At 43.4% G+C, this 250,172-nt stretch overlaps 3 protein-coding genes and 2 long non-coding RNA genes across 7 annotated transcripts; 3 read left to right on the top strand and 2 right to left on the bottom strand.

Annotated features, from left to right (window-relative positions):
* Positions 1 to 61,578: 61,578 nt before the first annotated feature.
* LOC112631777 lies at positions 61,579 to 65,520 on the top strand. Its single transcript, XR_003121192.1, has 4 exons — positions 61,579 to 61,682; positions 63,029 to 63,152; positions 63,414 to 63,512; positions 65,364 to 65,520. It is a non-coding gene; the product is annotated as an uncharacterized LOC112631777 (long non-coding RNA).
* TEX36 (testis expressed 36) lies at positions 63,682 to 152,554 on the bottom strand. Of its 2 annotated transcripts, none has more exons than XM_025397249.1 (4): positions 152,349 to 152,554; positions 134,985 to 135,116; positions 134,158 to 134,238; positions 63,682 to 64,031 (listed from the first exon to the last, which is right to left on the bottom strand). In XM_025397249.1, the coding sequence occupies exons 1-4, from the start codon at positions 152,397 to 152,399 to the stop codon at positions 63,906 to 63,908; spliced, it is 390 nt and encodes a 129-aa protein (XP_025253034.1). In that variant the 5' UTR covers positions 152,400 to 152,554; the 3' UTR covers positions 63,682 to 63,905. The 2 variants fall into 2 exon arrangements, with proteins under 2 accessions (XP_025253034.1, XP_025253033.1); XM_025397248.1 differs by lacking the exon at positions 63,682 to 64,031 and adding an exon at positions 128,836 to 129,333.
* A 98-nt stretch (positions 152,555 to 152,652) lies between these two features.
* LOC112631971 lies at positions 152,653 to 178,837 on the top strand. The gene is made up of 5 exons (XR_003121232.1): positions 152,653 to 152,741; positions 155,696 to 155,854; positions 168,428 to 168,491; positions 175,730 to 175,831; positions 176,103 to 178,837. It is a non-coding gene; the product is annotated as an uncharacterized LOC112631971 (long non-coding RNA).
* A 6,407-nt stretch (positions 178,838 to 185,244) lies between these two features.
* EDRF1 (erythroid differentiation regulatory factor 1) lies at positions 185,245 to 231,871 on the top strand. Of its 2 annotated transcripts, XM_025397573.1 has the most exons (26): positions 185,245 to 185,645; positions 186,942 to 187,150; positions 188,797 to 188,863; positions 189,828 to 189,953; positions 191,363 to 191,487; positions 191,726 to 191,877; positions 193,973 to 193,978; positions 195,007 to 195,107; positions 195,361 to 195,482; positions 196,297 to 196,408; positions 199,398 to 199,545; positions 199,625 to 199,733; positions 200,063 to 200,174; positions 201,941 to 202,201; positions 204,228 to 204,299; positions 204,624 to 204,774; positions 207,169 to 207,357; positions 207,702 to 207,902; positions 209,824 to 210,042; positions 212,479 to 212,702; positions 214,313 to 214,471; positions 214,644 to 214,793; positions 216,867 to 217,020; positions 220,265 to 220,380; positions 221,161 to 221,312; positions 231,033 to 231,871. In XM_025397573.1, the coding sequence occupies exons 1-26, from the start codon at positions 185,538 to 185,540 to the stop codon at positions 231,202 to 231,204; spliced, it is 3,717 nt and encodes a 1,238-aa protein (XP_025253358.1). In that variant the 5' UTR covers positions 185,245 to 185,537; the 3' UTR covers positions 231,205 to 231,871. The 2 variants fall into 2 exon arrangements, with proteins under 2 accessions (XP_025253358.1, XP_025253359.1); XM_025397574.1 differs by lacking the exons at positions 193,973 to 193,978; positions 195,007 to 195,107 and having other exon boundaries at positions 191,726 to 191,882.
* A 2,331-nt stretch (positions 231,872 to 234,202) lies between these two features.
* On the bottom strand, positions 234,203 to 243,566 carry MMP21 (matrix metallopeptidase 21). Its single transcript, XM_025397537.1, has 7 exons — positions 243,405 to 243,566; positions 241,540 to 242,074; positions 240,360 to 240,499; positions 239,961 to 240,102; positions 238,078 to 238,335; positions 235,270 to 235,442; positions 234,203 to 234,709 (listed from the first exon to the last, which is right to left on the bottom strand). Exons 1-7 carry the CDS (start codon positions 243,564 to 243,566, stop codon positions 234,410 to 234,412), a joined length of 1,710 nt encoding a protein of 569 aa, XP_025253322.1. The 3' UTR covers positions 234,203 to 234,409.
* Positions 243,567 to 250,172: the final 6,606 nt, after the last annotated feature.

Raw genomic sequence — 250,172 nt, forward strand, 5'->3', positions numbered from 1 at the left:
ACCCTTGGGGCTGCCCTCATGGACACGTTTCAGTTGCGTCTCTGCCCCACAGAAGCACAGCTGCGGGCTTTGGCTGTCATTTGGTCAGGGTCAGCACTAGCTTAGACTCAACACATTCAAGCAAGAGCCCAGAGATAAGAGAGCAAAAGGGAATACAACAGCGGCTTCTCTGACCGAGGTCAAAATTCCCTCCAACTGTTTCCAGATACTTGAAAAGAGACTCGAGTGTTCAGGACAAGCTCAAGGCTCACATGTTTACAGAAGATGAGGAGGAAGACCCATTCCTAACTTCAGGGCAGATGTTGTAAGAAGGTCTCCTGGGCAAGGTGCCTCCAAAACAGAAAAGGCCCTCAGCTGTTGTTTGTTTCCTAGAAGAGTCCACTAACTACGGGACAGTCCCAGCTACTGGGAAGAGATAACCAACTCTTGAAGGCATTGCTAATGCCAGATGAGATCTGAAGATCAAGCTGTGTTTTTTTCAGATGACAATGGAAGACTTAGGCTAAAGAGAAGCATGAGGTGAAGCTGGGAATGGGCACATACTATCTTGTGTGACCTCTTGGCATTTCTTGATACCAGAGATCTATTTTGCTGCCTGCCAAACTGGCATTATTTATGAAAGAGAGAGGCAGGGTGCAATCTTTTTCCCTTCCCAGGAGAGAGAGTCTACATAGGTATCTGTTTAATCTGTCTAACTTTTTGTTTGTCAACCTGTGCATGCATCTTTCCATTTGCAATGGTGAAGGGAAAAAAGACATATTTATTTGGTGTCACAGAAAGTCGCTTGGACTAGGCCCCTGAAGTTCTAGGATTTGGGGTTGGCAGTCATGAGACAGTGCTCCTCAGTTCTCAAATGTTTTCCTCCTCAAAAAATTATTTCCTCCCAGCTTTGTGGGGAGGAGAAGATCAGAAAAAGGATGTGCGAGTTCCCAGAAAAGACGTCTACAGGCTGGGCACGGTGGCTCACACCTGTAATCCCAGCACTTTGGGAGGCCGAGGTGGGCAGATCACTTGAGGCGAGGAGTTTGTGATTAGCCTGGCCAACATGGCAAAACCCCTTCTCTACTAAAAATACAAAAATTAGCCAGACATAGTGGCATGCACCTGTAATCCCAGCTGCTTGGGAGGCTGAGGCAGAAGAATCGCTTGAACCCGTGAGGCAGAGGTTGCAGTCAACCAAGATGGAGCCACTGCACTCTAGCCTGGAGGATAGCTTCCACAGAGAAGCACAGCTACCTCCTTGAGCAAAACTCGAAAGAGTTGATTCTCTCCTTTTAGCTGCAATGAGATATTTTCATTCTCTGCCTCTTTCCTCTTCCTCCAAAAACATGATAGATCTCATATCTCAAGTGCTTGCTCAGTTAATGCCTGGCATTCTGGATTCTTCTTTCTTTAATGAGGGGGGGATCTCTGCTCTTATATGTGTGTCAGCAGTATATGCAGAGTATATACTCTTAATTGTGGTAAAATGAATTTTTGAAAATTATATTCGAATTCATTACTTTTGCAACAATAATTACCTACTTTACTCTTTTCATTAATTGTAAAATAAATGTTTAGATCATTGTTAATCCCAGCACTTTGGCAGGCCGAGGCGAGCGGATCACAAGGTCAGAAGATCGAGACCATCCTGGCTGACACGGTGAAACCCCGTCTCTACTAAAAATACAAAAAAAAAATTAGCCGGGTGCGGGGGCGGGCGCCTGTAGTCCCAGCTACATGGGAGGCTGAGGCAAGAGAATGGCGTGAACCCAGGAGGCGGAGCTTGCAGTGAGCCGAGATCGTGCCACTGCACTCCAGCCTGGGAGACAGAGCGAGACTCCATCTCAAAAAAATAAAAAAGAAGAAAGAAGAAAGATATGCCAGTCACCTTACATAAAAGAACATTTCTGGCAACTCGAAACGGTAGTTATTTACAATAAATAGATAGTAAAGACTTTATAATAAAGGGCTCTGCAAGCAGCAAAATGTTTCAGCTGGAATAATCATGTCAAGAAGACGACAGGTGGGCAGGTGATTTTTCTTGAATCGAATTCCATCCACACCAGCCGGGGTCTGAATGCAGGAGTGGCTGAGACTCATGGCCAGGAAGACAGAGTTGTCCAGAGATAGTTGGAGCTGCGGACAACTGAAACATCTCTGCTCATTTCCTCTCTGGACCAAAGCGCACAGGGGAGGCGTTGATCTTTGCTGGCTGGACCCAAACACATTCTGTAAGAGGAAGATGAATTAAACTCAGCAGAAACTGGTTTGCTCCCACAGCTGCAGAAAGAGCCGGGAGGATTTTGATGTGGGACTGATGGTCCCTGCTACGTGGGCCAGTGGAGATGTGCACCCAGAGGCCACCAGAGGCTGGACTTCAGGCCAGGCCTGAACCCCGCCAGCCCAGCAGCCAGTGACACCTTGATGACTCTGTACCAGGGACTAAGTGGCTAGAGAAGGAGATGTAGAAACCAATTCAAGACTCCTTTTTGACAATGACTTTGCTCTTTTTTTTTTTTTTTCAAACAGAGTCTCGCTCTGTTGCCCAGGGTGGAGTGCAGTGGCGCAATCTCTTACTGCAAGCTCCGCCTCCTGGGTTCACGCTATTCTCCTGCCTCGGCCTCCCAAGTAGCTGGGACTACAGGCACCCGCCACCGTGCCCGGCTCATTTTTTGTATTTTTAGTAAGAGACGGGGTTTCACCGTGTTATCCAGGATGGTCTCCATCTCCAGACCTTGCAATCCGCCTGCCTCGGCCTCCCAAAGTGCTGGGGTTACAGGCGTGAGCCACCGTGCCCGGCTGACTTTGCTCTTTAAGGTATCCATCCAGTCTACGTGATTCTCACTGTCTTTGTGAAGTCAAGCTGTCCAAACCTACATCAGTGTCTTGTCATGCATTTGATTCCTCACAAGTCTGCACAAAATTTGAGATCTGCAGCATGTTCTGCCAATATTTTCTTTCCTTTTTTCCTCCAAAAGCCTTTTTTTCAGGTTGTGTATGTGTATGTTTTAAAGCTAAAAGACATCTGTCAAAAACTGTTTCATTTAAAGTAGTTTTCGTGTTTGTCTTTTCATGGAGAGGAAGATGCTTTATTTTACTTGACCATTTGTCTTCATTCATCTGGCAAAGACCAGGCTGTCCCCTCCACCCGCAGTGATTTAGAACAGAGGGGAAATTAATATCGGGGCCTTTGTTTAACAGCAGCGACTACATCTGCCATTAGACAACTTTTACTTCCTCTCTGAGTAGCAGAGAAACTGTCTTTCCTCAACCAAAATGTCAAATGAACACCGTCCTTAAATAAGAACATGAATCTGACCTTTACCGGATGTCTTTATTCTTTAACATTCTTTAAAGATACACACTTGAAAAAGTTAGTACTTATGATACCCGGCACGGTTGCCTTATTGTCTGTTGTTTCCAAGCTGCCAGAGGCTTTCTGATGTGAATAAAATGACTATTTCCATCATAATGGAACACAATTATTTATTCCACCTAGCAGAGTAGAGGAAATGATTGTAAAACTAAAAACACAAAATGGTTTGTTTCTACCACCAGCTTCCCACAAAAGCAGAAATCTTACTTCCTAAGTAGAACCAGACCCTCACTCCATTCTTTGCCCAGCAGAAAAATTACATGGCTTTTAGCTTTAATGGCCTTTTAGGCTTGGTGCCAGAAGAAGTTCCAAAAAAACTTTTCTGGTCCCAATTTGCCCTCTCAGCCCAGTTCTTTTGTAAGCAGGGAGGAGATGGCTGGAGAGTGGCCAAAGCCTGGAGGCCAAAAAACCATGCCACACAATTGGGAGGAGGGAAAGAGGAGTCCCAAGGCCACCGCGCCTCCTGCGGCAGGCGGGCACCGCCTCACTGCAGCACCCTCAGTGCGCGTCTTAACGACGTAGCAGGGCTCACAGTCACCTTCGAGGTGGGGATGGAAGGCGCCTGGGTCGAGTGTGTTCCTAGATGTGGCCCGGGTTCTCTGTCATCATCACGCTGCATTCTCACCTGTTTCTGTCTTCAGCAAACCAACAGGGCTTTTTTCTTTTGAAAGATTTGGGTTTTCATCTTCACGTTTCACTTCCCAGGGCCTGAGCTGGCTTTGAAGCAGAGAACGCGTCTCTCATTCTTCATAAGTATCTCCAAGCTATAAAGATTTCAGGAGAACTTCAGAGTATTTCAGCCAAGGCCACGGGGAAATTGGAGAGCAGCATCCATCCTTGCCTGGCAAGACATTTTCCTCTCCTTTAGCTCAGATGCCTCATGCTTACGGTAATGAGGGAGACGGATCCGTCATCTCTGTGATAACGACATCATGCTCTTTTCTCCAGACACTGCCTTTCCCCTTGATTCTCTCCTTCCCACATTCCTTCAACTGTTCATGGGCTGCTGATGTTGAATGCAATTCAGTATTTGGCTTCAAGAACTGAAAGTCACCCAGAGAGATCTGAGGGTGGGACACACGGACAGGAATGGCCATCCTGCTTTGTCTCTAGTGGTGAGTGCCACCAGGAAGTCCCCAGAGGGACAGCCTCCCTTCCAAGGATGGGAGGGTGGTTTCCAGCTCTGAGGAGCAGGCCTTGAAGGATCCCTGGTCTGAGATATGCAGAGGCTGGGGGCAGACATTCCAATTTGAGTACAGGAAGCACAAAGAATCATTTTCTCTCTGCTTGCCCCAGTCAGATCAGTCCCTGGGGGAGTTCCAAAAAGCCTTAGCAACACGGTGGTTGTGCTCCAGGCACTGGCTTCCCTGCAGCCATCCAGGTTAAAACTTTTTTTTTAAGCTTAAGAAAATAGATAAAAATAAAATAAAAGCTTAAAGTGATCTGGATTTTAAAATACATATATTTAAGGCCGGGCACAGTGTCTCATGCCTGGAATTCCAGCACTTTGGGAGGCAGGTAGATTATCTGAGGTTGGGAGTTCAAGACCAGCCTGGCTAACATGGTGAAACCCCGTCTCTACTAAAAATACAAAAAATTAGCCCAGCCTGGTGGCGGGTGCCTGTAGTCCCAGCTACTTGGGAGGCTGAGGCAGGAGAACCACTTGAACCCAGGAGGCGGAGGTTGCAGTGAGCTGACATCACGCCACTGCACTCCAGCCTGGGTGACAGAGTGAGAGTCTGTCTCAAATAAATAAATAAATAAATAAATATTTAAAACAAAGAGAGGAATGCTCTGTATTAACATGCCTCACTAGGCAGGGCATGCCTAAACCATGCCTAGATGCTCTCTGGGCCCCACCCTGGAGTTGCTGGAATGTTCTTTTGTGCGTGTGGGAGATTCTCAGACACAACAGGCCGGCTAAATCCCTGCTGGCCTCTGGAGATGGAGCTTGGGTGACTGTGATCAAAATAAAAGATGATTCCTGAGAAACAGAAACCTGCAAATGCCGTGACAAACTTACACCTCAGGTTTCTTATGAACACATCTGAACCTGTGACTAGAATGTTCTCACAGTTATTTAAGTTCCCCGAGTACGGTCAGTTTTCCTCCTCACCATATCATTATTGTTGAAATGTAAGAAAAAGAAAACTGAGAAATGATATCCTTTCAAATAAGTGTCAGAGAGCCAAAAAATGTAATCATTCCAAGTACAAACATTTCCAAACCACTCAGATATAAGACAACACAGTTAAATCATTTTTATTATAGGCATAAAATAAAAATTATAAAATATTAAATGTTTATGAGTACAGACAATGATTGTTAACAATTTCCAGTGTAGATGGAATGACTTAGCAATCAAAATTATCTCATAATTATTTCCGTGACATATTAAGTTCACTCAGTTTCACCCTCAGGCATTGAGTGGCAAAAGACAATAGCATCTTTATCATATCTGAAACATCAGATTTACATTCAAGAACGTTTCCACTGAGGCCTTTCCCTTCTCTGTTTTCTAGTCTCTCAACTGTGCACAGCAAGACAGCAGTATGGTTCAATCCCTTGGGGAGGTGGGTGTGGGCAGAGGGCTCCCTTCCATCTCATGTACCCTGGGGCAGCTACACCCGGCAAGTTCTGTCTCCAGCCAAACTTAAGAAGGGGTGAGTCAGGAAAAGGCATCATTTTCTGTGGAAAGTGTTGGAAGGTGGCAAAAGCCATTCCGCTGCAAGGGCCCTTCATCCAGGCTTTGTAGTGTGGGGGTCACAGCTGGACCCACACATTTGTGTTATATCTGAGCCCAACGACAACTTTCATTTGTGCAGGCCAGGTGGGGCAGAGGACGTGACTGCCTCTCTCAGTCCCCATTGGAGACTCCCTGAAACCATACCCCCAATTTTCTGAGACTATACAGCCCCCAGAAAGTCCACTTAGGTTATAATATCTTACTAAGCCAGTACAGACTGGCAAAGAGGTTGATAGAAATTCAATGCAAAAGCCCACAGGTAGGATTGAACAAGGTAGACATCTGTGCAGGGAATGGAACTGGCAGAGCTACAGGGACCCAGAGTAGGGATGTGGCACCAAACTGAAGCGAGGTGGGTGTCCACACTCAGGGGAAGGCAGCTGCCCAGTGCAAGATGTTGGAATGGGTAAAGAAGGATATCTTCATGGGGTGGGGGGTGGAGACAGGTTGATGAAGGCTGTCAGGGCCTGTGTGCATGAGGAGGGCATTCACATTGGGCTCTGATTAAATAAATACTTAATGTTAAGGATAATGTGAGCCAGGTTTCTTGTTGCCAGAGAAAGGAGTTGCAATTATTGAAAAGAAGAAAGCTGAAACCTTGTGAGCATTGGTGTGAACACATGGTTTTCAATGTATATAGAAAGAGAAATAAATCTCAATGTCAATGTGTGTATGTGTGTGTACATATATTCCCTAGTTCTGTCCACCAAAAGAACCTGGAAGCAGGGACATTCCAATAGCATTGAGCACACCCAGCACCTAGATATTGGTTTCTAAATTCAATTCTTGCTGAAAGAAACCTGGGCTCCCTGAAGAGATGGCTGCTTTCATGGATGGCACAGAGAAAGAACAAAATGAGCTTGGAATTTCTTATTGTGCCCAAAACTAAGAAAATACTTAAGAAACAATGGGATTATGCCAAAAAGACATAGGAGCCAGGTTAAAGGGGCTCTCATTGCCAAATCTCGGACAATTTGAGGGTCAAACTAAATCATTTTAGTAACAGATTATAACCCATTAGATAAAATAGGAAACCATGAGTCCACATTGATATAAATAAATGAATAAATTGAAAGTATGATGAGGGGTAGGATGTTTACATGGTCTCAAATTACCTCCCCACCAAATACTAATTACAAAGAGGAAAAAAACAAAAACAAGTAGAAAAATTAATTACAAATAGAAAAAAAAGGTCTAGCAGATTCCACCTTAATCAAGTGATCAAAGTGAGCAAAATAAGTAATGCGACAAACTGAGATTTTGTGCCCCCTGAGAGGAAGCAGCCTCATGTCTATGGTATTCCTGCCACAGATACATACCATGAATCTAATCTTGAGGAGATATCAAACCCAAATTGAGGTAAATTCTGCAAAATAACTAGCCTTTAAACTTTAAAGTGTGAAGGTCATCATAGGAAAGGGAAAATTGAGGAGATTAAAGAGAAATGACAACTATTACATGTGACTCTGAACTGGATCTTTTTGCTATAAAGGTCATTATCAGGACAATTAGAAAACCTTGAATGCTGTCTGGGGGTCAGACAGCAGTGTTATATCAGTGTTAATTTCCTGAGTGTATGATTGAATTTTATTTATGTAGAATACCCTTGTCTGTAGAAATACACAATACATACTAAATATTCATATTGGCAACTTTCTCTGGTTCCTAAAAATAGTTATTTGCACTATACTTGCAATTTTTTCATACATTTAAGATTTTTTAAAAAGTAGTTGATAATTACTTGTCTCTTCAATAGACATTGACTCTCCTTGTAAAATCGGCCATGACTAGCCTCATTAGGTTTTGCACAATCTGACATTCTGAAATACACACATCGATGAGGAGATGGAGTTTGGGAACAGTAAAAATAGCTGACTATACAGACAATTCCATTTCTGTTCTTATTACTACAAATAGATTCTTCATTTTCTTTGTTAATCACATTCTCTCTTTATCATGGATCTCTACATTGCAGTTTTCGGCTAATGATTATGTCCAAATAAATGCATCCTATCTTACTGAACATGATTCTTCAGTAGATGCAGCAATATGACTTCTTAAAAGATTATATCCTAATGATGCAAATTACTTCATTACATCATTTCAAAATGAGTCTTTCACTCTGATTTATATAAATTCCAGTATACGTTCTCCTAATTCATGAAACTTATATACCTAAGCCTTTGAGCCTGATACACCCAGTAAGTAAAAACCTTTTGGCAAGCAAATTTGCCACCTATTTACTTCCTTCTTGACCTAAACCTTCATTTCTGTTAAAACTATCTCTTATCTCCTCAAGGAAGCCTTTGAGTCAGCCCTTCCTTGGAATTTTCCCACATTTCTATTCTGTTATGTAATCATTTTGTAACTCTATAAGAAAATAAACAGTGTTTTTGTATGAATCATCAACAAAATAACATCTTTTTTACATGGAACAATTGTTTTTAATTCCCTGGTATGTTTGCATTATTTCTCAGTACACTGTATGCAATCATTTTATGTTGTTGGCAAACAGCAGTTTTTAATGCTAATAATTTTATTCTATTAAAGATTTTTAATACTTATACATATAAATGATCATATTATGCACATATTTCTGCATCTTGCTTTTAAAACTCAACCACATGGATATCCCTCCAAAACTAGTGTAACTTTATTTTTAAGTGCTGCTTAATATTTTACAATGTGGATGTACCATAAGTTTCTCATTCTGCTACTGACAGGGGATATTTAATTTCCTTAAAATTTTTTTTCCTAAACACTGCACAAATAAACACCCTTTTATGTATGTCTTTATGTCCTGCTTTTATTTTGGTAGGTTAGATTCACAGCATTGGGTGATACATGCATGTTCAATTTTGATCAATGTTTCCAGGTATAATTTTTAAACGGCTGTAATAATTTACAATGTATATATATTCTTTTATGCTCCTCCCTAAAAATGCCAGGTATTAATACGGAGTTATTTAAACTTCCTTCTAGTCAGCTGCCTGTAAAATGATTCATTTGTTCAGTAAGAGAAGCTTACTGAACATCTTCTGCCTACCAGGCACTGTTGCTGGCCCTGAGGATGTGACAGTGAGCCACGCTGGTCAAGTCCTCACGCTGGTGGAGCTCACATCCCAGCAGAGAGTGAGACGATAAACAAACACATACATATTTGGTAAGTCACAGGGGACATGAAGAAAAGGGAATAGGGAATGAGAGGTATGGGGCAGGCAGTGCTATTTAAGGTAGGGTGCTCATGAAGGATGTCTCAGAGGTGACATTTGAGCAGAGACCTGGAGCAAGTGTGGGAATGTATCACGGGCAGGAGGTTCTGAGGCTGGTACAGGTGTGGGGTGCAGGAGGAACAGGAAGAAGGCCAGTGTGGCTGGAGGGGAACTTCCGGCAGTGCAGAGGCAGTACCACCGCGGCCCACTTGGGGGCGCACTGCCAGGGGGGGTCCCACAGGCCCCGCGCGCACCAGCTGAGAAAACGCGACTGGAGGGAAACGCCCGGCAGTGCCGAGTCAGAGGTAGTACCACGACCGTCCAGTGGGGGCGCACTGCCAAGGAGTCCCACAGGCTCCACGTGTTCCAGCAGAGAAGACCGCTTCCACCTGGGGCCAGGAAGAAGAATCCCTTTCTGCTCCAGTTTCCCTCCCGCGCCTCCACTGCAAAACTGGCACCGAACTCTACCTTGGCTGCATGACAAATAATTGTTTCCAAAATTACCATTTGTCTGTTGACTCTATATAGAGCCCAATTTGTCTTCTAAAAGTTTGAAAACTGTGTCTAGCCATGTATCTCTCTATTATTTTTAAATCTATAGCTTCTAGGTTTCTAGTGGCAAAGGCCTCTTGAGCCCCTAGATGGTATGTGTAGACCCATAGATTTTATGGAGATGTTTCGAGTTTTGGTTGTTTTGCATCACGTCTTTAGTCTATCTGATCACATTTTTTAATGCAATGTGAGATAGAGATCCAATTCTGTTTTCTTTCAGGCAGCCATTGCGCTGTCACTGTTTATTAAATAATCCATCTTTTTTCCACTGAGATGAATCTTTGTCATATATTATATTTTTGTATTTGTCAAGATCTATTTTCGGGTTCTCTCTTCGGTTCCACTGATCTGTTTGTCTATTCCTAGCTGATACCACAGTGACTTGATGGCAGGGCTTTACGCACGATCTGTTCTTTTGTAAAGCAAGTGTACTCACTGTTCTTTTCCATAACTTTCTCAGCTGTTCTGGGGGCATTTATTCTTCCATATAAGTTTTAATGTCATTCCATTCAACTAAAAAAAAACTAATTGAGATTTTAATCAAAATTAGATTCCTTTTGTATATTAATTTGGGAGAATTGACATTTTATGATATTGTCTTCTAATCCAAGAAGAATCTTTGTTCAGAGCTCCTTTTAGATCATTCAGTAAGTCTTTGGTTTTCTTCTTTTAGATACTGCACTTTTTTGTTGAATTCATTTTTAAGTTTCTGTGGCTTCTGTTACTGTTGCAAATCAAATCTATTTTCCAGTTTCTTCTTCCAGGTGCTGTGTCAGTGTCCTGGCAGGAAATACATGGTGCACTCGAGTCGGGTACTGAGGAGAGTTTAAATATCAAGTATTGATTAAGGTGCGGGCATGAATAAGGGAAGTCAACAAGGAGAAGAGAAGCACCCCGGGGCGCCAACGCAGTGGGGCAAGGTTTTCCAAAGTAGGACCTGGAAAAAACACTGTAGCTAAGGCTATCACTGTAGTAGAGGACGTCTGGCGAGGAGCTTAGCCTGTGGTAGAGGAGCCAGCCTTTGCCAATTCTCAGTCCAGCAGAAAGGAAGACACCCTGCTCTCATCCTCCTCCTGCCTGCGACACTCCTGAAAATGCTTCTCATAAGATGAACCCAGCTGTGAGCCTTGTATTAAGCCACATTAGGTGTTAAAGCATTAATTCTAGTAACAAAAAACCCAAATCCCTTGGGTCTTCTCAGTATCCAATTGTATCATTTTTTAAAATAGGTAATTCTATCTCTTCTTTTCCAATGTTTATATCTAATATTTCATGTTCCTGTTGTATTAGTTTGCTAGGGTTGCTATAACAAAATATCACAAACCAAGTGGTTTAAACAGCAGAAATTTATCATCTTTCATTTCTGGGGCTAGAAGTGCAAGGTCAAGGTATCATCAGGGTTGGCTTCTTCTGAGGGCTCTGGGGGAACGTCTGTTCCACACCTCTCTCCTAGGTTCTGGTGGTTTGCTGGCCACCCATCACCCCAGCAGAGAGCAGGGTGATACTTGACTTGTAAAATCATCACCCTACTCTATCTTCATGGTGTTCTTCCTGTGTGGGTTTTCTGTCCATTAGAGTGGGCCATTTGTATGTTTTCTTTGGAGAAATGTCTACTCACATCTTTGCTTATTTTTAAATTGAGTTCTTCTTATTGGTATTGAATTGTATGAGTTCCTTATGTATTCTGAATATTAATCCCTTATCAGACAGATGGTTTGCAAATATTTTCTCCAAATCTATACGTTGCCTTTTCATTTTGCTGATTGTTACTATGCTGTGTCAAAACTTTTTAGTTAGAGGTAGGTCCACTTGCTTATTCTTGCTTTTGTTGCCTGTGCTTTTGGTGTCATAGCCCAAAAATCATTGCCAAGATCCATGTCAAGGAGCTTTACCTTATATTTTCTTCTAGGAGTTTTGGGGTTTCAGGTTTTACCTTTAAATCTTTAATCCATTTTGAGTTGATTTTTGGGTATGGTGCAATGCAAGGGTCGAATTTCACTATTTTGTGTGTGGATACTCAGTTTTCCCAGAACTGTTTATTGAAAAACGAGTCCTCTCCCCATGGTGTGTTCTTGGCACCCTTGTCAAAGATCCGGTGACTGTATATGCACGGGCTTATTTCTGAGCTCTCTATTCTGTGTCATAGGTTTATAGACCGAAGTGTTCTCTTCATTATTGTCTAAGTAGTTTGCTATTCCCCTTATAATTTTCTGTTTGACCCAATGATTGGGTGGAATTGTGGTTCTTAATTAATATTTTTGGTTGAATTATTTAATTCTAATTTAAAATTTTTTGACATAATAATGTGGCCTTTAAGTATCAGCTTTTTTATTTCATTAAGATGTTTTAAGTTGACCAAGTGGGACATGAGTGATTTTTGTCCATGATTCATGTACACAAGGGGGAAATGTGTACTCTCTATTTGAGATACATAAAGCTCAATGTACGTCAGTGAAGTCAGATTTATTGATGGTATTAGTGAATCCCTTTACATCCTTACCTTATATCTAGTAGATCTATCTCCTTTCCTGTTGATATTTTTAAAATTAAGTTTTACTTGCATTTTAACAGTTTCAGCTTAAGGTATTTAATTGCTACGTTGTTGTGCACACAGATTTATGACTATTACCTCTTCTACATAAATTTTGCCTTTATCATTACACAATGTACCTCATTATTCTATTTAGCTCTATAAACCTAAAATTTCATTTTGTGACATTAATATTGTCATGTCAACTTTCTTTTTGTATGCTTTTATCTGTTAGCTCTTTGATTACTGATATTTTCAACCTTTTCATAAAAGTTGTCTTTCATTTCTCATAAACGGCATAGAGCTGGGTTTTGATATTTTGGTTTTTTTGTTTTTTAATACGGAGTCTTGCTTTGTCACCCAGGCTGGAGTGCAGTGGCATGATCTCGTCTCACTGCAAGCTCCACCTCCCGGGTTCACACCATTCTCCTGCCTCAGCCTCCCAAGCAACTGGGACCACAGATGCCTGCCACCACACTCAGCCAATTTTTTGTATTTTTTTTAGTAGAGACGGGGTTTCACCATGTTAGCCAGGATGGTCTTGATCTCTTGACCTCGTGATCCACCTACCTCAGCCTCTCAAAGTGCTGGGATTACAGGCGTGAGCCACCGGACCCGGCCTGGGTTTTGATTTTTAACTTAATCTGATTCTCTGTCTTTTAATAGGATCATTCAACATTTTATATTTAGTGCAAAAACTGATATTCTTGATTCTGATTCTTCTGTGTCCATGTTTATTTTTTGTTTTTGTTTCCTCTTTTCCTTTTTTCTATTTTTTTTATTTAGTGAAGTTGCTATTGCTTCATTTTCCCCTAGATAATGAGGAACTTCTACCAAACATTTCTATTCAATTAATAGTCATTGCCTTTTCCCCAGAACTCTTAATCAGAAACATATTAGTATTTCTGAATTATTATTTGAAATCAAGATACCAAGACTATTTCCCTAACCGGGATACACTCTTTCCCCTCTTTTGCTTTATCTCAGTAAGGTGAAATCATTTTAAAAATGTTCTTGGTTACTCTTGAAATTTTATTTTGTTAAAATTTAGGGTTGATTTATTAAGGGAAAAAATCAACAAACACAAAAACTAAAAAAGAAATTGGGATTGTGGTGAAAATTTCATTAAATAGGTTTTGAGGAGTAGTTGCATTTTTACAACATTGACTTTCCTGATCTGAAAACGTTATCTGTCTCTATCTATTCAGATATAATAGCCTTCCGTAAAGCTTTGTCAGTACTGTTCATACCAAAGTTATGCATTTGTCAAATTAATTTCCCAAATTTTGTACTTTTAATTGCTCTTGTGAATGGCATCTCTGTTTCCTTTATATTTTCTAGCTGGTTATTAATGTTATAAAGGAAAGCAATTGAATTTTGTGTATTTATCTTGTATCTGTTTAGAAAATAGCCAGCATACTAAATTTTGAAATTGATTATAATATTCAGTTGATTCTTTTAGGTTTTCTGGATAGACAGTCATATAATCTGTTCCAACATTTCTATCTTTAACTTTTTTTCTTGTCCTATTGCACTAGCTACACCTCCAGCATGGTGTACAATAATAGTATTTAGAGGAGGCATTCTTGCTTATTCTTAACTTTAGTCCAAATATCTTTAGTGCAATACTATTGTATATTAATTTGTTGTATTTCAAGATATGCTCTGTATTATTTTAACAAAATTTTTGTTTTATGGCTATTTTCTAAAAGTTACTTTTTTGAAAATCCAGAATAACGCTGAAATTTCATAAAATGTATTTTTTATTTATTTATTTATTTATTTTTTTTGAGACAGAGTCTCGTGTTACCCAGGCTGGAGTGCAGTGGCATGATCTTGGCTCACTGTAACCTATACCTCATGGGCTCAAGCGATTCTCTTGCCTCAGCCTACCAAGTAGCTGGAATTATAGGTGCCCAGCTGAGTTTTGTATTTTTAGTAGAGACAGGGTTTCACCATGTTGGCCAGGCTGGTCTCAAACTCCTGAGCTCAGGTGATCTGCCTGCCTCAGCCTCCCAAAGTGCTGGGATTACAGGCGTGAACCACTGCGCCCGGCTGGCAATTTCGTAGAAAGTCTTGATGGCCCTTGAGATGATCACATAAGACGTTCTTCCTTAATCTTTTGATTTAATTTTGATTTAATAATTTGCATTAATGAGGTTCCTAAGCGTAAGTGATCTTTGCATTCTTAACCTATCTTATATCCTGCTGTAACTGAATTGCTAATATTTTATTTTAGAGGTTTACATTTTTGTTCATGAGTGGCAGTGACCTACAGTTTTCCTATCTTAAGCTGCATTGGTCTGATTTCAATATTAGGATCTGTTAGTCATTTAAAATGTGTCTGGGCTGGGCATGGTGGCTCATGCTTGTAATCTGAGCACTTTGGGAGTCTGAGGCGGGAGGGTCGCTTGAGCCCAGGAGTTTGAGACCAGCCTGCACAACATAGAGAGACCCCATCTCTACAAAAAATGTAAATAAATTAGCCAGGCGTGGTGGAATATGCCTGTAGTTCCAGCTACTTGAGAGGCTGAACTGGGAGGATCACTTGAGCCTGGGAGGTTGAGGCTGCAGTGAGCTACAATCACGCTACTGTCGCCACTGCCAAAAAAAGACATAAAATAAAATGTGTCTGAAAGAGACTTTGATTGTGTTTTTGGGAAAAAATAAATACATCTTCATTCTATTGAAAAGTGTCAGTCCTGCTAATAAGTTCTCCCTCAAAGGAAACGATTTTGTGCCAACAGGTCCAGGAAACGTATTCCTCTGTTAGGGTTTCACAATACACCATGTACAAAGGCTCTGAAAATTCCTGCAGGGAAGAGGCCTATTTTTCCAACCCAGCATTGTTTAACTTAGCTTTTCCCAAACTAATTGGAGCACAGAACACTTCTTTTTTTTTTTTTTTTTTTTTGAAGTTTACCTATTAAAACATCCTATAGGATATCTTTAAAAAGATATCAGTTTTGGAAATGCTCTTTATTTTATTTTATTTTTTTTGAGATGGAGTCTCACTCTGTCGCCCAAGCTGGAGTACAATGGCACATTCTCAGCTCACTGCAACCTCCACCTCCCAGGTTCAAGCAGTTCTCCTGCCTCAGCCTCCCGAGTAGCTGGGATTGCAGGCGTGTGCCACCACGTCCAGCCAATTTTTGTATTTTTGGTAGAGATGGGGTTTCACCATGTTGGCCAGGCTGGTCTTGATCTCCTGACCTCAGGTGATCCACTCGCTTCAGCCTCTCAAAGTGCTGGGATTACAGGTGTGAGCCACCACATCCGGCTGGAAATGCTCTTTCAATGTAAAATTGTTTCTTGCAAATTATTTACAATAGCAAAGAGTAGGACATGACCTTAACAAAAAGGGAATGTTTAGTTAAATTATAACAGAATGGACCACTGTGCAGTCATAAGCTGATGTGTACAAATATTTCATAAAGGCATGAAAATGTACCTATTTTAATGTTAAGTGAAAAACCTAGATAAAAATATACTATGTAATTACAGCTACATTAAAACCAAACAAACAACAGAGAAAAATAATTAGAAATAAATTCACCAAGGTATCGAAATTATTTTGGATGTTTTTTTTCTTTAATTTTCTTCTTTCTACATTTTTATTAGCATACATTGCTTTCATATTTTGGGGAGAATTGGGTCTGTTTGTTTTTTAGGGGGATGGAGTCTCACTCTATCGCTCAGGCTGGAGTGCAGTGGTGCGTTCTTGGGTCACTACAGTTTCTGCCTCCTGGGTTCAAGCCATTCTCGTGCCTCAGCCTCCCAAGTAGCTGGGATCACAGGTGTGCGCCACCATGCCTGGCAAGTTTTTGTATTTTTAGTAGAGATGAGGTTTCACCATGTTGGCCTGGCTGGTCTTGACCTCCTGACCTCAAGTACAGTTGTGAGAATTGTAATGCCAAAATAATAGAAACCTCACATTTCCACCCAAAAGGAGCATGGGGGTTGGAGTTTGTTGAAGAGGAAGGAATGGCAGGAGAAGGCGGGGGCTCTGGGGCCTCCACCTAATATTCTTTCCTGCCTGGTCCTGTGGAAGGACCTCTGCCGTGGATTGCAGTGTGAGGGGCCTCTCCTACAGCCCAGCACCGGTTCTTAGCAGCACAGGCTGCTGCAACACATATGTTACCCCCTCCATCCTATTCCCTTCCTAGTCCACCCTCTCACTCTCTAGGCATGACTCCTTCCCATTTGACTACAGGTTTCTCCAAGGATGAGGATCGTGTCTGACGGACCTCCGAGTCCCTCTGGCCATTAGCACAGGACTTTATGCGTGACATATGTCAACAACTGTTTGTTCATACCCTAAAACAACATAAGTCAGGTCATTCTCTTTAGATCCCCCTTAATCAACCCTGCTCAGCATAGAGGTGCTGGAGAAGCAGCGAGATCCCATTGCTCCAGGAAGGACAACAAGCCCCAGAGGGACAGTCAATACTCTAGGTCACTGTGGCCACTCACGTTCTCCTCCTCTAAATCCTGCTTCTCTATTATTGAACCTTGATCCCCCTCACCCTCAAAGTAGGGATTTTATATTCTTCATAATGGGATTTTAATTGGTTACATATGACTATTACCCAATTTCGGAGTAACAATGATATTTCACATATTGGACAATCATCCAGGCACATCTTTTCTCTTTACAGGGGCCGAGGATTGGTATATGTAATGACAGTTCCAACTCTTGACATATTTATTCATGGTATCCTGGTTCTAACTAATTGCACAAAAGTTTACATAATTCTTGACCTCTTCAACACAGGGAACATTTTGTTATGCAATTTTTGAAGGCTAAAGGTTCAGAATCTCCTGTGAGGGCTGAATCCACACCAAAAAATGTCAAGAGCTCATTTATCAAGGTGTGATCTCTGTCCTACCTCCACCTTTCACAAGTGCAATGCATTATTGCATTGCAATGGCCATTTCATTACTTTCTATTATTTTTATGTTATCTGTCAAATAAGACAAAGCCTAGCTTCCTAGTATATTAAAATATTTTGATGAGCAATAACTTCTTAATACTGAGAATGGCGTGATCATTATCACTTTTATGGATGGAGCTCTTCCTGTGTGCCAGGCACCTGTTATGTGTTGTATGCACCTCACCACACTTTATCCTCTTTAACCCCCATCCCCCAACCCCAGGTGGTGGGTTCTGCTATTACAGATGAGCAAACCAAGGCTCAGGGAGGTTACATCACTGCACAAGGTGACACACCCAGTGCATCTGTGGCAGCCCAGCATTCGGATACAGGTCTAACTTTCTCCAAAGTCAATTTATTTGTAACTGCTACGTGGAAAAATTGGAATTGGCCTATGAAATAGATGACAGTGCTCATTCAGTACAATGAATACAGAAAGAAAACTCCAATCAGCGAATCCCCAGGCGGCACTTAATAAGCACCAGGCACTATTGTCAGCACTTGTCAAATAGGAACTCCTTACGATCTCAGAATGACCCTATGAGGTAGGAACTATGATGATTTCCAGTTTATAGGTGAAGCAGTTACAGCACCAATAGGTTGGATAAGTTGCCCAAGGCCACAGCCCTGTCAGCAGCAGGGTGGAGTTTGGAGCCCAGGAAGTCCAGCCCTAGATCTAGGGAAGAAGCCGACCCTCTAACCCACTTGAGAACAACAGAAGTTTGGGACTCTCCCCTGGCTGTTGATCATTTCCGTTAAAACCAACAAATCCAACGTTTCCTTCACCATTCTCAGCATGGAGAGGTTTGGGGGTTCTCTTCAGAAATCAGCAGGCCATGTTTGTTCTGGGTCAGTCAAGCCAGCCCAGATTTCTTTCAGCTGAATACGTATCTTCGACCCCCTTTGGGGGAAAAAAAAGCAGTGGAGAAAACCTGGTTCTTGAGTCAGTATTTGTGAAATCTGCATGTTTAATCAAATGTCTACTTCCTGGGCTGTGTGTGTGCGTACGTGTGTGTGTGTTGCGTAAAAAGACCTTCCTTCAGATTTTCCCGAATCCAGCAAATAATACAATGGTGGAAATGAGAAAGTTTTGTATTTCACATCCTCACATTCTGGGCCACCAGCTGCCTTAGAACCACATTGGCGACACTGGTGACGTACTGTTTTCCTGAGAGATTTTTAGCATCAGAAGAGTGCCTCAAGTTCACATTTTCCAAGAGCTTCCATCCTCCTCATAACCATTATTTGGCTTCAAATTACCTCAGTCAATAAAATTACTATCGTTGGTTCGCACCTTTCAGAAAATGTGTGTGCATTAAACACTTTGGCAATATTTATTTATTCTGCCATCTGTCCCACTATCTACACATTCTCAACAGTCTGGCCTAGAAAGCGCCCAAAATCACCTGAGCATCGTAAAATTAGTTCATGACTGTCAGAGAAACGCGTGGAGAACACAGCTGCTGCCCTGCCGCCTGATTTAATGAGGTTCCAAAAGTATGTGGACAAGGATGCTTTTCCTTAGTTACCATGGAAACAGGACGGGGTGCTTAGAGCAGGTGTCAGCAGCATCGAAATCAAGATGAATCAGCTGATGGCTCGTCATCTGGGGGAGGCACTGACCGAGCCCCAGTGGCTCCAGAACTCACACAATCGCACTGTCCTGATCCTTTCTTCCGAGAACTGGAGAACAGAGATCCAAACTCCTTCCAGACTTCCTTCTGAACATATTGTGTTGCCATATAAACTCTGTGAGCCTAGAAGGACTTATACATTAAGGATATCAAAATTAGAAATGCGGAGTACTTCTGTTCTCTCAGATCCTAATTAATTGGTGATCTGTTGTTTCACCGAAAAAGAAAGAAACAATACGGGATCCACCTCCGTGCCACCATCCCCCTCCTCCAACCTGGGTTTATCTGATTTTATTCAAAGCCAAACTTGTCTCCAGGAGAAACTTTTTGTTGTAATGAACAGAATGGGATAGCTGATGTTTCTGGTGAAACTCCCCATTTGGAGAGTCAGGGACTTTTTACGCAAACCTGGTTTTCATCCTAAATTATGGTGTCAAAAGTGAAACAGCCTAATTTACAAACTTGAATGTTAGACCTATGAGTGACTTCTCAGACTCCACATCACTTGGAAAGAATAGAAAACTTAAAAAAAAATTTTTTTGAGACAAGGTCTGGCTCTGTCACCCAGGCTGGATGTAGTGATGCAATCATAGCTGACTGCAGCCTCAACCTCCCAGGCTCCAGTGATGCTCCCACCTCAGTCTTCTGAGTAGATGGGCTGGGACCACAGGCACGTGCCACAACACCTGGCTAATTTTTGTGTATTTGGTAGAGATGTGATTTTGCCGTGTTGCCCAGGCTGGTCTCAAACTCCTGAGCTCAAGCAATTCACCCACCTCGGCCTCCTAGTGTTGGGATTACAGGTGTGAGCCACCGTGCCTGGCCAGAAAACTTTGATATTAAAAAAAATATATATCTCAACAGTTCATTTTACTAATGATTCCATGATATGGAATCTTTTCAGGTGAAAAAGTAAGAACGGAGAGTGGGACTAACTGAAATATTACTGAAGAAATAAGAAAAGTCTTGAGTTCTATTCTTCAGAAAGTTCCAATTTGACACCAAGAACTTAAAGCAAACGACCTTTGGGAAATATAGATCTCTCTGACTTTTGCAAAACGAAAGAATCTTTAACTTTCTGGCTTCATCTTCTTAAGCTTTTCCAGGGTCAAACAGAATTCATTAGCCAGTTGGCTCAGAGAAAATAAGGTGGCATATATGCTATTTCATGTAGAAAAAGAGCAAAGTGTTCAATTTTTCTGCTTTTTGGCTGAACTGACAGATATTATTTGTTCTCTGGGAATGTGATGATTTAGGCCAAAATTCTGCTTCCTGAATAATTCAGATAATTGCCCCAACTCCACACTTTACTTGAGTCTAAGAGATGTGACTTCAAAAGGCAGGTGATCAAATTAGAATCATGTTTTGATGACCTTGGTTTTAAGCTCTTTTTTGAAGGAAAGGGATAGATATTTGCTATTTAATTAAACATTTTGATGTATTTTGGAAACACAGATGAACCACACAGACACTGAGCATTATTAGTGTAATATTAAGTGTTGGGCAGTAGAACATAAGTTTGACATACTAGACTTTGTTCCATAGGAGTCATCCAATCAGACGTCTTTGTCAAGCAGATGTTACAGTTTAGATGTTCAAGGAGACAAAGCTTTCCTCCTGGCCCTCAGGAGCTGTGTGTACAAGCGATGCTTGTTACGCGGGTCCGTAGTTATCAGTCTATGTCATGTCACTCAGTGCCACCGTCCCGTGCTGTAAACAGAAGAGAGAAGTCTGAGCGCTAGAATTCGATTAGGCATTTCTTGGGGTCTTATTGACATAGGAGCATCTAACAAGTGTACATGGAATTTTACTACATAAAAACAAATTTAATTACAAAATTTGATTGAAAGCAAAGTCACTGCTGCTAAACTTGGCCCCTGTAATAGAAGGTGGGCTTCACTTTGCTATCACAATGTGATATCACTTTGTGGACATGTTCTCAAAGCCTTGGGTAATGCTACCAACTTAGAGCAGCTTCTCATGCCCACGTGGTTTGAGCTGTTTGCCTGGCAAGGTCCATAATTTAGCCTGAGCCACCTGCATGCCTCGTCCCAAGTGACCAAAATGCAGGTTTGCTGTCTAGGGTGGACAGGTGCCCCTGTAGCTACAGAGCAGTTGGGAGTCATGTGGCCCTGGCAGGTGGAGCCTTCAGAGTGGCGATGAGCCCACAGTCCGGGAAAGAGGTGATGTGGCCTGAATAAAGAGATATTTTGCAAGCAGAGTCAACAGCTGGTGGGTAACTGGGTGTGGGGATGAGGGAGAGGAAGCATATACGGCTCAAGGCATCTGGCTAGGGGCCCTGAAAATAGACAGATTTCTTTTCCTGGAAACAGCCTAAGAGCCCAGCTGGCCTGCAGACCCTTCTTTCATGTGACATTTATGCTTAAATCCAGGCTATAAACAGATCAAAGTGGAGCAACCCTGGTGGAAGCAAGGAGGGATGCCAGGTCTTGCCCCCAGCTTCCTCCTATCCTGCTGTGGGTACCCCAGAGCACCTCCAGAGGAGCTGCATGCAGGGCCCCGAGCTTGAGGGTGGACGTCACAGGAGAGCCGTGAAGAGCACAGGTTCAGAAACTCGGCTTCTCCTGCAGGGCACTGGGCAGGTGGCTTAGACTCTGCCAGGGCTCTGTAGCCTCAGTCTGTAAGCTGGTGATCAGGATGGCTGGGCACCCTGGCTGCGAGCATGCCAAGAGATAAGGACTGTGTATTAGCCCGTTTTCACGCTGCTGATAAAGACACGCCCGAGACTGGGTCATTTATAAAGAAAAAGAGGTTTAATGGACTCACAGTTCCATGAGGCCTCACAATCATGGCAGAAGACAAAAGGCACATCTCACATGGCAGCAGGCAAGAGAGAATGAGAGACCAAGTGAAAGGGGCTTCCCCTTATAAAACCATCAGATCTCATGAGACTTACTCACTACCATGAGAACAGTATGGGGGAAACCGCCCCCATGATTCAATTACCTCCCACCCGGTCCCTCCCACAACACGTGGGAATTATAGGAGCAACAATTCAAGATAAGATTTGGGTGGAGACACAGCCAATCCATATCAGACAGAGTGCCCAGCTGAGTGAGGACATGGTGAGCACTGCCTACATGCTGTTGGGAGGACTCCTGCTCTTGCATCTTACAGACCAGGAGCCTGCCCAGGGCACACAGGCATCCGTGTAGAGACAGCACTGGAATCAAGCTGCCCAAAGTCCTTGCATATTCTCACTCAGTGGTCGGCAAGCTTTTCTGCAACATGTATTTCTGTAGTGCATATTTGAGGCTTTGGGGACCATATGGTCTCTATCCTCACAAGTCTATTGCACCTTGGAGAGAAAGCAGCCACACACAACATGGAGGTAAATGGGCATGGATCAGCCAACACAGCTCTGCAGGAACAGGCGGTGGTCCTCTGTGGGCCCCTGTTCTGAATTGCTGTGAATAAACCACAGCATCTTTGATAACTGAGTTCTGAGATGCTGGACTGTCCACAACTGGGGCTAATTTGGCTGGGTGCCACGACTCAGGCTTTCTTGGTCACGTGAGCGCCTCTCACCTCTGGGATGTCCAATCCATGCTGTGTTCTCCTGACACCTGCCCGGAGCTGCACACGTAGCATGTGGCAGAACCAGGAGTTGACCACTCTTTAACCACTGTGCTAAGTCAGAGGTCACCTCTTCATCGCCGGCCAGTCCCTCCCCCAGGCTTCGGACCCTGCCTCATCCCACCTTCTGGACTCACTCCAGGGGCCATCTCTGCTTTCTCCTGGGCCTCACCCTTCCTACTGGCCCCTTCCTGTCAACAGTTAACACACGCAAGCCCACTGCCCAGTTACCATCTTTAAAACATTCTGAATCCCTCTTCTGTCTCCCTTCCTCTCTTTTCATCTTCCTCTCTCCTCTCTTCTCTCCTCTCCCTCTCTCTCCTCTCTCACCTCCTCTGTCTCACTCTTGTTCTCTCTCACACACTCTCCTCCCTTTGCAGCCAAGCTTCGTGTAAGCATCACAAGCACCCAGGGGCTCTGTTTCCTCACCTCCCACTCACACAGCCCACGGCAATCTGCCTCCTGCCCTCATCACCCCCCAGAAACCTCCCTTAGCTTGTCAGTGACCTCCAATGGGCTGTTTCAGTCTCTATTTTGCCACATTATTGACTTTAAATAAATGTTTATATAAAATGAATAAAGGGATAAACCAATAAATGAACATATGAAATCTTACGAGAAAAACTCCACTCCTTTCCCACCACTTTAACAAGCTTGACTCTGGAGAGCCACATCCCTCTAACCAGCTTAGCTCTGGAGAGCCCCAAATGAGCACACCTCGATATCATGGCTTCTCCAGCTGAGGTCCTGGGAATCTCATATCCCATCCTCACCCCATCCAGATCCACTGAGTGAGGGTCTCTGGGCGTGGGTCTGGGACCTGCACTGTGAACAGATACTTGAGATGAAGCTTGGGCACATTATAGTTGGACGGCCACTGCCCCACATCTGCTCTTCTGTGAATTTTTCTGATCCAGCAATCTCTTCATAATCAACGAGATTGAAAACAATGAGTAGGCATTCTGCCTTTAAAAACATCCACAGAAACAAAGGGAAAATAAGTGTTCTCTTTGGCACGCAATGGTGCCTGGGGTCCGACGGGTCTTCGGTTTGCTCGACACTCACCCTTTCCACCAAGGCTGTTACTGAAGGTTGCTACCGCAGAACAACACGCGGCCCTCCAGCCCAGGGATGCGTGCTCTGATCAGCTTCTGCTGACATCTTGGAGACATTGATCTGTTTTATCTGCTTCCAATTTTTGGAACAAGAAAGTTTTATTTAGCAGGCAGAACTGCTTCTCAGAAAAATGCAAATGAGAGAACCCTTCCGCCCTTATGTGGAATGTTCAGTCGCTCTCGGTCCTTCTGATTAATAACTTGAGTCCTTTCTGTTTGTATGTTAGTTTCCATTTACACAACACTGCATGGACTTTAGCGCATTTCACTTGAACGATAATAACAGAGAGGTGGGTGGGATGTTCACCACATCGTCACTTCCACAGATACCCAGTGGGTGCCTGTTATGTGCCCGGCGCCAGCCCTGGGTGCCATGGGAATACTGAAGAGAGACTGACATGGATGCTGCCGCCCTCGGGGACCTCCCAGGCTGCTGGAGGAGACATGCCACGGACACAGCCACTAGTGCCACCTACAAAGTGCCGAGTGCCTGTGGACTAGATTGTAAGTTCCTTGAAACCAAGAACAGAGACGACCACTCATATCCTCTGTGCCATGCACAGGGCGTGGTGGGAGTCCATTTTCACTAAACCTGGTCAAATGAATGAGACCAGTCAAGTGCTTCAGAAATTCATAGTTGAGTTGGGATGAGTGGGGTCACTTCCTGATGGGGTGCACTCGTAGATTCGGGGCTTCCTGAAGGAGGCGACATTTGGACCCAGCAGCTCTCACCAGCCTGTAGAGCTTCACGTGATCTCTCAAGCTCAAACCTTTACAGATTAAAGGTAGATTTGTGGTATCCTTGGAAAGTCAAGTTTATTTCTTAGAACATCAATCTGCATACCTTACAACCTGTACTTGAGCGAAACGTTTTCTCCACCCCAAAGGCCCATTTTCATTCAGTATTCTTAGTATAAATTAAAAGAGTTTTCTCTTTTTTGTTTTTACTTTATGATTAAAAATGTAACACAGTATCATTATAAATAATTTGGAAAGTAGAAAAAAGTTTGAACAATTAGGAAAAAAGTCAACCGTAATCCCATTACCTAGAGGTTATTCTGATTATTATTTTTGGCATATGTCCTTATAGTATGTTTCTATGTATGTATTTTTAACATTGATAAGCCCATATTAAATACACAGTTTAGAGTTCTTTTCCACTGTCATTAAAAACTCTTAAAAACTTTAAAAAACTACAGAATGTGACATTGTCTGCACTAGAACTTAAATTTTCTTATGTTTGACATTTGGAAGGTTCTCATTGAATGTTAATGTAAATAAAAGATGTAGAAAATGTTGTCTACATTTTGGGTTATTTGCTTAGAATGGATTCCTCAAAAGAGAATTAGGATCTTAGACCCATATTACCAAATTGCTTTCTAGAAAGTGTGCCCCAGCGTGCACTGCCGCATTGGGTTTGAGAGTGCTTGCAACACTTCAGCTTCCCAGCTCTTCCGGTTACACACCACTGCAGAACAAACGATATCATGGGCCAGGGATTCAGGCACGGCTCAGCCGGTCAGTCCTTCTGCCCTACATGGCCCTGACTGAGGTTTCTTGGTGGTGCTGAGTTGGCAGCTGGTCAGAGGGTCCAAGCTGGCCTCCGCACATGCCTGCAGTCTGGCAGGGATGGCTCGAAGGTCCGGTTCATAACTCCCTTCCCCTGCTCATGTGCTCTCAGGGCCTCGCCACAAGGTCTCCCCCACTGGGCGGTCAGACTCTAGGTGCCACCAGTGAGCCAGGGCTCCCAGAGCCGGGAAGTGGAACCTGCCAGTCTCTTAAGGCACAGCAGCACTTCCACTGCACTCTGTTGGTCGAAGCAACCAGAGAGCTCACCGAGGTTCAAGGGAGGGACTGAGACCCTGTTTCTTAGGCGTGTGAAAGAATTTATAACCACCTGTGATTTGCCACATCAGCATTACGTATTATCACGAGAAACATTTATTTGTTTGCTAATTCGAAAGCTAAGATATAATAAACTAGTGTTGCTTTCATTTGAATTTATTCATTCCAGTCTTCAACTTTCACACATATTCTCTCAGTCATTTAAATTTCCCCACCTGTGAATTTTTTGGTCCTGCCCTTTGGGTCTTTTCTGGCTCTGCCACTTCAACTGTGAGATGTCAGACAGGTTAGTGGAACTTTCTGCATCCTCACTGCTTCCTCTATAGCATGGGGGTAATAATCTTACCCCTCTGCCACTCTTCAAGGGTTTCTGTGAAGCTCAAATGAGAGACAAAATGTAAAGGGCATATTCAATACCATGCCTGACCCGTGACAGATGCTCAGTACCCGCTATTGTTAATAGTGTCGTCTGTTCAGAGTCTTGTCGTAATACTCAGGTGCCAGGTTGGTGGAAGCACGTGTGGAGAGGACGCAGGGTTCCTGGGTTGCAGGAGAAGGAAAAGCAGAGCATCCTCTGTGCGCCACTTGGTGCCAGTTTAAGCCACAATTCCCTGGCACCTTTGCCCAAGGGCAGGGAGCTGCCGGCTTGTGAGTGGGCACAATGCCATCCTACGAGATGGGAATGAGAACAGGCAGCCAGGGGATCATGTGTGTCCTGCTGTATTTGTTAAACAAACCGTTCCCAGCCGGAGAGCACTAAAACAGCTGTCAATCCTGGTCTTACAAGCCCGTGGTAATAGGAGATGTGCAATCATTAATCTAGCTCTGGGAAGAATTACCTTTCCAACTTTTTTTTTTTTTTTAAAGAAACAATACAGCACAGCCCACATATGCAGACAGAGGTGGGCATCGAAGTTGATTTATGTCTCATCCATCAAACTGAAATAAATGTTATTCCATGGAAATGAAACCAACACTTGCAGACTGAGGTAGTAAATTCCCTTGCTGAACCCTGACTGAGGGGTGATCCCATTTGTCACTTCCCCCTCTTGTCTGAAGGTGACACTACACCCTGCCACCAGCAGCGTAAGTGCCTTTAGTGGCTCTTCCTCCCCATGAGTGATAATGGGTCATGTATGGCCAGCCACTTGCTTTCTTCCTGATTCCTCTCAACCCCTGGTCACAGCTGGCAGCCTCTTCCAGGGACATCTTGGACCACAAGTCGATCAAGACGCAGCCTTGTCAGCCCCCACATCTCAGGATGCTCCAGGTGGGTGATAGGCCTGGACAAAGAACAGGCACGTGCCAGATGTGGCAGGGAGGGAAGGCATGTGCTCTCCCAGTACCTAAAAACCATGTGACTTGGGCTTCCCGGGTCTCAGTTTCTATGTCTGCTAAATGGGAACACAAATGCCCACCTTGCCTACTTCACAAGAATGTGAAACCACACAAAACAAAGGCCCATGACTGTGTGAGATACAATAATAAACGAGGCAAACGTTATGCATTCTTTCTGTATTGTTCTTTTAAAGAGGTTTTCACTCTGATATGTACTTAAACAGGTTTGGAAAGGTTTGATAAATGTTATTTTCCACTTTCCAGAGTGGAAAACTGAGGTGTGTTGAGAGTTAGTGACTCTTGAAGGTCATGGAGTGGAACCCTGGTCTCCTGGTTCTCAGAAGTTCCCACTGGACCACGCTGCCCACCAAGTGGAAGGAGAACACGGGACCTTAATATCTTTCCAGGGCTTTCTTTTCACACCAGTTTACATCGGTAGGTCAGTTCCAGCTGCGCCTCGGTGAGCTGAGGCTCCACTTATACGACTTATACGACTGTATAAGTGGACTGAGGAAGCCCTTCAAAGTCCACGCTTCATCTTTTTCAGTCTGTAGAGCTCTGGATGGGGAGGCTGGGTCATTTGCAGAGGCTCAGACTGGGAGTGTGTTGTGAGTCCTGGAATGGCAGAAGCTCTACAGCACAGACCCAGAACTGTCCGTCGGCAGAATTGGGTTTTACTGAGTAACTTAACCTCTCCAAATCTCAATGTCTTCACAAATGAAGGGGACTAAGTTGTGCTGTGTGTGGCTTTGGGGCTTAAGCCATTCTCTGTATATAAAGTATCAGACCCAGTGCCTGGCTCTGAGTCGGTGGTAGTGCTGTTCTTCCTTCTTTCCTTCATACCATCACTGCCTTGCCTTGCCTTGCCTTGCCTTCCTTTTTTTTTTTTTTTCGGAGTCTCAGTCTGTCGCCCTGGCTGGAGTGCAGTGGTGCGATCTCGGCTCACTGCAACCTCCACCTCCCGGGTTCAAGTGATTCTTCTGCCTCAGCCTCCTGAGTAGCTGTGACTACAGCCACGTGCCACCACACCCGGCTACTTTTTGTATTTTTGGTAGAGACGGGGTTTCATCGTGTTAGCCAGGATGGTCTCGATCTCCTGACCTCGTGATCCACCCGCCTCAGCTTCCCAAAGTGCTAGGATTACAGGCGTGAGCCACTGCGCCCAGCCTTCCTTTCCTTTCTTTCATTCCCTTTTTCTTTTTTCCCTACGGATCTTGGAAATATCTCAAATATAAACCAGAATATCTTAAACTTGAGGATGTGTTGAGCAGATACATGAATGCAATGCCAGTGATCCAGTAGATAAAATGGGAAAGTAGAGTGCTCCCCCTAGAGCTTGGGAGGGGCCAGGCTGGCCTCCGAGGATGGTGAAAAGCAAGAGGGAAGTGACTGTTCACGTGGTCCAGTGCGCTCCACTCCAACATTCACTAACGGGAACGTGGCTCCTCACGTGCTGGGGAGGGAAATAATCTCAGAGGCACTGAACACTGCTCCTACTTTTCCAAGCTAACCATGTGTGACCTGGGCAGGTCCTCAGGCCCTGTGGGGTCCAGCCTCAGCAGAGTGTCACATCAGAAACTTTCAAGCAGCAACAAATGACACCACGAATCTCAGTCTCCTTTGGAAGAATAATATAATTTGGAGGTCATCCAAATTATAATATCTAGAAATACTTCTTTAAGAATCCCTTTTCCAAAACAAGTAATTCCATCAAAAAGTGTACTAAGGACATGAATAGGATAGCCAACAAACATATGAAAAGATGCTCAACATCATTAATGATCAGGAAAATGCAAATCAAAAACCACAATGTGACACCACCTTACTCCTGCAAGAATGGTCATCATTTAAAAACAAAACAAAACAAAATACATGTTGGCATGGATGCGGTGAATAGGAAACACTTCTGCACTGCTGGCGGGAATGTAAACTAGTACAACCACTGTGGAAAACAGTGTGGAGATTCCTTAAAGAACTAAAAGTAGAACTACCATTTGATCCAGCAATTCCACTACTGGGTATCTACCCAGAGGAAAAGAAGTCATTATATGAAAAAGATACTTGTGCACACATTTATAGCAGCACAATTTGCAATTGCAAAAATATGGAACCAGTCCAAATGCCCATCAACTAACAAGTGGATAAAGAAAAAATACATATATATATGTGTGTGTATTATATATCACATGTTCACACACTATATATATATACACACACACACACCATGGAATACTACTCAGCCATAAACAGGAATTAAATAATGGCATTTGCAGCACCCTGGATGGAGCTGGAGACCATTATTCTAAGTGAAGTAACTCAGGAATGAAAAACCAAACATCGTATGTTCTCACTTATAAGTGAGGACATAAAGGCATAAGAATGATACTGGACTCTGGGGACTTGGGGGAAGGGTGTGGGAGGTGAGGGATAAAAGATTATACTTTGGGTACAGTGTACACTGCTTGGATGATGGCTGCACCAAAATCTCACAAATCACCACTGAAGAACTTGTCCGTGTAAGCAAACACCACCTAGTTTCCCAAAACTATTGAAATAATAAATCAATAAAACTATTTTGCCTTCCTTTTTTCTCTCCAGTTTTTACACAATCGCTCTCAAACTCTAAATACTTCACTCTCAACATTCTGCCTCCAAGAGTCCCAGAAACCCCAGCCCATGTGCCTTCTAAGTCTCTCCCTGGCTTCCCTCTTCTCCCTCGCTCTCCAACCCTGCGTCTCTCCACTCCGTCTTCCAGTGCTGTGTCTCAAAGTCTGGGAAGTGTGTGGGGGAAAACAGAACTCTCCTCAGAGGACAGGAGAAGAGGAGATGCGCCAAGGAGAGATGGGACCTGGGGGTGTCAGGCGACTGCGTGGGAATGTCACAGGTGAGTATCCCATTCCCATCCCCTGCCTGTGCACCAGCAAAGCTCCCAGCATGTGCTGCTCAGGAAAGCCAAGCTGATGGAGCAGAAACAGGACTTGGTGTTCCCCTGATATTCCTCTAGTGTTCCCCTGGTATTTCCCTAGTGGTATTTCTCTAGGGAACAGCAGGCAAGGGTCCTGTGTGCACAGCCGGGCTGCAGAGAGATCCCTGGGACTACATAGATAGACACAAATTCTTTTAAATCCCTCCCTTTTGGTTTAAAGTACTAGGTGATTTAAAAATGATCTGTGTAACCAGGAATACATTTTGTAAATTTCTCTAAGACTTAGATACTAGGTTTCCGTCCCAAAGACATTTTTATATCTCCCTGAATAGAATAAAGTTAAATCAAGGCTTATCATATTCCAGGCCATAAGGGAGCCTCTCATCTCCTGGATGAGTTGTCATCTCACCTGATTCTATGCCATGTGCTTGACAACATCAGTGCCTTTCCAAATCGTTGCCTTCGGCTTGGTTTGACCGCCTTGCATTGTTGCACTTCATATCACTGAGCTTAGCTGCAAGAACTGAACAGTGGCTTGTAACATCCCTGTGCCTTCATGCAGCTTAATGGTCAATGAGCCTAGATACAAGGGATCCCTTCTGAAGGGCAGGAGGATATTATGGGCACTACTGAATATTTTTAGAGTGGGTGGGTTTTTTTGTTTTTTGTTTGTTTGTTTGTTTTGCTTTGCTTTGTTTTTTGGAATGCGGACTTTTTGATACAGGCTGAGCATCCCAAATCTGAAATCTGCAATGCTCCAAATTCTGAAACTTTTTGAGCACCAACATCACACTCAAAGGAAATGCTCATTGGAGCATTTTGGGGTTCAGATCTCGGGATTGGGGATGTTCAACCAATAAGTATAACGCAAATATTCCAAAATCGGAAAAAATTCAAATTCTAAAACGCTTCTGGTTCCAAGCATTTCAGAGAAGGAATATTCCGCTTGCACTAACTATGCCACGTGAGTAACATTGCGTATTAAGTGTGTATGTGTGAGAGCATGTGCGCATGTGTGTATGTGGGCGTGTTTCAATCGGCTGTAAGAACAAGGTTGGGAAGCCAGCCTTTTAAGCTCACCAAGTTACTGTTTTTCACCAACACAGTTGTTACTAGCAGCGACATCTGCCATGGCTGGGGCACTTTGTTTTAAACTGCTTGACCTGCATTACCCTATTTGGCTTCCACAAAAACCCTGAGGTCTTTCTGCTGATGCTTCCCTTCGCAGGAAGTTGCTACGTTTAACGTGGTGGGCTGCAGAGGAGGAGGCTGTACCTCACGGTCCAGGCAGATGTGCCTTCAAAAGTTCCAGGCAAGCTACCAACTTTTCCTGCCAGAAGGGCTGTGGTACACTGTGGCTCTGCCATATCCCAGTCAGGCAGCTGCTGTGACCCTGAACTGTCCTGGTCCCTCTGCCCTGTTTCTTCCCTGAGAATTGTGGGTTTTAAATTAGACCCTGGAGTGTTACAGCCAGAAGTGACTTTAAGGCTCACACAGCCCAAAGCCCAAGAGATCACGTGACTTGCCCAAGGTCACACTGAAGGTCGGTGACAAGGCTGGGACTGGACCCCCGGCCTCCTGGTTCCCACTGCCCTGGGGGTCTTCATGTCCTCAACACAGAAGGCACCTGTTCTAAGGAACTCACACGCACACCTCTGGAAATGCAAGCATCGCCCTTTCCCAAGTGTCCCCACCTCTGCACTGGAGACATCACGCTTTCTAAGAATGAGGCAGTTTTGTTTTAAGCAGTGACTCCGGAGAGTGTGGGGAATTTTGTCCCCTCTCTGTATCTGTTCCCCGTCCCCCGCCCCCCGCCCCGCCAAAATCAGCCTGGCCAAGCTAGTAGAAAACCTCGGCTTATAACGCCCTGTGCCTCTCCTGCCCCAGGACAGTCCACCCCAGAGAGATGCGGGCTGTCTTCAGCTCCCAGGGCCTCGCTGTGCCCCTCCTGCTGCAGATGGCCTTATCCCTAGCAGGGCCACTCCCAGGAGGAAGAGCGGGAGCTGTGCCCCAGGGTTCTCCCATCCTGAACAGCTCTGTTTGGATGGCAGAAGAGCCATGGTGAGAGTGCCACAATCTCTTCTGGCTGGTATTTCTTAAACATCCTCACATCTGTCCAGTTCCCCCTTCCCCAGGCTGGAAACCTGGAATCTTGCTGAGCGGTGTCTGGTCCCCACTTCTCCTGGCGCCAATCGACAGCCACAGGACTCTTGCTAGCCATGCTCTCCCCTGCTAATGGCCCATCCATAGCATCAGCTGCAACCCTGAAGGCTCCCCACACTCGGTGGGGTCTTTGCTCCTCCATCCACCTTGCCCCCAGCTGCTCGCTCTCACAGGTATGAGGGTTTCCTTCTGAAAGGCAGTAGTAGCAGTAGTACGAATACAGGAGTGCCACGCCAGCTGCATTGCTCAAGCTACACTGGGCCTTCCTAGGACAGGCTGTGACATGCTATTCCCTGTGACTAGAACACTGTTCCCTCACTCTTCTTAGCCCAGCCATAGCCAACACAGCTCAGGCACCAGCTCCTCCAGGAATCCTGCCTGACCACTCTCATCCCATCCCTGCCTCAAGTTGGCCACACAGGGAACCCCTCCTTTGTGCTTTCCTTCATTCAGCAAACACCTGTTGGCTGTCTCTGGTGTGCTGGGCCTGTGCTGGGCACCAGGGATGCAAAAGCACACAGGACATGGTCCCTTGCCTGCAGAGAGCACACAGTCTACTGGCCAGGAGCCAGATATGGGAGAAAACAGGACGGTCCTGCTTCCAGAACTTTCTGTGCCTGTGCTGTCTCCCTGTGTTGTTTTTTTATCTCTCCTACTGTGCACTTGTGGCACCCTTAGGAGGGTCTTAGCCCTGTTCATATCCTTACACCGAGCACCATTTCTAGCATAAATTACCCTACGCCCTCGATGAATGCACAAGGACTGAATCAACAAATGGGCTTAGCTGTGTGTTCTCTGCAGGTTAGTGCCACCACTGTCCTCTTTAAGAGGTTGCTGATGTCCCTGTCATGCATGTGTGCTGAAAGAAATCCCTTATTTAGAGTTCCCTGAGCAAATGCTCTGGGGAGAAACCAAGGGGGTCCCTCTTCTGAATAGATGCCTGTTGAAATACATGCTTTCTGCTAGTGAGCACTTTTCTTGCAAACTTGAGTCTTAGGTTAGGTTCCTCCAAGACAAGAATTCCTGTGCAAGAGATTTGTGAAGGAAACGCTCCTGGGACACGGGTGGGAGTGGGGGCAGGGAAAGGGAAGACGCCACACACACCAGGGTGCAATTTTAGGAGAGCTCCTGGCCTCAGCCTGCTCCTGTGAGGAGCCTGAAGAGTGAGTCATACCTCAGCCTGGAGGGTGTCATGGCATTGGGTGTCATTGTCCTGCACCCAGTTATTGGCTCTGAGCCCCAAGAAACACAATCATTCAGGCCTTTTGGGCTCCTGGACACGTGGGCAAAGTGATTTTAGTAGCCCTTGGACAGGCCTCCAAAGGGGCCACAGGTACAGGGGTGGGCAGGAGAGACAACAGCTGGGGGCCTGAGAGGGGTACAACAGTGTCCTCTACAGCTTTTGGGGACAAGACCAAAGAGTCCTGGGGGTGAGGGAGCCCCTTTTTCTATCTTTACTTCAGGGTCTGTGTTTAACTGACAAATACTCGCTCAGCAGCAGCCTGGTCTGCAGCCGAGTCCTCCTGCCTGGACGATGAGAAATAATGCCCTGGGCATGGCCTAAAACCCACAGGTGGGGCTCTGTTGTCCAGCGCTAAGAGAGACCTGACTCTCAGCTTCACATTGTTTTCTGAGGTGAACGGTATTTATCACGCTGTATTGGGTAGGAGCAGACAGGAACCCTGTACCTCATCCAGAAGGACAGAGAAAGATCTTTCTCAAGAGCAAAGTATGTCCCTCAAATGTCTGGCAAATGAGTGGAGATTATAAATGAGAAAGTAGCCGGCCAGGCGCGGTGGCTTATGCCTGTAATCCCAGCAGTTTGAGAGGCCAAGGCGGGTGGATCACCCGAGGTCAGGAGTTCGAGACCAGCCTAGCAAACATCTCTACTAAAACACAAAAAATTAGCCAGGTATGGTGGTATGTGCCTGTAATCCCAGCTACTCAAGAGGCTGAGGGAGGAGAATCCCTTGAACCCAGGAGCTGGAGGTTGCAGTAAGCCGAGATTACACCCTTGCACTCCAGCCTGGGCGAAAGAGCAAGACTTGTCTCAAAACAAGAAAAAAAAAAAAAGAAGGTAGCCAAGGATGCCTCAGGAGCTGAGCGCGGAGAGACCAGAACATGTGTTCCGTCTTTGTCATGAGTCTATTTCTAGAAAAAGACTATTTTTTAAAACCGTCATCAAAAGCTATCATAGATGCCATGGCCAAAACATTTTCGTAGGACATACTGTTACCACCTCACTGCCTACTGCTTCCAGTTCTTAGGTGTAAATTTTTTTTTTCAGAGAAATGAAAACTAATGTTAGAAAGAAGCACTTGGGGAATGATACCACTTCACTGATTTTATAAGTGTTTACAGCAGATGCTGCCTTGTGGAACGTTTGGAGGGGAAAAGGGAGCTTCCCAAAGTCTTTATAAAAGGTAGCAGCGCCCCTGACACAGAGCGGAAGGGAAACCGCAATTAAGAGCATCAAACTCGGGTGGAAAAAAGGGTGGTTGGAGAGGGTGAGGGGAGGCAGAGAATGCATGAAAAGATGTTATTCCCACTACTACTGATTACAGAGATCAACCAAATCCTCCCACGCCGGAAAGAACAAAGTACTCATTTTTTAGCAACCCAAGAACAGAAGAAGGGGATATTGGCGGAACTTCTTCATATTAAAGACCAATTAAGTTATTAGGCAATTTCAGAGAAGTTCCAACAGAACAGAACCTTTCTCTTACATTGCAAAATACCTCTGAGCACTATATGAAATCACAAGATACAACATGGTTGTGTTACTCGTTATTTCTTTGGCCGTTACATTCACTCATTCCTCCAACAAATGTTTATCAAGTAACCTCCATGTGCAAGTCATGGAAAACGATTTGATGGACACAGAATCCTCCAGAAGAAATAATCTAAGATCTGGTGTTAGAAAACCTCGATTGGAGTCACCACTTTGCTGCACACATGATTTTTAACATGCCACTTAAATGCCAGTTTTTGGGCCTTAGCTTTGTCATCTGTAAAATGATGATCTAATACTGCTTCACAGAGTATGGGAAGTGTCTCTGTAAGTGCTAAAGTCCTTTACAAGGGTCAGTTGCTGTTGTTTTTGTAAGTCTCCTAGCAGGATGGGGTGACCACATTCCTGGTTACCTACAACAGTCTCAGTTGCACCTGTTCTCCCAGCCCCTTTTCATTCTTATGGGAGTCCAAGTTTGGCAAATAACTGATATGATCCCCTACTGATAGGGTCATCTGTGTAGAAGAAAAGCATGCGACAAGGACCAGAGTTCTAATTTTATTGCTCAGTTGTAGTGGATTTCCATATCTTACTATCTGTTCATGGAGGTTTCTTGCTGCCTAACAATACCTTGCTCTTTTTGAAGGTGCAGCCAACTCGGCTGTGAAAATTCAATGTGTGCCCAGAAGTGGGTACTCTGCTGTGCATTTGCACAGAAGTTTCTCATGAAAAGAAACAATTTGTGGAGCACCCGTCGTGAATGCAGAATTTGGACATAAAGAAATGTTCTCCTGCATAATGGTATTCTTCAATTCACAAATGGAAATGTTATATTTCAAGGCAACAGTGTTGTGGGCCTTTACAATAAGCACAAAGCACTACCCCAGTTTGGCAATAGCTGAAAACCCAGGGGATTTTGGTCTTACCAGGTAGAACTGGGCTGCTAAATTGTGGCTGAGTGTGAGACACCGGCCGTGGGTTGGATCTTGCACTTCAAGAGCCCTGTTCCCAGAGCCCTGGGCTGTGTTTCTCAATCTCACCCAGCTTCTGTTTCCTGACTGGGGGAGCAGATGATTCTCTTACCTTCCTCTTGGTATTGCTTTGAGGGTTACAAAGGCTGATGCATGGAGTCTTTAGCACAGCACCAGATACATGCAGATTGTCCATAAGTTGTAGAAAGTCTTATCATTCTCCACTGGGCTGCTCCCAACAGAGCACTCTGCAACGGTTAACTTGAGGGGACCAACCCCTGCTATGCTCTCTCTCCTTTGGCCTTGTTTCCAAATATTTGTAGGAGTTGTCCAGACCAAAGCCTTTCAAATATGGGCAGTGAGTTGCAACCCTGTCTGTATCAGTTAGCCATTGCCACAATGATGCTGGGTAACAAACTCCCCCACAAAATGTGGTGGCTTAAAACAACAATGATGCATTCTCACCAATGTGTGGGGCAGCTGGTATCGACTAATCTAGGCTGGGCTCTACTCCAAACTGCTCTGGTTGGGGAAATTTTGGCAGCAGCTCTACCAGTACATGGCTCTGATCCTGCTCCTGTAACCAAGGGCCTCTCCAGGGCATGTGCTTCTGATGACAACAGCAGGAAGTACTCGAGGGCTCGTGGAAACCCTCCAGGTTGCCTAAGGGGTATGCTCAAAACCAGTCGCTGCCACTTCTGCCCAGATATCATTAACAAGAGCAGGTCATGTGGCCAAGGCCAAAGGACAGGAGCACTCCCTTAAAAGGGTCATGGCAAGGGTGTGCTGGTAGAGAGGTGGGAAGAACTGGGGCCAATAAATCAACCAACTGCACATTCTATCTCATCTTTTGCAGAAAAGGGATGGAACAAATTTGGAGCACCTACTGTGGGCCAGGACTCATTTAAGCTTCAAGAAACCTAGGGAGGAGGCAATTTCTCTCCATCTTATGGGTGAAAAGACTAAGGGTGAATACTGAATTGATTCACTTTTGCCACACTCCCAGATGTCTCCATTTCTTTCGCTCACAATGCTATTGGTAAGCAGTTTGGGCTGGACTCAGATGGACACCCTTCTGATGGTCTCAGCGAGACACTTCCCACTCATGGTCAGCTAGGAATCAAGTGGAGGCTGGCTGGTCTTACCCACCTGTCTGGTAGTCGATGGCTATGGCAACACGAATGGCTGGGGCATGTGTTCTCATGAACCCAGCTTCCCAGGGCAGCAAGACGGCCAGCCCCAAAGTGTGAACACTTTTTAAAGCCTTTGGTAGCTTGTTTGCTAATGTCCCAGGAGCCATGTAAGACATAAGGCCAGTGCAGAGCCAGTGTGGGAGGGTACTATCCAAGGGGCAGATAGAGGAAGTTAAACAAATTATGGCCGTTTTTGTAATCTGCGACAAGAACCCTGTTCAAGGAACACACTAAATGCATGGCAGAGCTTCCTCTTTGATCTTCTGAGCTGACAGGCATGTGGTGAGCACAGCCTCATGTGTCCCTAATGTGTTCCAGACACACTTAGCACTTCCCACACAGCCACGTAAACTGCCTGGTCCTCACTGAACTTTCCACTGTGACGGATCTTGAGAGGCATATGTCTCAGGAGTTAAATACAAATGAACAAATAAATGTATTTACACAACCTTAGGAAAAACAATGTAAATGTCTTGGAAGCAAAATTTATTTTCAGAGGAAGAAATCTTGTTTATGTGATTCTAGATTAATTCTCAGAAAGCGTTTCTACAACGGAAGCAGTGAATTCTATATGTCTCTGGCCTCATGCCCACAGCAGTGCACCAACTTCTCAAGGCATTGCTGGGCTTGGTTTCCAAAGAAGTGCCAAGGAGTCACTGAGGGTGCCCAGGTCTTAGGAAGTGAGCTTTGACTCTGTAGCTGTGTTTAAACAAATTCACCCATTTTGTATCATATATCTGGAAAGGGCAAAATCATTTTCCAAATTGGAGAGGATGGAGAAGAGGGGAAATGTGTTCGGTGTTATTGCAATTAGTCACGCTTTGGAATATCCTGGGGAAAGTCGACTCTTGACTTATTATTGACATAGTGAAGTGGAGGAGGTTAAAAAGAAGTCTGCAGGCACCATTAATTAACCTCTCCATTATTTTTATTTCCCTGTGCATTTTTCTGATGGACAGAAGATCAAGGGGTCAAACCCTGTTAGAGCTGCAGGCATCCCAGCACTCACAAAGCCCAAGCCTCTTGCTTTCCAGAGACGAGAGGAATTGTTGTCACTCTTCACAATCACAGCAGGCTTTCAGGTGGGCACAGATCCTGGCCCCACAGCGCTTGTGAGGCAGGTCCCCTCCTCCACCTCGTACTATTTCTCCAAAGGCTGCTCATACATTGCTAATCCTCCTCCAGGAAGCCTTCCTGGATGTATTTCTACTTCCTCTGTAACCCACAGCCTTTCTTGGTGCCTCCTTGTTGTGGATTCTGGGGTACTCTGCCCAGATCCCCTCTTTAGGACCAAAGCATACGTTCCCCCAGCTGTTCCCAGCTGTAGCCCTCACTGGAAATTGCATTTAGCCTCAGGGAATAGCCTAGCCCAAGGTAATGGCTCCTGCAAAGGCAGCCTATGACTGGTGACTGGCTGAAGCAGGGAGACCAAGCCCAGCCTACTTCCCTCCATTTGGGGACAATGCTGAAGGGCCACCCTGGCTTCGGAGCTCCCACCAGAGCAGCTGGGCCTCTGTTGTATCTGTTGTAGATCCACTTCTCCTTCTGCCCAATCCTTACTGCCTTATGGGTCCATCTCTCAAGAAACCTACACGCAGCTCTCCACCTCAGAGTCTGTTCCAGGGAACTCATCCTGGGACACTCCTTCCTGGCATCCCATGTCTCATTTTAAGTTTGCTAACTGGGTTCTCCGACACTGGGCTCACCCCAATATATATATTTAAAAACCAGAATGGCTAAAAAGGAGGAAAACCGCAATTGTAAAATTGCCCACGATTTTCTCCTTTGCTTTAGGTGGAGGTCAACTTTGCCTCTGGGGAAAGATTGCACACCCATCTACTGGAGGGTAGAAAGGACACTTCAATGTCCTTGTGATCATGCAGAGAAGACCCCAAGCCCACACTGGCATGGAGAGGATGAGGCCACAGTGCAATCGATCAAGCACTGTGTGTTGATGCTCAAGGTTGTCTGCACCAGGCAAGGAGATCCTTCTCAACTGAGATCACCATGATGCTGATGGGAAAGCAGTCATGAGGGAAATGTGGGTTTCTTTCCTCCTCTGAACTGAATCCACTGAGGGTTGGAAGAATATAATGAAAACTGTCCCATCGCTCCTCTGGGAACCTGGCCAACCCTGTTGAGAGTAGTGTCTGGGCTGGACACCTAACGAGAGCCAAAAGGGGATCCCATGAAGGCCACAACCAATGCACTCTAGATGTTGGTTCAAGAGGTGATTTAAAAATTGTTCTCAACTGCACTGTAAACCCTGATGCTACCCCCAGATCCCCATGGTCATCAGCATGGTTTGGTCTTTGCTAAACTTTGTGGAATTAAGTTTAAGTGCCCATGTTCACCCTTGGGATGTATAAGGAGAGCTCTGGCAGCCTAGATCATGACTGTGGCATGAGGGAGTGGACACAAACAGCCGAGGTGCTAAGATTCAGTTCAGGTGGGCTCACTGAGCCAGTGTATTTCTTGGAGACTTTCAGAAACCCTTGGAGAGGGAGTGAGGGTTCTGACAAAAACAGATGTCCTGAGTTTCGGGAGGGCCTGGGACTTGTTGGCTGGGTACTGAAAGGAAGCTGCATCCTGGAAACCTTGGGTCTATTGGACTCTGGTTAGTTGGGCTATTTCCTTGACTGAGTATGTAAGCTCCCCGCAAGCAGGAACCGTGCTTCATTCCTTTCTCGGGTTGTCCACAGTGCCTAGTACAGTGTTTGCACATTGTGGGATCTGATGTGATCTTCAATTTTGGGCCCCAAACCTGTTAACAGAGAGCACAGTGATGCCTCAGAGAGAATGTGGCTTGGCAGGGTCACAGAGCAAGTGAGTGGCTGGATCCCCAGCTCCCAAGGAGCTTGCAGTCTTCAGCCACCTCTTACTGCTCAGGAACAATGGGTGCCATGAGTAGAACTAGAGTCAGCTTCAACCTCTGGGAGGAAGGATTTGGTGTGTTCCCTTCCACCAAGGATGCCCTGCTGAGCACCTAAAAGCTGGCAATTCCCAGCCCATGATCTCTGTGGTGGGCAGAGTTCTAAGATGGCCCTCAGTCTTATGTTATTCCCTCTCATGTGTATATGATAGGACTCCTCTGATTATGTCACATGATGTGGCAAAGGGATTTTGCAGCTGTGATTAAGGTTACTAATCAGTTGACCCTAAGATGGGGATATTATGTGGATGGGTCTAACACAACCAGAAAGTTTTCTCCAGCTGGTGGTAGAAAGGGAAATCAGCAAAAGGTAAGCAAAAACAAACAAACAAACAAACAAAAAACAACCACTGTTGTTGACTTTGAAGATGCAGGGAGCCACATGTAAAAGCTGGATAGCAGCCTGTAGGAGTTGAGAACAAACTTCATCCAACAGTCAGTAAGGTCAGGGGGACCTCAGTCCTACAACCACAAGGAACTGAATTCGGCAACAACCTGGATAAGCTTGGAAGCTGATTCTCCCCGCAGGGCCTCCAGCAGCTGGTACTTTGATTTCTCTTGTGAGATCCTAAGCAGAGCCCGTGTGAGCCCAGTGGATTTCTGACCTATAGAATTGTGAGATAATAAATGGGTGTTGTTTTAAACCACTACAGTTGTGAAAATTTGTTGCCTAGCAATAGAAGGCTGACATTGTCTTTGAAAACTCTTCATAGAATGGAGCATGGACAAGGTTTGAATTCCTATTATACTTCTCCTTAGTTGCACAACCCCTGAGTCTCAGTTTTCTCATCTACTGAGTGACAGATATAACACCCACATCTCAGAGTTGTCCCAGTGACTGCAGTCTGAGGACTTGGAGTTCCATAACTTCCTTCCTCTCAAGGTGGCTGCTCTTGGGAGAGTCATTTACCCGCTCTGCACCTTAGTTGTCTCCTCTGTGAAATGGGTCACATTAATCATCATCTTACTGTTGTTCTAAAGATTATATCAAATGAGATAATGGATGTATAAGGCATGACACCAATGTTTGTTATTTACACCCCCAGTCTGAGCACAAACCACAGACATCATACACCCAAGAACAGGCCATAAACATTCACTTTCTGCAAGCCTATCATCAAGCACCACCATTTTTGTATAGTTCAGGGCCCTCTAATTCAGAAATGTATTTAATGTTTAAGGAAAATTGCCTAGATACCATGATAACCCTTTGAGTAGTGTTGTACCTTATGCAATATTTTATTTGGTCAAAAAATAAGGCATCGTGGAAGCTCAGAGGAGGTCCTGAGTTTTGAACTCACTCTCAGGAGTGAGCATGACTGGCTCAGTCCCGATAGGAAAGAACCTTCTCCAAACAACTCCAAGCACCAAAAAAGGTTTTTCTGTAAGAAGTTGTCAAATCATAAACTATGTTGTCATTCATCCTTTCACGCAGATCCCCTCCTGTGTTGTCCCACAAGGAAAGCTCCTGATTAAGATGTAGGGGCTGTAAATCAGGAGAAGGCGCCGGCGTGTTCTGCATGAGGGAGCCATATGGCTGACTGCATCGACTGCTGGGGATGTGACCATCACCCACTCATTGCGCCATATCTGAGCGCCAGCATCCTCTATGGTGATTCATGGGTGCCCTGATCACAGGCCCCATGTTATCTAATAGATTCCTGAAGTTTTCCACCAAGCATTTTATTTTAAATGACAGTTATTTCTATTAATGGGTGGGCCCTGTCAGTTTCCTGACCCCGGTCGGGAAGGATGTCTTTCTGTTCAAATGGCAGTCATCATTTCTGTGAAGCCATGCATGCAAAGAAGGCAGCAAGAGCAAGGCACCTCGCGCAGGGCTGTCATTCAAGTTGACATCTCCATGTTGGAGCATTTTTGCAAAGTTTTCTCCATGTGACCTGCAAGTTAAAGATCAGGGGGCTCCCTTCATCCAAGCCATCCATGTGCCAATCATCCTTACCTAAAAATGAAAGTTACAAATAAGCCAGCGCTGCTATTTATACCCTCCTGCCTGGCCCATCTTCCTCCTGTCAATCTTGGTCTTTCATTATGGATACATACGCAGCACCTCTTCTCCATCGAGATCACAGATTAGCTGCTCCCACTTCTCTACTGTTTGTTTTTCCCTTACCTTTTGTGATGTTTTATAAAATAACCACGTTCTCCTGGCCTTCAGGGTTTTTTCTATTAATAGAAGATAAATTTTTTTCCCTCTCCTCTGTCCTTCCTTTCTTCTCTCCCTTCTTTCTTCCTTCCTTCCCTCTCTTTTCTTACTCCTTCATTATTTCCTACCTTCCATCTTCCTTTGTCCATCTTTCCTCTCTTGCTGTTTCTTCCCTCCCTCCCTCCCTTCCGTCGTTCCTTCCTTCCTGCCTGCCTGCCTGCCTACCTTTCTGCCTTCCTGCCTGCCTTCCCTCTTCTGTGTCCTCCTCGTCCTCCTTCCCTTCCACTTCTTCTCGGTCCTCTTCCTTTTTCTTTGTTCTTCCTTTATTCCTCCCTTTTCCTGATATTTTCAAGCAGGAAGTTAGGAAATGGCCTGTCCTTGCCCAGCCCCTTCCTGTAGACCTGCTTGCTGCCAGCCCCACGTGGAAGGCCCTGTCTCCCCATACATCCTGTCCCAGGCCTCTTGCCCAGAGGCCAGTCTGAACCCTGAGCCCAACTGACACCGTTCCACTCGCCCTTGACTGAGCCGCTCACTTCTGATGGATTCATTTCCCTGATAGGACTTTCTTTGCCTCTCCCCTCAGGTCGCCATCCCCTCTCCACCTGGGGGCCTTTGCTTCAGCACCACAGGAGATCTTTCCTAGCTCATCCAATAAAAGCACCCTGCATAAATAGCTTGTTTATTCACTCAACCAGTATTCACTGAGCACCTTCCACCTGCCAGGCTCTGCAGAGGCGCTGAGGAGAGTCAGGCAGTCACAGATCCGACGCATAAGAAGCGTGATGTTTCCTAGGGAAAACAGACAGTAAGCAAATATCTACCTAGACTTATTAAACACAACCATGATGCGTGTCACAGAGGAAGAGTCTGTCATCAATCATACACGTCCTTGTGTGCCCTTCTCCCCACATGGTCCCCCGGGTGCTGATGGTCATTAGAGGTGCCCGTCCTTGAAAAACGTACTCTGTGGAGTATGTGGCGGGGGAAGGTTTAAGACCTCCCTGCCCTGGAGGTGAGTCTGCTGGCCTGGTGATTTATGGACCCCTCCACTGTGCCCAGACATCTTCCGAGGGCTGATCTGGATGCCACGAAACAGAATAGGAAAAGGTCCACTGTGCGTGTGGTCCTTCCCGGGGAGCTCAGGCCTGTTTACTGGCCACGTCTGAAGTGTTTTGTACCGTCTCAAGTGTGTTCTCAAGTGTTTTGTTCTGAAGTGAAGCATGAATGCATTTTCTCAACCTCCTCTTCCACACGGGAGCCGCTGCTTGCCGGCACACGCTCACCAGCCATTTGCACTCACCTGGGGCAAAGCTTAACTATAGATTTTGATACACGAACGTGAGTACTGAGCTGTGAGAGCCCAGAGGTGCCTGTACAACTACAGAAAGGAGAAAAAAAAAAAGCGAGAGTTTTAAAAAGCACAAGAGCAGCGGGAAGAGGAAAGACATTCATTTATTAACTTCATCAGCCTCACTTTTCTCATGTGCAAAATGGGGGTGCTGATTGTACAAGACATGCTTCTAAAGCATTGCACATATCATGTGCCAAACTAAATGTCAGTCTTCTTTCCCTGATATTTGCAGTTAGAAGTCCCGATGGAGAATGTGGCTGTAACTGTGGAAACTGTACAGAAAGCCTCGGCATTTGTCGGGGTGGGCTCTGGAGGGCCCCACTGCTAGGGAAACTGCAAAAAGATCTTCAATATTCAAACAGGATGGGGAGAAGGTCGGGGGAGTATGCATACATTCCTTTTTCTACTTCATCCTCTACCTGGTGGCTGTCACAGTGAAAGGAGGTGCATGGGGGTAAACTGAGGAAGCTGGACTGAACTGGAGAGACTGGCCGCACTGTAGGGAGGCGGGTTTGCATTTTGCAAGCCAGTCTTGATGTCTTCCACGCAGACAATGGCAAACCAAGATGCACAGCAACCGTCTGAACTTTTCTGTGTGGCGTTTCTCCTCATAACTTCAGAAATTTACTGTCTGTGCAAAACTGAGCAGAGGCAGACATTACTAACCTAACTGATGAGATGTCATCAGGAAATCACAATACTTTACCTGGATGACTGGCTCCAAAGAATGAAGAGTTAAAAAAAGAAAGAAAGAAAACGAAAAAGGAAAGCTACGATTAACTTTTAAACTCAAACAGCAACCAGAAGTCAGACAATTAAATGGGGAAGCCATGCACAAATGTCACACACAGAGGAGGAGATCAAAGAAAACAGCAATCTCTGATAAAGATCAAGAGGGACAACTCGGGTTTTTATAGCATCTGCCGACAAATGGCTCAAGTGGAAAAAACACACGGTAGCTTGATTTCTCAATATGCTACAGAACGGCCTGTGATGCTACAGAGATCAAAGGCTAGCCTCGGAAACAAAATGCCACAAGAAATGACACACTCTTTGTTTTTTGTTATTATTTTGTGGGGCAATTTGTATTTCAGACCCATGACTCAAGGAGTTGGAAATCTACGAGCCAGTGTGGAGAGAGGTCGGTCAGCTGGCTGAACGGCAAGGAATAAAAATTACACACTTAGAAATTCATTCCATTCCTTCTCGGCTTACTCCCATGGAATAAAGAAGGTGATAAAAGACCTTTGTAAATTACATGGCATCTCCATTAAACCTTCACAGATCTGAGGCAACACTGTGTTTTCGGAGTGTGATACTGTGTAACTGTGTGTGCACATGCCAGCTGCTCTGTCATTGTCATTCCTGGTGTTTTATCCTCTCCTAATGTATCTCTATCCCCTGGATTTTCTCCCTCCAAGTTTCTCTTCAACATCATCTTTTTCATCATCTAAGTCTGGTCTTCTTTGAATTGCCCATAGTGACATCTGTGTCCACAGCACTGAAAACCATCCACCTCCCGGATCTGTCCCAATGTGTAGACATTTGGCAGCAGGTAAATAAAAGACCCAGATGTGCAACTTCTTTGCTTTTCATCTGGAACTCTGGCGTAATGTACAGATACCTTGAACGAAAGCTAGCCTATATTCTTTTGATTTTCCACATGTGGTTATCATTATATTATTATTTATTGTGATCTTTGTACAATTTACCGATTATCTAGGTAGCCATCAACAGGCATAATAATATGGTTAGTATTTGTACAAACAATTATCCTTCGAATATAAGTTAGTAAATGGATTACAGATGAATCCAGGAATATTTTGGCAAATATCCCTGGGAAGCTGTGTTGGGACTAAAGCCACGTAAAGCGCAGGATTCTGGCTAGGGGATTGATGATGTGTTTGAAAAGCTTAATAAAACATTAAGATGGCTGATACTGTGGATTCCAAGAAGGCAGGTAAAGAAGTTTGATCACATACCAGGTGACATAGAGAATATGAATGAAACCTATCAGAAATATATTTAGTAAATTTGCATCTCAACAATGGAAAATTACAACACAGAATAATGTCCTGATTTTTGTAGCATGTTAGAGGAACCTGAGAAAAATAAGTGTGCCATCTACTGTTGCAGACAATGTTCCCAACAGATGTGGTCTGTCTGGCAGGCAGCACAGAGCTGTCCTCTCCCTTTGCAATGTCAGAAGTGACCCCCGTGCAAATGTGCATTTCAGTCAAAGCTCATACAGTCTCAATCCTGAGCCTTTGGCTGTTTCAGAAATCTAGATCATTGCTGAATCTTTCTCAATGTGGCTTTAGTTAAAAAGAATTGTGTTCTTTTCTTAGTTACTTTTTTTTTTTTTTTTTGAAATAGAGTCTCACTTTTTTACCCAGTCTGGAGTGCAGTGGATCTCAGCTCACTGCAACCTCTGCCTCCTGGGTTCAAGCAATCCTCCCACCTCAGCCTCCCGAGTAGCTAGGACTATTCCACCATCATGCCAGGCTAATTTTTGTATTTTTTGTAGAGACAGGGTTTCACCATGTTGCCCAGGCTGCTCTCAATGTTGGACTCAAGTGATCCACCTGCCTTGGCCTCCCAAAGTGCTGGGATTACAGACGTAAGCCACCACACCTGGCTCTTAATTACTTTTTTTTGTTTTTGTTTTTTTGTTTTGAGACGGAATCTCACTCTGTGGCCCAGGCTGGAGTGCAGTGGTGCGATCTCGGCTCACTGCAAGCCCTACCTCCCAGGTTCATGCCATTCTCCTGCCTCAGCCTCCCAAGTAGCTGGGACCACAGGCACCCACCAAGCTTAAACCTAGAAATGATTAAGCTTGGTCAGGAAATGCATGACAAAAGCAAAGACAGGCTGAAAGCTAGGCCTCTTACGCCAAACAGGTAGCCAAGTTGTGAATGCAAAGGGAAAGTTCTTGAGGGAAGTAAAGTGCTACTCAAGTAACCACATGAATGATACGAAAGCAAAACAGCTTTATTGCTGAGATGGAGATGTTAGTGGTCTGGAGAGAAGATCAAACCAGCCACAACATTCCCTTAATCCAAAGCCTAATACAGAGCAAGGCCCTAACTCTCTTCCATTCTGTGAAGGCTGAGAGAGGTGAGAAAGCTGCAGAAGAAAAGTTTCAAGCTAGCAGATGTTGGTTCATGAGGTCTAAGGAAAGTTGTCTTCATAACATAAAAGTGCAAGATGAAGCAGCAAGTGCTGATGGGGAAGTTGCAGTAAGTTATCCAGAAGATCTAGCTAAGACCATTGATGAAGGTGGCCATGCTAAACAATAGATTTTCAGTGTAGATGAATTAGCCATCTAGTGGAAGAAGCTACCTTCTAAGATTCCCTTAGCCATCTAGTGGAATGAAGATACCATCCAAGATTCCCATAGCTAGATTAAAGAAGTCAATGTCGGGCTTCAAACCTTCAAAGAATGGGCTGCCTTTCTTGTGAGGAGCTAATGTAGCTGGTGACTTTAAGTTGAAGCCAGTGCTCATTCACCACTCTGAAGATCCTAGGGCTCTTAAGAATTATGGGATATTGGCTCTGCCTGTGCTCTATAAATGGAACAACAAAGCCTGGATGGCAGCACATCTGTTTACAGCAGGGTTTACTGAATATTTTAAGCCCACTGTTGAGACCTACTTCTCAGAAAAAAAATATTCCTTTCGAAATCTTACTGCTCACTGCTCACTGACAATGATTCTGGCCACCTTAAAGCTCTGATGGAGATGCACAAGGAGATGAATGCTGTTTTCATTGCTGCTAACACAACATCCATTCCGCAGTCCAAGGATCAAGGAGTAATTTCAACTGTCAAGTCTTATGATTTGAGAAATACATTGCATAAGGCTATAGCTCCCATAGGTAGTGATTCTTCTAATGGATTTGGGCAAAGTAAATGGAAAACCTTCTAGAAAGGATTTACTATTGTAGATGCTATTTAAAAATTTTGCAATTCATTGGAGGAAATAAAAATATCATCATTAACAGGAGTTTGGAAGAAGTTGATTCTAATTCTCATGGATAACTTTGAGGGGTTCAAGACTTCAGTGTTGGAGATAACTGCAGATGTAGAGGAAATAGCAATCAAACTGGAATTAGAAGTGGAGCCTAAATATGTGACTGAATTGCCTCAATTTCGGGATAAACCTTGAATGGCTGAGGAGTTGCTTCTTATGCGTGAGCAAAGAGTTTCTTGAAATGGAATCTACTCCTGGTAAAGATGCTGTGAACATTGTTGAAATGACAACAAAGGACTTAGAACATCCCGTAAACTTGATAATGCAGTGGCAGGGCTTGAGGGATTGACTTCAGTGCTGAAAAAGATTCTAATGTGAGTAAAATGCTACCAAACATGCTGCAGAGAAACCGTTTGTGAAAATAAGAGTCAGTGGGGTGGCAAGCTTCATCGTTGTCCTATTTGAAGAAATTGCCACAGCCACCCCAACCTTCAGCAAGCACCACCCTAGTCAGTCAGGAACCATCCACACTGAGGCAAGACTCTCCACCAGCAAAAGATTGTGACTCATCGAAGGCTCAGATGATTGTTAGCACTTTTTAGTATTTTAAATTAACGTATGTACCTTTTTTAGAGAAAATACTATTGCACATTTAACAGGCTACAGTATAGTGTCAATATAACTTTTATATGCACTGGGAAACCAAGAAATTTGTGTGACTCACTTTGTTGTGATATTTGTTTTACTGTAGTGATCGAGAACCAAATCCACAATATCTCTGAGGTATGCCTATGCCAAATTTATTTTAAATAAATTTTAGAGAATTCTATGCTATACAAATAGAGAGAGCAGAATAATGAACTTCAGTGTACCCATCACTCAGTTTCAACATTTCTTATTATACCAATCATAGAGCTGATTTCTTCTTTTTGTGTGTGTGTTAAAACAAAACAAAACAAAACCATGTGACATAAAATGTACCATCTTCGCCATTTTTAAGTGTTACACTTCGGTAATGTTAAACATATTCACATATTGTAAAAGAGATCTTCAGAAGTTTTTCATCTTGCAAATCTGAAACTCTATATCCATTACACAATAACTTATTCCCTCCCCCTGCCTGCCCCTAGCAAACACCGTTTAACTTTCTGTTACTATGAATTTGACTCCTTTAGATACCTCATGCAAGTAGAATCTTACATATTTGTCTTTCTGTGACTGACTTATTTCGCTTAGCCTAGTGTCTTCAAGGTCTCTCCTTGTTGTAGCATGAGGCAGGATTTCCTTCCTTTTCAAGGCTGAATAATATTCCATCTTATGGGTAGGCCACCTCTTGTTGACTTATTCATCCCTGGGTGGGTAGGTCGCTTCCACCTCTTGGCTATTGTGAATAGCCTAGAATATGGGAGTCCAAATATCTCTTTGAGACCCTGATTTCAATTCTTTTGCATACATACCCAGAGGTGGGATTGCTGGATTGTGTGGGAGTGCTAATTTTAATTCTTTGAGGAATGTCTATACTGTTTTCCATAGGGTTTGCATCATTTTACACTGTTGTGTCCTACCAACAGTGCAAAGGGGTTCTAATTCTCATTCTTTTCTGGGTTTTTCGATAGTAGCCATCCAGCAGGTATGAGGTTTGGATTTTCATTTATCTGCTGATGAGGGATAGAGCAACTTTTCCTATGCTCCTTGGCCATTTGGCATATCTTTGAAGAAATATCTACTTAAGTCCTTTGCTCACTTTTTAATTGTTATTTGATTTTTTTGTTATTAAGTTGTGGTTTTTTCTTCCATAGTGATGTAAAGATTTTCTGTTTTGTTTTGCTTTTAACCATAAAAATTGAAAAAGAAAAAAATGACTAGATTGCTGTAGTGGAGATCCAGATACTTATACAGAGGTGGTTTCCAATATAAGCCAGACAGAATTAAGGGGTGAATTTGAACTATCCATATGGCCAATATGAATCATCATTCAGACAGCAAACATTTCCCGATAACCTTCTCAGCCAGCCCTCCTGAAGGCGCTGGGATATGAGTGTGGACAAGGCAAGGCCTCTGCCTTCAAGGAGCTCACAAGTATTCAGAAAAAAGGCAGGGGTTTTAGTCTGATTTTCAAAAACCACCTTTATTGAGATATACTTCACATACCATATAATCCATCCATTTAAAATATACAATTCAATAAGTTTTGTATATTACATTATTAATTTTTAAATTTATGGTAAAATATAAATAGCATAACATTTACTATTTTAACCTTTTTTTTTTTTTTTTTTTGAGACAGAGTCTCGCTCTGTCGCCCAGGCTCGAGTGCAGTGGTGCGATCTCGGCTCACTGCAAGCTCCGCCTCCGGGGTTCACGCCATTCTCCTGCCTCAGCCTCTCGAGTAGCTGGGACTACAGGGTCCCGCCACCACGCCCGGCTGATTTTTTGTATTTTTAGTAGAGACGGGGTTTCACCATGTTAGCCAGGATGGTCTCGATCTCCTGACCTCAGGTGATCCCCCGCCTCGGCCTCCCAAAGTGCTGGGATTACAGGCGTGAGCCACCGCGCCCGGCCTTTAACCATTTTTAAAGTGTTGTCAGTTTGATCTTTTAATCAAAGGATTGTTTCTCTGTGTCAGGGTGCCTGCGGTCTATTAGGCCTATGGAGTCTTCTAAGAGAAGCTTCCCTCTGCTGATGGGATGGTGGCTGGATGTAGTCAGATGGCCACGTCCGGACCCCACGACCCAATCTTGTCCTGCCTGCCTCATGCAAAGCCATACACAGGTGCGCTGGCTAGGGAGAGCTGTGGAGCACAGGACGTTTGGGCGTGCACTCCATTGGCAGCCGGCCAGCAGTCTTCAAGGTGGTCGAGTTCTTTCTGCTGTACAGGCTGGACAGTCAGGGGCTCCTCTAGGATGGCTTGTGAGAAAAGGTAAATGCATGAGCCCTTATTCCTGCCTCGCTCGTTCCCTTCAGTTAAAGAATAAATACTAAAGGGAAGCTGGTGAGGTATCTGAACATGCCCCTCCATCATTTAGTCACTAATCACCAATGACTTTTTTAAATTAAATAATTATTTGGGTTTTTGGCCAAATTACTCGTTGACATGAATGAGTTTTTTTTTGTTCAAGCATCGAAAAATCCCAAAAGGCACCCGGTGGAAAGCCTTCTTCCACTCCTAACTCCTATCTGCCAACTCCCCGTCGCTCTCAGCCAGGGACCAGGGTTATTCGATTTGTCTTTTGCTTTTATTACTTTTTCCTTTCCGACATTTTAAAGCATTTACAAGTCAATACAAATGTGTATTCTTCTCCTTTCTTCTTTTATCATAAATGGTGCCATATTATATACATTCTTCTGCATCTTGCATTTTTCACTTAATATATCTGGAGAGCTTTCATGCTACTTTTTTATTATCACAAATAACAAGAAATCAAGACTCCTGATGGGAAGAATTTTTGCAAAGTTTTTAGTTAGTACCTGATAACTAATATGTGAGTTATTTACAATCAGTGCCTACAGAATACACCGAAATTTACACCTAGGTAATTTACAACCTAAATTACCTAGGTCACTTAAATGGAAAGAGACCTCATTTCTACCTGAATTATCTAGGCAATTGTGGTTGATTAGAGTGGATCTTAAAATACATGAATCTTCCCCATTTCCCATCAGGGAAAACTCTGGATTTTGATCCCAACTTCTCTTCAAAATCAGCATAACTGGATTGTGGCTTGAATTGATTTGCCAATGTTTCAAATGTAGGGCAATGCTCAGAAAGATGAGAAATGGCTCAGTGGGAACCATTTTGTATTCTAGAACACCAACAGAACACTGAAAAGTAAATAAAGAGCCTCTGAAATGTGAAAACCATTTACTGGAATGCAAGGTTGTGGCAGATTCTGAATTTGTAGATCAGCTCCCCAAGAAAAACCACATCATTAATCAAAAATGAAAAAAAATTATCCTTTCAAGAGTGATATATATTGTGAGAAACTGGACTCAACCTGAAAATTCATCTAGTCATTGTAGCTGGGCTATTCCTGAGCAAAGCTCTTGATGACCAGCCAGCGAGTGCCCAGGACACACCATGAAGGTGAATGGAATTAATTGCATCTGAAGAAACAATGGGGGTACAGAGATGGGTTACTGAGGATTAAAAAAGACTAAATTTAATATACCTCAACTGATAATACTTTCCTTTTGACCTTACGTGGGAAAATAAAACGAGGTGAGAAAATGGGAAAATTGCATTTTGGTGAAAATATTTCATGTACAGCAGCAGTCTCCAATCTTTTTGGTGCTAGAGACCAGTTTCGTGGAAGACAACTTTTCTACAGGCTGGGGAGGGGGATGGTTTTGGGATAATCATAAAACTCACCATAATGTAGAATCAGGGGAGCCCTGAGCGTGTTTGCCTGCAACTAGACGGTCCCATCTGGGGGTGATGGGAGACAGTGACAGATCATCAGGCATTAGATTCTCATAAGGAGCAGACAGCCTAGATCCCTCACGTGCACAGTTCACAGTAGGGTTCGTGCTCCCATGAGAATCTAACGCCACACTGATCTGACAGGAAGCGAAGCTCAGTGGGTAATGTGAGCAATATGGAGTGGCTGTAAATACAGTGGCTGTAAATACAAATGAAGCTTCCCTGGCTCACCCGTCACTCACCTCCTGCTGTGTGGCCAGTTCCTAACAGGCCAAGGACCTGTACTGGTCCATGGCCTGGGGGATGGGGACCCCTGATGTACATACAGGTCTCTGTGAAGACATTCACCATCACCCTGTTAAATCTTCCTCTCCTTATTGAAATCATCCAAGTCAGTCTCATCCCACCCTCCTTCACTCATTGCATCTCAGCCCTCAATCCTTTTAAATTGGATACCCACTTTAGTGCTAGTGAAACAAACAAGCTGCACACAGTCGAGTACCTCCTAGGCCAGCACAGACTCCACTCCTGAAGATGATGAATGGAGCCTGCTACCTTGGCCTTCAGGCTCTGGCATGCTCAAGAATTCACAGAGCTTTAATATTTTTCCCAGATGTCTCATAATTGTGCCAATTTAATGTTTTAAAAATAATCTATATTTTATTTCCTTAATCCCATTAACAGATTTATGACTTAACATTTCGTCAATAGCACAAACTCGTGGGGTTTTTGCCTGAGAAAGCAAGTTTAATCACTGGAAGTTGTCTGTTGCAACATTTATTCTTAAACCTCAAGTAAGCGGGACTGGTCGAGAGATTTTGTATGTGCCTGGGGAGGAATTCATTTCTGCCACTTGCCCCAAAGCCATGTCACAGCCCCAGCAAGGAGAACACTGGGGTTTGTGAGCACATTGTTTTTGGAGAAGGATAATGTGGCAGGAGTTTGTTATTTAATAACCAGTTGCCTTCTGAGCTGGAGAGTTAATCACTACCATTAAGTACTGATCACTCCAGGTGAGAAGATGAGAACAGTTTCACATTTGCAAAAGTTTGGAAGTCAAAAAGCTAATAGGCTTATGCCATCGAAACTTGACAAGAATGCTGTTTTCCTTTCTGATTGCATTTGAGCTTCATTACCTTGCTTTTGCATGAAGTTTTTTTTTTTCTAAATGGAAATTAAAATAAAACAACTAGATCCCGAGCGACTGCCCCTTTCCAGGTTTTATCTGTCTATCATGTTTGAAATTTTTTACAATAAGCCCATATAATTTTTGTAATTAGAAAAGGCAATTGACATTCCTTAAAACAAAATAAAACTGTTTTGTTTTTGATTTTCATTCTTGTTTTTGTCTGGCTCAGCCTTCTGTGGCTCGCAGGAGTAGCTAGGGGTTTAAGGATGTTTATTCAATTGTGATAAACAACAGCAGATTTTTGTTTGTGCTTTCTGACTCTATGAAAGACGAGATACATGAAGGCTGTTTCCAAGTAAGACAGCAAAATTAAAAGCAACAAAGAAGGTGGAGATGAAACAGCCATCATTTCTGTCCTACTAAGCATTTGTCTTCAGTTTGTCTTTCAGTTCCCCAAAGCCATTCTGCACACTCTGCCAGGAATCAGCTTTGGCATTAAAAGCCAGAGAAATTAACGCACAGGAGTGGGAGTGGTGTGGCTTATGGAGGGATAAATTCAGCTGACACTGGCTCTATGACACTGCCACTTAACCTTGCTGGCAGTTTTAGTCACTTGGGGAGCTTTACAAAATACTGGTATCTGTGTCCACCCCCGAGAGATTCGGATACCATCACGCTGGATGTGGGCCAGGTGATTCTATTGTGCAGTCAAAGTCAAGAGCCTTCATCAGTCTCCTCCCCTTTCTACCCTCTGCTGCTGCCAAAGCCCTCCTTTTTAAAGTGTGGTCCAGGGACTCACAGCACCAGCAACACCTGGGAGCTTGGTAGAAATGCAGAATTTCAGACTCCGGCCCAGAAGTTCTAAATCAGAATCTACATTTTAATAAGATCCCCCGGTGTACTTTGTGCACATTAAACTTTAACCTTCATAGCTCTTGCCCGGACTCATCCAGTCTCCAGAGGGATCTCCTGTTCTCTCTTCTCTCCCATTTCAAAGCAATCTCCACGTTGAAGTGATCCAGAATAAACCACTGTGGCATAAAAGTTGTTTTGAGCTGAAGGTATTTGAGTTTCCAAAATCTCTTATCTACCTAAAAGAACAGCCTCCACAAAACCCAAAAAACTAAATTGTTATAAATGTCCTCCCCAGGAGCAACTCTAATCCCTACTCCCTGTGAACCAAAAAGTATCCAAGACACGTCTCAATCAAGTTGGTAACTTTATTCTGCCAAGGGTAAGGACACACCCATGACAGCCTCAGGAGGTCCTGCCAACATGTGCCCAAGATGGTTGGGGTACAGCTTGCTTTTATGCATGTTAGGGAGACATGAGACATCAATCAATACATGTAAGGTTTACACTGGTTTGATCCGGAAGGGTGGGACAACTCAAAGGGGAGAGCAGGGCACTTCCGGGTCATAGGTAGATTTAAATATATTCTGATTGGCAACTGGTTGAAAAAGTTATTGTCAGTAGAAAGGAATGTATGGATTAGGACAAAGGGTTGTGGAGATCGAGGTTTTATTGTGCAGATGAAGCCTCTAGGTAGCAGGCTTCAGAGAGAATAGGTTGTAAATATTTCTTATCAGACTTAAGGTCCATATTGATGGTAATGCTGGAGGGGTACAGTTAAGCATGTTTGACCCCCAGTTCCCATCATGGCCTGAACAGGGGGGCTGGGAGGCCTTTGAATTTTATTTTTGGTTTACATCCCAAACAAATGTCACAAAACCATCGTTATCTCTCATCTTTTCTCCTAAGGGCATATTTATTTTTCCAAAAAGCCAATTGTTTTTCCATAAGTGACCCTTCTTCCCTTCATTTAAGAAATCATTTCTCTCAGAGGTGCCCCTTCCCCTGTTAAGATGATACATAAACCCCAAATTCTAGCTGCCTCCTTGAGTCACATTTCTTTGTGAACGCCCATGCATACACGTGTAATTAAATCTGAGGGGTTTTTTCTCTCGCTATTTTGTCTTTTTTTTTTTTTTTCAGTTTAATTTTCAGGCCCTCAATACAAAACCTAAGACAGTAGAGGAAAAGAGTTTCCTCCCTGAAACTGTACATATGACCATATCACACGCATGCTGACACGGACAGGAAACAGAAGGGCGTTTCTCCGGCAAAGGCCCCGCCCCCAAGTCTGGAAACCTGTGGCCGTAAATGGGAACATGCTTTCCTATTTTTACGCCCACATGTTGCCTTCTCCAAGACCACTCTGTCTCACCACACCCCTATCGTGTGTCCATATAAACCCCAAGCTCCATGAGCAGAAAAAAACAACAGCAGAAGAGCGGCAGAGCGGTGAGGTAGAGAAGGAGAGAAGAGAAGGTGCGTCTGAACATTGGGAAGGGTTTGGCTGGGGATGGTCAGAGAGGAGATTGGCTGAGGGACAGCTGGACTCCAGAGGGAAGATAATCTTCCAGTCCATCTACTTTCCATCTCCCCATCCATCCCGCTGAAAGCCACCTCCACTACTCAATAAAATCCCCACATTCACCATCCTCCAAGTTCGAGTGACCTCATTCTTCCTGGACACTGGGCAAGGGCCTGGGTACCAAGAAGGCAGGGTGTAAAAGGCTGTCACCCTGACTCTCCACTGAGCTGGTTTAACACTTAGCCATTTGTGAACGGCAACTGATATAAGAGCATTAATTGTAACACACCCTAGATGCTACCGTGGGGTCAGAGGCCAAAAGTGCTCACCCTGGCTCCTGCACCTGACTGTCTATGTGCTCCCTCTCCGGAAAAGGGTTTGAGCACACCACGGGCCGAGCAAATGATCCACACCCCTGTTGCAAGTCCTGCAAAGGGGTCAGGGAACTCTATCATTTCAATGCTTATAGGATAAATTATAAACTCCTTAACATGAACAAGACCACTCAAAACTAGGCTCCAGCACACCTCTCTAGACATATGGTGTGTTCCTGGCTCCTTGAAACTTGGCCCATCAGACATGTTCAAAACTAGACATTAAAGCCCTTTCATGAATCTGTGCCTTTGCACAGACTGTTCCCTCTCGTCTGTTTTTCTCTCTTCTCGCCTGGTCATCACTGACTCTTTAAGACCAACTTTAATGTTGTCCTATCCAGTATAGCCTTCTCTGTTTTCTTCTACAAAAGGATTCTCAATGCCCCCAATCTGTGACCCTAGCACCTAGCATAGTACCTAGTACACGAGGTACTCAAAAAAATAAATGTATTTGAATAAATGGATGGATGGGTAGATGGACTAAAACCCTTGTTTCCTAAATCTCTTCATTTACAATATTCAAAAATATTTAAATGTTGGTTCTACCCTTAGTTCCAAACAAGAGGAACCTCTGTCCTAGGTTCTGAAATTCCGAGGGATCTGCATATCACAAATACACACGATGAATGTTTTAAAAAATACACAGGGACCAGGTGCGGTGGCTCACGCTAGTAATCCCGGCACTTTGGGAGGCTGAGATGGGCGAATCACGAGGTCAGGAGATCAAGACCATACTGGCTAACACAGTGAAACCCCGTCTCTACTAAAAATACAAAAAATTAGCCGGGTGTGGTGGCGGGCACCTGTAGTCCCAGGTACTCGGGAGGCTGAGACAGGAAAATGATGTGAACCCGGGAGGTGGAGCTTGCAGTGAGCCAAAATCACAACACTGCACTCCAGCCTGGGCGACAGAGACTCCGTCTAAACACACACACACACACACACACACACACACGTGAGCTGGGCACAGTGGCTCACACCTGTAATCCCAGCACTTTGGGAGGCCGAGGTGGGTGAATCACAAGGTCAGGAGTTTGAGACCAACCTGGCCAATATGGTGAAACCCCATCTCTACTAAAACTACAAAAAATAGCCAGGTGTGGTGGTGTGCGCCTGTAGTCCCAGCTACTCAGGAAGCTGAGGCAGAAGAATCGCTTGAACTCGGGAGGCGGAGGTTGCAGTGAGCTGAGATCATACTACTGCACTCTAGCCTCGGCGACAGAGCAAGACTCTGTCTCAAAAAAAAAAAAAAAAAAATACACAGGTGCTCTGTCCCTTGGGATCCGACAGGTAATGCTGGCATAGTGCCACCTGCCACCTTAAACATTTACTCAGTTGACTAACACAGCTCAGGTCCCAGGGAAACACTTCTCTTTATCCCTTGCCCTATTCCTTGAAACGAAAAGTAACTGAGCCTAAATGCCACAAATGTTTGTGGGTTGTACCTGCACATGTCAGAAACAGACACTGCTTCAGAATCAGGGAGGACCTGAGCAGTAGAAGTGCTTAGGTAAGATAAATCACTAATTAATTACCTTGTCAACTCCATCTTCTGAGTTAAGGCAAACACAATAGATTCTCACATAATGAAGCATTTTTTCTCGGTGGTGCTGAGATTCCATTTTCTTCTGTCTCTTCATATTCTAATTTGTGGCCCAGAAGTCCTGAAGAATTAGTGCATAATTTGCAACAGTTGCATCTAATATCTGAAGAATATTTTTCAATAGTTAAATAATTCATATTACTCTTAAATTTGCATGTATGTGGATCTAGCTATGACATGCATGAAGCCTGGTACCAACTCCTACATGCACAACTAGATGGCCACTGAACACTAGAATTGAAAGTAATCCTATTATTGTAAACTATGCAATAAGATAGAGCTACATTTTCAAAATTAAATGTAAAATTTTATTTCTTAAAAATGTTTCATTTTTTATATTTGTTAATGATGCTATTTTTTCTTTAATTTTAAAATTTAACATCTCTTAAAAGTAATATTTAAACACATAAAAATAACTTTTTGTCACATTTGCTTTTTATTTTATTTTATTTTCACATTTGCTTTTTAAAACAAATATATTTAAATTGTTTTTTTCTTAAAAGACAATTACATTCCATTTTTAGTCTTTAAATGACCGAGAATAAATATAAGGCAAGATCATGATAGGAATAAAAATAGTAGAACTCAAAAAGAAAAAACTAAAACAAAAACAAAAATGGAATACCTTCAAAGAAATGGTTTGCTTAAATTTTGTAAAGCTGAAATAATAAAAGTGAGAAGTCTTATACAAAAGCATGAGACACATAAAATTTGCTAGTAAGACATTACAACTGCTACATTTAATAAAGTTTTAATTATGGATCAAAACAAGAAAAATGAGCAAGAAAATGATTCTCATCAAATTCACAACTTCAAGAGGTCGATGAAATCCCTGGAACCTCACATTCTTCAGTACATGAAGATTTAATTAGTGCTCAGAGCAATGAGAATGAAAAAGAGGATTGTTCATAACAAATTCACAACTCAGGAGTGCAACTCCAGCCTGTTCTGTAGAAGGGGAAGAAATTTCCACCGTGAAAGCAGCAACCTGGAGAGAAAGATCAAGTCTCCAGAGCACCACTCATTTAGGTGGATCCTAAAAATGGCGCCCATCCCCCTCACAGCATGAGAATGTTTCTAGCAAAACACAGTCTGATTCAAATTAGCAAATACGATTTTTCACTGGGTGAGCATTGCAGGAAACTTAGTATTTCATTTTAGACCAACATTCTTTCAAATGGAAAAAGAACTCTAGAGACAGATTTTCATATTTCAAAGCGAAACATGAACTTTTTGATTATATGGGTTACATGATTCACACCAATTTTCAAGATGAGTTTTAGCCAAATAAGTTATTTTTGACCAGAAACATTTGGATTTTTAATTAAAATAACACAAAATGTCATTCACACACATAAAAAAAAAATTCGTGCGCAAATACTAGAAATTTAAAAATAGGCCAGACCTCCAATAATATTCAACAATGGTAAGTGAATAATATTCAACATTGTTGTGATGTTCTGAAAAAATGTATTAGGGGTCCAATATGTAACCAAGAGTAATGATGCTTTTCACGGTATTAACAAGCACCATATTCACAGAAACAATAAAAGAATTTTTGGTTTAATAGAAATAACTCCAATTTTTATGCTAGAATGGCCAAAAATGTAAGATGAATAAAAGTAATAAAACAATCACTATCTAGGATAAATAATTCAAAATGAGATTACTAATTTAGTAGGTAATAGAGTGAGAGAATAAATCATACATAACACACAAACATAAGTAAATATTACTCAATGCAACTAGATGGTACCAGGGACAAAGGTCATGTTGAACAACTAACATTTATGATACGTATTGTTGAAGAATAAAACAAGAACATATTACATTGTCTCCACACCTAGAAGTACAGGTTTTGATTTAAATGAGGAACTGGAAAGATAACTTACAATTTTAGGAATTAAGTTAAAAGACCGTGAAGCTAAGTCTATGAAAATGGCGTGAACATACTTAGTAAAGGAAAAGGCGTATAGGCCAGAATTTTGTCCGAAAATTCAGCAGCATCCACTGTAAAGCCCATAGTATAAATCTGTTGCTAGGACACGTGGTCTCAACTTGACCTATGGTGATGCACCTTTCAGAACAATTAAGCAAGTCTGAAGGGTAGTTTCTGGACCCACCCAAAGAGGGAACATCTTCATGAAACATACATCCAGTTTGACCTTACAAGCTCTCTCAGCATATAATGGGAATGCCAACTAAATGCTGTTCAAGCAATTCGATTTCATTTAAACACGACAGGAGAAGAGTTAGGCAAAGTAACAGAAGATCTACAAAAAAAGTTCATAAATAGAAAATTAAATTTACTTTGAATTTGCACTATCCATAATCTTTTGGTATACATTGTTGCTTGCTCTCAATTATATCATCAGAAGCTTTCAAAAGAAAAAAAATTTTAAGTGTGGCTACCTCATTTTTTAAATATCAAAACGAATTTTTTGAAATTTTAAAGAAAGTTTTCTAAATCAAAAGAAAACACATGTAAAATGTGTGACATTCCAATAAAATGTAAAGAAATTAGAACAAGGAAACAAAAATAATTGAGTCGCTGTGAAGAAGAGCTACATAAAAATAATTCCCAAATGAATTTTCCTTCGATAATATTTTGGGGATACTGTGGGTCAGGGAAGAGTCTTAGTTGAGTAGAGATACGAAAAAGTTGAGCAATTTACTGACATTTTCAGCTTTCTTCATAATATCCCAGCACTGAAAAATTTGAAAGAAGAAATTGAGAAATATTAAATCAATCTAGACACTGCTTTAAGAGATGGCTAAAATTGCTAAATACATGATTATTGTGTATATGATAAAATTATAATAATTTATAACATTTTCTGCAATAATTTATCATATGTAATTGTATTATAATATGTGAATGTGATATGTAAAATTCATGATCTATTTTGGCATCTAAGTATTACTGGAAGACGTTTATTGATGACTCCAGCAGCTACTGCTTCAACTTGAAGTTCGTAAAAAACTAAGAACTACGATAACTCAAGAAATGTTGTCTAATTTGGCATTATTCCATGTGACATGTAAATTGTATGGAAATCTTTATTATAACAAGATAATTAGTGAGTTTACTAAAATATAAACAAGAAATATAAATTTTATGGAATAAGTATATAATTTATGAGTTACGCATCTCACTTTTATTACCGGCCCATCAGTAAAATGCTTAAACATACACGATAATAATTAAATTCAGTCGTCTTTGAAATTTTGCCAACTTTCTGTCATGTACAAACTACAAACATATTTTTACCACATTTAACACATTTGTTTTCAGCACACACTCACGTGCTGGGCTCCACCAATGTCAGGAGTCAGCCTTCTTGTACCCAGCGACAGACATTTCACCCCAGGCTCATCCACTGTCACTCCTGGAACTTCAGCAACACTTTCCTTTCTCTTCACCCTATGGTTTTCACTCAGCAGCTGGGAGGAGGAAGTGGGGGTTGGGGCACACTCAGCATTGGACTTCCCTGTAGACCCCCAGGGGCTGGGGCTGCTGAGGGGCTACTCAGCACCTGCCCTGACCCCTCTGCTGCCCTCTTGCCTGCTGATGGCTCCTGCCAGATGCCCTGTTGTAGCAGGATGTGGTTGGGAGTATGGCCACCACCACCACTTACCTCCCGTGTGGACCGCTTGTGCCACCTGAGAGGGCCTGCCTCTCTCCCCAGCCTCATTTCAGCAATCCCAGGGACCCCATGTGTACCCCCAGAAGTGTGGCCGCGTGCTCCAAGCTCGGTGACTGACAGTTCCCCCAAATACCATGGCTGCCGTCCGGGAGGAGAGGAGTGGCTCCCCCTAGCTTCCTCAAGGTGGGCCCTGCAGCCAGCGTTCAGCCTTGGCATCTTGCCTGTCGCTGCTGTAACAGATTCCCACAGACTTAGTGGCTTAAAACAACACAAATGTATCATCTCACAGTTCCAGAGGGTGGAAGTCGAAACTGGGTCTCCCTGAGCGAGGGTCAAGGTGTTGGCAGGACTGCTTCCTCCTGGGGCCTCGGGGTGCATCTGTGTTCTTGGTTTTTCAGGCTTCTAGAAACTGCTTCATTCCTTGGCAGTGGCCCCTCCCTGGATCTTCAAAGCCAGCAATGGCAGCTTGAGTCATTCCCATGTCACCTGACGGTGCCTCTTTCCTGCCTCCCTCTTCTACTCACCGGGACCACTGTGATGACTTTGGGAGCACCTGGATGATCCAGGAAACTCTCCCCATCTCAGGGAATGGTTGACAACTGTAATTCCATCTGCCACCTGCATTGTCCTGTGTCATAGCATATTCACAGGCTCTAGGGACTCGGTTGTGACATCTTCAAGGGGCCATTATTCCACCTTCCACACCTTCCTTCACCCAACCCTGGCTGTGCTGGCCCTGACTGAGAGGAGTGGACTTCCGTGACTTGGTAAAGAAACCTCCACAGCCCAAGAATAGTAGCAATTTACCGGGTGCCAGACTTGGGCCTTACGTGTTTTATGTAATTCAATCCTCGCAACAAACATATGAGGTAAGTAAAATAATTCCCACCATTGTACAGGTGAGGAAACGGAGACATGGAAGGACTCCATAGCGAGACTAAATCCCCATAGCTAGGAATGGACAGTGTTGAGATTTAAGGCAGAATATGGCTTCCTACAGATTGATTCAGGTTGCCATTCTTTGGGGAAAAGATGTTTATTGCCCACCTCCTAGTGCCAGGCGTAGTACCCAGCTGGGGACACAGAACAGGGAGCAGCACCAATATGGCCTCTGCTTCTCTGTAGGGAGGATTGCTCCTGCACAGAGAACTCGGCTGTAGAATTGGATAGGGGTGAGGGTGGTGGTGGGCCAAAAGGGAGGAGCGGGGACAGGCAAGTTTCTCCCACCCCGCAGTCTCCCCTCCTCCATTTTATTCTGTATGTAGCAGCCAGGGTTGTTCTTAAACCCAGACTTGACAATTCTCTGCTGAAAAACCTTTCATGTCGCTCCACTGCTCCCACCAAAAAGACCACACTCAGGCCAACCACAGTGGCTCCCGCCTGAAATCCCAGTGCTTTGGAAAGTGAAGGCTAGAGGATTGCTTGAGCTCAGAAGCTCAAGACCAGTCTGGGTCCACAATGAGATCTCATCTCAAAAATTTTCAAAAAATTAGCCAGGCATGGTGGTACATGCTTGTAGTCCTAACTATGTGGGAGGATTGATCAAGCCCAGAAGTTTGAGTCTGCAGTAAGCTCTGGTGGCACCACTGCATTCCAGCCTGGGCAACTGAGCGAGATCTTGTGTTAAAAAAACATAAAAATAAACAAAAACAAAACAAAACAAAACAAACTCTCTTAAACCTAGCTTACAAGTCTTTGAACATGGGGCCCGCCCACCTCCCCAACCCCTTCTTTCATCTTTCAAGACTTGTCCATCCACACCCTATGCCTCAGCCATCCGGAAACCCCTTTCTTCCATGTCTTGCCTCTAGGCCTTTGAACACCCTGTTTCCTCAGCCAGGGCTGCCTTTCCTGCTTCCCCGACCTCTCACTGCCTTCGCCATCTCCTCCCCTACCTCCTACTCCCCATCAGGACTTGGCTCAGAGCCATTCCCACCTAACTCCTTCAATGGGCGGCAACCTGCTAGAGACTCCATTTCCCTATTGCACACTTGCCACTTCCTCGTCTTTGTTCGTGACCGGACTGCAAGTTCCTTGAGATCAGGGGCCAACCGTCTAATTCAGTGTTGTACTGCCAGTGCCTGACATGGTGCCTGGCTTATGATGCTCAGAATATTTTTGTGGGTGGATAGATGGGTAAATGGATAGGTGAATGAATGGACAGACTGGTGCCTCAATTTTTCTGTCTTAATGTATTAATCCACAGCTACATCAGAGCCAGCCCTGCACCCCAGCCTTCAACATGAGCAGCTCCTGCTCTCTGTAGCTCCAGCCCCAGCCTGGACCTATCTCTCAGAGCTACAATGCTAAGAGACAGTCCCTGAGTCTTGGATGACCACGTGAGTACCTCCACATGGTAACTGTGGAGGAACATGGCACACCCATCTTTCATGGAGCCGGGGGCCTGCCTACCTCCTCCCTGGGCCAGCCATCATACCATACCAGTGTCCCTAGTTCCTGAATCCCTCTGAGTCCTTCCTGCTCCCCTGACTCTTGGATGGCTCTGCCTGAAGGACAGTCAGGACAATGCAAAGTTCAGACATGCTCTCACTGCATGGGATGGGCCCTGCATGTGTAAAGAGCTGTGTGTTTTTCTGTAGAGGACTCGCAGTGTCTACACCGGGCAGTTGCTGTTTGCACGACATTGAGTAAATGTCACTTCCATCAGGGGCAGTTACCCTTTGGGATTTCTGATGAAGGTACACCTTTTGAGATGCTCTCAAACAACTCCAAAAGATGCTCTGTCAGGGGCAGAGTGGTCCTATCTGACTTTTAGGGTTTATACATTTACTCTGAGAGTGAAGCAACAGGACAAACATCGTCTCACTGGCTTAAGAGAGCAAACAAAAAAGACCATTAGACAGATCATTCTTCCTGCCAGGGAGACAGCCTATTGATACTTGCGACCACACAGGCAAGCAGAATAAGAGGATTTCTCCATAGCTGGGAATTTATTTTTCCAAGAATACCGAATAAATCCTTGTGGTTACCAACCAGCGAGGCTAAGACAAAAGGTCCTTTTCTTCCCAACTAATACGCATTCTATTAGTCAGGACTGGGGAACGGGTGACAGAAACTTGCTCCCAAAGAGCTCACACGACAAGGAGGGGTGCATTAGTTCTCAGGCCTGGACGAGGAAAAGACTGGGTCCTCACCGGCTCACAGAACTCTTGTCTCTTGCCTGGTTCTCCCTGTGGCACTGTTGCTGTCATTCTTTCCTGTGAGGAAGAGGGAGGAAGTATTACCATGAGTAGTTGTGTGCTTCAGCAATCGGAGAGGACAGGGGGCCTTATTCTCCCTGCCCAAGCTTTAAAAACACCCCAGAGAAGGATTTAGTGAGGCTTAGCCTGAGCCCTAGGCCCATCCCTGAATTGGGGCAAGGGAATGGGATGTCATTACCGGCTCAGTTGGGTCATACATGTATCTGTCCCTCCGACTGGAGGGATAGGGTACAATGAGGGGCTGCCCTCAGCAGAAGCACAGGGTTGAAACCAGGCAGAAAGATTTCCAAAAGGTCTCAGGTTCTCTTCTGCATGGACAGAACAGTAAATATCAGGCTGGGTGCGGTGGCTCACGCCTGTAATCCCAGCACTTTGGGAGGTTGAGGCAGGAGGACTGCTTGAGCCCAGGAGTTGGAGACCAGTCTGGGAAACATGGTGAAACCCTGTCTCTACTGAAAATACAAAGAATTAGCCAGGCACGGTGGTGCGCACCTGTAATCCCAGCTGCTCAGAAGGCTTGAGGTGGGAGCATCACTTTAGCCTGGGAGGCAGAGGTTGCATTGAGCTGAGATTGCAGCAGTGCACTCCAGCCTGGGGTACAGAGTGAGACTCTGTCTCAAAAAAAGAACAGACAAAAAAGATGAATATAAGTATTCATTATTTTAAATCATAAAAAATAATTTAAAATGTGGAGTGAAAACATCACCCCTAATCCTGTCATCTCCAAACAACTGTAATTAACACGATCGAGTATTTCCTCCGAGCCTTTTTTCTCCAGGCACATGTACATGTTTAATATAGTCCTGCCATATTGTATAGACAATTTTGCATCCTGCTCTTTTTACTTAAGATGATAACAGAAGGATTTTCTCATGTTATTTCCTTTGACTCTGTTCCCTGCACAATCCACTTCCTTTCCTACTCAGATCTTTGGCAGAAAAAGTTTGTAGACTGCACAAATAACTGGAAGGAGTACTGACTTTTTTTGGTTTCCGGGGGAATGTGAGCAAAGAGAAGAGCAAGAAAGATTAAAAAGGGCAGGTCTTGGTGACCCTCACGGGGCTGCTGAAATAAACAAATGTCATATTCTATGTGCATGCCTTGAAATGGCTATATTTATCAGCATTATAGTCATTAATCACTAAATTTATTTTTCCCTGTTTTTTTTTTAAATAACTAAGTCCACTGGACAGCCTTGAACACCAGTAGAGGGTGGTGCTCTCCTGCCACAGCCCACTGCAGAGAAAGGAGTAATTTCTCCGAGAATCTATGGATTTACTGTGGGTTGTGGGTGATAACAGGGTTTTCTAAAAGCACTTTCTGCTTCAGGTGAGGAGAGGATGCTGTTCTGAGAGCTGCTGATAATATGTGGATCCAAACCCACAGGCTTGAGCTGCTTAATTGAAATTCACATCAAAATGGAATTCTGGTTTAGCTCAACTTGACTACTATGGATGATGAAAATAAATCCCTGGGTCACACAAGGATAGTGATTGAGTAGAGCTTGTTTGCTGGCACAGGAATGACATTTCGACTGGAATTAAATTGTCGTCAGTTAACAGAACTGAATTTTCTGTCATTCTTTGACTTGAATTTTCTTTTTTCCCAAGATAACATGGACAGGACCCAGGTATTTCCAATGACTCAGAAAAGAGTACATTTGGCTACGGGCTTACCCAGCTTTAAGTGGGCTCTGCTCTCCCTGAAGAACAGAGCCAAGGGAAGGTGGGGTACCCTGTCATCCCTCCTTCTCTCATTTTCCATCCTGTCTGTCCAGTCCGTAAATGTTCTGTGGCTCTACTTCTAGAATCTCCTCTGCTACACCTATGGCCAGACCACCCCATCTCATGCCTAGACTACTGTGGTCCCTTCAGCCATTATCCACACAGGAGTGACAGCAACCTTTCAAAAACCAAACCCACCTGTGCCAATCCCCTGCTCACATGGCTTCTTGTTGCCCTGAGACCAAAACCCTCATTTGCAGCCCTGCTGATGGACTCCCTTTCTGACCCACCTCTACCTTTCCCCACATGCTGTGCCCTGGTCGCCCATGCCTCCTTCCTAGTTCCTGAACCCCCCAAACTTGTTCCTGCCTCAGGGCCTTGGCACATGCTCATGCCTCTATCTGCCTCCTCCCCAACTCATTACACAAAGGACTCCTGATTATTCAGATATTGACTCAAAAATGCCTTCCTTTGTGAGACTTCCCTGAATAGCTTCTGCTTTACTTCATTTCTGGCACACTCATTCTTGGAAAGAAGCTTGCCATATTAGTCCGTTCTCATGCTGCTATAAATAACTGCCCAAGACTGGGTAATTTATAAAGAAAAGAGGTTTGACTCACAGTTTCTATGGCTGGGGAGGCCTCAGGAAACTTACAATCGTGGTGGAAGAGGAAGCAAACACGTCCTTCTTCACAAGGCAGCAGGAAGGAAAAGTGCAGTGGGAAGGGGGGCAAAGCCCCTTATAAAACCATCAGGTCTCATGAGAATTCACTCACTATCATGAGAACAGCATGGGGGAATTGCCCCCTTGGTCTAATCACCTCCCACGAAGCCCCTCACCCAACACGTGGGGATTACAATTTGGATCACAATTCAAGATGAGATTTCAGGTGGGGACACAGCCAAATCATGTCACTTGCTTTCTCATTCCTGCATGCCCATCTTCTTGCTCTGATATGGTTTGGATTTGTGTCCCTGCCCAAATTTCATGTTGAATTGTAATTCCCATTGTTCGAGGAGGGGCATGGTGGGAGGTGATTGGATCATGGGGATGGATTTCCTCCTTGCTGTTCTCATGATAGTGAGTGAATTCTCCTAAGACCTGGTTGTTTAAAAGTGTGTGGCACCTTCCCTTTTGTTCTCTTCCTCCTTCTCTGGCCATGTAAGACATGTCTGCTTCCCCTTCACCTTCCACCATGATTGTAAGTTTCCTGAGGCCTCCCCAGCCATGCTTCCTGTACAGCCTGTGGAACTGTGAGGAAATTAAACCTCCTTTCTTTATAAATTACTCATTCTCAGGTAGTACTTTAGCACAATGTGAGAATGGACTAATACAGTTTCCCCAATTTGAAGTAAGCTTCTTGAAAACAAGAATGTTGTTAGATCTTAGTCAACATGATTTAGAAAGTACCTGTTGGGTACTTAATAAATATTAGTTGAATAAAAGAAGGAATGAACATCCAATTCTGAAAAGGCATGGTCTGTATTACTAGACATAGAGGAAGATATTTTGGAGTGTCGGCTTCTCTCCAACCAATGGCTGCTTGGTTTTTACCACTAGTTTCTTGCACATTGGACTTGTCTTTAAGCCATGAAAGGATCCCTTTAACATTCATTAAGGTCAGGCAAGTGAAAGTCTTACTTCTAGTACAGGAAAGCAAAAGCATGGATCTAACTAAAATGTCAAGTGCCCTAAGGTGTGAAAAATATTTAAAAACTTTCCATTTGCTCTTTTAGGGTAGTACCCTTTGTCAAAACCTTTTCTCCAATTTTATTCATGCCTGATAAATGGAAGAGGAGAGTTTTCCCAGAACACCATAAAATACACCCAGCTAGACAGGGCTAGGAGATTTAAGTGGCTTCCTGCCTGCTCCAGTGCCTGGAGGGGTAAAGCGGAGGAAAGAAACCTTTGAGCTTGAAGACAGCTGGAGGGAAGAAAAGAGAAAACATAAACTTAGAGCCCAGAAGCTTCTGAGAGGGAAGGGATCAGACCCCAAACCCTCGTCACCAAGGGCCCACATTACTGAAGCCCGCTAGATGGGCTGGCTGGTCCTGGTCAAAGTCCAATGACCAGAAAGGATGCAAGCTTCTACTGGCCTCAGCCTCCCACTTCCAGTTACAGGCCTCATCCCTCCGACCAAGGGTGGAGAAACGACCCATCCTGGCCCATTCATAATTTTCCATCACCCTGACTACCATGATTGGCCTAGGGATGGTCACATGACCCAATCAAGCCCATCAGAGTCCTTCCCTGGGACTTTCTTGCCTGGAGCTGGAAGGGAAGAGTCCTCTGTAATCTTTAAGGACCTCAGCCCAGAGTGGCCTGAGATGGAGCATGCTGAAGAAAGTCCACTTGCTGTCAGAGAGAGCACATCCTCCTCAGTAACTCCCCACTCCGGCACATCCTCCTGGGTATTCTCAATTTCCTGCCCCACTTTTCCCCCACGTCCTTACAAGGACTTTCTGGAAACACCTTTTAAGCAAACTACCTGCACTCACCTATTTGTCTCGGAGTCAGCTTTTGGGGAATCCAAACTAATCAGGAATGGCCTGTCTGTGGAACATCCCTAAAGCCAGTTCCGTCTCTGCCTTTTCCCCGCTAAGGTTGTGTGATTGAATTAAATACTGTCATTCTCAAAGAATCATGGAGCAGAAAAGGTGGGTAAACCACTCAACCCTGGGATTTTGAGAGAAGTAGTCATGGGGGAATGTAGGGTGGTGGTCTCTCAACCTTATCTGAGCTCACACCTCCCAACCCATGGAAATGATTGAGGCCCAGGCACCATGAACTGGGCATATCCCTGTAGAGGGTAGGTAACTGTCTGTCCTCCCACCCAAAGGAGCCTGCAGCTGAGCAGAGTTTGTCTTCAGCCACAGAGGCAGCAGTGAGAGGAGGAGGCTGAGTTCCACTCAGACAAGGCCACAGTGATGCATGGTCTTCGGGGGTAAGCAGGTGCTCTCACCAGACCTCAGGGGTGCGGTGGTTTTCCCGACGCAGTCAGCTGGAGGAAGCGAATCTGAGTGCCTTCCCATGGCAAGACCAAGGGAGTGAGGAAGCCAAGGGACATGCTCAGAGAGATGGCCAGCAGCATCCCGCAGGGGTGAGGTGGAGTGGTGCTCTCAGGGAGGGCCGGCAGCCTGTATCATCCTGCTGCATCATCCCTAAGAAAAACCATGACTTTCACCTCAGTGATGTCTAGCTGTAAAGCACTTTCACTCCCATAATTTAACTGTACCTTCTTAACCTCAAATTCTAGAGCGCAAATTTTCTACACATTTCACAGAGGAGGAAGTTCAGGCTCTGGAACGTGAGGTGGCTGCCAGCTCCACAGGGCCAGGGTTCATCCCTAAAAAGAGACAGCAACTTCCCCAGTCTCAAGAGCATGGTCATGTCTTTCAAATGCACATACCTAACTTTAAGTTTGCTTCTTCCATTCTGCTGCGTGCGTGCTTACAGATCCAAAATGGTGGCCAAGTGCACTGGATTTTATCATTTATTTGAGTGAACTTGACTGCTTAATTAGCTGCTTTAAAGTTTCGTTTAGAGAGTGATTCAGCGGCATACACCTATAGGCAGCAATTCGTCATTTGTTCATTCAGACAATCAATAAATAAACCTCAGGAATTTACATGGATTAAGAGCCCAAAGTCTTCTTGAAGTGGTATTTTTCAGTGCTTATTTCACTTTGGGTTGCTAGGAGATAAATTGGTTTTTTTTAAAAAAGCAATTTGCATGAAGACCAGGAAAGCATTTTAATAATGTCAATATATAGCCAAATGGACTAAAGTGCTAAAGTGACAATTTTTCACTAGATAATTAAGCCTCCAAATTTAAATGTTATAAAAGAGATATAGTTGTATTCCACAGAGATCTATTCCACTTAGGTAGCTAATTATTTCTCAAGAACAACACTGAGTCATGTTAGACATCTTCTTGCTAATCTAATAATATTAAGCAACTGGGAGATGGTCCTATCCTACCACACAATCAGGAATGGAAAACTGGTAGGATTTTAATTGCAGAATTGTGGGAAATTTATTCTTCTAATCACTAACACAAATCTGACAATCTGTCCAGCAGCTAGGAACTAAATTGAAGTTTACTTTCCCTGATACATATGTTGTAAATTTCACTAATTTGAATGGGTGGAGAGGAAGAGTGTTTTAGTTCAGTTGTGCTGCCATAACAAAATCCCCGAGACTGGGTAACTTAAAAACAACAGAAATTTATTTCTCACAGTTCTGGAGGCTGGAAGTCCAAGATTAAGGTGCCTGCAGGTTGAATGTCTGGTAAGGGCATGGTCTGTGTTTTCAAGATGGTGCCTCTTGCTGTGTCCTCCTCCAGAGGGGATGAACGCTGTGTTTTTGCATAGCAGAAAGGGTAGAAGAACAAAAAGCTCTTTTTGTTTTGAGTGCTGCATAGATGCTCTTTTGTAAGGCATTAATCTCATTCATGAGGGCAGAGTCTTCAGGACTTAATCACCTCCTAAAGGCAGAACTTCTCAATACTATCATACTGGCAATTGAATTTCAGCTTGTGAATTGTAGAGGACACATTCAGACTCTAGCAAAGAGCCCATCTATTTTGGTTAAAAATATCAGCTGTAGGACTTATGTAATACTTTTAAAATGTTTTCCTTCAAGTCCAAATAGAATCTTGAGTCTGGCACAAAATAATTATATAAGTGTTAGCCATTATTATTGCCTCAATATAGATACATAGCTTGGAAGAAGCTTTAAAAAATTCTTTGAAACAGTACAGTAGATCATTTGCAAAGAGTCTGATCATTCTTCCCATCCTTGTACTCCAGCCTTTTCATCCCGTGACTTTACCGCTTCTCCCATCCAGAGAGGCAGAAAAGATGTCTCTCTCCACCCATCCCCCAAATCTGGCAGGCCTGTGACTTGCTTTGAACAACAGGTTGTGGAGAGAGTGACACTGTGGGAGCTTAGAGCCCAGGCCTCAGAGATCTCAAAGCTTCCACTCCTGTCCTCTTCGAACTCCTGCCAGTATGCAAAAAAAGTCCCAGCTGGCACTGTGGACATGAAAGACCACCTCGAGGGAGAGGCATGCCTGCCATGTTAGTGAGTCTGTCTTGGACCCAACAGCCCCAGGAAAGCTACAAGACTAGGGGCCACCTGAAAGACTCCAGGCAAGACCAGCAGAAGCACTGCCCAGCAGAGCCCAGCCCAAGCTGCTGACACACAAAACTGTCCACAAATAAAATGGATGTTGTTTGAACCCACTAAGTTTTGGGGTGGCCTGTAATGCAGCAACAGATCGCTGATACAAATGGGTTTTTAATAAATGTAGATAATTCAGAAATAGGAGTATAAAAATAATCCTCATAACCCTACCCCTAATTTTAACGGCCATTAATATGTTGGTATTTTTCTTCCAAATTTTTTCTTTATGTTTTTTACAAGGATGAAAACATTGATCTGAAATGCGTCTCCTACCTCCAGTTCATCTGTTGAAGACCTTACCCCCAAGGTGACTGTATTTGGAGATAGAACCTTTAGGGAGCTAATTAAGGTTAAATGACATCATAAGTGTGGGGCCCTAATCCAATGGGAGTAGTGTACTTGTAAGAAGAGGCAGAGACACCAGAGATTTCTCTCTCTCTCTCCTCCTTGAATATGCAGAGGAAAGCCTCTGTAAGAATGCAGCAGGAAGATAGCTGTGTACAAGCCAAGGGGAGAGACCTCACCAGAATCCAACTATGACTTCCAATGGGCAGAAATGTGAGAAAATACATTTCTGTCACGTAGTTTATCCATCCTGTAGTATTTTGTCACAGCAGCCTGAGAGGACTAATACACATACTAACATTTTGAACATCTGCTGTTTCATGGACCCAATGCGAATGTTTCTTCATGTCATAGATAGTCTTCAACATAATTTTAAACAATATCTCAGATGAATGTCTCAACATGGGTCCATTAGAAAATGCAGCCTTAGGCAAAGATTAACCTGCTGATACTTTATTTGGGAGGTGCAAGCTCTGGGAAGAAACGAAAGAAAAACACCAGGAAAAACACAAATGCTGTGTGATGAGTCACTGTGTTGACTGAGGTCTCCTGACAAACTGCACAAAGACATAGCAGGTCAGTCATCCCCTGGCTTAAGGTGTGTCCCCAGAGGGGCTGCGAGGAAGAACTACACCATAGACGAGTTCCCAGAGGGAGAAAGCAGGGAGGTTGTACCTGCTCAATTCCCTCCCGCCTCCCACTTCCAGCAGGTCAAAAGTCACCCCCAGAGGGAGTGTCTTGGGCTTAGAAGGCAATACCCCAAAGTATGGCACGTTGGTGCGCTGAGGACTTTGAACCGAAGAAGCCTGGGGAGGCCTCACAAACAAGATCTCTTCAACCTTCTCCCCTTTCTCCCTCAAGGCCTGTCATAGAAAACAAAACTCCTCTCCCCCAAGGTGGATCACAGAAACTAGAACTCCTCTGCCCCACCGCTAGCCATCAAGTGTGGGAACGTCGCTCTGATCTCTCTTTCCCATGAAAGCCCTCACGGGACAGGTGTCCTGCCCTATGTGTGGAAGGGAAGGAACGTCTTCCAGAGGCAGAGAAAAGAATCCGAACAAACAGCTTTCTGGGTTCCCCACACAACTCGTCCAGTTTCTTGCCCCTTCTGTGTACAGTCATGTTTCTCCACAACTAGCCAACTATCCACTTCTTTCATCAGACTTCGCATCAAAATCCATAGTTCTCCCCAGGCTTTTGGGACTTCGTTTCCTTGTGAAGGCTCCCATGTCATACAAAACTTTCATTTAATGATTTGGATTCGTTTCTGCTGTTAAGCTGTCTTTGTCAGTTTTACATTCAGACCTAGCACGGCACCCTAGGAGGGTTTGAAAACTTCCCTCCCCTACAGGAGCCGACTGTCCCATATGACTGAGTTGTGTGGTCCAGTCCTTTGGGTTCGCACAGAAGACCTGGCTTGTGGTATTTTATCTAAGTTCAGTAATAGAGTGCAACTGTGTGCATGTGGGACACAGACCTCAAATGACAGTGAGACAGAGGCCATCTGCAGTATCTGACAAAGCACACAAGTTTGTGTCCAATACACATGTAGATAGCATAATTTAGTCAGTCAATTGTTTCAGTCCTATTATTGTACACTTAGTTGATTTCCAATGTATTATCTTTACAAATAAGGTTGGGATAGACATTTTTATAAGTTAATCCTTATTCTCCTCTATGCTATTTCTTTAGCATAAGTGCCTAGAAGTAAAATCATTGGGTCAAAGGTAGTGAATAACCCGGATGGATACTATTATATATCTTGTAGTTTTCAGGTCTTGTACATTTCTTGTTAAATTTATACCTTAGTATTTTATTTTATCTTTTTGACTCTTGTGAATAAGATCTTATTCCAATAATATATTCCTTAATGGGTTAGTGTGTATAGTAGTCTATCAACAAGATTTGCCAGGGTGGCACATGCCTGTACTTCCAGCAGTGTGAGAGGTCGAGGTGGGCAGATCGCTTGAGCCCGGGAGTTCGAGACCAGCCTGGACAACATTGTGAAACCCTGTCTCTACTAAAAATGCAAAAAAAAAAAGAAAAAATTAGGCATGCGTGGTGTCCCACACTTGTAGTCCCAGCTACTCAGGAGACTTAGGTGGGAGGATTGCTTGAGTCCAGGAGACAGAGGTTGCACCACTACACTCCAGTCTGGGTACCAAAGTGAGACCCTGTCTAAAAAAAAAAAAAAAGTACCAGGTGATATGGTTTGGATTTGTGTCGCCACCCAAATCTCATGTTGAATTGTAATCCCAATTACAATTCAGTGGGGCCTGGTGGGAGGTGATTGGAAAGGTGGTTTCTAATGGTCTAGCAGGATCCCCCTAGAGCTGTTTTGTGATACAGTCCTCTTAAGATCCGCTTGTTTAAAAGTGTGTAGTGTCTCCCTCCTCTCTCTATTCTCCTGTGCCTGCCGTATAGACGTGTCTACTTCCTCTTCCCCTTCCACCACGATTATAAGTTTCCTGAGGCCTCCGCAGAAGCAGAAGCCTGAACAGCTCACAGAACTGTGAGTCAATTAAACCTCTTTTCTTTATAAATTACCCAGTTTCAGGTATTTCTTTACAGCAGTGCAAGAACAAATACACTGGGTGTGGTGGTGTGCTCCCGTCATCCCAGCTCCTCGGAGGCTCAGGCAGGTGGGTGGCTTAAGTCCAGTAGTTTGGGGCCAGCCTGGGCAACTTACTGAGACCCCATTTGGGAAAAAAAGGGTTTTATATTTTGTATTATCATGTTTTAATTTAATTTTTAAAGGTGATTAGATTTACATGGTTCAAACTTTTAAAGTTTAAAAAAGTTATAGAGTAAAAAGCCTCCCACCAATATTCTCACCTCTGGAAACAATCAATGCTATCAGTTTCTTACCTTAGAGACACTTTATACAGGCTGGCCCAGTGGCTCACGCCTGTAATCCCAACACTTTGGAGGCTGAGGCAGGCAGAGCACCTGAAGTCAGGAGTTCGAGACAAGCCTGGCCAATGTGGTGAAATCCCATCTCTACTAAAAATACAAAAATTAGCCAGGCATGCTGGCATTCCCCTGTAATCCCAGCTACTTGGGAGGCTGAGGCAGGAGAATTGCTTGAACCAGGAGGTAGAGGTTGCAGTGAGCCAAGATCACACCAGCCTGGGCTACAAGGGGGAAACTCTGTCTCAAAATTTAAAAAAAAAAAAAAAAAAAAAGAGAGACACTTTATACAAATGAAGCAGACACACACATATACACACATGTATCCTTCTTGCTATAACTATAACAAGCAATAGTTCTTCTGTGCCTTGCATTTGTTCATTTTGCAATGTATCTTGGAGAGCATCCCATATTAGCCCCTAAGGATTCCTTTTTTGGTTTGTTTTTTAACTAGATTCTCCATCGTAGTATGTATACCATAATCTATTTAATCATTCCACTGGCAACTGGCATTTAGAATGTTTCTAATCTTTTGCTGTTTCACAAACACAGCAGTCACTTTGTAAACATATCACTTCATGCACACGTGAGTGTATCTCTAGGATAAACTCTTAGATGATGGATTAATGAGTCAAAGGGTACAGACATTTGTAATTTGGATAGAGCTCTCCATAGAGGTTGTACCAATTTACATTTCAAAGGGATTGTATCCAAGAGAGTCCCTCACCCTCATCTCAGGGTGATATTGACCTTCTCTATCTTTGCAAGCGTGATTGGTTAAAAGTAGTATCTCAGTGTAGCTGTCATTTGATTTCACTTACTGTGAATATGCGTTAGTCCATTTTTGCATTGCTTTAAAGAAATAGCTGAGGCTAGGTAATTTATAAAGTCAACAGGTTGAATTGGCTCACAGTTCTGCAGGCTCTACAGGAAGCAGAGTGCTAGCGTCTGCTTCTAGTGAAGACCTAAGGAAGCTTCCACTCATGGTGAAAGGTGAAAGGGGAAGCAATGCAGCATGTGGTGCAAGCAGGAGAGAGAGAGAGAGAAGGGGAGGACCCAGGCTCTTGTTGTTGTTGTTGTTGTTGTTGTTGTTGTTGTTGTTTTGAGATGGAATCTCGATCTCTCACCCAGGCTGGAGTGCAGTGGCCCGATCTTGGCTCACTGCAACCTCCGCCTCCCGGGTTCACGCGATTCTCCTGCCTCAGCCTCCCAAGTAGCTGGGACTACAGGCTCGTGCCACCACGGCCAGCTAATTTTTGGTATTTTTAGTAGAGATGGGGTTTCACCATGTTGGCCAGGATGGTCTCGAACTCCTGACCTCAAGTAACCCACCCGCCTCGGCTTCCCAAAGTACTGGGATTACAGGCGTGAACCACTGCACCCAGCAATCAGATCTCACGTGAACTCACAGAACAAGAGGTCCCTCATCACCAAGGGCTGGCATGAAGGCATTCATGAGGGGTCCGCCCATGATTGAAACACCTCCCCCTCGGCCCCACCTCCAACATTGGGGGGTACATTTCAACATGAGATATGGAGAGGAAAAACGTCAAACAATAGCAGAATGATTTTCAGCATCTTCCCATAAAACTATCTCTATTTCTTTTTTCTGAGAACTAACCATTTATGTTCTTTGCCTATTTTCATGAGATTGTTTATTGTATAGATTTGTTAAAAACAGCAAACTCACTGGATTCTCCTTTTCATTCCAATAGTTTGTCAGTTGACCTTCTTGGATTTTTCAGATGAACAGCTAAAACACCTGCAAATAATTACCACCTGTATCTTCTTTCTAACATTCTTATCTTTTCTCTGTGTGTGTATTTTTACATCGACTTAGAATTTCCAGAAAAGCATTGAAAAATAGGGGTGATAGTGGCCACCCTTGTCTTACACCTGACTTTAAGGGGAAGGCTCCTAGTGTTTCAGTAACAAGTGTGATATTGGTTGATACACTGAGATGGATACTTTTTACTCTTTTAAAGGAGTGTCTTTCTATTCCCAATTTACTGAGATACCATCAGTGTTTTGTAAATTTGATCAGTATTGGATATTGAGTTTTATTAAAATATTTCCAGAATAGATTGAAAGAACCACATATTATTTCTTTGTCTTATAATATGATAAATTATATTAATAGATTTCCTAATCCTAAACTATCTTCGCATTCCTGGGATGGTGCAAGACTCAATTATCTAGTATTGTATTTAGGATTTCTGCATCTCTTATGTATAGTCATATGAAAAGTTACAGTATAATTTTCATTTGGTCAGAATTCACTGTATGACGTTGAGCTATTATCAGAATAATGTTGTCTGATGAAATATGATTCACTGCACGCTCATCTTTTGAAGTGATGTGGTTTATAAAGTCTCGGTATCACAATTGGTTAGATGGTTCTTGGGCAATCTTCATCTTTGAGCATCATTTTGCTTTTCCAAATCTGCATAATTAAGTTGCAGGTCTCCTTTTTCACAACTACAATCACCTGTCTGCAAGGCTTCTGCAGGAAATCCACTTATTAGCATTATACGACCTTGGACAAGTCTGTTAATGTCTCTCAGCCTCATTCTCTCTCTCACTTTTTTTTTTGTTTTAATTTGAGACAGGATCTTGCTCTGTGGTACAGGCTGGAGTGCAGTGGCACCGTCTCGGATCACTGCAGTCTCCACCTCCTGGGCTTAAGCAATTCTCCCACTTTATCACGTAGCTAGGACCACAGGTGTGTGGCACCACACCCAGTTAATTTTTTTAAAAGATTTTTTTTGTAGAGACAAGGTCTCACTATGTTGCCCAGGCTGATCTCAAATTCCTGGCCCAGGTGATCCTCCCACCTCGGCCTCCCAAAGTGCTGGGATTATAGATGTGAACCACCATGCCTGGCCCTCCTTCTCTTTTATTTAAAAAAAAAAAAAGGTGGGGGGCAGCTACTAATAGTACTGTCTTCATGGTGGCACTATTTTGTAAAGATTCATAAAATTTTACAAAAGCTTTTAGCACAGCATTACAGGGTAAGGGCTCCAAATGTGGCAGATATTATCATTACTATTACCACTAGGCTGAAAGTGTTTCCTGATAACCAGTCCCATCCAATGGAAGTCCACGTCAACAACATACTGACTTAGTGCGTGCTGCTCAGTGCTCAGATAAGATGATGTTTATGAAAACGCATTGGAAAAAAGCACTCAACAGAAGTTAGCTATAATGAGAATAATATTGTCTGATGAAGAAATATGATTTACTTTGTGTTGATCTTTTGGAGTGGTATGGTTTACACAAACATCATGACACAATAGATTCTATATATAGATATAGATACACTGATATACATACATATGATGCAATCAGGAGTTACAAATGGGCTCCGAAAGTTGTTCTGTTGCACAGTTTAAAAGTTCTTCTTCGGTTGTGTTCACATGAGTAATGTTCATGGGATATATTTTCTTTCCCCACATGTGGCCCAAAGGTGAATCATCTCACAACGGGCCTGGCCTGCACCATACTACACCTGGAGACAGCACGGCCCAGTGATGAGGGCAGATCTGAGCGCCCTCCCTTCCACCCAGCTGTGAGGCCATGCGCAAGTGATTATCTTTCTCTGTGTCTTAGAATGATAATGACAGAAATCCATTTCATTTGGAATTTGAGAATGAAAAGGTGAGTTACTAAAGGTAAAACATTTAAAATCGTGCCTGGCCTATCTGGAAGCATTCAATGAGCGTTTGATGTCATCTATATTATTTTAATTACTGCACTCTCCTCTCAACTATCAACAGGAGGCGAGATCAGTCGGTGGATGGTGAAAGTTAAAATTCAATGTAGTCCCCAAATCCCCCAAAACCCTTGTCATTGGCTCTGCCCTTAGTAACTGGGAGCCACCAAGGCCCAGAAGTGAGGGCCGCCAGGCTGCGTGGATTTGTCTTGAAGATCTTCCCGCAGTGGGAAGCCAACGAACAGCTGGCAGGATCCACACACTATCTCCTGGAGTGTCCTGTAGGACTCTAGAACTGTCTCAGCTTCACTATCTGTGTGTACGCACGCTGGGAAACCGCACTGATCAATACCCTCGTGTCTGCCGTGGTTCTCTCTACACTGAATTTACCTGAATCAATAGGAAATTAGTGTTCCTGTATTAGAGCAAATCTTAGTCTTAGCCTTGAAAGTGTAGCTATAATACACAAGCATGTTCATGAAGCTGCCACATTAAGGGGAAATATCCCTCAGACTCAGAGAATCAATTAGCAGATGCGTTCATGACGAACTTGTTTACTCTGCTCTTGTCAACTTTTCTTTGTTGAAACTGACCTTCCCTGCTTGTATGAGAATCATTAGTTCCCAACAGGAAAGACGGGGCTTTCCGTTTCACAAGTCTGTGAGCGTTCATTTCTGAGTAGGGCCCAGGCTCAGCAATATTTTCACAGAGTGACAGTCATAATCGAGTCCTAACAAATGATTGTCCTGCACAATAGAACCGCAAATAAAACTCTCCATGTTGAATGTGCTTATTGTTCCTCCTTGTTTGCAAACATGTACACAGTGAGATCTTGATTATTTCAGAGCTTGGAAAAACAAAATTGTCTTCCAGTCTGTTTGAGCACTGGTTTATTTTTCTGGCTCCTGGAGAAATGCCCAACTTTTTTGGAAGAGCGTATCTTGTGCTTCCTAAACTCTCCTACTGGGAGAAAACCTTCGGTAAAGACAGCAGGCATGAGGAAAGCAAGGCTGGCGGTGGCAAGTGGAGACCATCCCCATGAAGCCAGACATGCGTTAGGCCACAAGGGCCACCAGGGCCACCAGCCACAGTCTCTCTTTGATGAGCTTCCCGTGGGTTCTGACCTCCGTGTAACGACCCCTCTCTAACTGCATGCTCACAAATACAACACAATTTTTTCTTTGCTTGTATAGAATGTAGCTACTTGAATTTTATGTTTAGATTTCTGTAGAAGATAGAGGAGAAAGCAGTGTTTCTCTACTCTCTTACACAGTCATGCAACACAATGCTTCTGACACCAGATGTGCCGGGTTTCCTCCCTGCACATCCAGCAATTCTCTAGCAGACACCAACTGAATATACTATCATTTCATTCAGTTCTGACATTACCCACCAAGAGATCGCATCAGATCCCTCAGGGCGAGGGCTCAGTCCTACAGCACTCCCATGTGAGAGGCCAGTCCCAAGCCCCAGGTTGTAACCCATACTTCCCACCACCTGGCCATAAGTCAGGGATCCCACAACCCCCTTCCTCACAATTGATTACTTTGTTAGAGCAGCTCACAGAATTCAGGGAACACTTTACTTAGGCTCACCCTCTTCTTATAAAGGATGCTACAAAGGATACAGAACAACTGCTAGATGGAAGAGATGCCTAGGGCGAGGTATGGAGGAAGGGGCGCGGAGCTTCCATGACCTCTCGGGGGTAACACCCTCCAGGAACCTCCAGGGGTTCAGCAACCTGGAAGCTCTCCGAACCCTTCCTGTTTGGGTTTATATGAAGGTTTCATTATGTAGGCGTGATGGATTACATCATTGACCACTGGTGATGAAATCAACCTTCATCCTCTCCATGCTCCACTGAGGGTGGGAGGCGGGGCTAAAAGTTCCAACCTTCCAATCACAGAGTTGATTCTTCGGGCAACCATTCCCCATCCTGGTCTGCCCAAGGGCCCCAGCCACCAGTCATCTCATTAGCATGACGCTTGAGCACAGCTCAATATAACAGATAACCTGGGACTCTGGATTCAGAGATTCCTGGCTGGGAATCTGGACTTAAAATGAAGTTGTATAAATTTGTAATCTCTCCTGTTAACTTTCCACATCTGTAAAATGGGTTAAAAATATTACTTACTTCAAAAAGCCATTATGGGATGACATGAGATGCCCCTGGCAACATTGCTAGAACATCTGGCGCCTATGAACTGCCTATCCCAACAAGAGTGACCCAAACTTGGTTGAGCCCTGCCGGTGAGCACATGCAATTTTAGGGGAGTGACTGTTGACTTCACCATCACTTAGAACTGCAAAGTGCTTACATTGCCCAATGTTGTAGTCCATCTGTCTTCTCTATCCACTGCAGATGCATGTTTGCACCTGAGGCTTGAACTTCACATCAAACTCTACTTGTATCCACCATGTGAAGTCCATTCTTGGTCCCACCCATTGAGGTTCCTCCAGAGCCCAACCACTGTTACGAAGCCGAACTTGGGTCTGCTCACCCAGTGCACAGAAAAAAAACACTGACATGGAGACTTGCAGCAAGAGAAAATGAGGCATTATTACAGGGTGCTGAGCAAAGAGAACCTTGCAACTAATGCTTAATACCCAAACTGCCCAATAGCTTACAAGCAAGAGTTTCTAATGGCAGGGGTACATTTCAGGAAAGCAGAAATTACGGTGAAAACCATAAATCAATACATGGAGGTTTTATGTTGGTTTGGCCCAAAAAGGCAGGATATCTTTAAGTGGGCACTTAAAGGTGGATTCAGAGCTATTTGATTTGCAATTGGTCAAGGAAGCAAGGCTGTGTCTAAAAACTGGGGGTCAGAGTAAAGGAGCCTTCAGTTCTGGCCTGGAGGACTCGCTCCAGGCCCCACAGGAAGAAATTTAGAATGGCAGTCAGCGTTCAGGCCTTAGTTCCCCCCTTATCTGAGATCCACATGACAACGGTTGGCATTTTCCATTTGGTGGGGGCCTAGGTTTCCAAAAAACAACTCAAGGACATATGCTAAGATGTTATCTTTTAGTTTCTGTAGGGATCCCAAACACTTTGTGACTCTGGCTTACTTGGGTGGCTGTTGTTGAAGTTATTATTTCCTTCTTGTTTAGCGGGTTATTTATTTACTTTCTTAATTGCTGATTATAGAGTTAGCTATAGGTGCCCGGAATCTTCCTTGAAGGGACTCAAAATTTGTCCTTTATTTCCATGCCAGGGTTGAGGAGTGTGGGAATGGCAGACCCCTAAGAGGGGTCCCTGCTAGGTCTCACCACCTCCTCAGTCTGTGGGTCACCTGCAAGCATGATTCTAGCCTCATGTCAGCAGGACACACAGGTTTCCTAAGTCTCCAGTGTGTGGTTGCTTGCCATGTTCTCTGGCCTGTCTTTGAAGACACTGTGCCAATATAATGCACATTTGCTGAGGTCATAGTCTAGGCTGGACCCCGCCCAGCTGTTATGTGTAAGCTCACAACAACACTTCAGGGTAGCAATAGTGGAGGAAACAGGATTGCAAAAACTGGGTTAGTTTTTTGGCCAGTGATGGTAACCCCGTCGGGGTGACGCTGAGGCCAGCACTCCTCCTGCCTTTGCCCCTGAGCTTGTCTAGGCCTCCAGGCAGCTCAGCAGCCAGCTCGCTCTAATCTCTAGGAAGAGGATCCTTGGAAAACTAGTCCTTTAGGACCTTGACAAGGCCACCTCTCCCCAAACCAACAGAGTCCAGTGCCAATCATCCATTGCCGAGCCGGCCTAATTTTCATGTGAAGAAAATGAATCCAGAAAGTCCATTCCTAGCATTCTCAACATCTCTTCTGACTCTATATTTTGCTAGTCAGTAGATTTTACTGATTTTTGCTTGGAGGTTTTTAAGAGACCCAGCAGATTCACTATAGGAAATCAAATGCATTCAGCAAACAGGCAAGTCCTGTTTAATCATTGGCAAGGCTCAAAATCCTGTCAACAGTAGCTCACTTGAGTGAGTTAAATTAGTCGTTTAACTCACCTGAGTTAAATTGCACCTTTTCTGGAAAAGAAATCCCAAACATTGAGCTGTCTTGAAAATTCCATACCATTGTTGGAACCCCCAATCCAAACATTTATAATTGGTCCTGCTGATTAACCACTAACAAATCAGCCAAATGTGAAGCTGACCATATCAACCCTATTTTTCCGTAAACTGGAAATTTCCTCTGGAATCTCGTCCTTCTTAACCATGACCTTGCCTGCCCCGCTCTGTGCCCCCTGCCTTCTGCTACCTGAAGAGTCACTCACTGAAAGATGAAAAGGTACTCATCTTGGATTTTTCTTCTTAAAATAATAGGAAAAAACATTTTTTATTATAAAATATAACCGCATTAAAGAAGATTTGGAAAATGGAAGAGGAAAAAAAAAACAAACACCTATAATCCTAGCAAACTGCAACCACTAATGGTTTATGGCAGAAGTCCACATTGTGGCCCTTAGGATGTTAAAACTGAAATCTGTCTCAGTGTGTAACTATGGAGACGCATGTCCTGGTCTCTGAACCTGCTGAGGACCAGCTGACACCAGTGTCAGGCCATCACGCCTGCCCTGGGGGCAGCGTCCTGTTCTGTGTGTGCACATGTGTGTGTGTGTTTCCTCCTCACTTCACTCTCTTTATTGATGTTCATTCCTTTCATTTTCCACTTTCAGTTTTGTTTTTCTGTATTTCCTTCCTTTGTAACAGGTGTCTTTCAGTATCATGTTCTTAGATTCCATGCATGCTGGAGGACCTGGATAAATAGCAAATGGAAATTGCCCATCTGCTTAGGGAAAGATGGCACATGTGAGCACCAAGGTTTACCCAATGCCAGAACCACACACCTCGCTGGAATTAGTAACATTTTCACTGACTCAAACAACTGGCTAAAAAATCTGTGATGATATCTCTCCCTTAATATAATACCCTTTGTATTGTATTTGTGCAAATACTACTTTGTGGCCCAATATTTCTTTTTTATTTTTATTTTATGTATTTTTTATTATTATACTTTAAGTTCTAGGGTACATGTGCACAATGTGCAAGTTTGTTACATATGTATACATGTGCCATGTTTGTTTGCAGCACCCGTTAACTCGGTGCTATACATTAGGTATCCCTCTAATGCTATCCCTAATGCTATCCCTCCCACCTCCCCCCACCCCATGACAGGCCCCGGTGTGTGATGTTCCCCACCTTGTGTCCAAGTGTTCTCATTGTTCAATTCCCACCTGTGAATGAGAACATGTGGTGTTTGGTTTTCTGTCCTTTGCGATAGTTTGCTTAGAATGATGGTTTCTAGCTTCATCCATGTCCCTGCAAAGGACATGAACTTATCCTTTTTTATGGCTGCATAGTATTCCGTGGTGTATATGTGCCACATTTTCTTAATCCAGTCTATCATTGATGGACATTTAGGTTGGTTCCAAGTCTTTGCTGTTGTGAATAGTGCCACAGTAAACATACGTGTGCATGTGTCTTTATAGTAGCATGATTTATAATCCTTTGGCTATATGCCCAGTAATGAGATGGCTGGGTCAAATGGTATTTTTAGTTCTATATCTGTGAGGAATCACCACACTGTCTTCCACAATGGTTGAACTAGTTTACAGTCCCACCAACAATGTAAAAGCATTCCTATTTCTCCACATCCTCTCCAGCATCTGTTGTTTCCTGACTTTTTAATGATCACCATTCTAACTGGTGTGAGATGGTATCTCACTGTGGTTTTGATTTGCATTCCTCTGATGGCAAGTGATGATGAGCATTTTTTCATGTGTCTGTTGGCTGCATAAATGTCTTCTTTTGGGAAGTGTCTGTTCACATCCTTTGTCCACTTTTTGATGGGGTTGTTTGATTTTTTTCTTGTAAATTTGTTTAAGTTCTTTGTAGGTTCTGGATATTAGCCCCTTGTCAGATGGGTAAATTGCAAAAATTTTCTCCCATTCTGTAGGTTGCCTGTTCACTCTGATGGTAGTTTCTTTCACTGTGCAGAAGCTTTTTAGTTTAATTAGATCCCATTTGTCAATTTTGGCTTTTGTTGCCTTTGCTTTTGGTGTTGTAGTCATGAAGTCCTTGCCCATGCCTATGTCCTGAATGGTATTGCCTAGGTTTTCTTCTAGAGTTTTTATGCTTTTAGGTCTAATATTTAAGTCTTTAATCCATCTTGAATTAATTTTTGTATAAGGTGTAAGGAAGGTGTAAGGAAGGGATCCAGTTTCAGCTTTCTACATATGGCTAGCCAGTTTTCCCGGCACCATTTATTAAATAGGGAATCCTTTCCCCATTTCTTGTTTTTGTCAGGTTTGTCAAAGATCGGATGGTTGTAGATGTGTAGTATTATTTCCGAGGGCTCTATTCTGTTCCATCGGTCTATATCTCTGTTTTGGTACCAGTACCATGCTGTTTTGGTTACTGTAGCATTGTAGTATAGTTTGAAGTCAGGTAGCATGATGCCTCCAGCTTTGTTCTTTTGGAATAGGATTTTCTTGGCAATGTGAGCTCTTTTTTGGTTCCATATGAACTTTAAAGTAGTTTTTCTCCAGTTCTGTGAAGAAAGTCATTGGTAGCTTGATGGGGATGGCATTAAATCTATAAATTACCTTGGGCAGTATGTGAGGCCCAATATTTCTGAATGGGCAATGGTCAGAGGCTTCAAAAGTGTAAATCCCTTTCCGAGTCTCAGTTTACCCATCTGTAAATGTGAGGCCCCTCAGGTGGACCTTCCCTGGCTTCCAGGCCACCCCAACCCTCCTCAATGGAAGCTGTGCCTGTGAGACCCCCAATCCCTGGCTCAGCCCTGCCCTAGACTCCAGGATCCATGCTGTCCTAAGACACGTGGGAATTAGAAAGCTTCAGACTCTCATTTCAGGATTGGCTGTCTGATTCAGCCCTAACATCTCCAGCCCAGTTCAGGAAACTGGGCCTGGATCCAATTTGTTTAGGCAGCAAACACAAATGAGTCCTTGCCCATAGCAGAGGAGCTAGTTTACAGGCTGGTGGGTAACTTATGACCTGTGTCATCTTCTTAGTAAGATGAGCTGGGTCAATCCAATTACTTTCTCAGAAAGTCTGCATGAGAAAACTAAAATGTTGGGAGAGTTGGTTGTGGGGATAAGTTGGACAAGTTGATGTAGAGGGGCCCAGGGAGGTTGTGCTGGCTCATGTGTGGGCTGAGGAGAGAGTAGAGACTGGAGACCTGAGGAAGGAAGAGATATGGGTGGGCAGATGCAAAGAGAGGTAGGAAAAATGTCCTGGGATTGATCATGTGGGTCTCCAACCTTTACCACCATACCTGTGTGATCCATGCTGCTGGAATCCTGGACTCCTGAGCCTGTTGTACTTCTGGTAGACCTTCCTTTACTTCAGCTAATGTGGGTGAGTTTCTGTTTCTATTTGAATTACTTAAAATCAGAAAAAAGAAAGCCCTTGGATCTAGCCCTACATGCTACATTTGTGGAAAGTGAGTCAAGTCACCGCAGTCAAGTCACTTGCTCAGGACCCCCAGCGATACCCCAGGGTCCCAATCACAACCCTCTATGCAATGGCCTTTGAGTTGAAGAGCTCAGTAGGACAACCGTCCCATCTTTAAGCTAAACACAAATCATTCTGTTTCTAATTATAACCCCCATGGAACGATGTGAAAGTCTCTTGGTATCTCATTAGTGTTTCAAGGGTACATGGAGTCCTGTCTATGAGAGAGCACAACGATTTGATTCTGCAAACGTGAGACGCTGAATACCGCAGCCCATTTCTATCTGGATCCTACCTGGAACTGCACTAATCCCAAGAGCCTCACTGATGACCTTAGCAAGCAAGAGCAATTGCTAAAGAATACAGTACATTTGCTGAGTCCAAAAGCAATTTTGTTTTAGCTTTCTCGTTTGGCCAGAGGAGTTGGCATGCATAAGTGTTGATTCAATTTGGCTCGCTGGTTGAAATAGAAGACTCAAGAAAATTAAACATGTTTGTGAAATCTAAGCATACTTTATCTATAAATGCCCACATCCTAATATTTTTGGTTTAAATTTCAGTTAATCATAACAGCTAACATTTATGGTACGTTTACAGTGTTCGAGGAACTTTTAATTAATAATCACATTTAATCTTCACAATAACTCTATAAGACAAGTATATTATTAAAGAAACTATAATAATTATTATATGGATGGGGACCTCCATGTAACTTGCCCAAGAGGCATAACCAGGAAGTGGCAACGCCAGGTTCCCATCTCAGAGGCCCACTCTCTCCCAACCTTTTAGCCATATAGCCCCAAAGGGGGTTAGCTAAGGAAACAGATGATTGCTTGTTTGTTTGAGTTACAGACAGTGAAGATAATTCAGGAATTTGTAATTGCTCATCCCTGCTGGGGGATATTAGCTAGACATTAGCTGTAGCATGTGAATCATGACACTTGTTTCTGGCTGAGTTATTACCTATGCACAACGGTGCTCACCAGCTTGCCAGCTTGGTTTAGAAAATTTGGGGAAAAGATGGTGCACACTGCTTCCAGTTGCTTCCCACTGCTGATGGCTCAACTGGGGATCCAGGGGCCCCATCCACCCTCAGTTGTTAGCAGGCAGTCCCTTGCTTCAGTTTTACATCTGAGTTGTGACCCTGGGACAATTTGGGGGATGTTGATGTATCACAGTCCATGAACTCTTCAGACAACCCCTGGGAACACTGACCTGCTAACCAGTTGGAGGCAGTGGTAGCCTTGGCAAGCCTCCATGCATTGCACGCTGGGGTCCTCGCCCTGGACAAGGTCCAGAGGCAGCACCTGCATGCTGGGAGTCTTCCTTGTTCCCTGCTCTTGCTGCTCTGCCAAAGACACAGACACACATCCAAGGACCGTCCTCATACCCCCAGCAGGGAGGTGAACAGATTTATAGCAAAATCCAGGGAGGTGTTGCAGGGGGAAAGGGGAGGCCAGCCTGGGCTCTGCCTCTATCTGCTGAGCAGGCCACCGCCACTCTGTGCCTCAGCTTCCTTGCCTGTCAAAAAGAAGGGGCAAGAGTGTCTTGGGGAGAAGGAGGGGACTTAACTGTGACTTAGTGAGGCAGAGACACTGCCTGGTTTATGTGGGATATGAGGCTGGTCCAGCACCCATCTCCTGGCAGGTACATCTCGGGATACCCAGGGCCTTCATTTTCACCATGAAATGTGAAGTGAATATTGTCATTCTTGTGCTTAAAGACACAAGTGGGAAAGCGCTTTTCATTAATTAAAAAAATTCTCAGCTCCCATCACATGCCTCCACCACTGTGTATTCAAGCCAAGGAGAATTTCATCACTCCCCAAGCCCCACTGGACACCTTCCGCCCCGTCTCGTGCTGTTCCCCTCTATCCATCCTTCAGGGGTCAGGCAAGCCCCATCTGATTTCCTGCACTGGGATTCATCTCTCCTTCTCATGCTCCCCGGCAGCTGTATTACTCTGACTTGTGCTTGATTCATTCATTCTTTCATCATTCATTCATTCATTCATTCATTCAACAAACACACTGTGAGTGCCTGTTCTGTGTCTTAAAGACACAAATCAAAGATGAGACAGAGAGGAAATGGATAAAGTGAAGAAGGCAAAGGTGAAGTTATAGAATAAGTCCAGACACATTTCCAAACTCTCTCCCTCCAGGTTTTTTAAAATTCTATGTGTTTATATTTCTATGCCACATAGAATTCTGTTCTCTTTTTAAAGAATTAACATTTGTATCCTTTCCATGGAATATTTGTTAAGAATACATCAAATGCGTGCGGTGCAAATGAAGACTTCGAGGACAGCCTGATGATTACATGACACCTGGAGATTTCCACGGGGACCTGTGTGGCTTGCGGTTCCAGTTCTATCCTCTCCAGGGCCCAGGAAGGCTCCACCCAGCTGGACCCTGCCCACAGGCCCACCTGGTGCCATGCATGGAAAGGTGAACATGGCTCCAAGGCCAAGCATGGCAGAACTGGGCAGAAAGAGATTCGGACCATTCTTCAGGAGTGATGACCATCTACAGACAAGGCCAACCAGCCTTCCTATCCTAAGAGTGCCATTTGCCCAATAAAACTACTTAAATAAAAGCACCACCCCTCCCCATGGCCCCCCTCCAGAAACTACAGGAAGGGATGGTTCCCTTACCAGATGGTTTCCACTTTGATTTCTCCGACTTCCAAAGACCCGTGCCCCCATCCCTGCACCAGAAACCTGGTGGGGGTCCGAGGATGGGGTGGGCAGGGCAGAGGTCACAGGAAAGCCCTTGGTCTCCCCTCTGCACCTCTTAGTGGTCCCCCATCTGTCTGCCCCTCACCTGAACCCATTTCCCCCACTAGTCCTTGCCCCCGCCACCCAGTGCTTCGCTTCTCTAACCCAGCCCCCAGGGGAACTTGTTGATGAATCTTATACTGCACAGTGGACACGAATAAGGCTGTGCAATCATTCTCACCTCTAAAACACTGGCATGCAATTGATGGCAATATCTGGGGACAGGCTAAGCTGCTGCTGAAGCATGGCAGCCCTGGAGGCTGGTTCCTGGGACAGGACATACGGCCACCTGCACAAACCTCGTGTCCACAGTGCCAGGCGTCAGAAGGATAGCATATTCACAGTTCCCCTATACAGTCCTAATACTGAAAATCAGAGCCACAACCTCCCCTCCCCACCCAACTCCTGCGGCCTGAGATGATCCACCCCCTCCACCTGAACACAGGATCCTCTAGAGTGCAAAGTGCCCCCTGTCACCGAGCAAAGAGTGACAGGAGGTACTGGCTGGGCCCAGTGGGCAGGTCAGGCAAACTCCAAACGTCTGGCTCTTATACTGCACTGTAAGAACTTGGGCGCTAGGGGATGAGGGGCCCATCCCGGTTCAGTCTAGGCCTCCCCCAGGACCCGAGAAGCTCAGAAAGTACCTGCTAGTGAGCAGTGAGCTAGGATGAGGGTCTGTATGTCAGAGTTGATAAGTCGGGGAGGGGTCCTCAGGGAAAGAGACATGTTTCCCATAAAATGTGACCAGAGCCAGAAGAAAGAGCTCTCGATGGCAGGGTTCCCCGACCAGTACCAGGTGGTGGCCTGTTAGGAACCAGGCCACACAGCAGGAGCCCAGATGAGCAAGTGAAGCTTCATCTGTATTGACAGCCCCTCCCCATCACTCGCATGAGCTCCCTGCGCCCGTCAGATCAGGAGTGGCATTAGATTCTCATAGGGGCACAAATCCTATTGTGAACGGTGCGTACAAGGGATCTAAGTTGGACGCTCCTTACGAGAATCTAGGCTGGGCACAGTGGCTCATGCCTGTAATCCCAGCACTTTGGGAGGCTGAAGTGGGAGGATCACTTGAGTCTAGGAGTTCAAGACCAGCCTAGGCAACATCATGAAACCCCTGACTCTACAAATAAAGAAAAAAAGAGAGCCGGGGGCAGTGGCTCACGCCTATAATCCCAGCACTTTGGGAGGCCAAGGCTGGCAGATCACGAAGTCAAGAGATTGAGACCATCTTGGTCAACAAAGTGAAACCCCATCTCTACAAAAAATATAAAAATTAGCCAGGCGTGGTGGTGTGTACCTGTAAGCCCAGCTACTCAGGAAGCTGAGGCAGGAGAATCACTTGAACCAGGGAAGCGGAGGTTGCAGTGAGCCAAGATCACGCCATTGCATTCCAGCCTGGTGACAGAGCGAGACTCTGTCTCAAAGAAAGAAATAGAGAGAGAATCTAATGCCTAATGATCTGTCACTGTCCCCTATTACCCCCAGCAGGGACCATCTAGTCGCAGGAAATTAACCTCAGGGCTCCCACCGATTCTACATGATGGTGAGTTGTATAATTATTTCATTATACATTACACTGTAATCATAAGAGAAATAAAGTGCACAATAAATGGAATGCACTTGAATCATCCCAAAACCATCCCCCCAGCCTTGGTCTGTGGAAAAATTGTCTTGCACCAAACTGGTCCCTGGTGCCCAAAAGGTTGGGGATGGCTGCTCTCTGGGACAGGGGAGAAGGATGCTAGTGGGGCCTGTGCCCAGGCACAGCACGCAAGGTAGCTGGGCCCACCTTATCACTCTTCTTCTCCTGTTATGTCCTCAACTCACCTTATTTTTCTTCCTAGCCCGTAAAGTCTATGAGGTCAGGATCATGCCCTCCCAGTTAGTCTCCATACGCAACATTGTGCAGCAATGTGGTCAGTGCTTTAAAATCTGTTAGTGAAAACAAAAGAGAGTGAAGAAATGAATGAAAAAAACATTCTGGGTCCAAGATGTTTATTTATTTATTTATTTATTTTTGAGATGGAGTCTCGCTCTGTCACCCAGGCTGGAGTGCAGTGGTGTGATCTCAGCTCACTACAACCTCCACCTTCTGGGTTCAAGCGATTCTCCTGCCTCAGCCTCCTGAGTAGCTGGGATTACAGGCGCCTGCCACTATACCTGGCTAATTTTTATATTTTTAGTAGAGACTGGGTTTCACCATGTTGGCCAAGCCGGTCTTGAACTCCTGACCTCAGGTGATCTGCCTTCCTCAGCCTCCCAAAGGGCTGGGATTACAGGCGTGAGCCACCATGTCCAGCCAGATTTATCTATTTTTAGATTCTAGTTACAGGGAATCTATTCACCTTTCATCTTATTTATTAAAACCAACTTTGTGGACTAAAATCAACGATGCATTTAAGTCATTCATCTACCGAGCTTTTATTTAGCACCCACTCTGTACTTTTTTTGTTCGGGAGTTTACCAGCCCAGAGGGAACTTTGTATCTGGAGACATTCTTAGACTGTTGGGCCGTGTTCTAAAAAATCAATTCCTGGAATCCCAGCAGTCATATACGTAGAAAAAGGGAAACTGACAGTCCTTCTAATTAAGCACCCTTGTAGGATTTATTTTTTCCCTATAATGAAACGTATTCAAGAACGACAAGACATCAATAGATTCCTACGTTTCCAAACATCTCTCCGAAAATCCAAACCCTAGACCACATCTTCCTGTCTGTCCAAACAGGTAATTATACTTTGTGTATTAAAGTCTTGTATCTTTGACCTATCCAGTGCACAAAAAAACAGTTTAACCTTTAAACCAAGTCATGTACACCATTTTACTCCTAGAAAGTTGAATTTATGTTATTCCGTCAAATCAGTATCAACCTGACCTTTAAACACATCAGTGTTTCTTGGAAAAATATTATGGCTGGGATGCCTACCACGGTAAACAATATTAGCTGCTCCTACCCAGTGCTGAGCCGTGCTGTGCTGTAGCTTATCAAATCAGGGGGTGGAAGTCGGCAGGGACCAGAGCTCTTCTGACAAACTCTACAGGATATGAAGAACAATGTAAATGCACCAGAGTTGGCAGATATATTTCTGTATTACTGTTCCGGAGATAACAGCTAAGGTGAATCATTTCCTACCACCTACCATTCCAAATTATTTCAAATTCTGAAGGGACTCTATTTATTTCATTGGTAGCTAGCAATTTACTTAGCTGAAGATCATTATATTTATGTGTCTGTGAAATCCTCACAATAATTACACATTTGAGCCGTCTCAGATGTGCTATACGTATTCTCATTAGTCATATACTTGCAAAGATATTATCACATTTTTGTAGCAACCTTCACAACGTACACATAAAGGGCCCAAATGGATGTGAACTTTGATTCTCATGGTTTTCCTACATATCATATTTATCAAACAGCAGGATGCCTTCATTCACATGCAAATGCTTACAGAAAGCTAGAAAATTGTCTTAATTTCTCTTTTCTCTAGATCGCTCCAGTGCTGCAGCCCTGGAAGATATTGTATTGGGCAGCAGGGAGAGCAAACCTAGCTGAGATCTAAAATTACTTTAGGAACTTACCAAAAAGTTCCATAATGGGAAGTATTTATAAGACAGCACACTTCCTTCCAAAGCGTAAAGTCATTGCAGGAGAAGTGCAAGGCATTTGTAATTTCCAGTGCTGTCAAGCGAGAGTCCCCAGATTGAATCCTGGACAATATTTGTGAGGCTGATTGGTTTATCTGAAAGGTCTATTTTGTCATTTTTAAAGTCAGAGATTATGAAACAGAATAGACTGCCTGGTGGTTTTGCCCATTTCTGCCCTCCCCACATTTATTTCAGGAGCCGTGGTTAGTATAAACATGGTGATTCTCAGAACATCTCTAACCTTGACAGCAAATATGAACAATTCTGCCTCCTGAGCAATGATTGCAAGAGAACATGGGGATTCATACAGGTGCCAAAGAATACTGTAGAACCACTGAGCTCAGGACAGAAACACATACTCATTTGCCATAGTGTCTCGGAACACATGTGTGCTCCTTGGGTTTACATGTGACTCCCCGACTAGCTGGTAGGCCCTGGAAGCATAAGAACTCCATCTGCTCATGTCCACCTGCACATCCCCAGCATCTAGTACAGTGCCCAGCACATAGTCAGTGCTCAATACATATTTACTGGACAAACAAATGACTGAGGCAATGAGCTGAACTGCCTCCATGCCATAAGCCTTTTCATCGGGAGCTATAACCCCGTCTCGCATTTGAACTGCCTGAGGCTAAGTCACATGACTTTCGCATAGAAGATTGAAGCCAGAGTGAGAATTCAAGTCTCCAGAACCAGCAGGTGCCATCACCTTCTTCCATGCGTGAAACGATGGTTTAATGAGTACCTACTGTGAACCCAGAGCTGTGCCAGGCATAGGAGCAGCTACGGTAAACAAGTCATGCAGATCTGGCTCTCGCAGAGCTTGGAGGCTGATGAGGAAACTGGTCTAGCACGAGCTCACAGGAAAGGAGATTCCAGAGGGGGAAAAAACCAGTCACTAAATAAGGACACTGTTCACAATAAAGAGAAAGGAGGGTGTCGTTCCTGTGAGTCTTGCTGTATATGAAACCACCCCAAAGCTCGGGTCTTAGAGGGGAGTGTGTAGGTGGTGGAAATGTTCTATGGATTGGTTGTGATGATGGCCTCATGACTACATTTGTCATGAAAAGCCATTGAACGGTATACTGAAAAGGGATGCATTTTACTAAATATAAATTGTACCTTAATAAACTGACTTTTAAAATTAAACAAAAAACTTTAAAGAATGAAAGCAACAGTCATTGGTTATGCTCACAGATACTGTGGGTTGGGAATCTGAGATGACACTGTGGAAAAACTTGTCTCTCCTCCACGAAGCCTGGGACCTCAGCTGGGAAAACCCGTAAGCTGGAAATGACCAAGTGGCTGACGGCCGGAGGGACTGGGAACTCCCTACATGTCTGGCGTCTGGGCCATGGGCTGGTGTGACTGGAAGACTAGAATGCCCCCTGGAGCACCCCTATTTCAGCCTCCCCACTCAGCACATCTTGTTGAGGACCTACTGTGTGCCAGCACTAGGGATACAGAAGTTAACGTCATAGACAAATAGCCCCTTCGCTGTTGGAGTTGACAGTCTAGAGGAGGAAGGCAGACAGGAAACAACATTATACGAAAGGAAATTAATGGTATGTTAGAGCTAATACATGCACGGAATAAAAATTTTAAACAGGAGGATCGGGCGCGGTGGTTCACACCTGTAATCCTAGCACTTTGGGAGGCTGAGGTGGGCGGATCACTTGAGGTCAGGAGTTTGAGAACAGCCTGACCAACACGGTGAAACCCCACCTCTACTAAAAAAAAAAAAAAAAAAAAAGAAAGAAAGAAAGAAAGAAAGAAAGATTAGCTGGATGTGGTAGCACATACCTGTAATCCCATCTACTCAGGAGGCTTGAACCTGGGAGGCGGAGGTTGCAGTGAGCTGAGATGGTACCACTGCACTCCAGCATGAGCAACAAAGTGAGACTCCATCTCAAAAAAAGAAAAAAAAAAAAAAAAAAAAAGCAAAATTTTTCACAGGGGAAGGGGTTGGAGAGGTGGGAGAGGGAACATTCTCTGTGTGGAGTTGTGTGGTTGGTTGGTGGCTCTATCTATGTTTTGTTTTGCCAATTCAATGGTGTGGAATTGAATCACATTATGGTTTTAATTGCCTGAGCTCAGTGTCTTCAGATGTGTGGCAGACACTGCTAACCGGTCACCCAGCATGGTTCCTCTTTTTCTTGGGCACGGTTAAATATTTCCCAAGCTCAACTGCATTCAGCTGTGGCCTTGAATGGAGATCTAACCAACATAATGTGAGTAGCAACCCGCTACCATCTCCAGGTCCAGCCCAGGAAAACCTCCCATGTGGGATCCTTCTCCCTCTTTTCTTTTTTCGGCTGCTTAATTCCTACGGCAGCTTTGGAACTACCATATTGAAGATGGCAGAGCCTCCAACAGCCAGGAACCCTGTGAGCTGTGAAGAGAGAACTTTGCCCCTCCCTTCACCAGCCTGGAATATTTGCCCTGTTTATATGAACAAGAAAGAAACTTCTGTTGTGGGGATGCACGTTGCGACAGCAACCCCATCCTAACTCACACCACGTGTTTATTGGTCGTTTGGTTCCTCTCTTCTGAGAATTACCTGCTCAGACCCTTCACCAAATTTAGTATGGGGTTATATTCCTTTATTTGTCTATAGTGAGGTAGGAGTTTGGCAGGACTGGTTTCACAAGATACAGGTCACAAAGACCCTGCTGATAAAACAGGAAGCAGTCAAGAGGCTGGACAAAACCTGCCAAAACCAAGATGGTGATGAAAGCAACCTCTGGTTGCCTTACTGCTCATTATGCATTTATTATAATACATGAGCATACTAAAGGACACTCCCACCAGTGCCACGACAGTTTACAAATGCCATGGCAATAGCTGGAAATTATCCTAAATAGTCTGAAAGATTGGGGAACCCTCACAGAATTCTCTGCCACTTCCTGGAAAACTCATGAATAATCTACCCCTCATTTAGCATACGATCAAGAAATAACCATAAAAATAGCCAACCAGCAGTCCTTGGGGCTGCTCTGCCTATCGAGTGGTCACTCTTTCATTCCTTCACTTTCTTAATAAATTTGCTTTCACTTTACTCTGGTGGCTCACTCTTGAATTCCTTCCTGCGCGAAGTCAAGAACCCAGATGGCCTCCCAGGCTGAACCCCAATTTGGGGGTTCACAGTAGGAGTCCTGTATATCCTGCTGTTTTCGAAGTGTGATCTTTGGAGCAGAGCATACACTGCACCTGAAATCTTGCTAGAAATGCAGACTCTCAGGCCCCACCCAAACCTCCACCTGAATTGGAAACTGCGTTTCAAAAGATCTCCTGGTGATTCCCATGCGTATTAAAGTTGAAGAAGCTGGTACTCAAATGTTCTGAGATAATTCTTCCTCTTTTATATGTGTCAAATTCATTTTCTGCCACTCTGTAGCAACCTTTGCATCTTGAGGATCTATCTTTTCATGTACAGATTTTTTTTTTTTAATTTTAACCTTGTAGTGTTTGCCAATATTTTATGTTATGGTTTTTGCCCTCTTTGTCACTTAAGAAATCCTTGTTTTCCTGAGATCATACAGATACGATGTTATATTTTCTTCTAAAAGTTTTTAGGTTTTCTTTTCACAGATTGTTCTTCCATCTGGCATTTACATTTGTCTCTAGTGTGCTATAATGCTCTCATTTTATCTTTTCATATTGATAATCTATTATCCCAGTGTCATTCATTGGATTATCCACCCATTCCCTCCCAACTGGTAGTGTCATTCCAGTCATAGGTGCTATCTATGCTATCTCACGTTTCCATGAATGTGTGGTTCTGGCCTCCTTATTTGAATTTTTCAGTTATGTAATCTGCCTTTTTTTCATTTAACCATATATTGTCAACATTTTTCAGCAACATTAGCTGTTCCTGTACAATGCAAATTTTAATGACTGCCTAGTATTCTGCCATACTTTATTTTGTTAGACAGTTGTGTTGTTTTCAGTTTTACTCTATTGTAAATAACACTGGGGTTAATATCCTTCACACAATCTCTGCACATGTGCATACTGATTTCCTTAAGATAAATTATTTGAGTGAAATTACCAAGTAGGCATATTTTTAAAGTGCTTGATAGATACTGCCAAATTGCCCTCCAGAAAAATTGTACCGATTTATGTTCCCACCTGTTTCCTGCCACTTTCCTCAACATTTTAATACCTCAACATTCAAATCCCTGCCAATTTCATAAGCTGAATAAATAAAAAGACAAGCTATTGTTGTAATCCATGTGTCTTTGATGACAACAGAAGGCAAATATTTTTAGATGTTTATTGGCCTTCTGTATTTACTTGCTTTTATGTGCGTGTGAGACTGTCCAGTTCTAAGCCTGTTTTTCTCTCTTTTTTTTTTTTTTTTTGTAGGTGCATGTATCTTTTTCTTATTGATAGATAATGCTCTTTATATATGAAAAATTTAACTCTTGCCTAGGCTTATTGCAAACCTTTTTTGCAATTTGCACTTTGCCTTTTACTTTTGCATATGGTGTTTTTTTCAATGAGCAAAAGTTTTAAATGTTGACAGGGTCAAATTTTGCAATGTTTTTCCTTAGTATTATGCTAAAAGAAAAATATAAGCCCTACCTCCAAATTATCCCTCTGTGTCTTCTTTCTGTTCTTTTAGATTTTGTTTTACATGTTTTACTGTTAAAACGAAATTGTCCCTCAGGTCGGTCTCTGCTTGTGTTTTTTCTGATTTCCCCAGCCAGGTAAAATGCCTCCTGAACACCAGGTACCTGCTCTCATAGCACTTTGCACAATGGCAGTATTTTCTGCGTGTGTGATTCTTTGATTAATGTTTGTGTTCTACTATAGCATGCAAGCCTCATGAAGGGTTCAGCACTGTCTCTTTTCCACACCTTTTTCTTTTCTTTTTTTTTTTTTTTTTTTGAGACAGAGTCTTCCTCTGTCACCCAGGCTGGAGTGCAGTGGCGATCTCGGCTCACTGCAACCTCTGCCTCCCAGGTCCAAGCAATTCTCCTGCCTCAGCTTCCCGAGTAGCTGGGACTACAGGTGTGTGCCACCACGCTCAGCTAATTTTTGTATTTTTAATAGAGACGGAATTTCACCATATTGGTCAGGCTGGTCTTGAACTCCTGATCTCAGGTGATCCACCCGCCTTGGCCTCCCAAAGTGCTGGGATTACAGGCGTGAGCCACTACACCCCAGCACCCATCAAAGTGCCAAGCACTTGTATCTGCTCTTGTGTTACCACTCAGGGGACCTGAGGCTTTCTGTTTCTTTCTGTCAGCCCCACCTGTTCTATTTAGCTCAGCTAATATACATTTATATATATTTACATATGTATATATACACACATTACTATATATATAGCTTTATAGCTACACATTTATATCCTATCCAGCCTTTTTGCGAGTTTGCAGCCAGAGGTCGGCCTTGGCTCGTTGGCCAACTGTCCTCTTCTTACCTGCAGTAGCTCCCTTAGTAATCCTCTGGGCTTTATAAGCAGGCAAACGTCATACCTAAAAGTAATTGAGTTTATCTTACTTTTACTAGTTGCAAAGCGCATGTTTGATTTTTTTTTTTTTTTTTGAGATGGAGTCTCTCTCTGTTGCCCAGGCTGGAGTGCAGTGGTGCGATCTCCGCTCACCGCAACCTCCGCCTCCCGGTTCACGCCATTCTCCTGTCTCAGCCTCCCGAGTAGCTGGGACTACAGGCGCCCACCACCACGCCCGGCTTATTTTTTGTAGTTTTCGTAGAGACGGGGATTCACCGTGTTAGCCAGGATGGTCTCAATCTCCTGACCTCGTGATCCGCCCACCTCCGCCTCCCAAAGTGCTGGGATTACAGGCGTGAGCCACCGCACACGGCCCACCTTTGATTTGTTTATCGCATCTGCTAAAACTTCCAGAACATGTAGCGTTTTTTACAAAAGGGGAGTGGGGGGAGGGGAGGAAAACTATATAAAACCAAAATAGAAGAAAATGGCTAGATTTCATTTGGGTTGTAAATTTTTTTCAATCATAAATTTTAAAAGATATCTGGATGGTCTCCTGATGCGCACACAGAGATAATTTCCATCATTTTTATATCAAGACTAAAGGCAGCCACCAGCCACCCCCACCAAAAGCCTGCTCTGGTCTCTTTGCAGCACTGCAGGAGTCCAGTGTTCCAGCTGGAAGAAAAGACCTGCCCCCTCCAGCTGAGAGACTGAGAGCAGAACAGTAGCAGAGTGGCGTGTTGAGGTGCCCCGCCCAGCTGTCAGGAAAGCTAGAGTCAGTCCCAGCTCTGCCGCTGGGCTGGCACCCTGTTTTGGACAAGACTGTCCTTCTCTAGCTCTCATTTCCCCACTTCCTAAGTAAGGGAGGTGCCTGCCTCCCAGCTCCCCAGCCTAGGCTCCTGATACAATGGCCTTCAGCTAGTGCAGGTCCTGCCCACCCTCCAGACCTTGATCTCCAAGAAAGGTTATCTTTGCCAGAATAGATGCAAGTCGAGTGATACTTAAACACTGACTCACAAGCCTGCTGCAGTGACGGTATTAAAGAGATAAGCCTTGGGGAATATCTGTTATTGGTTGAGTTGAGCCAAGATAGATCATGGAGAAAAGTAAACCCTAAAGCACCATAAACCTATCACAGAAACAGAGCATCGAAAACAAGCAATGGCGGGAAAGAACAAAATCAACAGGAGGTACCACCACCAAGTTCAGGGGAAGCAGAGACAAGGGTGCAAATCCTCCAAAGCCATGCAGGCACAACCTCTGCTGGGCTCCATCCCTGGTACCTGCCCCAGCGCCACCACCCACACTCCCCTCTCCTTATAGTAGAGGTCTCCACCACCATGCCTTCTGCTCCTTGAGAACACGGACCATGCCTCATCATTTTGTGTCTCCAAGCACTTTCTGGATGCTCAGATGGTGAAGTAATTTGTTTTTGTTTGTTTTTGAGACGGAGTCTCGCTCTGTAGCCCACGCTGGAGTGCAGTGGTGCAGTCTTGGCTCACTGCAACCTCTGCCTCCTGGGTCCAGGTTCAAGCAATTCTCCTGCCTCAGCCTCCTGAGTATCTGGGATTACAGGTGCACACCACCCTGCCCAGCTAATTTTTGTATTTTCAGTAGACACAGGGTTTCACCATGTTGGCCAGGCTGGTCTTGAATTCCTGACATCATGATCCGCCCACCTCGGCCTCCCAAAGTGCTGGGCTTACAGGTGTGAGCCACCTCACCCGACCATTTTTTACTATATATGTGTGTGTGTGTGTGTATGTGTGTGTATTATATATACATGTATATATCACCTAGTTGCATGTATCATTGTAAAAATTTTTCACATCATTAAATATTCTTGTAAAATATGATTTCTCAGTAGCTACAAAACATTGCATCTTATACCTAAGCATTCTCTTTTTTGCTAGGTATTTAGCTTTGCTCTTTGAGCTGTTATAAGTAACTCTGTAACATGCATCTTTGCCCCTAAATCTTTGTCTGAGTATCTTGTCAGTCCCCTAGGATTTGTCCTTCTTGGTTCAAAAGCTATGAACATTTATAGGGCTGCTGATATATACTACTACATTCCTTACAGAAATGAACCAGCACTGTCTGAAGTCACCCATCTCAACAAATCCTTGCCAGCACTAGGTTTTTAAATTATAATAATAAAAATCTTTGCTCATTTTGTCGAGAGAAATGGAAACTCATTGTTGCTTTAATGGCCTTTTCTTTGATTACTAGTGAAGCTGAACATTTCCTCTTTTGGCTACTGTCCATTTGTAATTTATCTTTTGTGAGTTTTCTGTTCATTCCTTCTATCCTTCCTCTCTGTCTCCCTCTTTTCCTCTGACATTCAGTGAAGATGTGCTGAGCACTGATTGGTCAGACCATGGCAGACGGGGATCAGGAAGATACAGTCAAGGACTCACAACACACCCCAGGCCAGAACACTAGCTGGAGCCAGTGACAGTTGCTGCCAGGAGGCAATCACAAGTCAATTTGTTTTTAGTTGTGGTAAAATGCACATAAAATAAAATGTATCATCTTAACTATTTTTAAATATATACTTCAGTAGTGTTAAGATAATTTACATTGCTGTGCAACGCATCTCCAGAACATTTTCATCTTGCAAAACTGAAAATCTATACCCATTAAACCGTAACTCCTCAGAACCTCTCCCCCCAGAACCTGGCAACCACCATTCCAGTTTCCATCTCTGTGAGTTTGACTACTCTGGGAACCTCAATTAAGTAGAATCATATAGCATGTGTCTTTTTGTGGATGGTTTATTTTGTTTAATATAATATCCTCAAGATTTATCCATGTTGTAGCATGTGTCAGAATTTCCTTCCTTTTTCAAAGCTAAATAATATTCCATTGTATGGATAGACCACATTTTGTGTATTCACTCATCCATCAGTGGACACTTGTTTCTATGTTTTGGCTGTTGTGAATTGTGCTGCTATGAAAATAGGTATACAGATACAGTATCCCCAAACACCTGCAAATGTCTTCTGTGTATATGTTCAAAATATTCTTTGGGGATATATACACTCCTGAGTATATAGAATATATAGAGTAGATATCCAAAGAATACTTTGGATACATACCCAGGCGTGAATGGCTGAGTCATGTGGTAATTCGATTTGTCATTCTTTGAGGAGCCCCCGTGTGTAAGCAGTCGCACTCTTTTACATTCCCTCCAGTAGAGCACAGGGGATCCAGTTTCTCCATGTCCTCACCAACACTTGGCATTTTCTGGTGTTGTTTTTTTTTAATAGTAGTCATCCTGACAGATGAGAGGTGTTATCTTATTGTGCTTTTGATGTGCGTGTCCCTAATGATTGGTGACATGTTTTCATGTGCTGGTGTGGTGTATATCTTCCCAGTGTGTCATTTTCAACATTGCTTTTACCACTTTTATTAGTCAGGGCTCTCCAGAGGGACAGAACTAATAGGACATATGTGCATATAAAATTGAGTGTATTAGGGAGAATTGACTCATATGATCACAAAGCGAAGTCCCACGATAGGCCGTCTGCAAACTGGAAAAGAGAAAAGCCAGCAATAGCTCAGTCCAAGTCTGAAAGCCTCAAACCCAGGGAAGCCGACAATGTAGCCTCTGTCTGTGGCCAAAGGCCCAAGAGCCCCCGGAAGCCACTGGTACAAGTCCCAGAGTCCAAAGGTCAAAGAACCTGGAGTCTGATGTCCAAGGACAGGAGTGGGAGGAAGCATCCAGCATGGAAAAAGAAGGAAGTCAGAAGACCCAGCAAGCCAGATCATCCCACCTTTCTCCACCTGCTTTGTTCCAGCCTTGCTGGCAGCAGATGGGATGCTGCCATCCACATTGAGGGTAGGTCTTCCTCTCCCAGTCCACTGACTCAAACGCCAGTCTCCTCTGGCAACACCCTCACAAACACACCAAGAAACAGTACTTTACCAGCCATGTAGGCAACCTTTAATCCAATCAAGTTGACACCTTATATTAGCCATCACAAGTCCACCCATTATCAACCTGTCACTCATACACGTCTCCTGAAATCATACTTAATCCCCACATAAAAACAATAATAAGGTCATAATTATGCCTAACATAATACAGCTATCCTTCGTACAAGGAGAAGCACACTAATCCTTAACCTAAATGCTATTACATAAAGCAAACAACGCTTAAATGCTGATATGACGTCAATAAATTTTATGCTACATGATAAAGGAAAAAGAAAGAAAATAAAATGAAGATATTTCCTTAGTACAGGTGTATACATGCACAAACATATTTTTAACAAAATAAGGAGGAAATACTCATGACAATACTCATGACAATTACAGTCCTCATGTCTACAACTGGTCACGTGGTCATAGCTGTTATTGATGACTACCTTCTTCTATGCATTCTGTATTCCCTTTGCCTTCAGCAAGTACCTTGGCTAATCATGATTCTTCACCTGGTAGAGTGACCCAAACCTTCATTCCTAAAAGTCTGGGTCATTTGTTCCTGCCTGGATTGGGTTGTAGTTTCCCATTGGCCTTAGCTTCCAAGATCAGACAAGATGGGGCGCATTCAGCATGGTATGGCCGTAGAGCCATTGACCTTAATCACAGGGCTTGGTAATACTAAGAGATGCCCCGAGAGATCTCATGTGTTCCACACATACTCTTCCTTACCTTCATTGAGGAGTAGTAGTCTGATTTCATCTTGATAGTCCAGGTTAATCACCCCAACCAACACTATAACTCCCTTCTTAACCTGTTGGCTTGGAGGCAGGAGGAGCACAGAGTGGCCAGGTGGCAGTCTTAACTTCCAGTTCAATGGAATCATTGTTGCACCTCCTGGTGGCAGCATTCCTCCCTCTGGACCTAAGACTTCTAGGCCTGCAGAACATAATGTCACAGTAACAGGAAGCAAAAATTCTGCTAGTGGATTACTAGAGGTGATGGTGAGTGGTGCCATTTTCACTTTCACCCCTTGGTTCCTGGACCTGTGAATCCAGGCTATGGGAGAAACAGGACCATATATTGGAGGCTGATTCAGGGTATATACAGCCTTCTGGAGAACTTTGCCCAGCCCTGAAAAGTATTGTCACCTAGTTGGTATTGTAATTGTGACTTCAAAAGGCCATTCCACTGTTCTGTCAATCCAGCTGCTTCAGGATGATGTAGAACATGGTACGACTAGTGAATTCCATGAGCATGAGCCACCGCTGCTCTGGCAGCTGCTGGGATACTGCCCACCCACATTGAGGGTGGGTCTTCCTCTCCTAGTCCACCGACTCAAATGTCAATCTCCTCTGGCAACACCCTCCCAGACCTGTGAATCCAGGCTATGGGAGAAACAGGACCATATATTGGAGGCTGATTCAGGGTATACACAGCCTTCTGGAGAACTTTGCCCAGCCCTGCAAAGTATTGTCACCTCGTTGGTGACAATACTCAGAAACAATCGTTTACCAGCCATCTAGGCATCCTTCAATCCAGTCCAATTGATACCTCGTATTAACCATCACACAACCATCACATTTAGCACAGCAATACTGGGAGAGATTTGTCTTTCTGCATTATCTCATGATTGTTTAGTAATATCTGTAACATGAAACTGACTCAGAAATATCCCCAGGATTGACTGGTTTCAAAACCAAAAAAAAAAAAACAAGTCTCCTGTTAGTCCCTGATCAACCAAACCCTGCACAGCCCCGAGACAGGAAGGTGGGAGGCCCTGTACGGGACTGATGGGTAAGTCTGAAGAGACTCTGTAAGTGTGAGAAAGGCACTTTATGTTCATTCTGGCTCTTCAAAGTCTCGCTGTGAATGTTGTATCAGCAAATATGTACCCAGGGATTTAATAACACATTAAAGAAAGGATTGGATGTAAATTATTTTGAATGGCTGTCTATGCAGTTTGAATCTATAAATAATCAGTCGCCTCATTGCTTTGGCTCTGGAAAGAGGGCATGGAACATATTAATGGGGATCATCTTATCCTCACCTCAGAGTGGACACACGTCTGAGAGTTGGTGGGATTAACTCGTGTGGACAGGTTGGAAGGTTTTCTAAGATGTTGATTTTTTTTCCCTCTTGGTATCACTAATTCTCCATGTCCCTGCTTTCAGATTTATCTGCAGTAACTTTTTGATTCTAAGCTGGACAAACTCTGTAGTTCTGAGTCCCTTCTCCCAGTTGTGAATTGTTACAGGCTCAGAAAGGCAGGTTAATCCTAGTGTTTGTGGAAGCAAAACACAGTCTGGCTGTGGAATCTCTTGATCTCCTCCCAAGCCCTCCCTGCCATTCACTATCCCCCTAAGAACTTCCCAAATGACAGTGAGGCACCAATGTCCATGTAAATTTTGGCAGGATTCTCCTTTCCCTGAGCTGGGGGCAGGTGCGGCTCCACATAGGTGAGTGTTGGAGGTAGTCAGAGACCAGAGAACAAAGTGGGGAAACCCAGGGCAGGCATCCTCGTGTCCTCCAGTCCTGAGCCTGTTTGGGCTCTGAACCAGACCCAAGGATTTGATTCTCAACCCTGACCTGCAAAACAGGTCAGAGGGGCCTGAGGAAGAGCTGCAATGGGTCATGACTGGTGGGGCTGGTCATAGCCTCAACCCTGAGGTCTCCATACACTCCCCGCTAAGCTTGTTCTGGTGAGCTCATCTTCACTGGAGGTGGAGAATGACCCTTCCTCAAGCTTACTAAATACTCATGAGATGTATAGTTCTGCAGGAAAAAAAAAAGGCCCGAAAGCAGCAGCAGAAACAGAAAAGATATGAATTTTAAAGGAGTGTTGTCCAGGGCACTTGGGGAAATGGCACAGAGGGTTTTGTGAGAGGAGACTTGGGGGCAGATCCCGGAGAAAGTGACTGTCCTTTCTGCAAGCAAGCACAGCCATCTAAGAGCAAGTCAGCTTTTTGCATAAAGAGATAAGGACGGGGCACAAAGGCAGGCACAGAGGTACAAAGGCAAGAGCCGTCAACACAGGAGCCATAACTGCGGAGGAGGCCAGGGTGACCTTGGCCTCTGGAGAACAAACACAAGCAAAACAAAGTTTCCAGGAGACATGCCAGACAATTTAGATAGCGATCTCTCTAGATCTGGCAAGGGCAACACCTCTTCCAGAAAGTCCGTGCTGATCCCTGCACCTCCCCAGAACTCCTGGTGGCCCCGGGCTCAGCCATTACTCAGCTTTTCTCAGGACACGCAGGCGATATGTGTGCATCCTAATCTCCCAGCAGACATGAGCCCCTCCCGGGCAGGACTGCCTTCTTCAGCCCCGGGTCTAAGCCCAGAGCCAGATGCCGGGCCTAGCACAAAGTAAGTGTTCAATTAAACTTTGGTGACAGGAACTGAAAATAGTTTAGCTCCCCCACCAAATCCAAATGTTTTACTTTGTGGATGTGCAGTGTGACATGGGAGGCCATTAAAGGGTTTGAGTAGAGGATGGAGAGTTGCCCAAATTGAAAGTAAAAGTGAGATTTGATCCAAAGGTTATTTCGATGTTCTGGATCAGTTCATAGTTTAGTTTAAAAATGTTTGTTTCCATCTGGGGGTTGGCAGAATTGTGTGTAGTAAAACCCCAGTGACATGTTCTCTTTCAAAAGGAGAAATAAGAGGCAGACTGGAAGGTGAAACATAACACAGTTGTTATAAATTTTTAAACGAATTTTAACAACTTTATTGAGATGTAGTTTACATAACATGTAGAAGTGTAAATATGTCATACATGTTCAACTAGATGCAACCTCACACGCAGAGCCAGGAACAGAACATTGCCAACATCCCAGATGCCCAGCCCTGGACTCTTTAGTCTTGGCACCTGACCCACTGCAAAGCCACTTTCGTGGCAAAGACTTTCTATGTATCTACCAGGCTATGTTTCTCCAACCGATGCCACCTCTTCTACGGGTGAAGGATTTCCTCAGCTCTGAGCACATTCCCTCCGGTCATGGGTTCTGTCGGAGTTGGTATAGTGGACACCGAGGTGTGCAACCCAGACCTCCCCCTGCCATGAAGGAGGCATAACCCATCACCTGCTCTCATAGACACCTTTGGGGACCACGGCTGCAGAGAGCCACCTCATCCAAGGTTACACCCCTTCCTGGGTGAGCCATATCACAGATCAGTGCCGGGGATAAAGGTCAGGCCATCTTAGCCCAACTCAGGACAACTCTGAAGGGCCATTCCAGCTCAGAGCACACCTGGGGTCAGCCAAGAAGCCACACTTCTACCATTACCCAGTCCCACTCCCTCCTGCTCCCTTCTACAAGTTCAGTCCCACCAGCCCTCCCTGGTAAACACCCTGCACACTGAACTCCACCTCAGACTCTGCTTGCTGGGGGCCCATTCTGCAACAGTCAGCTCCCCATTCAGCCTCCCTGCCTTCACTTTCCACAGACAGTGCCGAGTCCCCCTATGTCCCGGGCCTGGCGTCAGGACTGGCCAATGTTGACAGAAGAGTCGTTAACGTTCAGGTGCCTGCTGTGGTGCTGTGCTGTTTACAGAGCACTTTCATGCACATTATCTCATCTCCTTTCTTTGTCTGTGCATTCATTCATTTACTCCTCATTCAACAGACATAGTGAGTGCCTGCTCCATGCAGAAGTGAAGATATAATGAAGAAAAAAACCTTTCCTTCCCCTGGAGAGCTCACAGTCAAGTGCACAAGGCTGATGTCAAACCAGAGAATTCTCCCAGGCATTAAAGCTGTGATGCAGCAGACACAGAGGCCATGAAGTGGGGAGAAGGAGGGCAATCAGGGAGGGCTTCCCAGGGAGGTGGGAACTTGGAACCAGCAGCTGGAAGCAATGGGATCCAGGGGAGCACTAAATCCAACACCGAACACCACAGTCGGTCCCAGCAGTGCAAGAAACCTGCACACAAACCAAGCTACTCAGAGGTTTCTATTGGTCTAACCCGAGATGGCAGGAAGTCAGAGACGTCTAATGGCCTTGCGCTTCCCTCCGGGCGTGACCTCCCGGAGGCTCCTTCCCACTGGGGCCTGGGAAATAGAAGAGAGGAGACTGAAAAGGGAAGGAGGGAGTTTCCGGAGTGGGCTGGTGGGATCGCAAATGAAAGAATAACAGGATCTTGGAAAGCAGCCCCAGGTCCCACCTCAAGCATTGGATTAATTTAAATCCTTCTTTGCCACTTTCCAGAGTCAACAGGATTTGCTAAATTTTGTATCTCCAGTAGGAGAAGAACCTTGAGAGAAAAAGATTTTTTAAATACATGTAAGTGAGATGTTTTCACTAATCTAATTTTGGGGCATATTGACACTTGTAAAATATTTAAATCCTTAATTGTGCTGTCAGACATACTACTTTAGAACGTATCTGGATAGAAGAACAATGAACATTAGGTTATGCTTTTAGATGTTACAGAGATGAAAATATATCTTGGCTATTTATCAAATTAATCACCCTATAATCTAAAGACAAATGGGATTCCTAGGGCAGTAGTCAGCCAGTAATTTAATACCTAAGTTTTTCTGATCAATAAACCATTGGCTTGTTAGAATATTTAAGTCATGTTTAAGTCATTCAGAAAAAAAAAATCTATTAACTTACATTCTTGAAAGCATGTATTTACTTTAAAACATCATTTTCTATTTAAGCATTGCATTTTACACCGTTCTAAAACAACCCTGATCTTTTTTATCTTAATTTTAATAAAAAGAGTGAAACAAATATTTTGAATCAGAACTACGTCATAAAATACTATCGTTTGTTCAACAAATGTACAAATAAACAATGCCACCACATTGCACAACTCCAGGGGAGACCATTCCTGTTTTGTCCTCAAGAAACATCCAGGTCTGCATGAGTCCTTGGGACACCAAGGGATAAAACAGAGCTCTGGGAGCTGCAGACGCCAGCACAGGGCACTGCAGAGCCCAGAGGAGGATGCCAGTCTCACCGGTGGATTTGAAAAGGTGCCAGGTGGCAACACTTAGAATGTCAAAGCCACAGGAGACTCTTCAAAGATTATCCAAATGAGAGATTAAGAGACTTGTCCAGGCTAACCCAAGTGACTGTAAGACTAGAGTCACAGTTTACTGCCTGTCTGAATTTAGCGTGCTTACACTCACGGGTTAAAGGTTATGCAATTTATTGGTGCCTTAAAAAAAAACTATTAATAAAATGTATTTGAGACCATGTAATGATAAGAAGCATTTGGCACTTGAAGGGAAAAAATGCGAGTGTGCTGATGTAGAATTCTCCCCTATAAAAACATCTGGCTTTGTGTGCTGCCGCGGAAGGGAGCAAAGCTTTAAAGGATTCTATTTGGAGTCACTGCATTAGCTGTGCCTGCTTAATGCTAACAGGCTGCAAAGTAGCGCATGTTCGGTCGAAAATGATTTCCACCTCAGCACCCCGGACATGGAAGCACAGTTAATGTCCCACTGTCTATATCTTATTTGTTATTGTGGCCTCTGGTGTGGGCTTGCGGCTGCTGCGCAAAATCTTCCTGCAATCGTATTGCAGCGAACCTTCAGAGAGAAGAACGGAAAGAAAAGAAGCTGCTTTTTAGAAGTTGCTTTCTTTTGGAATGGATGAGTGTATCAGTCTCTAATAACACTGACCAGGAAAGGCTTCATTTGTCTTGACTTTTTTCTCCCGACGATGATAATTAGGTTTCTGGACACAGGAAGGAAGTGTGGGATGGAGCATCGTTTTGAAGGAATCTTTTAGAAGTGCTTTTCGAGATCTTGCATGAGTACGCAGCTGGGAACGAAGAGGCAGCGTTCATCCGCCATCTCTGTTTTCAAAATCCTTTCTAAAGATTGTTATAGAGTGAAAAGCTGGAGGGTAAAAAATAATAGTAGTTAACTGTCTAGGGAGTGCCTGCTGCGACCCAGACATTGTCACAGACATCCTAGGTGATGCGTGATCACGGAGATTTGTGACTGCGGTAGGGGGCGGACAGAAGAGTTCCTGAGCACTGATGACACATGTGCCAGGCACGGAGTTTCATGCTTTATATCCACTACCTTATCTATTCCTCACAACATCCTCTTGGGGAAAATAGAAGTGTGAGCTCCATTTGACAGGTGAGAAAGCCGAGGTTAAGAAAAGCTATTTCATTGACCAGTCACATGACTTACACCCAGTCTCTCAGTCACAAAGCTCCGTGGCCTCTCTGTAGTTAGGAATTTGTGCAGGGCAAATTGCAAGTAAGCCATCAGTCAGAGTCTGATATTTCAGCCTGATCTACATCATAACTGCAATTAAGCTGGGCTGCAGAGACCAGCACTGGTCACTCACAAAAAAAGGACTGACTGTGAGGTGTACAAGGAACACCCTGTGATGGAGACGATCTGACGTTCATACAAGATATTTTGAAAAAACAATTTGTAATCAGAAAAACCCCAGGTTCTGAGAAGCCTGTTTCCTCATCTTTCTTGAAGAAATTGAGGCGACCTCAAATTTACCCAATGAATTAGTTTATTTTGATGTCAGAATGCATGGGGAGAGATTCTAAGGCGAAAGAAAAATCAGTGTAATTGCTTCTTTTTTCAAAATCACATATTACTTTGTTCATTATGAAATAATGAAGCATTATTTAATCCCATTATGAAATAAATGAGATTGAGTAAATAGCATATCTGCATTCACTCGGTGATATAAAGTCAGGAAATGTTCATCCCACTGACATTTAAAAACAGCAGCTCGATTTTTCTTAGTAATGAAATTGTAGGTGTTTTCATTACAAAAATATATTTTATAATAAATACAAATATGGCATTGTTAAATTAACTGTTAGGGATGAAGGCCTTCCCAGCTGGCTGGGTTTTGAAATGTAGATTCACTTCTTCAAAACCGAAGTCTATCCATCACCGTGATCAATATGAAACAAAATCATCAATGAAATTTGTTTAAGTCACTGTGAGAGACTAGGGTTAGGTCTGCGAGGCCCTATTCCAGTAGGTACACCTGCCCTCTCGATGAAATTTTTTTTAAGTCACTGAGAGATTAGGGTTAGGTCTGCGAGGCCCGATTCCAGTATGTACACCTGCCCTCTTGTGGTATGTGTCTGTATGATCACGTACCATGCATTTTTAAGACCGTAAGAAATACAGTATTCCAAGTGGCTGTCTATAAGCCAAGCCATAGGGTCTAGTGCTCAAATAGTTCTGATTCTTTACAAAAAAGTGTTTTCTAGATGCCTCCTCTGCTAGACATTGAAAATCTCAATGTGCTCATATTTAATGACGGCAATACTGAAATGAAATTCTTTTATTGGCATTTTATTATTTATTTTGTTTCAGCTACTAGGGGTGCATAACAAATCACCCCAGAACTTCATGGTGTACAATGTCCATTCTATGAGTTGGGGATTCAGACAGGGGATGGATTATCTGGGGTCTCAGGAAGAAGGTTTAAAGTCTGGGGACTGGATACACTCGAAGGCTTGTTTACTCCAGTGGTGGATGAGACTGACTAAAGGTGGGGAGCTCGGTTTTTCTCAGTGTATGTGGGCTCTTCATGTGGGCTAGTCTGGGCTTCTTTAGAGCACAGTGGCTGTGCTGCAAAGGTGAATGTCCGGAGAGAGAGAATGCGAGGCAGAAGCTCTATTCGTTTTTATGACCAGCCTCAGGAATTAGACATGGTCACTTCTGCCATATTCTACTGGACACAAAGGGCCAGTTGTCATTTAGTATGGGAGGGGACTGCCTAAGGACACGAATACAGGGAAGTGTGGGTCATTCGGGCATCTGGAAGGCTGACTGCCACGCATGCCAGTGGGAAACTAGTGTCTGTTACGGGGATGGCACCCGGTCCTAATGAACTCTCCATCCAACTGTGGGCCAGTGTGGAGGGTCGACGTCCCCTCCCTTCCCACTTCCACTGGAATGTCTCCGGGAAGACGATCAAGGGGAGAAGTCCTAATAGAGGAAATCACCCCAGGGAAGAGACCCAGTCTTCCAGGATGTAGCTCTGGAGTTAAAAAGGGAGGCCAGAGGCGGGGCTATGGCGCAGATGGATGGGAGGGTCAGGCTCCAGGGAAGGGCGGGAATGGCGCTTCTCCCTCTGCTCCTGTCTCAGAGTTCCTTCCCCATCCCCACTTCTGCCTGCTTTTTTAAAAAGTCCCATCAAGGACTTCTGGGAGAAATACGAATGACTAATAAACAGTTTTGAAAAATCTTCAATCTCGCCAGTAACCCTGGAAACAGACACTGAAGCAACAAATCAGGCAAGCTGAAAGGATTTTATTAGGCAGGAAAGGTATGGTCAGAGTGCTTTCTCCAGTGACTACAACTGCATTGGATCAAAACATTGACTGCTGCCTATAATTATCTGAGTACATCTCAAGCCTTCATTCAGGTTTTTTTAAATGAGTATTTTGACTCCTAAAAAATAGCTGGTATTTAGGAACACCACTGCTAACATTTTGATCACTACTCATGAGCTATTTCAGGAGCCCACCGTGTAGCCCCACGCCCTCGGGGTGTGCCTCGGCTATATGACAGAGGAGAGCTCTGTCCTGATCTTGAACATTCTGTGTCGTCGCTGGAATGAGAGAAAAGCATATTTTTGGGGTATGCTCTCTTAGACCAGGACAGCACTGGGATGTGTGAGGATCCAGAGAAGAGGGATTGCACCTGGGTCTTGAATAACAGGTGAATAGGATTTTTTTCTAGGACCTCCCTTCTGGTGGGGTAGTGGGAGAAGCATTCTAGGTACAGAGAACAGCATGGCCAAGGTCCAGCGATGTCAGTGAGTGCTCTATGTGTGGGAAGTGGCAGGTGCCCGGTGCCCTGGTTGGTGACACAGAAAGGGAGTGTTTGGAAGCAAGTGAGGCCGCTTGTGGAGGCTGGTACAGAGTGGTTAGGGGTCATGCCGGGAGGATGCACTTGATCCACTGGTGGGGAGCCTGGCATGGTCTTTTAAGCAGGAACACCATGCAGTCAGGTGTTTTAGGAGAAGCCCTCAGTGTGGTGGCATGTGGAGGAGCGAGAGGAGAGGACAGAAGATGGCAGCAGAAAGCTGGAAGTGAGGGGGATCTGGGGCAGTGTGTGTGGGAGTGGAAAGAAGGAAATGACGAAAGAGACTGTCCTCAGGCTGAATGGCAGGGTGTAGGCAAGGGGCATCTGTGAGGACTCCCAGGCTTGGGGCTTTGGTGACTACCTAGATGACAGGGTCTTTAACCAGACAGAATGTGGACTCTGAGGAGGAGAAGAGTGGTCTTGGGGAGAGCTGGCGCTCTCATTTGGACTGGCTGAGTTGATGTGCTCATGAGATATCTGGGGAGCAAGTCCAGCAGAAAACAACCTTGGGTGTGCCTCGGGATATTTATCTGGTGAAATCCTCTTGGCTTGTCTGTGTGTCTTTTATCCACTGAGATGCACAGTCCTAAGGGAAGAGACTCTCTTTCTTTGTCCCACATCTCCTGTGCCTAGTACAGGGCCTGGCACCTTGGAAGGTTCAGTAGACTTAGCTGGATAAACAGCTGTCTACATAAGGGACTGGCCCACAAAATGCATTCAGGAAGAGGAAGCGTAGGGAGGGAAGAGGGCCAAGAACGTAACTCTGAGGACCACCTTTTGAGGAATGCTTAGAAGAGAAGCCAGTAAAAGTGATGGGAAAGAAGAGAGAGTGGGAGAACGAGCCCAGCTGGCAGTATGGGCTGGGGTGGGACAGAAATGGTTCCATCCACTTTTGTGTAGGATCCCCTCCCAGTGGACAGCCAGGTGAATAAACCAGCTCATGTCTCTTGAGCGATTTTCTTACCAAACATCAGAAGTAATTATGGCCAGGTGTAGTGGCTCAACCCTGTAATCCCAGCACTTTGGGAGGACAAGACAGGTGGATCATTTGAGGTCAGGAATTCAAGACCAGCCTGGCCAACACATGAAACCCCGTCTCTACTGAAAATACAAAAATTAGCTGGGCAGCAGTGTTGTGCACCTGTAATCCCAGCTACTCCGGAGGCGGAGGCAGGAGAATCGCTTCAGCCTGGGAGGTAGAGGTTGTGGTGAGCCGAGACTGTGCCACTGCACTCCAATCTGGGTGACAGAATGAGACCCTATCTCAAAAAAAAAAAAAAAAAAAAAGAGTTATATGCGTACTTCATTGCCTTATCTTTCCATTCTGTCTCTCTAGAGGGAAAATTCCCTAAAGGCTGTTAATTACCTGAAATAATTCAATAGGTGGAAAGAACTGATGAGAGATGATTTTTTGTTAATGGTGGCAACTTTGGAAATCCGTAGGAGGCAACATCTCTCCAGATGAAAGCCAAGAAACCCAGTCTGGTGATATTTGGTTGCATGTATTGGGCTACAGCTGATTTGCTTGACACTGGCTGCCTCCTGTAATGCTCTTCATTCTAAGTAATGACATCTGCTAAATAATTAGCTAATTGTTTTACCAATCGATTTTTTAAAAACATTCTGCGGTAAAACCAATATAGCAGGAGAAAATGTAGAAAACAGAAGGAAAGCGATCTCCCCAAATCCTGCCCCCAACACAGAGGCTCTGATAGCGATGGTTCACTTCCAGTCCCTCCCCATAAGCAGCTGGCTTTTTACTTGTAAACACCATGTACCTTGTATCCTGCTTTTTTCCCACTGAACATTATCTGATTCTTTTTTATGAGCAATGAAATTTGATACGAGGTGCTGCTCACATGATGTTTGGAAAAGACCATTGTTGGAAGGATTGGTGAGTACTTTCTAAGCCCCATCGACTTCAGGGAATCAGGAAATTAAACTTTTTATTTATTGGTCTTTGACTTTCCCATAAATGGACACAGTTCTACGTTGTTTGACTGCATTGTAAAAGCAGACGCCTGGCGAACAAAGGCATGCCGATGAGTAATTAGGCATTAAGCGGGAGGCAGGGAGCTCTTTATGGGACCCTTGGTACCCACCCCGCTGCCTCTAGGGTTCAAGTCTACTCCTCAGCATTGGATACCTTTACTTTCTTGGACTTAAAAAAAAAAAAAAACTTACATTTTTTTGGAGTGGGGAGGTTGTTTCTGGCTTTGTTTTGCTTTTGCCCAAATGTTTAAAAACAATGAGCTGACCTTTGTATATTCATTTAAGGAAGAGGATAAAGGATGCTTGTTACGTACACGATATTTTTTTAAAATCCTGTTGTCTGAACCTTATTAATCTTGCATAGCGCTTGAGTGATTGGAGACTTAAAATATAGAGAGTGTGATTCCTTCTGCAGAGCCAGCAGAAGCCAGGTCCCAACTCTGCAACATCTCTCTTTGATGCCAAGGAGGGGAGGTGATCTGACCTCATTTACCTCCACACATTTGATGTCATTCCGGAGACGGTATGTTGTTATGACAAGTTCCTCTGCGAGCCCACTGGGGTTGTTAGTCTTGATCCGAGTACTGATGGGGGAGCAGTTTTTGCTTTGGGCACTTTTCCTTGTGAAATGCATCTCTTCATCTGCTTAGTCCAGAGCAAACTTCTTATCTTCTCTCCCTGTGATCACAGCTATTAAATAAATAACAAAGGGGACTCTATCTTCTCAGAAGAAAAACGGAAGCGTTCTTTTCTGCCTTGGTAAAATGTTATCATTTCTGCAGACACATCTTTGCTTGCGTGCTGCAACTTTGTAGAACAAAATGATAGTTGCTGCCTGCTAGAATGGATAGCGCCCATTTTGTTAAAAATCAGAAGGTTAAAAAATGCCCAGATCTGCAAACAATGGCTTAGTGTTTGGCTGTGTTGAAAACATCCACCAGTCCATTAGTGCAATACGTCATCATTGAGGGTAGAGAGAATGAAGTACTGTGGCAAGCTAAAGGTGAAACGATGGATGGTGAGCCCCTGTCCCCAAGGCATGGAGTTTGGGAGGAAGATGAAGCTGTACAAAGACGCCTAACACACAAGTGGGCTGTGCTCGGGGCTGTGACGGAGTTCAGAGAAGAAGGTAACATTTCCTCCAGCTGGGGCCAGGATGGAATGACGAGGTCTTCCCTTAAGCAAGGCAGGGAAAGGGATTAAGGCCACACTAGACCCACTGCTAACCTAACATTCCTTGGTTTCCTGGGAACTAGCAGAATCTACCGATAGTGCATGAGAAGTGTAACTAGGAACTTGATTTTGTAAAGATTTAACAGCCAAGAGTCTTGCCAAGAAGCGGGCACCACCACGTTGCTCCTTGCATTTAGAAGGGATCCAGAAAGGTCATCCTGCAGGCCTCACTGACTAGCCATTGGAATCTTCTAGGTAGCCAGACTCTTACCCTGCATCTAGCACTTTGAAAAACGCTGTGCATTCATTTTCTCATGCAATCCTTAATTGTACAAGGTAGGTCCTATCATTAGCCCCAATAGAAGGATATGAAAACTAAGACTTAGAAGTAGCTTGCCCAAGGTCACGAAGATATCAAGTAACTGAGCTGGGCACCAAAGCTCTCCTCTCAATCAGTAGGCCAAGACCAGCCTTGACAACTGTCCATGGCAAAGGCATTTCAGAATGCTGTTTGCTAGTTCCCCTGCAACAGTGCTCTGCATACCAGGCAGGGCATCGCGTGCTGGGGTATGAAGGTACAGTGGATGGGGGAAGTGCACCAGCTTTCTCTTGTCCCCCAGCACTGCCATCCTCTTGGCCTGAGAACTCAGCAACATCACTGTGTCCATTCACGTCCTTGGGGCTCTGCCTGCTTTCTCACAGTTTCTCCTGTTCTCCACTCACTCCAGCCAGTGCCCAGTTAATGGTTTAAATGAACTGGGATGGTGGGTTCCACTTCCAGCCCAGACTGGAACCCAGCCATCCAGGGCTCTTTCAACCTGTCTGCTTGGTGATTGGGCAGCCTGAATTCCTAGGACACTTCATTTTTTTGTTTTTTGAGACAAGGTCAAGCTCTGCCACCCAGCCTGGAGTGCAGTGGCATAATCATGGCTCACTGCAGTGTCAACTTCCTGGGCTCAAGCAGTCCTCCCACCTCCGCCTCCTGAGTAGCTGGGACTACAGGTGCACACTACCACGCCTGGCTAATTTTTAAAATTTATTGTAGAGATGAGATCTCGCCATGTTGCCCAGGCTGGTCTAGAACTCCTGGACCCAAGTGATACCCCTGTCTCGGCCTCCCAAAGTGCTGGGATTACAGGCATGAATGAGTCACCACACGTGGCCTTCAAATGTTTACACACTGTGTTTGCTGAATTATTTTATATGAATGACTCACTAAATGAATAACCAAATGTGATTCAATTTTGATTCCTTCATAAAAGTTCCAAATGAGTTCACAAATATGAACTTTCTAAACCCATGTTCCAGTTCTGTAAGTCTACCCCACACATTGTGACCCACCACTGTATCAGTGGCAGTCCCCCAACCCGCTCAGCCCCGCCCCCATCCCCACTCAGGCCAGTCCCCCAACCAGCTCAGCCCCGCCCCCATCCCCACTCAGGCCAGTTCTTACTTTCTGCGGTCACGTCTCTCTCACCCTCAGTTCCCTGCCGGTGTACTTGTGTGTGGGTGAGCTAAGAACACTCAGCGTGAGATGTGTCCTCTTCAATGTTAAGTGTATAATACGTTACTGTTGACTGGGGGTGCAATGCGGTAGAGGAGATTTCTAGAGCTTATTTGTCGTACTTAAATGAACCCTTATACCCATTGATGGATAACTCCCCATTTTCCCCTCCCCTAGGCCCCAGGTCACCTCCATTCCAGTCTTTGATTTTATGAATTTGACTATTTTAAACATCTCAGATAAGTGGAATTATAGGCCAGGTGCAGTGGCTCATGCTGGTAATCCCAGCATTTTGGGAGGCAGAGGCGGGCAAATCGCTTGAGCCCAGGAGTTTGAGACCAGTTGAGGCAACATGGCAAGACCCTGTCTCTACAAAAAAATTAAAAAATAAAAATTAGTCTGGCATGGTGGTAGACACCTGTGGTCTCAACTACCTGGGTGGCTGAGGTGGGAGGATCACCTCAGCCTGAGAAGTCGAGGCTGCAATGAGCCATGATATCGCCACTGCACTCCAGCCTGAGTGACAGGGTGAGACCCTGTCTCAAAAAAAAAAAAAAAAGTATAATTATGCAGTGTGTGTTCTTACGTGTCTGACATTTCACTTAACATAAGATCTTCAAAGTCTGTTCATGTTGCAGATTGCAGGGTTTCCATCCCTTTTAAGACTAGATGAGATCCCACCGTATGTATGTACCACATTTTCTTTATCCGTTCACCTGTTGACTGGATGTCCAGGTCAGTTTCACATGTGAGCCATTGCAAACAGTGCTGCAGTGAACATGGGAGTGCAGACATCCCTTTGAGATCCTGATTTCACGTCTTTTAGGTATACATTTCCCCCAGTCCTCCCAGCAGTTGTCAGCCCTGGCTGACCCTAGAATCACTTAGAGAGCTTTTCAAAAATGCTGAGGCTGGCCCCACCCCCAGGAACCTGACTCAGCTGGTCCAGTGGGACCCCTGTGGTGGGCTCCCCAGGAGACTTGACAGGCAGTGGCCTCAAGAACCTTGCTCCCATCCATCTCATGGCACAGTCTCCTTGCTTTTCCCCACAAGAATGATTTCCACTTCAGTCTTCATTTTCTCCTACCCCTACTCCTGAGCTGCTGAGTTCTCTTGGAAAAATCCCACAGCTGGACCACAAACCTCTACAAATCCAGACCCCCGCCCTGCTGCCCGGCTCCGTCCAGCTTCCTCTCGGTTATGGCGTTCTCTTGAAATGACGATGCCACAGGCTGCCCATCTTCCTCCAGGTTTCATCTCAGGTGCCTCATTCTCAGCTGAAGACCTCTCTCTGCCTCCCTCAGACACTCCAGAGAAATCCCCAACTGCCTCCCTCCCCACTCTCAAGTTTCTTTCATCTCTTCCCATCCACTTGAGTCATGTGACACCCCCCTCCCCCACCCTCATCCCCCACTGCCAGAAGTGGGTCTCCCTTCCAGGTGCAGGCCCCTCCCCATGCTGCCCCTGCTCCCCTTCTCTCCTCCCCCATCCTCAGGCAGCCTCAGCCTGGGCATTCCCATTCCCTTCTTTGCCTTGGTCTGTAAACACCACTCATTCCTATGTTAAAAAAAAAAAAAAAATCCTAAAACAGAAAGAGAGAGAAAGAGAGAAGAGAGAGGGATTCAGAAGACAGAAGCAGAGAGATGGGAGTGAGAGAAGGTCTCAGTTCAACGCTGAAGCTGGAGAGGGAAAAGAAACAGATTCCCCCTGAACCCCCAGAAGGAAAACCAGCCCTACACCTTGGTTTTTATCCAGTGAGACCCACTGTGGACTTCTGACCCCAGAATTATCAGATAATAAACTTATGTTGTTGTAAACAAACAAACAAACAAACAAATTTTGCTGACTCTATTTCTCCATCAAGCTATCTCCCTATCCCCTCTCTACAAGTCTAGTCCTGAGCTAAGCCACCGTGCCCAGCTGTCAGCTAGAGATTTCCCTCTGCCTCCCCTGGCACCTTGAACTCAGCTGGTCTGCAGCCACACTCACCTGCTACCCCAACCTGATCCCTCTGCCGTGTCCGTGTGCAGGTCAGTGCACTCCAGCAGGGGCTGCATGAAGCCTAACGTCACCCATCAGCATCACTGAGACTTCATGTTCTCCACTCTAAGGTGGAAATGCGTCACCCTCCTTCCGTCTGCTGAATAAACCCATCATCCCTCTCTGTTGCACTATTAATTCTTCATTTTACCTATCATTAGGCTTTCAGTAAATAAATAAGTGAAGCCAAAATAACTGCCTGTCTCCATAAGTAATCAAAATGTGTTTAGTGCTTTAGTAAATAGTTTGTTTTCTAATTTTCCTTTAATTAGCAGAGAAAGAATTCAAATCAATTCCTTATCTGTCAGATAAAAAATTAGATTCAGCTTTTGTTCTTACACATATATCCAAATTTTAATGTACACAAGAAACACAAATTCATAATTGTTCTGTAAGATCATATGTATCCAATACTAAACACATTTCTACATTGATCTTCTCCCTTTCGTCACAGCTTAATAAAATTATAATGATGACCTTTCAAAGTCTCATTGCCTGATCCACATTTACACAGCATCCCTAGCTCCAAATCTCGGCTATTGCAAGGGGCCTGCTGCATCTCACTGCCTGACGGTCTATGCTGGATGCACCACAGGCAGCACTGGGGTCTATTACCACTCATGCGTTACCCTAGAAGCCAGCACGGTACTTAACACAGAGGTAGGGCGGTGATAAAAAAAAAAAATTGTCACCAAATGATGAGTAAATACGTAAGGTCTTTGGGCATGTCTTACATCGTGTTCATACCAATACATGTGATACTGTGGCTACATCACCTGTCCCAAAGGGAATGGGGCAATAGAGAGTGGAGGGATGTGTCATGAGGCTGAGGGTGGGAGGGACTGTGGCCATATTGAGGAGTGAGCTGTAAAACAGCCCAGATTCAGTTGGCAAACATGATTGCTTTAACCCAGACTCTCCTGGTTGATTGAAGATATCCAGCAGAGTCAAATCCTTTCTCTAAACATCTAGAATGTCATGAATATGAGGCAGTGCTTTCAATACAAAATATTCTTTGGAGGAACAGTAAGATTTCTCCTGTGGGATTATGTTGAGACTTCTCAATCTTCTTTGGGAACCATAACGGCAGATGTTGGAGAGGGATTGGATATGCCACTCATAGCTGATACCGGTCATGGAATCTTAGACAGAGGCTATAAACAACAAAAGAATGTTTAAAATGGCTTCAGTGATTCTCCTTCAGGCCAAAGGAATTACAACCATGTGTTCTCAGCAGAGGAGGCGTAGTATTCCGCTATGGTCACTTATTATCCTGTCAGTAGCTATATGGAACGTGGATAAGGAGCAAAGTTGTTCTTTCCGTTCGGAACTGGGACTGTCCCCTGCAGATGCTGCAGCCAGATCAGTGCCCAAGTGGAGTAGAAATCATTGTTCTTGGACTGAATATTCTGATGCTAGCTCCTATTTGGCAGGAGGAGAGGAAGAAGGGAAGAAAATAGGATTTGTGTTCTTGTGCCTGTATTACCCAATTTGGGAACTTACAGATCTGTTTAATTTTGATTGGGAGAGAGAATAAAGCATTTGAGGTTATTTCGGTTACTCTGTGCGGAAATCACACGCTACACCTAACAGATTCAACAATTTCATAGAGCCGTAGTCAAGCGCGTGAGTTACAATTTTATTCATTCCATTTATTCAGTGAGTCAGGCTCTGACAGGGGGTTGATTTGTTGTTTAATATTTGGGGGGATTATTTTGGTGTAGCCGTAACATGTTTACTTAAATACCGTGTGTTAAATGAGATGTTTTGGTTTGTTTTGATGGGTACTTATAAAGGCAATATACAGCACTTCACACTTAGCATTTTCCCATCCTCAACATGGCACCAGGATTAGCGCAATGACTGCCCTGTGTGTTTGGGAACAGCCAGGTTTGTTAAACCCAGAGAAAGGCAGGACTAGAAGACACGGCTACTGCCAAGGCAGAGCTGAGCTGAAGGGGATCTTTCCAAAACACTGGGTCCCAGTGCCATGCTAGGACCAAAGACTGTGGGTGGCAGCAAAGAGCCCAAAGGAGAAAATTGATTCTTCTTGCTTGTTTTGTGGTTCTTAGGGTGTTACCATAACAGCATGGATTCTTCCCTGTACTCAACGGAACATATGGGAAGCCTATAGTTAGCTCATCATTTCAACCCTTCCTCCCCCACACCCATCTCTCCCCCCTCCCCCGGGAATCTTCAATATGGGACCAATTTTTCTGTAGGTGAAAAAAAAAAAAAAATTAATTGGGATGAAATGTCCTTTTCTCCTGAACTGTAGGCCAGCTGTGATAGGTCCCGAACTTTGATTGAAGTTGCAATTGGCCACTAAACTGCAATGTAGAAATTGTTCCTAGAAAGGCTGTAGAATTAGCCAGGGCAGGAGAAATGTCACAACACCTGATTCCCGTGCCTGGCCACCCAAACAGAAATGGCTTTGGCCAAAGGCAGCCACAAGATACTCTAACAAAAAGAAGGCACAAGGCAACTTTTAAGTCATGGTCCTAAATGCTAAAGCAGACCAAATGAGAATACACTTCTCTAAAAATAGGCAGCATTTAAAAGTTGGTTTCATATAGGAAATCATCACTTTGCCCTTCTAACCATCATGTCTGAGGGCCTTTACATCTGATTTTTGCAAATATAAATTAGATACTCAATAGTTATGCAGATGCCTGCTACATGCACGAACAGTGACTGAAGATTCCTAGTATCGGTCTAGAATGGGTACTAGACAGCCTCGCTATGAAACGTTATTACCCCCGGGTGTCATTTTAATGTCTAAGTCATCTCTCAGATGGCATAAGTCCAACTTTAATGCACTAAAACAGAAGAAATCTATAAACACCTTCATGTATTTGATTAGTAAGTTGGGGTTTCTTTAACTGGCTGTTTATTCCTCTGTTCAGAACCAACAACAGCAAGTCACTGACATTGTGCCAATTTATCAAAGACTTTTATTTTTGTAAAGTGGGCTGTTGTATTGGGGGCATCTACGCTAGAGTCCCCAGGACCTACCCCCCCATTCCTGTGCAGTATCCTTTTGTTTTTGACTCACTGGATTGAGAATTGTGAGGTGGTTGGACAGTGTTATTTCTTTTGTAGAAAGCTACTAAGAAAGACTGGTTTTAAGGGGAGGTTATCTAATTTGTGTTTCCATAGGTGGTAAATATACCTTTCCCACTCATCAATCTCTGTGTCCCTCCACATAATTGCAGATTTGGTTCTGTATGTCTTTTGGGTAATTTTTTGAATTTCACTTCCCATAAATTGAATTATGTGTCACTCCTGTTAGAGACTGTTGGTGTTTAGGCAGAGAAAGGAGAGAAGAGGCAGAAGGCTCCATAAGCAAGGATTTTGTGAGGACTCCCTGGGAGAAGAAAAGAAAATGCACCTGGTGGAGAACAAAGCTCCTACATGTCGAAGGCAAAGACAGGGCCTTGCAGAGAACTTACCACAGACAGAGATAAAGTCACGTAACCCTGCGCGTCAGATATAAGCTTGAGAGTTATGCACATTGCAGGCCTCTGATGTCACAAACCTGCCTGTTAAACAGCATTCTGTTAAACCACAACAAAAACAGTGTCTCTTTGAAACAGAGGACAGGAGAGAAGCTACCAAGATTCCCTCACAAAAAGGAATGAAAAATGGAAACTAGCGCAATGACTGCACTGTGTGTTTGGGAACAGCCAGGTTTGTTAAACCCAGAGAAAGGCAGGACTAGAAGACACGGCTACTGCCAAGGCAGAGCTGAGCTGAAGGGGATCTTTCCAAAACACTGGGTCCCAGTGCCATGCTAGGACCAAAGACTGTGGGTGGCAGCAAAGAGCCCAAAGGAGAAAATTGATTCTTCTTGCTTGTTTTGTGGTTCTTAGGGTGTTACCATAACAGCATGGATGCTTGCTGATTTAATATATGTGAAATGTCTTTTGATATTCTTTTTATTTGTGTCATTTTTTAAGATTTCATTTTAGTAACCATAAAATCCCTTAGCCTGTATTTCCTAAAGTATGGGAGGGAGTTTAGGTAGCTGCCAGGTGCAACATTAAATAATATTGACTTACATGTTAAGAAAGGTGGTTTTTCCAGCCCGGGCGACAGAGCCAGACTCCGTCTCAAAAAAAAAAAAAAAAAAGAAAGGTGGTTTTTTTTTTGTTGTTGTTGTTATTTTTTACTATTCTACTTCAAACCTTCTGTTTAGGCTGAGGAGAAAATCTTGGGTTTGGTGGTCATATGTCAAACACCTGTCTAATACTTACTAATTCCCTATTTCGACAAACCGAGACCAGGCCTCAGACAAGAGGTTTTTAGGAGGCAACAAAGTCCAGCTGGAATTTAATCGTCCTGGTTGGTTGGTTTGGTTGTTTGGTGGGTTGGTTGGTTGGTTTTTCCATTTTATTTACTTTTAGATTGCCTTCTATCTATGACAAGTGATCCCAGTTTTCTAAGTAATGGAAGATAGACAGGATCAAATTGGGCACAGGTCAGTTCGGCTACAAATGTTCTCTGTTCCAGGGGTGCTGGCATGGAGGCAGTGAATTTGAGAAGAGGCATGGTCCAGGGCATTTGACAGGGCTATTCACAGAGGTTCTCTGCCAGGGCAGTCCTCAGCACATTCTCTGTGCAAAGTGATGAACTAGATCTGTGTCAGTGACAAAGTAGATGAATTGACAGTTATCACTTGGGTCAGGAGGGCAGGGCAGTGTCCCAGAAAGGTGGCAGTAGACAGACTGGGAGCCCCTCCCCAGAAGAGGAGCTAGTGGCCACATCTGGGGCAGTCTTTTCTGCCTCTCCCCGACCCTCATGCAGACAGTGTGAGAAAAACATATATACTGCTCACAGGTGAGCTATCAAGGATCCTCAAAAAGCAACTGTAATGCCAGCACATTGGGAGGCTGAGGTGGGCCAATCATTTGAGGTCAGGAGTTTGAGACCAGCCTGGTTAGCATGGTGAAACCCCGTCTCTGCTAAAAATACAAAAAATTAGCCAGGCGTGGTGGTGGGTGCCTATAATCCCAGCTACTCGGGAGGCTGAGGCAGGACAGTGGTGTGAACCCCAGAGGTGGAGCTTGCAGTGAGCAGAGATCGCACCACTGCACTCCAGCCCGGGCAACAGAGTGAGACCCCATCTCAAAAATAAAAAAAAGAAACAGAAAAACAAAAACAAAGACAAAAATACAAAAATTAGCTGGGCATGGTGGCACACACCTGTAATCCCAGATACTCAGGAGGTTGAGGCTAGAGAATTGCCTGAACCCAGGAGGCAGAGATTGCAGTGAGCCCAGATCTTGCCACTGCACTCCAGTCTGGGCAACAGAGCGAGACTTCACCTAAAAAAACAAAACAAACAAACAAACCAAAAAAACCAACATGAGCATAAAATCAAGTCATAAAATGTTCGCACCATGCAATAAAGACAAATAGACACAACAATACCCAAGGAAGCAAAGTGGGTGGAGAAAAATAACAAGCTACAGAAATAAGTAAAATCATTATCAGGCAGAATCAAATATTACACCCACAAACAAAAACCAAATAGAGACTTTGGAAATTAAACTGTTGTTTGGTTACAGGAAAACCTCTATAGATTGGCTAAATAGCAGAATGGATCATTGAAGAGCCACTTAGTAAACTGGAAGATGAAGTTTGGGGATTCTCCCAGAAACCAGTGCAAATGGGTAAGTAGACAAAAAATATAAAGGAATACTTGAGAGCTGAGGAAGATAGAGCCAGGTATTTAAGTAACCATCTAAGAAGCATTCTCGAAGAAAATAGAGTAGAGAAAATAATCAGAGATATAACTGAAAAAAACTCTGTAACTAAAAGAAAATGGAAAATAAAAAGACAATACTGAAAGTGAAATACCCTACCTTATTCCCAAGTGTGCATGTTATATAAATGTCAGACATGACTAGCTAATTAAGAAGCTGGATATAATCTAATTTTATAGCCAGCAAAACACACACACGTAAAACTGTGAAGAAAATCTGAATAAGGCCTGTGAATTGCACCAACATCAATTTCCTGGTTATGATATTTGTGGCACACAGAATTCTAAGATGACCTTTAATGAACCTCACTCCTGTATAATCCCCTGCCCTTGAGTGTGGCAGTACCTGTGAATATGATGTCGTATCAATTCCATGATTATGTTATGTTATATGGCAAAAGGGATTTTTCAGATGAATTAAGGTCTCAACCTTAAAATATGAAGGTTATCCTGGTTGGGTCAAGCCCAATCAGGTGATCCCTTTAAAAAGGGCACCAAACTCTTCCTCATGAAAGAGATTGCAAAATGTGTGAGGGATCCACTCGAGGTTTTCCATTGCTGGCATTGGAGATGGAGGGGGCCATGTAGCAAGGAATGCAGCAACTCATAGGAGTTGAGAAGGTCCCTGGCTAACAGCAAATGAGGAAGCAGGGAATCTCAGTCCTCCAACCACAAGGAACTGAATTGTGCCACAACCACATAGACATGAAAGAGAACCCCCGGCCTCTGATGAGAGTGCACCTCGATTTTAGCCTGTGAGACCTTGAGCAGAAGACATCACCACGTGCACCCAGACGTCTGGCCTGCAGAGCTGTGTGTTAAGTAGTTTTGTTATAAGCCACTAAATTTGTAGTCACTTGTGACACAGTACTATAATTTTAATATTTTCCCTCCAAATTCATGTTAACACTTAATTTCCAATGTGACAGCATTGAGAGGTGGGACCTTTAAGAGATGATTGGGTTATAAGGGGTCTGTTCTTATGAATGGATTCATCCATTCATGGATCCATGGTTAATAGGTTATCATGGAAGGGAGACTGGTGCCTTGATAATAAGAGAAAGAAAGACCTGAGAGAGCACGTCGGCATGCCCAGCCCCCTCTCCATGGGAAATCCTGTTCACCCTGGGGACTCTGCAGGGAGTCCTCACAGCAGGAAGGTCCTCACCAGCTGCATCCCCTTGGTTCTGGACTTCTCAGCCTCCATAACTGTAATAAATAAGTTTCTTTTCCTTATAAATTACAGTTGTAATTTATAATTTTAAATTATCTTTCCAGATATCCTATTCTAAGCAACAGAAAATGGACTAATATGCACAGCAATAGAAAATGAATATTCTATTTTACCAGAGTTATGCCAGATATTAGCATTGGAGAAAACTGGGTAAAAAATAGGCAGAACCTTTCTGCAGAATTTTTTTTTGCAACTTTCTATGGCCCTATAATTATTCCTTCTAAAAACGAAATGCGTAAAAGGGAGATTGTGTATTCTTGTCAAATACATGTAAAACAGTGACAGAAATTGACTATGTGTTAAGCCTCAAGAACGTTTTAAAATTTTCAGGAAGCAGAAATCACACAAATCTTAATCACTGACCACAGTGCAGAAATTATTTAATTAATAAAATATTGACAATGAAAAATAACAACGAAAGAAAAAAATCAAATACATTTCTTAATAATTATTGAATTAAGAAAGAAAACAGACTGGGAGCAGAGGCTCACACCGATAATCCCAGTATTTGGGGAGGCCTGGATAGGAGGATCTTGAGCTCAGGAGTTTGAGACCATCTGGGCAATATGGTGAAACTCTGTCTCCACAAAAGATACAATATAGCCAGGCATGGTGGCATGCACCTGTAGTTCCAGCTACTTGGGAGGCTGAGGGAGGAGGATCACTTGAGCCCCAGAGGTCAAAGTTGCAGTGCAGTGAGACATGATTATGCCACTGCACACCAGCCTGGGCAACAGAGCGAGACCCTGTCTCAAGACCAACAAAACAAAACAAAGAATAAAAAGAAAGAAAACAACTGCAAGCTACTCGGGAGGCTGAGGCAGGAGAATGGCGTAAACCCGGGAGGCAGAGCTTGCAGTGAGCTGAGATCCGGCCACTGCACTCCAGCCTGGGCGACAGAGCGAGACTCCGTCTCAAAAAAAAAAAAAAAAAAAAAAAAAGAACAGTAACAAGAAATAACAAGAGCACCATGATGTGTCTATGTATAGTGGCATTCTGAAGGAGTAGCCTTGACTACATTTACAAGAAAACAGGAAAGACTGGAAATAATCGAGTTATGTTTTCACCTTGAGAAGCTAGAAAAAGAAAATCAAAATAAGCTCAGGAAAGGAATTAGTAAACATGAAAGCATACATTAATGAGATCAAAAGCAAACAACAGCAACAAAAATGTAGAGTTGGTAAACAGAGCAAAGGCATGTAAACATTCAAAATGTCAAAGGACAGGATGTGACTTTAAGAGCCTTAGAAAAGAGAACTGTATTAAAACACCAACATTTTACAAAGCCATGTAAAACAAATGGTTTCCTCTAAAAATAAAAATGATCAAAATTAGAAAAGAAAAAAAAATGAAAGTACCATACAGACCAATCTCCATAAAAATAAAGGGAAAAGACATGCCAAGATTTGCACCCGAAAACAGCCTCAGGTCCAGGAGTTTTCCTGGCAAATTCTATAGGTATTTGCAATTTATATAAGCAGTGTCAGAGGATGGAAAAGGAGAGAAAGCTGCCTTCAACTGAAAGCTAAAATAATAATTGCAGAAGTTTAAAAACTAAAAGACTGCAAGTAAGATAATTGCATATAGAATTCTGAATATATCGGAAGCATAATACCTCATAACAACTAGAGTTTGTCCCAAGAATGCTAGAATGACTGAAGTTTAGAAAATCCACTGATATACCTTATTATATTAACAGGTTAATATAGAAAAATATAAGATTATCTCAATAAACACCAGAACATTATTTGCTATAATGTCCCTCCATATGTACAACCATAGCACAAACTCAGAATTATTTAATAATCTTAAGCAAAGGAAATCCTAAGCACGACATGAAATCCTGAAGCCATTAAATAAAAATTTCATTCATTTTACTGTGTTAAAATATGCAGGGCTTTTATATGATGTATACCACACCAAAGCAAGATATTCACAGTAGAGGAAACTGTGGAGATAAGTAGGGAGAGTGGGTATACAGGAACTCTGAACTTTCCAATTTTTCTGTAAACCTAAAACTGCTCTGAGAAATAAAGTGTATAAGCAAAGAGGAACAAAAAACAACAAAATAGATAAAATACTTGAAATATGTTTGACATGAAGGCTTAACACCTTAATCTATAAAGAAATCAGGACCGGGCACGGTGGCTCATGCCTCTAATCCCAGCAGAGGAGGAACGCTTGAGGCCAGGAGTTCGAGACCAGCCTGGGTAACATAGCGAGATCCTATATATAAAAAAAAAAATTAAAAATTAGCTGAGTGTGGTGGCATGCTCCTGTAGTTCTCACTACATAGGAGAATCACTTGAGACTGAGAGTTTGAGGCTGCAGGGAGCTATGATGGCACCACTGCACTCCAGCCTGGGCAACAGAGCTAGATCCTGTCTCTTAAAAAGAAAAGAAAAAGAAAAAAAAGAAAATGAAGATATATACTCTCTGTAATAATATTCAAATTGTACCTGAGGTCCTATCCAATGCAATAAGATGGGAAAAATATAAATGTTGGAAATGACTTAAAATAGTTATTATTTTACAAATGATATAATTTTCCATTTAGAAAAATCCAGAAGAGAATCCACTGAAATATTATTAGAAATTTCTTTTTATTTTATTAGAAGATTTATTTATTTATTATTAGAAGTTTAGCCGGGTCACCAAGTAGAAGATTCACATACAGAAACCAATAGCTTTCTCATGCATCTGCCAAAACCAATCTAAAAGTACAACTAAAACATTCAAAATAGCCACAGAATTTCAAAATATACAGGAATAAACATGGAAAAGAAACACATCAGACCCATGTGAGGAAAATTATAAACTTTACTGAAGGATATAAAGTAAATTCAAACAAAGGGGAAGATGCAGTATAAAGGTGTCCGTTTTCCCATAAATTAAAAGCTAAATTTGGGGAGATGCCTATCACATTGGCAATGTTATTTTTGTTGTTGTTTGTTTGTTTACTTTGCAAGCTTATTCTAAAATTTATGTACAGAAAAAATATCCAAGATAAACAAGAAAATTTTGGTAAGGAATGATGGGGACACTGCTCAGTCTATAGAAAGGAAATAGAGGAGGCCACTGCATGGGAAAAGATACTCAACTTCACTAACAATTACAGAAATGCTAAATAAGAAAATAACAAGGTCCCTTTTTTCCCCTTAAATATCCTTAAATATTTAAATGATAATGTGAAAGGGGAAAAACAGAAATTCACAGATACTGTTAGTAGGAGTTCAATTGGTCCAGTCTTTTTCAAAACCAATGGCATTATTTCTCAACACTTTGTGCATTACTGTCAACCAAGCATTAACAAAGTAACTTTTCAGAGTCTATCCACTCCAGAGGTTCAGGGAAACATGTATCCAGAGAGGCTGATCAAGCATGTTCATGTACCACTGTGTCTAACAGCAAAAACACTAGAAATTATTCAAATGTCTATTAAGATAATTATTTAAAACAGAGTGAATTTGTATTTGGGAATATAGGTAGTGATTTTTTAAAAAATCAGTCTATTCTTATAACACTGCAAGAATTCCAAGACACATTATTAAGTATCAAAAGAAAGCTGTAGAAGGTCAGGTGCGGTGGCTCATGCCTGTAATCCCAGCACTTTGGGAGGCCAAGGTGGGAGGATCACTTGGGGCCAGGAATTCAAGACCAGCCTGGCCAAGAAGGTGAGACCTCATCTCTACTAAAAATAGAAAAATTAGTCCAGCGTGGTGATGCACACCTGTAATCCCAGCTACTGGGAAGGCTGAGGCAGGAGAATCACTTGAACCCAGGAGGTAGAGGTTGCAATGAGTCGAGATCGTGCCACTGCACTCCAGCTTGGGAGACAGAGACTGTCTCAAAAAAAGAAAAAAAAGAAAAAAGTAGAATATTTTGCACTGTGTAACATAGTAATGTTAAAAATTTATGTGTTAATGCAGATGTATATGCTTGTAAATGCAGATTAAAAACAAGTAGTTAACTTACTTCTGAGGACGTACAGGATTGGAGATGTGGTGAAATCAGGAGGACTTTCGTTTCCTCTGTATGGTTTGAAATTTCAAAATGAAAATGTGACCATATATTAAGGATGTACTTTTTAAAATTCCCCAAAAGTAAATGTGGCCATCCGAAAAGTTTATTTACACATGCGTATGTCATCACATATTTATTTCACAAAGATCTGAATGCTTTTTGACCTTATAAAAATCATAAAAGCACTTAAAAAATTAAATAGTAGTGCTGGATCAGAAAACGTATGCTTTTAGGATGTCTGATGAAATACCAGTATTAAAAATTCATCAAAAATCTTCTGGGAGGATTAGGACTCCAGTGAAGAGAGAACCTTTTTGTCAATAGTGAACCTTACCTTGGGCTTCTTTTTCAAAAACTCTGTATATCTTCGCTCAGGAAGAAATGTTAAAGTGTTCCATATCTCTTTATAGCATCGTGGAAAGCGTCTGAAACTTGAGACCACCATGGCTTCTTTATGCACGTATGATATTTGGTTATTTGAAAAGCCATCAAGACAAGATGGAACATAGTCACATGCCCAGAGATTAAAATTTCTTGAAACATGTTGCCTCTTATCTGGAGCGATCTTCTTACGTCCCAGGCCCTGGAGAAGAATTACAAGATTAGAAGGAAAATATTCAAGGTCACATAGTTTTTTGTTTGTTTGTCTGTTTGTTTGTTTGTTTGTTTGTTTTGAAACAGAGTCTTTGTCTGTCGCCCAGGCTGGAGTTAAGTGGCACGATCTCAGCTCACTGCAACCTCTGCCTCCCGGGTTCAAGCAATTCTCATGCCTTAGCCTGCTGAGTAGCTGGAACTACAGGTGGATGCCACCACGCCTGGCTAAGTTTTTGTATTTTTAGTAGAGACAGGGTTTTGCCATGTTGCCCAGGTTGGTCTTGAACTCCTAAGCTCAGGCAATCTGCCCACGTCAGCCTCCCAAAGTGCTAGGATTACAGGTGTGAGCCACCGTGCCCAGCCTCGGTCATATAGTTCTGAGGTCTTTCTTAAAATCAGTTACTTGACATGTATATGTTGAAATGCACCCTATGATGACTGTCTCGAGGTCTCCTTTACCAACCTGTTGAAGGTTATGAACTGACACTCACAAAACCCTGGCGGGGTTCTGTTATTGTCCTCACAGTCTTCTGGTGCCACCAAGGAGCCTGGGCTTTTAGAGGCATGGAAGGCAGAACCAGAGGGAATTCAGCCAGAAACAGACTGTTAGACAGCCTCAACCTTAGGGACCCAGGTAGGTTCCCTTTGCCCCAACATCGCCGACCCCTCCCTGCTCCCCAGCACTCGGTGGGACCAATGATGACTCTTTCTCTGAAAAGTCTGAGGAGGCCGAATTCTTTCCCATCCCTAAGGGCTCCCCTGAAGGACCCAGCACCTTTGGGTACTGGCCCACCGGCTTCCTCATTCACTTTCAGCACCTTACATGTGAACCTAATAATTACTGTGTACTCAAAATTGTACATTCTGTTTGATCACAACTAGGTGAAAACCAAGAACAAAAACACTATACTGACATGAACAACTGAGAGGAAACGGACGTTACATTACATAGACTTCACATCAGTAAAGTGAGGTTTCTGTGATGAAGGGTCAATGTCAGATTCGCAGCAGGAGATGCAAGGCACATTTCAATTAGAGTAATTTGAGGACAGTCTATAAAGGGACTATCTACATATGTGTGGGTATGTGTAGGGACACCCCGAGGGGCTGTGCAATGGCTCCAGGACTGAGGGGACTGGGGAGGAATGTACTCCACATAGATCAGCCCCCCGGAACCAGAGTGGGGAGAAGAGGAAGAGAGTGGCACTGGAGGAACAAGTGTATGACGCGGGGCACAAAGTCCAAGTCAGCTTCTAAAGAATGACTTGAGGATACTCCAGCAAATTGAAAAACAAGTAAAAGAAAGGCATGATGAAAATAGGGGAAAGAGCTTCAAGGGAAGTAGCAAGTAAAATTTATGGATGAAATCTAAATGCTTGCTAATAATGTGACTATGAAATGTATTGAACTGTACAAATTCACAAAATGGAAAGGAGGGAGGGAAACAGAAAGACAGACAGAAAAGAATTTACAACTAAAATTCCAGGATTTCAACTTGATTAGGGAAATGAGGGCCATGTCTCTGAGCTCCCAGCTGAAGTCCAGGAATGGCACCTACAGAACTTGGAGGATACAACCTGGCCACCAATACAGCAGCCCTGAAGCAGGAAGTGAGATACAGCATGCTGGAAGACTTACCTTATTCTTGGGGAAAAGCTATAGTTACTAATTTTTATACATAGAGTAATATAGTGTTAATATAATTGTTAAATATTTATACTTGAGGGCAAGTACTCGTGGAACATCAATAGAAGTCAGAGTGAACAAAAAAACTCAATCAGTCTAGCAAAGTCATGAGAGGAAGAAAAAAAGAAACAAAATATAAGCATAATAAATAGGAAACATAAAAGTGAGATGGCAGAAGTAAAACCAAAAGCATAAAATGTCATAATAATGTGAATGGGCTAAATTCTCACATAAAGAAATAGATTCTTGGATTTTTTTAAAAAACTATGCTGCATTCTACTTATCATAGAAGACAAACGCAAAGCAAAGTGACTACAAATTATGGAGACAAAGGAATGGGCCACAACATAAAGAACAAACATTAGCAAAAAGAGAGTAATAGTGACAATGCTAGTATCATAACGTAGATAGAATTCATGGCTGAAAGCATTAATGCATATAAAGAGAAACACTTTATATTGATAAACGGCAAAAGCCATCATGAAAATAAAACAACAAAAATTTTTGATGCAGAAAGATATGGTATTAAACTACATAGGCAAAAAAAACTTTAGAATCTCAAGAATAATCTTAGAAACAGAAATTGACAGATCAATACAAAAATTAAGACAAGCATGAGAAAGGTTTAAATAATTCGCAGTCCTAAATTAATAAATATAAAGAACTTTGTAACCAACATGGGGGAATATATATTATTTGTAAACAGCCACGACACACTTGTTAAAGTTAATCACATACAAGACAACAGAGATAATCTCATATTTCAAAAAGTGAAAATCTTAGATTATACTCTTTGAAATTTACCACAACCCATAAAACTAGATATTAGCAATGAATAGATTATTTCTAAAATTTTTAACCATATAGATAATTCAAAACATTCTTCCAATTTTTTTAGGAAAAGGGAAATTAAAAATTAAAGCATAGGCTATTTGAAAGCAAATAATAATGAGACCTTAATTGGAAAAACCTTTGGGATGTAGTCAAACCAATAATCTTAAAGACTACTTATAGTTTTAATAAATTATTAACAAAAACAATTGCAAGTATGTGAACTAAACATTCAACTGAAAAAAAATTTTTAAAGGAACAACAAAATAAGACTATTTTGAGAGATGTTATACCAGTACATTTGAAATGAATTAGATAAATTTTAGGCAAATATATATGAGCAAAATCTACCCAAGAAGAGGTAGAAAGTTTGAATAGATTAATAATCAAGAACAAAAGAAAAAGTAATAAAAAACTTACTCTAAAAAATATATCAAACCCAAGTTATTTCATAGGCAAATTCTGTCTAACCTTCATTAAACTGAAAATCCAAATGTTATATAAGCTATTCCAGAACATAGAGAAAGTTGGAAAGCTTCCAGGGTTTTCTAGAAGACCATCATAACCTTAGTAAAATACAAGTGGTACAATCCTGTTTATACCATTAACAAATATACATTTATGTGTGTACATTTGCATGTGAATTGGAAAAAGTCTCAAATTTTACCCACAAAACCATTACTAGCAGTGAATCATCAAGGTCAGATTGTGAGGAGGGAAAATAAGGGTGTGAATTTATTTTCAATTTTATACAATTCTGTATTATTTCAGTTTTTAAAGGACATACGTTGCTTTGATTATTTGAAAAACAATATTAAGCACTCCATTTACAGAAGCAGGCCAAGTGGGTATTATTTTGGTTCTGTTTTCAACATTCTGCCAGAAGAAAACCAGATTTTTCGGGTTAAGGCACTTCTATTTAGTTAAGACATTGTAGTCTAGAAGAAAGAGGGATTTGGGGCAAGTTGTTTAACTTTACTGGATCTCAATTTGCTCATCTCTAAATTGAGATGATAAGTGTAATGAGCCTGTAGGATTGTTGTGAGGATTGAGTACAATAATACGAGATGTTGGTATATGGCAGATGCTTTCTAAATGGTGGGCCATTAATAACATCTTCATCACCATGGACTTTCAGCTTCCATGAGGATTTGCAGATATCACTTGATGCAGCTTTCTACCTAATAGGTTTCCCTGTGCTGTGCAGTCTGGTAGCCCCGAGCCACATGTAGCCACTGAGCACTTGAAATGTGAGTTGTCTAAGTTGAGATGTTATGTAAGCGTAAAATACCACCTAGATTTTAAAGACTCGGTTTGGAAGGAGGAATGTAAAATAGCTCATTAATTTTTTATATTGATTACATGTCGAATGGACAATTTGGAGAATTATTGGGCTAAATAAATTATTTTTGTTTGCTTGAGATAGGATCTCACTCTGACACCCAGGCTGGAGTGCAGGATTCGTGGTCATAGCTCACTGCAGCCTTGAACTCCTGGGCTCAGGTGAACCTCCTGCTTCAATCTTCTGAGTAGCTGGGACAACAGGCATGCACCACCACACCTGGCTAATTTTTTAATGTTTTGTAGACACGGGGTCTTACTAGGTAGCCCAGGCTGGTCTCAAGCTCCTGACCTCAAATGATCCTCCCACCTCAGCCTCCCAAAGTGCTGGGATTTCAGGGGTCAGCCACTGCTCCCAGCCAATAAAATATGTTATTAAAGTAAGTTTCACCTGTTTCTTTGTACTTAATGTAACCACTAAAACGTTTAAAATTATGCATACAGTTTGCATTACATTGCTATCACATAGTGCTGTGTTAACCACCATTGTGTCAGACTTCATGTTCTTCAGTGAAGGAGAACTCACCACCTGCTGAGAAAAGGCAACTCCAGTCACGAGGAAATCCTTCCTTCTATTATGTAAGCTCCTCCTCCTTCTGACCTTTCCTTGTGGATCCTGGCTCTGCTATCCAGAGATACGCATAGCAGTCCCTCCTTCCCATGGCAGATCCTCACAAGAAAGCTCGCAAAAGAGACAATTTATGGGAAGGCACTTGGAGAAGGATGAAGCGCACACACACCTAGGCAGAACACTGGTGTAGATCTTGAAAGCGGCGTGGAATTCTGAGAGCGTCCAACATTTTTTTTAACCTGTTATGAGTCTTGTTTAAGATCTCGCTTTGTTTTGACCTTGTTCCAGTTTTGAGGCCAGTCCTCTATCTTCAACACACCCCAGAAAATCAAGATCCCTTGTGTTGTTCCCTGTTTTATTAATAATTTGGAAAGAAATACTCACGGAGTCAAGGTAGCATCCAGAGTTCTCCAAACTGTGCCGATTGTCATGCACGGAGAAGGGGAACTGGTTATTCACTGCTTGCTGGAAAAGTGGGATGGAAGAGAAAGGGCACACATTAGAGCCCGGCTTGCTTTCAGAACTGGGATCCGGTGATGTGGAAGGAAGATGGATGAGGCAAAGTAACCTCTAAGAAAGACAATGAAACCTGGCCCCCGAGATGGGGCAGATACAGGACAGGGAGGATATCCACGTGCTCATCAGCCCCGGGGCTTGGAAACCCCACCTTATTTCCAGCTTCCTGAAAGTCATAAACATTCTCTTTCAAAACGCCTTATTTGGAGGCCAGGATGGAAAAGCGTATAGGCTCACAGAGCCAAAAGCTGGGAAGGACTTTGGAGGCTATGTAGACCAACTCCGTCATCTGGCCAGTAGGAGTCCCAGGAGATGAGAGCCCTGGCCCAAGGCCTCACTCGGGGGGACCCTGGCAGGTATGAAATGGACCCTTGCTTCTCCTTCATGCCACTGCAGGGCCTTGAAGTCGCTCAGGAATTGGCCGGGGAGGCAGGAGGTGCATGTTAATGAGCTGTGGGCTGGAAGGATGTTGCTTCCTGTTCATGGAGGAGCCTGACTTGATTGTCCGTAGCAGGAGGTAGTTCCTGCTGGAGAGCACCAGGGTACGGGGTGGGGACACTACCAACCCTTAGGGTCCAAGGATAGTAAATGCGCAGTTTCTTACAAGGAACAATTGCTTGGCCCAACGTGCCAGCCTTGCTGCCCCCTGGGAGGTCCACAGGAGCCCATGGCTGTGGCCAGTGTTCAGGACTCACCTTCTCCCGGACTTTGTATATGGGCGGCAGCTTCCCCTCCACTTGCCAAGGTGAGTGTGGACTCTGGGGCTCTTTTAACATAGCCCTGGTGTTGGATTCTGATGTCTTTTGCGTTAGCCCGATGTGAGGGAACTGGAAGAACAGCACATGCCTTGATTAAAACCAGACACATTCGAATCTACAAGCCAAGTATCAGGGCTTCCTCTGTACAGTGATTAAAATGCAATTTGGGTGCTTTTGGCATGCAATGGAAATGGCATAATTTTTGTAATTTTCAAGTATTCTTTCCAAGACAAAAAACATTGTAATGGCCCAGAGCCATCACTGCCGGTTGTTTCAAGTTACAGAGGCCACCCCTGCTGTGCTGGAGCCTGGAAATGTTTCCATAGCCTGGTAAGGAGGGTGTGGTCCTCAGAGAGTGAGCAGACACATTCTGAGGAGACAGAAATGTGTTATTTGAGATCCTTCCTGTGGTCAGGGAGCTCCCAGTACTGAGGACCTAGGAGCCAACCCACGTTTATGGAGACGAGCTAACCTGCAGCAACGTAGGTATGAGGTGGCCCTAAGACCATGGGAAGGGGAGGAACAGAGAGTCCCAAATGATTCTCTGCTGGTAATGTGGGATGGTATAGGGGAGGTAACGTCTAGGAGGGAAAAAGAGAGGATAGAAGGCTGTGAAGCAAGAAAAATGAAGACAATGAGGATTATCTAGAATGTGTCCTTGCAATCTCAATCAACAAAAGACTGGGAAGGAAACAGGACTGGGCAGAAGGGGTTGGTCCCAACAAGGGCCTCTGTTGACCCGGCTGGGAGCTCTGGACTTTGGGTGGCCCCTCAGAGTTGGGGAGAGGGGATCCAGTCTCTGTGCACCCAGCAATGAGGCATTGGATTTATTCCTGGGCTACCCCTAGAAGAGGGGGTGACCCTAGGGAGGCAGCTCTCTTCAGCCAGCAGATCTCTAGGTGTGGGCAGGGAGGGCCACACTCCCAGCAACCGGAGGGATGAGTCTTTCATTCCTGAAGCGGGATGTAGCTGGCTCTTGATGGCGAGAGAAACTCACCCCAATTTTATTTGAATGCACCTCTTAAAAGCCACCCCAACAAAGTGAGCTCTGAAGCAGGACTCTCTAGGAGGAAATGAATGGAAATTAAAAAGACAAGACCCAATTCAATGAAAATTCCCATAAAGGGAGAAGGAAGCATAATGTGGTTGGGTCAGAGGCCAGACATTCAGAGGTCCTGAGTCCAGCCCCAGCTCTCTCTCCTATCTCCTAGGTGAGCCTGATGAGAGAGACTAAACTTTCTCAAGCCTCAGTTTCCCTATCTGTAAAATAGGAGTAATAATACCTACCTGATGTGGTAGATTTGATACAAAGAGGAAATGTATACACTCCAATAGTGTGAATAGTTTGCAAATGTTTTTGGCTAAATAGCAATCACATTTTCATTATCCATTCATCCACTGATGAACATTTAGGTTGATTCTATGTCTTTGCTATGGTGAATAGTGCTGCAATAAACATGCAAGTATAGGTGTCCCTCTTATATATTGATTTTTTTCTTAGTAGATACTCAGTAATAGCATTGCTGGATCAAATGGTACTTTCTCTTTTTAGTGTTTTGAGAAATCTCCATACTATTTTCCACAGTGGCTCTACTAGTTTACATTTCCAGCAAAAGTGTGTAAGAGTTCCCTTTTCTCCCCATCCTCGCCAACATCTGCTATTTTTTGTCTTTTTAGTAATAGCTATTCTGACTGGGATAAGATGATATCTCATTGTGGTTTTTATTTGCATTCCCCTGATGATTAGTTCAGCATGTTTTCATATACCTGTTTCCCATTTGTATGTCTTCTTTTTTAAAATTTAAAATTTTGTATGTGTACATAGTAGCTGTATATATTTATGGGGTACATAAGATGCTTTGATACAGGCATACAGTGTGTAATAATCACATCAGGGTAAATGGAGGATCCATCACCTCCAGCATTTATCATTTCTTTGTGTTACAAACAATCCAATTCTACTTTTAGTTTAAAACGTACAATAGATTATTATTGACTATAGTCACCCTGTCGTGCTATCAAATACTAGATCTTATTCATTCTAACTATATTTTTGTCCCATTTTCCATCCCCACTTCCCCCACCACTACCTTTCCTAGCCTCTGATAACCATCATTCCACTCTCTGTGAGTTCAACTGTTTTAATGTTCAGCTTCCACAAAGGAGTGAGAACATGGGAAAAGGTTGTCTTTCTGTGCCTGGCTTATTTTACTTAACAACATGTCCTCCGGTTCCATTTACATTGTTGCAAATGACAGAATCCCATTCATTTTTATGACTGACTAGTACTTCATTTTGTATGTGTATCACATTTCTTTATCCATTCACCTATTGATAGACACTTAGGTTGCTTCCAAATCTTGGCTATTGTGAATAGTGCTGCAATAAACATGGGAGTGCAGATATCTCTTCAGTATACTGATTTCCTTTCTTTTGGGTATATACCTAGCAATGGGATTGCTGAATCACATGGTAGTTTTATTTTTAGTTTTTTGAGGGACCTCTGTACTATTCTCCATAGTGGCTAATATGGTTTGGTTCTGTGTACCCACACAAATCTCATCTTGAATTAGAATCCCCAAATGTCAGAAGAGGCACCAGGTGGGAGGTGATTGGATCACGGGGGTGGATTTCCCCCTTGCTGTTTTCATGATAATAAGTGAGTTCTCATGAGATCTGATGGTTTAAAAGTGTGGCACATCTCCTTTTGCTCACTGTCTCTCCTGCCGCCATGTAAGATGTGCCTTGCTTCCCTTTCACCTTCTGCCATGACTGTAAGTTTCCTGAGGCCTCCCCAGCCATGCAGAACTGTGAATCAATTAAATCTCTTTTCTTTATAAATTACCAGTCTCAGGTAGTTCTTTATAGAAGTGTGAAAACAGACTAATACAGTGGCTATACTAATTTATATTTCCACCAGCAGTGTACAGGTGTTCTCTTTTCTTGATATCCTCACCAGCATTTGTGATTGCCTGTCTTTAGGATAAAAGCTGTTTTAACTGGGGTGAGGTGATATCTCATTGTGGCTTGGATTTACATTTATCTGATGATCAATGATGTTGAGTACCTTTTCATATACCTGTTTGCCATTTGTATGTCTTCTTTTCAGAAATGTCTATTCATGTCCTTTGCCCACTTTTTAATGGAATTACTTGGTTTTTTGGTTGTGGTGGTGGTGGTGGTTGTTTTTGTTTTTTACTGTTGAGTTGTTTGAGTTCCCTGTATATTCTGGATATTAGTCACCTGTCAGATGAATGGTTTGCAAATATTTTCTTCCACTCAACAGATTGCCTATTTACTCTTTTGATTGTTTCCTTTGCTGTGCAGAAGCTTTTTGATTTAATATAGTTCCATTTGTCTGTTTTCATTTTTGTTGTTTATGCTTTTGAGATCTTAGTCATAAATTTTTTGCCAAAAGCAAAGTTCAGAAGGGTTTTCTCTAGGTTTTATTCTAATAGCTTCAGGTCTTATATTTAAGTCTTCAATTCATTTTGAGTTGATTTTGGTATATGGTGAGAGATAGGGGTCCAGTTTCATTCTTCTGTGTGTGGCTATCTGATTCTTTCAGTACCATTTATTGAACAGGGTGCGGCTTCCCTGATATAAGTTCATACTGGCTGTGTCAAAGATCAGTTTTCTGGGTTCTCTATTCTGTTCCATTGGTTTGTGTGTCTAATTTTATAAAAATGCCATGCTGTTTTGGTTACTATAGTCTTGTAGTAAGTGATGCCTCCAGCTTTGTTCATTTTGCTCAGGATTCCTTTGGTTATTCTGGCTCTTTTTTATTCCATATGAATTTTAAGATTGTTTTTCTAATTCTGTGAAGAATGACATTGGTATTTTGATAGAGGTTGCATTGAACCTGTAGATTGCTTTGAGCAATATGGTCATTTTAATGATATGTCTTCCAACCCAGGAGCATACGATGTTTTTTCATTTGTTTGTGTCATCTTTAATTTCTTTCATCAGTGTTTTATAGTTTTTCTTATAAAGATATTTTACCTCCCTGGTTAAATTTATTCTTATATATTTTTGTAGCTATTATAAATGAAATTGCCTTCTTGATTTCCTTCTTAGTTAGATCATTGCTGATATATATAAAAGCTACTGCTTTTTGTATGTTGATTTTGTATCCTGCAACTTTACTGAATATATTTATCAAATTTAAGTGGGTTTTTTTTTTTGGTAGAGTCTTTAGGTTTTTCTAGATATAATATCATATCATCAGCAGAAAGAGACAGTTTCACTGCTTCTTTTCAAATTTGGATGCTTTTTATTTCTTTCTCTTGACTGATTGTTCTGGCTAGGACTTCTAGTACTATGTTGAATAGGAATGGTGAAAGTGAGACTCCTTGTCTTGTTCCAGTTCTGAGAGCAAAGGCTTTCAACTTTACTTCATTCAGTATGATGTTAGCTGTGGGTTGGCTGTATATGGTCTTTACTATTTTGACTTATGTTCCTTCTATGCCTAGTTTGTTGAAAGTGTTTATCATAAAGGGATGTTGAATTTTATCAAATGCTTTTTCTATGTCTGTTGAGATAATCATATGGTTTTTGTCCTTCATTTTGTTGGTGTGATGTGTCATGTTTTTTTATTTGTGTGTGTTGGAGCATCCTTGCGTCCCTGGTATAAATCCCACTTGATCACAGTATATTGTCTTTTTGATGTGCTATTGCATTTAGGTTGCTGGCATTTTGTTGAGAAATGTTGTATTTATGTTCATCGGGGATATTGGCTGTAGTTTTCTCCCTGCACCACGCCCCCAGCCTTAAATAGCTGTTTATTGGCAGTGTGCTGGAAAGGGTGATGGAGTTAGCATTCACAGATGACACCATACACCACTGTCACAAGGGAGGCAAGAGCACGGGCAAGCCAACCTGGAGCCCCGAGGAGGAGGCCCCCTCTTCAAGAGAGTGTGGCAGGGGGCGGGGCCTGGAGTACTGGGGACAGCCTGGGAACACCTCCGCTTGGTAGGCGTGGTTAGGCAATTGCTTTTGACATTTTAATCATGCAATATTTGTTTGCCCTCTCCTATATCCTGAATGGTATTGCCCAGATTTTCTTCTAGGGTTTTTATAGTTTTGGGTTTTACATTTCAGTCTTTAATCTTGAGTTAATTGTTATATAAGGAAGGGGTCCAGTTTCAATTTTCTGCATATTACTAGCCAGTTCTCCCAGCACCATTCATTAAATAGGGAATCCTTTTCCCATTGCTTGTTTTTTTCAGGTTTGTTGAAGATCAGTGGGTTGTAGATGTGCAGTCTTATTTCCAAGTTATCTTTTTTGTTCCCTTGGTCTATGTGTCTGTTTTTGTACTAGTATCATGCTGTTTTGGTTACTCTAGCCTTGTAGTATAGTTTGAAGTCAGGTAGCATGATGCCTCCAGTTTTGTTCTGAGACTATAGGGTTTTCTAGATATGGGATCATGTCATCTGCAAACAGACAGTTTGACTTCCTCTCTTCCTATTTCAATACACTTTATTTCTTTCTCTTGCCTGATTGCCCTGTCCAGAACTTCCAAATACTATGTTGAATAGGAATGGTGAGAGGGGGCATCCTTGCCTTGTGCTGGTTTTCAAGGGGAATGCTTCCAGTTTTTGCCCATCCAGTATGACATTCACTGTGGGTTTGTCATAAATGGCTGTTATAATTTTGATGTATGTTCCACCAGTACCTAGTTTATTGAGTTTTTAACATGAAGAGATGTTGAATTTTATTAAAGGTCTTTTCTGTGTCTATTGAGATAATCATGTGGTTTTTGTCTTTAGTTCTGTTCATGTGATGAATTACATTTATTGATTTGCATACATTGAACCAGCCTTGCATCCTGGGGATGAAGCTGACTTGATCATGGTGGATAAAGCTTTTTGATTTGCTGCTGGATTCAGTTTGCCAGTATTTTATTGAGAATTTTTGCATCAGTGTTCATCATGGATTTTGGCTTTAAGTTTTCTTTTTTTATGGTATCTCTGCCAGGTTTTGGTATCAGGATGATGTTGGCCTCATGAGTTAGGAAGAAGTACCTCCTTTTCAATTGTTTGGAATAGTTTCAGGAGAGAAATGATACCAGCTCTTTTTTGCACCTCTGGTAGAATTCAGCTGTAAATCCATCTGGTCCCGGGCTTTGTATAGTTGGTAGGCTATTAATTACTGTTTCAATTTCAGAACTGTTACTGGTCTATTCAGGGATTCAACTTCTTCCTGATTTAATGTTGGGAGAGTGTATATGTCCAGGAATTCATCCATTTCTTCTAGATTTTCTAGTTTATTTGCATAGAGGTGTTTATAATATTCTCTGATGGTTGGTTATATTTCTGTGGGGTCAGTGGTCGTATCCCCTTTATCATCTTTCATTGTGTCTATTTGATTCTTCTCTCTTTTCTTCTTTATTAGTCTAGCTAGTGGTCTATTTTATTAATTTTTTCAAAAAAAAGCCACCTGCTGGATTCACTGATTTTTTGAAACATTTTTTGTATCTCTATCTCCTTCAGTTTCACTCTGATCTTGGTAATTTCTTGTCTTCTGCTAGCTTTAGGGTTCATTTGCTCTTAGTTCTCCAGTTCTTTTAGTTGTGATGTTAGGGTGTCAATTTGAGATCTTTCTAGCTTTTTGATGTGGGCATTTGGTGCTATAAATTTCCTTCTTAACACTGCTTTAGCTGTGTCCCGGAGATTCTGGTACATTGTCTCTTTGTTCTCATTGATTTCAAAGAACTGCTTGATTTCTCCCTTAATTTCATTATTTTTCCAGGAGTCATTCAAGAGCAGATTGTTCAAATTCTATGTAGTTGTGTGGTTTTGAGTGTGTTTCTTAATCTTGAGTTATAATTTGTCTGCACTGTGGTCTGAAAGACAGGTTGTTATTATTTCAATTATTTTGCATTTGCCGAGGAGTGTTTACTTCCCATTGTGTGATCAGTTTTAGAGTAAATGCCATGTGGTACCAAGAAGAATGTATATTCTGCTATTTTTGGGTGGAGGCTTCTGTAGATATCTATCAGGTTCCCTTGATCCAGAGCTGAGTTTGAGTCTTCAATATTCTCATTAATTTTCTGTCTCAGTGATCTAATATTGACAGTAGGGTGTTAAGGCCTCCCACCATTATTGTGTGGGAGTCTAAGTATCTTTGTAGGTCTCTAATAACTTGTTTTGTGACTCTCAGTGCTCCTGTATTGGGTGCATGTATATTTAGGTTAGCTCTTCTTGTTGAATTGATCCCTTTACCATTATTTAATGCCCTTCTTTGTCTTTTCTGATCTTTGTTGGTTTAAAGTCTGTTTTCTCCAGAAACTAGGATCACATCTCCTGTTTTTTTCTGATTTCCATTTGGTAAATTTTTCCTCATCCCTTTATTTTGAGGCTATGTGTGTCTTTGCACATGAGATGGGTCTCTTGAATACAGCACACCAGTAGGTCTTGATTCTTTATCCAGCTTTCCATTCTGTGTCTTTTAATTGAGGCATTTAGCCCATTTACATTTAAGGTTAATGTTATCTATTAATATGATCCTGTCATCATGATGCTAGCGGGTTATTTTTGCAGACTTGTTGATGTAGTTGCTTCATAGTGTCATTAGTCTTTGTACTTCAGTGGCTGGTAATGGTTTTTCCTTTCCATATTCAGTACTTCCTTCAGGAGCTCTTGCAAAGTAGGCCTGGTGGTGGCGAATTCTCTCAGCATTTGCTTGTCTAAAAAGGATTTTATTTTTCCTTCACTTATGAAGCTTAGTTTAGCAAGATATGAAAGTCTGAGTTGGAAATTTTTTGATTTAAGAATGTTGAGGCTGCGCACAGTGGCTTATGCCTGTAATTCCAGCACTTTGGGAGGCCGAAGTGGGCTGATCACCTGAGGTCAGGAGTTCAAGACCAGCCTGGTCAACATGGTGAAACCCCATGTCTAATATAAATACAAAATTAGTTGGGCATGGTGTCAAGTGCCTGTAATCCCAGCTACTCAGGAGGCTGAGGTAGGAGCATTAATTGAACCCAGGAGGTGGAGGTGGCAGTGAGCCAAGATCACACTATTGCACTCCAGCCTGGGCAACAAGAGAGAGACTCTGTCTCAAAAAAAAAAAAAAAAAAAAAAAAAAAAGTTGAGTATTGACCCCCAGTCTCTTCTGGCTTGTAGGGTTTCTGCTGAAAGGTCTTCTGTTAGTCTGATGGGCTTCCATCTGTAAGTGACCTGGCCTTTCTTTCTTGCTGCCCTTAACATTTTTTCCTTCATTTCCATGTTGGAGAATCTGATGATTACGTGTGTTGGGGTTGATCTTCTTGTGGAATATCTTACTGGGGCTCTCTGGGTTTCCTGAATTTGAATCTTGGCTTGTCTTTTTAGGCTGGGGAAGTTCTGGATGATATCCTGAAGTATGTTTTCCAACTTGGTTCTCTCTTTCTCTTTCAGGTACCCCAATCAGTCATAGGTTCAGTCTTTTTACATAATCCCACATTTCTCAGAAGTTTTGCTCATTCCTTTTCATTGTTTTTCTCTATTCTTGTCTGCCTGTCTTATTTCACCAAGACAGTCTTCAAGCTCTGAACTTCTTTCCTCTTCTTGGTCTATTTGGTTATTGATACTTGTGGTTGCATTGTGAAGTTTTCATATTGAGTTTTTCAGCTCCATCAGGTCATTTATGTTCCTCTCTAAACTGATTATTCTGATCAACAGCTCCTGTAATGTTTTATCATGGTTCTTAGTTTCTTTGCATTGGATTAGAACATGATCCTTTAGCTCAGTGAAGTTTGTTATTACTCACCTTCTGAAGCCTACTTCTATGAATTCATCCATCTCAGCTTCTGCCCAGTTCTGTGCCCTTGCTGGAGAGGTGTTGTGATCATTTAGAGGAGAAAAGGCACTCTGACTTTTTGAGTTTTCAGCATTTTTTTCATTAATTCTTTCTCATTTTTGTGAGTTTTTCTAGCTTCAATCTTTGAGACTGCTGACCTTTGGATGGAATTTTTATGGGGACTTTTTGTTGAGGCTATTGTTGTTGTTGCATTCTGTTTGTCTTTCCTTTAACAGTCAGGCCCATCTTCCATAGGACTGCTGCAGTTTGCTGGGAGCCCATTCCAGACCCTATTCACCTGGGTCCCTCCAGCACCTGGAATTATCACCAGTGGAGGCTGAAGAACAGCAAAGGTGGCAGCCTGCTCCTTTCTTTGGGATCTCTGTCCCAGAGGGGCACTGATCTGATACCAGCAGGAACACTCCTGTATAACCTGACTGAGGGGTCCCACCCACTCAGGAGGCATGGGAACCAGGGCCCTGCTTAATGAAGCACTCTGGCTGCCCCTTGGCAAAGGGGGTGCATTGGGTTGGGGGAATCTCTGCTCATCCAGATTGCCCAGGTTCCTCAGAGTCAGCAGGGGAGAAGACTAAGTCTGCTGATCTAGGGACACCATAGCCACCCCTCCCCACAGGGGCTCAGTCCCAGGGAGATAAGAGTTCTGTCCCTAAACCCCTGGCTGGAGTTGCTGAAATTCATGCAGGGAGGCCTCATCCAGTGAAGAGGGATGGGCCAGGGTCCAGCTTAAAGAGGCAGTCTGGCCACGATCTGCCACACCTGCTATGCTGTGCTATGGGAAATTCCTCCTGGGTCCAAATGGTCCAGTCTCTCCAGCACCAGCAGGGTAAAAATGGCAGACTGGAGCTACAGTGATGGAGGCCACCCCTCTCCATGGGAGCTCAGTTGTCTTAGCAGGCAGCCACAGTGATGACAGCTGCCCCTCTCCTGGGGAGTTCAGTCGTCTTAGGCAGCAGGCACCCACGATGATGATGGCCACCTCTCCCCACAGGAACTCAGTAGTCTTAGGCAGTCCCCACCAAGTGGCTGCTGAGAATCTGCACAGCTCTGTGCTTGGGACCCAAGGCCCTGGTGGCGTGGGCTCATGAGGGGGATCTCCCGATCCATGGGTTGCACAGGTCTATAGATAAAGCATGGTTTCCCAGGCAGGGCAGGATGATCACTCACCACCCTTCTTGGCTGGGGTGGGAACTCCACCCCATGTGGCTCCCAGGTGGGCCAACACACTACCCTACTTTTCCTCACTCTCTGTGGGTCCTGCCAACCACCTAGTCAGTCTCAATGACAGAATCAGGATACCTCAGTTGCCGGTGCAGGATTCACTCACCATTTTCATTCTTCTCAGTGGGAACCTCCAATCGCAGCTGTTTCTAGTTGGCCATCTTGGCCCCTCCCACCTAATTTTATCTAAATTTCCTCGTTGACCCAATGGTCATTCAGGAGCATGTTGTTTAATTTCTATGTATTTGCATAGTTTCCAAAGTTCATCCTGGTATTGATTTCTAGTTTTATTCTATTGTGGTCTGAGAAGATATGTGATGATTTTAATTTTTTTAAACTGTTGAGACTTGTTTTTTTTTGGTTTTTTTTGGTTTTTTTTTTTGTGACCTGACATATGGTCTATCCTGGAGAATGTTAATATGCTGATGAAAATAATGTATATTCTCCAGTTGTTTGATAGAAAGAACTGTAAATGCCTGTTGGGTCCATTTGGCCTAAAGTTCAGTTTGAATCCAGTGTTTCTTTGTTGACTTTCTGTCTAGATTATCTATCTAATGCTGGGAAGAGTGAATTGAAGACTTCCATTATTATTGCATTGCAGTCCATTTATTTGGATCTTATAATATTTGCCTTATGAATCTGGATGCTCCAGTGTGGGATAGCCATATATTTAGAACTGTTATATCCTCTTGCTGGATTGATCCATTTATCATTATAATCACCTTCTTTGTATTTCTTTTTTTATTGTGCTTGACTTACAGACTGTTTTATCTAAGTATAGCTACTGCTGTGCAGTTTTGTTTTCCATTTGCATGGAATATATTTTTATCATGACTTTATTTTCAGTCTATATGTCTTCACTGCTAAAGTGAGTTTCTTGTAAGCAGCATATAGTTGGATCATTTTTTAAAATTCCATTCAGCCAGCCATTCTATATCTTTTAAATGGATAATTTAATGTCTCTGCTCAAAGTTATTATTGATATGTGAAGCTTTGTTCCTATCATATTATTAAATGGTTTTCTTGCTCTTTACATCTTTCTTCCTTTCTTTTTATCTTACTGATTGTCATTGTGATTTGGTGGATTTCTTTAGTGGTACGATTTGAATCCTTTCTCTTCCTCCTTTGTATGATTGTTTTACTAGTGAGTTTTATACTTTTGTATGTTTTTATGATGGTAAATATTGTCCTTTCACTTCCAGGGATCCTTGAGCATTTCTCAAAAGGTCAATCTAGTGGTAAAAAAGTCCCTCCCTCAGCATTTGCTTGTCTGGGAAAGACTATTTCTCCTTCAGTTGTAAAGGAGAATTTTGCTGGAAATAGCATTCTTGACTGGCAGTTTTTTCTTTCAGCATTTTGAATATACAATCCCATTGTCTTATGACCTGTAAGGTTTCTGCTGAGAAACCTAATGTTAGTCTGATGGAGTTTCCTTTATTTATGACTAATGGTTTTCCCTTGCTTTTTAAAAAATTTGCTCTTTGTCTTTGACTTTAGATAGTCTGACTATAATGTTTCATGGAGAAGACCTTTTTGTATTGTATCTGCCTGGGGACTGTTGAATTTCTTGTACTAGAATGTTTAAATCTCTTTCTAGACTTAGGAAGTTTTTATCTATTATTGTGTTAAATAGGTTTTCTAATGCTTTCTTTGTCTCTTTTCTCTGGAGGACACTAATAACTTAAATGTTTGATCACTTTATGTTATTCAAAATGTAACAAAGACCTTACTTATACTTTTCAATTATTTTTTATTTATTTTTGTCTGACTGGATTATTTCAAAAGACCTGTCTTCAAGTTCTGAGATTCTTCTGCCTGATCAAATCTACTGTTGAAACTTTCAAATGTATTTTGTATTTCCTTCCATGAGTTCTTCAATTTTGGAATTTCTATTTGGTTCTCTTTTTTTCTAAATATCTGTCTCCTTGGCAAATTTATAATTCATATACTGAATTATTTTTCTGATTTCTTTGTACTATTTTTCAGAATTCTCTTGTATCTCACTGAGCTTCTTTAAAATGAATATTTTCTCTTTTTTTTTTTTTCCTTTTTTATTTTGAGACAGAGTCTCACTCTATTGCCTAGGCTGAAGTGCAGTGGTGCGATCTTGGCTCACTGCAACCTCTGCCACCCGGACTCAATTGATCCTCCTGCTTCAGCCTCCCAAGTAGCTGGGATTACAAACATGTGCCATCATGCCAAGCTAATTTTTGTATTGTTAGTAGAGATGGGGTTTTGCCATGTTGGCCAGGCTGGTCTTGAACTCCTGACCTCAAGTAATCTGCCCATCTCGGCCTCCCAAAGTGCTGGGATTACAAGCATGAGCCACTGCACCCAGCCCCTAAAATGCATATTTTCAATTCTTTATCTGGAATTTGGGAAATTTATTTTTGATTAAGATCTATTGCTGGTGAATTATTTTGTCTCTTAGAAGTGTATTTCCTTGCTTTTTCATGTTTACTCTGTCCTTACATTGCTATCTGCACATCTGGTATAACAGTCTCTTCTTCCTAATTTTAAATTTACTTTCATAAGGGAGGACATTTTCCTGAAGATGTTTCTATGGTTTCAGTTAGATAGGGTACTTCGGTTTTGATTCTGCATGCATGTAGTCATGTAGGCTCTATATGATTTCTTTGTCTGTCACCATAATGAGTGGTACCTGTGATTTCCTCAGTGGGTTACAGTATGGTTAACAAGAGAGGCTGTGATGAAGTTGTGCTGGGGACTGAGACGCAAGGTAGGTCAGTCTTCAGGCCCCAGTGGTGGCAGCAGTTAGCTGAGCATGTCTATCTTTGTGCTTCAGAGTAGTATAAGCTGGTGCCTGTTTTGGCAGTTCCTGGTGGGCCAATTCTTGGGCCTCCAGGTGGCTTGCTTGGATACCAGTAGTGGCAGCAGTGAACCAGGCAGGTGGGTGGGTTCTCAGGCCCCTAGGCAGCTGGTGTGGCATGGGTGATGGAAGTAGCAGTGGCAGGATGATTTTTTGGGTCCTGAGTGGTGTGCATTGATGTTGGCAGTGGTTGTGATGGGTTGGGCAGGCCAGTCTCTAGGACTCAGGTGGTGCTTGCGTATAGGCACCAGTTGAGATGGTAGTGGCCAGGAGTTTAGGCCCAATCTGAGTTCCCTGGGAGGAGTGTACTCAAGGTGGTGGATGGGTTGGGCAAGCCCAAGGACCTGAGGCTATGTGTTCTGTTATGGAAGAGGAGCCAAAGCCAGGCTGGGTGGGCTTGCGCTCAGTCCCCCGAAATATGACAGCAGGCACCAGCCATCATGAGTAGTAGCGGGCCCCAGGTGGAGTGCTCAGCTGAGAGGTGGTAGCAGCTGTGCTGAGGCCCTGTCACTGGAGGGAGGGGTTGTCTTTGGTGGCCACAGCCTGGGCTGGTGGATGGGGAACACACATCCCTCTCATGCTCCAGTCCTGCCAGGGTTTACCCTCTAACCTCGGCAGTAGTCCATGCCTAGCTTGCCCCCCTTGGCTCTGGCTACAGGAGCACCCCTGAAAGCTGACAACTTAGTCCCAGTGTCAGTCTGTGCCTCGCTTACATCCCAGTCTCCTGGCAGTGCTCACTTCCCAGCACCAGCAGCTGCAGCTGCAGCCTGTGCCTCACTTGCTTCTTAGCCTCAACTGTGGAAATGCTCTCAGCTCACTCCTCAGTCCCAATAGCAATAGCCCAAGTTTCCTTAATGCCTCAGTCCAGACGCTGCTGGGCCCCAGGATAGTGTGCAGTCTGCCAAAAGCTAGGTTTGAAAATGGCACCTTGCTATAGCAGTTTGGGTCTCAGGAAGAAACCCAGCACGACCTTCCTCCCTAGAGGAGTTCCATCCCACGGTCTCTAGGAGACTGTCTATGTTAGTTTCAGGGATGGAAGGGTCGAGAAGTTCTCTGTGGCCAGAATTACACATTTCCACAGTGGGCATGTGGGCTGCCAGAAGTCTCTCACTTACCCTTTCCACATGTTGGGAAGTCACTCCTGGCTCCCAGCCGATCCCGGCCAGGCAGACTGCCTTTTTCCCTTCTCCTTCCCCACTTACAGTGTTTCCTGTCACTTCTCTGTTGAATTCCAGCGCTCTGTCTTGGATAACGTATTTGAAGTGTGACTGCCTGTACACTATTTTGGTTCTTCTAAGTAGGGGAGGCGGGCACGCAATGCTTCTAGTCAGCCATCTTGACACCCCTCCCCTGCCTTATTATTTTACAGTAGCTTTTGGTTGCTTTCTTCTCTGCTTCCTGTCACATCTCCCAACCCCAGATAACAATATTAACAACTAAGCATTCATATGATCACGTACAAACACCTATACCTGTGAGAAGACTTACACTGCTTTACAAAAATCAGATTATATCATACATACTGCTTTGCACCTTGCTTTCCTCTCTTAACAATATATTCTAGAAATGTGTTCAAAGTCAACCTATATCTTTCTCATTCATCCTATCTTCTATTTTTAAAATATTTTCTGAAGAAATCTTTTTAGAGGTGAATATAAATAATACAAAGGGCCTTTGGGCTCCGAACCTTTTCCTTCACCCTTCCAATAGGCTGACTGAGTCAACACTTTGCTCTGGGAAGCTGTGGAAAATCAGGCTGGTGGTTGGGAGGCTGTTCTAACATCAAGAATGATGTCTCTCACTAGTTAAATGACAACTGACTTGGGTTCATTTGTATTCAGCAAGTCTGTAGACTAAAGCACTGTAAAAAATGGCTCTAGCATTTTAATTTCACTCTTTTAAAATATATATTTAATGGCTATAACATGATAGCTGTGAAATAAACCCTTCTGTTAGATATTGTAACCGTGAAATATAGCTGTTTAACTAGTTGGCGATGAAATTTTTGCTGCGTTCAATCACTCAATGACTGAAATATTAAATAGGAAGGGGCAAGTGTGTGGAAAAAGTCTTTCCTACCTGGCAATAGCCAGATTACAACCAGCAAGGTCAACTGCAAAATGACTGTCATCTCTAATGTGGCAATTACTGTCCTCCCAAATGGGCTGCTGCTGACTCAAAGCCAACAGTTTCTTTAATTTTTCCTTCCTCGTCTACAAGTTACTTTGGGAAACTTCATGATCAGCACTATTCTTTTTATGCTCTTAGGTGCTGACAGCAGAAAGGATTTTTGCCAAATGCTCAAGCCAAGCTTTGGGGAGCAGTGCCCTTCTCCCTAAAACCCAGGGACTGGGCTACGTTTCTGGGCTCTTGACAGAAGGATGAAATAAAATTTCTACCTATGAAATGTTGATTCTCACTTTCCCCCTTACTTCAGAACTCAAGTTCTTCATTCAGAGCAGCCATGTGCTTGGTTAAAAAAAACCTCCTCAGACTCCCTTGCAGCTAAATTGGCCATGTGACACAGTGAGATGGAAGCAGAGGTCTAGGGAGCAGGCTCTGGGGAAGGCAGGAAAGTATTGTTTTCCTGACAAAAAGGGGCAGACTTAGGTGACAGCTGCCTTCCATCTTTTTGTCATTTGACCTTCCTCTTATTTTCCTGTCTGAGTTGTGGACTCACTGTCTGGAGCTGGAGTCACCCCACACTAAGGATGGCAAAACAGAACACTGAAAAGGCAGCTGCTGGTGACTCCCTTGAGGAGCTGTTCCAGCCTGGGATGGCCAACTGCTAGGTTTCATTGTTACTTAAATATAAATCCCTATTTGGTTAAGACACTATAGTCACTTTATTCAGCCTTTTATAAAATTCAGTCTGATGATTCTAACTGATACATAGGTAATAGCTAGAGGGAAAGCTACTTAGTCTGAGCGACTTACATTTTTCTCTTCATGGGAATTTAGCTTTATGGAGTTGACATTAGTTCCCATTTTACTTTGGCTGCCAGGGAACTCAGAGTCAAATGTGGTGCCCAAATATCTACCATATAATCCTAGAAATATACACAATATTATGTCTATGTTATATGTGTTCTCAGACTCAGCCTCTTCTCCTTCTAAAGTACTTATAAAACTGGTTATAACTTTCTATTTGATTTATACTGTATTATTTTATTGTGTACATTTTCCATGCTTTAAATTTTTGTGGAATGAAACAAGGTATACATTTGTGTGTATACACATATATGTATACATATATACAAAGTGTATATATGTGAAGTGGTTTCTATGTGCTCACTCATTGCACTGAGCACTCGTTAATGAATCATGAATCCCCCACCATGGTCTTCTATCCTTGGTACATTATGCTCCCATTTTACAGACAAAGAAACTGAGACTTAGAAAGACTAAGCTGCTTAGCCAAGGTTATATCCAAGTGGGTAGATCAGGTTTTTAAAGCCTTCAGACCCAAATTGGCTGAAGTGTTTTCTGTTATTCTTTGAAACAAATTAAAACTTTAACAATTTTTTACCTATTGCTACCCTAAAAGAAGTTGACATCAGGTTTTTCTCTGATTATGTCTCTCATTGCGAGTCTACATCTGTGATTTCCCCTTAACATTCTTTTTGTCAATAAATTGTAGAAATTAGAAATGGGAAAGGCTTGTCAGCCATGAAATATACATGTTTAAGAGCAAAGGAGAGAAGTGCTTGGCCGACAAGGCTAAGACCTCACACTTAGTGAGGCTAAGACCTCACACTGGTGACCCAAATGTTTCTTGAAGATGATAGAAGAGTGACAAATCCCACAGGTTCTGTAAGTGACATCAGAAGAGCAAGGGCTGAGGGAGAGCGTGAAGCTGGAAAGGGAAAGTTTTCAAGAGATGAAGATGAATAAGTGATGCGTTCCCAGACTCTTCTCATTTCATAGGCTGGAGGGGCTAAAGGAATCGGATTGGGAGCCAACAAGAATTTGTTTAGAGGTTTCTAGTACAATATAGTTACTTCAACAAATATTTATTGAGTGCCTCCTATGCTCCAGATCCTGTTCTAGGCACTAGGGATACATCAGTGACTAAAATAGACAAAAATCCCACCTCCATGAAGCTTATATTCTAGCAAGGGGAGAAAAATAACATAGATAAGAGAATACGTTCTGTAGTACTTTAGAAAATAGATGTTAAGGAAGAAAGAAAAAGTAGAGTGGGAATTACTGCTTAGTAGACATTCACAAGGTTCCAGCGTGCTCAGCAGTTTACATGCATTTCATTCAATCTTCGCAAGAATGTTAGGGGATTCCCATTTCACAGATGAAGAAACTGAGGTTGAGTAAAGTGAAGTGATTTGTCAAAGGTCATGCTTCAGAAATCGCAGAAGCAGGATCTGAACTCCTCAGACCGTTGACCACACCCATGTGGCATGAGAAAGGCATCAGGGGCCACCATCTTCCTTACCCATCTCCCATCCTTGTCTAAAGGTGGGTTGAAGCGTCGTCCTTTAGTCATTCTCTTCAGGAAGCTGAATGTGGCTGAGGTTGGCTGCCTCACCTCTCTATACGCTCTACACGTCTGGGAAGCTGCTTCATAAACTTCATAAGTTCTACACGTCTGGGAAGTTGCTCCTCCTCCTCATTCCTGATCTTTACTTCTCAGCCTCTACCAGGAGGGGAAGGTGCGGGTGCCCATTGTTGCCATGGAATGGGAACTCACCCATCACAATGGGCGAAGGAGTCTTCTAAGCCCTCTGAGGATTCCTGCCACTGGTTTCTTGCAGCTGTGACTCCCCAGGGTAAGAGGCAAAGAGCCACCAGGTCCCAGCTGAGGAAGCCCTGTGGTCAGCTCAGACAGGTGAGGACAAGATGATTTGGGGGTAATGGCAAACATTTTGTACCCTCTCAATTTTTGAATGAATAATGTTTGAGTTGGATGTCCCCATGGCAACTGTATGCTCCAACCTGTTAGTTTTCAGAGAAGTAAGTTGAGTCCCAGGCTGGGGGTGGCCTTGTCTGCATCAGTGGCACTGCTGCACCCAGAACCCATGCTGCCTACCATCTCCTTCTGTGGCAGCCTCTGTGTCTCAGCTCAGACCCAACCTCAGGACTCACTCACAGCCACTCTTACCTGCCTGGCACAGCACTGAGGCCACAAGGAAGTAACACTCATGAATAGTTATTATATGCCAAGTGCTGTGTTAAACTAAACATTCACCTGTTTTTATTTTTTCTCCATGACAACATTCAACATTTACAAATAGGAAACAAGGGTCATACAGCAATGGATGGGATGTCACAAGTCCCAGCAAGGTCATGGGCCAACTCCAGAGCTCATGAGACTTGCCAAGGGCCACCTGGCCTCCCCAGGGCTGCAAAGGCTGCTCCTGAGATCTGGCATTTCTCTCAGGGCCTGGACGCACTTCCTGCCTCCCTTCTACTCAGTAAGGTGTTTTCTGCTTTTCTTTCTTTTTCTTTTTTTAAATGTTGTGTCTTGCCAATTCTCTTGGCTATTCCATGTGAATACAAGAGTAAACATGTACAGGACAACCTGTCCAGCTGCTCTCTCACTCAGAAATTGTGTCCTCCATCCCTTCCTCCCCCAGTTACCTCCCTGGGTTTTCCAACGAGAGAGTTGCCGTAGTAGTGATACAGGACCTTATCCACTGCCAGCACTGAAGGACCAGAGGTGGCCCCTAGATGTGACGCCAGAGATGCATAGGTCCTCTTGCACTGTGACGCCAAAAGCCACATGGTAAGGAGAGGAGGAAAAGATGGTGGGCCGCCTCTCTTGGTGTTGCAAAGCTGCTGCACCAGGCGATCTGTCACGTGCGTAGTAAACCCTTCTGGGATTTCTGCTACCTGTTGACAAGCCCGGTGCAACAGACACAGTGTATTTCACCTTTACCAGGCATTGCCCACTGCTCTCCAAAGCCCAGGTATAAAGAAATACTCCCAGCAGCAGCAGTGCAAGGGAGTCCTGTCATCTCACAGCCTTGCCAAGACACACTATATTGATTACGATCAAATTTGACTGGGACAGGAAACCCGAACTAACAGGGGCTTAAACACGATAGACATTTATTCTCTCTGCATAAAAGAAGTGCAGAGGGAAGTAGTCCAGGCTCGCTATGGTGGCTCTGCTGTTCAGGATTCTCAGAGATGAGGCTCCCTCCCACCTACCACCGCTCACCAGCCCTAGGGGACAGCTGTCATCTTGTGGCCCCAGATGGCATCTGCATTCCAGGTAGCAGAATGCAGGAACGGAAGTAGAGGGGAAAGGGCGTGTCCCCATGGATCATATTGGGCCAACCCCAATTGACTGAGCTGCTTCCTCCTAAGGAGGGTTCCTGGCAGCTGCCATACGACACTTCCTCTTGTGGGCCAAGACTTCAACCACATGGTCAGGCCTCACTGTAAAGGGGGCTGCATAGTAGGCTTTGTCCTGGTGGGATGATTGCCCAGCCTAAAGTTTAATCACCATGGAAGAGACAGAGAAGCAAAATCAAAGTACAGCCCGAAGGCACTGCCACCCCAGTGGGTGTTCTCTTGTCTTTAATTTGAACATTTAATTCCCCAAATTCTAACAAGAATAAGGCTAACTTCATTCCAATTAGCCTGGCCGGGGCAGGGGAGGGGTGCCCAAGAGGATGCATAGTGCTGTCTACTTTCCGGCGCTGTGCTCACATAGCACCTTACAAATACTCTGCAAACTCTAATGTGCTTTGCAAAACTAAGGAAGAACACATGAAAGGCACTTCAATGTTTACTAAGTACTTTTATATTCATTGTTTTATACAACTTTCACAACAACCCTAAGACATGTGCTGGCTATCTTTCTTTTGTGTGTACCCCTCTCCCATTCATTCTCCATCCATTCCTTGTTCTGCAGCCTGGAGTCTAAGCTGTAAAGGCTGTATCCCCTATTCCCCTATGCTTTGGTTCTTTTGCTTTTTAATTTATTATTATTATTTTTTGAGACAGAGTTTCACTCTTGTTGCCCAGGCTGGAGTGCAGTGACACGGTCTCGGCTCACTGCAACCTCTGCCTCCTGGGTTCAAGCGATTCTCCTGCCTCAGTCTCCCAGGTGGCTGGGATTACAGGTGCCAACCAACCACACCTGGCTAATTTTTGTATTTTTAGTAGAGACAGGGTTTCACTATGTTGGCCAGGCTAGTCTCGAACTCCTGACCTCAGCTGATCTGCCCCCACCTCGGTCTCCCAAAGTGCTGGGATTACAGGCATGAGCCACCGCATCCAGCCCATGCTTTGGCTCTGGTTGGATTCATCCCATAGGAAATAGCAGTGGGAATCAGAAGGGCAGGAGGAGATAGGCAGTGTGCTCATAAATGGTTCACAACCAGCTCTCCAGAGGAAAAGCAGCCTGATTTGTAGTGGCATCGGCCAATTTCTGTTCATAAATACTTCCACCATGGTGGATTTCAAGCTACTGACATCACTGAACATGGAGTTGGGAAGAGGTGTATATAACACATTCTGATACATCACAGGTTCAAAGTATTGGCCCCCCAGGCTCTATCCCTACCAGGCCAGAATTTGGAAGGAACCGTGTTTGTCTACTTATGTCCATGGCTCCTGCCGGGCAGCCCCTTCCCCACAGCCACAGTTCTCCCTGTTCACAGTGCCCTCTCCCTAACACTTTGGCCCAGGGATAGACAGGCTTCCTGCTCTTGCTGGTCCCGGAAGCTGCACCATTTCTTGTCAGTTCCTGTAACCCTGGCAACATCTCTGAGAGGAGACCCTTCATTAAGGTCTCTTCTGTCTTGGAGTGTGTCACTGGTTTCACTGCAGGGACGCAGACTGAAACTGAAGCAGGTGTTAGTAACTGTCTTACCTACAGACGAGGAAACTGAGCCTCCATGAAGTGAGGTGACTCACCCACAGTCACACAGCTAATATATGGCAGAGCCCACAGCAGAACCCAGATGTACAGAGGCCAGCATAAAACAGGTTTTGTTTTAATGCACTTGCTTGACGCTGTTAAATTATTGAGCAGTGATTTTATAAGAGGATTCCTTTTAATTCCCTTTCCTTAACCTGCACAAAACAGGGCCTGCTGAAATGCCTAGCGCTTCAACAAGGTGAGCTCTTGTAGGCCAGGGGCCAAATGACGGACATCATGTGCCACCAACACCACACAGATGAAGGTGGTGGGCCAGGGCAGAGTTCTGGTTCTCCTGCACCCTAAGATGAAAGCTAAAGTCAGAAAGGAGGGAGGAAGACAATGACGACATTTAAAACCTAAAAACAGTGGCCATTTCCAACTCAGTATTTCACATGCATTCACTTTGTCTCCACCGATGGAGCAGAAAATCTCTTAGAACTGAAACTTGATTTTCAAATATATTTCGCCTCTCCTCTGTACTTAGTCCCATGCTCTGTTAAACAAGGTATATGACCGCTGGTTAAGGTATGTTCCAATTTTCTTCTTTTGAATGATTGTTTAAAATTCTAACAAATTTGTCCAAGAAAATCAAAACTGAACAAAGACACCTGGCCAGGAAAAAAATGAAATGCTACTTCTCTTCAGCTAGGATTTCTTAGCCACAGGTTGGAGCAGGGATGCTCATGGTGGCTGTTATTATTTTCAGAGGTTTAAATTACTGAGCTGTACTTTGTGACCCACCATTCTGAAAACAAGTCCTATAGCACTAAGGGTACTCAGACCACCCGGGCCGAGAACGCCCGAGGGTCAAGTTCGGTCCTGCCACAGGCTTGCACGTAGGGGTCCAAACCGCCAGCTAGGGACTGTCTGCAAAGACGACACTGAGCCAATCATTTATTCAACAAATATCACTGCACATGTGCCATGTGTCACCGCTGTTTTTAGACAGCACTAGGGCAATCACCAAACGTCAGTTCTTTATAAATAGCAAATCATGAATTTAGCAATACATTCAATGACCAGTACCTCAAAACTATTGATTAACCAAAAATTGTTTTCATTGGACTACCTACAATACTTACAGCAAATTGTTGTGTCCAGTGTATTTTTCGACATGACAATTTTTGTGTACTTTGAATTTTAAGTCTTTTTTCATAAAGGTAGTGCAGGGTAAACGCGCCCATGTCTTCCGCGCATTTCCAGAGCAGCATGTCACTCCTCGTTTTAATGAACGATTTGCTGTCTTTTGCGGGAGAGGAAGCGGTAGAATTAGGCGGACTTCGCAGGAACGTTCTCACGTGTGTGTCTGCACACGCCTACCCACAAGTCCACCCACACACACCCACAAGTCCACCCACACACACTCAGCTCCCACATATGCAGGCATGTGACAGTTTGTCAGTCTACCAAATGAAAGATTCATTTTCATGTTTACGTCCGCAAATCCTGCACAATTAAACACGCATATGGGGAAGGCCAATCCATTTGTACATAAAATGTTGACCACCTGAGAAATACTTAGGTATCTTAACTGTAAAGCACATTTTGGGTTCACCTTGTAAGGCTGAATCTGGATTCTTTCTGCAAATAACAACCAAATTGAAGTGACTCAGCTGCAATTATTTATGATGATACATGATTCATACGGTGCTAGTAGAAATTGTCATGAATACACAGCACATTTGTATGCTGCCACCTTGAAAAGTATTCAGGCATCTATAACATAAAGCACATTTTTTGTTACCCTATGTTGCAAACTATATGGAAAATTAACTGTATCTCTCTGTCTCCCACACAAGGGAACAATTCCTGGATCAAGACAAGAAAGACAAAACCAGCTGAAAGATAAGAAGGATAAGTTGGCCCACTAGAACCTTTTTTTTTTTTTTTTTTTTTGAGATGGAGTTTCACTCTTGTTGCCCAGGCTGGAGTGCAATGGTGCAATCTCAGCTCACTGCAACCTCCGCCTCCCAAGTGCAAGCGATTCTCCTATCTCAGCCTCCCAAGTCGCTCAGATTGCAGATATGCGCCATCACCCCCAGCTATTTTTTTTTTTTTTGTATTTAGTAGAGATGGGGTTTCACCATGTTAGTCAGGCTGGTTTCGAACCCCTGACCTCAGGTGATCCACCCGCCTCAGCCTCCCTAAGTGCTGGGATTACAGGCATGTGCCACCAGTCCCGGTTAGAACGTTGATCAAATTGAAAGGTAGAAACTAACTGTAATATTTATAAAACTTCTTGACTCTGCTGATGCTCATGACACCCCAGATTCAAATTTCACAAGACATTGTCATTGTAGTGACTGAATTTTTGACACCCTTGCCAAAACAGGAATTGCTATAAACTGTCCAGATCATTTCTAGAAAAGCTTTTGGTTAATTGATAACTTGGAGAATTGGTCACCCAGAGAAGCGCTGTGACCTAGGAAATTGTACTGGATACAGTGACAGGCACAATAAATACAGTCACTGACCTCATGAAGCTGAGGTAAGGGAGATAGACATTATTACACAAATAATTGTTATGACTGTGAGAGGTCCAGGGTGCTCCAGGAGCCTGTGACAGTGAATGAATGTGAAAGATGATGAAGAAATGAAGAATGACATCAGCAAACCAAGGAAGATGGAGAGTGTCCCAGGCAGATGGACTGACTGCTGCAGCCCTGACATTGGAAGGAGCTTGGCTCACTCAAGAACCCAAGAGGAGGCCAGGTACGGTGGCTCACACCTGTAATCCCAGCACTTTGGGAGGCAAGGTGGGCGGATCACGAGGTCAGGAGATGAAGACCCTCCTGGCCAACATGGTGAAATACTGTTTCTACTAAAAATACCAAAATTAGCTGGGCCTGGTGGCGGGCACCTGTAATCCCAGTTACTTGTGGGGCTGAGGCAGGAGAATCACTTGAACCCGGGAGGTGGAGGTCGCACTGAGCCGAGATCACACCACTGCACTCCCGCCTGGTGACAGAGCGAGACTCCGTCTCAAAAAAAAAAAGAACGCAGAGGGAGGCTGGAGGGGGCTTTGATGCCATCAAGAAGGGCATGGGTGAGAGCCAGACTGGAGGAAGGACCAGAGAGGGAGATCATTCAGGCAGCCCGAGAAATGTGGACAGGCTTGCCCTCTGTGACCTGGACCAACTGACCATGCCAGTAGGAGGCAGAAATGCAGGGAGTGAGCAACAACAACAACAAAATCAGTTGGGAGCTTTTGGCCTTTTGAGAAAAAGCACCTTAGAAATAAGACTCGTGCTAAACTATAGCAGGTGTGTTGAGTGTATTTGTTCTTTCTCTAAATTCAGACAAAGGTGGAAATATGTAGTTGGATTTCTGTTTCTCCACTTGTTTTGAGTTTTATTCCTATTTCCACTTCTGTGTTTCAATGTTTGTTGAGGTTTACATGAAGACTTTATGCTATTGTTTTCACCCCCTGGAAAGACAGCTGCTTTTGTCCTCTCCCAGTTTGAACGGGCTAGTCCTCCGAAAACACAGACTAAAAGACAGCAGTAATTACATGTGTGGTTCAAAATGAAGAGCACTAAAATGGAAAATGCAAGCCTCTAGAATTGTCAAGCAAAATGGCAAAATAAATATCTATTTTTCAGCAGAAGAGAAAATGAACAGTGTCTTAGAACATGACAGAAAGTTGATCTCTACCCCACACAGGGACAGAATTAGGGCAGGCAGGGTTCCTAAACGAAGAAGAGATCTGCAGGCCTTTAAAAACCTCTCTTATCCTCTTATTTTGTACTATAAAACATAATGGAGATTTCATCAACTTGGCAGGAAATCGCAAGCTCATAAAAGAGCCTTGTTACAAAGATAATAAGAAGACAAAGTCATAAAAGGCAGACTTGGGCTGAGTGCTGGCTTTAGGCTTCACTTTCTCCAACTCTACAGGGATCTAGGGTTCATCAACTCAGTTAATCGTGTGGATGGCCACCAATACAATGTGTCCTTTCTTGATGTTGCTCTTTGTTCACATTCCAGGGCATTTTTGCCAATGGGGTGTGCCTTGGAAAGGCGAACGGGAAATGTGCACCACATTGAGCCTTACCATGTTGCCTTCTGCCGGTAGGGCTGCCATCAAAACCTGTGTAGACACTTCCCTTCACTCCAGGGATGACTGGCTGGTTCTTTGTGGCCATCAGCCTCCCCTCTGGCTTCAGTGCATCATGTCACCAAAACATCAGCTGTCTTTTTTTTTTCTTCCTACCCCTCTCATGTTTGCTTTGGCTGTAAGGTAGGGGAACCCTCCTGCTAGGACCTCCCTGCTCCAGTTGTGGACCTGGGACTAGCAGCATCAATATCACCTGGGAATCTATTAGAAATGCAGGATCTCAGGCCCCAGCCAGACCTACTGAATCACAATCTGTGCTTTAACAAGATGCTCCAGGTGATTCATGTGCTCATTAAAGTTTGAGAAGCGTCTCCTTACAGAATCGGGAGACGCACCTGGGCTGTGTCTACGTCAATACCACCTTGGTTCTTCTAAGGAAGAAGACGCATTGCCGGTGCCCCTTGGGCACATTTGACCTGGCGCCTGCAGATAAGCACTGGAGCCTTGTCTCAACCTGCTACCTCTAATTGGACAGCGGTTACTGTGCTGCTAAACTTTTAAAGATTCAGAAGCCAAAGTCAGGGGCCAAAAGAGTGAGTTTGCATCGTGTTTACCTAGGTTTTCCCTCAGGAGCTCAAAACCTTTGTAGACTGTACCATACCCACCTTCCTGTGTACCTGATATGCAAGGAGGGACGTGGATAATGTTTTCCCCTGGAGGATCCTGAGACACGCTGTTTCTTTGCAGTTACATAAACATGTTGCAGTGTGGCTGTCTTAATGTTTAATTTAGATTGCTGCCCCATTGATTCAACCGTGGCTCAGGCACATGAGAGTAAACCAGATTCATGGTTTTGCCACGCCACGGTCCAGTCGTTTTGACTGTACAAGAACGACCACATAAGGGCTGTGCGCCTAATTAAGCACTTAGTCAATAACCCACTCCCTCTGGACTGAGTCATTTGCTTCATCCATTGCGGAAACGAGATCAAGCTGGGCAGTGAATGTGGGTAATTCATGCAGGAAGAACGCATTTAAGGTGAGGGTGGATTGATTGGAATTAGTTATTTCAGACAGCAGAGAGAGAGAGACCGAGAGAGTGTGTGTGCGCATGTACGGGTGCATTCCCTCCCCAGGTGATTCCAATATTCCTTTACAAACAGCAAGGCAAGGTCAAGTCCAGCCTCCAGGAGTGCAAGTACCTGTGGGGACTATTTTGTGCCAGCATCCCAATGTGGAGGTGTGGATGCCACCGTGCCGGGCCCAGAGATTTGGGGATAGAGTCTGTCATTGGTGTGCACACAGCTCACTACTGTATGATTTTTTTTTAAGTAATTTGATGCATCTAATTGTTCTGCGGTGAGATAAGAACGTTCCATTTTATCTGAAGTCACAAGACAGCTTATTGACCACACTGTCTTACTGGTACAGCACATAATAGCATTGTTAGGGGAAATGTCAGCGAAGTCACTGAAGGGTGGAAAAACATGAAATCAAATTTCTCACATGACAATAGCCCAAATATTCACTGGGCTATTGCTTCCACCGAATGTGGCTGAGGCTTCTCGTCAGGCTGATTTGTTTCGCCACGGTACAGTGTCCATCCAGCCAACCCAACCGGCAGTCACACATTTTAGCAAGTCCTCCACGCTTCCTCCTCCCAGGAAGAGGTCTGCACACTCTTCCCTACGCTTTCCCAGTCTCTTTGCAGAGAATTCATTTTCATAACATCCCGAGCGTCCTAAGACTTCATGTGTATTCTTTCATCAGCCATCTGCTAGGGGAGATGCATCCATAAGACATCTTCCTTCGCTGGCATAATTAAAAGAGATTCTCTCCCTTCGAATGTTGTGTTACATTTATATTCAAAGTTATTTTGCTCTCTCTTTGCCCTTGCCCTCAAGGAATTGTGGGAATTCAAGTTAATAGGCTTTTAATGGTTCTGTGATAACTGTGATTATAAACTGTGAATCAGATCGGGGGAGCATCCAAGTTCAGCTGCATCTCACACAAAAAGACACCACCATTGCTTTTGATCCTTAGTGGAGATTTGGTTTTCACTGTTCAGACACCACCATCCTTAGGGGAAAAAAAAAGAAGAAGAAAGGTACCTCATTTGCTTTGCAATTGCTTTGATAACAATTTTAAAGCTTTTAACTACACAGTCTCCTTTTGATATGTTAGTGGTATTTAGAAACACATCCTGTTGCTAAAAATTAAATTTCAAAGTCTACGATTGTATTTCCTGCTTCCTGTTAGAGGGGAAGATGCTGGGTTTATTTAAAACACATGCAACATGTTGGACACACACACACACACACACAGTGCCTTCAACCTTTCACCGCCAAATATTTAGAAATAATTTTTTACTGTGTTCTCTGAACATATAATTACTGCTTTGAGGCTAGTTAATGAAAATATACTTTTCTTTGAAACATGTTGTCTTTACTAAATGAGCCTGTCCTTGTGAGTCCATAGATGAATTGATTGTGAGCCTCCTTGAAAAAAGAGGCATTCTGATCATTGTTGCCAGATGTCTCAAGAAAGCCTGCCAGGCTGGGGCTAGAAACGCAGCCTTAAAATAGTAGGCACGTAATGGCACCATCAGCCAATTAGGGCCCTGAGAGCGAATTAGCACTCACTCCCATTGGCCAGAATAGCTATGACCTTTGCATGGCTGGCCCAGGGACATTCCAGCAAGCATCTCCTACTCTGGCCAATTGTTGCTGGCATCTGAAAAGGCCACAATAAGTGATTGGCCCTCAGTTTTAAAAAGCTGCTTTGCTGAAACACCTCAGCTCACTTCCCAGGAAAATCGTTATGGCCATTTCTAGAGACCAAGCCATTGTCTAGACAAATTAACCTGTGCGGTTGGAATACGTAGTTCTGAATGGCAGGGCCCTTGCTAACATTGGCCTTTGGAGAGAAGGTCTTGCTCTCGCGTAGGGAAGTCCTTACCTACAGGCCCTCCTTCAGGGATTGTCCAGTAGAAAACCCACGAGATCGAAAGCTGAGTAATTGAGTGACAGACGCACTGCCTTCTTGAATAAGCACCATCTCAAATTGGAGACTGCATTCACCCCAACTTAAAGAGACATTTGAATGAGAAGCAGTGGGAAGGAATAGACCCTGAAAGACCAGTTCGTCTGTAAAGAACAAAGCGCTGCTGTAGCAGGAGGTCTCACCTACAGAGGTTGGCTCTCACTTTAGGTACTGTTCCCTGGAGCCACTGGGCCTGGCATCAGGATCAAGAATTAAGAAATTACTATTGGCAGCAATAAGTAATTGGGTAGCAATGGCTCCAAAAAAGCCTTACAAATATCCATATCTTATGATCCAGCAATTCTACTGCTGAGAGTTTACCCCAAGAAAATACCCAAGTATTTGCTCAAAGATTTATCCCTAAGTATGCTCATCGCAGCATTTGTTAAGGAAAAAAATGGAAACAATCGATAGTAGTCCTCCCGGTATCTCAGGGAGAGGTGCTCTAAGACCCCAGTGGATGCCTAAAACTGCGGATGGTACAGACGATCTCAACATAGAATGATTCCACTTGTGAGTTTTCAACTTTACAGTGGTGCAAAGGTGAGACCCAGACAGTACGCTCCTGGACTGACAATGGTGTTCAACCTAAGATATGTTAAATTTACAATAAGTTTATCTAGATGTAACCCCATTGTAAGTTGAGGAACATCTGTTTATATTATCTTCTATACATACATACTATACATTCTATACATACATATGATAAAGTTTAACTTACAAATTAGACAGAGTAAGAGACTAAAAACAACTGATAATAAAATGGAGCAACTATAACAATATACTATAGTAAAAATTACACGAATGTGTTTTCTCTGTCCCTCTGCCAAAATACTGTAACATTTTTGGACCACAATTGACCTTGAGTAACTAAAACTGCAGAATTAAAAAGAAAAGTAAATACATAAATAGAATAATCCTTTTTTGTAAATATATATCCACATATTATGGGAAAACTGCAGGTTACACAAATATTTAGAATTATTTGTTTCTTTTTTCTTCATTGAGCGTTTCCAAATTTCCATAAGGAACATATTTGTATTGTGGTCAGAAACAAACTTTAATGATTTTTTTAAAAAGAAGGTATGGCAAACCAAGTAATGTATGATCAATGTCTTGCCGCAATTCAAGACTCAGACAATTAGAAGGATGTATGAATTAAGCTACAAAACACAGAGAACTGGTGATGGTCTGCAAAGAATACAGACAACCAGTCTGGCTTACGGTCAAATCATAAATGTGCATGTGTCCCAGAAAAGTGTTCTACCGGCAATCCTCCAAATTGTATCAGGTGCTTAAAATATCACAGTGCATAATAGGTGATCCCTATTCAAGGGCTCAAACCCTGACCGAGGGATGCATCCACATTTCCACAGAAGCACTGTCATTCCACCCTGTGCAGGCAGAGAAGTTCTCCTGTCAGCTCCTATGGAATCTACTTTAATAAGCCTTGCATTATGGAATGTGAAATCATAGAGAGCTTAAAGACTGCTGAGACATGATGCTTGGCCTCACCCCACACTCTTAAGACGGAAGCCTTACAGTCAAACAATGAGTAATAATAAAGCTCCAAGTTCCAGTAAAATTCCTGATAAGATCTTTAAGCAGGAAGACCATGACCAGCTAAAGTGTCTTCATGGGTTCCTCTAAACATAGTCATGAAATTTTCAAAGCTTCCACCCTCAGGAATCAGACTCAAAAGAAATAAATTGTGTGTGTGTGTGTGTGTGTGTCTGTCTGTCTGTCTGTGTGTCATATAAATCCTCTCCATTACTGAAAGCTTTTGTCATGATTTCTTTAGTATCCAGTGCTCATTTTTACAGTAAATAGACAGCCTGACAGATTCTTCCCTAAGGGGTTAAGGCAGGTCCCAAGGGCACTGGCCAAGTGATCCAGACCAGGGTTGGGTCACAGGGGCCAGATCTGAATTTACAGGGCACTCATGGGGGACTTGGAGGCAGGAGGAACTGGGGGCATGGAGGCCATTTGGGGCTTGCCTTGCCAGCATCCAGCATCCCTCTTTTAAAAGCAATAACTCCCTCTCCATCTCCCCTCATTGTCATTCCATATGGCTTAGGTGGAGTTGATTCTGCCCTTGCTCCAATGCCAGCCAATCAGAGCAGCCCATTCCCCTGGCAGTAACGTTTGCTTCTGCAGTGGGTACATGACCCAAATCAGAGCAAATTAAACTCCGTTCTAGACTCTTATTTGGGCAGAGAATCTCAATCTTTCCTGACAGATTTGAATCTAAAAGCACATGGGCTGGCATTTCTGCTGCCACCTTCCCACGCCCACATCTCGAGAATGAGGCCAACACTTGGAGGAGGCTGTGGGAGGAGCTGAGGGGTCTTGGGTCCTGGCAAGCTGAACCTGCACGTGAACCCGGCAGTACCCCTGAACCTTTCTGCACATGAACCAATAGAGTTTCCTTCTTGCTGTTAAGAGGGAATGAAGATTGAGGGAGAAGCTAGGAAAGAAAGAAGACTTGGCCTCCCAGGCTGAGTGTGAGAGGATGCTATGGAGATTTGCCATACTGGACAAGTTTCTTTCCAGTGGGAAAGAGAGAGATGGGGCCACTGGAGGGTGGAGGGAAAGGAAAAACCAGGCTCTGCTCTCCCAGGATCAGAGGCTCCTACCAGTGTCCAGGCTAAAGCCTCCAAAGCCAGGATCACATGCCTCTCCCCAACCCACGTTTCTGACCCACCCCCTGCTGTCCACCAGTGCTGAGCACGTCTCAGTCCTCCACCACGCGCGTCTCAGTCCTCCACCACGCTTAGCCTCTGCAAGACAGGGTCTCCTGCTATTGACTGTCCCCAGGAGAGCAGGTAGGAAGCTGAGCCCCACTGTGGGTGGGGAGAGGAGAGGGGGAATTCCAACTCCCTGGTCCCTGTGGACCCTCCAACCCCAGCCCACCCACTTTGGGTTTGATCTCACCCACAAGGCACCATCTGCTCCTCCTGGGAAAGGATTTCTTTTGGAAAATCCTGGGGCCTTCACGACAGCCCCACCGCTCATCCTATAATTTCGGCTTTCCCTCCACCTGGCACAGACAGACCAGATGCACACCTCAAGGACCAAGCGACCCCTTCTTGTCCTGAGTGTAGTTTCCTTTTTGTCGACAAGACCAGCTCCTCTGTTACCCACAGGGCCCAGTTTCTCCCTTTAGTGTCTGACAGGCATGGTAAGGAAGTTATGAAAACTTTGAAAAAGCAAAAAGCGAAGGCCCCACCAATTCCATTTCGTAGAATAAAATTGATAAGTTCCATATTCAGTATATTCCCTTAATCATCCCCAAATCAGTATCATTCATATACAATTGTTTATTTTTCTGTTAAAAATCAGCATTCTCATCTTGCAAATTTGTCGACCATGTTTTCTGGATTTCAGCGTATTTGGACTCTTTGGTCTGAAAAAATTGCTAACTTCTGTTTTAACCCAATCTCCAGTGCAGTAAAGCCATTTTTAAAAAGCACATTCAGAATAATTTGTTATTATTGAATAATAAGTCATACTTGAAAACAAAACTCACCTGAATGCTAATGTCTCACTGTTTCTTTAGACAGCAGGAAAATCTCCCAACACTTAGAAAGTAAACAGCAGGCCAGGTGCAGTGACTTACGCCTGTAATCTCAGCACTTTGGGACGCCGAGGTGGGCGCATCACATGAGGCCAGGAGCTCAAGACCAGCCTGGCCAACATGGCGAAACCCCGTCTCTACTAAAAATACAAAAATTAGCCAGGCATAGTGGTGCACGTCTGTAATCCCAGCTACTTGGGAGGCTGAGGCACAAGAATCATTTGAACCTGGGAAGTGGAAGGTGCAGCGAGCCGAGATCACGCCACTGCACTCCAGCCTGGGCAACAGAAGGAGACTCGGAAAAGAAAGGAGGAAGGGAGGAAGGGAGGAAGAGAGGGAGGAAGGGAGGAAGGGGAAGGAAGGAATAGGAGGGAAGGAAGGGAAGGAAAGAAGGAAAGAAAAAGAAGGAGGGAAGGAAGGAAGGAAGGAAAGGAGGGAGGGAGGGAGGGAAGGAAGGGAAAAAGAAAGAGAGAAAGAGAAAGAGAAGAAAGAGAGAAAGAGAGAGAAAGAGAGAAAGGAAGGAAGGAAGGAAGGAAGGAAGGAAGGAAGGAAGGAAGGAAGGAAGGAAGGAAGGAAGGAAGGAAGGAAGGAAGGAAGACAGGCAAGTAAGCAGCCAAAGGCCTGGGAACCATGGAGGAATGGCTCTGGAGGCAGACTTACCCTCAGGTAAGAGCACAAGCGTTGGCAGTAGCCAGTCTGGTTTTGCACCCTAGCACTGCCGCTTATTAGACATGCCATACTGGGCAAGTTACTTAACCTTTTCATGCATCAGCTTCTCATCTATAAACAATAGTGCCTATGCGGGAATGCAGTGGTGGTTGAAGAAAGAAGGAGAAAAGGGCCTAGGACATCAGAAATAGGTAGGACTAGAGCTAGGGCTGCGGTACAGCTTGGAGGCTCTGGAAGCGAGTCCTGGAGTCAGGGCTGTGAGACATGAGAGGCGGCTCTGGCAGAGGCACATGTTCTCTGTGCAAATCCAAGGAGCCCACCAGGAAGACCCCGAATTCCCATCACTGGCGTATCCACCAACTCTTGCAGGTCCTGACCTTGGAGGCTGCCTCTTGCTCTCATTTTCTTTTCTGCTCAGACACCTACAGCTGCGTTGGTAGCTGTCCTTCTAACGGCTTGGGGGTAGGGGAGCACAGCCAGGGGGCACGTAGTTGGGATGAGGGTGAGGAGGGGTGCTATGGAGAAGGGGTCTCAAGCACTAAATTGAAGCCGAGAAGGCTCAAAGGCAAATATGGATTCTCTACAGCTCTGATGGAAAGCCTTGCTCCAATCTGAATTCTGGTCTTCCAAGAAAAATCACAAGCAATGACAGGCTCTTTAATATGGGTTCCAGCCACAGGTCAGAGATCAAACATCGCTGAACCAGTGTGAGGAAAAGAATGGCAGGCAGACGTCTTCTTTTTCCACACACAGACTGTAATCAGCTCTCCACAAGGTCATCCCGGAACACCAAGGACAGTCCAGATACCTCCTGGCTCTCCTCAGTAATGGACAGAAGCAGTGGTGCAGATAATCTGCCCAAATGGTGGGTAATCCAAAAGCCATTTCTATTTGGCCTTGGGAGAAGCTTCTCTGCTCGTTCTGAGTATGGGTGTGTGTGAGCCTCCCTGCCAGGTCCATGTGCACAGTGAGGCTGCTCTCAGGGAAGGTGTCCTGCTGGCAGCAGGGGCCGTGGGTACTGGCAGGGAGTCGGCAATGGAAAGGGCAGTTCAGGAAGAAAAGGGTGCAGATGGGCTCCATTTGGCCTCCTTCCTTGGTCCATTCTCATCTTCCTGGGCCCTGCGGATGCATGGCCTGGGCTCCTTTGGCCCCTGGCTTTCAAGCCGGTTTGAGCTATAGGAGATGGAGCAGAGAAAGGAGAGGAAGGCCAGCATCTTTCTTCCCTGCTTCCTTCCGGCTCTGGCATCTGGTGCAGTCTCACTCATCATCTCCGCTTCCCTCTGCTTCTTCCCAGGTTCCAGTTCTCCCTGGGTTCCAGGAACACCATCTCCTTCCTCGTCTCTTCCATCCCAGGGAAGGTAAGATAACTTTTATTCAATAGAGAAAACATTGTTTTTTAACCAAAGCTATGTGGGAGTGGGGACTGGGAGTGTATGTAGAAAGGTAGGGAGTTGATTATGGTTAAGTCCTTGTCTATCTAATTTGCCATGCCTAGAAGTAAAAAGATAATGTAAGAACAGATACATCAAAAAATAGCGACCCAGAACTGAAAACAAGGACTTGAATAGATATTTGTACACCTGTGTTCATAGCAGTATTGTTCACAGTAGCCACAGGCAGAAGAAAACTAAATGTCCATCGACAGATGAATAGAAATAAAATGTTACATATAAAAACAATAGGATATTATTCAACCTTAGAAAGGAATGAAATTCTGTACAATGTGGATGAACCTTGAGGACACTATGCTAAGCGAAATAAGCCAGTCTCAAAAGGACAAATATCGTATGATTCCACTTACATGAGATACCTAAAACAGGCAAATTTATAGCGACAAAAAGTACAGTAGTGGTTACCAGGCACTGGGGAGAAAAGGGAATGGGGAGTTAATGGGGACAGAGTTTCTGTTTACGAAGATGAAAGCATTCTGGAAATGGATAGTGGTGATGATTGCATGACACTGTAGATGTACTTAATGTTAGTGAATTGAATACTTGAAATAGTTAAAGTGGTTTAAAAAATAGCTGTGTAAGAATAGTATTTAAAGTTATGGTGGTGACTGTCAGGAGCAGCCGTGGAGAGGAGTTGTGAGTGCTTACCACCAGGAAGTGACACTCGGGGGCTGGAGGAAGACTTACCACCAGGAAGTGATACTCAGAGGCTGGAGGAAGACTTACCACCAGGAAGTGACACTCGGGGGCTGGAGGAAGACTTACCACCAGGAAGTGATACTGGGGGCTGGAGGAAGACTTACCACCAGGAAGTGATACTGGGGGGGCTGGAGGAAGACTTACCACCAGGAAGTGATACTGGGGGGCTGGAGGAAGACCTACCACCAGGAAGTGATACTGGGGGGGCTGGAGGAAGACTTACCACCAGGAAGTGACACTGGGGGCTGGAGGAAGACTTACCACCAGGAAGTGACACTCGGGGGCTGGAGGAAGACTTACCACCAGGAAGTGATACTCAGAGGTCGGAGGAAGACTGCAAGAGAATGCTGCCTTTCACTGCAATCCTTTCAGTGCTATTTTACTTTAGAGGTACAGTTAACATTGATGCAGTGCTTACGACGTGCCAGGCATGCTTTGCACACTTACATATATGCTCACATAATCCTCCTATCAATGCCATGATGCGGTAGCAGTACCTGTGAGGATCTGCATTTTGCAGAAAAGGAAACAGAGATACGTGGTAAGGCCTCCATCTCAGGCAGGCTGCCCAGAGGCCCTGCTCCTAATCATCCTACTTTGCTGCCTCTTGTGCACATATATGACTGGGATGAATGAAAAAAGTTAAAAATATGCTGCAGTGAATATCCTTGTATACATATTTTATGTGCTTGTGTGAGGATATCAGACTCCTAGAAGTGACATAACCTCAATTTTTACAACAGAAAAAACATGGCATTCAATTCATCATGTGGATATAAAAACTATTAGAACACTGATACTGACATTATACTCATTTTATTATGGAATTGAAGCACAGAAGCGAACGACCTTTGTTTGTATTCATGATTTTTAACAGGTCTGCTGGTTCCTCTAGCCCCTCTAATTTCCTCTCATCTCTCCTATAACAACAATGATCAGAATGATACCTGAGGAATAAACCATAAGAAAAATGAGCATTGAGAGGGTAAATCAAGCTTCCTTTAGAAAGAGAGGAAAATAATTTTGCAGTTGCGAAACATGTTGAAATATTATTTTTACGGTGAAAACAGTTACATCACAAGTTTAAATTACATTTCCATCTGAAATGGAGTCGATTTGCACCACCTACTGGAATATACAGCTTCATATAGTCAGAGGTTTAAAATTACAAAACCACTTTTGAGAATTCAGAGTTACATTTCTAGTTATCGTTAAGAAACCAGCTCCTTTGACATGTTGGAAATGCCAAACACTAATTTACTTCAGGGACTATTTTCTAAAACAAACTCTCTTTAGAAGCCAAATTTAATCATCTAGCTAAATTAACAAATCGTACAACTGCTTATAAAAATAAAATGATTAAGCCAAATACATCAACCAAACAGATACAAATGTAAATGAGAAGCAAAACTGAAACCAGTATATATTATCAGTTGCTAAATCACTATTGAAAAACAGAATTCAAGCAGACAACTGGAAAATGACAGGAAACGTAAGCAAACAGGATAATAAACAGAACATAACTCAACATTAATTTAAAAAGAACTCACCCAATGAAAATGTGATAGTGTTTACATCCAAAGTAATAATCATTGTCATGGCTTAATTACAGCCTGAACATCAATACACAAAGTATTCATATTTAGGCTCGTTGGCATTTTAAAGGAAACCCCAACAAAAATTTTCATTTTTTTATGACAAACTACTCCAAGCAATAAATTTCTCAATATATAGTAGCAACACTTATTATTATATAATTGGCAAGAATGCATAGAAAAAAGTACATCCACAGTATCTGCTGTTCTAGATGAAATTGCTTTAGAATAGAAGCCTAAATATATTACATTTTAATTTCTTGAAACCTATTATAGCATTTCACTTATTTTATGGGTATTTTGTCTGAAAATTGATTTTATTTTTATATGTCAACTAAATTAGATGTCAACTAAATTAACTGAAGCATAAAATATGCTGGCAAGATATATTTACAAATACACACCACAAAATGGTGTGCAAGTAACAAGAACCTGATTTAAAGTCACAGGCACAAAAAGACCTGGGCAGAGTGACCAACTGATCCACAGTCCTCCTTGTGGTTGCAAGTGATTTGTGTATGACAAGCCTGTTTACAGTGACAAATGTTAGATGCAAGGTTGCTAGAAGGTTTGCCTTTCTCATTTTAGTTCATTGCTTGTGTGATTTCATTTCTAAAGTTCTCATCTGCATTGGAAAGCTTGGATTGTTTCATTTCTACCAGGTAAGCAGGCAGGTACCTTTCCTCAGGTATCACCTCCATGGCTTACCTCACCAATTCCATGGGGATGGCTCCTACATATTTTAAATCTGCAGCCCCGATCTCTCTTTTTTTTTTTTTTTTTTTTTTTTTTGAGAGTGAGTCTCACTCTGTCGCCCAGGCTGGAGTGCAGTGGTGCAATCTCAGCTCACTGCAACCTCTACCTCCCAAGTTCAAGCAATTCTTCTGCCTCAGCCTCCCAAGTAGCTGGGATTACAGGTGCCCACCACCACCACCCAGCTAGTTTTCGTATTTTAGTAGAGATGGGGTTTCACCATGTTGGCCAGGTTGTTCTCGAACTCCTGATCTCAAGAGATCTGCCCACCTTGACCTCCCAAGGTGCTGGGATTACAGGCGTGAGCCACCACGCCCAGCCCCAACATCTTTTCATAGCTTGGCAGTACATGCTCGTGTCTACTTGCTACCCTCTCAGATGTCCCAAAGGCATCTCAAAGTGCACATGTCCCAAAGCCAGCTCATGACCTCACCGGTCTTTAACCCTCATCCTCTCTCAGTGTCCCCAGCTCATCCATCCTATTTGATATGATTTGGCTCTCTGTCCCCACCCAAATCTCATCTAGAACTGTAATCCCCACCTATCAAGGGAGGGACCTGGCAGAAGGTGATTGGATCATGAGGGCAGTTTCCCTCATGCTGTTCTCGTGATAGTGAGTTCTCATGAGATCTGATGGTTTTTAAAGTGTGGCACCCACCTCGCTCTCTCTCCTGCTGCCATGTAAGACATGCCTTGCTTCCCCTTTGCCTTCTGCCATGACTGTAAGTTTCCTGAGGCCTTCCTCACCATACAGAACTGTGAGTCAATTAAAACTCTTTTCTTTATAAAAGACCCAGCCTCAGATAGTTCTTTATAGCAGTATGAAATGGACTAATACATGATTCATCCAACCAGATATGCCTGGTGCCTACTTTCCTCTTCATTCCTAACCCAATCCATACACAAAGCCCTGGCCATCTGATTTTCTATAGCCCCCTGAAGCCTGTCTGACTCACTCCATCTCCTCCTCTCCCCCACTATTCCAAAGAATTATCAGGTCTAATGGACTCAACCCAAATGCCCACCAATGACAGATTGGATTTAAAAATCTGGTACATATTCACCATGGAATACCATGCAGCCATAAAAAAGAATGAGCTCATGGCTTTTGTGGGAACATAGATGGAACTGGAGGCAAATTATTCTTCTTAGCAAATTAATGGAGGAACGGAAAACCAAATATTGCATGCTCTCACTTATAAGTGAGAGCTAAATGATAAGAACTTATGAACACAATGAAGGAAACAACAAACACAGGGGTCTACTTGAGGAGGAAGGGTGGGAGAAGGGAGAGGAGCAGAAAAGGTAACTATTGGGTACTGGGCTTAATACCTGGGTGATGAAATAATCTGTACAACAAACCCAGTGACATGCATTTACCTGTGTAACAAATCTTTACATATACCCTCAAACCTAAAATTAAAGTAAAAACAAACACACAAAACTATTATCAGAAAACATTAATTCCTTAATATTATCAAATGTCTACTTAATATTTACATATTTCACATTTCTTTGAGTGTCTAATATTTTGCTTTTCTAAAAAAAAACAAAAAAAGGAAAAAGAACAGGTTTAGCCTGGACTGATTTAGTAGCCTGGTCTAGCCTCATTGCCCCTGATCACGTGACGCCTGTCTAAAAGCCTTTTACTGTGGCTGGACCTAGTTTCTTAGTAAGGCCACGGAGGCCCTTCCTGATCTGGTGCCCACTGCCTGTCCAGCCCAACTCACACCTGAGCCCCATGTCCTCTTAGCTTTTCATGGCTCACTCTGGCTGTGCTCTCCACCACCACTAGGACTTTGCTGACACTTCTCTCTCTGCCTGAAATTCTCTTCTCTTTCCTTCTTTGCAAAGTTATCTCCTCCTAACTTTCCTGAGTCAACTCAGAGTTGCAAATTTACATTTTAGGGGGCACTTATTTGGAAGTCTGTGTGCCCCCACTAGACGGTTTTTACTCACCTTTGTGTTCCCAGCACCCAGCACATGACCTGCACATAGGAAATATGGAATGATTCACTCAGACCAGAGCCAGAGGTGCCTGCCCTGGGCCCCATGAGGCTGCGGTTCCACTCTGGCTCTCCTCTGACCACCACTCCCCACATAGGGTGAGGAGACAGGTGCACCTGGAGCTCCAGGGAACTGACCCTAATGGCTCCAAGCCTACTTTTAGGGCCTGTCCCCAAGAGGACTTGGTGTACACACCCCAAACCAGTGTGTACTTGGTGTACACACTCCAGCTGGCCAAGGGACAGTTGTTATGAAGTCAAGAGGACATAACATATTTAATAGCTTCCAAGGGGCAGCTGTTATCAAGGTGTATTTATCAAGGAAGGAGGCTAGAACAGCTTTTCTTTAATAATGAGTTAGCTTAATCTATAAAAACTTCCACTATTTGGACATATGCTATTCAGACCTCCATGTGCAGTTTTCCCAAAGCCCTGCAAATGTTAGCACAGAGTTTTTGGTTTCACAAGTATCTGAGAATAAACTTTATATCAACACTTATATCGAGATGATTCCCTATACCCCTTCTGAAATCGGAGTTCAAAAGAGAATTGACTCTTTAAAAAGTCAGTACGATTCCCCAAACTCACTGATAATCACAATGAATGAGGGGGCTGGAAGAGAGTAGGGATAAAATATTGAAGCCGTTCAGTATGAAAAGCGTGTTCCAAAATGATTATAAACACCAAAATTCTGAAAAAAAAAATATGTTATTTGGGTAGTGGGACCATGAATTTCCTTGCCTTTTTACATTTTACTACAGTTTGAGTTTTATTTCATAAATATGCTTACATTTGTAATGAGAATCTTATCCTTTTGAAAAATCAAGTTACCATTCCATTTCATGTGTAGAATGTGAACATTTTGCCCGAGTCTGTCACCTTTGTTATCCCTCGTGTGAAAGCAGTGCTAGGAATTTTCTGTCTATATATTTGCTTTGCTAGCAGAGGCAAAAACAGTATATTTTCAGAGCACAGTGGAAAAGGACTATGGCTTAACTTCCATTTTATGTAGTGAGAGTCATGGACATACTTCATTTATAGGTTAAAATAATGTGGTGCCTGGCTGGTGGACCTGGAGTCCACTGGATTTTAGGCAGCTACCTGCATTTTCTTTTATTACCCCTACTACCTAATTTCCATTAAGCCCACTTTGATTTCCTTTCAGTTTCCTAATTGGGGTCTGGAGTTGCTTTTTTTTTAAATAGCCATGCTTCTAGAAATCCAGTTTTCTTTTTCCTTAGAAATAATAATTGTTTAGTTATTAAGCTAGAAAAAGCCCAAGGGTTTCTTTGAGAGCCCAGTTGCCTACCTCCCCCACCCCAGGTCCGTCCCCCAGTTGCCTACCTCCCCCACCCCAGGTCCGTCCCTGACCGGGCCCCTTGCACCATGTGTTCTCGCTGCCAGGCTCGCCTGTCCCCCACTGCCATTCCCACCTGCACATTTAAGTGTTCTGCAGTCACCGTCCCACTGTCTGCCCAGGTTTCCAAGTGTCTCTCCAATGCCTAAGGCTTCACGACCCTTCCTGATCCTTTCCACTGTCACCATTCCCAGCCCAGTGTGTTTGTCATGCCTTGTAACCTCCACTACACCTTGTACCTTTCCTTTCTCAGTGGCCACATTCTGCCTTTCTGGAGTGAATACTTGCTATGGCCCTTGTCCCACACCCAGAACTAGAGCACTGAACCCTGTAGGCCAGAAACCATGTTTTACTGATATGTTGAATCCAGCACTGAGCCTCGGACTCAATAAGTAACTGTTGAATTGAACTAAATCAAGCATACCTTGTTTGGTCAATCTGAATATTTCCCTCAAAATTACTTAGAAGTCTTTCTTGAGAAATGTCTTTTCCTAGCCAACCCAGCAGACTGTCTGACTTAAAACAATGATTGACAGACAGAAGAACGTGGCCAGAAAAAAATGCAACAGAGAGGATTAAATGCAATATAACCAGGGATGAGCTACTTGTGATAATAATCTGGAGCGGGGATGAAAGTAGGGAAGACGGACGTAGACGGCCCATGTGTTGATCGCTGTTGATGGTAGGTGATGGTGACGGCTCATGGGAGTTCCTTTTACTGTTCTCTCTACTTAGGTTTACACTCAGCATTTTTTGTGATGAAAAGATTTGAAGACGACGACGGAAGACGGAGAAGCAGCAGCTGATCTGCAGACTCCGAGGAGGTCCCAGGAAGAGGTATAAAGGAAGGGGTCTGAGACATGGGTCTTCCTCCCTGTGGGTACCATCCCTTCCTGTGGCAGCTCTCCTGTTCTCTAAGCACCTCGACCACCCCAACCCACCTCATTTACATGGACCTGGCACTCAGATCTTTCACCTGTATAATGGCACTCCAGGCTCTGCCTCTTGGGTAGTGCCCTATGTCCTGGAATATTCCCAGATGAGAATGGGACTCGTTAGGTAGAGCTGTGTGCTCTGCCTCACCTAATCCAGCTGGCAACCCCCACAGGTGTCACCCACCAAGATCTTCCGGGACAGGAAAGCCCTGCGATATCTCTTACATCACACCAAACAGAGCCCCACACCAAGAAAAGAGCTGCCCACACCTCACAGAAGCCATGCTAGTGGACATTTCTCCACTCTGCAAGCCTCTCAGTGCAGCGGAGGCCAGCGCAGACCATCCTCTGCCCAGAACAGCTGCATTCTAAATGACCCCTCAGAGAGCCCTCCGGATGGCCGCCTCTCCCACCGGTCCCTGCAATCACATAAAAAACACTCATTGCAGCCAAGATGCACAAAGCACGGTATTGATTTCATACTCGGGTTTTTCCAAAACAAATCATCAACCCACACCAATTATGTCCAATCAGTTTTATGGATAAAGAAGCCTGAGACTCTCCAACAGAAGAGCTTGAGTTTCCCTCTTTACTCTTATGCTGGGTGTCCTTTTCCTACCTCCAGACCATGACAAGAATATTTGTAAAGTACATGAGGCCAGTCCTTTTGCCTAATGTTGACAGACAAGAGGAAGATTCCAGGGAGAAATGCCACAGCAGCAAATGAATATGAATGATGCTTTTCCACATTGTGCTTATAAAATGCCTTTGTACCAGAATCTCAAAGCTCTCCAGGAAGCAAGGCTTTGACTGGGACTTTCACTCAGGGTAAACATGAGTGGTCAGAGCTTCCCAAGTCATTTGTGATAAAGAACAAAAGTCCGGATACTTTTAAAATGCAATATTCTTGCCTTCTGGGTAGTAAACAAAGTGTGCAGATGGATAATGACATCTGTGGATTCTGGCTCCACTTCCTAGAGAGAAAAAAAACATGTAAATAAATATGTAAAAAACTGTCATATGTGGATGACACCGTTGGTTCATCCAGTAGTTACCATTCTGTCCAACATTCACGAGCAATGGATTCTATTACTGGGTGCCTTGTGACTGCATGACACTGAGAAAGTAAAATATATTTATCTTCAATGCACGGGGGAAGATAAACGCTATAGAAATATTTAGTAAAAAGGTCCAGTCAGTGGCTTTGACACTTGATGGTTTTGCACTAAGCAACGCTGTCCTTTTGTTCTCTCCATTGGAAGCCTCCTTGTAAATGTTTAATAGCTAAATGACTCAGTAGGGTCTGCAAAGGTCAGGCCCTTAACTGGAAAGGCAGAGGGGAACTCACAAGCAGTCTCTATCAGATTGATTGGAAGGTTCATTTGAGAATTTTTTCCTTCTCATCCTTAGCTTAAGGTGCACGTGCAGCATGAATAACTGCCTGGGCTCCAGCCACCCACATGCCTGAAGACCAGACATTAGTGACTTTGAAACTCTTCCTAGGATTCATTTAGGATATTAATCAGCTTCAGAAGAAAACTCACAAAGACTCTAAGAACAATTCTGTTGCAAAAGTGATACCTAGCAGAGACAGTCTACCCTTGCAGTCACTTGCATTGTATCCTGAAAGTCAATGCTAAGAGCTTGGAAAAGAATTCGAGTTCATCAGGTGTCCAGAAAATAAACTCCTTCAAATGCAGTCAAAATAGTTTCAATAACTTCAAATACTCTGCTTGTTATGAATCTACAGAGCAGCAATGAAATAATTATCAGTTAATGATTAAATGTCAGATAGCTATAACCAAGGGTGTCTTGCTATTACACTGAAAAATTGTGTATTAAGGTTTTGTTGGGGTGCAGAAAATGATTCCCCAAAATATAGTGCTTTGGCATGCTGAGTACTTTGAAAATCGAAAGGTTTTAGAAATAAGCCTTAGACCCAAGCTCTCTTTCTGACTTTTCTTACCTCCTTGTTTCTCTGATCCTCTTTCTAGAAGCACCTGGAGGGACTGGACCGACTCTCTGGAATTTTCTTATCTAACAAAGCTTCTTTCCAAAAACAAGAAAAAAAGGCAATAGTCGTAAGAACTCCCTTCTTTAGGAATCTCATCAAATGACCAGGAAAGAAGAGACGAGACAGAGCTGTCACTACACCCAGACTACTCATCTATTCTCTTGAAGGCAGTACTGACAACCTTTGTGCAAGGTGACATTTCACCCATCTTCCCAACACCTCCCCCAGAGCTCAGAGGAACTTTTGTCATTTACTCCTACACACCTCATCCCCCACTTACCTATGAAGAGAGGGTATACAGGCATCTGGACCCTGCTGGGTTATTAGGTCATTACTCTTCTGCAATTCCCCGTGGTATGCACGTTAAAATAAACGCATGCCTTTTCTCCTGTTGCTCTGCCTTTTTCAGCTCATTTTCAGCAAAACCTTCAGAGGGTGAAAGGGGAAGCTTTTCTCCTTTGTCCTTATGTTTTGCATTGTCTTGTACCTTGACATTTTTCTACTCTTGTCAAGTTAAACTGTAAAGCAAAATATAGATCATTAGCTGGCTAATTATTTTTGACTTAAAAAGTAGCTAGCATTTGGTTTTGGGTACCACAGTGTGTCCAGTAAAGTCTTTTCAGAAGCAATGATCTATAAACATTTGTTATCATTCGCCATTATTAAACACATTTTTGGTTGAGTAAAGTGACTCACACTTGTAGTCCTACCTATTCAGGAGGCTGAGGCAGGAGGATCACTTAAGTCCAGGAAGGAGCTCAAGTCCAGCCTGGGTGCTCTCTAAAAATATTAAAATTAAAAAAAATTCTGAACATGCGACCCCAATATCATGTATATTTATTTGTAAATGCTATACTGTCACTAATACATGGACATAAAACAAGTGGAAAACAATGTAACATTTTAATTTACTGACTGAAAATTAGTTATATTTTCATTAATATTTTTTAAAAGAGCAAAATTGCTGAATAGGCTTTATTTTTGAGAATCTTGGTTGAAAACTTTGTGGTATAACAGTTTGAGGTCTCCTTCCAAGTCAAGTTTATTTTAAGATGTGGTTTTAATGGCTGTCATCACTTAAAATATCTCAAAAGATAAGCAAGCCTACTTGAAAAAATTACATGGTCTCAGGGTTTACTAAATCCAACTGCTCATTTCAACTGTATGCACAAATCATGCACAGGTTTTAACTGAAATGTAATTAGTTAAATTTCCGTCTTCTTTGAAGTCCATCAGTCTTTTTTTAACAAACCAATTAAACAGTATCAAGGAATAACTCAGAGATTTTTAGTTAGTTGTTTTATATGCAATTTGTTTACTTGTACAAGAAGAAAGGTCAATAGACTGTTGTCATGGAACAAAATTAAAAACAGGATGTATAACAGATAGGAGGCAGAAAAGCCTGCTGGCAGCCTGGGAATCGTGAATCTTGCAGGCATATTTTTGGGGTAAACAAATCAGTTGGCAGCTGATAAAGAGATCAGTCTGGATGTTCTGGGTAGGACAACTAGTATCAAAGAAAACAATTAAGTGTGGACAGATTTTTCGAACCCCTGACGGTGTGGCTGAGGAGCACATGAGGCTTGCTGCCTCTGGACGGGCTCTGCTGGCTCTCTTCCCTTCGCACGCCTTAAGTAAGCCAGAACTACGCCACTGTCCTCCTTAGAATTCCTCAATATATTTAAAACTCAACCTCTCCATTTGGAAGATTTCTAAAAGAGGTTAGGAATTTCAGTTTCTAAGTTAAGTGTGCAGATATGAGTTTTTATAAGCAATATACATCATTTTTAGAGACAAAAATCACATAATGTTGGAAAGATTTCTAAACATCTACTTTCAAAAATGCTCTCCATAAGATTCTTTTGAAAACCAAATACTGGCCGGGCGTGGTGGCTCATGCCTGTAATCCCAGCACTTTGGGAGGCCGAGGTGGGTGGACCACCTGAGGTCAGGAGTTTGAGAGCAGCCTGGCCAACATGGTGAAACCCCATCTCTACTAAAAATATAAAAACTTAGCTGGGCATGGTGGTGGGCACCTGTAATCCCAGCTACTTGGGAGGCTGATGGCAGGAGAATTGCTTGAACCCGGGAGGCAGAGGTTGCAGTGAGCGGAGATGGCGCCACTGTACTCTGGCCTGGGCAACAAGAGCAAAACTCTGTCAAAAAAAACAAAACAAAAACAAATACTTTCCCACTCATTGTTTTTTTGTTTGTTTGTTTGTTTTGAGACGGAGTCTCGCTCTCTTGCCCAGGCTGGAGTGCAGTGGCGCGATCTCTGCTCACTGCAAACTCCGCCTCCCAGGTTCACGCCATTCTCCTGCCTCAGCCTCCCAAGTAGCTGGGACTACAGGTGCCTGCCACCATGCCCAGCTAATGTTTTGTATTTTTCAGTAGAGATGGGGTTTCACCGTGTTAGCCAGGATGGTCTCAATCTCCTGACCTTGTGATCCGCCCGCCTCGGCCTCCCAAAGTGCTGGGATTACAGGCGTGAGCCACCCGCCTGGCCTACTCATTGTTAAAACATCACCTTTGTTTTGAAGAAACAGATTCAGTCTGTTTGTTTTTGTGAAACTTTCGCTTGGGTATCATCCTAATGACAGCTACATGTCATCACAGATAAGATGAGAAAATGTAGAACACTCTTTATAAAAGAAAATATAGTAACTCATTTTCAAGCTTGACAATTCTTTTGAATGCTTTACTACTGATGATCTGTGATCTCTGTGGGATACAAGATTTTCAAGGTCACTCCTTGCTGTGATCTGGATATATGTATGTCCCCACCAAACTCATGTTGAAATCTGATCTCAGTGTGGTAGTTCTCTCAGGAATTGGTTAGTTCTGCAAGAGTGGGTTGTTACAAAGTCAGAACACCCACCTGGTTTTGCCTCTCTTCACACATGTCCATTTACCCACTGATCTTCTCTGCCATATTATGACACAGCCTGAAACCTCTCACCAGAAGCCAGAGCCATGTGCTTCAACTTCCCAGCCTGCAGAACCATGAACTAAATCAACCTTTTCTAAAAATAGATTACCCAATCTTAGGTATTCTGTTATCATGACAAAACAGACTAAGACACCCCTCATCACAAAACTCTGAAAAGAGTCTGCAAAAGGCTTTGCTTTTTCACCAAATTTGGCCTTGTGAATGGTATCCAATAGCCTATCCAAGCCACCATATATGCCTGTGGTAGACTGCATAATGGTCATGGATAACCAACATCCCTCCTTAGGGTCCAGTCTCCCCTGCCACATGTATGTGTGGCTTGGTCATGTGATTTATTTGGCCAAAAAAAAAAAAAAAATGAATGGCAGTGATGTTTGCCACTTCTGACCAAAAGCTTTTGGAGCTAGTCTGCAATGCACCAATCTCTTTTTGTCTCTCTGCTACTGCAACTGGCAATGCTCCAGATTGAGGCTGCTTCATCAGATGGGACATACTTATGCTAAATATTTGGGACATTCTCATCCTAAAAATTTTTTCACTGTTTATCTGAAATTCAAATTTAACTTTGCATCCTGTTCCTTCTCTGGCTAACCCAACTGTAAGCCACTGACCTGGCTAACCCAGCTGTAAGCCACTGACACTTGGGGATCATTTGGTTTGTCAGTATAACCCAATCTTATTTGACCAGCTCACCATGGCCCAAGGAGGGGCACCTGTGTCAATCCATAAATTACATATTAGTAAAGCTTAATTTTGCCTTTACTTGTCAGATTAAAAAAAAAAAAAACAGTCTTCCTGCACCTCAGGGGATTGTCTTTGGAGACCACTATCCAAAGGTATAATCTACAGGGCAAGGTTGTCAGAAACTTAACAATTGCAGTAAAAATGTACACTAATCAGCACTACCCCAGAGATACTAGATTCTGGAGGTGACTGGAGGATCTGTTTGCTTAACAAGTTCCTCAGGTGATTATGAGACAACTTCAAATCCACTGGCCTATGTCTACTATTTGACTTTTTAGAAAGCTAAGGTAGGAGACCTGGGTACTAGTCCTAACTTTGTAACTACCTTTGTATGATGTTCAACAAGTCGATCCTATTCTCCTTTCTGGACTGCATTGCTCTCATCTAAAGAGGCTAGAGATTGGCTCAGATGACCTCAAATCTCTTTCAGCTCTAAAAGTCTAGGATCAGGAGCCAGAAATTCAAAACTTTCTAAGATCCAGAAAGTAAACAAATGAGGCTGGTGAGGGGTAAGACATTAGGTTGTGGAAGCGCCCATGGCAAACTGAAAAGCATATTCCCCAAATGGTCCCTGAGTTGAGAGGTTTTCAAGTTTGGCATGCTCTGCCCGTGAGGCTAGATAAGAACCGTGAGCACCCTGGCCACTTGTTCTTCTGGCAGGAGCCCCAACCACATTTGCCTAACTTAAAATTGTCTTGCTATAACATTTTGGAAACTATACAAATAACTACCTGAATTTACAAATGACTGGGATTTTTCTCAGAAATAATTGCCTGCTGGGAGGATTTTTGCTAACTGAGAAAGTCTATCTACAAACTGTTTTAGAATGGAACAAACTGTATGTCAATACGACCTTTAATAATTAATGACATTGACATTGCAGTATTTCAGCTACTTCATTAAACATTTTTAGCTTTGATTTTGCAGATTAAAAAAATATTTTGGAGCCAACAATATTGTTTTTATGTCTCAAACATTTTGATGAGCATTTTAAAAGCCTGTCAGACCCAGTCATTTTCCCTCCGTTGCCTAAGGGCTGAAACAGTTCTGTCGGCTTGTGCTGTGCCTGGTGTCAGTGATCAGACAGGACTCCAGCCTTTGAGGAGCTCACAGTCGGGAAGGGAGGCAGATACAAACAGATAATTTTTCTATAATGTGACAAGTGCAGGATAAAGCAATACAAGCGACTGGAACAAAGGAAGGAACCCTGAGGGGTAAGGAGGTGGAGGTGTCAGGAGAGAAGCCAGGTGAGGAAGGAAAAGGTATTTTAGGCAGAGGAAAGCACCAGCAAACGTGGAGCTATGGAACAAGTAGCTGGAGCAGCAAACAAGCACACTGCTCATTCATTCAACAGACACTCTTAGTAGCTAGAGCATCAGGCACTGAAGAGGCAGGTAAACACGTGAGAGCCATGGGTAGTTACAAGAGCCAGGATAACTACACAGACAAGGCAGAGCAGGCCACGGTTGATGGGGTACATCCCAAGTGGGGCCCTGGGGCAGGAGGACAGGGATGGAGGAAACAGGCAGACACTGGTACAATATAAAAATGAAAATCAGTTAGTGTCTGAAAACTTGAAATTCTAAGAGTAATGACTTATCCTCCATGTTTTCCCACAAAATATTCCAACCTCCTATATTAAAAAGTGACAATAACTTTTTAAAAAACACTACACCATGTAAAAGTGGGTTTCTCACCTATTTTAAAAAATTTTCCTGACCACTATGAGCTCCAGCAGCATGTAAAAGTGTTTGACTAGGGAAAAAGAAAAAATTAATAAGCTCTTAGAGCAAGAGGCATATATAAATTTTATGTAACCCAGATGTGCCCAATTGCTCCAGCCCCCAGAAATCTTGCTCCTTTACGAACTAAATTACAGTACTGTAATCCTGGTCCTGTGTGTGGCTGCTGGAGACCCAGCCCTGACTCAGGTTTTCCTCCAGTCAGTCCCAAGGGTCCCTGGTCACCCTTAGAGCTCCCACTATCCTCTGTGTGCTGCCAACCTCTTTTTCTGTGCTGAGTTCCTGGTTCTGTTTCATACTTTGTCTTTTCACGGCCTATTTCAGCACGTTTTCCCACTAAGCATCATCAACACATGTCTAGGCACTCACTTCTCAAGAAGCATGCAAAATATTTGAATCCTGAGAAAAGAATCACTGCTATTTCTTTCTTACAAAGATGGAATTACACAATAAAACAACAGAATTTAAAGATTACCACAAGCTGAATTATGTATGTGTGTAAAAGCTTAACAAAGTTACATATTATAATAATCAGAAATAAAAATAGGAAAAGAAAATATTAAAGAATAAATTTAAATCACTTCATTTCACGACTCAGATCTGTTTTTGTGGACACAGACACAGAAATGGAGACTTTTTAAAATTAAGATCATATTGCACATTGGGTTTTTTTTTTTTTTTTTTTTTTTTGAGACGGAGTCTTGCTGTGTCGCCCAGGCTGGAGTGCAGTGGTGCAATCTCAGCTCACTGCAAGTTCCCCCTCCCGGGTTCAAGCCTCCCTGCCTCAGCCTCCCTAGTAGCTGGGATTACAGGCGCCCACCACCACACCTGGCTAATTTTTGTATTTTTAGTACAGATGGGTTTTCACCCTGTTGGTCAGGCGGTCTCGATCTGACCTCGGGCGATCTGCCCACCTCGGCCTCCCAAAGTGCAGAGATTACAGCCGTGAGTCACCGCGCCCGGCCTGTTAAATTTAATTCATAAAATTGTTTTGTTACATTTGAAAGCAATTTGTGAGCTGAATGCTTGCTCATCAGGAGCATTCCTGAAAACGGACAGGACAGTGAGTTATCACAGCCAAATGTGAATTACAAATTGAGATAGCCAAACTGCAGGAACCAAGTTAATTTTTAAAAACACTTTCTGTATCTTACGGCACAACAAAACACTTTTACTACAAAACATGTATTGTATGATGGATGTGGCTGCGTTTGACAGTTTGAGATGACATTGAAGAGTGGGAAAGTAAGAGAGCCTGGGCCTTCACAAAGCTTGCAAACGGCCCGGGCTATTTCTCCACCTCCTGGCTACTCCAAGGAACCTCCTGGGAACCTGTGAGAAACGCCAAGACTCAGGCCCACCCAGAGCGCCCGAATGAAAACATACGCGTTATGAGGCCCCAGGTGCAGCGTCTCAGGGTTCCTGCACCGCCTGGGACGCCCCGCAAGCAGCGGGCATGCCGGGCCCCCAGGAGCCTCCGAAAGCCACCCATTCCCTAAACCAGGAGGGCCTCGTCCGCGCGTCCCAGCGTCCTCCCCGGAAGCCCCGCCGCTCCCACACCCAGGATGGAGCCACACGGGCACTAAGAGGCGGGCAGGGGCGCCCAGTCTTGAGATGGCAGGCTCGCTTTTCCAGTCCGGGCTCTGGGGGTGCCCGTGTGAAAAGAGGTGACACTGAAGCCTGGGGAAGAAGTGCGAAGCCCTCACTAATTCACGTAACCGGAGCCAACGACAGCGCAAACGGCTGCACGTCCCCTCCCACGCGCAGACTACCTGCAAGCTCGCACCACCCCCAGAACTGTTTGCCAACAAAGACGTGCAGGGGGCGGAGCCTGAGCGCCAGATACCGCGAGCGGCGTGCAGGGGGCGGAACCTAGGAGTCAGATACCGCGAGAAGCAGTCTCCCGAAGAGGGTCGGACAAGCGCAGGCGCACTACAATTCCCGCCCTGGCCGCGAAGGTGGGACCCGCAGCGGGAGGCGGGGCCGGGCCTATGGGACAAAGATCGCGAGATTTAATGTGGAGTCACAGCTACTTCTTCCTGGCAGAGACCGGAAGTGCGGTCCGCGGAGCGTGTCTGGCGCTTGCCCTGTTTTGGGCCCGGGTGGCTGTTGCCGCTGCTCCGCTCCCCCTTCGTCTCGCCTGACCTGGATCGAAGTGATGGGGGATCCCAAGGAGGCCGGAGCAGAGGGGCCGCCGGCGGGGGCCGCCGCTCGAGGAGGGCTCAGCCTCCTGTCCCAGGGAGAATCCGAGGAACCTTCTGCACAGGTGAGTCCTCCGCGGGGTGGCACCTGCCAGGGATGCGGGAGCCGAGGATCCGCTCCACCGGGGAGGGATGCCACGGTTCCCGGCAGATTCTGGAGGCTTCTCCATGTTTCCCTGACACCCCCAAAACAGGGAGTGGAAGTCCGTGTTCCTTTCGGCAGGTATTCGTATTAAAAGCAGTCCTGGTAGCCGACAGGTGAGTTAGATACGATCTCTGCTCTCAAGGAAGGTTCTTGTAAATATGTCGTTCCAAAACGTGGCACAGTCGTGCAAAGCAGAAGGGAAGAAACGGTGTCAGGCAGTGACTCGCCGAGAATGAGACCGAACTAATTCACAAAAGGTGTAAAATGTTTGCCAGGCAGAAAAGGGACTGCGTGAAAGGTTAGAATATTGAACCCAGACACTGAACTTGCTTTGGGAGTGTGCAAGTGCGGGTTGTGAGGAACGAACCCCCCATGCCTTGCTATGAAGTTAGAGACTCAAGACTATTTGAACCATGCATACATGCATGAACCGATGCATCAATTACTAAATATTTGCATTAAAACAAAAAAAGGCCCAAATATTCTACCACACTACTTTATGAATGATGTGTTATTAAAATTAAAATACATCTTTGGCCCGGCGCGGTGGCTCACGCCTGTAATCTCAGCACTTTGGAAGGCTGAGGTGGGTGGATCACCTGAGGTCGGGGAGTTCGAGACCAGTCTGGCCAACATGGCAAAACCCCGTCTCTAGTAAAAATACAAAAATTAGCCGGACGTGGTAGTGCAAGCTTGTAATTCCAGCTACTAGGGACGCTGAGGCAGGAGAATGGCTTAAGCCCAGGTTGCCCAGGTTGCAGTGAGCCATGATTGCTCCGCTGCACTCCAGCCTGGGCAACAAAGCGAGACTACTTCTCAAAAATTAAAAAAAAAAAAAGAATTAAAATACATCTTTGATACTGAAAATAGACTTTATTGAAGTTTGCATTTAGTTAACATGTTACCATTGAGTCTCCTTGGTTTCTGCTTCTCCACATTATATGAATAAATTTTAAAAGGTAGAGTAGGTGGTCCATTTTCTAGCTGATAACCATGACCATCATACTCCTTGACTCATCTTTTTTCTTTGAAGTTGGTGTAAAAGAACTAAATAAATGTTAGCGTTTATGCTCAAATTTATTAAGTGCTGTTAGTAACATGTGGCATCCGTTCCTTGTGAAGCCTGGTGTGACAGGTTCTTGTTTTCTTTTTTATGAAGGTGAGATTTTTCGTTCCTAGTAATTTTCATTAAAGTTTCACCCAATGTGTTAATTAGGGATCAGCTTTATTTCTTGGAGGCAATGAAGTGAAGAGCCGAGCTGTGGTGAAATACTCTTCTGCCCCTCCTCGAACAGCATTTGCACGCCTTGAAGAGAAAACAGACTTGAAACTCCCACCTGCCAACTGGTTACGAGAGAGTGCCAAACTAGGGCCGGCAGGAACTACCATTCTTGGCAACAGCAAGAAAAGCAAGCCATTTTCAAGGTAAATATTAATCAGTGGCATTTTTACCTGCCCCTCCACCCTCACTTAAAACTCTTATTTGCTTTTAAATTCAGTTTGTAATGCCCATTAACTTGTCGAGATTTCTCTTTAGAGAAAGATCACATTTGATTTTCAAACGCTTTTTATTCTGATAATAGATGATGTTACAATATGAAGATGTACATACAATATCAATTGCATATGCTTCTTTCAAGTCTGCATCACATTATTAGCAAAGATGAGTTTTGACCGCCAAAGTTCAATCAGCCCTTTTATTTTAGCCAATTTGCATACCTTTTGAATATATGAATATAAAGGATCAGCTTGGTGCATGAGGAGGAAAACCTTGAACATTACTTCATCTTTCCTGTGGAGTTTTTCATTAAATGGTGGCAGGTTGATCTGGAAAAGCCAGATTTAAAAACCCAGCATGTTGGGTGACCTACACCTTAACTTTGGCACCAGAAATTCTGCTGATGGTATTTAAAGTTGAGAGAGTAGCCTGAGGTCCTATAGAGAAAAATGTACTAATGTCCATATTGTAGGCCATTTAATGTGTGGGATTCTCTTTTCTTCTTCCCCCTTCTCAGCCACCCAATCTAAAATATTTCCATGTAACTTGTAGCAAGGGACACAAATACACTAATACTTTATGAGCTGGTAGTTTGGAAATTATCCTAAAGCCTCAGAAAATAAAAGTTATATTTGCAAAAATACTGTTTGTGTGTAGCATCATTTATAGGAGCAAAAAGTTGGGAATATCCCAGATATCATTTTTTAAAAGAGTGGCTTAATTATGATTTGTCAACGTAATTAAATGTTGCGAGGAAATTTGAATAATTATATTAACTCTATACAAATGCTGTGCCAAATATTTTATATGCTTATCTCATTTAATTCTCACAACAACTCTTTGAGATAGGCACTGTTAATTATTTTGCACCTGAGAAAACGGAAGCTGAGAAGGGCGAAATAATTTGACTCAAGCATACAGTAAATCATAAAGCATGCTTTGCCGTTAGGCAGTCCTTGGTAAGTGTCCTGACTCTGCCGTTTAGTAATTGGAACATGGCCATGTTGGGTACCTTTCAGGCTTGTAGACTATAGATGTGCCTCAGGTGGTACGTGGCATCAGTTGGCTGCTCAATTAACAGTTTTTTTCCATTTCCTTTTGTGGCTGAATTGGTGTCAGGTGCATTTTTTTCATGTATTTTTTTAAAAGAGGTATTGTATATCACTAGAAACACAATCTCAGAAAGTAAAATCCTAGTACATGTTTCTGTTTTTCTTATCTCTCCACCTAAAAAGAATAAAGTTTTGAACTATTTTCCCTTGCAGACTTTGGGTTTTGTGATTACAAAAATAAAATAATTGTTTTTATTTGAAATATTTCCTACTGGATGCTTCTAATGATTATTACCATGTCTTATGAAATCTAAGATGCCATTGACTCTCAGACACAGCATGATTTTAGTGCCACTAAGAAGAAAAAGCTTGCCAGCTGTGATGGTGATACGCATCCTGGTTTCAGAGTTGTTAAAATGTGGAAAATGTGTATCCTAGAAGCAATGAAGTATTGTTATTAAACTCTACTTGCATGATTATGAGCATGACCTTATAACCGGTGTCTTTTTTCTCTTTGGTAGCTTTGGCATGGCATACGACTTTATTGATTCAGTGGGAAATGATGTGGATGTTGTCTCTGACTCTGAAGTAAGTGTAATTTTGGGGGTGTTTTGTGATAGGTGTTTTATACCATGCTGTGTTTTGCATGATATAAATTTGCAAGTCTTGAGAAATTAGTGATGAAATAAGACAAAACTTATCTGATTATTGAATATCTTTTTTGTTATTAAAGTATCATTGTTTACCACATTTTTATTTAAAGAGGAAGGAATAATCCCCAAACACTGGCAGTGGTAATGCTGATGGTTATATTGTAATGATAGTAATTGAAACTGATTATAGTGTTTGGGATTATTCTGTATATGTTACCAATTTAGTTATAAATGATATTTCTAGTAAAATCTATTGATCGTTATTGGCTTTGATCTGATATGCTAGAAGCCTGGGTCAGCATAACAGTGTGACGTATCCACCGTTAACTTTAAGAAATCCTATCATGTAAAAATAAATGTTTGGGCCGGGCACAGTGGCTCAAGCCTGTAATCCCAGCACTTTGGGAGGCCGAGACGGGCGGATCACGAGGTCAGGAGATCGAGACCATCCTGGCGAACACGGTGAAACCCTGTCTCTACTAAGAAATACAAAAAAACTAGCCGGGCGAGGTGGCAGGGCGCCTGTAGTCCCAGCTACTCGGGAGGCTGAGGCAGGAGAATGGCGTAAACCCGGGAGGCGGAGCTTGCCGTGAGCCCAGATCGCGCCACTGCACTCCAGCCTGTGCGACAGAGCGAGACTCCATCTCAAAAAAAAAAAATTTAAAAATAAATGTTCGACTGTCACTGACATAGTGTGACTCATAAAGTCTACGTGATTCTGGTTCGAACACTCCATCCTCTGTGTGTTTGCGTGTAGCTCGTGGTTTAAAGTTCTGTTTGTATAACCTTAAGGAAATAAGATTTATTATGCTTTAAAATGAATGAAGCTAAAATTTAAAAGATTGCAAATCACACTAAAACAGTCTTTCTCAACTATTTTTTTCTCTTAATTTTTTAAGAACATAAAAAAACTCCTGAAAATTCCCTACAGCAAGTCGCATGTGAGCATGGCAGTACACCGCATAGGAAGGACTCTCTTACTAGATGAGCTGGATATTCAAGAACTCTTTATGAGATCATCGCAGGTAATGCTTTTGTGAAAAAATCCAGCAAAACATTAACAGCTTAAGAGCACTAGAAATATGATTTTGTTTCAGAGAATGGCCAAAGTGGAAATGTAGTTGAGTACTTCAACAATCGAGAAACTGAAAGTTTCGCTGAAGATAGAAAAGCTTGAATGAAGAAAAAAGAAGAGAATGAGAATGGTGAAGAAAATTATTTTATTGATTCCAATAGCCAGATTCTTTCTTACAAGAAGACAGATGAAGCCAATGAAGAAAGTTGTGAAAAATCTGTGAAATTTAAGGGACTAGTTTAATATTTTTAAAAATCCTTTAATGTCTCCCTTAAACAGATTCTCATGAAACATGGCTACTGGAAAATGTGAAAAATATTAGAAGCTGTTCCTCTGAATAAATACAGTCATGTGCCCATAATAATGTTTCAGTCAGCGATGGACTGTATATACCGGTGGTCCCATAAGATTATAATATACTGTATTTTTACTGTATTTGCAATGTTTAGATACACAAATACTTACCACTGTGTTACCATTGCCTGTGATATTCAGTACAGTCACATGTACAGATTTGTAGCCTGGGAACAATAGGCTATACCATATGACCTAGGTACGGAGTAGGCTGTACCATCCAGGTTTCTGTAAGTAACACTCTGTGATGTTCACACCAGGACAAAATCACCTAATGACGTGTTGCTCAGAATATATCCACATTGTTAAATGACACATGGCTGTAGTTATTAGAATTAATTGATGCTCTTTAGCTTAGATTCTCAAATTGTATATTGGTAAGGACTATTTTTCCCACATGTTGAGAATGGATACTTTTGGAAAACATAACATTGTTGCAGTTTCTCAAGGATTACCCTCCATATCTGTACTTTTCTTGGGCTGGCAAGAAATAGTTCATAGTCAATCTTTAAAGAATATTCCTGCAGTGCTTTGATAAAGAAAATTAAGCTATGGTGATTTAAAGGACATTTAAAATAAGTGTTTTTTTCCTTTGGAAAGACCACAGTTTAGTTCATCATGTGAGTATGAGCCTAGGCACTGGGATGTGACAGTGAACATATCACAGGCCTTGCTCCTTAGCAGTTCATTGTTTGGGGTTATAAACACACAGATCATTTCAATATAGTGTGCAAAGTGAGACCTTCTCCAGCTGCTAAAGAACATGTTATAGAGAAGACTCACCTCTCCCAGACTGTTAGGAGAGGGGGAAGATGGGTTTCCTTTAGGAAACAAAAAACAAAAGAAACGTGGTATGCGTTGACCCAGAAAGATAAGATTTTAATGAATTTGTGTTTATGAAACCATATTCAAAAAATAAAAGAAGACTTTTCTGTAAGATAGTACTAAGGAACATTGTTTCGACTATGTGTGTTGTATTAATAATATGTATCTCATGTTATCCAGACTGGTGACTGGACATGGTTGAAAGAGTTTTATCAAAGACTAATTGACCAGAAGTGGCAGAGGAAGAAAAAGAGCAAGGAGCACTGGTATCAAAAGGCAATTCTTTCCAAGTTCTTATATTACAGGTACTCGGCTACTTATTTCTCTAAAGAGAAAAAGGGAATTCTGATCTAAAATTTAGTTTGAAGCTTATACAAATAATAATTTAAGTTTGGCACCTATGATACTGTTAACATTTATTTCATTTTTCTTTTTTACGAGATGTATGCTTAATTACAGATTGTAGTTTTTATAAACGGATAGACTGTTGCATAAAGTTAACTTTTAGTAACAGTGATCCTTTTTTATTTCTGGTTTGGCCAGTATCAATGGTGATGGAGCCGCTCAGCCTGTCTCATCTACTGCAGAACAGCAGGAATCGTCCAGTTCAGATCAGACAAATGATTCGGAAGGGGCTTCATGGCCCGCTCCCTTCGAAATGCCTTCTTCAGTTTCTGAAGATCCCAGTGCTTCCAGTCAGGTTAGTACTTAAATGCTAATTCTAGAAACTCCCTTAGAAAGACAAAGCCTTTTTTAACATCTTGTTAAAAAAAAAAAGAACAGGAATAAGAAATATTCTGTCAGCTTATGTAATGAGGGAAAAAAGACTTCTATCAGTTTATGGAGTGGGAGAAATACTTTTTAGTTTTTCACAATAGAATTTACAAGAGCTGTTACAAGTGGGTAGATCAGACTTTTTTATTAAATCAAAATATTTTATAATAGTTTACTGATATGTTTATTAATACTGATTATCTCCCTAAAGTGGTGAGTGTTATATAGAGATACAGTATATTTTTAACTTTAGATTTGTAGGAAATACCTATAAAATACAGCGATTCAGAGGCCTGTTTGTAATTTAAGTTCTAACCTTTTTCATAACTTTTAGTCAGATTGTTAGGCCTAAAATATCCCTTTAAGATTTTCCCAATAAAATTCCTGAAACTTAGTCCATATTCATGTTATAAAACTTTTAGAAAAGAGAATGGACTGGGTTGTCCTTTTTATCTCTTACATCCTTGTTTCTTCTTATTGCTTGTTTATTTTTGTGCTTATTGTATCTATCAAAGAATAAAATAAGGCTATAGATGTAAATTGTGGCATGTCTATTTTCAGGAAAATAGATAAATGGATAATAAGATCTGTAACTTGATAAATTACGTCTTCCCTCTTGCTGTGTGTTCCCACATATTGAGCACTATTCAACCAGATCGTTTCAATCTTCACAAATTACAGGGAGCAAATACATTTAACTCGATTTTAGTTTCAGTAGGTTTAAAATAGAGAAAGCATCCCATAAAACTTCATAATGAATTCGAATTTTTTTCAAAAGTGAGAAAAATGTAAGGAAAAGGAAGGAAGTAATTAATATGCAAGTCACATAGTGGTAACAACCAAGAAGTAGGGATGTTCTATGATTCAGAAGGGAGAAAAGACTACATAATACAAATACTACCCTCCTTATTACCCGTCTCACCCATCTCCCAGTGTTATTCTGTCTTTACCTTGTTTAGGAATTACTGTGAAAACTTTTGGAGACTTGGGAATCTGTAGACTTATGTGTGGAGGAAGCAAACTGGCATTTATTGAATAGCTCTTATGCCATGTACTTTGATACGTATGTTTGTACAAGTTTTTTTTTTTTCATTCTCAGAGCTGCATATTGTACAAATAAGTAAACTAAAGCTCATCAAAAGATGTTTCACATGGTCATACAGCTGGGAAAACTCTCAGGCTAGGGCATAAACGATCTTTCTGCCTGCAGAGGCCTGTTCCTCCAGCAATACCCCACTCTGTCTGTGTACTCCACACACGGTTAGCAAGGCCCTACTAGCAGTCAGATCATCGTAGCAGTGGTGTATCCCTAGGCAGAGCTAGCCTGCCATAAGAGTCTCTTACAGAGTACTTTTCTTATATTATACTGCCTAAATTTCAGCTTTAGAGGTTTGTTTATATTTGCAAGGTATCGCTGCACAAATTCTTGTTCCAAAAACTAAAACTGCTGGTTTGAGATCTTTGTTGAGCAGTTACAGAGGTTAAATAGGTGACTGTGGAATGGCCTTAGAGCCAGACATTTATTGAGAACGTTGTAACTAGGGCCCATACTCTGACTAAAGCAACTGCCTGGCAAACTATGTTTTACAAATCAGTTCATGAATTGTTAACTTGTCTGTGTAAACAAATAATAAAATAAAAAAGAGTTTAAAGTTATCTTAGGACTCCTGAGGGAGAAGACAAGGCACAGTAGAAGTGCTAGAGAGCCACCTGTGCTTGTAGTCACACACGCTTCCCAGGCAGGTGCCAAGCCTATTGGCACACACAGATAACAAGTAAGACAGACGTTTGTGGAATAAGCAGCACACACATGCCTGTCTTGGGCTCTGTCGAGGCACTGACATTAAAAGCTTAAAGTGGTATTTCTTAATGGCTGTACTACTTTCCTACTGGTTGGAAAGTTGAGTGGTAGGCTGAGTTTACCCAGTGTCAAAGGGCCCACTTCCTAAGTGTATTCTAAAATGTATTCCAGACCGGGCGCAGTGGCCCACGCCTGTAATCCCAACACTTTGGGAGGCCAAGGTGGGCGGATCACTTGAGGCCAGGAGTTTGAGACCAGCCTGGCCAACACGGCAAAACCCCATCTCTACTAAAAAAAAAAAAAATTAGCTGGGCATGGTGGCATGTGGCTGTAATCCCAGCTACTCTGGAGGCTGAGGTAGGAGAATTGCTTGAACCCGGGAGGCAGAGGTTGCAGTGAGCTGAGATCACGTCACTGCACTCCGGCCTGGGCAACTCTCTCTCTCAAAAAAAAAACTGTATTCCAGAGAATATCTTAAGAACAAAAAGTGTTCTGAGATTAAATAAATTTGGGAAACGTTGGTTTTTACAAAGGCAAAGTAGATTTTTCTATTGCAGGATTGCTTATTATATATTTATTGTTTTAATAGCAATAAATATTGTTACTCCACGAAAGTGAATACTTGGTAAATGTCATCTTTCAAACCTGACTCTGGAAAATTTTTATTCAGTTTCAGGAGCTAGTGTTCTGTGAAACACACATCAGGAAATGCTAAGCTGGAGACTGTTAAGATAATGAGTATCTCAAACTGTGGCTGAGTAAGATTTCTTAGGAATTTCTTTTTTTTAAGAGACAGAGTCTCACTATGTTGCCCAGGCTGGATTCGAACTCCTGGGCTCAAGCAATCCTCCCATGTTGACCTCCCAAGTAGCTTGGACTATAAGCACATGCCATCGTGCCTGGCCAGTTCCTTAGAATTTTTAAATTCAATACAGATAGAGTAGGCTGAAAGAACAGTGGTAATCAGATGCTCAAAAAAGGAGAAAAATGAAACACTTTGGACGTTTAGAATAATCTTTAATCTGTCTCACTTGAGTAAGATCTAAATGTGATTCGCTTCTTATGGTAGCTGTGATCACCAGCCAGAGCAGGCCACCCAGTGAGGAGTGTTATTATCTGTATTGGCCTAATTCACAATAGTAGATTTGAAGTGTGTACTTTGAATATTTAGGTGATACTCTTCAACAGTGGGTCAATTTTAAGAAATGTTGACAGCAGAATCACTCCTTATCCTTGCACTTTTCACAAGGAAGTGAGCCTCTTGAACCCTCATACATAGTGGGGCATGTGGCCTCAGCACCCAAAGAACAAAACCTGACTACTTTATTCAATGACGGGGAGCACAGTCAGGTATGCTTTCCATGGTGTCCACGGTGACAGCCAATCCCCAGTCTACTTCGTCATTTCAAAACTAGTCTAAGTCGAAATTGATAGGGAAAAACTCCACTTGATCCTGAAATTGCTTTCTAAGCATCTTTGTGATCTTAGCTCTGGGGCCTGACTTTGTCTTCTTTGTCTCTTCCTTTTTCTAGTCTTTTTATGGATCATAGGGGGAAATTACAGATTGACTGTTTATTATAATCTTTCCTGTTTTAAATCACAGGGTCTTAAAAATGATTTTGTTCGGAATATTCTTTGGACGTTTGAAGATATCCATATGTTGGTTGGCTCCAACATGCCCATATTTGGAGGAGGCAGATACCCAGCAGTCAGCTTACGTCTCAGGTAAACTAACATCGTACCCCTTCTCAAGCTTATGGTATTTAAATTCTTCCTTTAAAATCTGTTGCATCAGGCTGAGGTTGCAGTGAGCCAAGATCATGCTACTGCACTCCAGCCTAGGCGAAAGAGCAAGACTCTTGTCTCAAAAAAAGAAAGAATCAGTGTTCCATCTGTTTGGGCATCTTCCTCTTTCTCTAGGTTTTTTCACCTCCCTCCTTCCCTTGCCAGTTGAAATGGCCACATTAAGGAAGGAGCTACTATCAACAAATGCTGAAAGGCAGACCTATAGCTGAGTCTTCATTCTAGACCTCATTGAATAGAGCCAGAGGTTTGTTGGACTGAACTAGTCTTAGGTCTGAATCTACGACTTGTGAGAATATTCAAGACAGTTTATTTAATTAGTTAGAGAGCTTCCTACTAACTACTTGTGAGCATTTTGCTTAATGCTCCACATGTATTTGTTGACATTAGCCAGTGTGAATTCTAACTTAAGCATGGTCTTGTATGGTATTCAGTCTTTCTCAAGTTTTGTGAGGAGCAGGCAGTAGGCTGACAGTCCTTTCCTATCATATTGTCTTCTATTCTTACTGAAAACTTATCAGTGTCAGTTAGAAATACAAGCAAGCTTTTGGAAAGTTGTTAAATATAGCACAACCACTGAGCTGCATGTGCATATCTTATCAGAAAAGAAAGCATAGATGGCATTTTCTATCAAGAGAGGCCAGCTTAAAATACTTAAATGGTAAAATAACTTTCAGATGATTCATTAAGGAACATCTTAATTAAACCAAATAACGCTAGAACTGTATATTTTTAGGGATAACAACAAACCAATTAATGTGCTAACTGGAATTGACTATTGGTTGGACAACTTGATATGCAATGTACCAGAGCTTGTGATGTGTTTTCATGTAAACGGAATTGTACAGGTAAGATACAGTGTGATTTTTGTAATCTCTCAAATGCAAATTGGTACAGAGAGTTCCTCACCAAAGTCTTTATGGCCTTAAAGTACTAAGATACATTTTTGGCAGGGAAGATAACTGTGAATAAACTGAATTTGAGTATACATTTAAGTTGGTGATAACAGAATTCTAGATGTTCTAGAAGTATAATTTTACAGGTAATTTGGAGGAAGTTCATAAATGTATGAAAACCTGCATTTGTAGCCATAGAAGTCTAATTTTAATGCCAAGCACTCATTAATAATTAACTGAAAGTGTCTATACAATGGAGGCATTTCTTCATTATGTAAATATCTACTCAGTACACGCAAAGTTTTAGGGAAGGATCTTGTAAAAATTGTGTATGGTAGATAGCTTATATAGCAAATTCTTATTCAGCATATTCTATTTAGAAGACATGTATCCCCATTATAAGTGTTGGGGGAAGCCAGGCATGTTGGCTCATGCATGTAATCCCAGGCTACTCAGGAGACTGAGGCAGGAGGATCACTTGAAGCTGAGAGTTCAAGACCAACCTGGGCAATGTAGCGAGACCCTAACTGTAGGAAAAAACCCCACACACTTAGCTGGGCATGGTGGTGCATGTCTGTAATCCCAGCTACTTGGGGGCTTGAAGCAGGAGGATCACTGGAGCCCAGGAATTTGAGGCTGCAATGAGTTATGATCGTGCCACTGCACTCCAGTATGAGTGACAGAGCAAGACCCCGTCTCAAAAAAATAAAAAATTTAGAATTTAAACAATAAATAATGGTTGAAGGAAAACAAAGAATAAGTTTGGTTGTTACTCAGAAAGAGATAATCCAATGGGAAATAATATGCAGAGAAAACAGTAGGAGACAGATAAGAACGAGAAGTGTAATACACACACACACACAGAAGTCTAGATCATCAGAGGAGGGGCTGAGCACTAACACTGGAAGAAAGACTTGGTGGAAGAAGGGGCATCTTCACTGAGTCCTGATAATAGGTAGTATCTCAAAAAATAAGAGCTGGATTTTAAAAGTCTAGTGTAAATACATGAAAGGATTGATAATAAATCCAGCTAGGGAACACAGGATTTAGGTAGCACAATAGCTGCAAATAAGGTTGGAAAAGTCATGATCAAATGATGGAGATCTTAAATGTTGAGCTAAGGAGTATGGACTTGGTTCAGTTGGTAATCTGGAATCAGTGAAGGCATCTAGGAGGGGAAATTTGTTGTGTTAGAATATTAATTTAGAGATAGCATATAGGATAGACAAGGAGGACTTAGAGACAAGAAAACCGGAGGCATTGTACCATTTTGCAAATAGTATCATGTACTTCCACTAGAGAGGAACTGTTAAGAATCAACAATGGTAAGAATAGATAGCATTTATTGAGTGCTTATTTGATCCCAGCACTTTGCTGAATGCTTTAAATGCTTTACCTTATTTGATCTTCTTAGCTACCTCACATGCTGTTATTCCTATTTGATGGAAAGAGAGACTGAGGATCAAGGAGCTCAAGTGAGTTGCCCAGGGTCACCTTAGTAGTGAGTGGCGGTGCCAGTCTTTGTGCCTCTCTCTGGCTGAGGACATGCTTTGAACCATTATATTCCAACCCAGTGATTCTTAACCTGGTTGTGCATCAGAATCACTTGTAGCCTCTTTAAAAATGTTCTTGCTTGGGCCCCCAGTGTTCTAGTATCAGTAGGATGTGCACCTCTTGTCTTTTCAGAAAGTCTGGTATATGATTCTGGTTTGCAGTCTTCATTGAAAACCACTGGTAGACCATCTCCCTAAATGGCAACATTTAGTGGGAGGCTGGGGTGGGAGTGGGGAGCAGGAGAAAAGAGACAGGCAGATAAAGCGTTAACAAGGCGGAGGGGAAGAGGAGTCAAAGGGGATTCCAGGGTTTAGGGGCTAGAATAATGGTGGTGTCATTTAGTGAGAGAAGGATGTTGAATTGGTTTAGACAGGGAAGGTAGTATGTTTTTGTCACATGTTCAGTTTGAGGAAAGTATAAAAATGTCTAGTGAGCATTTTGAAGTTGCAGCCATTAGAGAAATAAATTGAAGCATCATCTACCTAGATACTGTCAGATTTCGTCACCTGGGAATCTATTAAAATCAGGCATTGGAGCCTCTCCCCATAGGGGTAAAAATAGAAGGGCATTTAGAGAGAGAGAAGGAGAACAAGAATAGCGCAGATTAAAATATGGGAAAGGAGTGTTTTGAGGAAGGAAATAATCAACATTGGGGACTTCAGTGAACAAAGTGGGGTGAAAATCAACCTCAGACGATTGTGTTTGGTCGTACATTCCAGTTGATTTAAAGTTTCTAGTTTTAGAGTACTTCGGAAAATGTGGTAGGAGGTGTTTAGGAAAGTGTGCACAGAAGACAAACAAGAAAAATGCAAAGGCACTGTTAAAATAGTGGTAGTAATGTCCATGAAGCCTTTACTCGTATTGCCACCTCCATACCCGCCTGCTCCATCCCTGTGAAGTAATGAAGTCCATAGAGAAGTGTCTGCCAGAAAAGTTTCCTGAATGATTCTCTCTCCTTGAGCCACCGACTCTAGTATCTAGCAAAAGAAAAGGCCAGAAATACATGTGTTTTAAAATCTTGCTGGGTAATGCCTACCTTCATTTACCATCTTCCCAGTTGAAAACCATTAAAGTGGAGGAGAAGTATTCAGTATGATTTGTTCCACGTTAGAACAGAAATCAGATCATGCCTAAATCTGAGGTTCTAAATCTGGTAGTGATTCTCCATTGAAATTACCCACTAGTGAGCTGCCCTTGCTGATGGGGTGGATGAGATTCCTTTGGGAGGCTGCAGCAGAAAACAGATTAAAAACCATGGGTTTAAACGCTTTCATGCTACACAGGTCTCTATTTGCAGGACTTCTGCATTTGGTTGCTTTTTTAAAAGAAAGGTGTTGTTTCCTCGGGTTTTCTCTTAAACTGCTTTCCATCTGTCTGTGTTTTACAGAAATATGAAATGATAAAGACAGAAGAAATTCCCAATTTGGAAAATTCTAATTTTTCTACTAAAGTCATAAAAGACATTGCACAGAATATTTTATCGTTTTTGAAATCTAATTGTACCAAAGAAGGACATACCTATTGGCTCTTTAAAGGTAAGCTATTAATACTTCTTGAGTGAACAATAATTGATTTGAGTAACTGTTGTAAAATGAGGCTTGTTTTTCTTTCCAGCAAGTGGCAGTGATATAGTGAAGCTCTATGACCTCACTACTCTTTGTGAAGAAACTGAAGACAAATACCAAAATCCATTCACAATGCCAGTGGCCATTCTCTTGTACAAGTGAGTGCTTTAAGAATTTTAGATGAAGAAGTAGCCTTATATAAAGTTTTAAAGCTTACAGCCACAGTATCCAAACCAAGGTTTTTAAATGCTTTTAGGTTTTCATAGTAGCGGGAAAGATATAAAATACACATTGTACCAAATACTACTCAGCTTTCTTATGACACAATAGTGTAAACATTTTGGGGGTGGTGGGTAAAGTGTAAAGTTTAATATTTTGTTGTTTCTTACAGCTCTTTGTTGGAAAGAAACAAGAGCACTCCTAGACTTGAGTCTTGCAGACAGTGATGAATGGTGGGCAGTAAAGTTGATATAAACTCTTTTTTTAGGGTTGCTTGCAACATGATGATGAAGAAGAATCAAAATAAGAAACACTATGGAACTATTAGAACGTTGCTTCTTAATTGTCTTAAATTATTGGACAAAAGCAGGCATCCTCAAGTAAGATTAACATTTATGTATTCTCTAAAACAATTCTAGCATTCTAACAGGGAATTGTTACCTAGACAGTAAAGCTTCCCGATTCATATTCTGTAACTGCCCTATTCAGTGTGGTAGCCATTAGCACATGACATGTAGCTGTTGATCACTTAAAATGTGCTTTGTCTGAATTGACATGTGCTGTCAGTGTAAAATACACCCTGAATTTTGAAGGTTGGGTATCTGTACATATTACATGTTGAAATGCAATGTTATATATATTGGATTAAATATATTTAAGTTAATTTCTCAGATTCTACTACTTCTTTTTTTTTTTGAGACAGAGTCTCGCTCTATCACCCGGGCTGGAGTGCAGGGGCGCAATCTCTGCTTACTGCGAGCTCCACTTCCTGGGTTCATGCCGTTCTCCTGCCTCAGCCTCCCGAGTAGCTGGGACTACAGGCGCCAGCCACCACGCCTGGCTAATTTTTTGTATTTTTAGTAGAGACGGTGTTTCACTGTGTTAGCCAGGATGGTCTCGATCTCCTGACCTCGTGATCCGCCCACCTTAGCCTCCCAAAGTGCTGGGATTACAGGCGTGAGCCACTGCGCCAGGCCTCCACAGATTCTACTTTTTAAATGTAGCTACTAGAAAATTTAAAATTTCGTATGTGACTCATGTTACATTTCTCTTAGCACTGCTCAATAAATTTAGAACTCATGGAATTCTAACAGTAGCGCTCTTAGTTCTTTGTTTTGTTGCTATTAGACCTTGATATCACTTTGTTAATATAAATAGGGTTCACATTCCACACTTAAGGATATTAAAGCATCTCTTAAATAAAAGCTAGTAACATTTGTTTTAAAGAGAGGGGGGAAAAACATCTCTTAAAATATTCCCTCAGTCATGCTCCCCACAATTTTATACCATCCTTACCCTCGGTTGTTTGCTTCATAACTTTATTTTTCACTGTAAGGCTAATGGTTGTATCCTGTTCAAATCAGTAAAGGTATGTAGGATACGCAATTTTTCTTTGAAGAGCCAAAGTAATTTTAATTGTAGCCACATTTGATTTAGAGATAAAGATTATGCTAGAGACCAAACTCAGAAATTTTTTTGAAGAAAAATAGTAAAACATTTTGTTTCTGACTGAAATATCTAATTGCTGACTGAGGTGGCAGTGTATAGTGGAATTTGAGTGGTTTATGTGGATGTTAGAAAATGGTGTTAAGACCATTGTCTGTGATTAAGAACTGATAAATAATAGAATGGGATAAATGATCATATATAATTGCTAATTTTAAGAGATATCAGAATGGACTTTTCCCTTGTTAATGTAATTTTTTTTTTTAGAACCATAGATTGTATAATAAATATTAGTTGCCTATTATAGAGAAACTTGAATTAATTTATAGTTTGTAAGGAAAAATTCTGGTTTCTCACTTGGTATAGGGTGGTATTAATATTTGTTAATATTTTAGATATGACACTCAATACTCAAAAGCTTTTGTTTGTCTCCAGTGAAATTCAGTTGACACCTTTTAAGAGAGAAGGCTCAGGGTGGAGTAATTTCAGGAAATAGGAAATGCGTCAACCTATAAAGATTTTGTGGAGCATACTCAGAGTATTGGTAGCTTTGAACTGGGAACATTTCTGTGTGTGTTACAGTCTATATGGTGGAAACAGCCTGTGTGCCGACCTCCTTCTAAAATTTGTTAGTATGGTATTAAAATTCACGTATTTTTTTATGACAGTAATTTACACATATTTCTCTCTTTTTCATAAGATTATTGCTTCCGCCAATTACATGCTTTCAGAACTTTTTCAATTGGATGAACCTAAAAAGGAAGAAAATTCAGAATCTCCTTTAAACGAGAATTCTGATGAAAGTTATAGTGAAGAGGAGGAAGAGATGCCCGACAGTGATGAAAATGGATCCTATAGCACCAGCTCTGATCCATCGGATGATAGCAAAGCAGTAGCTATAATCAAGTCTGTTGGAGAACTGTCAGTACCAGAAAAATACAAATCTATTCATCAAATCAGAGTAAGCCTTTGGAATTTATATTAAATTGTTATCAAGGAAACATAATTGTTAATCGAATATAGTTAGCCCTTCAAAAGATACCATTGCTTCAATAAATCTTTCATGGTCCAGCATCTAATAATCATTAGTTTTCTGAATTCTAAAACTTGGCTTTATAGTATTGTTCCACGATAACTGACCCACATTGTACAAGCCTATAGGGGACAGATGTGTAAACCAGGTGTCTGTCTATTCTTACATGAAGGATTTTCCTCTCCAGTGACCAGTGTGTAGTCATAGTCTTGTCTCCTTACTAGGGCACTTCTGTCCAGTTTTGGGGTTGCTGGGAAACGACATATATAGATTGCTTGGTGAACATAGAATTAGGGTAGAGAAGGAGGTGGCTCTTGGAGCTGTGTATGGTGAGATCTCGTACATTATCCCTGTGCTATGTAAGACAGTACTTTTTTCGTGACTCTGGTAGTCATGTCTGCCGTATTGGACATGTCTCTGCCCTGGAGAGGACCAGACGGATTTCTCCCTGTGTGGGTTGCCCTCCCTGACTGTCCTTCTACCATCAGTGTATCTCCAGGCAGTGTATACCTTTCAACATACCATCTCCCTATGATTAGATCCAGGCCAACCTTAAGAGTTCTGGCTGTTCCCTGAACTGAAATACAGTTGTATTTACAGATAACCTCTTAATTTAAGCACTGAGTGTAACTTTCCGATGGAAACTTCAAGCAAGTTTTTGAGGGGCTATCTCTGTCACCCTAAAACGTTGCCCATCTTTCTGACCTTCACTTGCCCTATTGGTTTACCATGGTCATGTTGGCTTTTTTTTCTCTCAAAAGCATCAAGATCATGCTCATTGGAGGGCCTTTGTATTTGCTGTTGCTTCTGTTTGGAATGTACCTACCCTAGGTCTGTTCATGGTTGCCTTTTTTAAGGCTTAAGTGTTGACTGAAATGTTGCCTCTTCAGGGAGATGTTCCCTGACCACTCTGGCCAAAGCGTGCTCTACTTTTTTGTCCTTCAAGGAGCCTATCTGTTCCTGAAGTTCTTATTTTTATGTTTATCTTGCTTCACTAGAATGTAAGTTCCCTGCAGGTACAGACACTCTATCTCCAATGTCTAGAACACATTATGGGTGCTCAGTAAATATTTGACTCAATGACTGCAGGAAAAAGTCATTAACTGTCCATCTAAATTTTAGTTCACTTTCAACTTGAACTTCCACAGTGGAGTGAAAAAATGTTCTGGTTATAATCACTGATTGCAAAAGTTACATGTATATGGAATACTGCATTGTAACACTAGGCCGTGGACTTAATGGAACAATTAGGTAATAATTAAAGATGTAATGAGTGTCACTATTTTTCACAGATAGCACTTTATGTCAGTATCTCAAGCACTCAAAAAATGCAGTCTTAGTATTCATATAAACGTGTCTCTAGTTGGCCTTTCCTTATCCTTATTGAATGACTTTGCAGTATGGACAGTCAGCATGAGCTCCACAGTCCCAGCTCCCCACTCACTCACCGTGTCCTCAGACAAATTGCTAAACTGTCTGTGCTTGCTTCTCTTCTGTGCAATGAGAACAGTCATTCCAACCCCACGGGATTCAGCGAAATGAAATGCTTCACAGAAGCCCCTACACGTAATATCCTTCTTAGTTGGAGGTTGCTAGCTGGTTTTGCTCCTTAATTAAACAAATAAATTAACAAGAATATTGGTGAAACTTGTTATTTCTAAATTGATGCTAATTGTTAATTGTGTTTTGCCTAGTATTGGTGCTAATTATGAGTGGAGCTGACTTACTGAGGTCTATATTTGTCTAAAACATTACTACTCTAGTTCTTGCTTTTTTGTCATAATAGAATTATATTTAAAATTGTAAGTACTTAAAGCAACATATATGTTGTAAGATCTTTTTAAGCAAGATTTTTGTTGATAATGCTTGCAGTAATTTAATCTTCAACAAAAACAATATGTTGACCTTAATACATTGGTAGTGTATTCATAATTTTACATGTTTGTTCCTCAAGCCCAGTTGTGCATTTCCAGTTTGCCATGACACAGAAGAGCGCTGTAGACTTGTGCTGAGCTATGTTCTAGAGGTAAGTTTAAGTTTAGTCTTCACTTTTTCAGTAAAGTTGGTACTTGATATGCAAATTACACTTGTTTGTTGGTGTCTAAATGTTACTCCAAATTGTGTTCTGCTGCAGTTTTTTTTTTCCTTAAGCATAAACTGATAATCAGATTCATTTTTCCGAAATATTTCAGATCAAACAAAGTTTTTAAAAGTCTGTTTCTGAGATGGAAATTTCTAAATTACTGAATTAAATGACTAAACGTATTCAGTAGTCCAGATACTGTCTTACATTTAGTTTTCAGTTGACCTGACGTTGGGTATATAGTGAATGCTTTTCCTTTTTTTGAAGGGTTTAAAATCTGTCGATAGCAGCATGAAAAAAGAAAGCGACCTCCCAGCAGCTGACCCCAGCACTCCAATCCCGTTAAAATATGAAGACGAATCCACAAGAGGGGGTCCCGAGGGGCTAGAGAAGCAGATGGCCTTGTTTTTGGACAAAAGTAAGTTGAATTGATGTGCAAATAAGGCCTTCAATAGAATAATATACTGGTTCTTTATCAACAGCAGACTTATGTCAATTAAGACATTCATTGCAAGGCATTGAGAAAAGGATATGTGAACTGGAAGTAGGGGTAGTATTGTTTCATTTGAAATATAAAAAGGATGTTTTTGATGTTTCATGGACATTTCTAATAAGAACATAAGGAGCCTGCATCTTCCCGTCACCCACAGTGAGGAACGAATGCCTCAGCCCGGTGGAGTTCTCAGAAATTGCTGCTTCAGTAAAAGCACTGGAGTGTATAGGTGCCACAGACTTAGGAGCCCAACTGCCTAACTTCATATCTTGGCTTTGCTAGGGCAAGTTGTTCCACTTCTTTGAGTCACTTTTTATCTCTTTCAAAATAGAAACGATAATAATGGCTTCTTTAAAGGGTCGTTAGAATGATTAAATGGTTAATATATGTAAAGTGCTCAGAACAGTGTACATAATAAGCACTATAGAAGCGTAGGCTGTTGTTACTGCACAGCACTTGAATAAGCTACAAATGTCACTTTTAAATTATCTAGTTTGTTCTTCAGGAATATAACATCATGAAGAACATATGGACTTTGAAGCAGAAGCTGTGAATTTCTTCTTTATTTTAACCTAAGTTGTATTTCTTTTTCCAACCTTATTTATTTCCCCCTTTTAAATCAGTTTCAATTGTTAAAAAAAAAAAAAAAAAAGAAAGAAAGAAATGTAGAAAGCCTGTATGTTTGAAATACATTTGAATCACAGTGGAAGAAGTGCTTTCTGGACCCTTCTTTTCCTGAACAAACATGTGGAGGTAGGAGAGGAATAGATTTATTTCCCTAGCATTTATGTAGTCCTGCTTGAATGCCACGCTTCAGCCTACAGGCAGTAAGGAGATCACACCAGGACTTTTGCCATTCTTTTTTTCTGGAATGCCTTTTCTGTCTCTTCCTCCTTCTCTGTCTCCCCTGTTGAAAATCCTGCTCAAGCTCAGAATCTCCATGCTTCCCTCTGTTCTCCATCAGAATTACTTGATTCTCTGACCACTTTGTCCTGTGAGCCTGCCTTATGTCAGAGTTCCTGCGTTAAATGGTTTTACACACACATGCACACACAAACAGTTGTGAACAAGAACTTCATCTGACTTAACTTTAGTTTCTCACAATGCCTCTTACTCACAGATGATGCTTATATCAGCAGAGGAAAGAAATCCATACACACATCAAACCATAATGAAGACTAAGTATCTTTCATCGCCTTGAAAGACTTGGGTTCTAGCTGATTAAAAAAATGAGAAACCTTCAAGCTGGGAGAAGTCGGGGTGTGTTTTTGTTATTTGTGGAGCAAAATGTTCCACAGTATTTTGTTCTTTCTCTGTTAATTACACTTTACATAGTTTGTTGTGGTTTATGTTATCAAGCATAGAGGCCATATAACTTCATGTCACAGTTTCCAGTGCCTGGCACAGTACTTGTCACAAAAATGATCATTTGTTGAGTATAAAGAAGGTAGTGATGGGTTGGACTTTTTTTTTTTGAGACGGAGTCTCGCGCTGTGTCACCCAGACTGGAGTGCAGTGGCGCGATCTCGGCTCACTGCAAGCTCCGCCTCCCAGGTTCACGCCATTCTCCTGCCTCAGCCTCCGAGTAGCTGGGACTACAGGCGCCCGCCACCACGCCCGGCTAGTTTTTTGTATTTTTAGTAGAGACGGGGTTTCACCGTGTTAGCCAGGATGGTCTCGATCTCCTGACCTCGTGATCCACCCGCCTCGGCCTCCCAAAGTGCTGGGATTACAGGCTTGAGCCACCGCGCCCGGCCGGGTTGGACTTTAAATAGAGTATTCCTGATAGAGGAAACAGTAAACTAAGATGGGAGACAGGAAAAACAGGCATCTTTATAGGTGACAAGTAGTAACTTAACATTGGCTGACGGGTAGTAGGATGGACAAGTAGGAAGTGAGACTGAGAAACATGTAACTAGTTTAGGCTAAGCTAAGTGGGAAGAAACCATTTTCATGTTTGAGGACAGGCTTTCACAATGATCTAAGCTGTGCTTTAGGAAGGTAAACTTTGACAGGTTGACACATAGACTGGAGAAAGGAGACAGGTGTCACTCATGAGGTTAGCTATGTCAGTGACACTGGAAGAGAATGACAGAGTTGCCGATGTCAGGGAAGCAGAAGGCCTCGGAACTCCCAAGTGAGAGTCTTTTAACACAGCCGTTTTACTCCAGTGTATTTAAGCAGTAAAGCATAATATTTACCAGTCTTGTCACAATAGCACCTAAGTCTAGAGTGTTTCTATCAAGAAACAGAAAATATTTTTTGTGCGTGAGACTTACAGTCAAATGTGCTGTCTTTTTTTTTCTCTCCATGTCACAGTGGGCTCCCTTCAGAAGGGCAATTATTCCAGTCAATCTGGAATGATCCCTGGCTCTTGGCAACATAAAATGAAACTTCAGCTGATTCTCAAGTCGTCGAAGGCCTATTATGTTTTGTCTGATGCTGCCATGAGTCTTCAGAAATATGGAAGAGCATTACGATACATTAAATTAGCTTTGCAAAGCCATGGTAAGCCACTGTACATGAATATGTTTAATCGGCCCTGGGAAGGGAGAACAGAGAAGGCATCTGAATCACAGTGGAAGTTTACTCCTGTTTCTGTTGTGTATCTTTATTTTAAAATGACTCTTTCCAATCCTGTGTGTGTTACCTTCTATTTTAGTTTCTGCTCAATGGTTTAACGTCTCTGCTTTGAAATACATGAAGCCGTAATATGTATTATTGGACATAAAATAAACAATAGCTACAGTGGTACAAAGTGTTCTGCTAATAACACAGTTTCTTCATATTTCCTGTGGTCATTAATTGTTTCTGCATTTGTGTTTTTTCTTCTTCCCGCCCTTTCTAAACAGATACTTATTGCTGCCTCTGCACCAATATGCTTTCCGAAGTGCTGCTGTTTCTCTCTCAATATTTGACACTTTGTGGTGATATCCAACTAATGCTGGCCCAGAATGCAAATAATAGAGCAGCACACCTTGAAGAGTTTCATTACCAAACAAAAGAAGACCAGGAGATCCTACATAGCCTTCACAGAGAGTCCAGTTGCCAAGGTGTGCCACAGACTTGGACCACGTGGTTCATGGTGGGACTATGCAGTCTAGCTCATGCTTGAGTATTCAGAAAAGGGACAGAAATATTAGAGTTTTGATATTTGCTTTGTATTTATTTATTTATTTATTGAGACGGAGTTTCACTCTTGTTGCCTAAGCTGGAGTGCAGTGGTGCAATCTTGGCTCACTGCAACCTCTGCCTCCCGGGTTCAAGCGATTCTCCTGCCTCAGCCTACCAGCTAGCTGGAATTACAGGCATGCGCCACCATGCCTGGCTAATTTTGTATTTTTAGTAGAGACAAGGTTTCTTCGTCTTGGTCAGGCTGGTCTCATACTCCTGGCCTCAGGTGATCGCCCACCTTGGCCTCCCAAGGTGCTGGGATTATAGGTTTGAGCCACTGTGCCTGGCCTACTGTTTTATTCGTTTCTTAATTTTAAAATTAAACATAATCTTGTGTATTTGTATAAAATGGTTTTTAAGTATTTTATAATTACTGTTTATATAACTAGAACTAACTATAAAGTAAGATATGAAGACAGTTGTGTGTCAACTTTTTTTTTTTTTTTTTGGAGACACAGTCTTGCTCTGCTGCCCAGGAGGCTGGAGTGCAGTGGGGCGATCTTGGCTCACTGCAACCTCTACCCACTGGGTTCAAGTGATCCTCCCATCTCAGTCTCCCAAGTAGCTGGGACTAGTACATGCGCCACCACACCTGGCTAATTTTTGTATTTTTATTAGAGACAGGGTTTCACCATGTTGCCCCAGACTGGTCTCAAACTCCTCAACTCAAGCGATCCTCCCGCCTTGGCCTCCCAAAGTACTGGGATTATAGGCATGAGCCAATGCACCTGGCCTTGTGTCAGCTTTTTACACTCTTCTTTTCATGAGGTTCTTCTAGGTAACACTTGTAGGCAGCTAACAAAGCCATGGGTTTCCTTTTGAAAGGTATAACAGTTGATGAAGGTGGTTCATTACCTTCTGGATTTTTCCTCGGGGCTGAAATAAAGTGATCATTGTTTTTAACATTAGTTCATAGCCAGCGTCTTACTGAATATGTCACTGTGTTTGGAATGATCAGGCTTTAAAACTGGGAAATAGAGTAATCCGATCCGCAGCAGCGCTATCCCTCCCTCTTACCTCAGCACAGTTGTGTGAGCACGCTGCCATTAAGACAGTGAACGAAGTAAAAGATGAGTCTTCTGAAGGTGCTTCTGTAATGTCTCATGGGGTTGTTTTATTATGCTCTTAAATTGTTATACTAAATATTACTTGATGTTTGTCTTCCAGAGTTTCAGACAACTCACAGCTGGAGGAGTGTGCTGGGGGAGAGGGAAAAATGTCTTATTTTCTAGTGTTTTTGCCCTTTCTTCCCCTCTCTCCGTCTTTCTCAAATAATCAATTTTTTATAGATATAGTAGGAAAGTCCTCAGTGTATTTTTACTACTCCCATCATAGCAATTTCAGTTAAATACTTCTTTTTACTCCAGTTCCCACTTTGATGGCATTTTTAATCTTCTGAGGGCTTCTGTAGCAGCTTCTTCAGTGACTTAAAGTTAATATTGACACATTATTTCAAGAACTATTTCCATTAATTAAAAAATAACAACTTTGTATTAGTGGACAACTTTAGGTCTGCCCTAATAAACAAGCGTACCTGGGAAAACCTGGATCACAGGAATTGTGTGATATTCGTAGTCAGGAAAATATTTTTATCCAACATTAATATCCCAAGAAATACAATTTTATAAACAAATAGATCTTTATTATGAAACTTAAATATTGTTGTATTGATTGAATCTTAGTATACTTATACCATATTGCATTTTTTATTACTTAGAATTTAGAATCTCAGGTTCATGTAGATACTGAGGAAGAAGGAATCACATGACTCGCATTGATGTAGCCCTTTTTTCTTTTCAGGATTTGCATGGGCAACTGATTTGTCTACAGACTTAGAAAGTCAACTTTCTGTTAGTTGTAAATGTTATGAGGCTGCTAATGAAATCTTGCAATTTAGTGACTTGAAAAGCCAAAATCCAGAACACTATGTACAAGTATTGAAGAGAATGGGTAACATTAGAAATGAAATTGGAGTGTTTTACATGAATCAGGCTGCTGCATTACAGAGTGAGAGAGTAGGTGAGTATTTCTTTAGATTCCTCTCTTTATTGCCTGTTCTCTTAGAAAATTATGCTAATTTTGTATGAGTTAAGCAAAGAACTGTGGCACTTGATTTTATGTCATAAAGAGGTGCTTTGTTAGAGAACCTCTTATTATTCTTAAGAAATAGAATTAGGAAAACATGATTTTTCCCTTGGAATTAATTATTTCAATGTTCTTCATTCTCACTTTTGTACTCAGTCCATCTGATCAATTTAGAAGCAAATGGGACATCCAATCATGTGCCAGGCTGTATGTTGGATATGGAACTGGCTAAAATATGGTCCTCTCTTCATGTTGGGAAGCTGGATAGGAACACAAAGAACACTGTGGATGAGTACAGATGAAGTATAATGGGAGACTGGGGAAAGAAGACATAAGGTCATAAGTTAGAGAGATTTTGGGAAAGTGTCATTGAGCAGGGTGGTGCGGGGTGTGTAGTGTCAGCTGGCAAATGTGAGGAAAGGAGGGTGCTCCAGACCGAGGAGGCGGTGTTAGGAAGAAGCCAGGGATCTCAGAGGGTGCAAGTGTACGTTTAGAGGGAGCAAGAGGCCTGTGTGAGGAAGATGTGGGATAGTGGGTAAGTAAGATGCGGGATGGTGTAGTAAGATGTGGGATGGTGTAAGTAAGATGTAGGAGTAAGATGTGAGATGGTGAATCATTTGGGCCCATGTTGAATTTGAGTTCACTATGGAACGTGTATGTGAAAGGTATAATTTAGTAGTCAGTTTGAAGTGTGCTAAGAGCTGTAGGGCTATCGAGAGAGACCGAGAGCCATTCACATAAAGGTAATAGTTGAAGCTGTGAGAATAAATGAGAATATAAAGGCTGGACACAGGGAGAGAACAGAAAGGGGCTGAGGTAGAACTGAGGTTAGCAGGTAAGCTGAACATCTGTGGGCCTTTGGTTTTGGTTTTTGGGTTTTTTTGTTTGTTTGTTTTTGTTTTTTAAGAGACAGGGTCTTACTCTGTCGCCCAGGCTAGACTGCAATGGCATGATCATAGCTTGCCGCAGCCTCGAACTCCTCGGCTCAAGCAATCCTCTCACCTCAGCCTCCCAAGCAATTTTTAAAAATGTTTTTAGAGATGAAGTCTTGCTATGTTGCCCAAGCTGATCTCGGACTCCTGGCCTCAGGCAGTCCTCATGCTTTGACTTCCCAAAGTTCTGGGATTACAGGCATGAGCCACTGCACCCAGCCTGTGTGCCTGTTGATCTGTGAATAATGCTTGGCACTTAGGGATACAGATGTTGCCCTCAAAGAGTTCCTTGTTAGTGGGAGAACCTGTGCATTTAAGGTGCATCTGGAGGGACAGTCCGTGAGGGAACCTGGGAAGTGGTCGTCAGGAAGCTAGGGAAATTGGATACAACACAGGTTGTAATCTCTTCAGACTCCATGGGAACCACGCTTTTGGATCTTCACAAAGGGACACTTTGCTCAGATGTTTTTCTTTGCTTATTTGAATATCATTTGGTTAATAGTGAAGAGGGTTATACTTAAATCTTGTACAGTAGACCCCACTTATCCTTGGAGGATGCATTCCAAGATCCCCAGTGGATGCCTGAAACTGGAAAGTTCTTCTGTGCTTTTTCCTGTACATACATGCTGTGATGAAGTTTAATTTACAAATTAGGCAAGTAAAAGATTAACAGCATTTACAACAGTATGGCAGCATCATTACTCTGGTGCTTTGGGACATTATTAAGTCAAAATAAGGGTTACTTGTACAAAAGCACAGCGATATCGTAACAGTCGATCTGATACCCCAGACAGCTACTAAGTGACTAATGGGCAGGCCAGGCATACAGCATGAATGTGCTGGACAAAGGGATGGTTCCCATCCTGGGTGAGGCGGAGCAGGATGGTGAGAGACTTCATCAAGCTATATTAGTCAACTGGGGCTGCTGTAATGAAATATCATAGACTAGATGACGTAAATGAGAAATTTATTGTCTCATAGATCCGGAGACTGGAAGTTCAAGATCAAAGTGGCAGCAGGGTTGGATTCCTCTCATGCTTCTCCCTTGGCTTGCAGATAACCGCCTTGTCACTGTGTCCACACAGGGCTTTCTCTCTGTGCATACCCCTGGAGTCCCTCCCTCTTTTTAAAAGGACACCAGTCATACTGGATTAGGATCCCACTCTTACAGTCTCATTTAACCTTAATTACATCTTTAAAGGACCTGTCCTAAATGTAGTCACATTCTAAGGAACTAGGGGTTAGGGCTTCAGCATATGAACTCTGAGGGACACGTTTACCTTCATGTAACAGGCATGGTGAGAGCAGTGAGCCGTGGTTGACTGCAGATGACTGGCTCGCCACCACACTCCTGTCACTGCCATCCTCCTCTTAAGACGGTGCTAGGGTTTACACTGATGTCTGCTTACACAGTTGTTTTCTTTCTTTCTCTGTAAAGTGAGCAAATCTGTGTCTGCTGCCGAGCAACAGTTGTGGAAAAAAAGCTTTTCTTGTTTTGAAAAGGGAATTCACAACTTTGAGTCAATTGAGGATGCCACAAATGCCGCCCTTTTATTATGTAACACGGGAAGACTCATGCGAATTTGTGCACAGGCGCACTGTGGTGCAGGTGATGAATTTAAACGTGAATTTTCACCAGAAGAAGGCTTATATTATAATAAGGTAACACATTCGCTTACCTATTGGGCCTCATCCATTCATACCTGTCATTTATTTACATTTTTCCATTGTTTCACTAAAGTATTACAAAACTAAAAATAATTAAACTCTGCTAATGGCACAAGACTAGACAGATCATGAAAACACTTGGAACCTGGCCTAAGACTAGTAAGAATTGAGTATTGAAGATGACATGTGGAATTGGGAGGGAAAAGATGATTCTGCAAATTGTTTGTACAACGAGCATGAATATCAAATGGATTAAAGATTGACATGGAGAAAGTGAAACTGTAAAAGTACTAGAAGAAAATATAGGTAGAGGCTTATATGATAGGTTATGGAAGGACTTTCCTAGCATGGCACAGTAAGCAGAAATCCTGGGTAAAAGTTGAATAAACTCAAATGTGTGAAAATAAAGTTCTAAAAATGCACAAATGTGTAAAAAACATCTAAAAATTTTCACAACAGAAAGTGAAATTGAAAGCAAATCATAATCTAGGGAAAATACTTATAACAGATGAGAGGTTAATACACTCTTGCTATAAAAACAAGAATCATTGAAAACACCCAAAGAGAAAAAAGAGCAAATAACCTTGAACAGAAAATGTACACATTTTTTTACAAAGTAAATGGCTAATATATATAAAAGAAAATTTTCAAAATTTATTTTTATTTATTTTTGAGGCAGAGTCTCACTCTGTTGCCCAGGCTGGGGTTTAGTGGCGCAATCTCAGCTCACTGCAATCTCTGCCTCCTAGATTCAAGTGATCCTCATGCCTCAGCCTCCTGAATAACTGAGACTACAGGCGTGTGCCAACATGTCTGTCTCATTTTGGCATTATAATATTTTTAGTGGAGATGAGGTTTCGCCATGTTGACCAGGCTGGTCTCAAACTCCTGGCCTCAACATTGAGTTTTATTTATTAGATTGCCAAATTTTATGACAAATGATCACACCCACTGTTGCAGAGGGTACAAGGATATGAGCACTCATATAATGGAGTGATTGAAGCCATTTAAATGACATTAGTGAAGAATGTTGGTGGCATAATAAATTTTTAAATGAGTGACCTTTTTTGATTTTCTTTTTTAAATTTATATATACACAGAAAAGAATGAATAAATAAACACCAGAAATGTAGAAATTATTGCTGGGATATTAAGTGTGGTTTTGTTTTTGGTTTCAATATAATGGCCATGTATTTGAGGATTGGGGTAACAAGGTAGGAGGAGATACTTCTTTTTACAGTAAAATTTGGCAAGTTTTTAATCTAATTTACTAGTTATAGAAACTGTAATTTTCATTTAGAAAGGAAACAAAAAAAAAAAGGAAACAAGTGCATCCTCATGCTCAGCCTGAGTCAGAAAGCAGCACCACAGATCGGCTTCTTATAGCCTTGAGATGGGAACAGAGTGGTCTTCAGTCTACTCAGAATATCTTTCTTCATTGAAATATTTTCACTGACTTATTTTTTCATTTCCTCATAACATTGCCCCTTGATAAATTATCCCCAAATTAACATCTGGGTAGTTATGAAGTATGTTTTATTTTAATGCAGTATTGGTATATGTTTAAGCTGAGTCAGAAATGTACACTGTTTTCTCCTTTGCAGGCTATTGATTACTATTTGAAAGCGCTGAGGTCATTGGGAACACGAGACATACACCCAGCTGTTTGGGATTCAGTGAACTGGGAATTGTCCACTACTTACTTTACTATGGCAACTCTACAGCAAGATTATGCTCCATTGTCTAGAAAAGCTCAGGAGCAGGTGATAATATTTGCTGGATTATAAAATAAGTTCTCAGTCTCATTCCCTTGTTTAACAAATATTTAGCGTCTGTTGTCTTTTCCTGAATAAGCAGTATTTAAACGTTTTAAAAACTCTACAGTCAGATTACGAGCTTGTTTTTTTCTCCCCCCTCAAAAAACTAAACAAACAGATTGAAAAAGAAGTCAGTGAGGCCATGATGAAGTCCCTGAAATACTGCGATGTGGATTCCATGTCTGCTCGGCAGCCCCTTTGTCAGTATCGAGCTGCAACCATCCATCACAGGCTGGCCTCCATGTACCACAGCTGTCTGAGGAATCAGGTATTGTCAGTCCAAGTTAAGTACAGTGCCACATCAGTTGAAAAGTGTTCTGGGTGCTTTTGTTTTTGTTTTTTTAACATGGTCATATATATTTTAAATGCAATCTGTATTAATTAGCTACTTTAGAAAAACTTGTAGTGCAGCTGGTTTTCCCTCTTACCAAAAATCTATACCATGTGTTTTTTTTCTACTCTACTTGATTGGGTCTTAGTTTGTGAACTTACCTATTTGCCTGGGTGTGTTACTTCGGCTTTTTAAAATGTAGGTAGGCTTTATAGTAATGGTTCAGTGCCAATTTTACAGTACTAGTCTCCCATCTTTTATTGTAAAATAGAGCATATATATGAAAATACAGGCAGGGCACAGTGGCTCACACCTGTCATCCCAGCACTTTGAGAGGCTGAGGCAGGTGGATCACCTGAGGTCGAGAGTTCGAGACCAGCCTGACCAACGTGGAGAAACCCCATCTCTACTAAAAATACAAAATTAGCCAGGTGTGGTGGCGCATGCCTGTAATGCCCGCTACTCAGGAGGCTGAGGCAGGAGAATCGCTTGAACCCGGGAGGCAGAGGTTGTGGTGAGCCGAGATTGCACCATTGCACTCCAGTCTGGGCAACAAGAGCGAAACTCCATCTCAAAAAAAAAAAAAAAAAATACATGTGGAACATACGTACAGTTTACAGAATAAAAGGAAACCCCTGTACCCCTTGTCTGGAGGTTGAGGAATGGAGGAATCCTCCAGAGTGCCCCGTGTGCCCCTCCCTGGTGTGTCTTCCTTGACGTCCACTCAGGTGAACTGCTGTCCGAAAATTTCTGCTGTGTCTGTGCCTTTTTTGTGCTGTGCCACTTAAACGGTATGTCTACATTGTGTTCTGTGGTGAGCATGGGAAAACGAATCTGCTTTTGGTGTTCTGTGGCTTACTGCCTTTCACTTAACATCATGTTTTTGAGATACATCTGTGTTGGCACAGGTAGCTGTTCATTTTCTCAGCTCAGTAGTCATTAAATGACTATATCGTAGCTTGTTTATCTAGTCTATGATTTCTGAATTTTGGGAGTATTCCAGTTTGATGCTATTAGAAATAATGAATACCAACAGTATTGTACATTAATCCTGCTGCCCAGATCCCTGTGTTTCTGAGAATTATCTGAGGCCTAGGATAAAGGCGCCTGCCTTCAGAGAGATTGCTTGGCTTCTGCTACGCGTCTTGGGCCTGTAGTTTCTCAGTGGTGTTTTTTGTTTGTTTTGTCGATCTTTCTCCCCTGCAAGGTGAGACTACTTACCTTACATGAGTTTACTTCTGGGTTGCCCTTATCCTGAAAAGTATCATCTTTTGAGATACAGCTTAAACTGGAGAAGATTTTTTTTTCTTTTTTTTGGAGACAGGGTCTCACTCTGTTGCCCAGGCTGGAGTGCGGTGGCACGATCCGAGCTCACTGCAACCTCCGCCTCCCAGGCCTCCCCACTCTTTTGCATATAGATATCTAGTTGTCCCAGCACCATTTGCTGAAAGAGTATTCCTCTGCTGAATCGTCTGGGCACCCTTAAGTTTGCTTTTGCCCTCAGGATATTAGGTCATCTGGGTAAACCTGAATTTTGGTTAAGGACTTCCTAAGGCAAAGTGGAAAGAAAGCTTCTCCAGTTCATACCTGTAATCCCAGCACTTTGGGAGTCCAAGGCGGGCGGATCATTTCAGGTCAGGAATTCGAGACCAGCCTGGCCAACATGGCAAAACCCCATCTCTACGAAAAAATACAAAAATTAGCCAAGCAGTAGTGGCGGGTGCCTGCAATCCCAGCAACTCGGTAGGCTGAGGCAGGAGAGTTGCTTGAGTTCAGGAGGCGGAGAGGTTGCAGCGAGCCAAGATTGCACCACTGGACCTCCAGCGTGGGCGACAGAGCGAGACCCTGTCTCAAAAACAAAAAGAAAGGAAATGGATTAAGACCTCAATATAAAAGCTAAAACTAATAAGACCTAGTAAGACCCACAGTGGGGGAAAAATAACTAAGCAGCACTTAGTGAAGCCTGAAGTAGTTACCGTGAAGGATTTGTTTGTTTTGGTTTGGTTCTAGGTTGGTGATGAACACCTCAGGAAACAACACCGGGTGCTGGCCGATCTTCATTACAGCAAGGCCGCAAAGCTATTTCAGCTGCTCAAAGATGCTCCCTGCGAGCTGCTGAGAGTACAGCTGGAGAGAGTAGCGTTTGCTGAATTTCAGATGACCAGTAAGTCTTACTTCTCATTTCTCAGATATGTATTTACTGGCTTAGTGCTGGATTGTCTTAGAGTAAGGCAGGCCTGTGAATCTAAATCATACTGTTTTCTTTTTAATTTGCCCCATAGTTAATGACTTTGGGAAGGGAGGGGGAGAAATCTCTACACTTTTTGAAGTGCTTTTTAAAACTTAGAGAAATGTATTAGATTATGTTCAGTGACTAGAAATATTGAGATGTGTCCCATGACCCCTTATTTGGAAAAAAAATTGACAAATTAATTTAGACAGTTAAAGATTTCAATCAGCCAGGCACGGTGGCTCACGCCCATAATCCAAGCAATTTGGGAGGCTGAGGTGGGCAGATCACCTGAGGTCAGGAGTTCAAGACCAACCTGGCCAACATTGTGAAACCCCGTCTCTACTAAAATTACAAAAATTGGCCGTGTGTGGTGGTGCAGGCCTGTAGTCCCAGCTACTGAGGAGGTTGAGGTGGGAGAATGACTTGAACCCAGGAGGTGGAGCTTGCAGTGAGCCAAGATCATGCCACTACACTCCAGCCTGGGCGACAGAGCGAGACTGTGTGTCAAAAAAAAAAACAAGAAAAAAAAAAACCCAAAGATTTAAATCGGCATGAAAAATTTGGGAATGGAGAGGCAACAGTAAAGGAGTAGTGGGCCATATTGAACCCTTTAAACATAGAACTGACCCTTGGATTGTGGTTCCAGAACAGATACTACTGTAGAGCCTGACCAAGGTAAAGGTAAGTCAGGAGATAGAGAAGGGTGAAAGTGAGAATGCTTTCTTATGTTATTTTCCATGGCATGGAGTAAGCAGATACTTCAACCACTTAATGATTTTTCCTAAGTTCTCCCCCTCTCTCTCTTGCTCACCTGTTCTCCTCTCTCACAGAGGAGTCTTTTGAGAAATATCTCCTGTGTGGTCAAGAAGCAAGAAGCAATTATTCGAAGTGCAGCAGTTCATGTAGTTTTTCAGCCTTCTGTAAAATCAGATTAATACTTTAAATCTGTATGACTTAGTTTACACAGGTATACAGTAGCCCTGGAAGGATGCAGAAGAAACTGGTAACGTGTTCCCTTTGGGGAGGAACCTGCAAGGCCAGGAGGAGGGATTTCACTGCATACCCATTTGGACCTTGTAAATTTGGGGAATGTATTACCTATCTAAAACAGTTTCTAAAAATGGTTTTTACTAAAATTAACTTTTTGTGGGCATATAATGCATGGCTAGATGTGTGGGACAGTCACCAGAATTAACAGTAGCTCTTGATGTGGGGAAGGTCTGGGGAGAGTGATCTTCAGTTTTCACTTGCACCTTTGAATATTCTGCCTTGTTTGAATTCCTTAGAATGATCAAGATCTTTTTTGTTGTTGGGGTGTTTTGTTGTTGGCTTTTTGTTTTTAAGACAGAGTCTTAACTCTGTCACCCAGGCTGGAATGCAGTGGCATGGTCATGGCTCACTGCAACCTTGACCATCTGGGCTCTAGTGATCCTCAGCCTCCCAAGTAGCTGAGACCACAGGTACTAATTTTTGAAAAATCTTTTGTAGAGACAGGGTCTCACTATGTTATAAGCCCAGGCTGGTCTCAAACTCCTGAGCTCAAGCGATACTCCTGCCTCAGCCTCCCAAAGTGCTGGAAGATACTGGAACAATTTGCTAAGATGATAAGCGTGTTTAATTCCCTCCTTTAAATGTTTTACTACTATGAGTACTTTAGAAAGTAATGTAAATATTTTAGAGGGTTTTGTTAGCCAGGTTTGTGGGTTTTGTAAGCCAAGTTAATAAATGCTCTAGGTTGTGACACCTTTTATTCTATCTTATTTTACCCAGTGTTTTTTTTTTTTTTTTTTTTCCTAGTACATAGGATTCAGATCTCCCTTCCTAATGTCTATATTGTCTGGTCCTTGCCCCAACGACACTTTCATACATAATCAATAGCTTGTCTTCCAGATGCCAAATCTATGCTGAAATCACATTGACCCATTGATTTTAAAGATAATAAGTTGTTTAGAAAGTGTGGGATTATGCTTTAAAGGAAGAAGGCAACAGTTACTGTCTCTCACCACCTGCAGAGTTGGGGAGTCCCCAAGACCACTTTCACTTCTCACACTAACTGGAGGTTTGTCAGCGGTCTCCAGGACCACCCTCGGGTTTGAGAATTTGCTGAAGGACTCACAGAACTCACTGAAAGCTGTTCTGCTTACAGCTACAATTTCTCACATTGAAAGGATGTACATTAAAATGAGCCAAGGGAAGAGGCTCGGAAGGCAGAGTTGTAGAGAGTTCTAAGTGCCGAGCTCCCAGTTCCTCTGCCGCTGGAGTTACAGATAGTGCTAACTCACCCTGGCAGTGACGCGTGACAGTACTCACCAAGTGTATAAATCAATGCATGTACAACTGGGGAAGCTCCTCCAAGCCTTGGTGTCCAGAGTTTTCATTGGAACTTGGTCACATAGACATGGTTGACTGCCATGTGGCTGATCTTTGTCTCCAGTGCCTCCAGAGGTTGAGCTGTTACCCTGGGGCTCAAAGCCCCCACAGTAAATCCCATTGTTAGGCTATCCATTGTGACCCAAGCCCCCTGCCAGGTAAACAGAGGCATTCTTACTGGGCAGGACATTTCAAGGACTTAGTGATTACCTTCTAGGAGCCAAGGACAAAGACCAAACCTCTCTTTGTACAAGATGAATCCTCTACTGCACACCACCGCACACATGATTGAGTTCTAGGAGAACAGGAGCAAAGGTGTGTTGTGGTGTCTGATAACTGTAGAAAAATTGTATTCAGAAGGCTCTAGAATAAAACAAAACCTTGTTCATCTGGTCTGACTTCCTGCCTTTGAACAGAAATGTAAGAAACTATTTTACAGGTATGACTGCTGATAGTAAGTGCTTATGTGACTTGACCATACAGCTGGTAAATTGTGAGGTGGGCCTCGAGCCCCAGACTCTTTTCCACTGGTCCCTTCTCCTAAGGCTCCTGTTCTGAAAAAGTGGCCTATCTTGACAAAACCAAATGGTGAGGCAGGGAAGCAATGATTATTTATTGCTTTGTTCAGACTTAGTATTTTTCTCAAGGGAATATTATTAAACAGAAGTTGGATTTAGAAGAATTAAGATTCTCTTTAGCTTCCTTTATAGCATTTTGAAAGTCTGAATTTTCATTAATACATTAACATTAGATGGGTTTCTAGATTTATATTAAAGAAATGAACATTTTGTGTTTAACACTTTAGGTCAGAATAGCAATGTTGGAAAGTTGAAAACACTATCTGGGGCTCTTGATATAATGGTGAGAACCGAGCACGCATTCCAGCTGATCCAGAAGGAGCTTGTAGAAGAATTTGGCCAGGTAAATGAAGGAAATGACTGTCTTTGGATTTCGTGTGTCTTAAACTACATGGTGAATGTACATAGTGGGCATATTATGTGTGTAAGTATGGGTATGTTTTATGTGTGTGTATATATATACACACATGTACATATGTATGCTGTGTGCTGAAACATTTTAACAGTGATTTGTTATATTTGCCTAGTAGAATTATTCATCTCCTTTCTTTAATTTGCAAGTATTTTAAAATATTTTTAAGAGTATATCTCAACAAGACCATAGTTAGCAAATTATCAAGTCTCAAGTTTTTTGTTGCTGTTGGTGGGAATGTGTTTTGTTTTATGTTTTAAAAGAAAAGGCCTGTGCCCTCCTTTGTAATTTGCATTAAAGTGCCTGGGAGCAGTTGAATGGTGACTGGGGCTAAGCAGGCTCCTCAGGAAGGAATTTCTCAGCATTCCTGTTACCTTCTACTGTTGTAAGAGCTTCCTGAAGGCCCCATGGTGCGCCCACCTATTGCTCTTCTAGCCCTGCTTGGTCAAATCCTGTGTGGTACCGTACATTTCCGTGTTGTGTCTAATGTTGGAAAGTCAGGATTAATTTCTTCTACAAAAGTGCCTGTGTGGGCTGAGACATTTTAATTATGTGTTTTAGTCTATCAGAATGATCATAGGTGTGCTTTCTGTTTGTTTGTTTAGGGTTAAACATTTGTTGGATTAATGAAACTGCAGTTCCATCACTTGATACGGTATGAAACTACCGCTGTTGGGTAGCTCCAGGAAAATAACTTGTTGTTGTTTTTAGCCTAAGAGTGGCGACGCTGCTCCAGCTGCCGATGCTTCTCCTAGTCTCAACCGAGAAGAAGTGATGAAACTCCTCAGTATATTTGAGTCTCGGTTGTCGTTTCTTCTCCTTCAGTCCATTAAACTGCTATCTTCAACTAAAAAGAAAACAAGGTAAATTAAGTGGATATTTGTAGGAATTTCTTTCCCAGCACCCTACCTATAAAAATATTCTCTGCTAACATTATAAAGGAAAAATAGTGGCCAGACACATTGGCTCACAGCTGTAATCCCAGCACTTTGGGAGGCCGAGGCAGGCAGATCACTTGAGTTGAGGAGTTCGAGACCAGCCTGGCCAACATGGTGAAACTCCCATCTCTACCAAAAATACAAAAACTAACTGGTGTGGTGGCGTGCGCCTGTTAATCGTAGCCACTGGGAAGGCTGAGGCACGAGAATTGCTTGAACCCAGGAGGCAGAGGTTGCAGTGAGCTGAAATCACACCACTGCACTCCAGCCTAGGCAACAGAGTGAGACTGTGTCTCAAAAAAAAAAAAAGAAAGAAAGAAGGAAAGAACAGATAGTATTCTGTCTTGTCTTCTATGTGGATAGTTCAGAATTTTAAGTGGTGTTCCTTCTTGACTTGTTAAACTAGGTAAGAACCCTCTCCATGAAGCCTTCTATGTATTGAAATTACAAAAAGAAAGAAATCTTGCTGCCTAAGGGCAAATACTCTGTTGTTAACGTTTTCCCTGAGGGAGATGAGTAACCCTGGAATGAAGATCTGTGTTTCTAGTGACACTTCTGAATGTTGTGATTAACGGAGAGCCTGCACTGGAGTTTTGATGCTCAGGGCCAAGTGCAGAGTAGAGGACAGAACACGGAAGCAGGAGCACACACCTCCGCAGAAATGTTCTCGTGGCCTCGGGTTATCTTGTTACACTTACATTCTTTTGCCAAAGTTGTTATTTTGGCATTATTGATTTAATTTGAAATTTCAGTAGTAGTACTAGATCAGGAAAGTAATATAAATGATATGCCTTCCTTGTTTTTAAATATAAGTGCAATCTGACCATACAACAAAATTTGGAAAATAGAGAAAAGGAAATGAAAACCATTTATCCTAATACATCCATTGTTACCAGTTATCTTATGTATATTTTACCAATTTATAATCTTAGGGTACAGGTCATTTTTGTCTTTTCTTTTTTTTTTTTTTTTTTTTGTTATATACAGTAAAATGGACTCTTTGTGGTGTATCCTTCTTAAAATCTTGACAAATGCATACCGATGTGTGCCTGCCACCACAGTTATGACAGAAAACAGTTCCATCGCTCCAAGAATTCCTCCTGCTGTCCTTTGCAGTCAACCCTGCCCCTGCCCCCAGTTCCTCAGGATCTCAGGGAGAAAGTTTTCAGTCTTTTACCATTAAGCCTCGTATCAGCTGTGGGGCTTTGTAGAGGCCTTTATCAAGTTGAGGACGTTTTCTTCTATTCTGAATTTGCTAAGAGTGTTTTTATCATGAATGGATATTGAATTTGTGTCCAGTGCTTTTACTGCATCTGTTGAGATGACCACATGGTTTCCCTTGTTTAGCCTGTCAATATAATGGATTACACTGATTCTTCAAATGTTAAACCAACTTTGCATTCCTGGGATAAATCCCAGTTTGTTGTGATGGAGTATTCTTTTTATGTATTACTGGATTCAGTTTGCTGACATTTTGTTGATAATTTTTGTGTTTGTGCATAGGGGATAGTGGTCTACAGCTCACTTTTCTTATAATGGGTTTGTCTGGTTTGAGTATTAGAACAGTGCTGGCCTCATAAAGTCTGTGGGTCATGTTCCCTCTTCTATTTTCTGAAAGAGATTGTACAGAATTAGTACTAGGTCTTCATGTAGTAGAATTTACCAGTAAAACCATCTTAACCTGGAGTTTGTTGGAAGTTTTTAAACAGTGAGTTCAATTTCTTTTCTTGGATACAGTATTACTCAGGCTGTCTTTTTCTTGAATAAACGAAGGTCCATCATCTAAATTGTCAAATGTATAGGTTCACAGTTTCCCTTATTATCCTTTTAATGTCTAAGGGGGTTTGTGATGAGAGCCCTTCTTTTAGTCCTGATATTGGTAATCCTTCTTCTTTCTGTTTTTCTTGGTCATTCTAGCTAGAAGTTTATCAATTTTTTTTTTTTTCAATCTTTTCAAAGAACCAACTTTTGGCTTAATTGACTGTTTCTTCCCCTCATTGTTTCTCTCTCTTAAATGTCATCAATTTCTGCCCTTCTACTTGTTTTGGACTTAATTTGCTCTTTTTCTAGTTTCTTAAGGTGGAAGCCTAGATGACTAATTTGAGACATTTGTCCTTTTTAATATAAGATTTGCTGCCAAAAATTTTCTTCTAAACCACTGCTTTTGCTACATCTTATATGTTTTTGTATGTTTTCTCTTTCATTTGTTTCAAAATAATATTTGATATCCTGAGACTTCTCCTTTGACCCATTTGTTATTTGAAGTGTGCTGTTTGGTTTCTAAATATTGGGGCTTGTTAGCTATCTTTCGATATTGCTTGCTAGTTGAATTCTGTTATGTGCTGAGACCATAACTGTGTATGTTCTCTTCTTTCACATTTGCTTAGATTTGTTTTATGGCCTAGAATATGATTTGTCTTGGCACATGCTCCATGTGTACTTGAAAAATCTGCGTGTCCTGCTGTTTGGGGTAGAGAGCGTTGTGTAAATGTCAGTTAGGCTAAGCGTGTTCATAGTATTGTTCAGGTCTTCTGTATTCTCACTGACTTTCTGTCTTCTGCAATCAATATACCAAGCGAGGAGTGTTGAAGTCTCCAACTACACTTGTGGATTTATCTGTTTCTCCTCTCAGCACCGTCAGTTTTGTTTCATGTGTTTTTGAAGCTGTGTTAGGTACACACACGTAGGATTGTGATATCTGGGAGAACTGACCTCCTTATTACTACAGATATCCCTCTTTGATAATATAGCCACTCAGCTGTCTTTTGGTTAATGTTTTTTTCCATGTATGTCTTTCATATTAAAATTGGGTTTCCTGTAAGTAGCAATAGTTGGGTCTTGCTTTTTATTTTTTATTTACTTATTTTTATGTTTAGTTTTTTTGAGACAGGGTCTCACTCTGTCACTCAGGCTGGAGTGCAGTGGCATGATCATAGCTCACTGCATCCTCAACCTCCTGGGCTCAAGCAATCCCCCACCTCAGCCTCTCAGAGAAGCTGGGACCACGGGTGTGCACCACCACACCCAGCTAATTTTTTCATTTTTTGTAGAGATGGGGTCTTGCCATGTTGCCCAGGCTGGTCTCAAACTCCTGGGTCAAGCAGTCCACCTTCCTCAGACGCCCAAAGTGCTGGGATTACAAGCATGAGCCACTGAACCTGGCCCAAGGGTCTTGCTTTGTAAGTCCAGTCTTACAATGGGGTCTCTAGACCATTCACATTTAATATGATTCTTTCTCTGCCTTCTGTTAATTGAATAGTTTCTGTGATTCCATTTTATTTCACTATTGATTTATTATCTGCCACTTTTTCATTATTTTGGCTGTTGACCTAGGATTTTGCAGTATACATCGTTAATCTTGCATGAGAGGCCACCTTCAAGTAATAGGATGCTGCTCTACATGTACTGTAAAGACCTTGTGACAGTAGACTCCCAATTCCTTCCTCCTGTCTTTTGTTCTGTTATTATACGTTTTACTTTTATGTATGTTATAAACACATAATACACTGCTACTAGTTTTTACCTTATACAGTTATCTTTAAGAGCAATTAAAGAGAACAGGAGATTTTATTTACCTTCATTTGTTCCATTTCAGTACTCTTGGCCTTTTTGTATAGGTTTCTGTCTAGCATCATATTCCTTCTGCCTGAAAAACTTCTTTTAGCATTTGGCATTGCTAGTTCTGCTAGCAATGAATTCTATCTTTTCAATTGAGAGAATTTTTATTCCTTTTTCAGTCTTGGAAGATCTTTGAGCAGAGTATAGAATTCTGGGTTAACAGTCCTTTTCATTCCGTACTTTAAAGATGTCACTCCATTGTCTCTGGCCTGCCTGTTTTCGGACTGGAAGCCAGCTGTGTTTCCTACTTTTGTTCATCTGTTAGAAATGCATCTTCCTTGCCTGTAGGCGTCCCACCCGCCAGCAGTTTGACTGTGATTAGGCTTGGGTGTGTCATGATGGCTTTTACCCCTGGCTTCAGCATTTTTCTCTCTTCTGTTCCATTCTCTCGCCTCCTTGGTAGCCCATTATACCTATATTAGACTGTTTGATGTTGTTCCACAGCTCTTGGATATTCTGTTCTGGTTTTTTTGACACCCTTTTTTCCTTCTTGTGATTTTGTTTGGATAATTTCTATTGAACTGTCTTCAAGTTCACTGATTCCTTACTTGGTTTTGTGTCATCTACAGTTGAACTTTTTGAAGGCATTCTTTGTCTCTGTTACAGTGTTCCTCGTTTCTAGCAATTCCCTGGGGTTCATTCTTACAGTTCCAGCTCTCTGCTCAAATCACCAATCTGACCTTGCATGGCATCCACCTTGTCCATTAGTGTCTTGAACATACTAATTATAGTCCTTTTAAATTACCTATGAAATAGTTCGAACATCTGTGTCATAATTAGCTGGTTCTGTTGATTCTTTGTCTCTTGGAACTATGTTGTTTTTTCCTTGCCTTCCATGTATCTCTTGTTTGTTGAAAACTGGATACCTTATGTATGATAGTAGAGACCAAGGGAAATAATTTTTTTTTGCCTGGAATTTTTTGTACTTACCCCTGCTAGGGCTTTAGTGTGGGAAGTGGAATTCATTTTTCTAGCCTGGAGTTGAGCTGTGGTTGAGATTTTTTTATTGTGATGGTTACCTTCCATGTGCCATGGGCTTCAAGTTTTCCTAGCAGTCCTTGTGTGTAGGGTGGAGCAGGTCTGCAGAAGGTGATTCTTTTTTTTTTTTTTTTTTTTTTTTTTGAGACGGAGTCTCGCTCTGTCGCCCAGGCTGGAGTGCAGTGGCCGGATCTCAGCTCACTGCAAGCTCCGCCTCCTGGGTTTACGCCATTCTCCTGCCTCAGCCTCCCGAGTAGCTGGGACTACAGGCACCCACCACCTCGCCCGGCTAGTTTTTTGTATTTTTTAGTAGAGACGGGGTTTCACCGGGTTAGCCAGGATGGCCTCGATCTCCTGACCTCATGATCCGCCCGTCTCGGCCTCCCAAAGTGCTAGGATTACAGGCTTGAGCCACCGCGCCCAGCCGAAGGTGATTCTTAATGTCTTCTTTACCTTCAGCTCTAGATCTTTCTTTTGTTTTGCACCTTAGAGAGGATCTGTCTTTACACTCTCACAGCTCTTCCAGCCATATTCCACTGTCACTGGTCCTTTGGTGCTTTTTCGCCTGTTTGGGAGGGAGCAGGGAGTTAGCAAGGACTCCATAGTTGTTTAAGCCTCAGCCTAAGCAGACATTCGTGTCCCTGAGTCTCAGGAGTGTGGCCTTCCCACTGCTCCTGCACCCCCGCCTAACGCCCCAGAGTGTTTTTTCTGTTCCCTTCCCCTCTGTTCATTGACTTTAACCCATGCCCTAAGGTTGACAGTGGTCATTGTCTTCCCCCACCTGCACTGAGGCTTTTGTTTCGTAGAGGAGAAGGGGTCCAGGTGGGGTTGCCGATCCCTCCTACAGCAGCTGCTGTTACCCTGCCATCGGTCTACACCAGGAGGGTCACTCTCTCAGGATTCTCACTGGTCTTTTATGTGAGAACTTGAGGAGGTCCTTGGAGAAAAGCCAGTAAGAAGATGTGAACCCCTTGACTCCACAGAGGCCCTACACTTTCTCACCAGCCTCACTGGGCCCCCACCAACTCATTCACTATTTTAGCTAAATGCTTACTGGCTGCATCTGTCCCGGGTAAGGAAGGACTGTCCTTTCTCTCCCTGCATCAGCCTGTCTCTCCTTAGATTGCAGGCTGGTTGGCTGTCCCACCTCTCTCATGGATTTAAGAAGAGCCATGACCTTGTAGTTTGCCCTGCTTGAGCCAGAGACTTTTTTCAGCTCTGCACCATGAATAGAAACTTCTTTCAGTAATTGCCTTTGGACTAAGTGCCATGGCTGACACCTGTGATCCCAGCTATTTGGGAGACTGAGGCAGGAGAATTACATGAACCCAGGAGTTCAAGGCCACAGCAAGTTATGACAGCACCACTGCTCTCCAGCCTGGGAGACAGAGCAAAACCCATCTCTTTAAAAAAAAAGCTTTTGAATAATTCTCTATAGTCTAAGGAGAGCTTTTACTTGGTGGTTAATCCTCAGTGTCTGTACCACATCCTGGTTGTGGTACACAGCAGCCAGCGGGTGTTGATACACTCACTGTAATTTAGCGGAGACATCCATCTTTCTGAAGAGCTGTAAGGCAGAGCCGATAGTGCATATAGTAACAAGGCTTGAAAAGAATTCCTGCCTTTTTCTAACAGCAGTGTGTAAATTTTTAAATTTGTATTGGTTTCCACAAGGGCAATATAAATATATGATACGTGAGAAGAAGTGATTCATTGATTTTTCACAAGTCAATCATTTGAGTAATTTAATAGGTAATAGTTTCAGTTTTATCTTTTATAACTTTAACAGTCATATGTGTGACCTAAGTAATTTTTGTTTTAATGGAAGGTTTTCTAAGTTTCTGTTTATTTAGGTTATTATGCTGCTGAAAACTATTTTAGTGTAAAGTTTTCATACATGATGTATTCAGTCTTATTTAGCTAATTTATATGGATTTTAAGGTTTATTAAACGGTTAAATGTGATACTGTGTTAATAAAATAAGCACCTTGACAAGTTTCAAAACAAAAATATTAATTACTAAGTCAATGACTTATTTCATTTTTCACTGATATGCAAATGAAAACATCTATAATTTTATTGTTAAGAGGAAAATAGCCTCTGCCACAGGCTTAGTTGTTTCACAGTGAATACATGAACATTCTCTTTTGCAATATAGAGGGAAATCAGAATGAGACCTAAAAGAGAAAATGCAGTCAGCCCTCTGTCTCCAAGGATTCTGCATCCACAGATTCAGCCAACCACAGATTGAAAATATTAAATAAATTTAAAAAATACAAATTTTAAAGCAATATAACAACTATTTATACGGCATTTACATTGTATTAGGTATTATAACTAATCTAGAGATGATTTAAAGTATATAGGAAGATGTACACAGCCAAAATGCAAATACTACACCATCTTATATCAGGTACTCCAGCCTCCTCAGATTTGAGTTTCCTGGAGGATCCTGGAACCAATCCTCCACAGATAATGAGAAGCCATGTTAAATAAATTTTTGTTTCATTTTTTGACTACTGCTTTTTCCACTTCATGCCCGCTGGCAAAAACATAAACAAGGCTTAATAACTAAAATCTTAAGCTTATTAGATTCCTATAGAATTAGAGTGAAAGATGCATTTTACTTGTTTAAAAAATTTTTGTTTTCATTTTCAGGTTATGCAGGCATTTCATCATCATATGACAACTGCATTGGCATTGATCTGCTAGAAATTCTAGCAGTAGCAGTTTGTTAAGCCAAAGGTTTTTTCTTTTTTCTTTTTGAATTTAGAATTTACTCTTCTACTGTATTTTAATATTCATTGCTTTCACAGATCCAGGCCTCTTGACATTTTGGTGGCTTTGGGGTTTAATATAGTGAAATACCATAAAAAGTAGAAGTAATCTCTGAAGATTCAGGGAGCTCTCTGCTGCAGTGCTAAGAACAGATCCTTTAGATTCGTGGGTTGTTCCCATTAGATGTGTACATTTAATATTTGGTTAAGATTAGTAAAAAGGGAGATGAAAGAATGTAAGTTAGTTCCCTTTAGAAAAACCTGGCCAGGCGCGGTGGCTCAAGCCTGTAATCCCAGCACTTTGGGAGGCCGAGACGGGCGGATCACGAGGTCAGGAGATCGAGACCATCCTGGCTAACACGGTGAAACCCCGTCTCTATTAAGAAATACAAAAAACTAGCCGGGCGAGGTGGCGGGCGCCTGTAGTCCCAGCTACTCGGGAGGCTGAGGCCGGAGAATGGCGTGAACCCGGGAGGCGGAGCTTGCAGTGAGCTGAGATCTGGCCACTGCACTCCAGCCCGGGCGACAGAGCAAGACTCCGTCTCAAAAAAAAAAAAAAAAAAAAAAAAAAACCTGTGAGATGATGGAGCCCTCTGAATAGGGGTCATAGGTCAGTGAAACTGCTGATAAGAATGCATTAAGGCAGGCATGATTTGTAGAAATTGGAAGATGAAGACTTAAAATTCAGAGTTATGGTTAGGACAGATCCAAAGATTTTAAGGTTATGATCCCTGCAGCCATCAGTTATCTTTAGGCACCCAACTATTAATAAAATGACAGTGTGATGTCATTGTCCACAAAGAATAATTCATCTTTCAAATGCCATTTCTAATTGTTAAGTGCTAATGCCTTGATTACTGTCAGAGTCATTTAAATTTCCTATAAGGTTATCAAAGGTTTCGTGACTGTTAACTCCCCGCATAACTAAAATACAGCCAACCTTAGGCCCAGATTACAGACAGGGATGCATTTACAACAGTCACTTCTGCTGTACTGTGGTTGTTGGGAGAAGGCAGGAGGAGATCTGTCTGATAAAATAAGTGGGAATTGGAGGGGAGAAATGTCTAAAGGCAGCAATGGGGATCCTGTGGAGGAGGAATGGAGCCAGGAATAAAAGAAAGGGGAATTCCTGGGGAAGGGAGCTCTGCACTGCTGGCTGCTGGCTGGCAGGCCTGAGGCAAGCCCTTGGGTGAAGGGAGAAAATTTGTGCCCCGAAGAGGTGAAAGAGTATAGCATTTGAAATTGGAAAACATGACATTTTGACTGTAATCCAAACTATTAACCCTTCTGGGCCTTAGCTTTTACATCTGTAAATTAAAAATGCTAGTCCTTGCTTATCTGAGGGGATGGGATTATTGTAAGGCTCAGATGTGGTCATGGACACTGTAAAGAGTTGTGGAATTGTTATCTGTTACCTGGTTATGTGAGCCAGGGGTCTGCACCTGGACTCATTTAAAAAAACAAAACAAAACAAAATGCTAGACATGAACTCTCACGTAATTACTAGTCTTTTCCAGTAGTAACAAAAATAGAATTCACCGATCCATCATAAGGGGTAAATGTTTTCAGGACAAACTGTAAACTGAAATAGTTTTAAGGTAGAGTACTGTCTGGTACTCCTCAGCTGAGGGGCAGTCTTCACACAGAATTGCACTGACATTTTTAGAGTAAACTGAGATGCAGCAGTTCTTGTAGTTCAGGAATCCATGTTTAAACCCCAGGTAGTTCTAGCTCTAGAGATGGCAGTCCAACAGTGGCTTTAGATGTGTGTTTGGGACACAGGAAGGCGCTTTAGGCGGAGCTTGAGGAACAGAGGAAATACCGCATAGCTCCTTCTGTGTCCTCGCCTGGCTCCACTGCGTTTTCTTCATGGCTGTCCCGTCTGTCACTCTCTTGTTTACTGTGGTTTCCCCCAGTGCCTCCGCTCCCCTCCCCCAAACTCCTACCTTAATAGAATGCAAATTCCATAAGTCAGGGGCTTCTTTTTGCCTGTTTTGTTCTCTGTCAAGAGTAATTCCTAGTACATAATAGGCATTCAAATGTTTATAAAAGGAATGAGTACTGGATTTCATTGATGTATTGAAATAAATGTGTAGAAACAGGCCTGTGAGCAATAGGTAGAAGAAGGCAGGTCTGCACCTGGCAGGAGAGGAGCACCTGCTGCTCTGCGAAGAGTGACTGGTGGGCTGTCACTGTCTGGTTTTCTGGACCTCTGAATTGTCAGTAGGCATTGCTGGTCCCTTACCTGTCTCTTTGTCTTTTTTAACCCTAGCAATAACATCGAAGATGATGCAGTTCTCAAAACCAACAAGCACATTTACTCCCAGCTTTTGAGAGCAACTGCAAATAAAACTGCGACTCTTCTGGAAAGAATCAACGTTATCGTCCACCTGCTGGGCCAGCTTGCCGCCGGCAGTGCAGCGAGCAGCAGCGCCGTTCAGTGACTGCACAGAGCCGTGTCCCAGACACGCTGTCAGTGCCTTCAACACGGAGCCGGTGTGTTCATTCGGTGCTTTGTTTCATTAAATAATAGGGAAATATCCATTTAAAACAGGTATATCAGTGGAAACACAGAGTTATTTTAAGTGACAGACAAATTACGGTTGAGTTCTGTGGCTTCTTCACTTGAAGTGCTAACATCAGAATCAAACTTAAAGCTTCCACTATTTGTTTCTTTAAGAAGTACATAGTACCTCAATATTCACAGACTTGCTGTGATGCAGCTACACTTTCCTATTTTTGAAGTATGTCAAGCTACATGGTCTAAGATATGGTTATTTTGGATAAAATGTTACTTTGGTCAAGAGAACTTTTATCCAAATGACATTACAGGTTCAAGTGGGTTAAGGAGACTTCCTGTGCATCTACAGTGTTTCCTTTTAAATTGCCCAGGAAAAAGGTGTGTTCTTCATAAGCTTCAGTGCAGGATTTTTCAAAGACTAGCTGTTGTGCAATTGCTGTATTTAATGCATGTTCTGAAAGGATTCACTTTTGACTTTATATGACAGTCGATCAAGAGCAGGTACTACCCCTTGTTTTCATTTTAAACTTGAAACTGTGAATAAGGTAAGAAAACTATTTTGAATAAATAAACTATTTATTTAAAATGTCTTTGTATTTTTCCAATTTTCATTCTTCACATTGAGTTTTGAGTTGAACTCAGTCTAAAATTAATAAACTTTAAAAAGCAAAGCTCAAAACATTAAAAGTAAAAATTCTGCTGTCCACTAAATTCTCCCTAGAATATTTTACTTATTGCTGCTGCTACATGGCTCTTGTCCAGTTACACACAAACATCCCCTGTTATTTGTAATGGCTATAGTACACAAGGCTATTTTTGTTCATAATTCATACTTTCAATTTCAAGGCAGTGTAACAGATAAAACAGGCTCTTTCAAGGTGAGGTGAATGTCTGGACTCCTGTTGCCTGACACCATTGTGGGTAGGTCTGCTGCCTAGGCCTGGGGGCAGGTGCGCTGGAGATTCGGCCAGCTCCCTGCAGGCCCTCCACGGTGGCCAGAAGCCCCTCCCACACCAGCCAGACCTCTGAAGGAATTCCAACTATACTAGAAAATTGTTTGGAATAACTGGTTTTAAGCCAAATTTTTACAGAGCTATGATGTAAAAGAGACTTCTTTCTCTTTTACAGAGATTTTCAGGTGTTTTCATTGGCTGAGATTTTTTTGTTTGTTTTGAGACAGGGTCTCACTGTCACCCAGGCTGGAGTGCAGTGGCACAATCTCGGCTCACTGCAACCTCTGCCTCCCAGGCTTAAGGGATCCTCCCACCTCAGCCTCCCAAGTAGCTGTGACTACAGGTGTGCACCACCATGCCTGGCTAATTTTTTGTAGTTTTAGTAGAGACAGCGTTTTGCCATGATTGCCCAAGCTGGTCTCGAACTCCTGAGCTCAAGGGATCCACCTGCCTCGGATCCATCCATCTCCCCACCATGCTGGGGTTACAGATGTGAGCCATCACACCCAGCCCATTGACAGTGAATTAACATCCATCATAGCTTAGCAGAATTCTCTCCTACCATTTGTCCACTTAGCTGTTGTTTACCTAGTTTGCATTTTTCTTGGAACAGCTATGTATCAGTTTGCACAAATTAATCACTGAAACATTTAAAGTTTTGCCTGAATTCTAAATTGTAAAGCAGTTGTACAAATTCAGCAATGTTTCATTTCAAGACCAGTGTCATTCTGTTTCCCCTTGTAGCAAGTGTACACACATAATAAAGCTGTCTTCGCCCTGCTAGATAAATGTAGACACTTCTGTGGATTATGATCAAGATGATATACCATCTTTTGCGTTAGTGAATTCAAAAGCATGTTCCCGCTCAGGCAGGACTGAGCTGGGGTCAGGGGCCTGAGGTGCTGATCTTTTCTCCCGCCCCCTCCTTGGCTGAAACAAGCTTTCAGTCAACAGGAGAATTTGTTCTTAAGCAAGAATAAATTCTAGTTATCTTCCTTTGTCAGAGCAATAACATGAAAGTTCCTACGGGGGGAATAAAGATCCTTATAAAATATATTTGTAATTTGCTGTTTTTAACTTAAAATTTCCTAAAGTACCTGTGTTTCCGCTCTTCCTTTGGAAGAAGAATTTGGTATCTGTGGCTTGATCATGGAGGCTACTGAACCCATTTCAGTTAATTTCAGATTTTGTTCACATCATTACAAATGACATTGGGTTTTCGTTTGGGTTAAGAGTTAATAGCCATATTATGTAAAAGTTGAAGGGATATACTGCCTATCCTAGATATAACTGATACTGGAAAAAAAAAATTATCCAGCTAGCTTCAAGAGTCGCCTTTTGGTAGTCTGGTCTTTAGAACCTAAGTAAACTGTCATATAAAGTGGTAGGAGAGAACACTAAATGAATTATAGTGAACCAGCAAAGCTGTTCTGTTCAGGACCATTTGGGTTGCAGGCCTGTGTGTTCAAACAAGAGGGTGCAACTCATTTCAGAGCCCGAGACCACCACAGTGACACAGAGGAAGTGCAGAGGGCCCTGGGCTGGGATTTGGAGATGAGGGCCCAGAGCTACCGTTGGGTTTGACTTTTGGCAGGATACAACAGATGAACTTTGGCTAATGTGACTGGAAATGTGTACAGTAGCATCCATCCTGCCGCGCTGACAGAGCTGTGAAGATCAAGAGAGAAATAAACGTGAAAACCTTTTGTACACTGTCTTTAGAGAAATGTCATTCTGACAGGGACTATGGGGGGCAATCCATTTGAATCCCATGACTTTCCCATTATATCCCTCAGTAAAATCATCTCCGTGCCATCTCCTTCCTTCATAGCTTGACCCAGGGCTCTGGCCACCCTTCCAACTCCCATTAATCAGGTGGGCAAACAGTTGGGATGGGCGGAGCCCCACAGAGTAGGAAGCCGGCAAAGATCATTGGATGCTTAGTTTTTGGGTTTCTTTGTTTTTTTTAACCTTTCTAGGTTATGAATTATGTTTTCCCTGAGCAATTGATTTTTAAATCAAGTATTTTAAAAGTTCAACTAAGGCTTTTCCCATTGGGTTTTAACTTACAGTGCCATATTTGCTTTAGCTACTGAAAATCTGGTTTTCTTTGTGAACAATATCAGAATTTTTCTCTTAGCGAAGTCCTATGACTCCATTTCCCACTTTTTCTTATTACATGTTCAGTGTGGAGATATGGACATCACAAACATCAAACCACTTCTCTGAAATCAGCTTCTTAGGAAATAAGCCATTAGCAGGAAGCCAGGAATTCTGTTGTTTGTCCTTGTCATTAACTACCTTCCAGTATGCATTGCCTTTGAAAAAGAAAATGGAGTTGTATGCATAGGAGTAATAAGCGGAATCTATATTTCTGAAAGGATGGTTTTGTGGTATTATTGCTGGAAAAACTTCAGTAATCTTCTTTGGATAAGAATTAAGTACTCGATTTCTGTTGACATCAAATGCAAATACCTGCAAAGCAAATAAGATAGACTGGCTCTTCTGAAAATCATTAATATTTTTAGGTTAATTTATAACAATGAGACAAGACTTTGTACCAAATTCTTTAGACTTGAACTTCTTAATTTTCCATCATGCGCTGCCATCGCTATTTAGATCTGAAGTGAGTACAAGTTTTTTGGGTTCTTTCTGTGCCCAGTCTCACTCTTGCCCAGATGGACTGGAGTGCAGTGGTGCAATCACAGCTCACTGCAGCCTCGACCTCCCAGGCTCAAGTGATCCTCTCGTCTCAGCCTCCTAGGCAGCTGGGAGCACAGGCATGTGCCACCACACCTGGATAATTTCTGTATTTTTTGTTGAGACCGAAACATGGGTTTCACCATGTTGTCCAGACTGGTCTCAAACTCCTGGACTTGAGCGATCTGCCCACCTTGGCCTCCCAAAGTGCTGGGATTACAGGCATGTGCCACTGTGGCAGGCCAAGTACAGCTTTTAAATACAAACTTGACCATCTGACCAATCTCTATGAGGGATGACAGAAGCATTGCTAGGCTGAAGAGCCTTCTACTTACAAGGGACTCCTTGAAGAAGTAAATTAACTTCTGTCTTCGGTCATAAAAGGCTGTGTCTAGGGGACTTGGGATGCCAGGAAATCCTTCTGAAATCAATTTGGGATAGCTTTTTCCTTGTTCATCTTCTGTAAGGGCCTGATCCTTGTCACTGTCATATCTCCAGTATTGCTTTCCTGAGAGCCAAACAAAATACGTGCATATGGTTTATTACTATTAAATCATGTGACAAAGCGGATAGTTTTAATCTAGGTCTCAGCCAATCCTGTACAATGTGTTGCCATGATTCTAGGAGAAAGCAGGGCTTTCAGCGTCTGAGTGAAGCCTCCACTCCGCAGTTTCCCAGGTCTTGAATGAGTCCTACATTTAACCCAGGAAGTGCATTTTTCGTGACCATCACTGCTGCAGTTGGAATGTTGGTTGCCTTTCACAGCAAAAGGAGACCCCGCCCCATGAACGTCATCCTCACAGCCCTCATCAAAAGCAAAAACAAAACAGCAAAAATCCTTTTTTACCTTAGTATCTTAATGTTTTTTCTTCTTCCTTTACAGTCTAAAGATGTTCCTTTTAATGTTAGTGTCCCAAGGCTTGGAATCACTTTCCTATCCGAATCAATAGAAGCCCTCTTGTTACTGAAGAAATCATGATCCTTATGATTGGATTATACCTTGAGTGTTTGAGAGTCCTCTAGTCCCCCCACCACGCCCACCTTACAAATAAGGACACTGGAGTAGAGAGCTGAAGTGACTTGTCCACATTCAGACCGCCTAGGCTGAGCCAGGAATGCAAGCCAGGACTCTCAAATTCCACTCCGGAGAGGCTGCCCACTGTCCTACGAAATGGAACTTCGCTCCATTTTGTTTCAGAGTTCGAACGCTCATTTCGTGCTCTAGATCAGTAGGAGTTTATTTTAGCCTCTTCTTGTTAGTTCCTAATCCTGAATATTTGGTATCTTGCCAACGGAATAGACTAAATCCACTCAGATAATTTGGTGTTCACAGCTCACAGAACACCCCAAGCAGTACGGTACGTTCCTTAGCAACCAAATATTTAATACACTTGGAGAAGTTCACCATTGAGAACAATGTGATGTATGTCCAGTTAGAGATGCAGTTCACTCTAACAGGAATTTCTTTTAATCCAAATTATTCATAGCAAATTAAGATGTCTTTAAAGCTCCAAGAATAAAATACAGCTGTATTGTAGTAGTTATCCTATGATGACCTAAATCTGTAATTAAGATTCTTTGAGTGTTGCCAACATAAATTCTAGTTTAGAACTTCTTAAAACCCTGAAAGATGTGCTTCCAACTCTGAAAGACCTGAAGTAAAAAAAGTCAGCTGTAAGGCAATTTCTTTATGTACTGAACTAATTCTTCCTTTGTGTGATATGAAGGAAAACTGAGACCAAATTTATATACAGGATCCTTATGGTAAAATTTGCACATAAAGTTCATTCCGTTTGGCTCTTGCCTTGTTAAGTCTTTTTGAGCAATTGAAAGCCCTGTGGTTATATTACCAGGATTCAGGCAGAGGGGCTGTACAACTTGTCTCTGGGTAGGAAAGGGGAAGGAAAAAGCAGTGACCACAAAATCATGTTTATGATCGGACTCTGTGCTGTCTGGTTTTGCAAAGGCAGCGTGCCTCGTGCACTGGGCCCAGGGTACTGGATGAGACCGGGTGTGAGTAAGGAGCAGTGGTAGTAAGAGTCCCAGACCTGCCTTTCTTTGTGTGTTCCCCATGACCCCCCCAGGCTCCACCACATCAGTTTCTGTCTTCCAGCAAAACACTGACCTTCCCTGTTGAGCAATCGCCATTGATGGCTCATGGCCTGCTCAGCAAAGTCCAGCCCTGGCCCTGGCATTTGAGGCCCTCTGTGGTTGGACCAACCTGCCTTTCCAGCCTGACCTCATCCCGGGTAAGTCTGTCGCCAGCTTTGATGGACCCCAGTCTCACAGCTCTGCGGCTTTTTCACTCCCAGCCCCACGGCTTTGCGTCTGCTGCTTGTCTCTGACCATTTCCACGCCCTCATCCACTCTCCATTCTGGGTGCCTTTTTCTGGGCATCCCAGATCCCACCCATCCTTGAGTCTAGGCCAAGACCTGATTCCTGGGGCGCCAGCACCCAATTCCAGGTGGCAGTGGTCATCTCTTCTGCTCGGTCTGCCCCTTGAAAACACTTCTGTTGCTAGATGTCCAAGGTATTTTTTTTCCCCACCAGAACCAGATTAAAACTGCAGGGCAGGGCCCTTTCTTACAGTTTTTTGGCAGCCACCTTAGTACCTAGTAGAGTTCATTCACTCATTCGGGGACTTAGTGCCGTCTTAAGAAGATCAGGGGCTGGGTGCACTGGTTCACCCCTGTAATCCCAACACTTTGAGAGGCCAAGGTGGAAAGATGGCTTGAAGCCAGGAGTTCAAGACTAGCCTGGGCAACACAGTGAGACTCCATCTCTACAAAAAAAAAATTATTTTAATTAAGCCACGTGTAGTAGTGTGTGCCTGTGGTCCCAGCTACTCAGGAGGCTGAGGTGGGAACAGCACTTGAGCCCAGGAGGTCGAGGCTGTAGTGAGCCATGATTGTGCACTCCAGCCTGGGTAACAGTGAAACTCTGTCTCAGAAACAAACAAACAGAAAACCAGAATAGAACCTAATCCTTGTGCCCTCAGAGCTTCCAGTCTGATGGAGCAGATAAAAATTAAGCAAGTAATGACGAGAGCATTACAACAGATTCCCTGGTAGCAGCTCAAGACATTCCTTCTGAGTGCATTCATTTAACAAGGGAAATTGAACCATCCATGAAGAATCTGTACCTCGAAAAAAATAACGTTCATCTCTTTTCCATGTCCAGATGTGAACAAAGGCATCTATGTTGTATGTTGGGATCCCATGCCAGCCAGTGAGGATTTCGATAGGGTCCCCATAGCGTGTCCTATTGTTTCGATTTTCATAAAGCCAGTACCAGCTGTTGCGGAAGAAATATGTGCTAAATCTCACCATCACCTCTCCATATTGGTTTCTCTCTTTGCGAATCCAGTCAAATGCAGTATCGAATGATCCCTCACAGGAGCCTTAAAAAAAAGTCACTTGTCACATGGTACAGAAACATATTTTCATGTGTGACTTGAATGAAGACAGTTGCAAAGCTGGGGCTTTCTATAAAAACACCTTAAAGTAAGACACCGTGTAAGACTGAAGTGAGGCCAGGTGCAGTGGCGCATGCCTGTAATCCCAGCACCTTGGGAGACCGAGGCAAGATTGGTTAGTTCAAGATCAGCCTGGGCAACATGGTGAAACCCAGTGTCTACAAAAAATATATATACACACACACACACACATATATATATACACACACAAAAAATTAGCTGGGTATGGTGGCACGTGCCTGTGGTCCCTTGGCACAGGCTACTTGGGAGGCTGAGGTGGGAGGATTGCTTGAGCCTGAGAAGTTGAGGCTGCAATGAGCTGAGATCAGTCCACTATACTCCAGCCTGGGCAATACAGTGAGACCCTATCTTGGAAAAAAAAAAAAAAAAGGTTGAGGTGGTGAGCAGGGGGAGCTGGAGGTGCCAAGCTGCCTGCTACAGTCCTGGTTCACAGGCACATTGTGGCTTCATTCTTCACAGTGTCCCAGGCCCCTCTCAGAAGCATCTCAATTTGGATGCAAAGTTATGTACAGTTGACCACCCTAAATATAGCTAGTGAATGCCTCCCTTGACGCCTTGACGGCAGTTTGACTTCATTAGCGGGAAGAAGTTTGATTCTGGGCTCATGTAAGAGTAAGGTTTCCACTGGGGCAAGTCCGTGTGTCCTGCCTGTTATTGTCTCCAAAGACACACAGTGCTGAGAACGGGGGGATGTGAGAACGGAAATGGGCTGGTCTCTGTTAGGGACTTTTTTTTTCAAGACAGAGTCTCCCTCTGTCACCTAGGCTAGAGTGCAGTGGTGCAATCTTGGCTCACTGCAACCTCTACCTCATGAGTTAAAGCAATTCTCCTGCTTCAGCCTCCCAAGTAGCTGGGATAACAGGTGTGTGCCACCGCGTCCGGCTAAGTTTTGTATTTATGGTAGAGACAGGGTTTCAACATGTTGGCCAGGCTGGTCTCGAACTTTTGACATCAAGGATCTGCCCACCTTGGCCTCCCAAAGTGCTGGGATTACAGGCGTGAACCACTGTGCCCAGCCTAGGGACCTCTGAATGGAAAAGAGGAGGACAGCTTTATTCCCTTGGGCCTCAGTGTTAAATCACTAACCACTTTAATCAACCACTAGAACGTTTGGCCTAAACGATTTTAAATAGAGATTAGAGCTTATCCTGGCCAGGCTAAACTCAGTTTTTTGGGGATTGCAGTAAACTCCCAGGGCTTCCAGTGTGTGCGTCTCTGGTGGGATGCCATAGCACGGGTTGGGGGGGCCCACTTGTGTTGAGAAAAACACCGCGTTCACTGTCCTCCCGGGAAATGCATGTGGCATGTGGAAGACAGGACACAGGAGGGACTGGCTGTCAACTGGGCAGAACCACTTTTAACTGAGAGAATGGCATCGGAGCTAGAGGACGGCTACCCTTGGGTGACATGAGTTGTACAACGTTGTGCTCTTGGGCCCAGGTTCCCGGTGAGGAGTGAGCGGGGTCCTGCTGTGCGCTGGAATACAGTGTCCTCCGCGAGCTCAGAGATGCCCTCCCCAGCAGTCTTACCATACAGCTTTTGAATTGCTTTCCTGTCCGACCAGTCCAACTCGAAGGCAGGTTCCTGGGGAATGTAATTTGGTTGCATTATGGATCCCGTCCTGTAGGTGTGAGGCAAGCCCAGGACATGGCCAATTTCATGGACGGCCACCTAGAAGGGGACACACACCATGGGCACTAGGTGAAGCCTGGGCGATGGATCCCTGCGTAACAGACGCAGGCCTGTGTTTCCAGAGGAGCGGTGCTTGTGAAGAGGGGAGCACCAGTGGAACTGGGGAGCCGTCGTCAGACACAGATTTACCTCCTCAGAGGATGCAGACGCTACATGGGAAAAGCTTGGACTTTTTGGACGTCGGCCCATGAGCACTGCTGGTGTCTTATCAACACAAGCGGCTCAGGACCACTGACCTTGAGAAGGCTGATGCCCATGTCACTGGTGGGAGGCGTGAAGTGCTCATCGTCGTCGAAGTGAATGTCACCTAGGCGCCAGGCATGTGCAAACTCCTGCCCGCTCCCATCGAAGGCCCGTGGACAGCCCAGATGCCGGCCTGGCGAGGGGGAGAAGGTCCCGGTGCAGGATGAGTGCCCCACATACAGACTCCTCACCTAGGGGGTCCCCAGCCTCCAGGAACCGGCAGCAGAGGCAGACAGAGTGACAGCTCCTGGATTAAGTCCTCAATGTGAGGAGGGTGGGAGACGGTTTGTTTATAAACTGTGTTTACTGCCAGAGACAGAGACCAGCAGGCACCAAATGCTTCGGAGCAGAGCGGAGGGGGCCTGGGAAGATGGCAAAAAGGCCTCACCCGGACAAGATCAGGGCCGGATCCTCGCCTCTGCGGAGGTCATGAAACACTGGAAGCCGGGTCCCTTAAAATTTGTCTTTTTCAGCCCACCGTGTCCCGGTACTTCTCACCCTGGGACATTAACCCAGTGAGACCAGAGGGCAGCCCTGAGCACCCCTGGGTCACTGATGGGGCTGAAAAGCGGCTTGTCTGCTTGCTGCTTGTCTCTGACCACTTCCACGCCCTCATCCACTCTCCATTCTGGGTGCCTTTTTCTGGGCATCCCAGATCCCACCCATCCTTGAGTCTAGGCCAAGACCTGATTCCTGGGGACGCCAGCACCCAATTCCAGGTGGCAGTGGTCACCTCTTCTGCTCGGTCTGCCCCTTAAAAACACTTCTGTTGCTAGATGTCCAAGGTATTTTGTCCCGCATTTGTCCATTTGTACGAGGGAGGTGGTGGCACCTGTGCCTGACCCCGCCCTGTCCTGAGGCCCCGGCTGCTACTCCCTAGGGAAGCTGGAGGCACAGGCAGGGAGCCGAGTGGGACGTTGAGGAGCAGCCCGGGCAGCAGCCTGCGCCCAGGGCCGACCGTAGTGTCCCCATAGGCCACACCGGGTTCTCTGCGGGGTGACCATGATTCTGACAAGAGGACGCTGACCGGAGGCTTCTGCCTGCTGACAGGTGCGCCTGGGACAGGCCGGGAGGGCTTAGCCCCCTATTCTGCAGGTGGCCGAGGCGGGGGTAGGTGCGCCAGGATCCCCAAGGGGCTGGGGCAGGAAGGCCAGGAGCCCGGGGCGCTCTTACCTCTCCCAAAGCCCAGCTTGATGTCGACCGCGGCTCCGGGGGCCGCCAGGTCCTCGCGGAAATCCAGCGGCGTCACCTCGCTCCACATCCTGAAGGCCAGCGCCACGATGCGCCGCTGCTCGGCCGCGGACAGTTGGCTGCTCAGGGCCTCGCCCAGCAGCCTCCAGCTCAGCGTCCTCTTGGAGAAGGCCCGGGCGGCCCCGCCGTCGGCGGAGCCCGGGGGCTGCCAACCCCGCTGGGACACGGACAGCGGCGCCCGCGGGGAGCGCCTGGAGCGGGCTCTGGGGGGCGGGCCGGGGGGCGAAGACGCGGCGACGGGGGGCGGTGGGCGCGTGTCGGGGACCCCGCAGCGCGGCCGGTTCATGGCCGCCAGGGTGGCCGCGTCCAGCTCCCCACTGGCCGGCAGCGCGTTCGCCTGCTGGAACCTGCGCACCGCCGCGGCCAGGGCGGCGCCCTCGGGGGTCTCCGGCGGCCCCTCGGGACTGGGCCCCCAGGCCGCCCGCAGCCCCGACCAGCCGTATCTGGACAGGAACCGCTGGAGGAGAGAAAGGCACCCTCATCTGGGCCGCCTCGGTCCGGGCCCTCCCAGGCTGCCCTGCCCCAGAGTCTAGAGAGACAGAGACATGGGGAGAGACACAGAGAGAGACAGAGAGACAAAGACAGACAGAAGCAGAGAGACAGCCAGGGAGAAACAGATGGAGATAGCAATAGAAATAGAGAGAGAGATACAGAGAGAGCAGCAGTGAGGGACAGAGACAGGAGAGAGGTAGACAGGAGAGAGGGAGCGAGTCCTGGGCGCCTTCCTGAGTGCGGCCCTGGATGGGCACCAGGCTGAGTCAGAGGCGCCCCAGGCCCGAGGAGCAGGAGACCTGGGCAGCGAGGTGGGCAAGTGCCGGGAGGAGGTAAGAGGTCGGCGCAGGGGGGAAGGAAGACGCTCCCCGAGGCCGTGTGGGGCAAGTCGTGGGGGGCAGGTGGGGGTGCCAAGGAAGGCCAGGCGTGGCCACACCGCAGAGAAGGCCATGGTGAGGCATGTCCTGAGAGCTGGGAATTCGAACTGAGGGGCTTGGCAGTGGTTGGGTTTGAAGACCCGGGGGCTTCCTCATGGCGGCACAGAGGGAGGGAGGTCGGCGGCCTCCATGGTGCTGAGGGCCTGGCTACTGGGCGGCTCTCCTGTTCTCTGCCCTGGCCTCTGGGGCACCATGGGAGCTGGGGATTGAACTTGACCCTGAGCATCAGCTCCTGGCCTATGGTGACCACAGGACCACGTGCCAGGGCAGGTCAAGGGATCTCATGGGTCCACTCCCTGCCCCCAACCACGACCCTCTGGAGGAGGGGATCGGCTGCGTCGGACCTCTGGGTGCTTCACCACAGACTCAGGTGAGGTCCAGGATGCCACCCCAGACAGCTCTCTTAGGATCCTCACCATCGCGGTGTTGGGGAACCTTGCAGGGCTGTCCCCTTCTCTACATCCAGAGACTGGCATGGTGAGCAGCCACAGAAAACCTTCCGACAGTGCCTTGGCCACTACAGTATCACATGCTTGCCTTTGGAAAGGCACTTGGCATTTCAGTCTGTTGTCTGTGCATGGACATTTCTCTCTCACTAGGGCTGACCTGTGGGGTTGTCGAATCAGGTTAACATTGGATTCATGGTTGTTCAATAGGAGCCACAGGAGCCACTCCTCCCTCCCAGCCCAGCCTGTGTGGCCCTTCTCTGCCTCGGCACAGTCGGCATCCTGGCCTGTGCCTGTGCGTGCGTGTGCACGTGCCTGTGCCTGTGAGAGCATGTGCATGTGCCTGTGTGCATGTGCCTGTGTGCACATGCGTGCGCCTGGGGGTGTTGCTATTCTTCCAGCTTCCTCCTACCTGAGCAGCGTGGAGGTCGGCAATGGGCTTGGCCTGGCGCAGTGGGGATGGCTCCAGGTCCGAGCGGTCCCGGCTGTGGAAGAGGCTCTCAGGCTGGGCGGACCAGGGAGCAGCCAGCCAGCAGAGCAGCAGTGTCGGACGGAAGATGGAGGCGGCGAGCATTGGCCTGGTCTGAACCCTTGCCCTCCCTGCCTGCTTCGTCCCCGTCCCCGTCACCTCTCCTTAAGGAGCAGAACCTAGGGTGGCTTTTATAAGCCACCCAGGAGGGAGCACCCAGGTTTCCAAGCATTTCTCACCCAGCCCTGAAGTGTGCCCACTAGGAGGCCACGTGGCAGGCCATGGGCGTGCTGCCTTTGAAGACCCCAGGCTCACCTTTCTTGTTGGTGTGAGAACTCCTCTCAGCCTCCGGAGTTTGCCACCTCCTCGGGTAATGATGTCCTACAGTTGCCAGTGCCTGTGGGTTCCATTTCTATGGAGATGTACTGCGGGCAAGTTTGCCGCTAAATGAGCTGTGGAATTAACAGAGGCACGAGACTGCACCCCTAACAACGTGCCTCTCAGATCTGAGCCTGAGTTTAAAAACGCTGACCGTTAGTTTGCTTACAGTTTGGGTGGCTTTTTTTTTCTTGGTGAACTGGGGTTTGGAGAGTTTTAGTTTGTTTCTCAGACTTCTTTTGTGTGGCTTTTCTTCTTTTTGTTTCTGTTTATATAAAGGAGATCTTCTCAGTAGATAGTATAAATTGTAAAAGTACTGAGAACGAAGAAGAAATTCTGTGATTCTGGTGGTGACGTTTCAGTGAACGTTCTTGCAGATACATATGCGCAGGTGCCTAGAAAAGTATTTGTGTGTCTCTCTCATTTTACATGAACTCTATTCGATTCCTTTCAAGTCAGCACAATGTTACAGGCACTTTTCTGTTTCTGAATGTATTTATCGTTCCAGTTAATGACTGCACAGTGTCCCATTCTGTGGGTAGAGATTTGTATACGAGGATAAACTAGAATCACCTTGGCCGGCTCACTTTCCCCTCATGGAGAAGCCTCAAGTTTCTCTGGGATCCTGAAGACAGAACCTTCCCGGAACTGGGCTTTTATTTGAGCAGACGTCCTCCAGAGAGTGCAGACTGACTGGGCCACAGCTGTCCGTGGGAATATGGGGAATCATAGAAATATGGAGAGACCAGGTGCAGTGGCTCAGACCCATAATCCCAGCGTTATGGGAGGCTGAGGCAGGAGGACTGAGACCAGGAGTTTGAGACCAGCCAGGGCAACACAGTGAGACCTCATTTCTACCAAAAAATGTTTAAAAATTAGCTCGGCATGGGCCGGACGTGGTGGCTCACACCTATAATCCCAACACTTTAGGAAGCCAAGGGGGTGGACTGCTTGAATCCAGGAGTTCAAGACCAGCAAGAGTTCAAGACCAGCCTGGGCAACATAGTGAAACCCCATCTCTACTAAAAGTACAAAAATTAGCCAGGTGTGGTGGCATGCGTGCCGACAGTTCCAGCTACATGGGGGAGCTGAGGCTGGAGGATCACTTGAGCCCAGGAGGCTGAGGCTGAAATGAGTCAAGATCACACCCCTGCACAACAACTTGGATGACAGAATGAGACCGTTTCAAAAGGGAAAAAAAATGGATAGAGTCATGTGTGCCACTTGCAGGCCTGAACTCTAAGACCACCCTCGTATTCTCTGTGATTTCTTCCCTCTACTCCTGACCAGATGCAGAGCATCCCGCAGAAGTGGCTTGGATCCCTGAATCCCCTTGTGGAAGACCACCCTCAAACCCTTGACTGCTCTGTGACAGGAGCAAGAAACAACTTTATTGCTTGGAGCCTAAGATTTGGGATTGGTGGGTGCAGCAGTTAGACAACCCTAATACAGGCCACTAAACGCTTAGTCTGTCCCCAGAAGGACCCGTAACATGCTCCTCGTTCCCTAAGACCTGTCTCCAGTAGAGACTACGGCTTGCCCTTCTCTCTCTGGTGAAGGCTACACAGGTCAAGGAGCAGGATGGGTGTTCCCATCCCTGATGGCTGCCTCCACTCAGGGAAGCGCCCTGCTCCTGTGAGCCTCATGACAGTTTTCTGGGTCACCTCCAGCCTTCCTAGTGACTGTTCTCTCCCCAAGATGCCTTCGTCCCTTTCCTTGCAGAGTTCTCCTGTATTCCAGGTCCTTCCATTGTCCTGACTGACCCTGGCATCCCTGTGAATGACTGGTGTGTTGCTCTGACCTACCCCTCCATGACTGTGATCTGAAGATTCTCACCTCCACTCCACTCGAGTCACCCATGGCCTGGCCTGGCCCAGCCCTGGCACCCCCTGGACTGCTGCACCTCTGATCCTACAGGCATAGGCAGCCCTTGAAGCCCACCGCTGGCTCTCCTCGTAGCTTCTCGCCCTCTTGTCCCTACCACATGGTCCTCTGAGCCCCAACTGCACTGAGGGTCCTGAGGGTCCTTCTGCCTCACCCACCTAAGTTGTCTTGGATCCTTGGTTTTTACTCTGTCCAGCTCAGATCCCAAAGATGCCGACCAAGCCCTTGCCTGAGAGCCTCCCACCACCGCTGCACTGGGGCCGTGCCCTGGGCAGATCTGGCTTTCTGTCTCCTCCATCATGCTGAGCACACATTTGCTCATCTATTTCCTTTAAACTCATGACTACGCCCCTTCTCCGTGGGCTCCTGCGCTGCACAGCAGCCTCCTCATCTCCCACTTCCTTGAGTATTTCCTGTTCCTCCTCTCTTCTTGGTGGGTCACACAGATGCCTGCAGGGGCTGACCCTCAGGGGCAGGGGAAGGGCACGGGAAGGGCAGGGGAAAGGCAGAGTATGGGGAGGCAAAAGTAAGTAGACGTTCAGGTTTGCTGCAGGAATTTCTACTCCAGTATCCAGAGAGCTTGCAGGAAATGAATTAAAGTTCTTTAGGCACTGTGATTTTGCAGATGAAAACTTAAAATTTTATGTCAAAGGTCTCCAAGAAGATCAGGTGTGCACAGGCCTGTGTGGGGCTATCCGTTAGTTATTCATTCAGTCATCATGCAGCAAATACTTATTACTGTCCTAGGGACAGGGAATATAGAAATGAACATGATGGATTCATTCCCTACTGTATTAGTCAGGGTTCTCTAGAGGGACAGAACGAATAGGGTAGATACATTAAGTAGTGTTAACTCACACAGTCACAAAGTCCCACAGTAGGCCGTCTGCAAGCTGAGGAGCAAGGAAGCCAGTCTTAGTCCCATAGCTGAAGAACTTGGAGTCTGATGTTCAAGGGCAGGAAGCATCCAGCACGGGAGAAAGATGGAGGCTGGGAGGCTAAGCCAGTCTAGTCTTTTCACGATTTTCTGCCTGCTTTATATTTTGGGAGCTGATTAGGTGGTGCCACCCAGATGAAGGGTGGGTCTGCCTGTCCCAGCCCACTGACCCAAATGTTAATCTCCTTTGGCAACACCCTCACAGACACACCCAGGATCAATACTTTGGATCCTCCAATCCAATCAAGTGGACACTCAGTATTAACTATCACACCTACCCTCATGGAATGTAGATTCTAAGTAGGGAAGACAGACAATAAGCAAAAAAGAAATGAAAAATTCCAATAATGACAGGTGCTAGGAATAGAGTTAGGGAAAGTGAGTGTCTATGGGGAAGAGTGAATATTCAGGTGAGCAGGAAAGACCTCTTGTGCAGATGAAATCTGGGCAATAGCAGAAAGATCAGAGGGACTCAGTCACATGTAACTGGGGGTTTGAGATTCAGGAGTGGCATACATTTTAGGCCAGGAAAGGACAAGTGCACAGGCCCTGAGGCTGGGACCGGCCGGGCAAAGCTACAATAGTAGGGAAGAAAGAACAGCCTGGCTGGACGTGACTGGGAGGAGTGAGCTGGGAGGGGAGGATGGAGAGGAGCAGGTGAAGGTCAGATGCGGAAGGACCCATAGGGCAAATGAGGAGTCTGGGTTCACTGTAAGTTCAGCTGGAACATTTTGAATGGACAATGCCAGGAGTGGCTACTTTTTGAAGAACCTCTGTGCAGTTCTGAGGTTGGTGTAGGCTGTGTCTCCTGGGGTGAAACCCTCTGGCCATCGTCAACTCCTCTGTGTTTTTCTGACTGTGCCGCACCCTAGGACACTTTCTTGGGCACTAGGACACCGGGCTTCCTGGGGAAGGCACAGTCCTGCGCTGTGACCCTGGAGATCCATTCCTCATTGGGCCCACACCCAACGCTGCGGGGGGAAAGGCAGGACCTGGGATGCTGGAAAGGGGTACTCAGGAGGAGCTTGGGCACCCACCACGATCCCTGTTCTGCTTGAAGCCTGGCAGTTCTGTCCATTCCACCAGCTCTGGTCAAAGATGGTGCTTCTGAAAGTCGAATCTGAAAACTTGCATGACAGCTCTCCCCAGTGGGGGTAAGATGATTCCCCTTAGGGATTACTGTGGCTTAAATGTTCATGTCCCCTCCACAATTCATGTTGAAACTTAATCCCCAGTGCAACTGTATTAAGAGGTGGGGCCTTGAGGAGGTGATTGAATCATAAGGCTCTACCCTCCTGCCCTTAGAAGCCAGGCTTCAGAGCGCGTTCAGCCCTTTGCCCTTCTGCTATATGAGGATGCAGTGTTCAAGGCACCATCTGGCAACAGAAACCGGGCCCTTGTTAGACACCAAGTCTTGCTCTTGGACTTCCCAGCCTCCAGAACTGTGAAAAAAAATTGTTTATTATTTATAAATGACCCAGTCTCAGGTATTTTGGTATAGCATCACAAATGGACTAAGACAGGGATCATAGGCTTCAGGGCTTCATTACTGAACGGTCTTGTTCCCTAAAGTTATTATTCTTTAAGAAACTTCATGGTGTGGTGACCTCATGCAGCTTGGGTGCTTGACTTGGGGAAGTATGTTCACCATGTGGACGTTTGCTCTTCTTTCGGAGGATTCTTCTCTCCCATTATTACTAAGCTTTGGAATGTACTGGCTGCTCAAGGCTGAGAATGTTTGATTAAACAAATTGCTCATTCCAGGTTAATTGGATTTCAAGGAAATCAATTGGATTTAGGAGGGAAAACGTCAGAGGAAGACACGTGACCTACAAGAAAGACAACATGAGGGACAGGGGCTCCTGCACAAACTAGTTCCTGCTCTGTGCAGGCCACTTCCCATTTCTGAGACTGGGCAAGGGTTTGGCTTGGAGCTTTTAGAATCTCTTTTAAGCCATGAGATACATAACCTAATTGTCAGTGGAATATTTGAAATTTTTTTCCTCTAAAACATTCATCATTTATAAAATGGCTTTTTTTTTTTTTTTCTTTTTTGAGATAGGGTCTCACTTTGTTACCCAGGCTGAAGTGCAGTGGCATAGCCACAGCTCAACTGCAGCTGTGACCTCTCTGGCTCAAGTGATCTTCCCACCTCAGCCTCCTGCAAGTAGCTGGGACTTCAGGTGTGAGCCACCATGCCCAGCTAATGTTTGTATGTTTTTGTAGATAGATGGTTTTGCCATGTTGTCCAGGCTGGTCTTGAACTCCTGGACTCAAGCAATCTGCCCGCCTCAGCCTCCCCAAGTGTTGGGATTACAGGCACGAGCCACTGCACCCAGCCTGGATTTGCATATTCTTAGTACACTTGGACAATAATATTTGGAAACAGTCGTTCCCACAGGAGATCTTTGAGCCTTATGTTCAGCAAAGGGTCAGTTCTGACTCTGAAAGTGAGCAGAGCTCAGCGGGGCCAGGTGCTGGGGAGCGATGCCAGCAGCACCAGGGCAGGCCTGTTGTCGTTTCCAGCTGCAGAGCGCACCTGTGAGCGCACCTGTGAGCGCACCTGTGAGAGCACCTGTGAGAGGCACCTGTGAGCGCACCTGTGAGAGCACCTGTGAGAGGCACCTGTGAGAGCACCTGTGAGCGCACCTGTGAGAACACCTCTGAGCGCACCTGTGAGCGCACCTGTGAGAGCACCTGTGAGCGCACCTGTGAGCGCACCTGTGAGAGCACCTGTGAGCGCACCTGTGAGAGCACCTGTGAGAGCACCTGTGAGCGCACCTGTGAGCGAACCTGTGAGAGCACCTGTGAGCGCACCTGTGAGCGCACCTGTGAGAGCACCTGGGAGTGCACCTGTGAGCGCACCTGTGAGCGCACCTGTGAGAGTACCTGTGAGAGGCCCCTGTGAGAGCACCTGTGAGCGCACCTGTGAGAGCACCTGTGAGCGCACTTGTGAGAACATCTGTGAGAGCACCTGTAAGCGCACCTGTGAGCGAACCTGTGAGAGCACCTGTGAGAGGCACCTCTGAGAGAACCTGTGAGCGCACCTGTGAGAGTACCTGTGAGCGCACCTGTGAGCGCACCTGCGAGAGCACCTCTGAGCGCACCTGTGAGCGCACCTGTGGGAGCACCTGTGAGCGCACCTGTGAGCGCACCTGTGAAAGCACCTTTGAGCGCACCTGTGAGAGCACCTGTGAGTGCACCTGTGAGAGCACCTGTGAGAGGCACCTGTGAGAGCACCTGTGAGCGCACCTGTGAGAGCACCTGTGAGCGCACCTGTGAGAACATTTGTGAGAGCACCTGTGAGCGCACCTGTGAGCGCACCTGTGAGAGCACCTGTGAGAGGCACCTGTGAGAGAACCTGTGAGCGCACCTGTGACTGCACCTGTGAGCGCACCTGTGAGAGCATCTGTGAGCGCACCTGTGAGCACACCTGTGAGAGCACCTGTGAGAGCACCTGTGAGCGCACCTGTGAGCGCACCTGTGAGAGCACCTGTGAGAGCACCTGTGAG

The sequence above is a fragment of the Theropithecus gelada genome, chromosome 9 (assembly GCF_003255815.1).
Source record: "Theropithecus gelada isolate Dixy chromosome 9, Tgel_1.0, whole genome shotgun sequence".
NCBI lineage: Eukaryota > Metazoa > Chordata > Mammalia > Primates > Cercopithecidae > Theropithecus > Theropithecus gelada.

Coding starts and splice junctions, on each gene's coding strand:
- TEX36 (XM_025397248.1), bottom strand. CDS start 152,399: ATGACTAAAGGACGACGCTTCAACCCACCTTTAGACAAGGATGGGAGA. Junction 135,117..152,348: donor TAGACAAGGATGGGAGATGG/GTAAGGAAGATG, acceptor CTGTTCTTCCAG/TTCCCTCACATCGGGCTAAC. Junction 134,239..134,984: donor TATACAAAGTCCGGGAGAAG/GTGAGTCCTGAA, acceptor CCACTTTTCCAG/CAAGCAGTGAATAACCAGTT.
- EDRF1 (XM_025397573.1), top strand. CDS start 185,538: ATGGGGGATCCCAAGGAGGCCGGAGCAGAGGGGCCGCCGGCGGGGGCC. Junction 189,954..191,362: donor TCTTTATGAGATCATCGCAG/GTAATGCTTTTG, acceptor CATGTTATCCAG/ACTGGTGACTGGACATGGTT. Junction 212,703..214,312: donor AAGGCTTATATTATAATAAG/GTAACACATTCG, acceptor TCTCCTTTGCAG/GCTATTGATTACTATTTGAA.
- MMP21 (XM_025397537.1), bottom strand. CDS start 243,566: ATGCTCGCCGCCTCCATCTTCCGTCCGACACTGCTGCTCTGCTGGCTG. Junction 235,443..238,077: donor TGAACGTTATTTTTTTCGAG/GTACAGATTCTT, acceptor TTTGGCTCTCAG/GAAAGCAATACTGGAGATAT. Junction 234,710..235,269: donor ACTTCTTCAAGGAGTCCCTT/GTAAGTAGAAGG, acceptor TTTGCTTTGCAG/GTATTTGCATTTGATGTCAA.